The 220,127-nt window shown below is 41.9% G+C and overlaps 1 protein-coding gene across 2 annotated transcripts; it reads right to left on the bottom strand.

Moving 5' to 3' along the window:
- Positions 1-85,060: 85,060 nt before the first annotated feature.
- PTPRB (protein tyrosine phosphatase receptor type B) lies at positions 85,061-219,733 on the bottom strand. 2 transcript variants are annotated; one of them, XM_044280441.1, is made up of 34 exons: positions 219,604-219,733; positions 203,446-203,841; positions 192,296-192,525; positions 158,610-158,880; positions 146,624-146,902; positions 144,750-145,007; positions 144,228-144,491; positions 142,835-143,101; positions 141,868-142,128; positions 136,172-136,438; positions 133,636-133,899; positions 132,851-133,114; positions 132,509-132,772; positions 131,573-131,845; positions 131,216-131,485; positions 130,249-130,512; positions 129,441-129,704; positions 128,815-129,096; positions 128,385-128,663; positions 127,626-127,775; positions 126,560-126,803; positions 118,615-118,721; positions 117,086-117,191; positions 115,926-116,003; positions 115,828-115,845; positions 115,648-115,729; positions 114,894-114,984; positions 111,098-111,174; positions 109,945-110,079; positions 103,059-103,181; positions 102,066-102,229; positions 98,213-98,348; positions 87,061-87,181; positions 85,061-86,979 (listed from the first exon to the last, which is right to left on the bottom strand). In XM_044280441.1, exons 1-34 carry the CDS (start codon positions 219,656-219,658, stop codon positions 86,957-86,959), a joined length of 6,627 nt encoding a protein of 2,208 aa, XP_044136376.1. In that variant the 5' UTR covers positions 219,659-219,733; the 3' UTR covers positions 85,061-86,956. The 2 variants fall into 2 exon arrangements, with proteins under 2 accessions (XP_044136376.1, XP_044136377.1); XM_044280442.1 differs by lacking the exons at positions 192,296-192,525; positions 203,446-203,841; positions 219,604-219,733 and adding an exon at positions 159,309-159,990.
- Positions 219,734-220,127: the final 394 nt, after the last annotated feature.

Below are 220,127 nucleotides of genomic sequence, written 5' to 3'. Positions count from 1 at the left end.
TTATTCTAAATCTAGATGCACCAGATTATGGCGCAAATTGCACTTACAATTGGTTCATTTACACTCATTGACAAAAAAATAAAGCGTCCCAGATTTGTCAGATTGCTGCAAAACTTAATTTGCACTGGTGTCATGAAGGGGAAACGTAGAGTGACTAGAACCACATTGTCTTAAGAGTTGAATCCAGGTTCTGTTTGGGATCAGTCAACGGTCAGGATTAAGTATGTTGGCCTCGTGGTGAGCACTTCAATCCTGACTTTGCTGTGGAGCGACACACTGCCCCAGCTGCTGGTGTAATGATCTGGGGAGCCATTGCATATGACAGTCAGTCACCCCTATTAGTAATAACAGCACCTCTCCACCTGTATTCAAACTTTGTTTCGCCAACTTAACATAAGTATATTCTTTCACACTTTTGAACTGAGGACTCTTATTTGATGATAGCGCGGCCTGCATCCTAGACACAGACCAGGACTGGTTCAAAAGAGGTGTGAAAGAATCTACAGGTCCTTCTCCAAAAATTAGCATATTGTGATAAAGTTCATTATTTTCTGTAATGTACTGATAAACATTAGACTTTCATATATTTTAGATTCATTACACACAACTGAAGTAGTTCAAGCCTTTTATTGTTTTAATATTGATGATTTGGGCATACAGCTCATGAAAACCCCAAATTCCTATCTAAAAAAAATTGCATATCATGAAAAGGTTCTCTAAACGAGCTATTAACCTAATCATCTGAATCAACTAATTAACTCTAAACACCTGCAAAAGATTCCTGAGGCTTTTAAAAACTCCCAGCCTGGTTCATTACTCAAAACCGCAATCATGGGTAAGACTGCCGACCTGACTGCTGTCCAGAAGGCCATCATTGACACCCTCAAGCAAGAGGGTAAGACACAGAAAGAAATTTCTGAACGAATAGGCTGTTCCCAGAGTGCTGTATCAAGGCACCTCAGTGGGAAGTCTGTGGGAAGGAAAAAGTGTGGCAGAAAACGCTGCACAACGAGAAGAGGTGACCGGACCCTGAGGAAGATTGTGGAGAAGGACCGATTCCAGACCTTGGGGGACCTGCGGAAGCAGTGGACTGAGTCTGGAGTAGAAACATCCAGAGCCACCGTGTACAGGCGTGTGCAGGAAATGGGCTACAGGTGCCGCATTCCCCAGAAACAGCGGCAGAAGCGCCTGACCTGGGCTACAGAGAAGCAGCACTGGACTGTTGCTCAGTGGTCCAAAGTACTTTTTTCAGATGAAAGCAAATTTTGCATGTCATTCGGAATTCAAGGTGCCAGAGTCTGGAGGAAGACTGGGGAGAGGGAAATGCCAAAATGCCTGAAGTCCAGTGTCAAGTACCCACAGTCAGTGATGGTCTGGGGTGCCATGTCAGCTGCTGGTGTTGGTCCACTGTGTTTTATCAAGGGCAGGGTCAATGCAGCTAGCTATCAGGAAATTTTGGAGCACTTCATGCTTCCATCTGCTGAAAAGCTTTATGGAGATGATTTCATTTTTCAGCACGACCTGGCACCTGCTCACAGTGCCAAAACCACTGGTAAATGGTTTACTGACCATGGTATTACTGTGCTCAATTGGCCTGCCAACTCTCCTGACCTGAACCCCATAGAGAATCTGTGGGATATTGGGAAGAGAAAGTTGAGAGACGCAAGACCCAACACTCTGGATGAGCTTAAGGCCGCTATCGAAGCATCCTGGGCCTCCATAACACCTCAGCAGTGCCACAGGCTGATTGCCTCCATGCCACGCCGCATTGAAGCAGTCATTTCTGCAAAAGGATTCCCGACCAAGTATTGAGTGCATAACTGAACATAATTATTTGAAGGTTGACTTTTTTTGTATTAAAAATTGGTCGGATGAAATATGCTAATTTTTTTAGATAGGAATTTTGGGTTTTCATGAGCTGTATGCCAAAATCATCAATATTAAAACAATAAAAGGCTTGAACTACTTCAGTTGTGTGTAATGAATATAAAATATATGAAAGTCTAATGTTTATCAGTACATTACAGAAAATAATGAACTTTATCACAATATGCTAATTTTTTTAGAAGGACCTGTACTTACGGATGGAGTAGAGTTAACACCTCTGTCTTCTGAGATTTTCTGAGTTGTGTTATCTAATCTAAGCAAAGACCTTCAATTACTTTTCAATGGCTTTTGTCTGAAGATAACGCAATGAGTTAAGAAATTTGAGTTAAGAGCTGGAGTGCTAACCCTGCTCTATCTGTATGTAAAGTTGGAGAAACCAAGCTGGGACAGAGTTGAGGGGGGTATGATATCTATTATAGTAGATTTGCACACACACACTCACATCTGGAGATCGAATTGTTCTTATAAACAGATATATCAATTTATTAAAATGTTATATAATAAAATATTAATAAAAATTAAAATTTGATGTCACTATTTGATAATATATATATATATATATATATATATATATATATATATATAATAATGTAGTCCAGAAAAATGAACGGCAACGTGCGGTGCAACGTTTCGGCTCAATGCTAGAGCCTTTTTCAAGCAAAGAACATATACATATGGTGGGTATATATAGGTGAAACAGCACACATCATCATTATATGACCCAATCAAAACAGTGGGTGTTAACAAAATTTGCATACATAACAATGAGAAAAAATACATCAAAATATACAATGTACATTGCAAACAAAAAATTGCATAGATGAAGACATGGTCAATAAATCATTGTGATTTAAATTATAATCTGATATCCATATATGATCCATAATATAAACACCACCTCCAGTGTTGACCATGACATTTGTGAAAACCAAAGTAATATGTAAGGGGAGGAGCCAAAAAGACCGAAAATGCTAACATACCCAGGGGATGAGGTACACGATCCACACGCCATCCCGGCGTTGTATGCAATCTACTGCGCCTGCTCCGGGGAGTGCCAATCAGGTAGGTGAGAGCGTCCTGCGTCAGAGACCAATATTTGCACATGCGCATTCCCCTTCTGCCATTCCGCTCATTTGCCCATTCTACAGAATACTGTGCGCATGCCCAGTGCGATCCAAGGACACACGCGCCATTTTGGTTGCTGGTCAACTGCCCTACCTTCGCATATTAATGCAGTTCAAATCGAAATACAGCCTTATAATCGAGCCTAGTGCCGCAAAGCACTAGGGTTACCATGAAAGTAATGCGGGCACCATTCAACTCAAGAGGGATCTCCTCAGGCCGGTGAACCAATGTATATAAAGGGCAAATCAATCAGGACGCCTAAAACAATATAGACTAAACAAATAGGGCTAGTGTGACTTGTACCCTTTGGCACTCCTCACTCAGGGCAGCATGTACTAAATAAAACACTACGGTAAGTGTGCCGGATTCCCAATGGATGTGAAGCAGCGGTTCAACTTTGATCTCCATCCCTGTTTCATTTGTGTTGTGCAAGTGATCTTAAAGAGAAAAAAAGAAAAATATATAAGTATATTAAAAACATTATGAACACTATTGCAGTTCTCCAAGTCTACACACCTGCGAACAAGTCACAGGTCAGAAAAGGATTAGGAAAAAGCGCCTTGACCTGCCGGTATCCAAACATTTTACTGAGGCAGGACATAGGCAGAATGATTTGAAATGTTGAATCTTGGACCACATACCTCTACCTAGATGAGGTGGTAATAGACTTAAAGGGAACCTGTCATGTGGATATTTGATTATAATCTAATTATATACAATCATTAACTACTAAATGTATTCACTTACAGGTGTGACAGATGGTTACCTCATAATATACACACAAAGATGCTAATGAGCTGATTTGAGTCCAGCGTAATGTCATTGAGTCCAGCATTTATTTAATTCAGAGCTATAGCCCCTCCCCTGCCCACCTGATACTGATTCATATGGAATATAACTGTCAATCAGCAGCAGGTGGGCGGGGAGAGTCAGGAGCTCATAAATATTCATGACTCATCATTATCAGCTGGAGCTTTTCAATACAAGATGTTGGCAGATTGACTGGGTCAATTAAAGAAAGTGACCCAGCATTTTGCTAAGAGAATCAGTCACTTATTTATGTTGCCCTTAGTTAGGACACAATAAAACTGGTGACAGGTTCCCTTTAAGTTCTTGAAACACAGGGAGTTACTGTGGATACACAGGTTGGGCTGCCTTAAGCCCAATGGATTGAATGTGGAATACAATTTTGGGGATATCATGTAGAGCAGTGATGGCTAACCTTGGCACTCCAGCTGTGGTGAAACTACGACTCCCAGCATGCTCCATTTATTTCTGCAGAGTTCTGAGAGCAGCCAAGCAAGGGGGGCATCTTGGGAGTTGTAGTTTTACCACAGCTGGAGTGCCAAGGTTAGCCATCACTGATGTAGAGGGTGGTTTGCCTTTTCTGACCTGTGACTTGTGGCATGTTCTCAGGTGTGTAGACTTGGAGAACTGCAATACTATTCATAATGTTTTTAATATACTTATATATTTTTCTTTTTTTCTCTTTAAGATCACTTGCACAACACGAATGAAACAGGGATGGAGATCAAAGTTGAACCGCTGCTTCACATCCATTGGGAATCCGACACACTTTCTGTAGTGTTTTATTTAGTACATGCTGCCCTGAGTGAGGGGTGCCAAAGGGTACAAGTCACACTAGCCCTATTTGTTTAGTCTACAGTCGTGGCCAAAAGTTTTGAGAATTACATAAATATTAGAAATTGGAAAAGTTGCTGCTTAAGTTTTTATAATAGCAATTTGCTTATACTCCAGAATGTTATGAAGAGTGATCAGATGAATTGCCTAGTCCTTCGTTGCCATAAAAAATTAACTTAATCCCAAAAAAAACTTTCCACTGCATTTCATTGCTGTCATTAAAGGACCTGCTGATGCTGAGATCATTTCAGTAATCATCTTGTTAACTCAGGTGAGAATGTTGACAAGCACAAGGCTAGAGATCATTATGTCAGGCTGATTGGGTTAAAATGGCAGACTTGACCTGTTAAAAGGAGGGTGATGCTTGAAATCATTGTTCTTCCATTGTTAACCATGGTGACCTGCAAAGAAATGCGTGCAGCCATCATTGCGTTGCATAAAAATGGCTTCACAGGCAATGATATTGTGGCTACTAAGATTGCACCTCAATCAACAATTTATAGGATCATCAAGAACTTCAAGGAAAGAGGTTCAATTCTTGTTAAGAAGGCTCCAGGGCATCCAAGAAAGTCCAGCAAGCGCCAGGATCGTCTCCTAAATAGGGTTCAGCTGCAGGATCGGAGTGCCACCAGTGCAGAGCTTGCTCAGGAATGGCAGCATGCAGGTGTGAGCGCATCTGCACGCACAGTGAGGCGAAGACTTTTGGAAGATGGCCTGGTGTCATAAAGGGCAGCAAAGAAGCCACTTCTCTGCCCAAAAAAAAATCAGGGACAGATTGATCTTCTGCAGAAAATATGGTGAATGGACTGCTGAGGACTGGGGCAAAGTCATATTCTCCGATGAAGCCTCTTTCCGATTGTTTGGGGCATCAGGAAAAAGGCTTGTCCGGAGAAGAAAAGGTGAGCGCTACCATCAGTCCTGTGTCATGCCAACAGTAAAGCATCCTGAGACCATTCATGTGTGGGGTTGCTTCTCATCCAAGGGAGTGGGCTCACTCACAATTTTGCCCAAAAACACAGCCATGAATAAAGAATGGTACCAAAACACCCTCCAACAGCAACTTCTTCCAATAATCCAACAACAGTTTGGTGAAGAACAATGCATTTTCCAGCACGGTGAGCACCGTGCCATAAGGCAAAAGTGATAACTAAGTGGCTCGGGGACCAAAACATTGACATTTTGGGTCCATGACCTGGAAACTCCCCAGATCTTAATCCCATTGAGAACTTGTGGTCATTCCTCAAGAGGCGGGTGGACAAACAAAAACCCACTAATTCTGACAAACTCCAAGAAGTGATTATAAAGAAATGGGTTGCTATCAGTCAGGAATTGGCCCAGAAGTTTATTGAGAGCATGCCCAGTCGAATTGCAGAGGTCCTGAAAAAGAAGGGCCCACACTGCAAATACTGACTCTTTGCATAAATGTCATGTAATTGTCGATAAAAGCCTTTGAAACGTATGAAGTGCGTGTAATTATATTTCATTACATCACAGAAACAACTGAAACAAAGATCTAAAAGCAGTTTAGCAAACTTTGTGAAAACTAATATTTGTGTCATTCTCAAAACTTTTGGCCACGACTGTATATTGTTTTAGGCGTCCTGATTGATTTGCCCTTTATATACATTGGTTCACCGGCCTAAGGAGATCCCTCTTGAGTTGAATGGTGCCCGCATTACTTTCATGGTAACCCTAGTGCTTTGCGGCACTAGGCTCGATTATAAGGCTGTATTCCGATTTGAACTGCATTAATATGCGAAGGTAGGGCAGTTGACCAGCAACCAAGATGGCGCGTGTGTCCTTTGATCGCACTGGGCATGCGCACAGTATTCTGTAGAATGGGCAAATGAGCGGAATGGCAGAAGGGGAATGCGCATGTGCAAATATTGGTCTCTGACGCAGGACGCTCTCACCTACCTGATTGGCACTCCCCGGAGCAGGCGAAGTAGATTGCATACGCCGGGATGGCGTGTGGATCGTGTGCCTCATTTCCTGGGTATGTTAGCATTTTCAGTCTATTTGGCTCCTCCCCTCACATTTTACTTTGGTTTTCACAACTGTCATGGTCAACACTGGAGGTGGTGTTTATTATTATGGATCATATATGGATATCAGATTATAATTTAAATCACAATGATTTATTGACCATGTCTTCATCCATGTAATTTTTTGTTTGCAATGTACATTGTATATTTTGATGTATTTTTTCTCATTGTTATGTATGCAAATTTTGTTAACACCCACTGTTTTGATTGGGTCATATGATGATGATGTGTGCTGTTTCACCTATATATACCCACTATATGTATATGTTCTTTGCTTGAAAAAGGCTCTAGCATTGAGCCGAAACGTTGCACCGCACGGGTGATTAAAGGAGTTATTTTCATATAACCTATTGGAGTGCCGTTCATTTTTCTTGATTGTAATTGGGGTAAGAAGCCTATTCCCTTAAGGACGTGCACCCAGACTTGCTTATTAGTGCCGCCATTTTTCGTTGATATATAATAATATATATATGAGTCACCAGTATTTAATGTTTGATAATTCTTGTACAAGCTATTCTAGTTAAAGTATTCAAGAAAAAATACAAGTTGCTCTGACTTAATTACTACTGATATGAGAGTTGGCAACCTTAGGGATCGCCCTTGGATTGTACAGTGTTTCAGTCCTAAATCTGTGAAAGCTGTGCTGCAGGATTCTGATCACCTACATCTTGTGGCTGTAGGTCTAGATTTTGACTTTGTGGTATTTTTGGAGGTTTTAAATTGGAGGTAACTGTGCTGCAGAACTCTGGTCACCTACACGCTGTCGGACCAGATACAAATGAAATAACCTGTTGTTTACCCTCAAGTTATGTACACTATTTTTTACAATTAATTTTGTGTTACATGTTTCGGAAATGTAAATTTTTTTCTCCCTCTTTTTTTAATGTACCAGCCTGAGCTTGTTTTTACACCTTCGGAAATAATTTATTACTCTGTGTGAAGTGTTCCCTCATAATTGCAGTGTGCCATTTTAGTTATCAGAAAAGTTTCTCCTTAAAAAGCCTCTATCCCCATGATGCCAGGCATACAACCTGTCAGGGTTGATCATGGTGACTAAAATGACCCCTATTTCCCTGCAATTGGTATGACCAATGCAGAGAAATGCTTACTTTTAGTTATATGTAAATGTGGCGTGAGATTTTAAGGCCAGGTATCTGAACAGTGAGGATGCCTGGCCCTGTCAGTCTCATGGAGAGGGAGAAGTGGCGTTGACGCGGTGCTCTGAGGAGCTAGGCCAGCCTCTCTGTGCTCCAACCTCCTCATTTACATACAATACAGACCAAAAGTTTGGACACACTTTCTCATTCAAAGAGTTTATTTTATTTTCATGACTATGAAAATTGTAGATTCACACTGAAGGCATCAAAACTATGAATTAACACATGTGGAATTATATACATAACAAAAAACTGTGAAACAACTGAAAATATGTCATATTCTAGGTTCTTCAAAGTAGCTACCTTTTGCTTTGATTACTGCTTTGCACACTCTTGGCATTCTCTTGATGAGCTTCAAGAGGGAGTCACCTGAAATGGTTTTCACTTCACAGGTGTGCCCTGTCAGGTTTAATAAGTGGGATTTCTTGCCTTATAAATGGGGTTGGGACCATCAGTTGCATTGTGGAGAAGTCAGGTGAATACACAGCTGATAGTTCTACTGAATAGACTGTTAGAATTTGTATTATGGCAAGAAAAAAGCAGCTAAGTAAAGAAAAACGAGTGGCCATCATTACTTTAAGAAATGAAGGTCAGTCAGTCCGAAAAATTGGGAAAACTTTGAAAGTGTCCCCAAGTGCAGTCACAAAAACCATCAAGCGCTACAAGAAACTGGCTCACATGCGGACCGCCCCAGGAAAGGAAGACCAAGAGTCACCTCTGCTGCGGAGGATAAGTTCATCCGAGTCACCAGCCTCAGAAATCGCAGGTTAACAGCAGCTCAGATTAGAGACAGGTCAATGCCACACAGAGTTCTAGCAGCAGACACATCTCTAGAACAACTGTTAAGAGGAGACTGTGTGAATCAGGGCTTCATGGTAGAATATCTGCTAGGAAACCACTGCTAAGGACAGGCAACAAGCAGAAGAGACTTGTGGCGAAACCAACCTAGCCACTGGCTTTTGGAGGGGCCTGTTTGCCAGCCTCTTGCCTCAGGATTATGGCCCATACTAACTTTGAAGGAGAAGACAAACCGGCCGCACAGCTTAAATCTGTGGAACTGTTTTGGGCAGGAAAGCCATGCTTGCGGTCGGTCAAATGTGACTCCCATAGAATTCGGGAACCCCTGCTCAGATCTGGGTGATTTTTGGATATGTTGTTCACCCAGATCATAGCTATCCATGGATGTATACATTATGGGGATATGTGGGGTTTTGAGGTGTTTTCTGTGTTTTGGGAAAAATGTGTGGTTTCTGTCTGTGAGTGATTAAGTTAGCCCATTATACTTGGTAATTGTATTTTGTTGATTGCGTCTCAGACAATGCCAGTGTGTTAGTTAATTGCGTCTCAGACAATGCCAGTGTGTTAGCTAATTGCGTCAAAGACAATGCTCATTGTATTTTGTTGATTGCGTTACAGACAGAGGGAAGGGGGTTTTGTGTACATTTGCAAGGTGTCAATACTGTAAATGCATGTGATTGGCTGTTTTTACAAAACCCTGTGGGTGGTAACCTTGTTGGAAGATGTGTAAAAATCAATATTGTGTGTTCAAATAAAGGGTTTCTGTTTTACATTCAACATAGAGCCTTGTCTTATGTGTATGGGGAATGCTATACGTGTATACTCCCCTGGCTATTACTCCTAGCTTTTGTAAGAGCTGTTCCTGTTCCTGGTTCGTGTGGTGTTATCGGTGTCAAGCAGAGTGCTTGGAGTCCTCGGGAGGCACTGGGAGCATCCATTGACGGAGGTACCCGGTCGGGGTGCCAGAAGATCCTTTACAAGACTTATTTGGGCTAAAGTCACCGGACCTGAACCCAATCGAGATGGTTTGGGGTGAGCTGGACTGCAGAGTGAAGGCAAAAGGGCCAACAAGTGCTAAGCATCTCTGGGAACTCCTTCAAGACTGTTGGAAGACCATTTCAGGTGACTACCTCTTGAAGCTCATCAAGAGAATGCCAAGAGTGTGCAAAGCAGTAATCAAAGCAAAAGGTGGCTACTTTGAAGAACCTAGAATATGACATATTTTCAGTTGTTTCACACTTTTTTGTTATGTATGTAATGCCACATAAAGTGATCAACAGCAGCACATTTCCATTCACAATACCATATGATACATTGCAATGTAATATGAGCAACTTCCACGTGCTGCCATGAACACACAAACATTAGCATCATCATTTCTGTTCCCAGAAATCACCCTTTACTGACGGTAATCTTCTAGATGGCACGTCAGAGAAGCATTGAGTATCCATTGTATCCACAGCCCATTGCCTCCTCAGATCATTCTGTGTCCTTACATATGTCAATTGACCCTGGAGCAACTGTTACGCGATCACAGCTTCATCTTTCTTGAAGCCAATATTAGGACGCTGCTACATCATAACTGCCTGTATCCTAGCAACTACATGAAAAGAGACACGTTTGGCGTGCTTACACCAGTGCTTAAGAAAATTGCAGGAAACAATGGAAAGATATTAAAGAACATTGTTTATTAATCTGCTTCCTATTGCAGAAACAGCGTATTTTGAATATAAAGTAGTTCAATAAGAACAGAAAAACCTAAAAGGGCTTTTATTGTTATGTAACAAGTAAATGTGAGGGTGGGTGCACAATAGGTCCATTATGCCGAATAATAGCGGAGAGACGAGAGGCTGCGGGCAATATTCTCAACAAATACTTGCATCTGCTGTGGATAAAATGACATACGGCAAGTGGAAAGGGGAGTATTTAGAAAATCACTTTTGTCTATGGCGTAATTACCTTTATAAGTACACTGTTCCGTTTCTATATGGATATTAGTCGATGTTTCTAGGAATAAAGGCCTCATCTTTTTGGAGGATAAAACCAACTTTTTGGAAAAAAACTTAATTCACTCATTAATTTCATACCTTATTTGAGGACATATATGCTACCCTCAGCACCCATAGAATGAATCAGCTTGGTATTTAGCCCATTGATCTATTTAACTGGTTAGGGCCCTTTATTCCCATTAAAGTCATTTTAAAACTTCCTTTGCTTTGCTTGGGATACGAATATACATATTTTCTGTGTTTAAACTCCTTGTTTTTGTTGTTGTTGTTTTTCAGCTCCTTTAGAAATGCCGAAGGAATACGGTAACTGCCAGAAATAAATGGCATACCTAGACCATACTGTGTTTTGTAAAAAATACTAATTCAGAAACTTATAAAATACACCTTTGCAATGCAGGGATGCATCTAGCCTTTCTTTGAAAACTAAAATGACTCCCCGCACCCCCTCCCCCCAATGCCAAATTCTCAACCTTACCCCTTCCCTCCAGACTTACTGTTAAAGGTATGTTTAGGAAACTTTACATGTAGTCCTACAAAACATACTGGTTAATATAGTGATACAGTTGAATATGCAGAGATGAATGCTTACACAAAGAAAGCACTCATTGCCCAAGGCCTTTCCGCTGCCCCCCACTTGTCCCTTACCTGGTGCTGCCTGAGGCAATCACCTCACTTATTGGCAGTGCACCCCTGTTGCAATGCAAAAAACAACAAAAAACACAATGCTAAACTCTTTCTATAGTACACCTTCTTTCAGCTGCGTCTCATCTCCGCACAGTTTTATTAATATTAGTTATTATTATATATAATGGCCCCCTCTGTATAATATATAATGGCCCCTCTGTAATATTAGGATATATAATGGGCCATTATATATCCAAATAATAAGAAGGGGGCCATTATATATTATCGTAATACCGGGGGGGGGGGGGGGGGGGTCATTATATATAATAATTATACATAGGGGCCACTATATATATGTAATAATAATACAGAGGGAGCCATTATATATCCTAATATTACAGATGGGTCATTATATATAATAATTATACAGAGGTGCCATTATATATTATAATAATAATTATACAGGGGTCCATTATATATAATAATTATACAGGGGGCCATTATATATTATACAGAGGGGCCATTATTTATAATAATTATACAGTGGGACCATTATATATTATATAGGAGGACCATTATATATTATACAGGGGGACCATTATATATTATACAGAGGGACCATTATATATTATACAGGGGGGGCATTATATATTATACAGGGGGGTCATTATATATTATACAGAGGGACCATTATATATTATACAGGGGGGGCATTATATATTATACAGGGGGGGCATTATATATTATACAGAGGGACCATTATATATTATACAGGGGGGCATTATATATTATACAGGGGGGCCATAATATATTATACAGAGGGACCATTATATATAATAATTATACAGAGGGGCCATTATATATAATAATTATACAGAGGGGCCATTATATATTATACAGAGGGGCCATTATATATAATATTTATACAGATGGGCCATTATATATAATATTTATACAGAGGGGCCATTATATATTATACAGAGTGGCCATTATATATAATAATCATACAGATGGGCCATTATATATATAATAATTATACAGAGGGGCCATTATATATTATACAGAGGGGCCATTATATATTATACAGAGGAGCCATTATATATAGTAATTATACAGAGGGACCATTATATATAATAATTATACAGAGGGCACATTATATATTATACAGAGGGACCATTATATATAAAAATTATACAGAGGGGCCATCATATATAATGATTATACAGAGGGACCATTATTAATATATAATGGCCCACCTGTATAATTATAATATATAATGGCCCCTCTTTATAATATATATTGGCCCCTCTGTATAATATGTAATGGCCCCCATTCTTCCCCCCACCCCCAGTATGGCCCCTAGTACTTACAGAAAAATAAAATACTCACCTCTCTTCATCGCTCTTGTAGCCTTTGGTCGGGCATCCCGGCGCAGGCCACGGTGATGTAATCACGATCTTCTGTGGTATTCTATTGCTTCATAGGCTACAGGCCTGGCCTGAAGCTTACAAGGCAGAACGGAGGGGATGGGAGCCATAGGCTTCCATCACCCTCATTATACTGCCTGGCGCCCTGGGCAACGGCCCTCCTGGCCCCCCTCCACGCTACACCGCTGCAATATACTGCAGTAAAGGGGTAACGTAGAAAGTGGAGTAACAGCTAAAGACAGAAGTTTTAGGCCCTTTTCACACGAGCGAGTATTCCGCACGGATGCAATGCGTGATGCGAACGCATTGCGCTCGCATGGAATCCGGACCTATTCATTTCAATGGGGCTGTGTACACGTGCATTGGTTTTCATGCATCACTTGTGCGTTGTGTGAAAATCGCAGCATGTTCTATATTCTGTGATTTTCACGCAACGCTGGCCCCATAGAAGTGAATGGAGCTGTGTTTTTCATGGATGGTTGCTAAGAGATGTTGTTTGTATACCTTCAGTTTTTTATCATGCATGTGCAAAACGCATTAAATCACATTGCACCGGCACCTTAGACTTCAAGTGGTAATCCAGTTGTTGTTATTCCCCCATCCACTGCCACTCCAGTTATTTCTGTCTCTGGAACTCCTATAGACATGAATGGAGCAGCAGTGCATATGCTCAACCTGCTGTTCCGTTCATTTTGGGGGACCTTGAGGGGTACAGGGTACCTAGGCTATTTTCGTTGTCTAAGTGGTAGGAATCCCACCAATCTAATAGTTACCTCCTATCCTGTGGTACGTATGAAGCCAGAATTCCCCTCCCTGTAAAAGAAGACTTCTTAGAGAAAAAGAGCACCTTTCTCCATGGCAAATGCTTCTCTATGAGGGAAGACAGTAGTTTTGGATAAAGTACAATACTGGATAAAATCTGGTAAGCAGTTCATAAAAAACTCCCAATCCTACATTACTTTGGGTAATACACTATGAAGCACTTGTATTTGTTCCCATGTTTTTACTATTCTATGAGTGGTCATACAGCAGACCTCCCATGTTTCAGATTTCAATAGAAATGGTCAGATTGCTTCTGCTTGGACAGTGTTGACCTGACCATAGAGTAAGCAAATGCTGTCCACTGGTTGGGCATGATTGGTTTTATGAAATATAGTCTATTTGGCTCTGCACCAGTCGATATAGCATGGATTGGCATTGCTTTAAAGGATCTTCACACTGGCAGATAACTGCCCAAATGAACGGCCATACAGGGAGTGCAGAATTATTAGGCAAGTTGTATTTTTGAGGATTAATTTTATTATTGAACAACAACCATGTTCTCAATGAACCCAAAAAACTCATTAATATCAAAGCTGAATATTTTTGGAAGTAGTTTTTAGTTTGTTTTTAGTTTTAGCTATTTAAGGCTACTTTCACACTAGCGTTCGGGCGGATCCGTTCAGAACGGATCCGCCCATAATAATGCAGACGGAGGCTCCGTTCAGTACGGATCCGTCTGCATTATTTTAGCAAAAAAAAGCTAAGTGTGGAAATAGCCTGGGACGGATCCGTCCAGACTTTCAATGTAAAGTCAATGGGGGACGGATCCGCTTGAAGATTGAGCCACATTGTGGCATCTTCAAACGGATCCGTCCCCATTGACTTACATTGTAAGTCTGGACGGATCCGCACGCCTCCGCACGGCCAGGCGGACACCCGAACGCTGCAAGCAGCGTTCAGCTGTCCGCCTGTCCGTGCGGAGGCGAGCGGAGCGGAGGCTGAACGCCACCAGACTGATGCAGTCTGAGCGGATCCGCCTCCATTCAGACTGCATCAGGGGTGGACGGCTGCGTTCGGGTCCGCTCGTGAGCTCCTTCAAACGGAGCTCACGAACGGAATACCGAACGCTAGTGTGAAAGCAGCCTTAGGGGGATATCTGTGTGTGCATGTGACTATTACTGTGCATAATTATTAGGCAACTTAACAAAAAACAAATATATACCCATTTCAATTATTTATTTTTACCAGTGAAACCAATATAACATCTCAACATTCACAAATATACATTTCTGACATTCAAAAACAAAACAAAAACAAATCAGTGACCAATATAGCCACCTTTCTTTGCAAGGACACTCAAAAGCCTGCCATCCATGGATTCTGTCAGTGTTTTGATCTGTTCACCATCAACATTGCGTGCAGCAGCAACCACAGCCTCCCAGACACTGTTCAGAGAGGTGTACTGTTTTCCCTCCTTGTAAATCTCACATTTGATGATGGACCACAGGTTCTCAATGGGGTTCAGATCAGGTGAACAAGGAGGCCATGTCATTAGATTTTCTTCTTTTATACCCTTTCTTGCCAGCCACGCTGTGGAGTACTTGGACACGTGTGATGGAGCATTGTCCTGCATGAAAATCATGTTTTTCTTGAAGGATGCAGACTTCTTCCTGTACCACTGCTTGAAGAAGGTGTCTTCCAGAAACTGGCAGTAGGACTGGGAGTTGAGCTTGACTCCATCCTCAACCCGAAAAGGCCCCACAAGCTCATCTTTGATGATACCAGCCCAAACCAGTACTCCACCTCCACCTTGCTGGCGTCTGAGTCGGACTGGAGCTCTCTGCCCTTTACCAATCCAGCCACAGGCCCATCCATCTGGCCCATCAAGACTCACTCTCATTTCATCAGTCCATAAAACCTTAGAAAAATCAGTCTTAAGATATTTCTTGGCCCAGTCTTGACGTTTCAGCTTGTGTGTCTTGTTCAGTGGTGGTCGTCTTTCAGCCTTTCTTACCTTGGCCATGTCTCTGAGTATTGCACACCTTGTGCTTTTGGGCACTCCAGTGATGTTGCAGCTCTGAAATATGGCCAAACTGGTGGCAAGTGGCATCTTGGCAGCTGCACGCTTGACTTTTCTCAGTTCATGGGCAGTTATTTTGCGCCTTGGTTTTTCCACACGCTTCTTGCGACCCTGTTGACTATTTTGAATGAAACGCTTGATTGTTCGATGATCACGCTTCAGAAGCTTTGCAATTTTAAGAGTGCTGCATCCCTCTGCAAAGATATCTCACTATTTTTGACTTTTCTGGGCCTGTCAAGTCCTTCTTTTGACCCATTTTGCCAAAGGAAAGGAAGTTGCCTAATAATTATGCACACCTGATATAGGGTGTTGATGTCATTAGACCACACCCCTTCTCATTACAGAGATGCACATCACCTAATATGCTTAATTGGTAGTAGGCTTTCGAGCCTATACAGCTTGGAGTAAGACAACATGCGTAAAGAGGATGATGTGGTCAAAATACTCATTTGCCTAATAATTCTGCACTCCCTGTATGAATGATCATTCTTTATGCAGCCATTCATTTACATTATTATTGTCAGCACATCCCCTGTGTACATAAGGTGATGTGCTGCCAACAAAAGATTCAATCATCAGCCGTCCTTGTACTTGGGCCAAAGATCGGCAATGAGCATTCTTTTTGGCCAATAATCAGCTAGCATGCCTCTTAACACTTCTTCCCACTTGCGTGGATATTTGGAATGAGAAGAACATTTTTCAGGGAAGGGATGCTCAATAATCCAGTTTTGCATTACACTATGTACCAAGCAGTAGTCTAAAAATAATATCTTTAAATTATCATAACTACTGAGTGCCAAAAATGGTGGTTTGAACTTGAGAACAAATTGTATTAATGCCAGTTTTTCACATTTGCATTACAATTATCCCAGCCCTGTCAGTCAGAAATCATGGCCTCAATTAATAAGTTTGCCCGATGTCAGGGGCCTAATTTAAAGACGCATTCCAATTTCTGATCTCTGACTTTGCATGAAAGTTTTGTTCTACGTACAGCCTGGATTTTAAAGTTCATATTCTGTATTAACCTTTCTGAAATCCAAGATTGCTAAATGTGACAGTGTGGCAAAGGCAAATATATTCCTTTATAAAGGTCAGTGTTAATCTAGGTAACATATTCAGTGTTATAGTTTAACACACGGGTTGTCAGATGTTTATGTATTAACATATATAGATAATTTACATTTGAAATGTGTCAAGAAGACGTATCAAAAAGAAATGTACGTTCAAAACCTATAGTTCTGTCACAGTTTTGAGGTGAATATCCCATAAAGTTATAGTAAGAAATAGGAAGCCCCCTATTTTCAAGTGTCATAGCAAAGGGTCTTTTTAAATACATTTGAGAATACTTCTAAAATTATTTTTCCACTTTCTCAGTATGGGGTATTGAGGGAAGATTGATGGGGGAAAACTAGTTTTTATTTTTTAACAAAGTGTGAAAAAAGTGAAAAAGTGCCTGAACTGTGAAGACTTTCCAAATGTATTGTACAGTGGGGCAAATAAGTATTTGATGTACTGACAATTTTGCAAGTTTTCCCACCTACAAAGAATGGAGAGGTCTGTAATGTTTTACGTAGGTACACTTCAACTGTGAGAGACAGAATCTAAAATTTTTTAAAAAAAATCACATTGTATGATTTTTAAATCCTTAATTTGCCTTTTTTTGCATGAAATAAGTATTTGATACAATAGAAAAACAGAACTTAATATTTGGTACAGAAACCTTTGCTTGCAATTACAGAGGTTAGACGTTTCCTGTAGTTCTTGGCCAAGTTTGTACACACTGCTGCAGGGGTTTTGGCCCACTCCTCCATAAGATAATCTCCAGATCTGTCAGGTTTCAGGGCTGTCGCTGGGCTACATTTAATTTCAGCTCTCTCCAAAGATTTTTGATTGGGTTCAGGTTTGGAGACTGGCTAGGCTCCAGGACCTTAAAATGCTTCTTATGGAGCAACTCCTTAGTTGCACTGGCTGTGTGTTTCGGGTCACTGTCATGCTGAAAGACTCGACCCATCTTCAATGCTCTTACTGAGGGAAGGAGGTTGTTGGACAAAATCTCATGATACATGGCCCCATCCATCTTCCCTTCAATATGGTGCAGTCTATCAACTTTGCAGAAAAGCACCCCCAGAGTATGATGTTTCCACTCCCATGCTTCACAGTTGGGAGGGTGTTCCTGGGGTTGTACTCATCCTTCTTCTTCCTCCATACATGACAAGTTGAGTTGATACCAAAAAGTTATATTTTGGTCTCATCTGACCATATGACCTTCTCCCATGCCTTCTCTCGATCATCCATATGGTCATTGGTGAACTTCAAATGGGCCTGGACATGTGCTGGTGTGAGCAGAGGGACCTTGCGTGCCCTGCAGGATTTTAATCCATGATGGCGTAGTGTGTTACTAATGGTAATCTTTGAGACTGTAGTCCCAGTTCTCTTAAGGTCATTGACCAGGTTCTCCCATGTAGTTCTCGGCTGATTTGTGACGTTTATCATAATCATCCTTATCCCACGAGTCGAGATCTTGCATGGGGCCCCAGACCGAGGAAGACTGACAGTCATCTTCTGTTTCTTTCATTTTCTAACAATTGCGCCAACAATTTTTGCCTTCTCATCAAGCTGCTTGCCTATTGTCCTGTAGCCCATCCCAGCCTTGTGCAGGTCTACAATTTTGTCCCTAGTGTCCTCTTTGGCCTTGGCCATTGTGGAGAGGTTGGCGTGTGATTGATTGAGTGTATGGACAGGTGTCTTTTATATAGATAATGAGTTCAAACAGGTGCAATTAATACAGGTAATGAGTGCAGAGTAGCTTCTTAAAGGAAAACTAACATGTCTGTGAGAGCCAAAATTCTTGTTGGTTGGTAGGTGATCTAATACTTCTTTCATGCAAAAAAATTCAAATTATGTAAAAATCATACAATATAATTTTCTGGATTTTTTTTATTTAGATTCTGTCTCTCACAGTTGAAGTGGACCTACGATAAGTTCCAAAAGGATAACCAGAGTTTTTTTTCTGTACTTTATTTGGAATTGTGTAAGAATCCCAATTTTTTTTTCAATTATATGCGCATGATGGTTGAGAGTTATGACCAGCTCCTGCAGCGCATTACATCGACCATTGAAAGGCAGGATACCCGACACAGAAGGGTCATTTCACCTTCAGAGCGGCTAATGGTGACAATAAGGTAAAAGTTTATTTATTTTTAGATAGCGTTTTATATATTGTAGTTCTTTTTATTAACCTATTTTTTTTTTGTTATAAAATATGTATGTTAATCATTAACAAATTAAAAAATAAATAAAAATGATAAAAATAAACTAAAAATAAAATAAAAATAAAAATAAAAAATAAAAAAATAAATAATAATTTTTTTTTATTTTTTTTAAATACATTATTATTACAATCTTCTAATCTAATTATTTCTAATTTTTCGTGGTGGATAAATGAGAAAAATTAGAAATAATTAGAAGATTGTAATAATAATGTATTTAAAAAAAAAATATATATTATTTTTTTATTTTTTTTTATTTTATTTTTATCATTTTTATTTATTTTTTAATTTGTTAATGATTAACATACATATTTTATAACATCTTAACATGTCTCTTGATATCTGGTTATATCACAGACTTTTTAATATGATCCATATTATTATTATATATAACATTTATTGTTTGTCCTTATTAAGTCTTATATTCATATATACACTATTGCAACAAACTTATTACCTTTTGCTGTGAATGCATTCCCATCGGCAACCATATGGAAAACGAATCTATGGGGATAAAACGCTTAATAACCACACCTGATGGTCATGCAGACACAGCTCAAGAAATAAGCCAAGAAAACCTTCATATAGTGACATAACGCTCTGATACGCAGAAGTAATGTATCAATCACTTTGAAAATGCATGCTGCTTTAAATCCTATCACTCACAGAGTTATATCCTATTGATACAGGAATTTAGGATTTAAACAAACAGTTACAATCGTATCCAGCCAATACATATGTGTTCATACTATCAGATTATTATGTATACTGTCGGACTCCACATATATACACATATCGGTATCGTTACGATAAAAAACCAAAGGACCAGGGAATCCATACCCGGGTTTTCTGAACTTCCCGATGACGACTAAACAACGCACAATGAGAGGAGAGACTTAGCCCTATATAAACCTTCATACAACATACGAGACTTGACCACTGAGGAAGGAGTCACTGCCAACTCCGATACGCGTCTGGTATTAAGTCTCAACTAAAGGAAAAAAGCCGCAGCCGATTTACCTGCGCACCATCACAGAACTTCCGGAAGCGCTTATCCACACATCGGACAAAAAGCAACACAAGCGGTGAAGCGGTGAAGTGCCTTGAATTAAAGACACTATACAACGCCGAAATATACATCGGGTCCCGAATACGTTTGACCCCGGCGTCTCAATCACTGCTTATCCTGTCCCAACAATCCACTCGTCAGTTGAAAAGAACGGACCGGAACCCAGACCACCTATGCTGTAACACGTGGGACGCCACGCTAAGCACGGAGGATCGGGGTATTGTACCACATTAGAACAGTGAGTAACGTGGTTATATTAAGTACGGTTTAACAGCAGTTTCAGGGACATGTGCTGTGAAGAAACCATACTATAAAGACTGTTCATGCAAATATATTTACCGGCCACACAGGTGCGGCAATACTAGACCATACACTAGTTACACAGTGCGGTTTAACAGCAAAGCAAGCTATATAAGCTGTGAAGACATTCATGGTCAGGATTGGATATTACCACTGACCATAGCTAGAACTTCGAATAGAGGCAGTGCGCCTCCATCTTTGCGCATTTGAAATACAACAAGTCTGTACCATCTAGTCCATTTTAAATTGTTGCACAGATATTTATAATTTCTATGCATTTTAAACATTTATTTATACATTCATGTGAAAATTGAGGATCCTCATTTTATATTTTTATATATAGTGTGGTGTTAATAAAATAATTGTTACACTTACGTATTGGCTGGCCTTCCATGTGATTTCCAGTTGCAGGTGTGCCCCTCACGCTATTTAATTTTCTCATGAAAACCTCATAAAGCCATACTCCAGCCGTGACTTGAACTCTACAAAATGGATTTATAACTATAGACTCACAAGAGCTGGTGGTGGAGTGCGCCTTTGGGATTCTAGTTGCAAAATGGCTTATTCTCAACAAAACCATTAACCTCAAAATAGAAACCATAGACGGTGTTGTGAAGGCTTGTGTAGTGCTACAGAATTATCTTTTATCGGAGGAACCACTGTGTCTGGACCCGCAAGAGGTTGATTGTACACAGACTAGGATGCAAAATGTGTCATATCGCTCTACCATCGCCGTTGCTAGAATGAGGGACCGTTTTATTACATGACCGCACCAAAATTTCGGAAATAACCACACGCACACAAAACCCCAAGCCCACCATCTGCAACACTGCTCTTGAATATGACCACTGACATCTTTCAGACCCATGCTCAATAAACAAAACCAACCGCTATGCCATTGCACCCACACCACTTCACTGACGTCTGCAAAAACACGCCATTATATGCCCACATGATAGATAGAAAGATTGTATTGAAATGTAAAGAAAGAAAGAAAGAAAGAAAAATAGAGAAAGTGAGAGACAGAAGTTTCATGTCCATACCTGTTGGGGAACTTGGGCTTCCAAGATGGCTGCAGGGTTTGCAGGGGTAGGAGAAATGCAGGGGGAGGTTTAATTAATTCTGAGCATGCTCAAATATTAAAATTAAATGTAAACGGATCCGCTTCAGACGGAGCCATCACAGACGGATCAGTCTCTATTGACTTCAATTGTTAGTTCAGACGGATCCGTTTGGCTGCACTTCGTCATGCGGACACCAGCGTTTTGGTGTCCACCTCAGAGCGGAATGGAGGCGGAACGGAGGCAAACTGATGCATTCTGAACGGATCCTTATCCATTCAGAATGCATTGGGGCTAAACTGATCCATTTTGGGCCGCTTGTGAGAGCCCTGAACGGATCTCACAAGCAGAGCCAGAAACGCCAGTGTGAAAGTTGCCTGGCGAGGCCTGTGCCTTGTCATAAATTTAGGTGCATCCTCTTGCAGTGCAGGGGATATCATAAAATGCTAGTCTATGATAAATCCCCCATGTATGTAAATACAACGTAATTTCTTAAGCCCGATATGATTCTGCTAGAGGAAGCAATGATGTGAACCAAGCCGTGAAACATACACAGCCACAAAGCCTATTAGACCCAAACATAAAATAATATTGGATGTATTTCTAGCCATTCTAAAGGCAGCACCCCATAGAAATACCATCATGTTAAACAACTTTTATTCAAGATTTTTCTGTAGCATACCTTCCTGATTAAATGTGCACGCACAGTAACTAAATCAATTTTCTCATAGAAATTCCATTTCTTTTGCAAGTTGAGCTTTACAATGACAAACCTTTAAATGGTCAGAACAATAGCACTGTAGGTAATGAAAGCATGTGAAGGATAGCAGGACATGGATTTTATAGAGAGAAATTACAAAGCTATAGGCCAGAGCTGAAAAGAACCACTTGGAGTAAAGGAGTGCTCTCCAAAGACTTTCAGGGCTATGAAGCAAATTGTATTTTCTACAATGTCATCTTTTGATTCATAAGAGTGGGCTCAGGTGGCCACATTATTATACTGCTAATAGAATAATATTCTGGTTATGATTCCCCGAACTGCAAATTATATTTATCTAGAAACACATGGTCCTGGGTGATTATTCTTCTCAAACAGACAAAAGATTGAAGAATGTTTACCCTGCATGGAACATGATCTAAAACCCTATAAAAGGTCAAATGTGTGATGCCATTGCATGGAAAGCATGTATCATATATTTGGAGGCTTATGTCTCTTAAAGTGGTTATCCCATGACTAATGTAAAAAATAATACTTAGACATCATATAGGACACGACAGCCTCTTTCTAACAAAGCTAGAAGCAGCCCTGTACCTCACATGGATCCAGAGATCTCCCCATTCATTTATATCAAGGGGGAGTGTCTTTTCTGCTGCAGCTAAGGGGGCGTGTCTCAGCTCTCCCTATTACAGCTCAGGGGGCAGATGAAGGATGAAACTGAGCATGTGCGGCCTTCTCAGTGAGCAGGGCAAAGAAATAAGAAACAAAACAGACAGCAGGGGGCGATATAGCAGCAGCTCCCACCCACCTGGTTCTATACTGTCCCTACGGAAAATAAGGGGTTAATATATAAATGGTGGCAGGGTCAGGGGTTAATGTAGGGGCAGGGATTTGCAGCAGGACAAGTGTTAACTGCAGAGAAGTGGGATAATGTGGGGAATATTGGGTATTCAGGGATAATGCAGGGTATATGAAGGGGTTAATGTGAAAGGGTAAATTGCAGGGGTGAAGGAAAGAGTCGTTGGTGGTATAGGGTTATATTAGTAAAGCAGGAGTTAATGCGTTGGTGGTATAGGGTACTCAGCCATCCAGGGGTTAATGCTCGTTTCCAGGGGTATTGCTTGTTGTAGGGGATGATTCTCGCAATGATGCTTGTATCTCCTGGGGATGATTGTTGCTTCCAGATCGGGCTGCATGGCTCAACTGAAGATCGCAGCGCCGCCAGACTATTTAAATCTGTCGGCGCTCGCTCCCAAGCAGCCCGCGCTGCAGGCGTGCACGCTAGTACACGTGGGCTGGCGTGGCGTTATGACATCACCGCACCAGACCGCGTGCATCTCTGTGACCACACATCTCCAGAGGTACGTGTACATACCTCCAGGGATGTTATCAAAAGGCAGGGGATCATTTTGAAGTAGCCGCACCTGGACATAATTGTCCAGCTATCTAAGCGGCATCACCCTTCTGCAGGCGCACTGGTATGTGCCTGCAGGGGGATTAGGCTGTGAAGGGGGCACCCATGACTGGGGTCATATATTGGACAGCATAATGTAAACCCATATATATATATATATTTACCGATACTTGGGGCACATCTATATATATATATATATATATATATATATTGTGGGGATTTGCTCTTGTAGACAGGACAAGTGGGTGCAGTATAGAGGCAAAGACATGTTTGTAACTCAAAAACTGCAGTGTTTATTCACACTAGTTGCTGGTTCAAAGTATGACAGTCCATTTTCAGGATTAGTGTTAGTACACACCCAAAACAGTTCATGCAGAAAAACATTCACCTTTGATCCTGGGTGTTTAGTCCACACCCGGCTGAATGCTCAGCCTCAGAAAGTCCACCGACAGGCTCTAGGCGGCCTGCTCGCCCGACCCACTGTCTTCAGCTTTCAGCCCACATGCAGGCTTTAGATCTCAGGAGAGTTTCACACAGCTGCAGTGTCAGAGAGGAGTCATCCACCCACCTGACACTGCTGGTTGTTTTTTATAGGCCTGTCAAAACCCAGCCTGGACCGTGGGGAGTAGTCACCCACCCAGCACTTTGACTACTCCCAGTAAGAGCTATTTACAGCCATACTAGATAGCAAGGTGTCACACAGCAACTGCTCCTGACACATGAAAACTGGCTCTTACTCCACCGACGCCAGAAACCTTGGTGACACATACCTATCAACCACGATGATTCCTTGTACCTTCTGACATACCTCCCCCCTTTGTTTAATACTGAGGGGGTGAACACACGCCAGACAGTGCACTCGGGACAGGGCATCCACGTTACCCTACAAGCGACCTGCCCTGTGTTCTACGGAGAACTTAAAGTTCTGTAAGGACAGGAACCACCTGGTGACTCGGGCATTTCTCTCTTTGGCCTGGCTCGTCCACTTGAGAGGGGAGTGGTCAGTCACCAGGCGGAATTTTCTCCCCAACAAATAGTAGCAAAGAGACTCGAGTGGCTACTTGATAGTCAGGCGCTCTCTCTTCACTATACTGTACCTGGTTTCGGCTGGGGTAAGCTTGCGGCTTAGGAAGACAACGGGATGCTCCTCCCCATTAACTTCCTGAGACAGTACAGCACAGAGGCCTACTTCGGAGGCGTCCATCTGTACTATGAATTCCCGCTTGAAGTCAGGCGTCACCAAAACCGGGGACCCACACAGGGCTGACTTCAAAGCGGAGAGCACCTCTTCCGCCCGATCATCCCAGCTAACCATCACCGACCTGCATCCCTTCAAGAGCCCTGTCAATGGCGCGGCCACTGTAGCAAAGTGCGGAAAAAACCTCATATAATAGGCCACCAATCCCAGGTACGACAGGTCGGGGCCAATTCCGAATCGCCTCTATTTTGTTCACTTGAGGTTTGATAACTCAACGCCCAATGACATACCCCAGGTACTTAGTATCCTCTAACCCTATTGCGCATTTTTGGAGGTTAGCGGTTAGTCCAGCCTTCCTAAGGGAGTCCACTACAGCCTGTACTTTGGGTAGGTGACTTTCCCAGTCGGTACTGTGGATGACGATATCGTCCAGGTACGCCGAAGCATACCGACAATGTGGACGAAGTTTAAGTATAGCCCCTTCGGTGTAATAAAGGCAGTTTTCTCTTTAGCAGCCTCTGTTAAGGGCACCTGCCAATACCCTTTCGTGAGGTTCAAAACTGAAAAATATTGTGCTTGTCCTAACCTTTCAATTAGCTCATCGACTTGGGGCATGGGATATGCATCGAACTTAGAAATCTCGTTAAATTTTCTAAATACAAAGAAGACCGGCACTCACTACGATGAATACAATATTATCTTTTTCATTCCCACATAGAGGAATAGATTAAGTGACGCGTTTTGACTCAACAAACAAACGAGTCTTTGTCAAACAGGTAAATACAAGGAAGCAAATACATTTAAATAACCCGCCAGCTCAGTCGTCACAGGATTTGATGTTACGTAGTCATGGTAACATATAAACAAAACAAGAAAACCATGCGGGCAAAACCAATATGCATTGGAATGCACAGAAGGGGGTAAGATACTATAATTCAGACATACATATTTAAAGATGAATCCATGCATGGAATGGCAACCTAGCATATATTAGTATGGTTAAATACTCTAAATTAATGCACACAAAAAGTGAGTTAATGTAATGTTAAATAAATAATAATAATGAAAATCTGAAGAGTAATTTCATTGATCATCATGTTTTCTGAAAAAGAACAAAATTTAATAAATTATAAACCTAATAATAATAACCTATATTCCAAAACAGTGCGGTTTTATAAAAATGAATTGAGTTCATATTCGCGGTTCATGGCTCTTGGTTCCAGGGTTTGTAACCTGTGGATCCAAAAGGCCTCGCCTTTTTTTTTTATTGGATTCGATCACCTCCCCTGCGTGATGGTAGCACTTGCTCTATAATCTGAAATCGTAATTGAGAGACATTGTGGCGGCATCAAAGTGAAAAGGTACAGGCAATAGCAGGTGCACCGCTCACTACACAACAGAGTGCCGGCTGTTCAACCTCTTGTATTGTAAAATTTTCTAAAGTCGTTACAAAACCGTAACGTTCTGTCCAGTTTGGGTATCAATACTATAGGGCTGGCCCATTCACTTTTAGACTCCTCTATGACGTCTAGTTGCAGCATTAGTTGCAGTTCCTCCGAGATGTCTTGTCCCCGAGCCTCGGGTACCCGGTATGGTTTTAACCGGACTTTCGCCTGAGGCTCAGTGACAATTTGCTGTCAGCAATTCTTACTGTGGCAGCCACTTCCCTTGCTTCAGACAGGGGGGCTGAAACCGCTTCCCCCAGAAAACCTGGCCGCGGGCTGTCTTCAGTACAGGTTTCCCTATCTTTCAACAGTTTGATTAAATTCACATGGTATACCTGCTCCGGCTTTCGCCTCCCTGGCTGGTGTACCTTTTAGTTTACCTCTCCAATTTTCTCAAGTACCTCATAAGGCCCCTGCCACCTGGCCAGGAACTTACTGTCCACGGTCGGCACCAGAACCAAAACCCGATCACCCGGGTTAAAGATCCGGACCCGAGCCTGCCGATTATAGATCCGACTCTGTGCTCGCTGAGCGACCTCCATATGCTCCCTGACAAGAGGCAAAACGGTCTCTATCCGCTGTTGCATCCTGGTAATGTACTCAAGGACACTTTTATGTGGAGCGGGTTGCTGTTCCCACACCTCTTTGGCTACGTCCAACAAACTGCGAGGATGTCGGCCATATAGCAATTTGAAGGGCGAGAACCCAGTAGAGGCTTGGGGCACCTCTCGCACAGCGAACATGAGATAGGGCAGAAGAAGGTCCCAGTCCTTCCCATCTTTAGACACCACCCTTTTTAAATAAAGAATGGAAGTGGGGCACTCTCTATAAGTAAAGGGATCTTTTATTGAACATAAATTAAGTAATTTAATACATATAAGAAATCGAAAAAATTTGACAATGATATAAAATTCGACAATGTTCTAAAATTCGACAAAGGGTATAATATTGCACACTGATATGAATTTGGCAGAGAGTGCTGGTGATGAGGTTAGAATAATAAAATCGACATGAATAAAATCAACATGAATAAGATCCCAATATACGAATAGTTAAAACCAAAAATTCGGATATTCGATATTTTCGAATAGTGTACTGTTCACTGATAGTAATATATTTTTCCAATACAAAATTATATATATATATTTTTTTGTCTCTTGGAATAATCGCTTGTTGTCGATTATGCTGGTCGGCTTGTAGTCGATCCTCTGGCGTACAGATGTAATAATTCGGTGCGAAATATTAGTGATACAAATAATCGCTTGCTACCGAAATGTAGCCAGTTTTTTAGTACATATAAATTCTTATGATCGAGAACATAGTCATGTACAGCCTTATACAGTCTATGTTGACTAGATTTCGACTGCTTATGCGCACAGAGGATCTATACGCCAGAGGATCGACTACAAGCCGACCAGCATAATCGACAACAAGCGATTATTCTGAGAGACTAAAAAAAAAATAAAAAAAAAAAAAATAAAAAATATTACTATCAGTGAACAGTACACTATTCGAAAATATCGAATATCCGAATTTTGGGTTTTAACTATTCGTATATTGGGATCTTATTCATGTTGATTTTATTCATGTCGATTTTATTATTCTAACCTCATCACCAGCACTCTCTGCCAAATTCATATCAGTGTGCAATATTATACCCTTTGTCGAATTTTAGAACATTGTCGAATTTTATATCATTGTCAATTTTTTTTAATTTCTTATATGTATTAAATTACTTAATTTATGTTCAATAAAAGATCACTTTACTTATAGAGAGTGCCCCACTTCCATTCTTTATTTATTGACCATTATCAGACTGGGTGTTGTCTGTTAATGGGAGCACCTCTGTTGGATCTCCACCTCACTCTAGTGCGACATTTCCCTTTATTCATCACCACCCTTTTTAACATGGTTTTTATTGTTTTGTTAAACCGCTCAACGAGACCGTCCATTTGCGGATGGTACACGGACGTCCATAACTGTTTGATATGCAGCATCTTACAGAGTTCCCTCATGACATAAAAGAGGTCACCTGGTCAGTCAGAAACTCTTTAGGTAGCCCCACTCGGGAGAACATTTCCATTAGCTCCTTAGCTATAAGTTTATCCGATGCATGTCGCAGTGGCACCGCCTACGGGTACCAAGTGGCGTAGTCTAGGACGACCAAGATGTGTTGGTGTCCTCTAGCGGACTTCGGTACTGGGCCTACGAGGTCCATAGCGATTCGCTCAAGCGGTACCTCGATGATTGGGAGAGGTACCAAGGGTCTGCGGAAAAGGTCCTGGGGGCTAGTTGCTTAGCAGGTCGGGGAAGAATTCGTCCACCTCTCTAAAAACACTGGGCCAGTAAAACCGTTGTACTATCCGGTCCTGTGTTTTCTGCTTTCCCAGATGACCCCCGAGAACATGTTAGTGTGCTAACCCTAACACGAGTTTGCGATAATCCTGGTGCACCACCAACTGTTCAATGGGTTCATCCCACAGCTGGTTTACCCGATACAATATATCCTGATAAACCACAAAATGGGGGAAAACAGACTCTGCCCCCGGTTGTTGTAGTTCACCATCTACTATTAATATATTTTCCCAGGCTTGGGACAAGGTTGAGTCCCGATGTTGTGCTGTACCAAAATTATCCCCGGAGACATTGAGGTCTGCCAGCTCAAGCCCCAGCGGCAAGTTCTCCATGTCTCCCACCATTACACTCGGTGGGGTTGTCTCCCCCTCTTCCACTGAAGTGGCGGTCACCCCTACCGCTGGCCCTTCGGCATCGGGTTCCAAGAGTTCTGGCCTTTCCCCGGAGCAAGGCCACTCTGCTGGGTTAAGCCCTGTCTCACGTGTATCAGTCACTCTCAAAGCAGGCCACAGTGCTGGGAAGGCCAGGAAGTCACTCCCTATTATAAGTTCATAGTGTAAGTTTGAGTCCACCTACCGGCCCCCGTGGTTAGAGACACCAGGGCAATGTGTCTTTTAAGTCCCCATGAATGCACATGACCCCGACTTTCCGGCCAATATACTCAGTGTACCATACCGGCGAAGCCCTTACTAGGGACGCCAGACTCACTGAGTCCAGCAGGGCCTCTGCTGGAGTGTCTCCCACTTCCACCTGGCACAAGTGGTTTAGAGTTTCTGGGGTACCTGCTGCACACAGCTTTGTGGCATATAACGACTTACAGAAGCCATAGTTCGTGTCCATGGGTTCCACCTTATGGGACAGTCAGCTCGTACATGGCCAGGCTCCCGACACCACCAGCTGGGTCCACAGGGGGTACATCCCGGGCGGGTTTGGTTGGCACAAGTCCCTGGGTCTGGGGTGGAGATTTATGTGGTTTGACTTCCCCCCTCCCGAAAGAACCCCCCTTAAGATTCTTAATAGCCTTGTAGCGCTTCACCAGGTCCACCATATCCAGGACATTGCCAGAAGAGACCTGGCCGATCCAGTGCTGGAGAGGGGGTGGCAGAGCCCTCCAGAAGATATCAGCCAATACTCTATCCAGCATAGCCGTGGGACTCAGCATATCAGGCTGTAGCCACTTTTGCAAGAGGTGGAGTAAGTCATAATATTGGGGTCTCGCGGGCCCAGCCGGCTTAAACCCCCACTGATGTACCTGCTGGGCCCGGACCAACACATTCACCCCTAGTCTGGCCAAAATCTCATCCTTTACTATTTGGTAGTCGGCCGCTTGATTGTCCGGCAAGTCGAAAAACACCCATTGGGAATCGGAGGCCAGGAACCGAGCGACGACCTCGGCCCACTGGTCTCGAGGTAGCTTCTCCCGTGTGGCCACGATGATTCCTTACACCTTCTTAATATATATATATATATATATATATATATATATACACATATATACATACACACATACCTAGGGTATAAATAGGCAGATTATTACAGGGGCACATATGCGTATCCATACCTATATACACATATATACCCATCTACTGGGCCCACATACAGGGGACACATACGTATATAATGAGCCCCACTCGCCATACAAGGGCAAATATATATGTATATATTATAAGACATATATACATATATATGCATAATACCCCTTCCCTCTACAGCATTATTCAGATATATTTTATTGAATAACTCAGTGGCTATGCTAAATTTTTTATAACATTTTTAATTAGATGCAATTACAAAAGTATTCAGATCCAGGTGCTGGTTGGAAAACGGTAGAGTATTTTTCATGGAGCTACCCTTTTAAGTGTCTCTCTATCAATATGACACATAAGTCATGAGCAGAGATGGCCTTGTGGTTCGCCCTGCGGTCGTTTCGTGGCGAACTTTGCCCGTTCGCAATTCGCCGAACATGCAAACATATGGCGATATTCATGCCTGCCATATTCTTTTACATTGTGAAGAACTTTGACCCATGACACATCCATCAGGTGGTACAGGACTGCCAATTGACGTTTTAGCACATGGAAACACCCCCACCCACTAAAAACATTTTACATTCTGTGTTTTGCCAGTGTAGGGAGAGGTTGCTTTGTGGAGCAGGGACAGACTGTTAGGAACACCAACCGCTAGCTAATAGGGCTACAAAAGTCCTTTTTTGGACTGGTATAGGTGTGCTATCGATAGGTGTGACATACTGAGGGGTGTAATATACTTATAATATACTTAATAACATAGAAAGTATATTATAGTGCAATTGTATTGTGCAGCAGTTGTGTGCGGTTCTGCTGCGATACCGCAGCTACACAGAGGGACAAACGCTATTGGAACCAATAATTTCTACTGGTGTGATATACCAGTTGCCCCCCCAAAAAACTGATTAAAGCAGGAGTGTGATATACCAAATATATACTTTCTATATAGTGCAGTTGGGTAGTGCAGCATTGTTTGCAGTTTTGCTGCGTTACCTCAGCTACAGATAGTGACAAACGTTATTGGAACAAATAATTTCTACTGGTGTGATTTGCCAGTTGCCCCCCCAAAAAAACTGATTGGGTGTGATTTACCTTTTCCACAAATACTACTCTTCTATAGGGACTTTTGTCACAGGGCCATGTTGAAAATGACAGGCGCCTATTTTGCGCATGCGCGAAAATTACATTGCCGATATTTTGCATTGAAAAAACAAATGAATGGAGATCATAATTCGAATAAAACATCTGGTATGTCACTGTCCATGTTGTGGGACTATTTGTGCACTTCTAGTAATTATTTGGTGGCTGCAAATATAACCTGAAGGTTTTTCAGGTTCGCCTGCCATTTAAGTCTATGGGGCCCGCTGCGAACACATGGTTCGCGAACATTTGATCGCGTTGCGCGATCGCGTCCCGGCCAATGTTTGTCCATCACTAGTCATGAGTAATTACCAATGTGAATGTACATCTTTACTATGAACCTAGAAATATGTGGGATAGATGTGAAATGAACAAACTAGGTTATGGGAAATAAGAAGTTCCTGGCTTCAAGTAGAGATGTGCATGGGATATACGAGTTGCAGTGGTAGCATCTGCATCCAGGCCTAGTGCATGAAGAGGCAAATTCCCCCTTGTCACGAAAGCACTGATATTATAAATGACACATAGGTGTGAGAGACTGATTGCACATTGAGTCCTGAGACGTTAAAAGCTTAGGGCTTATTCGATTGGTCCGTAAAACACAGAACTGAAATGATGCTGCGAGTACTGGACAGTAGCTCTGCGGTCAGGCTAGAACTTACAGCACCATAGATCACTGTGATGCTGAGAAGATCCGCGGTCAGTCCAGGAAATGCAGACGTTGCACTGGCCACACCCAGCTATCTGCACAATCCTTAATGTCCTTTCATGTAATATATAAAATACCTCTAGTTCAGGTCACTGGAGGAATTTAGGAACTCAAAAAGAAAATGCCTATATGTGGGCTTTCAGTCGTCAAATTTTAGCATTGTTTTGGCCAGTGAAGTAAGTGAAGGGGATTTTAGGTGTGATACCATGGTGAGGTTTTAACCTCTTAAGGACATGGCTTATCTTGGACTTCAGGACATGGTCATTTAATTGGTTTTACATCTCCACATTTCAAAAGTCATAACTTTTTTATTTTTTCATTAACAAAGCCATATAAGGGCTCAAATTTTCGGGTACATACTTGTATAAATGTATTGTATATATTGTATAACTGTTATTAATATTTTTTGGGGGGTGGCGTGAAAATACACAATTTTGCTGTCTTTTTTATGTCTATTGTATGGGTCAGTATGATTTCAAATTTCAACTTTTTTATTTAATGATTTGTTTCTGTGTCACTGCATTCAAAGACCCAAAAATGTTTCCCTGTTCCATCCTGGATGCTGTTTTATGGATTAATATGTTGTTTTCAGTGGTATCATTTTGCAGTACATATTACTTTTTGATCATTTTTATTGTGTTTTATGGTATTAATATTTTTTTTTTACCTTGTACTGTATGGGATAATTTATGTGCTAATTTTATTGTATGGGTCCTTGGGAATGAGGCAATACTAATTAAGTTTATTTATTTTTTTCTTACTATATAAAGGCCTTTGTATGCAAAAATACAGTTTCTTACTAAAACACTTTTACTTTTCGAGGACTTGAATGTGTGATCCATATAATGCTCTGGAATACTTCTACATGGCAATTTGGATGCCTATTAAGCCCTTCCTTTGGCATGCCTGGAGGACACTTTTAGGCTCCTGGCTGCTATGGAATCCCCTTAGCACCCTGTATCATGCTCTGGTGGGGGGAAATAGGGCGAGAGAGGGAACCATTATTCTTTTTAACACTTGAACAACTGAGATTGGAATTAGTTCTAATCCCGGCCAACTGTAGGACACAGCTCCATAATAGTATGATGGCTTGCTGGAACTACCTTCTCGCTGCGGTATGCTAGGTTCAGGGCAGGAAGGGGTTAATAGAAGCTGTTGTAGGAATATTTTCCTAGAACTGTTGCTTTAAGAAATCAAAGTTGCTGAATCTTTACAAACCATTTCAGCTTGTACAATATGTGCAAACTGTTTGCAATAAAAGGACAAAAAAGACAAATTATAGCAGTTGTATTGATTCACAGCAACATTGGCTAATTACTTATACAGCGTGTGATGGGTGAGCAATAATGAGATGAAAGAAAATGATTCATCCTATGTTGGCAAGACTCAGGTAGATATTACTGGATGGTAGCCATAAGAGATATGCAGAAGGGCATTGCTATATTTAAAAATGCAGTAGAAATAAATAATTCACTATATTTTAATATAAAGAAAATGCATCATTCGAGCACGTCTAGTGTTAAATCATAATGGGCTAGATTTACTAAGATTTACCCAGTGTGAATCTAAGGTGGTCATACACAGTCAATAGCTGTCGGCCGACAGTCTTCTCTCCTGGCTCCCCCATACACATAAAAGCTGAGCATGTATGTCTTTTCTATGGGGGAGAGGAGAAAGCCGTTGCCAGACACTTATCTCCTGAGAGAACAACAGGATCGGGTGAAAATATTCACCCCAATCCTTATCTCCTCTGACATCATCCATACGATCATGCTTGACTCTATACTGCTCCCAGCTGTCCTAATGGAAGCCCCTGTCTGGCACATGTGCCGATACAGGGGATTATGATGCCATTTCTGCATCCATTAGCCATTCAGCACTTGTGCAGACTGGTACCCAAGAATAGCCAGAGGAAGCAGTCACCGCCATCTTGCAGCCAATGGATGCAGAAGTGAGTATCCTTACTTCACTGCATATAGGCAGCCAATGGTCTCCATTAGGACAGCTAAGGGACAGCATAGAGTCCTGTATGCTTGTATGGAGTGTACATGACTGTATATGACATTTTGACAAATTACATTGGCAAATGGCCAATCCCTTTAAACCATGAACCTTTTAAGTAGGCCATGCCCTTTTCCAGCTAAACAATACACCCTTGTCCAAATAGAGTGCAAACACTTGATAAATGTGGTACACAGCATGTACGCCAGTTTTTGGCACATCTGTTTGGTAAATCTTGCCGACTACAGTTAAACATGTTATCTCAATAAGATATCCTAGTTTCATATGACCTATTATTATTACATTTATATTGGCCATAAAAGCGGACCCACTGTATTGGCATAGAGTATAGAGTCACTAACAGAGAGTGTCTCTTTCTCTGGCAAACCTGCACCAGCCAGATCATCTATTTTGATAGGCGCAATGTCATCCTATGTTGTACAAATAGGCAACACACACTAAACTTACAGCTATGGATTGATTTTAAGAAGCTAGTCAACCATCAATAACTAAATAAGCAAGATAAAGACTGGACATCTAGGTCTCTGTTTTGATTGTCTTGACTCTCCACTTGCACTTTGTGCCATTTATACTGTGATACTGTATAATCTTCCTTTATAAAACAAAACCAATGTTAAAAATGACCATTAACAGTTTATTGGCTGGTGGTAAATGGTAGTTTATTATATATATACAATATATATATATATATATATATATACAGTACAGACCAAAAGTTTGGACACACCTTCTCATTCAAAGAGTTTTCTTTATTTTCATGACTATGAAAATTGTAGATTCACACTGAAGGCATCAAAACTATGAATTAACACATGTGGAATTATATACATAACAAAAAAGTGTGAAACAACTGAAAATATGTCATATTCTAGGTTCTTGAAAGTAGCCACCTTTTGCTCTGATTACTGCTTTGCACACTCTTGGCATTCTCTTGATGAGCTTCAAGAGGTAGTCACCTGAAATGGTCTTCCAACAGTCTTGAAGGAGTTCCCAGAGATGCTTAGCACTTGTTGGCCCTTTAGCCTTCACTGTGCGGTCCAGCTCACCCCAAACCATCTCGATTGGGTTCAGGTCCGGTGACTGTGGAGGCCAGGTCATCTGGCGCAGCACCCCATCACTCTCCTTCATGGTCAAATAGCCCTTACATAGCCTGGAGGTTTGTTTGGGGTCATTGTCCTGTTGAAAAATAAATGATGGTCCAACTAAACGCAAACCGGATGGAATAGCATGCCGCAGCAAGATGCTGTGGTAGCCATGCTGGTTCAGAATGCCTTCAATTTTGAATAAATCCCCAACAGTGTCACTAGCAAAGCACCCCCTCCATGCTTCACGGTGGGAACCAGGCATGTAGAGACCATCCGTTCACCTTTTCTGCGTCGCACAAAGACACGGTGGTTGGAACCAAAGATCTCAAATTTGGACTCATCAGACCAAAGCACAGATTTCCACTGGTCTAATGTCCATTCCTTGTGTTCTTTAGCCCAAACAAGTCTCTTCTGCTTGTTGCCTGTCCTTAGCAGTGATTTCCTAGCAGATATTCTACCATGAAGGCCTGATTCACACAGTCTCCTCTTAACAGTTGTTCTAGAGATGTGTCTGCTGCTAGAACTCTGTGTGGCATTGACCTGGTCTCTAATCTGAGCTGCTGTTAACCTGCGATTTCTGAGGCTGGTGATTCGGATGAACTTATCCTCCGCAGCAGAGGTGACTCTTGGTCTTCCTTTCCTGGGGCGGTCCGCATGTGAGCCAGTTTCTTTGTAGCGCTTGATGGTTTTTGTGACTGCACTTGGGGACACTTTCAAAGTTTTCCCAATTTTTCGGACTGACTGACCTTCATTTCTTAAAGTAATGATGGCCACTCGTTTTTCTTTACTTAGCTGCTTTTTTCTTGCCATAATACAAATTCTAACAGTCTATTCAGTAGGACTATCAGCTGTGTATCCACCTGACTTCTCCACAACGCAACTGATGGTCCCAACCCCATTTATAAGGCAAGAAATCCCACTTATTAAACCTATATATATACTGTATTTAATTTTTTTTTGTCGAGGTGGGAAGTCTCATTAAACAACCTCAATGAACTAACTTAAAGGGGTTATCCCGTGATTAATGTAAAGAAATGAATATCAGACATCATATAGGACACGACAATCTCTAACGCAGCTAGAACCAGACCTGGGCCTCATATGGATCCAGATATCTCCCCATTCATTGCTTCAATTGCCCTGCTAGATTTATTTCAAGCTGCCAGCACAGGAAGGTGTGTCTTTTCTCTGGGACATGACCTTTCTGCTGTAGCTCTCTCCCTATCACAGCTCAGGAGGCGTGTCCATGCTCTCCCTATCACAACAAGCAGGCGTGTCCATGCTCTCCCTATCACAGCTCAGGAGGCAGTTGAAGGATGAAACTGAGCATGTGCGGCCATCTCAGTGAGCAGGGCAAACAAATAAGAAAAAAACAAACAGCAGGTGGCGCTATACCGATACATTTTATTGAATAACTTAGTGGCTGTACAAAATTATTAATTACATGCAATTACAAAAGTAATCAGATGCATGTGCTGGTTTGAAAACTGTCAAGTATTTTCTGAGGGACAACCCCCTTAACTATCACATATTTTGGCAATTACATCATGGATTGGCTGTGGATTTACCGGGTGGAATCCAATTCAAAAATCCCTTTGTCTGTAAACCCGACATATCCTCTGATAAAAAAGACACACATCCAGTGGATTCCTAGATGGATGTCATACCTGCATGTTAAAAATGTATACATTTAACATATAAGTTTTTTTTTTAGGGTGGATGGAATTGGTATCATGACAAATTGCACAACTTAACACAGTTCATAAAGGAAAAGGTAGGCGCATTTGTGCCCAAATAAATGGCCCTCTGTTAATACTTAACAATGTATGATATGTACAGTACTTGTATGATATCTCTTTACCCAAACCAGCAAACTTAAAGTGTCCCCAACGCCTCTATGTTAGAATATACCATTGGATTTGAGTTAGATCGTGAAAACTCAGATCGACAGTATATTCTAACACAGAGGCGTTCCCATAGTGATGGGGATGCTTTAAGTTAGAATATACTAAGAACTGTGTACATGACTGCCCCCTGCTGCCTGGCAGCACCCGATCTCTTACAGGGGGCTGTGATCCGCACAATTAACCCCTCAGGTGCCGCACCTGAGGGGTTAATTGTGCGTATCATAGCCCCCTCTAAGAGATCAGGTGCTGCCAGGCAGGAGGGGGCAGACCCCCCTCCCTCCCCAGTTTTAAATTCATTGGTGGCCAGTGCGGCCTCCCCTCTCACCCCCCTCCTAATTAAAATCCCCCCCCCCATATACTATGGCCCCAGTCGTGCCCCCATATGTATATTATGGCCCCAGTTGTGCCCTCATACATATACTATGACCCCAGATGTGTCCCTATACATATATTATGGCCCCAGTTGTGCCCCCATACATATATTACGGTCCCAGTTGTGCCCCCATACATATATTACGGTCCCAGTTGTGCCCCATACATATACGATGGCCCCAGTTGTGCCCCCATAGATATATTATGGCCCAGTTGGTGGCAGCGGAGAGTTCCGATCGGAGTCCCAGTTTAATCGCTGGGGCTCTGATCGGTAACCATGACAACCACAACGCTTCTGCAGTCTTGGCTGCCATGGTTACTTAACAATTTTAGAAGCATTATACTTACCTGCGCTGTCTGTGACCGGCCGGGCCCTCCTCCTACTGGTAAGTGAAAGGTCTGTGCGGCGCATTGCTTATAGCACAGACCTGTCACTTACCAGTAGGAGGAGCTCCCGGCTGGTCACAGACAGTGCAGGTAAGCATAATGCTTCTAAAATTGCTAAGTAACCATGGCAGCCAGGACTGCAGTAGCGTCATGGTTGCCATGGTTACCGATCGGAGCCCCAGCGATTAAACTGGGACTCCGATCGGAACTCTCCGCTGCCACCAACTGGGGCCATAATATATCTATGGAGGCACAACTGGGGCCATCGTATCTGTATGGGGGCACAACTGGGACCGTAATATACAGGTCCTTCTCAAAAAATTAGCATATTGTGATAAAGTTCATTATTTTCTGTAATGTACTGATAAACATTAGACTTTCATATATTTTAGATTCATTACACACCAACTGAAGTAGTTCAAGCCTTTTATTGTTTTAATATTGATGATTTTGGCATACAGCTCATGAAAACCCAAATTTCCTATCTCTAAAAATTAGCATATTTCATCCGACCAATAAAAGAAAAGTGTTTTTAATACAAAAAAAGTCAACCTTCAAATAATTATGTTCAGTTATGCACTCAATACTTGGTCGGGAATCCTTTTGCAGAAATCACTGCTTCAATGCGGCGTGGCATGGAGGCAATCAGCCTGTGGCACTGCTGAGGTGTTATGGAGGCCCAGGATGCTTCGATAGCGGCCTTAAGCTCATCCAGAGTGTTGGGTCTTGCGCCTCTCAACTTTCTCTTCCCAATATCCCACAGATTCTCTATGGGGTTCAGGTCAGGAGAGTTGGCAGGCCAATTGAGCACAGTAATACCATGGTCAGTAAACCATTTACCAGTGGTTTTGGCACTGTGAGCAGGTGCCAGGTCGTGCTGAAAAATGAAATCTTCATCTCCATAAAGCTTTTCAGCAGATGGAAGCATGAAGTGCTCCAAAATCTCCTGATAGCTAGCTGCATTGACCCTGCCCTTGATAAAACACAGTGGACCAACACCAGCAGCTGACATGGCACCCCAGACCATCACTGACTGTGGGTACTTGACACTGGACTTCAGGCATTTTGGCATTTCCCTCTCCCCAGTCTTCCTCCAGACTCTGGCACCTAGATTTCCGAATGACATGCAACAGTCCAGTGCTGCTTCTCTGTAGCCCAGGTCAGGCGCTTCTGCCGCTGTTTCTGGTTCAAAAGTGGCTTGACCTGGGGAATGCGGCACCTGTAGCCCATTTCCTGCACACGCCTGTACACGGTGGCTCTGGATGTTTCTACTCCAGACTGAGTCCACTGCTTCCGCAGGTCCCCCAAGGTCTGGAATCCGTCCTTCTCCACAATCTTCCTCAGGGTCCGGTCACCTCTTCTCGTTGTGCAGCGTTTTCTGCCACACTTTTTCCTTCCCACAGACTTCCCACTGAGGTGCCTTGATACAGCACTCTGGGAACAGCCTATTCGTTCAGAAATTTCTTTCTGTGTCTTACCCTCTTGCTTGAGGGTGTCAATGATGGCCTTCTGGACAGCAGTCAGGTCGGCAGTCTTACCCATGATTGCGGTTTTGAGTAATGAACCAGGCTGGGAGTTTTTAAAAGCCTCAGGAATCTTTTGCAGGTGTTTAGAGTTAATTAGTTGATTCAGATGATTAGGGTAATAGCTCGTTTAGAGAACCTTTTCATGATATGCTAATTTTTTGAGATAGGAATTTTGGGTTTTCATGAGCTGTATGCCAAAATCATCAATATCAAAACAATAAAAGGCTTGAACTACTTCAGTTGGTGTGTAATGAATCTAAAATATATGAAAGTCTAATGTTTATCAGTACATTACAGAAAATAATAAACTTTATCACAATATGCTAATTTTTTTAGAAGGACCTGTATGTATGGGGGCACAACTGGGACCGTAATATATGTATGGGGGCATAACTGGGACCGTAATATATGTATGGGGGCACAACTGGGGCCATAATATATGTATAGGGACACATCTGGGGTCATAGCATATGTATGAGGGCACAACTGGGGCCATAATATAAAGATGGGGGCACAACTGGGGCCATAATATATGGGGGGATTTTAATTAGGAGGGGGGGAGAGGGGAGGCCGCACTGGCCACCAATGAATGTAATACAGGGGAGGGAGGGGGGTCTGCCCCCTCCTGCCTGGCAGCACCTGATCTCTTACAGGGGGCTATGATACGCAAAATTAATCCCTCAGGTGCGGCACCTGAGGGGTTAATTGTGTGGATCACAGCCACCTGTAGGAGATCGGGTGCTGCCAGGCAGCAGGGGGCAGTCATGTACACAGTTCGTAGTATATTCTAACTTGAAGCGTCCCCATCACTATGGGAACGCCTCTGTGTTAGAATATACTGTCGGATCTGAGTTTTCACAAAGTGAAAACTCAGCTCTGAAAAAGCTTTTATGCAGACGTCTGTGTGAAAGTAGACACGGATCACTGATCCGATGACAATCTTGTGTGCATTCGTGTTTTTTCACGGACCCATTGACTTGAATGGGTCTGCGAACCGTTGTCCGTCCAAAAAATAGGACAGGTCATTTTTTTTGGACGGACAGGAAACACGGATCACGGACACGGATGACAAATGGTGCATTTTCCGAGTTTTCAACGGACCCATTGAAAGTCAATGGGTCCGCAGAAAATCACGGAAAACAGAACAACGGACACGGATGCACACAACGGTCGTGTGCATGAGGCCTAACTTAACTTGACCCAATAGTTTTGTTAAAATCAGTATCAAGTAGCTCTCTGGAGTCTGCTCAGGACAGAGCACAAGCTCTGGATTCCTCATGAGCTCCTGGCAATCGCCACCCCCTACCCTGCCAGTGGATGGGGCTCATGTATATACATGTCAATACTGATTTTAGTAAACCAAATGTAAGCCAATTCAAGTAAGGGCCCATTAACATAGGCCGAAGATCGGGACAATTAAAGGGATGAACGTTCATGCAAATACTTTTTCACAATCACTGGCACATGAATAGGTGCCTCTGATTACCAGATGAAAGGGCAAACACTGGTTATTGCTTCTTTCATGTGGCACCTAAAATTATTTTCCATCGGCACATAGCCCTTGTTAAACAGTAGGGATCATTCATCCCCAAACAGAGGGGATCATTGCTGTTTGTAAATGCAGCTGTACTGCAGCTGAATGATGATCAGGAATGGACTACTACAAAAAAATATATCAGATTTGACTCAAACTGCCTCAGATAAACAGGCATTTACAGGTCTGGAGGGATTGTCCCTGGTCTTTTTTTCTTTACCAGATCTGTTTCTTTTAAGTATTTATTCTTCGTAAAACTTGTCAACTATTTTCCAAAAATATGTTGTACTTTGTACTTGTCTCTTTGGATTCTGTACTTTATCTTGGAGGACAGTGCCAAACTCTAGGAGCCTCCAGTGCTGCCCATATTAATTGTACATGTCTCACCTCATTTATTTTTGTCCTTTCTCAGAAGTTACAGACGTGGACAAAATTGTTGGTACCCTTTGGTCAATGAAAGAAAAAGTCACAATGGTCACAGAAATAACTTTAATCTGACAAAAGTAATAATAAATTAAAATTCTATAAATGTTAACCAATGAAAGTCAGACATTGTTTTTCAACCATGCTTCAACAGAATTATGTAAAAAAATAAACTCATGAAACAGGCATGGACAAAAATGATGGTACCCCTAACTTAATATTTTGTTGCGCAACCTTTTGAGGCAATCACTGCAATCAAACGCTTCCTGTAACTGTCAATGAGACATCTGCACCTCTCAGCAGGTATTTTGGCCCACTCCTCATGAGCAAACTGCTCCAGTTGTGTCCGGTTTGAAGGGTGCCTTTTCCAGACTGCATGTTTCAGCTCCTTCCAAAGATGCTCAATAGGATTGAGGTCAGGGCTCATAGAAGGCCACTTTAGAATAGTCCAATTTTTTCCTCTTAGCCATTCTTGGGTGTTTTTAGCGGTGTGTTTTGGGTCATTGTCCTGTTGCAAGACCCATGACCTGCGACTGAGACCAAGCTTTCTGACACTGGCTAGTACATTTCTCTCTAGAATTCCTTGATAGTCTTGAGATTTCATTGTACCCTGCACAGATTCAAGACACCCTGTGCCAGACGCAGCAAAGCAGCCCCAGAACATAACAGAGCCTCCTCCATGTTTCACAGTAGGGACAGTGTTCTTTTCTTGATATGCTTCATTTTTTCGTCTGTGAACATACAGCTGATGTGCCTTGGCAAAAACTTCGATTTTTGTCTCATCTGTCCACAGGACATTCTCCCAGAAGCTTTGTGGCTTGTCAACATGTAGTTTGGCATATTCCAGTCTTGCTTTTTTATGATTCGTTTTCAACAATGGTGTCCTCCTTGGTCGTCTCCCATGTAGTCCACTTTGGCTCAAACAACGACGGATGGTGCGATCTGACACTGATGTTCCTTGAGCATGAAGTTCACCTTGAATCTCTTTAGAAGTCTTTCTAGGCTCTTTTGTTACCATTCGGATTATCCGTCTCTTAGATTTGTCATCAATTTTCCTCCTGCGGCCACGTCCAGGGAGGTTGGCTACAGTCCCATGGATCTTAAACTTATGAATAATATGTGCAACTGTACTCACAGGAACATCTAGTTGCTTGGAGATGGTCTTATAGCCTTTACCTTTAACATGCTTGTCTATAATTTTCTTTCTGATCTCTTGAGACAGCTCTTTCCTTTGCTTCCTCTGGTCCATGTCGAGTGTGGTACACACCATATCACCAAACAACACAGTGATTACCTGGAGCCATATATATAGGCCCAATGGCTGATTACAAGGTTGTAGACACCTGTGATGCTAATTAGTGGACACACCTTGAATTAACATGTCCCTTTGGTCACATTATGTTCTGTGTTTTCTAGGGGTACCATCATTTTTGTCCATGCCTGTTTCATGAGTTTATTTTTTTACATAATTCTGTTGAAGCATGGTTGAAAAACAATGTCTGACTTTCATTGGTTAACATTTATAGAATTTTAATTTATTATTACTTTTGTCAGATTAAAGTTATTTCTGTGACCATTGTGACTTTTTCTTTCATTGACCAAAGGGTACCAACAATTTTGTCCACGTCTGTATATATTGCTGACATTCCCACTTTGAAGACCATTTCCTCATCTATTTTGGATAGTGATATATAGGTGCACAGGGTTTGTCAGATCTTTGATTTGTAACATATTACTCAATGCATTACATTTTATCGTTTGCAATTATTTTTACTTGCACATATATTAAAACCATATTGCCAAGGTCAGAGCTGGCTTAATTGAGCTTTCTTTGGCAAGCCTTAATCATTTATTCCGATATATATAGATATACAACATACATAATTATATAACTGCAACCATTTCTGACACCAAAGGTTAGCACAGTTATCAAAATGTTTATTCTAAATGTAAATTACTTACAGGCAGACTAATGCCTCCGTTTAATGCTTGTCCTATTCAGCTATATAATGCTTAGCAACAGCAGATAGGCCTCTTGCACACGGCCGTATTACTTTTTTAGTATTTAGCGGTCTGCAAAAATGATAGATGACGTCCGTGTGCATTCCGTTTTTTGCGGAACAGAACAGCTGGCTCTGATAGAACAGTCCTATCCCTGTCCGTTATGTTGACAATAATAAGACATATTCTATCTTTGAACGGAAAGGAAAAACAAAAATGCGGAAACGGAAGGCATATGGAGTACCTTCCGTTCTTTTTGCGGATCTATTGAAATGAATGGTTCCGTATACAGAATGCAAAAGACGAGATGTAAACGGGGAAAAAAATGTTTATGTGCCAGAAGCCTAAAGCTTAATTATAGTTAAACTATTTTTTGCATGAATCAGTAATAAATGTGAACATTGTAACATACAAGACACAGGCGCCAGTTAGATACAACATTTATGGCTGCATCAAAGGGTACTTTCACACTAGCGTTAGAAGAATCTGGCAGGCAGTTCCGTTGCCGGAAGTGCCTGCCAGATCCGGAAATCCGTATGCAAACGGATATCATTTGTTTCTGGATGCGTATTCATCTGACAAATGCATTGCAATACCGGATCTGTCTCTCTGGTGTCATCCGGAAAAACGGATCCAGTATTTATCTTTTTCACAGATTTAAAGGTCTGCGCATGTGCAGAGCAGGAAACCGGATCCGTTTTTCTGGAACTCTAGGTTCCAGATCCGACATTAATACATTTCAATGGAATCCGGCAAGTGTAAATACTGTAAAAGGGACTGAACTGAACTGGAGACATGCTGATGCATACTGAACGGATTGCTTTCCATTCAGAATGCATTGGGATAAAACTGATGCGTTTTTTTAACGCTAGTGTGAAAATAGCCTAATATACATTTATTGGGGTGATATTTTGTAAGCCCGGCCATGCACATTAGATAAAAGTCACCCAAACTTGTTGATTTCAGTAGGATTGGCCAATGAAATAAAGTGTATGGAAACTCCCAACTGTCCACTGCTGGTGGAAATAAGGACTGGCCATATTAAATTTCAAATTGTCAGATCCTATGTTCTGGATGTATGTTTGCTGTGACCCCCGACACCCAAGTGGCAAAAAATCCGACACTGCTGGATTTTGTACGGCTCACATATTGGGGTTGTAGCAAACACGTAAGTTGCAATGAGATCCCATTCATTTCTATGGGATCACTGCTACACGGTGATCCTGTGCGCGACAGCTGACTCGTGACCAGTGTCGCAGTGTAGCCGTAACCCTTAGGCCACTTGCTCATTTCTGCATTGAAATAAAATTGCATGTTCTGCAGAGTTGAATGTGTATATATATACTCAACTGTGAGTAGAAAGAACGTATGCCAAGCTATCTCTGCTATTCTGCGTTACCAAACCAGTATTCCCTGGGTGTGCTTTCTGCTGGTGAACAAAGTCTTGTGGATTTCTGACTACAAACAGCCTTGTTTGTAGTCAGGTGGTAGAAGCTACCCTTATGCACACATATTATACTCTCTGGACATTAAAAGGCAGAGCAAAACAAAATAGCAAATGCATCTTGTAAAGCTCTACATATTTTTTAACCTATCCCAAAAATATTATTTTCAAGGGTAAGGTCTCATGCACACGAACGTATCCATTTTGCGGTCACACGAACCGCAGATCTGCAAAATATGAATACCAGCTACTTGCACGCTACACTTCTCAACTAGAACTGGCTATTCTTGTCCGCAAAATGGACAAGAATAGGACATGTTCTTTCATTTGAAGAATGGAAACTGATGCAGACAGAACATAAATGACATCTGCGTGCATTTCTTACAGACCCAAAGAAAGCAATGGGTCTGGATTCAAATCGCGTGCGGACCAAAATTATGGTGTTGTGTGCATGAGGCCTAAAATCTTCTAAGCTTTTCTGTTCAATGTTTTAAATTGCCTTTTGTTATTAGCTGTTTGCATTGCATTTACTCCGGATGACGGTACAGGGAATAGACTTCTTGGCATTTTTACTATTGCTGCAGTGTCAGATGAGGTGAATTTCAATTCTACTTAAGAACTCCAAACGAAAGCCTTAGAAAAGATGACAGGTGAAGCTCAGTGATATTTAAGCATTGTTATGATTGCAACATGAACTGTAATCCCTTCAGCTAAGTTGTCGCCGGATCTTACTAAAACCAGCGTTGATGATTTACCATTGATTTCTGGAAATATCACTCAACTAGGGATGAGCGAACTCGAACTGTATAGTTCGGGTTCGTACCGAATTTTGGGGTGTCCGTGACACGGACCCGAACCCGGACATTTTCGTAAAAGTCCGGGTTCGGGTTCGGTGTTCGTCGCTTTCTTCGCGCTTTTGTGACGCTTTCTTGGCGCTTTTTGAAAGGCTGCAAAGCAGCCAATCAACAAGCGTCATACTACTTGCCCCAAGAGGCCATCACAGCCATGCCTACTATTGGCATGGCTGTGATTGGCCAGAGCACCATGTGACCCAGCCTCTATTTAAGCTGGAGTCACATAGCGCCGCCCGTCACTCTGCTCTGATTAGCGTAGGGAGAGGTTGCGGCTGCGACAGTAGGGCGAGATTAGGCAGATTAACTCCTCCAAAGGACTTGATTAACTGATCGATCTGCAGCTGTGGATCATTGAGCTGCTGATCCTCAATTGCTCACTGTTTTTAGGCTGCACAGACCGTTTGTCAGTCTCATTTTTCTGGGGTGATCGGCGGCCATTTTGTGTCTTGTGGTGCGCCAGCACAAGCTGCGACCAAGTGCATTTAACCCTCAATGGTGTGGTTGTTTTTTGGCTAAAGCCTACATCAGGGTGAAGCTGTCACACCAAGTGCATTTAACCAGCAATAGTCTGTTCATTTTTTGGCCATATACAAAATCAGGGGCAAGCTGCGCCTGTCACCAAGTGCATTTAACCCTCAATGGTGTGGTTGTTTTTTGGCTAAAGCCTACATCAGGGTGAAGCTGTCACACCAAGTGCATTTAACCAGCAATAGTCTGTTCATTTTTTGGCCATATACAAAATCAGGGGCAAGCTGCGCCTGTCACCAAGTGCATTTAACCCTCAATGGTGTGGTTGTTTTTTGGCTAAAGCCTACATCAGGGTGAAGCTGTCACACCAAGTGCATTTAACCAGCAATAGTCTGTTCATTTTTTGGCCATATACAAAATCAGGGGCAAGCTGCGCCTGTCACCAAGTGCATTTAACCCTCAATGGTGTGGTTGTTTTTTGGCTAAAGCCTACATCAGGGTGAAGCTGTCACACCAAGTGCATTTAACCAGCAATAGTCTGTTCATTTTTTGGCCATATCCCAGTCTAATTCTGTCACTAAATCCATACCGGTCACCCAGCGCCTAAATACTAGGCCTCAAATTTATATCCAGCTAAATCTGTCCCTAGTGCTGTAGCTGGGCGAGTTATTTAGTGTCCGTTCAAGCACATTTCTTGTTCTGGGTTGAAATACAATTCCCAATTTAGCAATTTCATAATTTAGTGGTTCCTGCTATATCAGAGCTCTTTGAAATCTATCCCAAAAAGGGTATATAATATTGAAGGTGCACATAGGGTCATTCAGAGTAACTTCACACACACCCGCTACTGTGTATTTCCAAGTCTAATTCTGTCACTAAATCCATACCGGTGACCCAGCGCCTAAATACTAGGCCTCAAATTTAATTCCCTCTAAATCTCTCGTTACCCACCGCTGTACTGTTGTTGCTGGGCAAGATATTTAGTGTCCGTCAAAGCACATTTTTTGTTCTGGGTTGAAGTACAATTCCCAATTTAGCAATTTCATAATTTAGTGGTTTCTGCTATATCAGAGCTATTTGAAATCTATCCCTAAAAGGGTATATAATATTGAAGGTGCACATAGGGTCATTCAGAATAACTTCACACACACCCGCTACTGTGTATTTCCAAGTCTAATTCTGTCACTAAACCCATACCTGTCACCCAGCGCCTAAATACTAGGCCTCAAATTTAAATCCCTCTAAATCTCTCGTTACCGTTGTCCTGTTGTAGCTGGGAAAGTTATTTAGTGCCCGTCAAAGCACATTTTTTGTTCTGGGTTGAAGTACAATTCCCAATTTAGCAATTTCATAATTTAGTGGTTCCTGCTATATCAGAGCTATTTGAAATCTATCCCAAAAAGGGTATATAATATTGAAGGTGCACATAGGGTCATTCAGAATAACTTCACACACACGCTTCTGTGCATTTCCAAGTCTAATTCTGTCACTAAATCCATACCGGTGACCCAGCGCCTAAATACTAGGCCTCAAATTTAATTCCCTCTAAATCTCTCGTTACCCACCGCTGTACTGTTGTTGCTGGGCAAGATATTTAGTGTCCGTCAAAGCACATTTTTTGTTCTGGGTTGAAGTACAATTCCCAATTTAGCAATTTCATAATTTAGTGGTTTCTGCTATATCAGAGCTATTTGAAATCTATCCCTAAAAGGGTATATAATATTGAAGGTGCACATAGGGTCATTCAGAATAACTTCACACACACCCGCTACTGTGTATTTCCAAGTCTAATTCTGTCACTAAATCCATACCGGTGACCCAGCGCCTAAATACTAGGCCTCAAATTTAATTCCCTCTAAATCTCTCGTTACCCACCGGTGTACTGTTGTTGCTGGGCAAGATATTTAGTGTCCGTCAAAGCACATTTTTTGTTCTGGGTTGAAGTACAATTCCCAATTTAGCAATTTCATAATTTAGTGGTTTCTGCTATATCAGAGCTATTTGAAATCTATCCCTAAAAGGGTATATAATATTGAAGGTGCACATAGGGTCATTCAGAATAACTTCACACACACCCGCTACTGTGTATTTCCAAGTCTAATTCTGTCACTAAACCCATACCTGTCACCCAGCGCCTAAATACTAGGCCTCAAATTTAAATCCCTCTAAATCTCTCGTTACCGTTGTCCTGTTGTAGCTGGGAAAGTTATTTAGTGCCCGTCAAAGCACATTTTTTGTTCTAGGTTGAAGTACAATTCCCAATTTAGCAATTTCATAATTTAGTGGTTCCTGCTATATCAGAGCTATTTGAAATTTATCCCAAAAGGGTATATAATATTGAAGGTGCACATAGGGTCATTCAGAATAACTTCACACACACGCTTCTGTGCATTTCCAAGTCTAATTCTGTCACTAAATCCATACCGGTGACCCAGCGCCTAAATACTAGGCCTCAAATTTAATTCCCTCTAAATCTCTCGTTACCCACCGCTGTACTGTTGTTGCTGGGCAAGATATTTAGTGTCCGTCAAAGCACATTTTTTGTTCTGGGTTGAAGTACAATTCCCAATTTAGCAATTTCATAATTTAGTGGTTTCTGCTATATCAGAGCTATTTGAAATCTATCCCTAAAAGGGTATATAATATTGAAGGTGCACATAGGGTCATTCAGAATAACTTCACACACACCCGCTACTGTGTATTTCCAAGTCTAATTCTGTCACTAAATCCATACCGGTGACCCAGCGCCTAAATACTAGGCCTCAAATTTAATTCCCTCTAAATCTCTCGTTACCCACCGGTGTACTGTTGTTGCTGGGCAAGATATTTAGTGTCCGTCAAAGCACATTTTTTGTTCTGGGTTGAAGTACAATTCCCAATTTAGCAATTTCATAATTTAGTGGTTTCTGCTATATCAGAGCTATTTGAAATCTATCCCTAAAAGGGTATATAATATTGAAGGTGCACATAGGGTCATTCAGAATAACTTCACACACACGCTTCTGTGCATTTCCAAGTCTAATTCTGTCACTAAATCCATACCGGTGACCCAGCGCCTAAATACTAGGCCTCAAATTTAAATCCCTCTAAATCTCTCGTTACCCACCACTGTACTGTTGTTGCTGGGCAAGATATTTAGTGTCCGTCAAAGCACATTTTTTGTTCTGGGTTGAAGTACAATTCCCAATTTAGCAATTTCATAATTTAGTGGTTTCTGCTATATCAGAGCTATTTGAAATCTATCCCTAAAAGGGTATATAATATTGAAGGTGCACATAGGGTCATTCAGAATAACTTCACACACACGCTTCTGTGCATTTCCAAGTCTAATTCTGTCACTAAATCCATACCGGTGACCCAGCGCCTAAATACTAGGCCTCAAATTTAAATCCCTCTAAATCTCTCGTTACCCACCGCTGTACTGTTGTTGCTGGGCAAGATATTTAGTGTCCGTCAAAGCACATTTTTTGTTCTGGGTTGAAGTACAATTCCCAATTTAGCAATTTCATAATTTAGTGGTTTCTGCTATATCAGAGCTATTTGAAATCTATCCCTAAAAGGGTATATAATATTGAAGGTGCACATAGGGTCATTCAGAATAACTTCACACACACGCTTCTGTGCATTTCCAAGTCTAATTCTGTCACTAAATCCATACCGGTGACCCAGCGCCTAAATACTAGGCCTCAAATTTAAATCCCTCTAAATCTCTCGTTACCCACCGCTGTACTGTTGTTGCTGGGCAAGATATTTAGTGTCCGTCAAAGCACATTTTTTGTTCTGGGTTGAAGTACAATTCCCAATTTAGCAATTTCATAATTTAGTGGTTTCTGCTATATCAGAGCTATTTGAAATCTATCCCTAAAAGGGTATATAATATTGAAGGTGCACATAGGGTCATTCAGAATAACTTCACACACACGCTTCTGTGCATTTCCAAGTCTAATTCTGTCACTAAATCCATACCGGTGACCCAGCGCCTAAATACTAGGCCTCAAATTTAAATCCCTCTAAATCTCTCGTTACCCACCGCTGTACTGTTGTTGCTGGGCAAGATATTTAGTGTCCGTCAAAGCACATTTTTTGTTCTGGGTTGAAGTACAATTCCCAATTTAGCAATTTCATAATTTAGTGGTTTCTGCTATATCAGAGCTATTTGAAATCTATCCCTAAAAGGGTATATAATATTGAAGGTGCACATAGGGTCATTCAGAATAACTTCACACACACGCTTCTGTGCATTTCCAAGTCTAATTCTGTCACTAAATCCATACCGGTGACCCAGCGCCTAAATACTAGGCCTCAAATTTAAATCCCTCTAAATCTCTCGTTACCCACCGCTGTACTGTTGTTGCTGGGCAAGATATTTAGTGTCCGTCAAAGCACATTTTTTGTTCTGGGTTGAAGTACAATTCCCAATTTAGCAATTTCATAATTTAGTGGTTCCTGCTATATCAGAGCTATTTGAAATCTATCCCTAAAAGGGTATATAATATTGAAGGTGCACATTGGGTCATTCAGAATAACTTCACACACACCCGCTACTGTGTATTTCCAAGTCTAATTCTGTCACTAAATCCATACCTGTCACCCAGCGCCTAAATACTAGGCCTCAAATTTAAATCCCTCTAAATCTCTCGTTACCCACTGCTGTACTGTTGTTGCTGGGCAAGATATTTAGTGTCCGTCAAAGCACATTTTTTGTTCTGGGTTGAAGTACAATTCCCAATTTAGCAATTTCATAATTTAGTGGTTTCTGCTATATCAGAGCTATTTGAAATCTATCCCTAAAAGGGTATATAATATTGAAGGTGCACATAGGGTCATTCAGAATAACTTCACACACACGCTTCTGTGCATTTCCAAGTCTAATTCTGTCACTAAATCCATACCGGTGACCCAGCGCCTAAATACTAGGCCTCAAATTTAAATCCCTCTAAATCTCTCGTTACCCACCGCTGTACTGTTGTTGCTGGGCAAGATATTTAGTGTCCGTCAAAGCACATTTTTTGTTCTGGGTTGAAGTACAATTCCCAATTTAGCAATTTCATAATTTAGTGGTTTCTGCTATATCAGAGCTATTTGAAATCTATCCCTAAAAGGGTATATAATATTGAAGGTGCACATAGGGTCATTCAGAATAACTTCACACACACGCTTCTGTGCATTTCCAAGTCTAATTCTGTCACTAAATCCATACCGGTGACCCAGCGCCTAAATACTAGGCCTCAAATTTAAATCCCTCTAAATCTCTCGTTACCCACCGCTGTACTGTTGTTGCTGGGCAAGATATTTAGTGTCCGTCAAAGCACATTTTTTGTTCTGGGTTGAAGTACAATTCCCAATTTAGCAATTTCATAATTTAGTGGTTTCTGCTATATCAGAGCTATTTGAAATCTATCCCTAAAAGGGTATATAATATTGAAGGTGCACATAGGGTCATTCAGAATAACTTCACACACACGCTTCTGTGCATTTCCAAGTCTAATTCTGTCACTAAATCCATACCGGTCACCCAGCGCCTAAATACTAGGCCTCAAATTTATATCCCGCTGAATTTGAATACAATACATTGGGCCAAATAATATATTTGTTGTTGTGGTGAACCATAACAATGAGAAAAACATCTAGTAAGGGACGCGGACGTGGACATGGTCGTGGTGGTGTTAGTGGACCCTCTGGTGCTGGGAGAGGACGTGGCCGTTCTGCCACATCCACACGTCCTAGTGTACCAACTACCTCAGGTCCCAGTAGCCGCCAGAATTTACAGCGATATATGGTGGGGCCCAATGCCGTTCTAAGGATGGTAAGGCCTGAGCAGGTACAGGCATTAGTCAATTGGGTGGCCGACAGTGGATCCAGCACGTTCACATTATCTCCCACCCAGTCTTCTGCAGAAAGCGCACAGATGGCGCCTGAAAACCAACCCCATCAGTCTGTCACATCACCCCCATGCATACCAGGGAAACTGTCTCAGCCTCAAGTTATGCAGCAGTCTCTTATGCTGTTTGAAGACTCCGCTGGCAGGGTTTCCCAAGGGCATCCACCTAGCCCTTCCCCAGCGGTGAAAGACATAGAATGCACTGACGCACAACCACTTATGTTTCCTGATGATGAGGACATGGGAATACCACCTCAGCATGTCTCTGATGATGACGAAACACAGGTGCCAACTGCTGCGTCTTTCTGCAGTGTGCAGACTGAACAGGAGGTCAGGGATCAAGACTGGGTGGAAGACGATGCAGGGGACGATGAGGTCCTAGACCCCACATGGAATGAAGGTCGTGCCACTGACTTTCACAGTTCGGAGGAAGAGGCAGTGGTGAGACCGAGCCAACAGCGTAGCAAAAGAGGGAGCAGTGGGCAAAAGCAGAACACCCGCCGCCAAGAGACTCCGCCTGCTACTGACCGCCGCCATCTGGGACCGAGCACCCCAAAGGCAGCTTCAAGGAGTTCCCTGGCATGGCACTTCTTCAAACAATGTGCTGACGACAAGACCCGAGTGGTTTGCACGCTGTGCCATCAGAGCCTGAAGCGAGGCATTAACGTTCTGAACCTGAGCACAACCTGCATGACCAGGCACCTGCATGCAAAGCATGAACTGCAGTGGAGTAAACACCTTAAAACCAAGGAAGTCACTCAGGCTCCCCCTGCTACCTCTTCTGCTGCTGCCGCCTCGGCCTATTCTGCTGCTGCCGCCTCGGCCTCTTCCTCCGCCTCTGGAGGAACGTTGGCACCTGCCGCCCAGCAAACAGGGGATGTACCACCAACACCACCACCACCACCTCCGTCACCAAGCGTCTCAACCATGTCACACGCCAGCGTTCAGCTCTCCATCTCACAAACATTTGATAGAAAGCGTAAATTCCCACCTAGCCACCCTCGATCCCTGGCCCTGAATGCCAGCATTTCTAAACTACTGGCCTATGAAATGCTGTCATTTAGGCTGGTGGACACAGACAGCTTCAAACAGCTCATGTCGCTTGCTGTCCCACAGTATGTTGTTCCCAGCCGGCACTACTTCTCCAAGAGAGCCGTGCCTTCCCTGCACAACCAAGTATCCGATAAAATCAAGTGTGCACTGCGCAACGCCATCTGTAGCAAGGTCCACCTAACCACAGATACGTGGACCAGTAAGCACGGCCAGGGACGCTATATCTCCCTAACTGCACACTGGGTAAATGTAGTGGCAGCTGGGCCCCAGGCGGAGAGCTGTTTGGCGCACGTCCTTCCGCCGCCAAGGATCGCAGGGCAACATTCTTTGCCTCCTGTTGCCACCTCCTCCTTCTCGGCTTCCTCCTCCTCTTCTTCCACCTGCTCATCCAGTCAGCCACACACCTTCACCACCAACTTCAGCACAGCCCGGGGTAAACGTCAGCAGGCCATTCTGAAACTCATATGTTTGGGGGACAGGCCCCACACCGCACAGGAGTTGTGGCGGGGTATAGAACAACAGACCGACGAGTGGTTGCTGCCGGTGAGCCTCAAGCCCGGCCTGGTGGTGTGTGATAATGGGCGAAATCTCGTTGCAGCTCTGGGACTAGCCAATTTGACGCACATCCCTTGCTTGGCGCATGTGCTGAATTTGGTGGTGCAGAAGTTCATTCACAACTACCCCGACATGTCAGAGCTGCTGCATAAAGTGCGGGCCGTCTGTTCGCGCTTCCGGCGTTCACATCCTGCCGCTGCTCGCCTGTCTGCGCTACAGCGTAACTTCGGCCTTCCCGCTCACCGCCTCATATGCGACGTGCCCACCAGGTGGAACTCCACCTTGCACATGCTGGACAGACTGTGCGAGCAGCAGCAGGCCATAGTGGAGTTTCAGCTGCAGCACGCACGGGTCAGTCGCACTACAGAACAGCACCACTTCACCACCAATGACTGGGCCTCCATGCGAGACCTGTGTGCCCTGTTGCGCTGTTTCGAGTACTCCACCAACATGGCCAGTGGCGATGACACCGTTATCAGCGTTACAATACCACTTCTATGTCTCCTTGAGAAAACACTTAGGGCGATGATGGAACAGGAGGTGGCCCAGGAGGAGGAGGAGGAGGATGAGGAAGAGGGGTCATTTTTAGCACTTTCAGGCCAGTCTCTTCGAAGTGACTCAGAGGGAGGTTTTTTGCAACAGCAGAGGCCAGGTACAAATGTGGCCAGCCAGGGCCCACTACTGGAGGACGAGGAGGACGAGGATGAGGAGGAGGTGGAGGAGGATGAGGATGAAGCATGGTCACAGCGGGGTGGCACCCAACGCAGCTCGGGTCCATCACTGGTGCGTGGCTGGGGGGAAAGGCAGGACGATGACGATACGCCTCCCACAGAGGACAGCTTGTCCTTACCCCTGGGCAGCCTGGCACACATGAGCGACTACATGCTGCAGTGCCTGCGCAACGACAGCAGAGTTGCCCACATTTTAACCTGTGCGGACTACTGGGTTGCCACCCTGCTGGATCCACGCTACAAAGACAATGTGCCCACCTTACTTCCTGCACTGGAGCGTGATAGGAAGATGCGCGAGTACAAGCGCACGTTGGTAGACGCGCTACTGAGAGCATTCCCAAATGTCACAGGGGAACAAGTGGAAGCCCAAGGCCAAGGCAGAGGAGGAGCAAGAGGTCGCCAAGGCAGCTGTGTCACGGCCAGCTCCTCTGAGGGCAGGGTTAGCATGGCAGAGATGTGGAAAACTTTTGTCAACACGCCACAGCTAACTGCACCACCACCTGATACGCAACGTGTTAGCAGGAGGCAACATTTCACTAACATGGTGGAACAGTACGTGTGCACACCCCTCCACGTACTGACTGATGGTTCGGCCCCATTCAACTTCTGGGTCTCTAAATTGTCCACGTGGCCAGAGCTAGCCTTTTATGCCTTGGAGGTGCTGGCCTGCCCGGCAGCCAGCGTTTTGTCTGAACGTGTATTCAGCACGGCAGGGGGCGTCATTACAGACAAACGCAGCCGCCTGTCTACAGCCAATGTGGACAAGCTGACGTTCATAAAAATGAACCAGGCATGGATCCCACAGGACCTGTCCGTCCCTTGTCCAGATTAGACATTAACTACCTCCCCATAACCATATATTATTGGACTCCAGGGCACTTCCTCATTCAATCCTATTTTTATTTTCATTTTACCATTATATTGCGATGCTACCCAAAGTTGAATGAACCTCTCCTCTGCCTGTGTGCTAGGCCTAAATATATGCCAATGGACTGTTGCAGTGGTGGCTGACATGAAGCCTGATTCTCTGCTATGACATGCAGACTAATTCTCTGCTGACATGAAGCCAGATTGTCTGTTACGGGACCTCTCTCCTCTGCCTGGGTGCTAGGCCTAAATTTATGACAATGGACTGTTGCAGTGGTGGCTGACGTGAAGCCTGATTCTCTGCTATGACATGCAGACTGATTCTCTGCTGACATGAAGCCAGATCCTCTGTTACGGGACCTCTCTCCTCTGCCTGGGTGCTGGGCCTAAATTTATGACAATGGACTGTTGCAGTGGTGGCTGACGTGAAGCCTGATTCTCTGCTATGACATGCAGACTGATTCTCTGCTGACATGAAGCCAGATCCTCTGTTACGGGACCTCTCTCCTCTGCCTGGGTGCTGGGCCTGAATATATGCCAATGGACTGTTGCAGTGGTGGGTGACGTGAAGCCTCATTCTCTGCTATGACATGCAGACTAATTCTCTGCTGACATGAAGCCAGATTGTCTGTTACGGGACCTTTCTCCTCTGCCTGGGTTCTGGGCCTAAATTTATGAAAATTGACTCTTACAGTGGTGGGTGACGTGAAGCCTGATTCTCTGCTATGATATGAAGACTGATTCTCTGCTGACATGAAGCCAGATTGTCTGTTACGGGACCTTTCTCCTCTGCCTGGGTTCTGGGCCTAAATTTATGAAAATTGACTCTTACAGTGGTGGGTGACGTGAAGCCTGATTCTCTGCTATGATATGAAGACTGATTCTCTGCTGACATGAAGCCAGATTGTCTGTTACGGGACCTTTCTCCTCTGCCTGGGTTCTGGGCCTAAATTTATGAAAATTGACTCTTACAGTGGTGGGTGACGTGAAGCCTGATTCTCTGCTATGATATGAAGACTGATTCTCTGCTGACATGAAGCCAGATTGTCTGTTACGGGACCTTTCTCCTCTGCCTGGGTTCTGGGCCTAAATTTATGAAAATTGACTCTTACAGTGGTGGGTGACGTGAAGCCTGATTCTCTGCTATGATATGAAGACTGATTCTCTGCTGACATGAAGCCAGATTGTCTGTTACGGGACCTTTCTCCTCTGCCTGGGTTCTGGGCCTAAATTTATGAAAATTGACTCTTACAGTGGTGGGTGACGTGAAGCCTGATTCTCTGCTATGATATGAAGACTGATTCTCTGCTGACATGAAGCCAGATTGTCTGTTACGGGACCTTTCTCCTCTGCCTGGGTTCTGGGCCTAAATTTATGAAAATTGACTCTTACAGTGGTGGGTGACGTGAAGCCTGATTCTCTGCTATGATATGAAGACTGATTCTCTGCTGACATGAAGCCAGATTGTCTGTTACGGGACCTTTCTCCTCTGCCTGGGTTCTGGGCCTAAATTTATGAAAATTGACTCTTACAGTGGTGGGTGACGTGAAGCCTGATTCTCTGCTATGATATGAAGACTGATTCTCTGCTGACATGAAGCCAGATTGTCTGTTACGGGACCTTTCTCCTCTGCCTGGGTTCTGGGCCTAAATTTATGAAAATTGACTCTTACAGTGGTGGGTGACGTGAAGCCTGATTCTCTGCTATGATATGAAGACTGATTCTCTGCTGACATGAAGCCAGATTGTCTGTTACGGGACCTTTCTCCTCTGCCTGGGTTCTGGGCCTAAATTTATGAAAATTGACTCTTACAGTGGTGGGTGACGTGAAGCCTGATTCTCTGCTATGATATGAAGACTGATTCTCTGCTGACATGAAGACAGATTCTCTGTTACGGGACCTCTCTCCTCTGCCTGTGTGTGTGCTGGGCCTAAATATATGCCAATGGACTGTTGCAGTGGTGGCTGACGTGAAGCCTCATTCTCTGCTATGACATGCAGACTAATTCTCTGCTGACATGAAGACAGATTCTCTGTTACGGGACCTCTCTCCTCTGCCTGTGTGTGTGCTGGGCCTAAATATATGCCAATGGACTGTTGCAGTGGTGGCTGACGTGAAGCCTCATTCTCTGCTATGACATGCAGACTAATTCTCTGCTGACATGAAGCCAGATTGTCTGTTACGGGACCTCTCTCCTCTGCCTGTGTGTGTGCTGGGCCTAAATATATGCCAATGGACTGTTGCAGTGGTGGCTGACGTGAAGCCTCATTCTCTGCTATGACATGCAGACTAATTCTCTGCTGACATGAAGACAGATTCTCTGTTACGGGACCTCCCTCCTCTGCCTGGGTGCTGGGCCTAAATATATGCCAATGGACTGTTGCAGTGGTGGCTGACGTGAAGCCTCATTCTCTGCTATGACATGCAGACTAATTCTCTGCTGACATGAAGACAGATTCTCTGTTACGGGACCTCTCTCCTCTGCCTGGGTGCCGGGGCCTAAATATCTGAGAATGGACTGTTCCAGTGGTGGGTGACGGGAAGCCAGATTCTCTGCTATGGAACCTCTCTCCAATTGATTTTGGTTAATTTTTATTTATTTAATTTTTATTTTAATTCATTTCCCTATCCACATTTGTTTGCAGGGGATTTACCTACATGTTGCTGCCTTTTGCAGCCCTCTAGCTCTTTCCTGGGCTGTTTTACAGCCTTTTTAGTGCCGAAAAGTTCGGGTCCCCATTGACTTCAATGGGGTTCGGGTTCGGGACGAAGTTCGGATCGGGTTCGGATCCCGAACCCGAACATTTCCGGGATGTTCGGCCGAACTTCTCGAACCCGAACATCCAGGTGTTCGCTCAACTCTACTCATATTACCAAAAAATATATAAATTTTATTATCATATGTTTAAAATAACAAAAAGAGATAAATAAATGCATGGGATGCCGTGAAACAAGGTGATGAGGGCGGAGAAAAAGCAGAGCGCCACCCTGGGAAGAAAGGTACACACGGAATAAACATAAAAAGATCAAAGTACAATCATGTCTAACATGGGAAAGAAGAATCCTGGGTACAGTGCCCAACCCATGGAAAGAATATGTGAATAGTAAAATACAATATTAGGTAGAGCAAGGTCAGCTCCTGCATCCCCACTGGATAAAGTTGCAGAAATAAGTAGCATGAGGGACAAAGTGTGAGTAGACACAAATGACCACAAGACCAGCGGGGGGCAGGGTGAACCAGAGCTCACCTGAGAAGACCGTGTGCAAGAAGACCCAGGGTGGCGCTACCCCAACGCGCGTTTCGGCGTACCTTCGTCAGGGGGTAGCGCCATCACTGTGAACCGGATTTAAATAGGCACTCCTAGCCAATGAAACTGAGTACTTACCCGTCCCCCAGGTGTCCATGTAATAGAGGCGCGCAGTAATCCTGGTGTTCCGCATCCGGCCGCCCCACAGCCGGCGTCCCGCCGGCACGCCCACGCCATGTGACAAAGTCACATGATCGGGCGGCTGTGACGTAAGGACGCACGGGTGAGAGGCGCCGGAGGCAGTACCCAGGATGACGCGCGCACACATAACAGAGGGGGGAGGAGCATGGAAGAACCAGCGAAATAACATAGAAAAAACCCTTTAATTTTTAAGATCCGTAACCAGGCCATAGCGATAGATGCTATTCTAAGTATGCCGCAACAGAGCATCAGTGCGGCATATATACCTCATGACAGTATATATATACATATACAGAAATTGATAATGAAGTACAGACATAAATATGATACAAATATAATGCAATACATGATTGAAATTATATATCTATTGTATACATATAAGTTAAATGGTAGCAAAATTAATAACATCAATACCGAATACATATGGCAACATGATTATGGGTACCAAACATGATTGCAAACAAATGTGAATGAAACGTGTAGCTTATTATCTACATCAAAAGATAATAAATGTATAGATAAATAATTAATTAATTAATTAAATTAATATGTGTGGTGGTGCGAGTAGAGAACTGAGAAAGTTCATATAATTCATGAAAACCATGAAGGAGGTGTATAAGATGTGTGATCAATAGTGATCATGACCTAGAGTGGTAAAAAAGAGAAGAAAAATGTGAAAGAGGAAGAGAGAATGTGATCCTCTTATTAAGTGTTATCATGTCAATACCAATGTAATAAACGACACTGGTGTCCACACAAAACTAGATATCTATGGCTGAGGCCAGAGATTGTGAAGTACAGAAAAATGCTGGGTGTATCAAAGAAGATGAATAGAGAGTGGGAACATGGGTAGGGGAAGGACTAGCCAATACAAATAGTGGCTATGTCACTAGATCAGTCCCACAAACATAACACACAGAAGAAGAAGAGCACTAATAGCATCATGTTGGAAATAGTCCGTTCTTGAGGGAATGAAATGAACATAAAGGCGCTGGGTATCCGTCAATTAAGCGGCTAAAGGGAGAGAAGAGAAAAATAATAATAATGAATAATAAAATATGAGAATATGGAAGACTCATAAAATATGAATCAATCTGATTATATATAGACCACAGTTAAAAGAAACAAAAATCCACAGTGGTGGGCCCAGCGGTTAAAGAAAAGAAGAAAAGCCCAGATTCTCATTAAGGCCCCTAGGGCGCAATGTCCCAAGGGTCCATATCCAGCGGCTCTCTTTTTGAGCAAGCCGCTTGGATGTGTTGCCTGCACGTAGATCTACCTGGATGGAGTCTATGCCTCTGATTCTGAGGCATCTTGGATTACATGAATGGAACTCCTTGAAATGCCTAGGGATAGGTTTTAGGGTCTCAAACTCCTTCACCTCCTGTGCATTAATAATGCCTCTCACGTGCTCCCTCACCCGCATCTGGTGGAACAAGGCGTTCTTGGAGAAGTATCTCCAGAGAGGGCTAATACCCAGGGGTCTCAGAATACAGGTGTTCCCCTCTTTTCCCATAGACGATGATGCTTTTGTATCTAAATGGGAGGAGACCTGCAATCAAAGCTCCTTTACTTTCATGGAGCTGTTGATCGGCCATAATAAAAAAAGCCTGGAACAATTGGATGCAGAGATTGATCTTTTGCAGACACGTTTGTCTAACATTTGTAGTCCGGAACTTTTAAAGACTTTCCAGGAACAACTGGATACGAAATACCCCGTCTGGGAGAAAGATATTCAGGAGGCCAAAATACAAAAATTCTCCAGAGATAACAACGATGCACAACAGAATCGTATATACAAGTGGAAGGGTCGAGACTCCTACAGAACCGGATCCCGAAGCAGATCGTCCTCAGTCTCTTCTATGTCATCTATGGGGGAGCCCCAGTCACAGGGTACTTATCCTGCTCGCCAGACCCGTAACAAAAACAACAAAAGGAAAATGGAGCAGGGCGGTGGACCGGGACGGAAGAAACAACCGGAACCAATCATCACCACAAAACCTCTGGATAGGGAACCTAAGGTAATTAATCTATCTGATTATACCCTCTCTGGCACAGATATTTCTCTGCTGGAGAAGGGACTATCCTATGTACCTAGCTGTAGGTTCGATTGTTTCACTGCCACTAAGGACTTGCACCTTTTTGGTCGCACTCTAATGATGAAGAGATGGCACTGTAGGAGTGATTCCACTGGCTCCCTGAGTTCTGAGGAGGAGCAGCGAGCCCTCCACATCTTGGAGGACCTCCTCCTGGAACAGGAGAGACCCTCTGTCAGCATTGTTAATGAGATACCATCAGCTATTAAAAAGAGATCTAAAAAATTCCCCCCCTTGTCACTATGTCCGGCAATTGACCTCTTTGTCAAGACGGTCAGCAAGGACTTTGAACGGATTTCTACATCAGTTCCACATGATAATTTAAATAGGGACCAACGACAGAGCCTTGACAAACTTAAAAATCTTCCGGACGTTATTTATAAACCAGCTGACAAGGGGGGGAATTTGGTGATGTGGCCCCGTGGTATGTATCTGGCGGAAGCCTACCGACAGCTAAGGGACCCCATCTGCTATCGAAAATTAACCTACAACCCCACTATTTCTTTCAGAGGTGAACTTCTGAAAATTTTGGATGCTGGACTGGAGGAAAATATTATATCGAGACAGATGTATGAATCTCTTATTATCCAGGAACCATCGATCCCTACATTATATTTATTGCCAAAAGTCCACAAGAATTCGTCTGTCCCCCCAGGTAGGCCCATTATATCGGGATGCAACAGCATGGTGGAGAATGTTTGTAAGCTTTTAGATTTTCATCTCAAACCCATCGTGGAGACTCTACCATCACATGTTAGAGATACATCTGATTTCCTGCAAAGGATACAGGGTATTACCCTTGAGGAGGATAATATTCTGGTAACATGTGATGTGGAGTCTCTCTATACGAGCATCCAACATGCAGATGGTCTACGGGCAGTGGAGTTCTTTCTTTCGGTTGGCAATTTACCCAGGGGGTTCTCCCTCTTCCTGCTGCAACTTCTTGAGTTTGTGTTGACGAAGAATTTCTTTTCGTTCAACGGGTCCTTTTTCCTGCAGCTCCAGGGGACAGCTATGGGCGCGGCATGTGCGCCGGCTTACGCCAATCTGTTCCTGGGGCTGTGGGAAAGGGACCTTTTCCTGTCGGACAGACACGTCATCATGGACCGCGCCATTCTTTGGGCGCGGTACATAGATGACGTCTTTCTGATCTGGCAGGGAAATGAGGAAGAACTTCACACTTTCTTTGAATTATTGAATACTAACTCTAGGAACATCAAATTGACTTATACTTGCAGCAGGGAGAGGGTAGACTTCTTGGATGTCTCGGTATTCAGGGATGTTGGTGGCCTTCTCAGGACGGATGTATTCCGTAAAGAGACGGCCGTTAACGCTTATCTACATGCTACATCGTTGCATCCGAGTAGTACTATTTCTGCCATTCCCGTGGGCCAGTTCTTACGCATCCGTCGAATTTGTTCGGATGATGCTACCTTTGAAAGACAAGCCAGTGAACTGAGGGATCGTTTTCTAGCAAGGGGCTACAGCCATCGGGCAATTAAAAAAGCCTATTGGCGAGCTAAAACTCAGGACCAAACTTCTTTGCTGCAAACTAAAGGAGATAGGATACCGGATAATAAAATAAGATTTGTAAGTACATATCACTCCCAGTGGACAAAAATGAGGGAGATCTTGGCCTCACATTGGTCCATTTTATTGACGGATCCTATCCTAGAAAAACTTCTATCTACACGACCTCTGGTTACAGCACGTAGGGCTAACACCCTACGGGATAGTTTGGTTCGAGGCTACCTTCAACCGACACCATCCCAACTTTGTGTTGGTCAAGGTGGCCCCAAGGTTGGCTTTAGACCATGCGGCAGATGTGCCGCATGCCCGAATATGGAGCGTGCCTTTGATTTTGTGGATTCATCTGGAGCGAGATCCTTCAAGATTCGTCAGTCTCTCACGTGCTCCAGCACACGGATCGTCTACTACGCGGTGTGCCCATGTCCCAAGATATACGTTGGTTTGACGACCCGCGAGTTGAGGGTCCGGGTGAGGGAGCACGTGAGAGGCATTATTAATGCACAGGAGGTGAAGGAGTTTGAGACCCTAAAACCTATCCGTAGGCATTTCAAGGAGTTCCATTCATGTAATCCAAGATGCCTCAGAATCAGAGGCATAGACTCCATCCAGGTAGATCTACGTGCAGGCAACACATCCAAGCGGCTTGCTCAAAAAGAGAGCCGCTGGATATGGACCCTTGGGACATTGCGCCCTAGGGGCCTTAATGAGAATCTGGGCTTTTCTTCTTTTCTTTAACCGCTGGGCCCACCACTGTGGATTTTTGTTTCTTTTAACTGTGGTCTATATATAATCAGATTGATTCATATTTTATGAGTCTTCCATATTCTCATATTTTATTATTCATTATTATTATTTTTCTCTTCTCTCCCTTTAGCCGCTTAATTGACGGATACCCAGCGCCTTTATGTTCATTTCATTCCCTCAAGAACGGACTATTTCCAACATGATGCTATTAGTGCTCTTCTTCTTCTGTGTGTTATGTTTGTGGGACTGATCTAGTGACATAGCCACTATTTGTATTGGCTAGTCCTTCCCCTACCCATGTTCCCACTCTCTATTCATCTTCTTTGATACACCCAGCATTTTTCTGTACTTCACAATCTCTGGCCTCAGCCATAGATATCTAGTTTTGTGTGGACACCAGTGTCGTTTATTACATTGGTATTGACATGATAACACTTAATAAGAGGATCACATTCTCTCTTCCTCTTTCACATTTTTCTTCTCTTTTTTACCACTCTAGGTCATGATCACTATTGATCACACATCTTATACACCTCCTTCATGGTTTTCATGAATTATATGAACTTTCTCAGTTCTCTACTCGCACCACCACACATATTAATTTAATTAATTAATTAATTATTTATCTATACATTTATTATCTTTTGATGTAGATAATAAGCTACACGTTTCATTCACATTTGTTTGCAATCATGTTTGGTACCCATAATCATGTTGCCATATGTATTCGGTATTGATGTTATTAATTTTGCTACCATTTAACTTATATGTATACAATAGATATATAATTTCAATCATGTATTGCATTATATTTGTATCATATTTATGTCTGTACTTCATTATCAATTTCTGTATATGTATATATATACTGTCATGAGATATATATGCCGCACTGATGCTCTGTTGCGGCATACTTAGAATAGCATCTATCGCTATGGCCTGGTTACGGATCTTAAAAATTAAAGGGTTTTTTCTATGTTATTTCGCTGGTTCTTCCATGCTCCTCCCCCCTCTGTTATGTGTGCGCGCGTCATCCTGGGTACTGCCTCCGGCGCCTCTCACCCGTGCGTCCTTACGTCACAGCCGCCCGATCATGTGACTTTGTCACATGGCGTGGGCGTGCCGGCGGGACGCCGGCTGTGGGGCGGCCGGATGCGGAACACCAGGATTACTGCGCGCCTCTATTACATGGACACCTGGGGGACGGGTAAGTACTCAGTTTCATTGGCTAGGAGTGCCTATTTAAATCCGGTTCACAGTGATGGCGCTACCCCCTGACGAAGGTACGCCGAAACGCGCGTTGGGGTAGCGCCACCCTGGGTCTTCTTGCACACGGTCTTCTCAGGTGAGCTCTGGTTCACCCTGCCCCCCGCTGGTCTTGTGGTCATTTGTGTCTACTCACACTTTGTCCCTCATGCTACTTATTTCTGCAACTTTATCCAGTGGGGATGCAGGAGCTGACCTTGCTCTACCTAATATTGTATTTTACTATTCACATATTCTTTCCATGGGTTGGGCACTGTACCCAGGATTCTTCTTTCCCATGTTAGACATGATTGTACTTTGATCTTTTTATGTTTATTCCGTGTGTACCTTTCTTCCCAGGGTGGCGCTCTGCTTTTTCTCCGCCCTCATCACCTTGTTTCACGGCATCCCATGCATTTATTTATCTCTTTTTGTTATTTTAAACATATGATAATAAAATTTATATATTTTTTGGTAATATGAGCTCTCTTTTCATTTGTTTCTGCTGTTTCACTCGGGAGCTTTTACCGAGTTACACTTTAGGTATATCCCCTGTGGCTACCAAGGGTGGGCATTGTTCCTTACCTGCCCTGGGGATATCCTGGGTCATTTTTGTTTATCTTATATGGAACTCGGCCACATATCAGTGTATTACCCTATCTCTTCACCATTCTTTATATGACATATATTGATAATCCCCACCTCACCAATCACTGAGAATGTACCAGCGCATACCTAGCTCTGCTACATATCCATTTTATGTCAGTCCTACACCTGTACTATCTCTCCACCATTCTTTATATGACATATATTTATAATCCCCACCTCACCAATCACTGAGAATGTACCAGCGCATACCTAGCTCTGCTACATATGCATTTTATGTCAGTCCTACACCTGTAATATCTCTCCACCATTCTTTATATGCCATATATTGATAATCCCCTCCTCACCAATCACTAAGAATGTACCAGCGCATACCTAGCTCTGCTACATATGCATTTTATGTCAGTCCTACACCTGTAATATCTCTCCACCATTCTTTATATGCCATATATTGATAATCCCCACCTCACCAATCACTGAGAATGTACCAGCGCATACCTAGCTCTGCTACATATGCATTTTATGTCAGTCCTACACCTGTAATATCTCTCCACCATTCTTTATATGCCATATATTGATAATCCCCTCCTCACCAATCACTAAGAATGTACCAGCGCATACCTAGCCCTGCTACATATGCATTTTATGTCAGTCCTACACCTGTAATATCTAAAATACATATAGTTCCCCCCAGTCTCCATAAAATACATATAGTTGCCCCCAGTGTCCGTACATATAATATAGTTGCCCCCAGTCTGCATAAAATTCATATAGTTGCCCCCAGTGTCCATACATATAATATAGTTGCCCCCCAGTGTCCATACATATAATATAGTTGCCCCCCAGTGTCCATACATATAATATAGTTGCCCCCAATGTCCATTCATATAATATAGTTGCCCCCAGTGTGCATACATATAATATAATTGCCCCCAATGTGCATACATATAATATAGTTGCCCCCAATGTCCAAATATATAATATAGTTGCCCCCAGTGTCCATAGATATAATATAGTTGCCCCCAGTCTGCATAAAATTCATATAGTTGCCCCCAGTGTCCATAGATATAATATAGTTGCCCCCAATGTCCATTCATATAATATAGTTGCCCCCAGTGTCCATAGATATAATATAGTTGCCCCCAGTCTGCATAAAATTCATATAGTTGCCCCCAGTGTCCATAGATATAATATAGTTGCCCCCAGTCTGCATAAAATTCATATAGTTGCCCCCAGTGTCCATAGATATAATATAGTTGCCCCCAGTCTGCATAAAATTCATATAGTTGCCCCCAGTGTCCATAGATATAATATAGTTGCCCCCAGTCTGCATAAAATTCATATAGTTGCTCCCAGTGTCCATTCATATAATATAGTTGCCCCCAGTGTCCATAGATATAATATAGTTGCCCCCAGTCTGCATAAAAATCATATAGTTGCCCCCAGTGTCCATAGATATAATATAGTTGCCCCCAGTCTGCATAAAATTCATATAGTTGCCCCCAGTGTCCATAGATATAATATAGTTGCCCCCAGTCTGCATAAAATTCATATAGTTGCCCCCAGTGTCCATTCATATAATATAGTTGCCCCCAGTGTCCATACATATAATATAGTTGCCCCCAGTCTGCATAAAATTCATACAGTTGCCCCCAGTGTCCATAGATATAATATAGTTGCCCCCAGTCTGCATAAAATTCATATAGTTGCCCCCAGTGTCCATACATATAATATAGTTGCCCCCAGTCTGCATAAAATTCATATAGTTGCCCCCAGTGTCCATACATATAATATAGTTGCCCCCAGTCTGCATAAAATTCATATAGTTGCCCCCAGTGTCCATTCATATAATATAGTTGCCCCCAGTGTCCATAGATATAATATAGTTGCCCCCAGTCTGCATAAAATTCATATAGTTGCCCCCAGTGTCCATACATGTAATATAGTTGCCCCCAGTCTGCATAAAATTCATATAGTTGCCCCCAGTGTCCATTCATATAATATAGTTGCCCCCAGTGTCCATAGATATAATATAGTTGCCCCCAGTCTGCATAAAATTCATATAGTTGCCCCCAGTGTCCATACATATAATATAGTTGCCCCCAATGTCCAAATATATAATATAGTTGCCCCCAGTTTGCATAAATATAATATAGTTGCCCCCAGTGTACATAAAAATGCCCCCATGGAATTTCCTATGAAACCCCTTTATTGCAGAATATTCAATTATCGTTGGTCGATTAGTGGGTCAGCAGATATTATACTTACAGTATCCTGTTCCTCCGACGTCCGTCCGCTCACTCCGCTGACTCGCCCGAACTGTTGTGACGCCCGCGCATGCGCAGCTTTATCCAAGACGCGGCGGATATACTGCGCATGCGCGGTCGTGCGCGTTCATGTAGTGGAGAGGCCGGGTGATAAATTTACTCCACTGTAGTGCGCAGGCGCGGCAAAAGGATGCGGCCGGCGAAAAGCGGCCGTATCCAGGGGAGATCATAGTAAACAAAGGATTGTCATATAAGCTGTTTTAGGGTGAAGGAAAGTTTTTTTTTAAACACATATATAGGAAGAAATGTTCACTGGGGGACAATAAATTAGGATAAACCGATTTAATTAAGTGGGACAACCCCTTTAACCCCTTAGTGACCACCCATATGCCTTTTTACAGCGGTCACTAAGGGGCCTTATGCTGGGCCGCCGTGCAGCGAGGAGCGGGGACCCAGCTCTCACATGAGAGCTGCGGCCCTGCTCTAACAGCCCGGACCAGCAGGAGTGCCGATCCTGGCGTTTAACACTTTATATGCCACGGGCAATGGGGCCAGCTGCATGTAAAGTGCTGACAGAGGGAGCGGGGTATTGATGTGTGTGAAAGCTGGCTGGGGTCTGATGTAGTCCCCAGACCAGCCTTAAGTCATTTCCAGCAGGCTGCGCCTCTCTGGCGCAGTCTGCTGGTTAATGTCAGAATAGCATTGCCATTAAAATGCAATACACAATGCATTGCATTTTAAAAGCAATAAAAAAAGCTGTCTGTTATAGTCCCCTTGTGGGACTATTAAGTGGTAAAAAAACCTCATTTATTCAATTTAAAAAATCCCATACAAAAAATTACGCTTTTTTTCAATTGAAAATATGCTTTTCCCCATATGTTTGGTATTGCCGTGTCCGTAACAACCCGGACTACATAAATATCATGTAAATTATCCCCTACGTTGAACATAAAAAAATTAATAAAAAATAAAAATGACAGAATTGCTAATTTAGTCTTAGTTGCCACCAAAAAAACATAATAACAAGCGATCAAAAAGCGCCATTTACTCCAAAATGATACCAACAAAGAATACAAGTTATCCCTCCAAAAATCAGCCCTCACACAACTCCATATAAAGAAAACTAAAAAAGTTATGGGTCTTGGGAAGTGACGATGCAAAAAACATTTTTTCTTTAAAAAAGGGTTTTATTGCAAAAAAGTTGTAAAACGTAAAAAAAACGAAATATATGTATTTGGTATTAATGTAATCGTACTGACCCAGAGAATAAAGATATTATGTTATCTATACCAAAAAATGAACACCGTAAAATTTATAACGTAAAAACGCAGTGGCAGTATTGCTGTTTTTCCCATCTCCAGCCCAGAAACAGTTAATAAAAGTGAATCAGAAAGTTATGTGTACCCCAAAATGGCGCCATTAAAAACTACAACTTGTCCCACAAAAAACAGCCCTCATAAAGCAATATAGACAGAAAAATAAAAAAGTTTTAGCTCGTGGAATGCGACAACGAAAAAAGGAAGAAAAGCGATTGGTCAGCAAAGCCCAAAACAGGCTGTTCAGTAAGGGGTTAAGGAGTTGAAGTTGGATAATGAACTGAAATCTGTCAATGTAATTTGTACTTTAATGAGGCCATTGGTATTTATTATTGTCAGATGGGAGGGGGGGTCATCTGTAAAGATAGAGCTAAGTAGTCATTTAGCAGAATAATCAAGAAAAAGAATTTGCATAGTGTTATAAACGGCAAGGCTAAAACATACTGGATGCTTGAGGGGAGCTGAGACTCTGACCTTGTTTGGTTCGGGGTTATAGCATGCATTACTGAACACAATTTCAGTTGATATTGGAATTAATATTTGAGTCCACATTACTTAAGAGGCTCTGGCTAGTGTGCAATGAGAAAGCCTAGAACTTGCAGATAAATAAATCATATTGCACAGTAGAAATTCATAAAGAATGAAATGAATTCAATGATTGCAAGAATAAATGCTGATGGTACTGTAGCTCTAATGAGAAGTCATCCTTATAAAAAATAAATGGAACTTTTCTGAGCATATTTTGAGTAATATTGCTTGATTTAAGATTTGAATTTAAGCTGTTATCTTCTCTAAGCAGACCTATGACGAGGCAGTTAGTAGCAGGCTCGGACTGGCACACCGGGGAGGAGGGGGATTCCTTGGTTGGTCCCCAGTCTCCTGCGTCTGAGATAAGATGGAGGAGTAGTTATTTCTCTTGTTTCTCAGGAGAGATAATTATTGTAGCCACTAGGTGGCAGGATCGCACAGTGATGCAGCCTCCTACTGGTGTAAATTGTACAGGGGGCCATGCAGTATCTTCTAGACAGCTGCTGGCTGTGAAGGAGGAGAGAAGGTGTCTGACTCCTTCTGCCCTCCCTGCTGTCAGGAAACTGTGGTTGCTGGAGAGAAGGACTCCTCTGCGGTGCTGGGTTGATTTCTCAGGTGTGTGACAGTAGTGAGCTGTAGAGACAGTTTTGGATAAATAGAGGATTTGTTTATAGTAGACTCAGATCTGTGTATGTGTGCTGCTCTCTGCAGAGTTCAGAGTGGCATTGGGGGACTCTGCCCTAGGTCTTCCTAGGTGCACCCCCATTAGTGCCACAGCTCCAGATGCCCCCACTCTAAAAGCACCCCTAATATTGAATTTTGCCCCCTAATTGCCCCCTAATACCCCTGTAGCTGCTCCAGGATCACAACTATTACCCTGCCTCATGTGACCCCAATGCCTCTGCTTTAGTTCCACCCCTATAAGTGCCCCAGCTCCAGATGCCCCCACTCTAAATGCACCACTAATATTGCCTCTTCTCCAGTTACCCCTGCTCCAGGATCCCCATTATAACCCTGCCTCAGGTGACTCTAATGTCTCTGTTTCAGTTATGACCCTCCGTTTGTGCCCTTTGCTCACGTCGCTCCTCTAGCACCTTTGCTTGGGCTTTGTTTGTTTTTTTTGTTTGTTTTTTTTGCAAAATAATCCAGTGTATTTATTTAGCTAAGCAGCATACAATTGTGACGTTTTGACTTATAATCGAGCAGTGCAATAATGGACAATATCGTCCTTATATAACCCTAAGTGCAACGTGATAACCCTAACCGCTTTTTTTTTTTTCTGTCTTATAAACTTTATTTTTCTGGATGCAGCCTGCAGTTTAAAGCATGGAGGTTTTCTTATTATTTTGGTTGTCGTCGTGGTCTAGTGTAATTGTGTTTTTTTTTTTCATTTCTTATTTTTATTTTTTTTCCATAGGGTAAATAGATACAGTCTTACAATTTAACGTCACATAACAATGTACTAATTCACCGTGTCATCTTATACTACTTTTCCCTCTTAATTTTTTTTTTTAACCCTCCCTCCCTTTTGACCCTCCCTCCCATTTTTTCCGCGGAGCCACCGACACTGCACCGAGCATCATTTCCAATTACCCCATATCCGTAACCAGGCTGCCTTTTTCCCGGCTGTTTGGGCAAGGATGTATTCATACTGCTTAACCCTATTCATCTATTCCATCCATTCCTGGATGTTGGGGTATTTCGTGGAACCCCAATATTTAACAATTATTATTTTGGCCAAGGCAATGCCCCGTAACCAAATTAGCTGCTCTGTTTTGTTTTTATCTGTCTCTGGGAGGGTAGCTAGGATCGCATATTCGATACATGCTTCATATTTCATAGGGGAGCAGTCCTGTAGTTTCCGGAATATTTTGATCCAATAATCTTTTATCCCCGGACACTCCCACAGCAGATGTTTATAATCACCTCTGTTTTGGTTACATTTATAACAGTTCTGTGTCCTATCTTTGTAAATAATGTGTAATAGTGCAGGTGTGTAGTAAAGGCGATGTATGATTTTCAGAAGGATCCATGTGTGGGCGGGGGAAACCGTTGATCTTTTAATGTTTCTATAAACAGTGTTCCACAGAATGGGTTCCTCATTTTGTAAATCTTTTTCCCATTTAGGCTCTCCTCTGAATGTGATCGTTTTAGTGTATTCATATTTTAACTTTACATAAATATGCGATATAGAAGTGTTAAAGGTCATATCTTCTTTGGTGTGTTGGACAGATCTAAATTCCTCTCAATAAATGAAGGGAATAGAGAAATAGAAGAGAAAAGGGGCGCACAATAGGGTAGTATGTATATACAGATACAATGATAATATCATAGGAATTGTGAAGGCTCACCTTTTTTGGTTGTGCAAAATTTAGGCACAACTCTATTGAAGGATTTAAAGTGATGAGACTTATCTTACGGAATTTTGAAGTCCCATCTGAAAGACTCCACATCCTTGATCACACTACTAAAAAATATCAAATGGAAAGAGAGTTACCTTCTGCTCACTCTAGATGTGTCAGCACTCTACACCAACATATCCCATGACTTGGGACTGAAGTGTGCATCCACTTTTTTGAACAATGATCAAGATATGCCTATACAACAGAGATCATTTATCATTAAAGGGATAGAATTCATCTTAAAACACAATGTTTTCACATTTCAAGACAAAATCTATAGACAAACAAGGGGGACCGCGATGGGGACGCGTTTCGCGCCGAGTTATGCTAACTTGTTCATGGGAGCTTTTGAAGAGACCCTCATTTACCAAACTAAATTCTGGACAGATAATATCATATTTTTCAAAAGATACATTGATGATCTCATTTTCACAGACAACAATAAAAAATTTCATTTCCCACCTCAATACAAACAACTGGGGCATATCACTCACAGGAACGCATGATCCGGAAAAAATAGATTTTTTGGATCTAGAGATTTTTATACAAAACAAAGAAATCAGGACACGTACATTTTTCAAAAAGGTAGACAGCAACAGCTATCTCGATTTCCGGAGCTCACATTACAGGAAATGGAAAGCCAACGTTCCTTTTAGCCAATAGAAGCGCCTCCGTCGAAACTGTACATTACATACGGACTTTACACTACAATGCGATACCTTAACATCTAGGTTCAAACAAAAAGGATACCCAAGAAACATCATTATGGGTGCAAGACAAAAAGCAACTGATCTTACACAATCAGAATGTCTGGCCCCAGCAATAAAAAAAGAGAAGGGAAATACCGAAATCAGTCCCTATGGGTACAATTTTATAACAACATACAATCAGAACCATAAGGCCATCAAAGCGGCTATGGAGAAACACTGGCACATCCTAAAAAGAGACCCCATTTTGAGCCAAATCATTCAGGTGAATCCCCGCTTCACATGCAGAAGAGCAAAAACCCTAAAAAATATTCTGGCGCCCAGTAAACTAAGATCTATTACTTATCCCACCCATGATCAGGACATCAGGACCCCCCAAGGCAGCTACAAATGTGGTCACCGTAGATGTTTATGCTGCACTAGCATCTACCAGAGGTCATCCTTCCAAAGTCGCTCAACTGGGGAATCCTTTCAGATTTCAGAACACCTAACCTGCAACTCCAACCACATAATATACCTACTTGAATGTCCATGTCATCTACAATATGTAGGCCGCACCATTCAAACCCTACGCAACAGATTTAATAAGCATAGGTCAAATATCAAAAAGAAATTTATGAAACATAGCGTCTCCAGACACGCAACGGAACAGCACGAGGGAAATACAGTCGGATTCTCTGTGACACCTATAGAACAGATCCCAATCCATCTCCAGAAAGACATCCAGTACATCAGACGCCGAGAGATGTACTGGATTTTTAAATTAAACAGCCTCAATCCCTATGGCCTTAACGAGGCATTTGAAATTAATCTATGAAGTCCAGGTATCCAACGTTAGATATATAACAAACAATATGTCCCATACAAATAATAATAAAAATAGAAATAAAAATATAGAATAATAAAAAACAAAAATAAAATAATGTACCAAAATATTATAATATATTATGTGCCCTCTGAGTACCTTTTAATATACAAGAAAATAACTAGCATTAGGGAAACGGCATATCTGAAATCACTCAGATTTTATATCTATATTTATATCCCACTATATTGTGTATATTTTTATTATAAACAATTCTATTTTATATTCTTACTAATTATGAGTAGTCTTTATATTGATTTTTACTTAAACAGTGCTATTGGATTTTATTCATATCACCTATTAATTTTATATACACCCTATTTATCAATTATCTATTGATTATCTGACAGTTATGTGATTACCCTTCATTCATTTTTTTTTTTTTTTTACCCCTCATTCATAATAATTATGATTTTAGTATGCACTCCAAGCATATGTAATATGCAGAGCTATCCTAAATCAATATACAGAGCTGTAACCCGGTCTATTGAATTCCCTGGATACACCAGGGCAGAGCTCTTTCATATCACCTAATTGTGGCCTGAAACCAAAGCATTCCCGTTGTCCTGGCAACGGACCATGTGACCGCAAGGTTGCGATCACATGGTCATGACGTCACAGACTGACACGCCCCCTGGCCGGCGGCCTCCTGCAGACCGCAAAGTATTCACACATACAGAGACAGGAGCCCATGGTGATCGGCCTCTCTCCTTCTCCCCCTGCACTTCCATATGAGAGAGAGAGACGATCACTAGAGGATGCGCATGTCTCCAGTCTGCAGTCCGATCATGTGACCTCCTGCAGTCACATGATGTATATGTGTTAAATACACAGAAATGTCTTTACTTGAAATAAATGTTTATGATACTCGTTTTTTATTGAACTTATACAGAATTACATGGGATTATACCATAGTAAGCTTTGTATAAACAAAACTGAGATTTGATTAGATTGAGTTTACCTGATGTCTGAACTGACACCTGCAGGTAGCTCCGCCCCTGGGGGCGGGCCCAGGTAACCGTTTTGGCGGTAGCTCCGCCCCCAGGGGGCGGGACCCATGTACCCGTTTTTTTTTTTTGTTTGTTTTTTTTTTGTTATTCTGCACCTATAAATATCTGTCTGTTTATTGTAATACTATGAAACCTGATGAAGGGGAAGTTTCACTCCCCGAAACGCGTTGTTTCCATTAAAGAAGAGCTACCATACTTGTGAGACTGTTTCCATTTGTGGACTTGCGCCGAAGCAGAATTTCTCTCTTATTGCCAAAGGTCATATCTTGACAGAGATCTAAAAAAGTGTTCCGTGCAATATTAAAATAATTCTTATTATCCGTGTAGTGTATAGCGTGTCGTAACTGTGCATATCTGAATCTATCGATAAATCCTAATCTGATATCAGGTAAGATTTCATTAAGGGGCTTGATCTGTCCTCCATGAAACACCTGAGCAATTAGATATATCCCATTTTTTTTTCTCCAATATTCAACATCCCCATGCTTGGGCTTTGTTAAAGGTTGTGACCTGCAAAGGGGGTTGGACTTATGCCCAAAAAATTCTGCACAGTGCGTCACATTCTCCAGTATTGACACGTATGGTTTACATGGCGGCAGTGAGGATATTCCGTATTTACAGGCATCACTGTTGCCATGTAAAGAGATACTGGTGGAGGAGTGGTGGATGATTTAAAGGGGTTGTCCAGGTTTTCAAGTTATCCTCTCTACACCATTGGGAATAACTATATGATTTGTGGGGTCCGATTCTGCGGCCCCCACTGATCCCCCCTTTTTGATGGTGTGGCAGGCCACACATATGCACTGCTGCTCCATTCATTCTCTTTCGGACCACTGGAAATAGCCAGCGCTGTACTCTGCCATCTCTGGTGACCCCATAGAGAATGGATGGAGAGGCAGGGCATATGCTAAGAAGGGGGATCAGTGGGGGCTCCAGCGTTCAGACCCCCACGGATCACTTAGTGATCCCCATTCCCGTGGACACATATTTTTAATTTAAATTTTATTTTATATTTTTACACCCAAATAAAACCTTTAAAGGGATTCTGTCACCTCTTTTTACCCTATAGAGATGCGGACATGCACGGCTAGATTGCCGCTAGCATGTCCGCAATATACCTGTCCCATATCTCTGTGTGGTTTTATTGAGTGTAAAAAATGATTCAATATATATGTAAATCAGCCTGGTAAGGAGCCCAAGGGGCTGCACTAACCGTTCTGGAGCCCAGCCACACCCCCTGTGAAGGAGCACAGCACCGCCTGTAACCAGGAATCTCCTCCTTGCTCACAAAGTCGGATCGCCGTAATTTCGCAATGCGCAGTTCCTTCCCTGAGGCTGATGCCAGCACATGGAAGGAACAGTATGCTGGCACTGCACATCGAAAGATTACGGCAATCTGACTTCGTGAGCAAGAAGGAGATTCCTGGTTACAGGCGAGGCTGGGCTCCTTCACAGGGGGCATGGCTGGGCTCCAGAACGGTTAGTGCAGCCCCTTGGGCTCCTTACCAGGCTGATTTACATATATATAAAATAATTTTTTACACTCAATAAAAACCACTCAGAGATATGGGACAGGTATATTGCGGACATGCTAGCGGCGATCTAGCCGTGCATGTCCGCATCTCTATAGGGTAAAAAGAGGTGACAGAATCCCTTTAAAGATAGGTAATGTGAATAGGTGAAACAGCTATGACACGACAGGTGATAAGTGTCTGATTGGTGGGGTCTGACTGCTGGGACCCCCATGATGAATGTAACGTGGTCTTAAAGTTTTTTTTTCCCTTCAGTAAATCGGATTTATCATGTAGAGAAAGCAGATGATATACACAGATGATATACACAGGAGGCTGCTCCAGCTAAGCATGGCTGAAGCAACCCACTGACACATGCCAAACACTGAGGCTTTATAGGCCTAAGAGGCCACACCCACACAGACACACCCAGTGTCTCACACACACAGAAAGGGAGTTAACCCTTCCAAGACCAGGGAAGGGAAAACACCACTTAAAGGGGAAGTGCACACAATAACATAAAACCAAGTGCACACATACACACATACCAAACGCAACCGCATGCACAACATAGCAAGCTGCCACGATACAGCTCAGACTGCTATGCTGCCACATACATACTGTTGCCAGCGGCAACCACAGGTGAGGCAAATACCACAGCCCTCACCTGTGATTGACAACAGACCAGACCGCTGACAACCGCATGCGGTTCAGGAGTCACGACCATGATCATGGCCGTGACAATAGGGATCTAAGTAAGAGGAGACCTGACCACTTGTTCCTTATACTATGTAGAGTATGTTGATGCGGTTTTTACAAAAAAGGCATCAAAAACGCACAGTTAGCGCAGCTGCATTTTTTTTGCATTTTTTATGTTTTTATGTTTGCTATGTGTTTATGATCTATGGGGATATTTTTCCCCATTTATTGGTACAAGTTCATGAAGCACACATCTTTTGAATATGTTTATTTTGGGTGTAATTGAGATGCTTAGTCCCCTATAAATATGGACTTTAGACAACCAGAAATTGGAAGCCAATATTAGAAGTAATGGGGCTTTTATAGTACATCAGCCCCTTTGATGCAATTGTAGTACCAACAACACCTATTGCTATCCTGGAATTCAATTCCAATTAGGATCCAAGGTCCACCTATTGACAATCTCTCACTGTCCCAGCGACCATTGTTCTACAGCCTCTACACTCTATAAGAGGAAGCTGGTCAATACTCACCGTTCAACCACTGAGGAAGGGGAAGTGTTAGCCCCGAAATGCGTCTTGTAATGAACAGTGAGAGATCTTAATAGAGCCAATCGCGGCTCTAATTTATGCATCCACTGCGGACATTTTGATATTCCAGGCTGATACCGGTGGACACAATTGGCGAACCCTAACGTCCGGAGATTAGGACCCAGATCCCTTTCAGCTTCTGAGTGACGTGGGACACCACGGGGAGAACTGTGGGCCACGTGGGATGCCACGCAGGTCCTTGCAAAACAGAGCAACAAGACTTTACAGTCTCTCGGACGGCTCCAGCAAAGAGGATCCTTTGCAGGACGTAATAATTTCCACCAACGGGGATTGGCAAAGTACTGTGTGCTCTAAATTCCCTTCCAGCATATGAGTATATTACACTGGTGATTCAGTCGTATATGGCTAATAGGGACTGGTGCAAACGGTCATTATCCTTCTGGTGGATGAAACTTATATACAGTAGCAAATGATGCTCTAACTACCTACAGTTGGACAGATTTTACTTAGGACTATATTTTTTCTAATACAGGGACATATTCAACTGGACTGTCCTATCTAGGAATTCTGATATATGCCCATCGCGTATTCATATACCCTAATTGATTTTATTTCTACTGTTTATTCTTTGTATTTTGTATAGATAGAGGGTTTTTATCATCCGTTTTATATACCTATTTATTATCATTTTAACTATCATGTGTACACACTGCGAATAAATTGTTATAGTGCTATATTGTGCATTTGGATTAGTCAGTATATTGCCGGATATTGAGTGCCCCCCACTTTTCTAACTTGTTATGAACAAACCTTGAAAAATTATCCCTTATTTTTGGAAGCAGCAGCAGTACAGTATGTATTTGGGATGGATAAAGTAAGGTCTAAGGTGTTTAGGGATATTATTGGCATTTAACATCAACAGTAGGGGTAGCAGTAGCAGTACAGCATGGAACAGACAAGGCAGTAGATGTGTGTGTCGCTGTGTAAGGGTAAAAATAGTAGTAATAGTGGCAGCTGGGTAGGGCTAATTATATTGGTAGTAGGGGAGTAGCAGCTGTGGCGGTGGCAGCAGCAGTAGCAGCCATAGGGTATTAAAAATGATGGTAGGCAGTTAGTGAAAGTGGGATGATGGGGCCTGCAATAAATATCCACCATCAGCAATAGAAGATCTATTTATTGGACTAAGGCTCCTTTCACACCTGCGTTCAGGTGTCCGCTCGTGAGCTCCGTTTGAAGGGGCTCACGAGCGGCCCTGAACGCAGCCGTCTGGCCCTAATGCATTCTCAGTGGAGGCGGATCCACTGAGAATGCATCCGCCTGCCAGCGCTCAGCCTCCGCTCTGCTCAGTGAGCGGACACCTGAACGCTGCAAGCAGCGTTCGGGTGTCCGCCTGGCCGTGCGGAGGCGAGCGGATCTGTTCCGACTTATAATGGAAGTCAATGGGGACGGATCCGCTTGAAGATGACACCATATGGCTCAATCTTCAAGCGGATCCGTCCCCCATTGACTTTCAATGTAAAGTCTGAACGGATCCGCTCAGGCTACTTTCACACTTAGAAAATTTTTCTAAGTTATAATGCAGACGGATCCGTTCTGAACGGAGCCACCGTCTGCATTAATATGAGCGGATCCGTTCAGAACGGATCCGATCGAACGCTAGTGTGAAAGTAGCCTAAAGTCGGAGGTGTGAAAATCCTCATGGATCCATGCCTTTTGATGAAAATGATGTTTTGTACACTGGCAGTGAACAAGTTTGTCTGGTTGGGTGTGACGACACCACCTGCCACCCTGAAAACCCTCTCTGAGATGACACTGGAGGGTGGACAAGACAGTACAGTGAAAGCAAACTGGCCAGTCCCAGCCACAGTTCCAATCTGCCTCCCCAGAAGTCTATAGGGTCAGGGAACATGATATGTGCGGGATATAGGAGAGGTCAACTTGCATACAAGCTAATTGCTAGTCTTAAATGATTTTCTCATGGCCACACATATGTAGGTCTCACAATGGAGCAGAGGACAGGTGTCTGAGCAGGAAAAGAGGCAGCTGATAATTATGAAAAGGACACTGTACTGCTTGGGGATGGGGCCTGGCTGCAACAAAGAAGACCAAGAGAAGGAGGGCATCTTGTTCTCAATCTGGTCTGTTCTATTTCCCTACAGGATCCAGTGATGCCACCCCATGTGCTGCAATAGAGCTCTGTTTCAAGAGTTTGCAAGATTTTTTTTCTGTATTTTAAAGACAGCGGTGCAATTAAATGTCCCTTTCACGTCTTCAAACACACTGCACACTGGTATTGGCAATTTACAATGATAATACAATGCGTTAACTGAAATAGGCATATAAATGCTGTTATTGCAGCACAATGCGTTTACTAATGCTGCATGGTATTTTGATAGAATTCAATGCGTTAACTGAAACTTTTATTTAAATGCTATTATTGTGGCACAACATATTCACTAATAATGCATGGCAGCTTGACGCAATTTGTGTTAACTGAAACAGATATATAAATGCTGTAATTGCTGTATCTGTATCTTGTTGCAATACAAGGCATTTGCAGCAGAAGAAATGCTAGGGTGCTTATAAATTACTTCTGAACTGTAGAAACTTGGGTTTTTACAAAAATAGGCTGGCTGTTCAGTTACATTCATTTTACAATCATTGCAGAATTTGCAGTGCAACATGATCTTCTCAATTACCAGCAGCTGTATCACGAACTCAGAGTGAAGAGTCTGTCCCTCCCTGTGCCTTCCCTGATAAAACCCTGATCTACCTAAGCTAAATATGTCATTATACTGTCCCTATAATCTCCCTACCATACCAAGAGTACTGGCTTGTGTGTGCAATTGCTTTTTGACAGACACAGCCAACACACAAGCTCTCAGTTCACAAGCTAGCCTCAGAATGGCGTCTCACCAGCCCAGACGCTAAAGGACCTTCCAAAATCCTGCCCCTGATTGGCTTACAGGCTGTGAGCCTCTGAGCCAATCAGGGCAAGCTCCCTTCCTCTCAGGGTCATGTGATCCTCCATCTTCTTCCTTCCTGTTGTATTATCTGCCAATTCTCACTGTAAAATGGCATGTGTGCCATTTTGCACAATTTTTCCAAAGCAAATTGCTAAAACTTTGGATTCATTTGACAGCAGAATTTTTGCTAAATTCCTGAGGTACCTACCATCCCTGAAGGAAATAGGCCAGAAAGCAAAGATAGGTCTCTAGCTTAATTTGGGAACCATTATTAAGCAACCAAGATCAAGTGGAAGATGATTGAACCTAAACCATATGCTATTCAGTACACAGATTTCAGATTAAGGGGAAGGGAGTGAACCAACTTGACTCTTATGTTTTGTTTTAAGATTTTATTTCCTGTTTTTGTCCGTTTATTGATCTGTGGTTTATTTTTGTACCACAAATGAGGAAAATTGATGTATAAAACTTGTAATGTCACAATGCATGATATGTGAGGTTTTGTAAACCAGATGGTGTCTTTTGATAGAGGTTATACTTGTGACTTGCAACGTCTTGCTATTTTGGCCAGTTGTACTGGTCATGTCCTTTCCTTATCACTTGAAAAAAGAATATGTAATATGGTACTCTTGTCTACTATTACAATAAAAAGAGAATGTTTAAAAATTTTTTTTTGCTAAATTCCTAACAAATCCTTTTTGTTCAGAATGGGTTCGCTGGTCTCTACTTCATGCACATTAGTGTATTGTAGGACAAACCTACTGAGAATGGAGGATTCTGTCGGCAGTCTAATGTATATGGGCCCACTGAGTCCTGTAAACACTTGGTCCAAAAAGCTGGTTAACAAACTGATGCACATATAATAATATAATCTTAAGAGAACATTTCTGTTTTTTATGGGTCAGCTGTGAAAAGATTATAACTAGGAAAGCTCATAGCAAAAATTTACTATTGATAACCCAGTCTCATTAAGGCAGTCATTTTTCAGAACAGAAATCACTTCCAGCAGGGGTGCACTGTCACAACCAGACAGCTGAGAAGCTCTGACAGAAGCCTTTCAGAACCTCCTCCTTGAGTTTTCTTTGTTTTGAATTTCAGTTCCTCATCTCGTTAGCCTCTCTCAGCTGTCATGTAGTTGGACTGATTGCATCCCTTTAAATTCCTCCCCATAATGCATTAGTGTGCGGCTTATACAACTTCCTGGAGTGTGTGTGCATGCTGATCCTATCTTCCAACCTTCTACAAGATAAGTTCTGTACATTTATTTGTGATTTTCTGTTTGCTGGATCCCAGGTGACTCCCTCCGTGTCTAGTGTAGGGAGCCGGTGGTCGTGTCCCCTCACTATTGTAGGGTGTTCAGGTGATATATAGTCGAGGTACGTGGATATGCGATCATCCACCATTGGGATTTTCGCATAGGCTGAGCAGAGAGGGAGAGAGCCAGGTCTGATGCAGGGGTCCCCCTTTTGTTCCTTAGTTTTGGATCCAGTGAGTCATATATTCATTTTGCATGGTCTTGTTTCCTGTACACCTTCCGTAACATGCACCTAGCCTTTCTGCTGCCTGAGGCGAGAACTGAAACTGCACCCCCCACCCAATGCCAATTTCTTAAAGAGGACCTTTCACTAGAATAAAACATCTAAACTAACTATACAGACATGGAGAGCGGCGCCCAGGGCTTTTTTCTCTCTCAGGCTATGAGCTAAGCGCTGCGATTGGCCAGCGCTACAGCATGGGAGACTGAGACGCCGGCAGGTTCCCCTGGGTGGAGCCTAACTATGAAGATACTGGAGGCTATATCGGGAGAACAGAGCGGCGCCCAGGGCTTTTTTTCTCTCTCAGGCTATGAGCTGAACGCTGCGATTGACCAGCACTACAGCATGGGAGAATGAGACGCCGGCAGGTTCCCCTGGGTAGAGCCTAACTATGAAGATACCGGAGGCTATACCGGGAGAACAGAGCGGCGCCCAGATATAACAGTAAGTGCAGGAAGATCCCTGGGTGCCGCTCTCCATGTCTGTATAGTTAGTTTAGATGTTTTATTCTAGTGAAAGGTCCTCTTTAAATGAATCCCTTTGCCACAATGAAAGCGCTCATTGCCCATGGCCCTTCCGCTGCCCCCATCTTGCCCCTACCTGGTGCTGCCTGAGGCCATCGCCTCACCTAGCCTCATTGGTGGTGCACCCTTGACTTCCAGATGTGGGCAGCTTATTGGGAGTCATTCATATACTATGGGAAGTACTCACTCATGGATGTTATCACAAGAACAGATGGACAGATGAGAAGACTTTTTAGAATTTTAATTGCACTGAATGTGAAATGCTGACAGACATAACAGGCTTTATTACATGGAGTAATACAAAAATATTACATTTCTTATTACATTGTAATTGAAATAGCAAAACGGTCCAATAACACAGTATTGAACCCCCATGTTATATACAAACCAGTAATCCAAGTAAACACATCCACCGAGAAAGCTTACATATGACATGGCATTTTAATGATTTTTCACAGTGTTTCACTGTTCAGGCTATTGCTACATTGAATCTGAGGGAAAAAGGAAATTCTCCATAATCCCAAACAGAAAGGTGCTGACCGACACTGGTGCAAATAGAAATTGACCCATAACAACCATTGACGTTGCTACAATTGGTCACTACAGGCAACTGCAGTAGTTTTCATGTGCACTAGTTTTTATTCATCAGCTCCATTGTGTTTGGCAAATTATTCACAAAAATAAGAGACAATACCCTCTATTTCTGTACATATAGCTTATGTATATTTCTGACCCTCACCTGGAGCTAATCAATGGCACATACAGCTGTAAATGTTTTATGTGGTTACTTTACAGCGGTTTTACCCCTATAATCATGTCTGGCTGGAAACGACTTATTTTGCATATTGATTTTAGGCTCTGTTTACATTCCTATACATTAGGAGTATTCCCTGATATGTACCTCCAATGCATGCCACTGTCAAAGCATGCAAAAGTGGCTTTCCTGGAGAAAACCCCTTTAAGGTTGCATTTGACCATAATGTAGAAACATATATCACATGCTGTATGTTTACTTTGCGGTTCCCTCCTGTAGTCTGAAAAGGTATGCTGGAGCATATCAGCCGGATGCAACATCTGGAGAATTTGAGATGAATGACCATTCGAGGCAAAAAAGGATAACAATTTCCCTTTTAATGTACATAAAAATAGTACATTTAAGGGTTGCCGAAGAATGACAACATATCGCCTAATTGTGTCTGATTGGTGGAGGTGTGACTGCTGGGACCCCCAGTGATTACAAGAACAGGGATTTCATGTTCCACGTTTGAATTGTGTGGCATAAGCACTGTCTTTCCATTTAAAGTCTATGAGGCTGTCAGAGATAGTCAAGTACAGGAACGAGTAGTCTCCGGCAGTCCCATAGAGTTTGAATGGAGCAGTAGTGGTCATGCTTGATGTGGATAAGTGATAAGTTGCCATTCTGGTACAAAACTTTTAAGACCAGTTACCAATAATGATTCCATGCCTTAACTTAACAGATATTATTAAACATTGACACAAATATTGTTTCCACTCAATGGAGAATTTGTCTTTTTATTTTATTACAAAATATAAAACATGCAAAAATACTTTTCCCCCAAGAAAACAAATAATATTTATTAAACCCTTAAAGGAGTTTTCAGTTAATTTCCCGTTATTCCCAATCCACAGGATAGTGCATAACTATTAGATTGATGGAGCTCTACTGCTGGGACCCCCACAAATCACCAGAACAGGGGTCCTATACCCCACAGGGCCCCCAGAAATGGGGAGTGCCAGAGATTGTCGCGTACAGGGCTCTGGTATTTCCAGCAGGTCCTGCAGAGGTGAATTGAGCAATCATGCGGACGCTGCTTTCATTTACGGATGCCCTAACCAGTATGGGGCTCCTGTTCTCGTGATCGATGGGGGTTCCAGCAAAAGGACCCCCACCTATCTAGTAGTTATCTTGTGAATAAGGGATAACTCGAGAATAGCAGAATGCCCCTTTAACATGTTTTGCTGTGGTGCTTGGCAGTGAAAAGGTTGTCTGTCCAGCACTGGCAATAAATGTATGTCTTAATACATAACAACAATACAGGTAACATTTAAATAAATATGATTAAACATAACTTAAAAGCAAATAGTTGCTACAGTAATGTAGTACAAGCCATAAACTCACTGAGTAGAATGAACGTTTTAATAAAGGCAGTTTCATGAAGGCATAATATGGCTGCAGTTTAGTATTCGTAATACAGCCGCAGCACAGGTATGGAAGAAAAGAACAGGGACTTTAAAGTTTGGCGCTACCTCCATGAGAAATTCAGAATACAGTGCTCTTCAGTAGATGCTTTAAGGGTACTTTCACACTTGCGTTGTGAAGATCCGGCAGGCAGTTCCGTCGCCGGAACTGCCTGCCGGAATACGGAAATCCGTGTGCAAATGGATAGCATTTGTAGACGGATTTGTCTCAGAAATGCATTGAAACACCGGATCCGTTTCTCCGGTGTCTTCCGGAAAACCGGATCCGTCCTGCCGGAACACTTGGCATTAATGCATTTCAAAGGAAGATAATGCTGGATCCGTCATTCTGGCAAGCGTTCCCGAATTTTGGACGGAGAAAATACCGGCCAAATACCGTAAGAGTGACTGAACTAATGCATCCTGCTGCATACTGAACGGATTGCTCTCCATTCAGAACGCATTAGGATAAAACTGATCAGTTATTTTCCGGTATAGAGCCCCTGTGACGGAACTTAATACCGGAAAACTTTAACGCTAGTGTAAACATACCCTTATTAGTTAATTTGCAGTGCGTTTCAGGTCCATAGCGGACCCTTCATTAGTTATTAACGTCATTATCGTGCTAATGCCTGACAAAGGGTTCAATCTGGACCCAAAATGCATTGCAAATTAACTAATGAAGTATCCTGAATGGCTCCTGAAGGTAGCGCTGCACTTTGAAGTCCCCATTCTCTTCATCCACACTTTTACATTTATCCAGCATCCAGCCTGGTGGGGATCGCGAGTGGCACCCTCATACAAGCCCTTAGCGCAACACATTCAGGTGAGCGGCATACTAGCCGGCTCTTTCCTCCTACTGTATATCCTTCCCATGTGTGCTCTCCCTCTCTCATCCTGTGGTTCTTTCCAACCAAACTGAGATCACCATAGAAATCTATGTAGAACCATAGGAGTCCTGGATGTTGCGGCCACAATACAAATGATGAAACGTGACCATATTACAGCCATGTGAAACCGGCCTTTGGTATATGAATGCAATTGATCCTAGGATTTTGTAAATGGTCATGCAGACTGGAGCTAAATTGTAGTGGCTCTGAAGTTTCCAATGTATGTGACAGAAAGCACCAAACTTCCTATATGGCCAGAATAATGAACTTCAATGATAGTGATCACAATTGCACCCATAAGTACAGTATTGAAATAAATTAGAGAATCTTAATCGCCAATGGCCCCTGCCTTATTGACCGAACCCGTTTATGTTTGACAGACATGTATGTGAACAAATGCGATTGTGTATGTGCTAATACACACAGGTGAAACTCGAAAAATTTGAATATCGTGCAAAAGTCCATTTATGGCAGTAATGCAATACATCTTTTGCGTCCCCATTGAAGTGAATGGGTGCGCATCTGAGCCGCCAAAATGGCGGCTCGGATGCGGACCAAAACAACGGCCGTGTGCATGAGGCCTATCTCATGTTTGTTTCACCTTTTAAGTTGCATTACTGAAATAAATGAACTTTGCACGATATTCTAATTTTTCGAGTTTCACCTGTATGTATTTCCAAAGAATTTAGTAGTATACAGAGAAACTCTTCCATACAGTAAAACCGTCACTCCATTGTAGAAGTCTGCTTTAAGATGCATTGAGCCAGAATTCTCATGTACTAATGAATAATGTTCTGTTTTGCAATGAACAGTCTAATTACCATGGTAACCTGTATCACCCATAGCAAACCTTTGCAGATAGCGCTTGTAAATGTGACCCAGATGCAGTGTCTGCATGCCATTTATGCTTCAGGATGAGTACTCATGAAGCCTAAAATTACTCAATACTTATCTTGTTTTTTTCAGGCTATTCTTTAGTATCAATTTGTATCGCAAACATAAAACTTTCCATAAAACCAATGAATTCAGCTTCTATACTAATGAGCCAGACTGAAAGGTCCAAGTGCTAACGTTTATACTGTATTTTCCATTCAGTATGTCATCACAGCATGCTTAGAATGTATATTACATCTGTAAATGATATATTAAGAACATGCCATTAATATGTGTTGTCCTATAACATCACAACACTCTTCCATAGCATAGCTTTATACATTCATGCCTAGAATCAAAGTGGCAATGGTTTAACATGTAGCTGGGGTTCAGCTACTGAAGCACCATGGGTTAAGTGCCAGCATCACAATACTAATCTCTCACAGTCCTAAATAGCTTATATTGCAATTATATGACTCACCTAAACGTGCCTATTTTAGGGTTGAATGCACATTTTGGGGTGTCAGATAAGACAAGTTAATGTATTTTTATATATTCGTCACTTTGTATGCTTTATGTATTTTAGTCAGGGGCGTAGCTAAAGGCTCATGGGCCCTGGTGCAAGAGTTAGGCTTGCCCCCCCCCCCCCTTCCCTCAGTGCTTTGTGTGTCTTCTTATGCAGCACAAGGGTCTTTGGGCCCCTCAGGCTCCTGGGCCCGGTAGCGACTGCTACCTCTGCACCCCCTATAGCTACGCCCCTGATTTTAGTTAATTAGTATATCTAGCATAATATTATAGAATATATGGGAACATCAACCTCTGTAACGGACAGGGTAATGTACAATATATTGGTCCTATCTTTTACTGCAATGGAAGCAACCCCAATGAGTTGTGTGAGACATCACTACAAGAAAGTGGAGCTAGAAGGTCTCCAATATCTAATGAACAAGGGTCCTTAATGTCTGTTTAAACCTTGGACCAGGAATCTATTAACTGTCCACTTTACAGACGTAAACCCAAGACATTTAGGCAATTTATAAGTGCATACAATTTTCTTTTGGTAATTACCTAAAAAGAGGGGGTAAACTCTTTGAATAGAAAGTGACAAATGCCAAAATTGGCTTGTGGTGAAGTATACAACACACTTCAATACCAAGCACAGAACACAGGCCCAGTCTCATCAAGATTTATAAGGTAAGCCCCTCATATTTCACTGACAGATTGTCCCTGTCTCTTTATTCTATATGTAAAGTCATCTTCTTGGCCAAATGCAATTTGACAGAAGATAAAGCGATCCCTGGAACGGATGTGATTAGATAATATGTCACTGACATGTCAATGCACTAATGCAAATGTTTTGGATACAGTGGCACAATGCAAATCTCTTGCAGAATTGTCATTGTTCATTCAAGGTCTTCAATGTTATATAAAAAAAGTAAAGAGTCTGTAAACCATTAGTACATGTATGATGAGACATGATGGGATGTATATACATTACAAGAGGCAGATGAAATACACTACGTCCTGTGCTGAACGTAGCTTGTTCTCAATTGAAGCAGATGGAACAAGGGGATTTATTGCCTGGCATACACGTTTTCTGTAAAAGAAAGTGGATTTAGTTGTTAAATTAGATTTTAAAAAATAAAGTTAAAAAGGTGGTTCCCTAGTATGTTCTCACCTCTGTGATATTCTGGATTCACATTCTCATAGATCGGAAATACTGGATTATCTTGTTCATTTCGCAGTTTTCTTGCTCTTAAGACATCTCTAATGCATTGATGCAAGTAAACATACTGACACTGTAAAAAATAAATAAAAGTAAGCGTGAATTCTCTTAAAAAAAGATAAAATTTGCCATTTCTAGGAGAAAGGATGTAAAAAATTTAAAAGTTGAGCTGGATATAAAAAAATGGATTAAAAAAATAGAAAAAAGAAAAACAAATATTAAGTATAATACATCGTTGAAAAATGATCATGTTCTAGTTGTTCATAATGACCTGAAAGCCACATTTGGACCATGGTTGTAGGATCTGGATCAAGTGCTACAATATTAATAGCCATTCATATTGTATTGTAATTCAATCCACACTGTTATACACACACTTGGAATTAATTAAATTTTGTTATACTGCTACATATTAGTGAGATTTTTAATAATCTCAAACTCAAATGTATTCTGTGGCATGTAGACAAGGCAAAGAGTATGATCATGAATTCAAATGAACATGAAAAACTGGTCATTGAACTTGCAATCTATATCTTGAAAGAACATCCATATAATACATGAAATGTATGTGTTTGTGGAAAGGGATGCTTACATTACCTAGAAATCAAAAATGTATTTCAATAAATTTGCAAACACCACTGAAAATGATTACATGATAAGCATTAAATATTTCACAGAGAGAATATTCTGTCAATATGGAGTTTTAGAAGACATCATTGTCAACGTCTTCAACAAGTAGGTATCAGGAAAGGGAAGCTCCTTGAGCACCTTTGTAGCAGTGGGTAGGACAGTAGATACATGTATTCTATGGTAATTAGTATGGTAAGTAGTACAATGTGGGTATTAATTGAAATGACCATGCAGGTAGTGGGGCAAAAATGAGTTTAAAAATAGTTTACATGTACAGAACACTTTTGAGGTTACATGTGAATGTTGCCTATAAAAACAGTGTGAAGTCTGAAGTATATGGCCAGCTGAAAGGGATGAGGCAAATATTTGGAGCGAGCATTCGTACCAACAATCGTTCACGAAAATATGCTGCAGATCACCCAGAGAATGAGCAAAGGCTGGCAAACAACAAACAATGAATCTGTATGGGTACGAACAGTCACAGTAGCGATTGTTCTTCCCCATACAGCAGAGATGATTGCTGCATACAGCTATACCTCGGATGAACAATCAGACAATTATTAGGATTTAGTAGCTTGTTCCTGATACCCATTTTAAAGGGCCCAACGGATCATTCGGTCACATAAAATACCAATCAAACAAGTGCCATTGACTTGCTACATTGTCAATCAGTGATTGCTACTGGCAGAAAATTTGCCATTGTAAATAGAACATTATTATTTCCAGTGGTCTCCATTTCCAAATCAGTACTGTACAGACTTCACAGCTCCCCTGGATTCAAAGGGGTTGTCCGCTTTTTACTATTGATGATCTATCCTCAGGATAGGTCATCATAAATATAAGATTGGTAGGGGTCTAACTTCCAGCATCCCTGTTGATCAGCTTTTTAAAGAGAAGGCAGTACTCGCATGAGCGCTGCCTTCTCTGCTGTTCACCTGCTCGCCGCAGCAATTGCAGTGATGCAGGTGTAATTACAAGTATGGCGTTCTTATTCACTTCTATGGGGCTCCTTCCTATGCACTTGAACAAACAGAGCTGTCCCGTAGAAGTGAATAGGGACATTCTACTTGTAATCACCACTGTAATTGCTGCGGCGAGCAGGTGAACAGAGCAGAGAAGGCAGTGTTCTTGTGAATGCTGAACGGTGGGGATGCTGGGAGTCGAACCCCCATCAATCTGATATTTATAACCTATCCTGAGGATAAGTCATCAGTAATAAAAAGCGGACAACCTCTTTAACTTCAGGGGAGCTGTGAAGTCTGTACAGCTATCTGCATGGTAATTTCAATTAATACCCTTACTTTACTTACAGTATTACCAAACAATGATGGTTTCTTCTAAAATCCCATATTGACAGAATATTATCTCTGCCAAATATTTAATGCTTATTGTGTGATCATTTACTGAAATATATTTTTGATTTCTAGGTAATGTAAGCATCCCTTTCTACAAACACATATATTTCATGTATTATATGGATGTTCTCTGAAGATATAGATTTCAAGTTCAATGACCAAATTTTCATGCGAGTTTATCCATTTGAACTCATGATCAAACTTCTTGCCTTCGCTAATCATGTCGGTCCCCCGCCGATCTAATATGGATGACCTATCCTGAGGATGGGACATCAATAGTAAAAACTGGACAAACCGTTTAAGGCCCATTGCTTATCACTTAAAGAAAGTGATTGAAAGTAAGCTTACTATTAGGATGGGACAGTGGCATCCATCCTGGTAAATAAAACGCTTTCTATCACCTGACACCAAGTATTTATGACTAGAGACAGAGGAATTATGTACATAGGGACAACTGTAGCTGTGGAAAAATGAATCGTACAATTATATAAAAATAAATATACACATGTGGTTTCAGGCGAAACTTTCCAAGAACATATTTTTCAAGATCTTTTCTTGCCTTTGCCAAATATATATGGAAGGAACATTGATCACGGGCATATGGAAAAGCCCAAATACAGGTACATAAACATACACATGGCACAACTTTGGGGGATGCCACAGTGCTCCCAGAATAGCTCTTTGGGTCTTTTTGATTGGGTAGCATGCTAAGCATACAGAAGTGGGGAGGGGAGTAAACAGATCTCATAGTGCCCCAAAACAGAACTTAGTATGGACCCCCCTTTGCCCCATCCAGTTTCCCAGTACATGTGCATGAAACACATCCAAGCAATGCAATACCCAAACTAGGACTCCCCAGATCTTAGACCAATTTAAAAAATTTCATGACCTAGAAGAAACTTTTTAAATAAAAAAATTTAATAAAAAAGTCGACCTCCACCTCACCCACTTTATCCAACTTTTACAAGGACTAAACATGGCACTCATTCTGAGCACAATATTCAGACATCTGGCATAAACACACCAATACATCTCCTGCTTCTCTTCACACAGTATATTATAAAACTGCCTGCAGCCACCTCTAGGAGGAGATCAGTGCATAGGAACTTTTATAATTACCATTGCTTTCAATGGAAGTTTTAAATAATTTCTTTGCACAGATCTCCCCCTAGTGGTGTCTGAAGGAAAATGCAATAAATCTATGTCAAGAACAGGAGAAGCAGTGCAGTGCTGAGCCCCCTCCCCAGTAGCAGTCACATGGTCTGCCGCCATGGAAGGTACACCATTAGGCACGAGACCCACATGTAGCTTGACTGACCTAGTGACAATAAACACGATAGTGATAGATTAAAGGGGCTATAGTTTGCTGTTAAATGGGATAACAGAAAGAAATTATATTGCATATATAATATTATAGAGCAATATAGACATGAAAGCATTCAGATTAAAGAGGTTTTTCAGGAGTAAAATATTGATAGCCTATCTTCAGGATAGGCCATCAATAGCAGATTGATGAAGGTCCAACTGCTGGCACCCCCACTGATCAGCTCTTTGAAGAGGCCACGGCTCACTGTTCTTAGGCCACTAATGTAAAGGTCAGTGGTCACATGGTCTATGTGCAGCTTACTACCATTCAGTGAAGGTACCAGAGCTGCCATACCAAGGACAGTCACTAGACAGTGACAGCGCTGTGCTTGGCATGCCGTGTAGAGTCCCTTTCAACAGCCTTTATGCGGATGTGCAGGTAGTCAGACCTCCACTGGTGAGATATTATCGATCTATTTTGATTATAGGCCAACCATATTGCAATTAAAAAAGCAGCCCAAAACCAAGCTGAATTACCAGCACATAGACTGTAGAGTCTTTGTCCTTTCACAGGCATCTGATACATTCAGGAGCCTCTGAGCACAGTTCAAGCAATGTGATGTTGGCCTAAGATATGAAAACAACCTGAGGGCAGATGTTTCACTGTTGTTCAGCTCCTAAAATATATTGTGACACATGGGACTCGCTCTTACAACATATACTGGTAAACAGATGCAAATGGCTGATCCCTTATGTTCTGTTATTCTAAGTATCATGGGCTATTTCTGCCCAATGCTAATCATTATAATGTAGTTTACATCACAGAAAGTATTTTGTATCTGAAGGAAAAAACTACCGTAATAATTTGTTCTCCACTTGACAGAAGTCGATTCATCCAGAATAAAACCAGCATCAGTTCCAGTGTTTTAACTGAATACGTTTTATTAAAAGGAAATGGAAACCAATATACTTCTAACATGAATTCTACTCCCTGAAAGTGACATTATCATTACTATTAGAGATGAGCGAATTTCAAAAAAATTCGATTTGGTCGGTTCGCCAAATTTTCTGAAAAGATTCGATTCGATCTGAATTTATTTGCGGCGAATCGCGATAAAAAATAGCTATTTCCTGGCTGCAGAGAGCCTTTATAGTGGTGTAGAACACTGTGCCTTGCAGTAACACTCATAGGGAGTCTGCTGTGGTAGTGAAATAATACTGTGAGTCCGTATGACATGCAGATGACAGGTGTCGCTCTTAGAATCACTGCACACTTCACTTATTTGGGCAGTTATGGGGCCAAAACTGACCAAATAACTCAAGTGTGAACTCAGCCTTACAGGTCGATGTTAGCGCAAGGAAAAAGCGCACTTCTTTTACACTGTCGTCAGCTGACTCCACATAGATGTCTACAGAACCTGTTCTATTAAAGCTTATACAAGTAGAGCCCCACGGACAGAGTGGAGAGGGTGTCAGCAGAAAGTTTGTGTTGACGTCTCTGATTATTTTGCCCTTCCTCTGATCCGTCAGAACAATAACCCCCCAAAAACGCTGTAGCACAATGTTATTTCAGCGCTGGATGGCAATTCCGAAATTATTTTTCAGATTAATAAACTCCCCCGCAAAAAATAATAATCACAATTCACCGCAGAAGGTCAATTAAGACATATTCTTTTTCCTTTTTCTATACTCCCCAAAAAAAAATATAACAATCACAATTAACCGCCGAACGGCTAATGGGACGTACGTATATTTTCTTTTTCAACACCACGTAAATGACTGTAGTACAATGTAACTTCACTGCTGAATGCCAATTATGACATATATTTTCTCCTTTTTTTTCTCTATTTCTACACCTCAAAAAAGAAATATAACAATCACAATTCACCGCAGAACGGCTAATTCGTAAAAACGTATATTTCCTTTTTCTACACCATGTAAATGGCCGTAGTACAATGTAACTTCACCACTGAATGTCAATTACCGTATGACATATACTTTCTTCTTTTTTTTCCCTATTTCCACACCCCCCAAAAAAATAACAATCACAATTCACCACAGAACGGGTGTAGTACAACACGTTTATGGCTGTAGTACAACGTAACTTTACCGCTGAACTGCTCTAATGAGATATATATACAGTATATATATATACTGTATTTATATTGTTATTTTTTCTCCTATTAATACACCCCCCAAAAAAAGTAAAACAATGCAAAATCAACACAGAACGGCTAATCGAACGTACGTCTCTATGGCTGTAGTACAATGGAAGTTCACCGCTAAACGGAAATTATATTTAAAAAAATCCCTATTAATACACCCCCCAAAAAAATGTAATAATGTCAAATCAAAGCAGAACAGCTAATGGGACGTATGTATCTTTCCTATTAAATGCCTGTAGTGCAATGTATCTTCACCGCTGAACGGCACTTATGACATATATTTATTTATTTACTTTTCCTATTAATGCACCCCCCAAAAAAAGTAAAACAATGTAAAATCAACGCAGAAAGGCTAATAGGACGTACATATCTATCCTATTAATACACCCCATAAATGGCTGTATCACAGAACTTGCACCCCAATCACAAGCAAGGTTTGCTGGAATTAGTGGTGTATCATATATAGTGCAAACAACCTAAAAGCAATTTGGATCCCCAGTAGGTGCAGCAAGGTGTAATAGAATTGCTCCTATTACCCAAGCTGTATTGCACCCTGTTCTCCCTATAGTGTAGATGATGCCTCCCTATGCTTTCCCTACACCTTGACTAATCTTTCCCTGAACCTGTCTTTTCAGCACAATGAAGTCTTTCCTAACACTTTCCCTAGCGCCTGCTGACGTCTCTCCCTGCACTAAGTTCACTGGTAAATGGCAGAATCCAAGATGGCTGAGGCTATTTATAAGGCTGTGACATCACCGGGCTGGCTGGCTGCTGATTGGCTGCATGCTTGGCATTGTAGGTGATTCCTCGTTCCCAGAGTGGTTTGCTCCATGTCCTAACTTGTGCAGCAGCCATTTTAGGAAAAAATGCGATTCGTTACCACAAAGCGTGAGGAAATTCAGATTCGGTGAGAATCACATTTTTCCTGAAATTCGTATCGAATTCCACTTCATCAACTTCGATTCGCTCATCTCTAAATACTATGATTATATGATAATGCACAAATCAAGCCTGATGGAAATACTTTTAGTATGTATTTCATGTATATGGAGCAATTCCCTGCATGACATTACAAGTGAATGGTTTAGATGAGTAGTTTACAGAAAAACTGTGAGAATATTTTTTGATTAGACCACTTCTATATTAAAAAGAATTTCACCTTAAATGGCTGATCCTATGAAAAGTGATTCCTCTCTTTGAATGTAGTGATATTACTTAGTGTCAGACTGGGGTTTCTTCGGCCCACAAGAAAAAAGTATTCTCAGAGCCCAACCATATTATCTATATAGTTTTATAAGTTTTGATTAAAAAAAAATATAGACCCTAATGGCGTTATTAGCTCCAAAGACAGCTCCAAATGTGCTATTTTCTTCTGGACCTTTTGTCACTGTGGGGAGTGGGGGAAACCCCCCACCATGCGGCGTCAAAGGGTAAAAGGGAATCAGCCTGGCTGAAAGGAGTAATAAGGGAGCAGGTCACCTCCTACAGCGTCCCTAGTCCTCTGCCTGACTCCTCACCGTATGAGCGGACCCCAATGGTAGGACGACTTATACTCAGGATTCCCAGAAACCCAAGGAGCAGGGAAGAGACGACCTGTTCATCCCAGTAATGGAGGAACAGGAGTCTCTATCTGAGGCCAGGGTGCAAGGAGAGGGGAACACATACAGCATAAGGAGATGGCAGGTAAGCAAAACCAATAAAACACTTACCTGCCACAGACACACTGACTGGAACCCGTGCACTAGTGCTGCTGTCCACATCAACATTAAAGGACACAGCACAAACCACAAACCACACATGAACCCAGGACACCCATAGCTGCAATAACATGAGACAGGGGAATATCTAGTAAACATGCTGGACACCAAACACCACCAGACATGTAACACCAAACTAGACATACAAACACCCCGAACATAACCCACTCCATACAAATCAGGACAGGAAGGGAAGGAGACACCGGGATAACATTGATGACCACAAGGGTGGCCCTCACTGGACAGATGGAACACCCTGGACTCGAGCAGAGCTCCAGCACTAACCAGCTGAAGTACAACTGACTCCAGCCAGGAAACACAGAAGAAATAAGCCAAGTGACCACATCCAGTCAGAGAGTTAACCCTTACAGCACCAGATAGAGGGAGGCTACAACTTAAAGGGGAAGTGCACACACAAGCATACCAAACACGTAACAACCGGCAACAGCATGCATGGCAACCATGTCACGGCAATCACTCAGAAGGCCGAGACACTGCCATTGCCGCGGGCAACCGAAAGTGTGGCAACAGTGTCACAGCGTACACGATAGGCCGTGACACCTTTGGAGCCCACTATGGTGTGAGAGCCTGGGCCCAGCAGAGTATCCTCTGGTATTCGGGTGTGCGAGTGGGACACTGGTAGTGTCCATGTTGGTCCACTTCTCCATTCACTTCAGTGGGACAGCATTCTGTCATTCTCATAGAAGTGAATGAAGAGGTGGATCATCATGCACACTTCCGCTCCATTTAGACTCTCTATTCTCTGGACTACTGGGTGGCCCTGGGCAGACCCCCAGTGATGTGACATTTATCACCTATCCTTTTTAATCAATATTTTTCTATATAATGAAAACACATCAGTGGATAACAATGGTCAATGTCTGGGAACTGATACCCAAGGGACACCCTGCACTGTAAAGCATCCAAGCTCCTTTGGTGCAACTTGTAAATTTCTGTTTCTTTAATTGTTGATTTGAAAATTTCAAATGATGGAACGATCCAAGATATGTCATTGTAACTTGAAATTCATCTTTGAAGTATAATTCCATTCAGAATTATCACCAAGGCAGCCCTTTAAAGTGCCACTAAAATGTACTTTGTATCAAAAATGCGTAAAATAAACAATAAACTTGGTTCCGATGGTTAGAGAACAGAAGAGAGTGATCTAGGAGAAAAAAAGATGTATTTACAGCTGGCCATACTCATGTGAGCATTGCCGGCCACACACTCATTCGGTTGATAGCTATCTTTCCCAAGCATTCATATGTACTAAAACTCAGCAGACCTGGTCCTCTCTAAGCCCTGGTCATTTTTTCCTACACATTTTCTCTATGACTCATCAGGGGAAAACAGAAGTGAAGGCATTTAGAGAGTATATTAATGGTTGAAGGGGTTGTCCCAGTGTTTCATACTGAAGACATATCCTCAGTATCTGATTGATCGGGGTTTCACACCCGTGGCCCCTGACGATTAGGTGTTTGAGAAGGCACCAGCACTTGCAGTAGCTGTTTGGAAAGACTGCAATGCTTCATGAATGCTGTGGCCTCCTCCTAGGCCAGTGACATCACATTCATTGGTCACATGGCCTAAGCCCGCTCAGTCCTATTCAAGTGATACCAAGCACAGTTGCCATTGAATGGGCAGCGCTGTGCTTTATAAGCTTTCAGAAGGTCATGGTGCTCACCAGAGCTTCGTAGACTCTTCAGAGAGAGAACTGATCGCTGGGGGTGCCTGGTGTTGTATCCCCACCAATCACATACTGATGACCTAACCTGAGGATTAAACATTCGGACAACTTCTTTAAATATGAAAAGAACATGTCTGGGTGGCCGTCTGGACCAGCAGCATCACATAGCTAAAGGGAACAGGTGAGATTCTTTAGGCTGTCCTTTTGTGAGGTCAGGAAAAAGTGAATTTTACAACAGGCAGTAAGTGCTAAAGGCCCTTTATCCACAGATTGACAGGTTTCTCTCTGGGAATAGAGAGAAGCCTGTCAATTAGAGAGAGCAGTATAAAGAACCAGATTGGTAAATCCAGAGACTAATCACAGATCAGTTCGTTTTTAATGTTTCTTTTATTTGCTAAATCTGTATTATAATCACCTAAGCCACACTATTGTGAATTGGGTGTCTAGACTTGCATACTAAAAGGGAAATAAAACTCTGAAACCTGGACTTTTGCAAGCCTAAATCTCAGTTCAAGCATTAATTATCCTTTAATATCCTCTGCAGAGAACAATTCAGTTTCACATAAAATTCCCTCATTCGGAATGTTTTACCATCTGCAGAAAAAGAACCTTGCGTACCCAGGATTGTGTAACAACAGTAGCAGATCACTCATATGCAGCAGGTTATATAGCAATCCCCTTGTGCTGAGCTAACATTACCTGTTACCTTGGTTTTATTGACAATACAGATTTTATATTAGGAGGAAGCTTTAGGTGTTCAGCCCTTTTGCTTACACAATACTAAGACGAGGAATTATTCTTCATTGCCTGTACAGGTTTGGAAGGGGGGTTAGGAAGGCCCCACTCATCGGCAGACCTGCGGAGAGAAACATACTTGCTTCCCAACACTGGCTTTCGACTACTGCGCTCTCTGGCCTTGGCTGCTCCATTTGGGTCCCTGAATCTAAAGTTCTAATTTGACGTTGCTGCAGCCGGTCACTGGCCGCAGCAGGGACCTGCTCCCCTTGTGTCATGTCAAATTGTCACGTGGGGAAAAGGGAGGTAGTAACCACTGCAGGCATCAATTAACTACAGCGGCATGAAACCAGAAGTTTACATTAAGGGACCCGAGTGGATCAGTGAAGGTCGGAAAGCCAGAGTCGGAAAGCACGAAGGATGCTTCCATTCGCAGGTCTGTCAAGGAGGGACATCTTTAAACCGACTCAAGTAAAACTTTTTGGCTGTGTTGCCTCATGTCACAGCTAAAGAAAATGTTCTTCATATCCTGATTTTAAATCCAATTTAGAAATCACGCCATTTTGAAGTACACTACTAGGAAGTTAGTAGTAATATATATACATATTATGGAGCTTTTATCATCAGGAGTAGTGAGAACATGATATTTTATTCTGCCAGCTCCTCAAATGCCCAGGGCAGGGCTTCAATGTGATGTGCTCTCTGCACTGATCTGCTGCACAGCCCCTCCCCTTTGCTGTGAGTGACAGCTGTAGCATCCAACCAGGATACCAGTACATCTGTCACTCAGAGCAGAGGGGAGAGGATGTGAAACAGCCCATGAAAATAAAAGAGAGTACTTCACAATGAAGTCCTGCCTCCGATGCACTTGAGAGAGCAGAATCTTGCATTCTAAAACTTCATATTTCTACTACTTCTAATGATAAAAGCTCTTTAAAAGGTATATTTGTGCTTCTCTCTTCTGTTCATTCCTAATGATATAAGCAGTTTAGCACGGCCAAAACTGCAAACAGACTCCCTTTAACACTACATTTGCAGTGTCCATTGGAGGTATACATCAAATGGATTTCCATGTTAGCAAAGAATATACATTTTTTCCACTGGTTCAAAAATGAACTCCTTAGGTATCCATTGGATGAATGGGGTCATATGGATATATTTGACATAGGCACTAGGAACATTCCTGGTGCATATGCCAAATGGACACTACAAACGCAGTATGAATTCAGCCTTATATAAAACCATAGCCTTACAATTGTGTATTGTGCATTGCTGGGTGCTAGCAGCTCCCCTGTCTGCAACCTTTTCTCATTTGAGTCACAGAGAGTGGCCGAGTGCCATGTAATGTTCACCAGTATATTTCTAAGAACAGAACACAACCACTTAGGGCCAGTTGCACAGCCTAGCCATCGCAGAAATCAAGAATTAGGATTCAGTCATCAGGTTTAGCTCCATTTTCAGCACTCTCACCTCAGTTTGAACCATGTGTACACGGTGAACCCGTAGATCGTACACAGCTCCGTAAATATCCACAGAGTCTGTTGTGTCCACTTGTTGTAGGATTCTGTCCAAAGCAATGAATGTCCCTGTCCTGCCAACTCCCGCACTGAAAACACACAGAAAAGCAGAGCTCTGTACTTCTGAATTTGGGCCAATAATTACAATAATTGAAGATTCTCTGGAGTCTGTATTATCAAATCACGTCAGCAAGACAAATACCATTTTCTGAGGTTGGATATATTTTTGAGGTTGCATACATTCTTTTCATGATTTCATGCCCGGATCATAAAAAGGAAAAGGCATCTATCAAAGCAATAAGCAAGTCTAACTGGAGGAAAGCCACTGACAACATATGCTATACATTAAGTCAGAGACCTACCTTTTGAGAGAAAGAGAGTGCCATCACCCTCATTTAGCTGGTGAAGGTGGCCTTAAAGGGAACTTGTCATCAGAAAAATGCAGTGCATTCTGTATGCGGCATGTTATCAGGGGGCACCACCAATCAGGCCAAGTGAGGCGATCGCCTCAGGCAGCACCAGGAAGGGGCAAAAAGGGGGCAGCAGAAGGGCCATGGGCCGTTTCAGTTTTCGCCTCAGGCAGCAGAAAAAATACTGTATCTACAGTATATATATATATATATATATATATACATTTTTCTAATTTTTGTTTTGTACATTACCACAATGGATTTTGAACCAAACTATTCAGATGCAGTTGAAGTTCAGACTTTCAGCTTTAATTCAGTGGGTTGAACAAAATGATTGCATAAAAATGTAAGGAACTAAAGCATTTTTAAACTCAATCCCTTCCTTTCAGAGGCTCAAAAGTAATCGGACAAAATAAATACTTGTAAATAAAATGTTAATTTCTAATACTTGGTTGAAAACTCTTTGTTGGCAATGACTGCCTGAAGTCTTGAACTCATGGACATCACCAGACGCTGTGTTTGCTACTTTTTAATGCTCTGCCAGGCCTTTACTGCAGCGGTTTTCAGTTGCTGTTTGTTTATAGGCCTTTCTGTCTGAAGTTTAGTCTTTACCAAGTGAAATGCTCTATTGGGTTCAGATCAGGTGACTGACTTGGCCATTCAAGAATATTCCACTTCTTTGCTTTAATAAACTACTGCGTTGCTTTGGCTTTATGTTTTGGGTAATTGTCCATCTGTATTATGAAACGCTGATGAATCAGTTTGGTTGCATTTGAGCACACAGTATGTCTCTGAAAACCCCAGAATTCATCCGGCTGCTTCTGTCCTGTGTCACATCATCAATAAACACTAGGGACCCAGTGCCACTGGCAGCCATGCATGCCCAAGCCATCACACTGCCTCCGTCCTGTTTTACAGATGATGTGCTATGCTTTGGAGCATGAGCTGTACCATGCCTTCTCCATACTTTTTTCTTTCCATCATTGTGGTAGAGGTTGATCTTGGTTTCATCTGTCCAAAGAATGTTCTTCCATGCAGTCTTCTCTTTATGGTAGATTTGGATATAGATACGCCTATATCCTGAGTGCTGTTCACGTGGTTGGCTGTTGTGAAGGGGTTTCTCTTCACCACGGTAATTATTCTGCGATCATCCACCACTGTTGTCTTCCGTGGGCGTCCAGGACTTTTTGCATTGTTGAGGTCGCCAGTGGTTTCTTTCTCAGAATGTACCAAACTGTAGATTTTTCCACTCCTAATAGTGTAGCAATTTCTCGGATGGGTTTTTTCTGTTTTTGCAGATGAAGGATGGCTTGTTTCACCTGCATGGAGAGCTCCTTTGACCGCATGTTTACTTCTCAGCAAAATCTTCAAAATGCAAGCACCACACCTCAAATCAACTTCAGGCCTTTTATGTGGTTAACGGAGAATGAAATAGTAAAGGAATTGCACACACCTGTGCATGAAACAGCCTTTGAGTCAATTGTCCAATTACTTTTGGTACCTTTAAAAACAGGGTGCCACATGTAAAGGAGCTGAAACTCATAAACCCTTCATCCAATTTTAATGTGGATACCCTCAAATGAAAGCTAAAAGTCTGGACTTTATATCCATGTCCATTATATAACTATATAACTTGAATATGCTTTAGTAAGCAGGTAATAAAAACAAGATTTGTGTCAGTGTCCAAATATATATGGACTTAACTATATATATATATATATATATATATATATATATAGCTATCTTTACAGTATATATATATATATATATATATATGTATATCTACAGTATATATACTGTATAAATATATATACACATATATATAGCTTTGTGGGAAAAGATTTAATATAGCTTGTATTTTATTAGGACTCAGGGCTCATGCTGTAAGTGTTTTACGGTCCGCAAATTACGGATCTGCAAATCACGAATCCTGGCCGAGTGCGTGCCACCATGTTGTGCTGTCTGCATCTTTTGCAGCCCCACTGAGATGATAGAGTCCGTATTAAATGCAGATCGGATGTGGGACAAAAAAACAGTCATGTGCATGAGCCCTCAGTCTGAGCCCTGGAGTCATGTAGGCAGTCCTACTCAGTGACTAATAGCTTTCCTTGTGCGAGTACACACAGATAGTGGTCAGTTCGTGCTGACCATGTGACTCCTTAGCTCAGAATAAGCAGAGATTTAGAATACAAAATCACAGGTTTTACTGAATCGTTTCCCACAAAACTATATACCAATCTGCTCAGCTCATCCTGCTCTATAACAAGCTGCCTGCAGATTACACCACTTTTTCATGGTGACAAGTTCCCCTTAAAGTAATGCAGAAGAAAGAAGCATCTGGCTTTGTGCATGCTTTCTCCATTCTAGTCTATAGGAGGTAGAGAAACAGTGAAGCAATGAATCTGTTTCCGTACCTCCCATAGACTATAACAGAGCGTGCCATTCACAAATCTATTCAGTCATGGTGGCACTCTGTGCCCTCTGCAGCCCCACTATCTGGGGCGGGTATGCGCATTGCATCTCTCACCTACCTTCTGCTTGGCTGCCAGACTCCTGGCTGCAAGACCTTTTTTTTCTGTGTGTATTAGGGAGATTTTTCCATGCAGCACTGCAGGGTTAAATTCCCTTTCTGATCTTGTGCTCAGCTGCTTGACCAATGAGCTAATTGTCTCTCCTATATCCTATATATATTAGCTGTGCTGTTGACCTCACTTCCTTCCATAAGCGATTGGTCCCTACAGATCTTACTTTCTATATAGCTTGCTAGAGCTTGTAGGCGCTATAATCAATTTGTACCTGTTTCCGGGCTCCTGGCCCTGTACTGCCTGATCTGCACTTGTTCACTGTGTTAGTCCTGTGCCACCTGCCGTGACCTTTGGACTGTTTCACAGATTTGCACAAAATCTGGCTCCTCTGACTTCGGCCTGTTATTGACCACAAGTTTGCTTGTTCCCGTGGTGTTTTGCACGAGTGTCTCTGATCCCCGTGGGTTCACATCCAACCACACTGGGAATATTCCAAGAGGTACTCTCCTGGTGATTCCCCTGCAGTGAAGAATAGAGCTGTGTATAGGGGTTAAAGGGTGATTACGAGGGGACTTCCAGTATAATGGCCTCATGACTAGCCCTAAGTCAAAGTGTTTAGTTGGCACAGTGGTTTCACAACCATTGTCTGTAACATATTCCCTACTTCTCTAGCTCCTTGTGGACCTATAGTTGGGTCACAGGAACCTTCTTGTCCTGACAAGTGGGGTTCTTGCCTACCAAACATTATTGCAGTCAGAATTGCTGTACATATATATTTGTAATAGAACAGTACTAATACTGTATATTCCATAAATAATTGTAAATTAAGACTAGATGCAGAATCAATATCTAAAAGGCATTTTGGCAGTACCTGCAATGGACCACTGTTGGACCAGCTCCTGGTGTCCTGTTAATATAATCCCTGACAGTCCGTACAAACTGAATTAAAGATTGAGTGGTCTCTGGGACTCCATGATCAGGCCACACGGTATAATGGAAATGACGGACCAGCCTGGCAGCATCTAGTTGATCTTCCTATAGAAAGAGGTAAGCAATAACGTCAGGTACTTGCATCAATATTATCATTTATATGTAAATTAGGTATTTTACAGAGGTGGAAATATATAATTTATATATAACAGAAGCTGCCTTTTCTAGGGAAAATGAAATCTTTCAATCTTTTCTGATGTAAAATAGATCGCTGTTATAATAATGGCTTTTTGTTTTTTTTTTAGCAAAGTTGCACTCAGTGTACTTGTATCTTATTTATAATTAAATATGTTTTAAACTCATTACCATTTTACAATATGCCAGTAACCCAATATATCATTGAAAGGCGGCTTACATTATAATCTATTCTGATTCACGAATTGTATGGGGCCATAAAAGCAGATTACTAGCACAGTTGCACACTACTGCCTCCTGATATCCATTCATATTTTATGTTGAAAAGAACTGATATAGGATTTCTCTAATACAATCTGGGTGTATTTATGGAGTATTCAGCTGCCTTCATTTTTAGAACGCAGTAATTGGCATGGCAACTATTATTTTCCTGCTAAACCAATTGTGGTGTCAAGGCTTGCCACAACGCCAATCTGACTGCCACATCATCAATCAGTCTATTTCCGGATCTGTGTAAGTTTCACAAAACAAGTAGTTTTGACCTTTACATTAATTTAAGGTTCATCTGAAATGCCGCAAAGGACGCAAACCAGGGTGATGAATGGCCGTAAAAAGTTTTGTAAAGTAAGAATCACATATTTTGCACTCCACCATTGATTTCATGTACTTGATAAATGAGGCAGAACAAAAGTGGAAACTTTCATACTGTTTAATCTCAGAATGAAGGAAAAGATCTTACGCTGCAGATTTTGAACTCTCTTATTGTCCATTCGGGAAGCACAGACTCTGACAGCATCTGAACTATGAGGTCCCCATAATACAATGAGTCTTGATCAAAAGGCCAGTAATGATCACATTTTACCTGTAAGGAGAAAACAGAATTAGGAGTGTGACTGATCATAGCTGAGGCATGGCAGTAAACGTGTTTTATAACTAGAAGCTGGAAGTCCTGCCCTAATGAAATCCACAGTTAACTTGAATTGTAACTCTATAATGATAGTAATTGCAAAGTAATGGATATAACAAGTTAAATGTGAGATAGTTCCTTTAATAGAATATATGGAAGTAGTTCATACCTGGAGGCTATAGCATACTCATCACAATGATATGCCAGGAAGGGAACCAAACAAAATCATATCTCCTGAATATATAGAAGACCATCAAAATGCCGTTTACATTGTTTGCCTTTGTTCCTTTATAGCCATTCATATCTCTAGGCAGAGTAAATAAAAGCAAGCTGCACTCGGATAATATATTTTCCACACAGCTTGTATATCCCTGTTCATCTTTTAAAATACCTTTGGGTCTGATTTATAAATTTGCAAATCATAAAGTGAAGAGAGCTGGTAGTAAAAGAATTCCCTGAAAGGGCCAGCTCATGTAACATAGTCATTCAGAAACTGTGGGACAACCCCTCGACTGTGTAAAAACGAGACATTTTCTTCACCACTCCCCAAAAAGCTCAATGTTCAGCTTGGCTAAGTATGCATGTGAGAAGGTAGTAAGCCAATGCCAGACCAATCTAGTGGCTTATCTCCTTTGAGAACCAAATGACTGGGGTGTTGAAATTCAACATGATATCATTAGTCAGGGGATAGTCATCTCACACTCCCATACACATCAAATAGTCAGCTGGTCCTTCCAAAATCAACGGGTTCAGACAACTTTATTCTTATGCATATGGGCACCTCTACACTACCAAGTAGGTAAATCCCATGAAATTGCCCATGGTATGTGTATATTTAAGAGATAGGGAAAGACTGTGAGCCCGATTAGAGGCAAGGATAGATGTGAGTGACTATGAATGGTGTACCTTTGGTTGACTTTATGAAGAGTATGGTATGACTGATTTGAGGTTAAGCAAAATCTAGGCAACTGCAGTTGACAGTCAACAGGCAAAGAGGATAACTGCATAATTATTTTACATATAAAGAGTTATTTTAACTGTGGTTTACATACAGTATGTAGACTAAGGGGGATTCATTTTGGCTCTGCATAAGTTTTAGGCCTCATGTACACGACCGTATGTATTTAGTGGTCCACAAACGGATCCGCAATAAATACAGATGACGTCCGTGTGCATTACGTATTTTGCGGAACGGAACAGCTGGCCCCTAATAAAACAGTTCTATCCTTGTCCGTAATGCGGACAATAATAGGACATGTTCTATTTTTTTGAGGAACGGACATACGGAAACAGAATGCACATGGAGTAACTTGAGGTTTTTTTTTTGCGGAATCATTGAAATGAATGTATCTGCATACGGTTCGCAAAAAAAACGGAACGGACACGGAAAGAAAATATGTTAGTGTGTATGAGGCCTTATGGTGTAGAAATGTTGTAGATTTTGTCGCAAGTGGCATTTTGTTTCAAAATTTGCTACTTTTTAGCTTTCATTGATACCCTCTGCATTTTTCTAAAAAATGGATAAGGCATGAGGCAAATCTGCTCCAGATATTGACAGGAGTAGAGTTCAGTTCTTGAGCATGGGTGTCATGGCATGCGCCAAAGTTGTTAAGAGGCATGCGCATCTCATGCTAGCGTAGGACAAATGAATCAACACGCGCAACGTCGGTCTTCATAAATCTTCACCTAAATGCTAGGCACAAGATAATAAACTTTGATATTTATCATTCTCTACGTCTTCAGGAGACAGCATACTAAAGTCATTACTTTTAGATTTTATTCGCCCTTTACAGTTGAAAAAGCCATTTTTAAGAAAAAAAAACATTAGCCTCAAAAAGTAAGATGATATGTAAAGTTCACCGTGTTTTCCTGCATATTCTGCCATCAATGATTTTGTAAAGGTTACCTTGACCTTTTACATATTTTTTTTTTATCATTTACTTCCATCCTTCACTTGAAGATACAGCATTCCAGACTGAAGCATGTTTCTACCCATTAAAACAACATGTAACGCCGTGGTTCTATTGCCTAGCAATTTTATATCTCATTAAAATCCAAATGACGAGAAGCTCCGCTTCTCAGAAGTGCTGATATAATGCAGAAATAACAGAGGTATTATAAGCCTCAGAGGGATTTTTTTTTAACTTAATGGCAGCCTCTTGTTTGTCAGTCTTGAATTACTCTTACATCTAGTAAGATGCCGCTAAGCTGCATTTATTTCCCCTCTAATTCTTATTTTTCATTACCGTATTTTTCACCCTATAAATATTTTTTTCTTATTGTCCTCCTCTAAATCCTACATGCGTCTTATGGACCAGTGCGGTCCATAAGACGCATGTAGGATTTAGAGGAGGACAATAAGAAAAAAATATTTTTCATTAGACCTCAGATCAGCAATCAGACCCCCAATGTTAATCAGACAACAGCTCACAGCCCCAATCAGATCCCCAATGTTAATATGATCTCAGATCAGACCCCAATTTGAATGACCCCCAATCAGACCTCAGATCAGAGCCCAATATAAAGAAGATCCCCAATCAGACCTCAGATGAGACCCCCATGCCTCATATCAGCCCCAGCCATATGTGATCAGCCCCCAGCCATATGTAATCAGCCCCCAGTCATATAATCAGCTCCTAGTCATATAATCAGCCCCCAGTATTAATCAGCCCCCAGCCATATGTACTCAGCCACCAGCCATATGTACTCAGCCTCAGCCCCCAGCCATATGTACTCAGCCCCCAGCCATATGTACTTAGCCCCCAGCCATATGTGAGCAGCCCCAACCATAATTCAGCCTCAGCTCACAAAATAAAAAACCCACTTACCTCTCCTGCTCCTGGACGCCACCGCTCCTCACTGCCCACGATTTTCTTCCTCCTGCTGTCAGCTGTGCTGTGAACCAGCGTGCACAGCGTGAGGTCACAGAGCTCCCTCACGCTGTGTGCAGCCTTCACAGCCAACAGCTTCCCGGTCCTCCAGTACTAATGAGCGCTTCCATAATGGAAGCGCACATTAGTATTCGCCCCATGAGACACAGGAGCATTTTTCCCCCACTTTGGAAAGTGCATCTTATGGTCCGAAAAATACGGTATATATATATATTTATGGCCCTAATTACTTTCTTTTACTTTCCTCTCGTGGTTCCCCTCACCAGCAGTGAATGAAAGCTTCTCTAGCCTCTAAACCCCATTGGTGAGTTATCTTTACAAACCACTGTGTTATGAACATGGTAAATCAACCTCCATTTTATGGCCATCAATTTGTTATTCCATTCTTACTACAAGACTATAATGTATAGCACATTCAGAGCTATGGAGGAAACAATTCAGTCAATTCATAGTCAGTGTGAATATTTAAGACCCTTAAGCCAGCCACGCTTGTTCTGCTGTTATATGTCTCTCCTGACTTCCATACTCATGCATGTTTGGATTGGCCAGCACAGTAGCTCAGTAGTTAGTATTGGTTTGCAGCGCTGGGGTCCTGGGTTTGAATCTGACCAAGGACAACATCTGCATGGAGTATGTTCTCCCTGTGTCTGCCTGGGTTTCCTCCGGGTACTCCGGTTTCCTCCAACACTCATAAGACATACTTAGATTGTGAGCCCCATTGGGGGACAGCTTGATGCTAATTTCTGTAAAGCGCTGCGGAATATAGCAGTGCTATTTAAAAGTGCATGAAATAAATAAATTACAAACCGGATTCCAAAAAAGTTGGGACACTAAACAAATTGTGAATAAAAACTGAATGCAATGATGTGGAGATGGCAAATGTCAATATTTTATTAGTAATAGAACGTAGATGACAGATCAAACGTTTAATCCGAGTAAATGTATAATTTTAAAAGAAAGATACGTTGATACAAATTTTCACGGTGTCAACAAATCCCCAAAAAGTTGGGACAAGTAGCAATAAGAGGCTGGAAAAAGTAAATTTGAGCATAACGAAGAGCTGGAAGACCAATTAACACTAATTAGGTCAATTGGCAACATGATTGGGTATAAAAAGAGCTTCTCAGAGTGGCAGTGTCTCTCAGAAGCCAAGATGGGTAGAGGATCACCAATTCCCACAATGTTGCGCAGAAAGATAGTGGAGCAATATCAGAAAGGTGTTACCCAGCGAAAAAATTGCAAAGACTTTGCATCTATCATCATCAACTGTGCATAACATCATCCGAAGATTCAGAGAATCTGGAACAATCTCTGTGCGTAAGGGTCAAGGCTATAAAACCATACTGGATGCCCGTGATCTCCGGGCCCTTAAACGACACTGCACCACAAACAGGAATGCTACTGTAAAGGAAATCACAGAATGGGCTCAGGAATACTTCCAGAAACCATTGTCAGTGAACACAATCCACCGTGCCATCCGCCGTTGCCAGCTGAAACTCTACAGTGCAAAGAAGAAGCCATTTCTAAGCAAGATCCACAAGCTCAGGCGTTTTCACTGGGCCAGGGATCATTTAAAATGGAGTGTGGCAAAATGGAAGACTGTTCTTTGGTCAGACGAGTCACGATTCGAAGTTATTTTTGGAAATCTGGGGCGCCATGTCATCCGGACCAAAGAGGACAAGAACAACCCAAGTTGTTATCAACGCTCAGTTCAGAAGCCTGCATCTCTGATGGTATGGGGTTGCATGAGTGCGTGTGGCATGGGCAGCTTGCATGTCTGGAAAGGCACCATCAGTGCAGAAAAATATATTCAGGTTCTAGAACAACATATGCTCCCATCCAGACGTCATCTCTTTCAGGGAAGACCCTGCATTTTTCAACAAGATAATGCCAGACCACATTCTGCATCAATCACAACATCATGGCTGCGTAAGAGAAGGATCCGGGTACTGAAATGGCCAGTCTGCAGTCCAGATCTTTCACCTATAGAGAACATTTGGCGCATCATAAAGAGGAAGGTGCAACAAAGATGGCCCAAGATGATTGAACAGTTATTCGCCTGTATTAGACAAGACTTGGAGAGCATTCCTATTTCTAAACTTGAGAAACTGGTCTCCTCGGTCCCCAGACGTCTGTTGAGTGTTGTAAGAAGAAGGGGAGATGCCACACAGTGGTGAAAATGGCCTTGTCACAACTTTTGGGGATTTGTTGACACCATGAAATTCAGATTCAACATATTTTTCCCTTAAAATGGTACATTTTCTCAGTTTAAACTTTTGGTCCGTGATTTATGTTCTATTCTGAATAAAATATTAGAAGTTGGCACCTCCACAGCATTGCATTCAGTTTTTATTCACGATTTGTATAGTGTCCCAACTTTTTTGGAATCCGGTTTGTAATTGGCCAAGCACATGTGTTTTGTCAGGGAGAGGGAGTAAGCCACTGTCAGACATGTCTCGTGGTGGTTGGTCTCTCCAAGAACAAAGAAATAAGGCAGATGGGGGAGAAGTTAGGAGGAGTCTATAGATATTAGATGGTTGGCTGGTCACGCCAAAATCAGGGGGTCTAGTCAATATACATGTAATGTGTATGCCCAGCCTTATGCAGATTTACTTCTCAGACTATTATGATTCATCTAAGCCTTTTTGTTACCATCACTAACAGATACTTATTGGGAAGGGGGTGGGGCAAGACTTGCATGCATGATACCTTCTTGCAAGTATCAAAGACAACTTAAAAGGCATCTGTCCGCAGATATGTACCTATGAAACTTTAATTGACAAGGGCCGGTGTGATCACATTATACTGCCTGGCCCTGTTAATCAAAGTCCAGGGAGTGCTGCAGTTGTAGAGAGAGCTGAGCCTCTAGGTGTAATGACAACGCCCCTGTTGCTCCTAGAGCCTCATTTGCATATATTAAAACTCATTTTTATTAGCAATGCAGGCACATATAAACATGGAACCAACACAGCTTCCAAGAGCACATGTAACAGGTCAGCCAGTGTCATGCCCTTTAAAGAGGAATTCTTCTTTAATTGACTGGCTTTTTTATTTTCTTTACTATTTATCTACTCCATTGACTAGATGTATCAGATCATAACCAGTAAATATCTATCTATCTATCTATCTATCTATCTACCTATCCAGGCTCGGACCGGCCCACGAGGGTATAGGTGAATCCCCCGATGGGCCCCTAGTCTCCCACCCCCTGCACAAGTGGCACATAACACATTAGAGTTACTGCACTACATACGTGTATTCAATGTACAGCACCTCAACCAGCCTATGTTCTTATAAAAAACTTGATAGAAATAGAAACTCCCCAGTTTATTATTATAGACACGATCAGAGCTGAGATGACTTCTAGGTATAGATGAAAGCTTCCAGTATGCTCTTTTCCCAGGACCTACCTACTCAAAGCTGCTGCAGGGACCCCCATATTAAATCATCTGGTATCAGGTGCCCCTCCCCCCCCCCAGCTATGTGAGCAGGTAATATTTGTGTGTATCCGTACGGTGGGCCCCCAAAATAAATTTTACTGGTGGGCCCTAGGCACCCCAGTCCGACACTGTATCTATCTATCTATCTATCTATCTTATTTATTCATGTATTAATTATTCCATATCTCATATAAATAATTTCCACATTGGGAGCAGTTGGCCTACGGCTGTTTCATTTTGCAGACGCTTTCTTATAATACCTTATAATAAAAACGACTTTATGGTGATGGTCAAAGTGTGAATAAGCCATTTTGTTATTATCAGCCTTTCACAATTCATGTATTTTCTCAGAATTAAATATCGATAGGTGTGTTCTCTCCCACTTACCCGTCCTTTTTCCACACACTGAGTCACCATCACAATGTTGTGAACATTTTGCTCCCACACCATTTTCCAGAAGTCATCTTTGGTACCCGGAAGAGGTCCTTGTGTTGCTATGTATTCTCTACGGAAGTTGTTGCCCTACAATGTCAAAAAGTTTAGACGTAAGAAGGCTCTAATGCATATTTCATGAATGACAGCCGAAACTGCCGGTAAACTCAGATTAAGCATGTTGGATTTCAACTCGCCTGATCCTTTGTTCTCACAACAAATAAAATACTTATTATTCCCTGCCTCCCATTGATAAAACATGCATGCTCAGCCCAGCGCACACGTGTATAAGGAGGTTGGGAGAAATAGCTGTCGGCTGGATGTGCGTTCAGCTGAGCGCTATCTACTGTAGGGATATGGTCACCCATAACATTATCATATCTTCAGGGTACAGATAACTGTTGAGAAGGAAACATTACATGTATTCAACCCATAATTAGACTCAGCACCCAGATCAACTGTTTCCATGCCATGTCCACCCTTGGTAATGACATATCAGATACAAACGTGCTTCTCCTACACTGTACTAGCATTTTCAGTAGGAATGTTTCATTTTATATGACCATGAATACCACTTTATGCCATTGCCATATCTCAACCTAATATTATACTGTCAGGAATGGGATACTTCAGCGATTGGTGTCTTAGCATTGGGTAATCAAGTATTGCAAACATACTTATATAATCAGTATGTCCATACAGATGGTTAATATGTATGCGTAATGTTTTATCAATGTTCATTAACAGCATATTATGATGTACTTATGAAGTACTCAATTACGTTAATGGATTGTAAAATTGAGTTAATTATACTATATTCACATCACAATGTGCCTTATAGTCTTCTGTCATTAATTGTCTTGTGCTGTGCATGCTGCACTTTAACTGCTGTATTGACCATGGCTGTTCTAGGACTGCATATTACAGAATATTCTCATTATATTCCTATGGCAGCATGCGCTGGAAATACCCCTTATGACCATTTTCGACAGTAAGGAAATGTGTAGATCTGCAATTCTATTAGAAAAGCTAATTCACGTCTTAAGCAACAGTACATACTGCTAGACATTCAACAATATGTAATGCTGAAGTATAAGTTGTTACCTACCGGTGTATAACTGGCATTTATGTAGTCTGAGCATGGATCATCATCCACATTGGAGAGTTTTACCCGTGTGAAATCATCTATAGAAAGGCAGAGAAAACATAACAACTTTAAGGCCATTGCTATAACTTTAAGAGAATGTAATACAGCAGTAATGCATTACTATATCTAGCTAATACTTGGAAAAACAATTGGTAAGGTGCAGGTTTGTATTATTGTCCATAGATTGCACTTTTAAAGTGTTTATATACAAGTTGACTTGTTCTGCCCTATACTTCGTGTATCCTTTGCCCACTAATAAGTCGTCACTTACTCGGTAAAAATGGGACAGATTAACTATAAAAAAAGCACCCGTTTTCAAACTGGCATAAATGCTATGTACTGCATTTATTAACAGTTTAGACGGCCTCAGACACCTTTTGCACCTCATCTGACAAGGCATGGCTTAGCGGTAAGGAGATGCGGCTTTGCAGGAAAAGGGCATGTCTTAAATGCACCACCATACACCACAAAATGCAATTTTTAGACTAAAACTAAGCCAACAAATAGTTGGTATAAACTTCGAATAGACAGTCTAAAGGTGGGACAGATTTGTCATCCAGCATTAGACTGTCTGAGTATTAGACAGTATAAGTAAATCAGCCCCAATGAATTTAGCTTGTCAGGCCAACAGATCCGTGGACTTAAAAAAATTACAACTTTTTCCCATTTACACTTAGAACATCTTAGTAGTCATTTTATTCAGGGTATGTCATATGGCAGATTGGTTTCCAATATTTCTGCACCTGTCTCTTTCATCTCAATGGGACTTGTAGAAATCCATGTATGAGCTGCAGAAACATCCCCATTTAGAGGCCAAAGATGGATTTTTCAGCAAAAACCCCTGTAATGTACTTTGTACAGAGGTACTTGGAACATTTAACCTAAAACTGCATCAGGTTTCCACACAAGACCTAGAAGATAAATATAACCAAATCAAACAAATAAATTAAAAATATTAGACTTTATTGAGGAAAATGATCCAATATCACATATCTGTGACTGGTAAAAGTAAATGTGAACCTTTGCTTTCAGTATCTGGTGTGACCCCCTTGTGCAGCAATTACTGCAACTCAGGGCTGGTACAAGGATTTTTGCCACCCTAGGCAAAAGCTAATTTTGCCGCCCCTTGACTCCACCCATTGACCACACCTCTTTACCCGCCCCTTTTTCAGCCACCTATTGCATGTAACATTTAACTATGGTTGTGTACCCTGTGCCAGTCTGACTATGGTCATGTATATGTAATATCCAGCCATTGTCTGCCACCTAGTACCATCCCAGTGATGCGCTTTTCAGCAGGTTGGCACACCAAACACGAGCAGTGCCACCTATTCACTGCCAGGCGCCATTCAGCCACTGTCTGAAATCCTGTGCCACCAGGGCAACATAAAACAGTATGCTGCCCTGTGCCCTCTGCCAGTCTGGCACTGTCCTGCACCCTGTTCCATTCATAGCCCTTTAGACAGTCTGTGCCACCTATTAGGCTCCATGTGCCACTGCTGGGCACCCTGTGCCAGTCAGAATCTATAGCCCCTAGTCAAGCAGCAGGTGTGCCCTGACCCCTGTACACAAGTGTGTGCCACCCTGCTGCCAGTCACTGTCCTGCAGCCTCTGACACCATGATTCATGTCCATTTCTTGCCACCCCCCAATCATTTCACATTTCTGCCCCTCATGATTCATGTCCATTTCTTGCTCCCTCATGTGCTAATATCATAGTGCCATCCTCTCCCCTGTCCCCTAATGTGCCAGTATCAAGTGCCTCTCTCCTCCCCCCTTCATGTGCCAGTATCATGGCGCCAATAGCTCCCCTCCCCCGTGGCAGTAAAGTAACAGTCCGGTATTTAAAAAAAAAAAAAAAAAACACTTTAAGAAAAGTTTGTCCTGGGATTCGAACTCATGACCTCTACACATCAGAGGCAAGGCATTTACCCTCACAGCAATGAAAGCTGTCTAGCTATTTGCTTAAAAAAAAATATAAGGCTTCTACTGATACCTAGTGTACTGATACCTAGTGTACTGATACCTAGTGTATAACCATACACATGACAGCTGCCCCAACACACCCAGCTCTGCTACATCCATACACAGTGGGCAGCTGTCATGTGTATGGTTGTACACTAGGTATCAGTACACTAGGTATCAGTAGAATTTTTTTATTTTATTTTTGCTCCCTAAAACCATCTAGCTAGACAGCTTTCATGGCTGTGAGGGTAAATGCCTTGCCTCTGATGTGTAGAGGTCATGAGTTCGAATCCCAGGACAAACTTTTCTGAAAGGCATTCTAAATGATCTCATAGCTATGTGTCAGCTGATGCGAACGCTCTGCCCAAAGTGACTGAACATACTCGCAGCGCATCTGGCCGGCAAGAACAGAAAGAAGGAGTGAAGTGAAAGAGATGTCAGTAGGGGCTGGGGCGCAGGCGGCGGCAGGGAGCTACTGCTTGGGATTCGGACTCCTGCTGGCGCCCTCAGGCAGAGTGTCCTCCACGCGGTGGCCTACTCTGCTTATGGGTGGCGCCGGCCCTGCTGCAACTAAACGTTTCTGGCAATTGTGGCTTAGTCCTGCACATCGGCATGGAAGAAATTTAGCCCATTCCTTCATGCTTTAACTCTGTTATGTGGGTTGGTTTCCTCACATGAACTGCTTGCTTCAGATCCTTCCATAACAATTCTATCGGATAAAGGACTTGAACATTCCAAAGCGTTAACTTTATTCTTCTATAACCATTCTTTGGTATAATGACTTGTGTGCTTAGGGTCGTTGTTTTGATGCATGACCAATGTTTTCCTTTCTCCAAACATAACACTTTAATTTAAACAACAAAGTCTATTTGGTCTCAACAGTCCACAGTCCAAGTGATTTTAGCAAACTGAACATGGGCAGCAATGTTCTTTTTGGAGAGCAGCGGCTTTCTACTTGTAATGCTACCATTGTTGTTCAGTGTCCTCCTGATGGTGCTTAGAGGTTACCTTGGGTTCTTTTTTGACTTTGCGGACTATTACACGCCTTGCTCTTGCTGTGATCTTTGTTTGTTGACCATGCTTAAGGAGGTTAATAATGGTCTTTAATTTTCTCAATTTGTACACAAGCTGTTTAACTGTGGATTGGTGGAATCTAAATTCTTTAGAGATGGTTTTGTAAACTTTTCCAGCCTGATCAGCATCAACAACCTTTCTTCCGAGAAATATCCTTTGTTCTTGCCATGTTACACTTCCATGAATGTGTAGTGAAAATTAGATGTTGGTAAATCCCTGTCCTTTAAATAAAACAGGTTACCCATTCACACCTCATTGTCACCACATTGATTGAAAACACCTGACTCTAATTTCACCTTCAAATTATCTGCTAATCCTAAAGGTTCATATACTTTTACCACTCACAGACACATACTATGGGATTATTTTCCTCAATAAATAAATGACCAAGTCTAATATTTTTGACTTACAGGTATTTGTTTGATTTGGTTATCTTTATCTTCTTTTAGGACTGAAAATCTGATGGTGTTTTAGGTCAAATTTATGCAGAAATATAGAAAATTATGAATGGTTCACAAACTTTCAAGTACCACTTTATCAGTCAATTGTGAAAATGCCCTCATATTTCTAACTGCTCTTGGTCTAGCATATACTCAGTGGGTGTAAAAATTAGGCACAAAAAGAAGCACCTCTGCTCCATGAGAGGATGAGAGTGATGATCTAACTATAAATAAAAGTACTTTTTTCCCAGTGTGCTTTAGTGACAAAAAAACACTCACAAGGTAGTATATTATTGTATCGATTTTTCCCTCTGTTTTCTGGTAAAAGTGCTATGTCAAAAGACTGGTTTCTCCCAACATCCTTAAGATCCTGAAAAACAAAAGTAATAAAATGGCTTTAACTTCTCTTGGAGATATTGTTACATTGCATCATGTTGTAGGGTCATCGATTCAACAGGACACATTCTTAAAGAGAAGAATCGTCAATTGATTGTAGTTGGAAGTTCTTGAAACTGCAACCTAACATATTACTCTATAAATACTTCACTGTGAAGAATAGTGTTAGAGAAACTACTCTTTTCTAACCAGTAATAATGGATGATCCAGTCTGTAAGCAGGACTGCACCATGCAGTATATGCAGTAAAATTCCAACAACAGAATCTTATTTTTAGTATTTTATATAGCAACTTTATGGAAAAAAAATAAAATTTTACACTTCACATGCTATAGATTATATTATTTGCAAGATTACTTGAGATTCATGAGTGCCATCTCTCTATCTAATTGCCCTGGTGATCAGCCCACCTGGCAGTTTAGGGGCCAGTTCTCCTGATAGGTGGGAGTCCCAGAGGCGAGACCAACACACATTAGGGCACTTAAATATGACAAGTCAAAAAAGTTTATGAACCTATGAAAATTTTTATCCTTCATCTATATTAAATTCCAAATATCAAGTCTGCAATTATATTACAGTAGTTAGCAACCAATTAATAGTACAAAGTAACAGCAGATGTACATTTTCTGTGTTCTCACCTCATATTCTTGGGATAACAAGTAGTTTGAGTCTGCTTGAAGTTTGCTGAAATGAACCTCAAACTGGTTGGCTTTGATTGGACTAAAAGGTAAGTAAATGAATAAAATAAGATATACTGTACGGTGCCAATAATAAAGTAAAGTATAATGACTAGGAGGTAATTGAGAATGTTTGCTTACCTGGAGGATCGTTTATTCCTATAAAGAAATAAAATCCGAATTAAAATTTGTTACATTGAATATTATGAATAGAGAAGAGTGCATATCATTCTACTTACCCTTTATGAGCGATGTTTACATGTACAGATGAGGTCATTTCTCTGTGTGACTGTGCTCTGATCTGACCCTGATCGTAGCTGGAATATAAAGGTAACATAGTACTTACTGTAGCACCCTCATGACAAAGTATGTGGCTTACTCAGCGAATGGAGAACATCAAGATACAATGTATGTGTTACAGATTAAGCAGGTGTTAAAGGGGACATATCCCCATTTCACCCAGGCAGCCCCCCTGACTTGAGCATCGGAGCAGTTCATGCTAAATCGCGCAGGGCAAAGGCATTTTCTGGAGTTCCTGGAGACATCACCGGCACTGATGGGAGGGATTTAGCACTGTCCTAGCCTGTAAAATGGCTAGGGCAGCCCTAAAGCCAGCCCATCAGAGCCAGTGACGTCACCGGACACACTGCTGAGCGGAAGCCTCTGCCCGGCAGTGGGTTATGGTAAATAAAAGAGCCCTTGTTCTGCGCAATCTGCCCTTGTTCTGCATGAACTGCTCTGATGCTAACATCAGGGGGTTGCCTCGGTGAAATTTTGGGTATGTCAGGGTTCAGCTCTGAACCCGGACAACCCCTTTAAAGTAATTCCTGGTGCATTAACACACATGCTTATTGCGCTGGCTTCATTTAAGAATGTTTGAGGATTCTAGATCTTAAAGTTCGTATCGAGTCACTCTGTCAGGATAACTCTTTGACACACACATGCTTCAGATGTGATCTATGGTTCACTATTCACTATGATTCAGCAGTTAAAGGGGTTCTCCAGGATAATTTAACTGATGGCCTATCCTCGGGGTAGGTCATCAGTATCTGTTTGATGGGGGTCCAACACCTGGGACCCCCCGGTTATCAGCTGTCTGAGAAAGCACTGGTGCTCACAGTAGGACAGCGGCCTACTCCAGCTTTGCCTAGACCATGTGATGTCTCGTTCATCGGTCACATGGCCTAGGCGCATCTCAGCCCCGTTGAAGAGAATGGAGCTGAGCTGCGATACCAAGCACATCTTTTATGTTGAAAATGATTCACATTTCACAATTCACTTAAAATGTAAAGTTTTAAGATTTGCCGTTGTACACATTTCACCATTCTGCACACAATACCTGTATTTCATATAAAAGTTCTAGAAGCAGATTTTGATTAGGTGAAACATTAATACTTACACTCTCCTGCATTTCTGGCGGCAAATCAGTAAAGCTGTGACTCCAATCAGAACGACAATGAGGAATAATCCGGCACTGACACCTTCAATCACTCCTACTAGAGGCTCTGCCAACACATATAAGAGCAGAGCAATGATTATTACACAATCTTACCATATAATAGATATTAAGTACAGAGGTCCTTCAAGTTACAATATTAATTGGTACCAGGATGACCATTGTATGTTGAATAATCGGTTCTAAAGCCCTAAAATGTCATCCAAGATAAGAGAAAATGAAGATCTAAGAAAAATAAGCAGATGACTAAGACAGATAAAACAAGTCCTTACATATTACACCCAGGTATAGCTGATAACTAGCAACTAATACAAGGGATTTACCTGAGAAGTGGCCTGGATTGGTTGGATCAGAGTCTGAGACATTGTATGTTGAGTCTAGTTACGATGGATCAGAAAAGACGATTGTATGTTGAAAACATTGTATCCTGAGGCCATTGTATCTTGGGGGACTACTGTATATTGAGTTATCCCAACTCACAAAACTTTTATAATTTGACTGAAATTAATGCATCTCTCTTATTTGTGTTGTGAGAAGCTAAAAATAAATGTATAATATCAGCTATGCTGGTTACTCCCACTCCATCTCAGTACCCCCGGAAGAAGCCTTTAGGGTGAAACGTGTTAGTGTTGCCTAATACTGGTTTGTAAACTGTACTGTTTGTTGGCACACTTTTTACTGCTTCCTGGAGTTTGAAATTGATGGCTTATGCCCAGGTTAAGTCATTGATATCTGATTAATGGGGGTCCAGTTCCTGGCACCCCTGTAGATCAGCTGTTTGAAGAGACCTTCATGAAGAGACCTCCAGTGACGTCACATTCATTGGTCACATGGCATATACAGCTTAGTCCCATTCAAGTGAAAGGGCCTGGGCTGCAATACCAAGCACAACCGTTATACAATGAAGAGCACTGTGGTTGGTATGCTGTAGTAAAGATGAGGTGCTCAGCTCATTGGTCAGGCTGTCGGGAGTCAGACCCCCACTGAACATATATGGATGACCTATCCTGAGGATAGTTCATTAATATTTTACTCATGGAAAAACCCTTTAAGATTTACCTTAAAGGGGTTGTCTCACAAGTAAATACTAATTTACTCTGTTAGATGAAAGTATACATTCTTTTTAAACTAAATACATTTTTAAAACCGTTTCTCTCTCTAGATATTGCTGTTACCTACTTGTTATGGTTACCCTTAGCGTTCTTTTGATTTCCTCTTAATATGTCCACCTAATGTGTCAAGTGCTGGTGGTCACACGTGCTCAGTGGATTGTTCAGAAATGGATATTTCTGCAACAAATCTGTCACAAACCCTCTTGTGAGCAATGTGTAGATTTATACTGCCAACATTTGCATAATTTCTACATTGCCTGAAATTCCTATATTGCCTGATATGAGCTCCCTCCTTGCCCTCTGTATTCTTAATAATTAACACAATAAACATGCACTGAAAAAACATACACATTTCCTTACCTGCTTCTGTGGTGATTGGCAAGGAGAAAAAAGTGTCAGCGAACAACGGATCTGAGAATTCTTTTAGATCTTCAGAAAACAACTGTGTAAAAGCTCTAATGCTAATCCTACAAAAAAGATAAAAATGACCTGTTATGACACCAAAATTACCATTTTGTTGAAGTATTAAATATTAATGACAATTTAAAGGAATATTCCTATGAAAGGACCAGCTGAAATGTCAGACAAGTCAGATAACGGATGGGGCTCACATTAATGCCCTACACCAGCAGGACATGACAAGAACCTTGCAAGCAGGGCATGATTAGGATGGGTTTCAGCCTCTGTAAACCATTATTGTTTTCATTCTCTGACATGAAGCATGGTTCTTAGCATTGGTTAGGAATTGAAACACATAATAGAAAATGTATTTAACATAAAATAACATTTTACAACAGAATGAATTAGCTTAATTTGCAAAATGTCAGAAAGTCCAGACCATGTAAAATCAGTAATGGAGCACCCACTTATCATGTGCCATTTATAATGTGTCTGTTTATGCTAGAGGGTCCTTTAGACCCACTCAAGCTTCCGGGCTTGGGTGCCATGGGTGATTTTCCTATAGGTACATGAGAAGATGAATGATAAAAGCGTGTTATCGTTTATGCAAGTACTGTAGCCATCTCACAGGTTTTGGTGCAGTTGTTCAAAAGCAAAGTAAAACTGCAGCATTTTCCAGAGGTTTTAGGAGCAAAAAACACAACATAACTGCGACAAGTGAATAAGCCTTTAGGCTAGATTTACTTGTATATAGGAGGCCCCATTAGAGGCCTCTATGGCAGATTCCATTCTGGACACAATAGTGCAGCAGGCTGTACCATTTTGTTCAGCAACACCTTTTCTGTTTCTAGAATAGAAACGAAATATGGAAAAACTGGTGCAGATGTGAAAATAGCCTTGTATGATTAAATTAGTAGGTGGTAATTTTAAGGTATTAGTATATTTCTACTAGCATATAATAATTGAATATACGGCTATCTACTTGCATTATAAAATATACAAAGTTCAATATTTTAAAGGGGTTTTCTGAGATTTTTAAACTAATGACCTCAGTATCTGATTGGTGGGAACCTGCGGATCAGCTGTTTGATAAGATAGCAGCTTTTGCAGTAGCCACCGATGACACGTTCATCGGCCACGTGGCCTAGGTGCAGCTCAGCTCCATTGAAGCGAATGGGGGTGGACTGTGATATTAAGCACTGCCACTATACAATGTACGGCGCTGTGCTTGGTGACATGAGAGAAGATCGCAATGCTACTGCGAGCAACGGTGCCCTCTTAAACAGCTGATTGTAGGAGATGGACCAGAATTATAAACAACAGGGGGCTCTACCAGAGAGAAAAATGTAATGTACATAAAAAAGATTAATTTTATTGAATGTATATTAGTGTTGGGCGAGCATGCTCGGCCGAACACCTTTTTCAGTCGAGCTTGAGTCTCCTCCCCTGCACGTTTGTTGGATGCTACGCAGTCAATAAACGTGCGGTGAAATAGTGCCACTCACTGTAATGCCGTAGCCATGTTGTTTACTGGCATTACAGTGATTGGCTGGCCAAAACGCGCCATTGGGTGCGCTAAATAGCGTGCAATTGTTTAGCTGCTGGTGACAGCAGCGACATTACCTGTGCTACATCTCCTGTATAACATTAACCGCAGGTGACAGCAGCGACATTGCCTGCGCTACATCTCCTGTATAACGTTTTTGCATCCAAAATATCAGTGACATTCAGTAAAAAAAAATTGCCGCTGGTGACAGCGACATTACCTGCGCTACATCTCCTGTATAACGTTTGAGCATCCTAAATATCTGTGACATTCAGTGTAATTTATTTAAGCATACACTTTCAAAACCTGCGCTACTGTACGTGTGACATACTTGCAAGCATATATAACATTTAATATGCTCAAGGCGAGCAGTAAGGGAAGGGGAAGTGGCCGTGCTGCTGATGGTGCACGCAGTGGCCATGGCCCTGGGCCTGCTGCCAGAGCACAAGAAACACACTCATCCACGATACCTAGCTTTATGTCACAGTTTGCAGGGCGGCGCAGGACACCACTCTCGAAGTCACACCAGTGCGACCAGGTGGTCGGTTGGATTGCAGCAGATAATGCTTCCAGTCGATTAAGCACCACCCTGTCTTCCACAAAGTCCAGTCTCAGTAGCCAAGAGTCTGGTCAACACAATCCTCACCCTGATCCTTCTTCCTCCTACCATGGAGAGTCTTGGCAAATAAGTGATCTTAGACATTCCGATGAGCTCTTTTCATCACCATTACTTGATTTGGCCCTCTTGCCAAGCCTGCTTGAAGAGGGACATGAGGAGATCTTGTGCACTGATTCCCAAACTCTTGAGCATCCACAGTTAGAAAAAAATGACGATGAGGAACAGCAATTAGTGTTTCATGAGGTGGATGATGATAATGAGACGCAGTTGCCAATAAGTCAACCGCAATTAGTGTCTCAAGAGGTTCATGATGAGGATGAGATACAGTTGTTCATAAGTGAAGTTCTTATTAGGTCAACAAGTCAGGAGGATGACCAGAGTGAGGAAGTGGAAGAGGAGGTGGTGGACGATGAAATCACTGACCCAACCTGGCAAGGTGGCAAGCCGAGCGAGAACAGCAGTACAGAGGGGGAGGGATCCGCAACACTGCAACAGGCTGGAAGAGGCAGTGGGGTAGCAAAAGGGAGAAGCTGGGCCACACCAATATGGCCCGCAACTTTTCCCCGGAGCACCCCCTTGCTGCAATCTCCCTTGACGGTGTTCCGCAGTCTGGCGCTTTTTTGAGTAAAGTGCGGACGATATAAGAATTGTCATTTGCAACCTGTGCCGTACCAAATTGAGCAGGGGCGTGAACACTAGCAACCTCACCACCACCAGCATGATCCGCCACATGGCCTCAAAGCACCCTAATAGGTCACACCGCTGCCGCTGCCTCCTCTTCCCCTGTGTTACGTGCTGGCCAATCCCCTGTCCAAGACGTAGGCCTGGATACCTCCCACCCTGCACCTGGATCTTTGCAAGCACCAACAGCTAGCACATCCACTTCTGTGTCCCAGCGCAGCATACAGATGTCCATACCCCAGGCCTTAGAAGGCGGTCCCTCGTTACTCAGTCCCCAGCCGCCATTATTTTTCCCAGTGTGCCGTCCCTGCCTTACACCATTATTTTTCCCAGTGTGCCGTCCCTGCCTTACACCAGCATGTGTCCCGTAACATGACTCGTGCCCTGACCAACGCAGTTATTGGGAAGGTCCACTTAACGACTGACACATGGACAAGTGCTTTTGACCAGGGATGCTACATTTCTCCGACCGCACACTGGGTGAACGATGAGGAGGCTGGGAGCGAGTCGTACCCTGGAATGGCACAGGTGCTACCGACGCCAAGAATTGTGAGCCCTACTTCCATCAGGATTTCTGCCACCACCTACATTAGTGGCTGCAACCCCCCTTCTCCTCCTCCACCACCTTCTTCACTTCCACCTCTGAATTCTCATCTTGCAGCACCAGTCAGCCATCAGTCAGTAGCTGGAAGCAGTGTAGCACTGCAGTGGGGAAGCGGCAACAGGCCGTTCTGAAACTAATTTGCTTAGGGGACAAACAGCACACCGCCGCAACTTGGTGGTGGCTTTGGAGCTCGGCAAGTTCACACACATACCATTCCTAGCCCACGTGTTCAACTTAGTGGTTCAGCGGTTTCTCAAAACCTACCCCAATTTGCCTGAGCTACCGGTGAAGGTGCGCTGGGTGTGTGCCCATTTCCGAAAGTCATCTACAGCTGCCGCTGGTCCGGCAACGCTGCAGCAGCGCTTGCAATTGCCAGCTCACCGACTGTTGTGCGATGTGAGCACACACTGGAACTCCACATTCCACATGTTGGCCAGGCTTTGTGAGCAGCAGAGGGCAGTAGTGGAATACTAGCTGCAATATGGTTGCCGCCTTTCCAGTCAGCTTTCGCTCTTCACAAGTGACGAGTGCACATGGATGTCTGACCTTTGTGAGGTTTTACGCAACTTTGAGGAATCAACACAGATGGTGAAGGCGGACGCTTTGCATATGGAAGAGGTGGAAATGGGGGAAGACAGTACACAGGGTGATAGCCAGACCACTCTCAGTTCATCTTCTCTTCTCAATTGGATGATGGTGAGGAGGAGGAGCAGGAGACGGTTGCCTCCGTTACAGAGGGTAGTACCCATAGCAGGTTTATTCCATCTGTTCAGCATGGATGGGCCGAAGAGGAGGAAGAGGATGAGGAGATTGAGAGTCATCCTCCTGATGAGGACAGCAAAGTCTTGTCTGTTGGGACTCTGGCACACATGGCTGACTTTATGTTAGGATGCCTTTACCGTGACCCTCGCGTTATAAGCATTTTGGCCAACACCGATTACTGATTATTCACTCTTCTCAGCCCCCGCTACAAAGAGAACTTCTCATCTCTCATTCCTGTGGTGGAGAGGACTAGCAAAATGGTGCAATACCAGAAGGTCCTTGTGAAAAAATTGCTCCAAAAATTTCTAGCTGACAAGGCTGGGTGCAGAGTACGTAGTTCCTTGGGCAACCGAGGAGGGGAGACGAGACGAGACCAGCGTTTTGTCAGAGTGTGCATTTAGTGCTGCTGGGGGCATAATAACTGATAAGCGCATCTGCCTGTCAACTGAAAATGCTGACAGGTTGACTCTTATCAAAATGAACAAGGCCTGGATTGCCCCTGACTTCTCTACTAAACCAGAGTAAAGCGGCTGAACATAAAGGCACTTTATATATATTATATTGTTCAATCTTCCTTTTCTCATCCTCCTCCTCCTCCATCATATCAACATGCCTATTAGGCTGCCCTCGCTCCTAATGTTTTAGAGGGTCAGCTCAGCAGCAAGCCCTCGCTCCTAATGTTTTAGAGGGTCAGCTCAGCAGCAGACCCTCACCCCTAATGTTTTAGTGGGTCACCAGCAGGCCCTCGCCCATAATGTTTTAGATGGTCAGATCAGCAGCAGGCACTCATCCCAAATGTTTTAGAGGGTCAGCTCAGCAGCAGACCTCACCCCTAATTTTTTAGATGGTCAGATCAGCAGCACGCCCTCACTCCTAATGTTTTAGAGGGTCAGCTCAGCAGCAGATCCTCACCCCTAATTTTTTAGATAGTTAGATCAGAAGCAGGCCCTCACCCGTAATGTTTTAGAGGGTCACCAGCAGGCCCTTGCTCCTAATGTTTTTGAGGGTCACTAGCAAGCCATCATAATTTTTCAAGGGTGTGTATGATGCCCTCCCTTATGTGTAATAAAGGAGGTATTGGAGTGCCGATTCCTTGTAATTTTTGGAAGCCCTTTCACTTAGTGCATAGGCTTTATGAGTGTAGGAGTCCCACTACCAGAATTGTACCACAATGTGAATGAGGTCCTCTAATTTTTGGCAGCCCTTGCACTTTATATACAAGTAAATATACATTTTCCTCTAAAATTGATTTTATCTTCGGTTTGGTGCTTATTATTGTCAGTCTGTAAAAGTGGTGTACTACTCGGACAACATCGTTCCCAGCAGCGACCTGGGAGTCCAAGATGCAGCCAGACATCCTCCCCATGCTGTTCCCATACCATTTCAGTGGTGTTTCCATCAATTTCTGACTTTTTCCTATGAACTAGATACCCTCCCCTCTTCAGAGCAGGGGGTGCCTGGTTTAATGATCGGGTTCTCATATTGACTTCCAATGTGCTTGGGTGCTCTGTAGACCACCCGAGCATCCCAAAGTATTCTACTCAAGCACCCAAGCACTTTGATGCTCGATTAACACTAATGTATATTACTTGATTTAATTTACTTTTTATTTTACCCTGTTCATTACATAGTAACAGTTTTCATGGGATATCTCCTTTAAGATACAGTCTCAAAACTACAGTGTAGAACTGGAAGGACTGAATAATGGCGTATTGTCAGACATTCAGGAAAAACAGGGACATATGCTGGGGAATTGACAGAGGATATCAGAAAGAATGGTATACATCTGAAGTTCCCAAGCACACGCAGAACAGCTTCAGCAACTCCCACTTGTCTGCAAAGTAAAATTAAATCTGTCAACTACCAGCTAATTTGCTAAATTAATTCAATGTTTCCATCTCCCTATGAAAATTGCCAAACTTCTGACAACTTTCACTGCTTCATAATTCTTTATAGAACCTGACAAAATAGTTTCTTACCTGTTTCAGCTAAGGAGGCCATTTTTAAATACTTTATCTCGGGGCCAGAGGCATAATCGGAAGCTCTAGATCCCCAATGTAAAATGTGTAGCAGACCTGCACCAGGCACGTACTGTTTATTCAAGGTCCCTTCAGGTGAATAGGACAGACACAGACATTTCTGAAACAAATCTGCTGCATGTGAATAAAGTCTAAACTAAATTCTGCTGTTTTACTGCCTTTCCTTTACTTTTTAGAGTCTCCTCTGTTCCTGGATGAATATTGACCTTGACAAAGTTTTCTTTGAGCTACTACAATTTATAGCGTCTTACAGTATATGTCAAAGGAAAGCAGGATGGTTCATAACACAAAGAGTGCATAATAAATTCCCAGGTCAAGCGTTTTTATGGCCGTGAGTATTGATGGCATCATAGAACCTTTTTGGTCTAAACTGTTTATCATAAAGAATGGTTGTACTGCCCTTAGCAAAAAAATGTTTAACTGCATTGGTTGCTATGGCAACATGGACAGTTTTAATACATGACGTCAAATGTGTTTTGAAGGAGAGATGACATGTGCAAAATATTCTTAAAGGCAATGGACACCTTTAGTTCAATTTCTAATTAAATGCATGTATTTTTGACTATAAATAATTTTGTACTAGGTTTTCTATAAAAAATGTTGGACATTTGGTTTCTGCAGCTTGCATGTATTCCTAGACATATCAGGCTGCAGAATGCTATTCACCAAAATCAGTGCTCAGTCTCTAGGCTCTCTGTCATTTCCTGAACAATCTTCTAAGTTGAGTTGAACATTAATTCTATAAAAAATCAGCTAAGGCTAGTTTCATATCTGCAGTGTGAATTGCGGAAGGCTGTTCTGGCAGAGGATGCACTGCCAGAAGCCAACAGAATGCCTGCCAGGCCCCATTATGTGTAATGGGGTCAGGCAGAGATCTGGACATGTTCCAGCACACAATGCAGAGGATCGGCCGGACACAAACCAATGCATGCTGTGGTTTGTGTCTGGACAATTCACGGCATTGTCTGCCGGAACAGCCCGACGTAATTCACACCAGAGGTGTGAAACTAGCCTAAGAGGATCATGGTTGCAGATGAAAAATAGGTACAAACCTATTCAAAAGATTTTTAGCCTAAAATGCATGCAATTAAAAACATTATAAAGTTGTTCAGAGCCTTCAAAATAACCCTTTGCTTCGAAAAGAAAAAAAAATTAACTGGGGAATGAACATCGTGTCTAGCTTTTCATCTTTTTGGCTCCAGATCCACCAATTCACGGACTACTGTTCTGTCAACCAAGCTGGCAGCAACTACTTGATATACACTGTGCATCGGTACTCCAAGACACTTCCTGCTTGTCCGGCCCTGCACTTGGATTGGTCAGCACTACTTACATGACCATGCTGGCCAATCCGAGGGATGCAAAAAGTATCTTGAACTACAGTGTGCATCAGGTAGTCTGAAAGGCAGTGCAGCCATCTTACATGGTAGAAGGTAGGAGCCTGGGAATTGGCATATCTGCAACTGAAAAGATAAAAAGGAGGTCACTATGTAAGTTCTCTGTTTATTCAGAAGTTGATGTGAATGTCAATTTAACAGAAATACACTATACATTAATATTAGAAGGAATACACTAATATTTTAGAAGACATGTTGTTCACAAGCTAAAACATCTTTTTTTTTTCCTTTGGCTAAATCAACTTCATTGTGGCTAACCTGTACGACGTCTTTGGTTTCAAGGGTCCATCACAGAATCTTTTTTGATTAAGATCGCATTTTCCTCCCAAGTTTTCAATTTCACCGCCCAGCTTAATTTTAAAACTTTGGACATTGTAGTCTGGAGATTCACTACATCTGCTTGGAAAGTAGTCCGTCTGATAGATTTTGATAGAGCTGTTCTGTTTGTAATCGGTGTATGTTGGCAGTGGATGCATTGGCTCAGGCTTCAGATTGTCATTGCCTAACACAAATGGAACAATAATGAAACAAAACATTGTAGCAATACATTTTTCAGCTATAATATTTTAATTATGATTGCGCAAAGCTTATCAATATACAGGAACACTATGGATTGATCTACTATCTTTGTATCGTGAAAAGATACTTTCCACATGTATACAGGGGTGGACTGGCCATAGACCCTACAGGGAAATTACCAAGTGGGCCGATGCCCAGTGGGCTTCTTGAGCTGCCAGCTAGTTACCTAATGATCTGATGCTCTCAGATGAAATAAATGCTAGGGGCATCAGGTACTTATGTGCCTGCCCGATAGGCCACAGGTGGCCTCTTGAATACCTTAGGACTGTGATACAGTTGAATACTGCAAGCAGGGGTGGCAGTATTTTGTGCTGCACTGTAGTACTTGGTTCTGCTTGGGCGACATTTTGTGCTACCTTACGGTCTTGCTTCTGTTATCCCTGCCTATTTGTGTTGTGCCATCTTTTGTCAATTTGGACCCATCTACAACAAGGGGACTATTTTTTATTTTTTATTTTTTCCAGGGCCACTTTAAGGGTCCACCCTTGCATACATATAAAAGTTTTAAACATGTAACTGTATCTTGTCAATAATGTGAATTATACATTTTTTCAACATTGGGCTAAAAGCAGCAAGTACTTAATACATAACCATAACTGGTATGTCTAGTTGTCCCTGATCAGGGATTTACCAAGATCTGCTGGATTGAAAGTTAAGTCTTGTTTTTTTTAGCAATAAATCTTGGCTTCCCATTAAGTTTTGTAAAAACCACATAGCAGAACCTTTGGATTTAACATGATCTTACCATCTGCTTCTGACACAATCACAGTAAAGTATTTGACAGCTCCATTGGTGTCACTGAACCAGCTGCAATTAAAACTGAAGTGGATTGATGACTTGCTAATGAAAGCATCTCTTCTATTTATTCTGACATGAATAGGTGGTTGAGGGGGCCCTGGAAAAAACACAATGTTTTATTTAACAATTAGATAATGTAATAAAAATGTAAACTTTAAAAATAAAAAAATATAATGCATGTGAACATATTCGTATTACAGGCATGTGGTGTGCAACATTCTACCAGGTGCTGGTCAGATGCTAGCTCCATGAGACCACCAATTATATGGTAACAAGGAAAATTAAGCAAAGTATCAGGAAAAGCCAAGTAATCATGGATGGGATTTGTGCTGATTATCCTATTTTCAGAGAAAACATGGCACTATTCAATTATAAGAATACTATAATAATAACAACTCTAGTCTAATTTTTTGCCACGTGGTATAACAAGCGTCAACATCTATAGCCACAGGAGGTAGTAGGTACGTATAAAACTACAGTTCCTATTTTTTTATTAGTTGTTAAATACATTATATCTATAATTGCCAACTCTCCTCAAACATCCAGAAGGCCCGTTTTAGAGTCCTGAAAGGGGAATGTGACTGCCAGAATAAAAATATTCCAGTGTATTTTGCATGCCACACTTGGTGGCCTCCCAGAGGCCAATATAAAGAAGTTGACAAGTATGCTCATATCAGTTCCTATTTCTTGTGTTGTCAGTACTTACGATCTATCATGGTTATGGTGCTCTCTTCTACCACCTGACTTATCATGTCCGCAGAATGCACTTTGATAGATACAACATATCTCTTATGTGGTTCAAGGTGCATTATTGTAAGGACTGATTTGTGCCTCTCAATTCTTTTGGAATACTCCACAAGATCGGATCCATTCTTTTTATATTCAATGGTATATCCATCAAAGTCAGAATCTGGAGGTGTCCATGAACAGGAGATGGCAGTCGAATTCTGAGGTCGGCAATGAAGATGCTGTATCTTATCAGGTTCTGTAATGAAAGATTAAAGAGTCTTGATTGAGTTCCATTATACATGGTCGATCCAAAATTATCACTCAGAAAAGGAAAAATGCAATAACAAAGGATCTAATTGACAATGGAACAGTTTAATGAAATATCTTAATCCAATGAAATCTCTTACTTGTTCTCACTCTTCCAGTAATAGGCAAGCTCAAAGTCTTCTTTAAATTGCCACTGACACTCCTTACACTGAAGGTATAGAGACGCCCAGGTCGAAGGCCAGTGATAATTCTTCCATTGGACTTGCCAATGCTGTAGGGGTTAAACACCACTAGTGGGTCTGTAGGTATCCACTGCAGCTCAAAGTCATCATAGTCTGTCCAGTCTGGGGGTCCCAGCCAAGTTATGGATAGAGAGGTATTCTTTACATCCGTAAATGACACTGAATTGGGTGGCTGTGGAGCTATAAAAGACAACAGTGTAATATTAGAAGAAAATCCTTCAAAAAGAACTTGCATAGTGCGGAACTATGATCCAAGACTTAAGATCCTGGCCACAGGAGCCTCACGTGGCAAGACCCAAACTGTGTAACACAACTGTTTTCCAATTTGGGCTTTGCAATTTTTACTTATAGGACTCCAATACAAGTGGTACAGATTGTGTGTCATTGCAGTTGCATCAAAGTTGTGCTTGTACTGAGTTGCATCACAGTGTTTTTTTTATGGTTGTGACTAATAGACAAATCATACAAAAGTTATGTGAACCTGAAGTTGTTATCTGGCCCTGGCCAGCAAGAAGGAATAATACCTGTTCTGGCCTCGGCAGTCACTTTATTGACGAGGTCACCACTCTGCGTCACTATCACCAGCTTGTACAGGCGTCCCGGAACCAACTTTTTGAAATGATGTTCACTAAGGACATTGGCTTGTAACCGTTCTTTTTGTGTCCCATTTGGGTTATAAAGTGTCAATTCATATGTATCCACATCTCCCAGTGCTTGGTTCCAGGCAAACCACAAACTGTCTGATGTATTTCTGTTTGATGCTTGCAGATTGGTGACTGGGGCAGGAACTGTTAGAGAAAACACCAACAATAATGAAAATTCATATTCAGTAAAATGGTTCATGTTTTACTCCTATTACTGAAAGTTACAGGCAGGATGATTAGACTTGTATTATTGTCAAAAAGACCTTCACTGTTACATTGTTTATTTTAGCAGCAAATAACATGCTTTTAATAGACTATAATGGAAAGCGGCACAATTTAGAAACCAGCGTGAAACTAAGTGGTTCATAAAGTAGAATGTTTTATGCCAAATAAGTTACAAATTCCCATTGACTTGTTGCTAGAAGACACACAGTTTCCCCATTCTCATTTCATCATCCATTCCATTATAATTTGAATAGATTACTAGGTTTATGCTGCAAGTGCTGAATGTATTTAACCATAAAAAAAGTTTTTAAATCAATTGACACAGCCTTCAATCTACTACACAAGATGTGAAATACTGATGTTAAAGGTGATGTATTTCCTGCAGTAGGTTTCCTATTATTACTATAATACAGGGCAGAATAAAATGGTGTTGTATCAGCAGTATGATATATTTCATTATTACCTGTTCTCCCATGGATTGAGGAATCATTTGTCAGTGATCCACTGTGAGTTACGATAACTATTTTATAAAGGCGCCCTGGTAGCAGCCCCTGAAATGAGCTCTGGGTGAGACTTTGTACACCAGGCTTCCGGTCATGCAGAGTGTTGTCTGGATTGTATAGGAAGATATCATAGGATTCTAACTCTCCCTCTGCACGTGTCCATATGAATGACAAGCTGTCTGTGCTGTTCCCTGTGATCTTTAGGCCTGTCACTGCCGCTGGGACTAAAACATTAAGATAAAAAAATGTTATATAGCAGATACAGGATTTATTTGATCAATTTCATTGCTTTGAGGTTTGTTGGCTCTTATGACTTCACAATTTCGATTTGTTTCCAAAAATGATTCTTTGCTTATGCTGACAAATAATCTGATCCTAAAGGGGGTGCTCCTTCACATACTGTTATGGCAGATCTCCAAGACCCCTGCCCATTCTAAACTGTGCTGTGCTACAGTTCCCACAAACACCGTGTGCCTCATTCAACTAAATAGATGTGGTCCCTTAAATCTGAGCTTAGTTGGGTCAGATCCCTTCCAATCAAGTAACAGCATATCACTTAAAACCGGATCTATTTCTTATACTGCCAAGATAATTCCTTTTTCAGTTTAGTCACAAGACACCCAAATCTTATTCTTTTTTTTTTTTTTTTTGGCTGGACCACCAGAGTGCAAGAGCATCAGACATAGTAATGTGTCCAAAGGTCCAACAGAAGTCAACACCATTGAGGTGGAGCAAATCACTTATTACTAGGGTCTATTTCATATATATTCCCACGATAATCCCTGATTTTTTTTTGCAACCACAGGGCCTCGAGATCTTTCCTTATTCAAATCAAACCATAAGATCCCAACATATTTTTTATTTTATTTTAGCTAGATCTTTTGTTATTCGTATTATTCAGTGCATGGATTTTGCACTTTCTGTTACCTGTTTGTCCTTCTGTTTGTGCGGCTTTACTGAATAGACTGCTGCTGACTGTAAACACTTGGATTTTGTATTTCTTTCCTGGAACAAGGTCTTCAAACTTGTGTGATTTTGTGGTTGCTGGCACAGACTTGTTACTTATTAGAACTCCTTGGTTAGTAAGAAGAAGTAGGTCATATCTATCTGCGATGCCTGGTGCACTTTGCCAGTTGACCACCAGTAGATGACTGTTGTATTCATTATCTGCCCACAACTTTGGAACCATTGAAGGCACTGAAAGACAATCAACCATTAGTTTAAGTATCTTCACACATTATATACAGTTGTAACAATTAAGACTATCTAGAAGCAAAGTCATACTTGTTCGTCCAAAGGATGTCATGTTTTTGCTTAAACTTCCACTGTTTGTCTGTACTACAACCTTGTACAGTTCGCCTGGAATCAGGTTGTTGAAGGTATGTTCATAATGTTCATAGATGTTCTTGGATATGGTCTGAGATTCTATCTGGTTGTTCTGACGGAAGATTGTCACCATGTATGAATCTACATCTCCTCCACCAGATGTCCACTTCACAATGAGACTCTTTGTCATTCCATTCGGTGAAATGTAGATGTTCTTAGCAGCGCTGGGAACTAATGAAGAACATACAGGACACCAGAGTTTAACATTCTATGTCAATATATATGATTGCCAACTTGCATTATCTGTTATCTTTTTAATGATTAATTATTATAAGAGATTATCCATAAATGCTATAGAAACTGTAAAGAATAGGATAAAGGCACTGGTCATACACATTAGATCGGCTGACTATCTAATGTGAAAGAGGCCTTCTAACTCCCAACTGCAAATTCTGGGGGTGAAGGGTTGGTTTGTTAGATTATGATAGAGGTGTCTAGCTTTTTCTTCTCTGCTATGAAAAATACATGCATGTTCAGCTAATGGGGGCTTAACAAGCATTTTGCAGACAGTTATGTTATATATGTAAAGTGGGTATTTGAGGAAGTTTCCTCACTCTGTGCTCCCCTCTATCAGTTAGATGGCTAAAGGAGTGAGTAGCTGCTGCTCTGGAGGGCTCAATGCCACGGTACATTCCATGGTCACCCTTCATTTCAATGGGTGACTGGATTACATGATGACAGCCAACCATTATGTCAATGCGGTGCAGCTCTTTGTTACAAAGTTGACTGATTAGTGGAAAGCTTTCGTATGGGATATCTCCTTCAACTTATGGTCCCATATTTGATTCACTACATATAACTGGCACTATGTCATAAGTCTTACTAGTTTCTTACCTGTTAACCCCTCTACAAAGGTTGCTCTCTGTGCATCACCGCTAAATGTCAGAACAACTATCTTGTATAGGCGACCAGGAGTGAGAGAGGTGAAGTGGTATTCAGAAGCCGTGTTACTCAATGTAATCAGTGGGAGAACACTCATGTCATTGTATAGAAGTTGAATCTCATAGCGATCCACATCTCCATCAGCTCTTGACCATATAACCTGGAGCTCCTCACTGCCTCTTCTTGCAAGTGTTAGCTGCTTTACAGCCTCTGGGACTAATAAAAGATGGACACACATAAGCCATGGAATGTTTATATGGAAGGAGAATATAACAAAATCCTTATGATACTTACAGGTTCTTCCACTGGTCATGGCACTGGTCTCATATTTTCCACTTTCAGTGCTTACAGTTATACTGTACAGTCGTCCTGGCACTAGGTTGGCGAATACACATTCATTCTGAGACTTGTTAACTGCTGTAGTGTTAATGAAGTTATTGTTATTTTTAATGGTCACTTTATATTTGTCAAAGTCTCCAACAGCATGAAGCCAGGACACCTTGAGATAGTCACTTCTTCCAGCATTGCTCACTGTTAGCCCCTGAACGGCAGAGGGAACTGGAAAATAAAAGGCTAATGGTTAACATGTTCACAAAATATCAATAATGCTAAATGAACAGTGATTGATTTCATAGGCCTAACATGTATTTGTAACTTTGGGTTTATCTATAGATAGCTCTAGATTTGTAGGGAGTAGATATATTTCTATAATGAGCACTGTCCTGAAAAAAAGAGAAACGTCTTTGATAGTTGTTTAATATGTTTTATCTATATGAAAGTATTGCAGAAGTCCTGACATTTATATACTGTATTCCAGATAGATCGATAGCTAGGTAGATATTAGATAGATAGATCTATAGATATGAGATCGATAGATAGATAGATAGAAAATATATAATAGATGATAGGCAGTAGATATTAGATAGATAGATAGTAGTTAGATATTATAGATAATATATAATAGAAAGATGATAGAAAAACAATATATAATAGATAGTAGATAGATAGATATTAGACAACTGATAGATGATACATAATACTGTATATAATAGATAGTAGATAGATAGATTGTATTGTACCTGTCCACTCTTGGCTGGAGGAATAGTTCTCGAATTTTCCACTCCGTGTTGTTACGGTTACATTATATAGTCTTCCAGGTGTTAAACCACTGAAGGAACATTCATGGATGGATTTGGAGAGGGTGAGTGGTGGAAGGATATTACTATTATGGGATAAGGTTACTACATATGTATCCACATCTCCAGTGGCCTGTAGCCAAGATATGCGCAGGTAGTCACTCTGACCATTGTTACTGACTGTAATTCCACTTACACTGGCTGGCACTGTAATATAAATTGACAAAACACACATTTATTACTTTGGCTAGCAATAATAAATAACAGTGATGCTAGAAAGTGTAATGTGAGTTTATTGATCATGACGGTACTTCCATAAATCCGTACACAGAATACGCCTATCATTTTTTAAAACAATGACTTAAAGTGTAACTGCCATTCTATTTTTATTTTTGTAATCTATAGGGGCAGTGATACTGACCATTTTTGTAATATACTTTAATTACTGATATTGTACATTTCTATTAGAAAAATAGCTCTAAAGTGTCCCATTTTGAGCCTTAGCAACGCTCCTCTGTCTTCTGTTTACATGACAGTCAGTGTTAGCAAGTCTTCACAGTTATGTAAACAGAAGACAGAGGAGCATTTCTAAGGCTCAAAATGGGACACTTTAGAGCTATTTTTCTAATAGAAATGTACAATATCAGTAATTAAAGTATATTACAAAAATGGTCAGTATCACTGCCCCTACACATTACAAACATAAAAATATAATGGCAGTTACACTTTAATTTGCCACCATATGTAAAAGCTTTATGTTCATTGTTATGTGACCTTGCATAGGGAGCACATTTTGTTTACAGTTTTGCTCCATTGACTGTATTTTCTTATCCTATTTGCTCATCGTGGTAAAGGATGTCTTAGCTTAAATATTTCAAGAGTTTCTTGAGTTGTCAACCATATATATCACTGGGCTGAAGGTAAATATCAGGGATTGCTAAGACTATATTACATATGTTAATGTAGAGACATTTAATAAAGCCCCCTATAGAGTAGTTACAGTTCAAATAATGATGAAAAGCAAAACTTTTGTGCCCTCTGCTGGCAATATGTGGAACATTATATAACAATGCTTATGGGTAGGACTGCCTGTTATCACTTCTCGTCTGCGTATGATGCATTCTGATGTACAGGCCATTGTTCAAAAGTATTTAGCTTATATTCTGTAAGTACAGGACATAATCACTTAAGGAAGGAAGCTGCTTGATTAAGTTCACATGAGTATGAACCTTACAAATTTGCTGATCTTGTGTAATTAAACATTCGTTCTTGTCTTGACTCTAATTTCCTGTACATAGCCTTTTCAGTTAATCTGTATCCTCTCTCCTCCCCAAAGATCTTCAGTACAATTTGTCATTTTTCTTGGGTATGTTTTCTTAATCTATCCGTTCTCCTTAATTGGTATTTGCAGTTTCATGTAATTTCCTTATGATCTAGCATCTTGCCACACTGTAATGTCCTAAACTTGTAGACTGGAGGTATTCGGTATAACTTATTAAAGGATTGCTTACATAGAAATACAATTATTGTATCAACTTCTTAGACATTTATTGACCACAGGTTCTACCTGTAGGATCCTCTCCAATCTGCAGTGTTCTTTGATTCCATCCCATGGGTTAAGCTGATTCCATGAGTCCCATAAAAGCCAATGGAAAGAGCTGTGCACATGCACAGGGCTACCTCCCCTTTATTTTTTCTACCTAAGGCTACATGCACATGACAAAACGTCCATTAAAAACGGACACACTCCGTTTTTCATGGCCATTTTTTAAACATTTGTGCATCCATTTCCTGTCCGCCTGTCTGTTTTGAATGGTTGTTTTGCATCATTTTTTTAAATTAAAACTGATGAATTTCATTGGCTTTTTTTAATAAAGATCCCAACCCCAGCAGTGCCCTCAATACACATAATGTCCCCCATAATGGCCCCCAGCATTATTAATGTTCCTCATAGTGTCCCCCATTTGTAATAATATCCTCCATAGTGGCCCCCGCAGTAATAATGTCTCCCATAGTGGCCCACAGCATTATTAATGTCTCCCATAGTGGCCTACAACAGTTATAATGTCTCCTATAGTGGCCATAAGAATTAGTAATGTCCCTCAAAGTGGCCCAAAGTTGATGTTTTGCTTTAGCAGAAAAAAAAAATCATCCACTTGCACGCGCAGCGGCACTCACTCCTCTCTTGATTAAAAAGGACTTGCCGAAGGACCTGCACTCTAATGCTAGGGTCCACTATGGTAGACATTATTACTGCAGGGGACGCTATGGGGGACATTATTACAAATGGGGACCATGGGCTTCGGCAGGTCCTTTTAAAAGGAGGGAAATTTCCTCCTTTAAAAAGTCAGAAAATATCAAGTTAAAAGGTTCTTTATATAGCAGTCTGTATTCTGCCAAAGGGTCGTGAAAACAGCCAAAAACTGATGAGACAAATATTGTACTGTATATCTAGTATGTACAGGGGGTTTCATCCTACCTGTCCTGCCTTCAGCCAGAGATTGTCTAGATGCAATGCCTCCACTGAGAGTTGTCACCACCACTGAGTAGAGTCCTCCAGGCTTTAAAGAGTGGAACTGATATTTATTGGTGTCACTAGACACACTCTCATTCTTTATGACAATATTTTCATGTATTAGGAGAACTTGGAAGGAGTCCACGTCTCCCCGACCTCTTGTCCACTCTGCATATAGACTGGTTGTTTTTTCTTGATTGGCTAAATTTAAATTAGTGACCTGGAAAGGAACTTTGATGGAGACAAGATAAGATTAATATAAGATCACAATATATAAGATATATAGTAGAAAATGAAAAAAAAGTTGTAATTGTTTTTTGTTGCAGGGAATTCTCCATTTCAGTATAATACATTATTACATACACAAAATACATACTACATTTCCAGTCACTATGCATCTTCAACATTTCTTATACAGTTATATCCTTATACATCGATTAAAATACTGTAATGTGAAATAGTCCATGTCTACTGAAAATGGAGCTTATCTGGCCCCAGTGCATTACACTTTTCTATTAGACTCCCTAGTCCAACACATCAAATCCTGGAACATTTTCCTGCTAGGCTTTAATACATTTTAGCTTTTGATATGCCCTCTATTAGCCTGTGATTTTAACATCTATTAATGGTCTCTTTTTTCCTCTAATCTTACATCCTTATCCTCTTTCTTTGTTCTCTTTGAGTGGTCTGATTCCCGCTCACAAAAAGGGTCACACTATTGATCTCATATTCATCTAAAAGTCCTTTATAGAAAACATCACTGTTTGACCACCATTTCTGATCTTAATATTTCATCTTTTTCTCCTTTCTCTTTCAGGAAAACCACCATTGTTACTAGAGATTTAAAGGGATATTTCGGTTGTTACAAATTATTCCCTATCCACAGAAGCGGCTGGATGCGCAGATAGACAAATAGAACGCTCGGCTATCTCCAGAATTCCCCGTAGAAATTAATGGAGCGGCTGCATGCATGTGTGACTGGCCACTTTGTTCATTTCGGGGGGGCTGCAGGGGGTACGGGGGTCCTTCAGTCTCCCGATCGGTGGGGGTCCCAGCAGTAGGACCCCCACCGATCTAATAGTTATCCCCTATCCTGTGGATAGAGGATAACGTGAAACAACTGGAATACCCTTTTAAGGTCTATAGATCTGATTCAACTCACAAACACCTTACCATCTATGTCAACAAAACACTACAGCATCCACAGAAACTTCCCTCGACCAGGATTTACATACTGTATGTCTGCCATACACCTTTTATAATGCAGAATGCTGTAATCCAACTCATCTGCTAATTTCTCAAACTTCAAAATGAACATTTAACTTTGTAGCACCTTGCGAACATGAATTAATCCCATGGTTTAAGATGGCCACACATTTTCATAGGTTTAATTAAATGTTTCCACCACTTATTCCTTCACAATTCTTAATACATCCCAATTCATTCCTTTCTGTTTTTGACAGAATAACATTTTTTTAATTGCCTTGTCCCTTCCAGTTGACAATGTTCTTGCGTGACAGCTTTCACCCTGTCCCTTGCAACTAATTTCTGCCATTGTCCATTACTTGTCCCACCTAAACTTACCTAACATCTTTACCAAGAATCATTAAACTGGTAACCAAATTTCCAGGCCCTTATTTTCTCTAAGCTACTATGAATGTCAGCCTGTAACCTAGAACCTACTATCTCTGTACTTGAAATCACTCAGCCTTGTATCCGCTCACTGCATTCACTGCTCTCACAAATGACTGCCCACTTCTCACCATCCTTGACCTTTCTGCTGCCCTTGAAACAATAGACCACCAACGACTTTTACAAATGCTGACTTTGTTTAGATTGAGGAGCACTGTTCTGTCTTGGTTCTCCTTAAACCTGTCTTTAGGAGGTCTGTAAAACACAGCTCACTAGTTTGCTCCATTTCTGTGTTTGGAGCAGAGTACATGACTTTACAACCTACTATGCACAGGATTACCCAGCGTCCTATTTGGTCTTACAATAATGAGGGAGTGTAGAAGGACGAATTAATGTTATCAGCCTTTTCCTTCCTGCTACTCTTGAGCCAAGTCCCCAGAGTTTTCCTTCCCACCCTTCCTTTTTTTTCTTTTTTTGATAATTTTACGTAGATGTGTTGAAACTTGCTAGTGGAGATATGTCGAGATGTGGACATAATCCATTCATCACTTGTGTCAGTCATGATTTAAACAGTGTGTCCCACTAGTAGGTTAACCACATTTCTATATGTTATCTTTCTAATAGGATTATTAGGTAGATAACATATTGAAATTAAAGAGGAGCATAGCCCTCTCCATCAAAGTATGCAGGAGTTACAGAAAAGCCAGGTAAACATAGCTCAGCTCTTCCCACACCCGTAATAGACTTAAATGGGAAAATCAGCCACTGTGAGTTTGCAAATGGGTGTCATGGGACCCCTTGTTTTTCCAATCAATGAGGGTCCTGGGGCCGGGATCTGCCATTAACATATTAGATATGTGGATATTCCATAAATATTCCATAAATATTCTGTGGATATTCCATAAATATTTAAGATGGGAGTACCCTACAGATTTGTACCGGTCAGTTTGTATAGTAATGATTAACTTACATTTTTACATCTCACACAGTACCATAAAGCTTTATGTTACCAATCTCTCCTCTCTTGTTATTATTAGTATCTACATATAATATTGAACCTGAGATTGGTTTGTGGAGGGGGTCTGACCACTGGGACCCCCAGAGATCTGTAAAACAAGGGTTCTCTGATTCCCTGGTCTAAATGCAATGGCAGTGAGCTTGAGGGTCCGCTGCTCCATTCACTTATGCAGGATTGTGGACCAACGTGTGCACTACAGCTCCATTCAGAGATGGGACTTAGGGACCCCTTATTCTCAGGATCGTGGATTTCCCAGCATTCAAACTCACAAACTAATATTTATCACCTATCCTGTGGATAGGTGATAAATGCTTTTTTGCGGGATAACGCCTTTAGGGTGCATTTAGTCGGTATCCGTGTTTTGCGGATCCGCAATTTGAGGACCGCAAAACACTTACGGTCATCTGAATGTAACCTAAGGCTGCATTTTGCAGAACACACAGGGCCAGCCCTATATAGAACTGCCTATTCTTGTCCACGATTGCGGATAAAGAATAGGACATGCTCTATATTTTTGCGGGGGCCATGGAACGAAACTACGGATGCGGACAGCACACGGTGTGCTATACGCACTTTTTTCAGCCCCATTGAAACTAATGTGTCCGGGCCCGTTCTGCAAAATTAAAGAACGGATGCCGGACCAAGAACTACGGTTGTCTGAATCCACCCTTAAAGATCAATCAGATATGCAAATATAATTCTCTGTGTAACCCAGAACAAATATTTCCAGTAGAGGTAGCTCAGTATTACTAGGGATATAACAATTGTGGGGTTTCGCTCTGGTAGATAGGGTAAGCGGACGCAGTACAGAGGCAAAAGACAAGTTCTTAACGCAAAACTTCAGTGTTTATTCACACTTGAGGCAAATGCACAAAACAATGCGTTACTTTGCAGTCTTGGTGTTTACTTCACACACAATGGAAATAACATCTTGGTGTTAATTAACACAAATTGAAAAGTTCATATAGGTCAACTTGATGTCAGTTCTGCCTCCAGCACTCCCCGACAGGCTTTAGGGGGCCTGTTTCCTCGGCAAATGGGTCTCAGCCCTCCAACCTGGCACCAAGCCTCAGATCCTAACACAGAGATCCTGCTGCTGAGACCAGCTGCCTATTTAAGGACAGCCAGGTGCTGCCAAAAACCCAGAGCGGCAATTAAAATCCAGTCCGGTATTTGACCCCACCTGGCTGCAAATTAGCCCAGCAGCACATGCTTGGAGGAAAGTACCTGTTTTCCCAGACCATTCCCCTCATTGTGTCACATACCCCACTCCTTTGTTCAACCCTGAGGGGGTGAACACTCGCCAGACAATGTACTTGGGACCGGGCATCAGGCCTGCCCTGTGTTCCACTGCAAATTTAAAGTTCTGTAGGTAAAGGAACCATCTGGTGACCCGGGCATTCCTGTGTTTGGTCTGGCTCATCCACTTGAGAGGGGAGTGGTCGGTTGCCAGGCGGAACTTTCTCCCCAACAAATAATAACGGAGAGACTTGAGTGCCCACTTGATAGCCAGGCACTCTCTCTCCACTATACTGTACCTGGTCTCGGCTAGGGTGAGCTTACGGCTGAGGAAGACAATGGGATGCTTCTCCCTGTTGATTTCCTGAGACAGTACAGCACCGAGGCCTACTTCGGAGGCATCTGTCTGTACTATAAATTCCTTTTTGAAGTCGGGCGTCACCTAAACTGGGGACCCGCACATGGCTGACTTCAAAGTGGAAAAAGCCCCTTCCGCCTTATTATCCCAGCAAACTATCACCGACCTGCGTCCCTTCAAGATCCCTGTCAATGGCGCAGCCACCATAGCAAAGTGGGGGACAAACCTCATATAATAGCCCACCATTCCCAAGAACGACTTTAGTTTCCTAGTAGTGACAGGTCGGGACCAATTCCGTATTGACTCTATTTTGTTCACTTGGGGTTTGATGACTCCGCGCCCAATGACATACCCAAGGTATTTAGTCTTCTCTAACAGCGTTAGCAGTTAGTCCAGCCTTCCGAAGGGAGTCCACTATGGCCTGCACTTTGGGTAGGTGACTTTCCCAGTTGGTACTGTGGATGACAATATCGTCCAGGTAAGCTGAAGCGTACCGACGATGTGGACGAAGTTCAATGCCCATAAGTCGTTGAAAAGTGGCTGGGGCCCCATGCAGACCAAAGGGTGACACTTTGTATTGGTATAGCCCCTCTGATGTGATAAAGGCAGTTTTCTCTTTGGCAGCCTCCATCAAGGGTACCTGCCAGTACCCTTTGGTGAGGTCCAAAACAGAAAAATACCGGGCTTGTCCCATCCTCTCGATAAGCTCATCCACCCGAGGCATGGGATGCGCATCGAATTTGAAAATCTCATTTAGTTTAGTTTACGAAAATCGTTACAGAGCAGTAACGTCCCGTCCGGTTTGGGTATTAAAACTATAGGACTGGCCCACTCACTTTTAGACTCATTAACGTCTAGTTGCAGCATTAGCTGCACTTCCTCCAAGAATGGCTTGTCGACGAGCCTCGGGTACCTCACAACCGGCCATAGGGCCAGGAAGCCTGTGAAGTCTCTCCCTATTAAGAGTTTGTAGTGTAGATTTGTGGCGACTGCCACCTCGTGGGTCCACCTGTCGGCTACCGTGGTTATAGACACCAGCAATTAAAATCCAGTCCGGTATTTGACCACACCTGGCTGCAAATCAGCCCAGCAGCACACGCTGGGAGGAAAGTACATGTTTTCCCAGACCATTCCACTCACTGTGTCGCACAATACTGAAATGTGTTTTTATCACACATGTATGTATTTCCATAAATATATTTTATGAATATAGAGCAAGGAGGAGGACCATGGTTTTTTCATTGACTGCTAAGGCAGTAGTACCAAGAAGTTTTGCATCCCTACAGGAAAACTAGTTGTGGTATGAATCTGTTTGAACAATAGAAATCATTTATCAATTACTAGACATAATCACAAAGTTGAATGCATTTCCGAACAATGACATCCTATGTTTTATAGAGATACTGGTCTTACCTGTTCTTCCTTCTACAGAAGACCAGGTGTTAAGATCGCCACTGATACTTGTAACTTTGGCTGTATATTTTCTTCCAGGTACCAGGTCAGTAAAAGTAAACTCTTTGGCTTCTTTAGCAAGAACTTTGTTTATGAGTATAAGATCCCTGTCTGCAAGTGAAACCACATAACTGTCCCATTCTGCGAAAGGAGTCACCCATGTGATGCTGAATGAAGATTCATTGGTATGTTTAATCCGGAGCTGCTGGACGGCTTGTGGAGCTGCATCACAAGACAAAAGGATTCATTATTAGCAGATACAAACACATGTAAGTCAAACTCATTTTATCTGTTGTTTTTATGTTAAGGTAAGTTAGCGAAATGCTGCGGATTTTACAATTTACAATTGCCCATGATGTGCATTCATATTTCTATTTACGCCATTGACCTCAAACATTTTCAAGCAACCATATTGCTATGGATTGCTTTGGAGTGGATCAAAAAGGAGAGAAAATATTAAGGACAGATACAACATCTCCTCTTTAATTCACTCCTGGTTTTGGCTTCCAAAACTGCATCAGGAAATCTGGTCATGTGTCTGTACCTTAAAAGGGTTGTGCAAGAATGTGGAGGTTGTTCCCCCACTTGGTAGGACCTGTAAAGGGAATTTGAATTACCTGGCTGGCTCCCCATTCCTTCTCCTTCTGCTCTGCTGGACTCCCACAATGTAAACATCCGGTTTGACATCTCCTTACATCATGACAAATGGTCACATTGACGCAAAAGGATCCGGTCACCGCCTCGGCCAGTGATTGACTGCAGACATGTCAAACCGGATGTTTACAGTGAGGGAGCCTGTGGAGCAGAAGGAGCAGGGAGCCAGCCAGGTAAGTAAGATTCTCTTTACTCATCCGGCCAAATGGGGAGATTGCACAACCCCTTTAAGAATAACAGCATCAAGTATTAGTGACAACATGTAAGGGCTGACCTGTTCTGCCTTTGCAGTAAGCAGCATTTCTCAAACCGCCACTCTCCACGACCACGGCAACATCATACTGTCTTCCAGGTATAAGTCCCGTATCTTCAATGATGAACTCTCTGTAGTGCGCCTCCATAGTAGTATTCCGCAAAACAGTTGACTGGTTGTAGAGAACAAGATTATATTTATCCCAGTCACCAGGAGGTGGCAACCAGCTTACTCTGAGAGATTTGACTCCATTGCTAGTGGCTTTCAGGTCTGTAACTCTTTCTGGAACTGGAAATTAAAAATATAACATGTTCTTTAATCTTTCTTCATTCCTGTTGCTTCTAAAGTGGTAACATATTCTGTGGCACTATACACAGGTTGTCATCAGTCTTCATCCAAAATCTAATTACACCACCATACACAATAATATCCCTCAACAAACGCAAAACACATTAGCAAATTTACAATCACTATATAGTTTTTGACCCTGACCATAAAAGGTTACGTAGTTGCAACATCCATAATGGAACAATTCTTTCCTAATTTTCCACTTTTGGGGCATATTCACCATGTACAAAAATCACACTCTTCCCTTAAGCCGAAGCCAAGAGTTGTCGGTCAAGAATAAGTGAAGAATCTATCCATATCATAGTCTACAAGGACTTCACAAGGAGGTTTTTAGGGATTATTTGGTAGAAACTGGTAAGGTCCTGATCTAGTCTGTAAAGTGTAGTCAGGAATATTAACAAACTTTCCTGGTACATTTTCATTTTCTCTTCTTAGCTATTTTATTTCAGTGTATTACATGGTAATGCATTAAAGAGCAGCAGGATCAACCATATTAAACCAGGAACATTGTTCGATACGGTTGATCTGCTGATCAAAATGATACCTGTCTTGGTGAAAAACAGCTGCAGACTTTCATTCTTTATGCAAACAAGGGCCTCAGTGCACCGAGGGCCAAGGCCTAGCCCCAGGGTGCACCTCAGCACCTCAGCTTTCCAGTGCTGGCTCCGCTCCTTTCTGCAGTGAAGCCCTCATATGCATAAATTATTAAAGTATTTTTTTCTTAGAAACCACAAAAACAATTTTTACAAGACAGGTATTTTAATCATTATGGGGTTGATCATGCTGGCAGGTTCTCTTTGAGCAGTTGTACTTCTGAGTCTTCTACATCTGGCCAGTCCCTACTCTCAAATTCAGACGAATGCTTTCAGAATCCTGTTGCAGCAAACAACAAAAGATGAGACGTCACATATTTTAGATAGGGCACTTAATGGTACACCTCCGCTTCTTCTTAATAATCTTCAAATTAAGTGCAACATAATGAGATGTATAAGTCAGTAAAGTTGATAACTTCTGCTATTCTGTCACATATCGCACAAAAATGACAACACAGCTGATAAATACTTACTAGTCCTGCCAGTTGCCATTTTGTCAGCACTTAAGTCCCCGGCAATACAAGTGACATTAATCTGATACAGGCGCCCTGGTGTTAGATCATTAAAGGTGACTTCTGTGGCGGCTGAGTTCACAGTTCTGCTGTATTTGATAGATCCTTTCTCAGATAAGGTAATATTGTAGAAATCCAGCTTGCCTCGAGGCATTTTCCAGCGAACCTTTAATTTTGTAGAACTTCCTTCATTCAGCACAAATAAATCAGACACCTCGGCAGGAGCTAGCAGATGAAGAACAGCGTGGGTTAGACCGAGGACTTGAATGAATGAAGAATATATGGACCCATCAGTCCATGGAAGGATGAGAGATTAGACAAATATAATGACTTCATTGCATTTTTTATCGTTTTTTCTTTGACCGCAGTCTGAAGAGCAGATGATGATACTGAAAATGCCAGGATACACACTTCTCCGGTTACTTAAATACATTAATAAGGTTGTAATAAGGCCATGATAGGTGGCCACTTCTCAGTCCTTACCTGTTCTTGCTAGGTTTGAGTTCCAGTTTTGCAAGCCTGCAGCATTAGTGATCACTGTGATATTATAGATGTAGCCGGGTAGGAGTCCATTGAAAGTGTGTGTAGTTATTTGTTTGTCAATATTAACTTCACTAATTATCTTTTGCTGATGTAATAAGAAAACCTTGTAATATTCTATATTGCCAGAACCAGGCATCCATGATACATGAATACTGTCTGATTTACTATGAACATCAATGCTCTTCACAGACATTGGAACTATAAGTGAAACAGAAAATACATGTTATAAAATACATGCAGTACATATTATAGACTGCGTTACACAGTACTATAGAAATGTTCAGTAACAGAGCATCTTGCTGCAGTCTGACTGTGGCTATAGGGACTGCTGTAGGAGCTTGTAGCTGTTGTATGTAGAGGGCTGCATTTAGCCAACATTACCTTGGTCAACAAGAGTGTATATCCTGCTACTAGGGGTTTACCACTGCTTTATCTTCAGGATAGGCCACCACTAATTCATCACCAGGAGTCCGACACCCCAAACCTGTTTTGCACAGATCTGTTCACTATGTGGTAGATGGAGATAGTTGGAGCAGCACTTCATCCACTGCACAATGGACTGGAGCTGTGTAATTCAAGTCCGTCAATTGTAAGTGGAAAAGGAGTGGTCAACATAGGTTCAAGATCCCCACCATTTTGCTAGACCTTCTGAACAAAGTATACTTACCTGCTCTCCGCCACTGGGTTCCGACTCCTTTGTTCCCCCTGCAGCTGCTGTACTCTGGTCCCTGCTGTTAATATTCACATTTACCATGGGCTACATGGCTTCTGTAGCCAATGGCTGGCCACAGCAGTGATGTGTCCCCCTTGCGTTATGTCACTAGTCACCACAAAACTCCTACTGTATACAGACTATATACAGGACCAAGTGCGTACATAGAAATCACTGGGCCCCATAGCACGAATCTGAATTTGGCCCCTTAACCCTTCCCACTACCCACCCCTGGCCCATCCCACCTCCTGTCCTGGCTCCTCCCTTGCCACACCCCCATTTGCCAATAAAGAAATGTATACATGACCTATTGAAACCGTTAGGGATAAATCTTTTTTATTTATTTTTTTATTAACTCTCATACACCGCTCCCCCTCCCCCCCTGCAAGGTGACTGATGTGCTGGGGAGGGGGGCCCTGTAGGCTCATAGAGGACTCAGGAGGACAGTGTGCTCCCACCGGGGGAAGGGGGAGGATTAGGAGCAAACCACACTGTCCTCCTCAGTCCTCTATGAGCCTACAGTCCCCCCCCACCACAAAAAAAAGCTTGAGCCTGTAGCCAGGTCAGATAGGGAGTGGGCGAGTGAACAAAGGGGGGGGGGGGGGCAGGGAATAACACAAGTGGTCGGGCCACCTGAACGCCTCAATTAACTATGAATAAAAACTGTTGTGCAGAGTAGACATAGGGGGCGGGGCCTTCCATGCGCTCCAAGCCCCCATGTGCTGCGGGCTCCATAGCAATGGCGTGGTCTGCCTATATTGGCAGTACGCCACTGTACAGGACCATATCTGCAGAGAGGGTCCTGATGGCCTGTTCTGTTAACTGCCCACACTTGTTGAGAATTTGATCTCATGATGTGAGAAGTTTAGTAAATGTATAATTCTCAAGAAATGATAGCTGAGCAAAAATAATAATATCAATGAAAATAAATGATGAATAGAGAATTATGTGGAAGTTAGATAGACATTGATATAAACTTCTCCCATAAAGTATGGACACACATTGATATGCTAGATGACTATTGTTTTAGATGAACACATACACGTGAATAGGACCATACGATCACATGGTGTGCTACGCAATGAAATAGAATTTATTTTACCTGTGGAGCCATTGATGGAGATTGTAGAGCTGCTCTTGTTACCAGAAAGAGCTGCTATGGTGATGTCATATTGTGTGCCTGGATTTAGGGCAGTAAACACAGCTTCCATTTTGGGATTATTTCCATGGATGTTAACTTTTTGTATACTTTCCCCTTTCTTATTAAGTAACTGCAGTTTATAATGGTCTACCCATCCAGGAGATGAGGTCCAGGAAGCTTGCAAACTTGTTGATGTCACTGTATTTCTTTTCACTTCAAACTGAGAAGGTGGTAGAGGGTCTGGAAGAAATAACCAAGATGTAGAACATAAGTCTTTAATATGCTCATGTAGTGTTTGCGTGTGGCAGCAGTCCAGATTCTTTCACTTTACTTTTTAGGCACATTGGTGTTTGTTTTTTATTTTTTTATTTCTGTATTGGTTCCATAACAGCATAATTTGTAAATCAATGGGATCTGCAACGATTTGTTGAAAGTGGATTTATCATACTAGTAATGTGCATGCTTAGTGCATGCTACATTAGTGGGGACTTTTTTTGGATTAAAGGGTTATCAGTGGGGCTGAGCTGCAATACCAAGCACTGCCACTATATAATGTACGGTGCTGTCCTTGGAAATGTGCTAATGTGATAATGATCACCTATCCTGAGAATAAGTCATCATTATGTTTTCCAGGATAACCCCTTTACCAACTCCAAATATCTACAGTTCACGATTATAAACAAAGGTACAATGAAAAACCAACCAAAACATGTTCTTTACAGGATCATTGTCTATACCTCCAGTGATTGGCTAGTAAGAACTAATACACAAGTTTTAGAAAGAAAGTAATGGAGATCATTCACAGCAAAGTCATAGAAAATAAAACTTCTTAGATGAAAGTGAACATAGTTTAACATTCCCGGTTATAAAAACACTATTTAACGGCAAGTGATTAAGGACCAGAAACAAGATTTCCTCATTCTTGGTCATATCTATTGACCAGCTTTCTAAAAGCGAATAACCTGGTTGTGTTCTACAAAAAGGTAAGAAGTGCGGCAACCTTTCTGATAAATTCTAGAAGCATTAGTCACTGTCAGGGGTGCACATAGATTTTCTGCTGCCTGAGGCGTAAACTGAAACGGCGCCCCCCCCCCATGCCAATTTCCTAACCTAACCACTTTGCCAAAAGGGAAGTGCTCATTGTCCATGGCCCTTATGATGCCCCCCACTTGTCCCTTCCTGGTGCTGGCTGAGGCGATCGCTTCACCTGGCCTCATTGGTGGTGCACCACTGGTCACTGTACATAGGTAGTACTATACTAATGATGGCCATTAAAAAATATTATTTTACTCAGAAGGTGCATATGCGCCCCTGACATAATCTGTGGAGGGTGAGAATATTTAGCATAATATAAATTATCCTCTCGTTTACAGTTCCACATACGTGTTGCTTGTATTCATGGATTCATGTTCCATATCTGCAGCTTTTTGTGTTATATCAATAGAATGGTTGCCCTCTGTATGCATATCCTTCAATGATTAAACTTTTCTAAAAATGTTACACCATAAGAATGGTAGATACATTTTCCTAATCCCTGTTCAACTCCTTTATTTGTTTAGTTGACATGTGCACCTAAAAAGGAACTGCTGTATTAACTTTTGAAGTCATGACTCCTTCAAGATCCCTTATTTGAACCAATTTCTGAAAAAGTACTCTCTTCTGAACAACATGCAACCAGAGAAATGTTCTGCTTCCAAAAACAGAAATTTCAAGTTCTGATACTTTGAACATTATGTCTCTGGAATTGAACCTCACCATGAGTTGAACATGGTTTGCGTGCCTAGAAGGTGAAGTTTAAAAATTCAGACTTTATCTAATCTATCTAGCCCAGAAAACAAAACACTTAGTCCCTTTAACATCCGTTAGAACAAAGGAACAATGAGGTTGGGAAGTGCCTGGGCTGAGAGAGTCCTGTCTGGAAACAAACACTTAAACCATTTACATTGTTACAAGAATTCTTTGTTGGCAACCCGCCATCAAGGCAATATTATGCAAATCATACATAGAAATCTTATAGAAGCACTATATCTGTTACCAACCTACGTCTACATATAAACCTGCCCTTATATCAGGTGAAATCCTACATCTAATTTTTTTTTAGTTGTATTATGCTTTTACTCCCTACCATCTTTTGTATGATATATTTTATCACATTTATCTCCATATGTATTTACATTACACCTTTTACTACTTATTGTAATCACACATCAGTCCTCAGAAGTGCTCACCCTATCTCACTAGGACCAAGTCTACTGCTCTGAGTTCACTTGTGGGAACACAGAGGTCAAGAGCAAGAGTATCACACAGATAATGGTTTCCTCTCTGCAATGGATGTCCACTTTTCAACACCATTTTGTTTGTTTGAATCTAAAATATGCCCAAAATTCTGTGCTCCCTAATTTATTTATGCTTTTGTAATACTATTATTATTTATAAAGTCATTTTGAGATGTATAACATATTATTAAACCATGTCCTACATACTACACATAGTTAGGCTACTTTCACACTTGCGTTCGTAGCGGATCCGTCTGGTATTTGTACAGACGGATCCGCTCCTATAATGCAAACGATGTTATCCGTTCAGATGGAATCGTCTGCATTATATTTGACTAAAAAAGTCTAAGTACAAATTGTATTCAGACGGATCCGTCCAGACTTTACATTGAAAGTCATAGGGGGACGGATCCTTTTTAAAAATGCACCATATTGTATCACCTTCGAACAGATCCGCCCCCATTGACTTCCATTGTAACTCTGGACGGATCCGTTTGCCTCTGCACGGCCAGGCGGACACCCGAACGCTGCAAGAGCGGAGCGGAGGACAGACGGTGCCAGACTGATGCATTCTGAGCGGATCCGCATCCACTCAGAATGCATTAGGTCTGGACGGATCCGTTCGGGGCCGCTTGTGAGAGCCTTCAAACAGAACTTACAAGCGGACCCCCGAACGCTAATGTGAAAGTAGCCTTATATAGTTACATAGTTAATACGGTTGAAAAATGACCATCAAGACATTCACAACAAATTCATAACACATTCATATCAATAAAATTTATTTTCAACTGAACTTTTTTTCATTTTGTTCCTAGGTCTAATTTTTTCTGCTGGTTTAGTTTTTATATATCATTTTAACCGGGTTTTTCAGTAATAATTTCATACTTACCTGTTCGCCACCTCTCTAGGCCTTCATGTTGTCCATGCTGTGTCCATGTTTTATTTCCCGGAGTATTTACATCCGGCACTGCATGGGCAAGATTACATGCCCCTCTGCAGCTAATAACTGGCTTCAGTGGTAATGTGTCCTCAAACAGCACATTACGCATGAAGCCAATCATTGGGTAAAAAAACATAGTGGTAAAACTTAATAATAAAATACAGATAGAGGTTTGTTATAAGCCACCCAATATTACAGAGTCTACTACTATGGGAAATAGACAAGTTATGTTATAGTTATTATGGGGAACTTTAGGATATAGACTGGAAAACTGAAACCTGTAGATCTCATAAAGGAAACAGGTTCTCATAAATAACTAAACACAATTACCTTTCTGGTACAGGATCCAACTAGAGGGACAGCCAGGACTATTAACCAATAGATCTGACATGACAACATTAGTGGAGGTTGGGGGGCACCTGGGAAATAGTGACCATAGTTTTATAAACTTCCATTTGACATTCAATTGGATATTTTGTCAGGGAGGCACAAAAAAATGCCTTAGGAAAGCATCGTACATTTTAACTGTGAGAGGTACATACTGTACCTAACGGGGAAAAAGGGTCAGGAACATGAAAAAAAAACCCACTGTGGACAAATAGATATGTAAAGGAGCAATAAATAACAAAATATATATATATATATATATATACACTCACCTAAAGAATTATTAGGAACACCAGTTCTATTTCTCATTAATGCGATTATCTAGTCAACCAATCACATGGCAGTTTCTTCAATGCATGTAGGGTTGTGGTCCTGGTCAAGACAATCTCCTGAACTCCAAACTGAATGTCAGAATGGGAAAGAAAGGTGGGCTACAACAGCAGAAGACCCCACCGGGTACCACTCATCTCCACTACAAATAGGAAAAAGAGACTACAATTTGCACAAGCTCACCAAAATTGGACTGTTGAAGACTGGAAAAATGTTGCCTGGTCTGATGAGTCTCGATTTCTGTTGAGACATTCAAATGGTAGAGTCCGAATTTGGCGTAAACAGAATGAGAACATGTATCCATCATGCCTTGTTACCACTGTGCAGGCTGGTGGTGGTGGTGGTGTAATGGTGTGGGGGATGTTTTCTGGGCACACTTTAGGCCCCTTAGTGCCAATTGGCCATCGTTTAAATGCCACGGGCTACCTGAGCATTGATTCTGACCATGTCCATCCCTTCATGACCACCATGTACCCATCCTCTGATGGCTACTTCCAGCAGGATAATGCACCATGTCACAAAGCTCGAATCATTTCAAATTGGTTTCTTGAACATGACAATGAGTTCATTGTACTAAAATGGCCCCCACAGTCACCAGATCTCAACCCAATAGAGCATCTTTGGGATGTGGTGGAACGGGAGCTTGGTGCCCTGGAAGTGCATCCCTCAAATCTCCATCAACTGCAAGATGCTATCCTATCAATATGGGCCAACATTTCTAAAGAATGCTATCAGCACCTTGTTGAATCAATGCCACGTAGAATTAAGGCAGTTCTGAAGGCAAAAGGGGGTCCAACACCGTATTAGTATGGTGTTTCTAATAATTCTTTAGATAAGTGTGTATATATATATATATATATATATACATATATAGTGGGGTTTCGCTCTGGTAGGTAGGGTAAGCGGGCGCAGTACACGTCAGTGTTTATTCACACTTGAGGCAATTGCACAAAACAGCACGTAACTTTGCAGTCTTGGTGTTAATTAACACACAATTGAAAGTTCATATAACACAAGTAATCTTGCTGGCAGTTCTTCCTCCAGTAGTCCACAACAGACTTTGGGGGGCCTGTTTCCCCAGCATGCAGCTCTCAGCCCTCCAGCACGGCACAAAGCCTCAGATCCCAAAAAGAGAGACATATCAGCCTATTTAAGGACAGCCAGGTGCTGCCAAAAACCCGGACTGGCACGTAAACTCCGGTCCGGTATTTGACCTCACCTGGCTAGAAACCAGCCCAGCTGCACATGCTGGGAGGAAAATGCTTTCCTTGCCAACACAACCCCTCACTGTGTCACATATCCCCCCCCCTTTGTTCAACCCTGAGGGGGTGGACACATGCCAGACAATGCACCCGGGACAGGGCATCCGCATTTCCCTGCATCCAGCTTGCTCTGTGTTCTACCGAGAACTTAAAGTTCTGCAGAGACAAAATCCATTTGGTGTCTTTGGCCTGGTTCATCCACTTGAGAGGGGAGAGACTTGAGTGCCCACTTGATAACCAGGCACTATCTCTCCACTATACTGTACCTGGTTTCGGCTGGGGTGAGCGTGCGGCTTAGAAAGACAACGGGATGCTCATCCCCGTTGACTTCCTGAGACAGTACAGCACCGAGACCTACTTCGGAGGCATCCGTTTGAACCACAAACTCCCTCTTGAAGTCGGGCGTCACCAAAACCGGTGACCCACACAGGGCCGACTTTAAAGCGGCAAAAGCCTCTTCTGCCCGATTATCCCAGGTAACCATCATTGGTTTTTGTCCCTTCAAGAGCCCTGTCAGGGGCGCGGCTAGAGTAGCAAAATGGGGAACAAACCTCATGTAATAGCCCACCATTCCCAGGAATGACTTTATTTGCCTAGTGGTGACAGGTCGGGGCCAATTCCGTATCGCCTCTATTTTGTTCACTTGGGGTTTGATGACTCTGCTCCCAATGACATACCCCAGGTACTTAGTCTCTTCTAACCCTATAGCACAATTTTTTGTGGTTAGCAGACAGAGGGGCCGGTATCTCTTCTCCTAGACAACCAGGCCACAGGCTCTCTTCTGTACAGGTTTCCCTATCTTTCCACGGTTTGAGTAAATTCACATGGTAAACCTGCTCCGGCTTTTGTCACCCTGGCTGGTGTACCTTGAAGTTTACATCTCCAATTTTCTCGAGTACCTCGTAGGGCCCCTGCCACCTAGCTAGGAACTTACTGTTCATGGTCGGCACCAGAACCATAACCTGATCGACCCGGGTTAAAGACCTGGACCCGAGCGTGCCGATTTTAGACCCGACTCTGGGCTTGCTGAGCTGCCTCTATATGCTCCCTAACAAGAGGCAACACTGTCTCTATCCGATCTTGCATCTGGGTAACTACTCAATGACACTTTTATGTAGAATGGGTTGTTGTTCCCACACCTCCTTGGCCACGTCCAAGAGACTGAGAGGATGTCTGCCATATAGCAGTTCAAAGAGCAAGAACCCAGTAGAGGCCTGGGGTACCTCTTGCACTGCGAACATGAGATAGGGCAGAAGGAGGTCCCAGTCCTTCCCATTTTTAGACACAACCTTTTTCAACATATTTTTTAATGTTTGGTTAAACCTTTCTACCAGACCGTCTGTTTATGGATGGTAAACGGACATCCGTAGTTGTTTTACAGAGTTCCCTCATCACCTTGGACATAAAAGGCATCCTTTGGTCGGTCAGAACCTCTTTAGGTAGTCCTACTCGGGAAAACATCTCCATTAACTCCCTAGCTATGAGTTTGGCCAAGGTATGTCACAGTGGCGTAGTCTAGAATGACTAAGATGTGTTGATGCCCTCTGGTGGACTTTGGTACTAGGCCTATGAGGTCCATAGCTATTCGGCCAAATGGTACTTCGAAATCCAGGAGAGATACTAGGGGACTACAGAAATGTGGCTGGGGGCTAGTTATCTGGCAGGTCAGGCAAGACTTACAAAACTCTTCCACTTCTTTGAATATGCTGGGCCAGTAAAACTGCTGTAGAATACGATCCTGAGTTTTTTGCAGCCCCAGTTGGTGGGCTAGATCTAACACACGCTTGCGATAAGCCTTGGGGACCAACAACTGTTCAATAGGCTCACCCCGTAGTTGGTTTATCCGATACAACATATCGTGATGAACCACAAAACAGGGAAACACTGACTCTGCCCCAGGTTGTTGTGGTTCATCGTTGTGTTACCATCTACTATTAACACATTTTTCCAGGCACAGGATAGGGGTGGGTCTAGATGTTGGGCGGTACCAAAATTATCCCCGGAGACATTGAGGTCTGCCAATTCAGGACCAGGCGGCAAGTCCTCCATGTCTCTCACCATCACACTTAACGGGGTTGTCTCCCCCTCTTCCACTGAAGTGGCAGTCACCCCTACCGCTGGCCCTTTGGTCTCAGGTTCCTAGGATTCTGGTCTCCCCCCTGAGCCCGCCACTAGGGTTACTGCTGCCTTATGGGTATCAGTCACACTCATAGCAGTCCACAGAACCAGGAAGCCTGGGAAGTCTCTCCCTATTATAAGTTTGTAGTGTAAAGTTCGTAGTGAGTCCATTGCCAGCCCCTGTGGTTAGAGACACCAGGGCGATGGGATAGTCTTTTAAGTCTCCATGGATGCACATCACCCCGACTTTCCGGCTAGTATAATCCGCTGACCGTACCAGGGGAGCCCTTACTAGGGACACCAGCCTCCACTGGAGTGTCTCCTACCTCCACCTGGCACAGGTGGTTTAGAGTTTTTGCGGTACCTTCTGCACACAGCTTCCTGGCATATAGCAACTGACGGTAGCCATAGTTAGTATCCATGGGTTCTACTTGATGGGGACAGTCAGCTCTTACATGGCCAGGCTCCCAACACAGCCAGCAAACTATTGGAGCCAGGTCTGTAGAGGGTACACCCCGGGTGGGTTGGTACAAGTCGCCGGTTCTGAGATGGAGATTTACGGGGATTTGACTGCCCTCCTCCCAAAAGAACCCCCTGTAACAATCTTAGTAGCCTCGGAGCGCTCCACCAGGTCCACCATTTCTAGGGCGTTGCCAGGAGACACCTGGCCGATCCAGTGCTGGAGAGGGGGTGACAGAGCCCTCCAGAACATATCAGCCATTAGTCTATACAGCCTAGCTGTGGGACTCATCAGCCTGTAGCCACATCAGGCTGTAGCTAATGGGTCCTTTTTGGTAGTTGGCCGCTTGATCGTCTGGCAAGTCGAAATACACCCGCTGGGAATCGGATGCCAGGAATGGAGCGACGACCTCAGCCCACTGGTCATGTGGTAGATTTTCCCTGATGGCTACTCCCTCATACATCGCCAGGTAGGTTTCGATGTCGTCTGCGGGGTTCTTCTTAGGAATTGTGGACGCTCAGGGTTGCTCCTGCTGTCTGCAAAGCCATCACGTGTTGTAGCAGCAGCTGGTTAGTCTCCTGCTGCTGCTTATTAGCCTCACGTTGCTGCAGGTTTGTCTCTCGCTGCTGCAGATTAGCCTCCATCAGGGCCTTCACAACAGCCTCCATTTTGTTGTGAGGCACTGGTTGTAATACAGCTGGTTTAATGTATGACATACAACCATGCCTGAAAAATGCAGAAACCAAAAATATCGGCGTTCACGCCAGCCTCACTGCTCTTGACCGCATCCTCCACCAATTGTGGGGTTTTGCTCTGGTTGATAGGGTAAGCGGGCGCAGTACAGAGGCAAAACACAAGTGCTTAAAGGGAACCTGTCACCGGGATTTTGTGTATAGAGCTGAGGACATGGGTTGCTAGATGGCCGCTAGCACATCCGCAATACCCAGTCCCCAGTTTTTTTTACATAATAAAAGCACACAGAGCTATGGGGACTGGGTATTGCGGATGTGCTAGCGGCCATCTAGCAACCCATGTCCTCAGCTCTATGCACAAAATCTTATTTAAGAGTGATAAGGGAGGAGTTGTAGAGGCGACAGAGAAAGCAAATTTATTAAATATTGTTTTTCTCCACTCTATTCACTGAGAAAAATGCAACACAAAAATGAAATGCAGAGTGTCAAAGTAAACTACCCATTAAATGTAGCCTGTCTGACCCACGAAGAAGTGTAGCAGTGTAGATAAATCAACGTATGTATTATTTATGGACTCTATAATGATAGTGAGTTTTCCACAGGATTGGCACTTAGCAAATGTGGTGCCAATATTTAGAAAGGGGTAAGAACCTGAGCCTGGAAATTATAAGCCGTTACGTCTAACATATTTTATTGGTAAACTGAAGGTTTTTCAAGAGAAGCTATACAGAAATATCTCAATGAACATAAGCGTATAACGCCATATCAGCATGGCATCATGAGGGATCGGTTCTGTCAAACCTATCTAATCATTTTCTATGAGGAGGTAAGTTCTAGACTGCAGTCAATGCAGTGATTCAATGGATGTCATATATCTTGACTACTCCAAAGCATTTGATACTGTGCCACATAAAAGGTTAGTATATAAAATGAAAATGCTTGGACTGGAGGAAAATACATGTATGTAGGTGACTAGCTTAGTGACAGTAACTGTATTAACAGTGCATACTCAGATTGGGTCACCGTTACTAGTGGGGTACCACAGGGGTCAGTATTGGGCCCTATATTTATTATTTATCTTGTAGAGGGGGTGCACAGTAAAATATTAACTTTTGTAGATGACACTAACCTGTGTAAAGAGGACAGTATACTGCTACGGAGGGATCTGGATAGACTGGAGGCTTGGGCAGAGAAGTGGCAGATGAGGTTTAACACTGACAAATGTAAGGTTATGCACATTGGAGGGAATAATACAAGTCACCAGTACATGCTAAATGGTAAAACACTGGGTAACACTGACATGGAAAAGGACTAAGGAATTTTAGTGGACAGCAAACTAAGCTGCAGAAACAAGTTTCAGGCAGCTGCTGCCAAGGCCAATAAGATAATGGGTTGCATCAAAAGGGACATAAATGCCCCTGATGAGAACATAGTCCTACCACTTTACATCTGTTAATGGCCTAGGTGCAGCTCAGCCACATAGAAGAGAATAGGGCTTAGTGCAATACCAAGCACAGCCGCCAATGGAGATTGGCATTAAGTTTAGTTTAATATTTTACACTGTAATGGATCCTATCTTATACAAGAGTGGCCATGAAGTTTTAAAGATACCTGGCATTCCCTTCTGGCTTCAAAATGTAATGCTTATTGTTACATCCTGCATTGGTATAGAACACCATTGAAAATCTAAACTAAACTTCCCTGATGTCAAAAACATTCAGCCAATACACATTTGGAAGACTTTTCTAATGGCAAGCATTCCTTATATGCACAAAGGGGCAACTTTCACAAAGAAATACTCTGCAATAGACTCATTCCAAAGGCACTAGAGACTTGTCCCAGACAACTTCTAAACATCTGAGCATAGATGACAGCCTGCAGAGCATCCTGGTCACCACCTCTGGGCAGAAAGAGTGACTCACATCCCCTGATTCATTTACAGTAGCACATCAACCCTGTAAAATCAGACCTAAGTTAAGAATAACTAAAGCAAATTATTAGTCACTTGATGGCAACTTTATAGCCACATTTACTGCTCCAATATATCCAGATATGATTGAGTAGCCTTATAATACATGATGACATCCTTGTAAAGAAAACAACCTGGGCCAATATGGGAGCTTCACAGGTATTTCTTTATCATGGTCCCGATACCAAATAGTCTATGGCTTTCATTGGATCCATGTAGCCATAGGCTGTCTTTATCGTCATGCCATAAAAATGGTGGTATATTTATGTTTTTTCTTTTACATTCAGGCATATATTACGTCTAGCCATGTGTATATCAGACAGATTCAGGGGCAAAGAAAGTGGAATAGTCTGCTTACACGTGTAACAGTACTGTGACTACCTATATTTGATTTATGTGCTAAAATAAATTTCGAACATGTTTAAAAATGCCATCATTTTTAATTATTTGCAGAATATTTATTTCATGCGTAGTGTGATAAATAAACTGCAATACTGCCAAATGAGTCATATCATGCCATTCTACTTTCATAGCTAGTAGGCTTTCTTCCTAAGTTAACCATTAAAGTTGGAATACTGATTAACCCATTGTTTTTTCGATCTGCTGATTTAATTCTAATGGTACATCTACTTTTCTTTACATTGGACAACTAAAATACTTCCTTTTCTTAAAATGGCAAAATTGTCCAATTACTTATTATGAACAACCAAGTTTCTATGAGAAGAACACAACTAAAGAAACTTAATAGCAGCTTTTTGAGTGCCTTTCTATAAGAGCTCTGTTAATATTGGGTACCTAAATAATGATACAGGTTAAACTGTAACCCTATTCATATCATTATCATTCCTTTCAATCTTATTTCTTAAATGTGACCAAATGCATCAATCGCAGGTGGATAGCTTACACAAGCTGGGTTGCATTCATGAGACATGAGATTGTAATGTGTCCACCTTCAAGATTTCTGCATAAAGCTTTTTCTTATTTTCAGTTCATTGAGTTAAACACTGATTTTATGATGTCCTTCCTTAGACAAATATATAATATAGTCATAGTAAATACTGCATAAAACTGTTGGCCTCTTTGTCTATTACTAGAATGTATAACAGATATAGAACAATGTCTCATCTACTGGCAGACACATTCATATCAACTGTGATAGATAATGTAACATATCTGTTGATCCAGGGAGTCATTTGTTGATCCAAGGAGTTTTTCTGATTGCCTGACTGTAGTTGGGCACACATTTCCCCCCTAAAATGAGGAAAATTGGCTTCTACCTGATTTTTTTGCCTTCCTCTCGATCAACTTGCAGGATAACAGGCGGTACTGGATAAACAAATGTCTTGTTTCAGCCCTACAAACTATGTTACTATGATTTTTAGGTATCTGCACCCAACTCCTTTTTAAGTTTTTTTTAAAGGTATTTCTAGATTTAAACATGGCAGCTGAGGTCTACATAAAATTCAATGACATTACACTGATATGTGGTCATATATATATAGATCACTCATACCTGTTTGTAAGGTAAGGTTCTTTGTTTCTCCATCCTGCAAAGCCACAATGCTTATATCGTACAGAGTTCCTGCCTCAAGTCCACTCTGTGTACATTCATAAGAGTCATTTGTCTTTTGGATGGGATTACATGTAGTCTCCCAAAAATTGCTTGAACGGCATATCATGCTAAAGTTACATGGACTGCCTGGACTGCTCCACTTCACGTAGACAGACTGCGAGAAAGCTTTGCTCTCTGTGATGTTGATGGTGCATTTTACTGGCTCCACATCCTAAAAATGGACACAAAATCCATTACGTGACAATAAAAAGCAGCAGTTTAATCACAGGATTACCTCCTGACCAGACCCACAATTTACAGAATAAGCAGTCTGAGTGGTAAAAGCAATTTAAAAATCTACAATCTTTTTTTAAATTTTAACTTGAATAAAATAACACTAGATATATTCTTTAATAACTGCAAAAGGAAGTTATTCTAAACATTTAAATGTATAAGCTATGGTATAAATGCAATCAAAATGGTGAATAGATATGAAAAGACCTATAAGGCACAGAACTAGTCGCAACTTTTCACAATATCTCAGTGTGTTATCTGTGAAATGCCATGGGACCACTCCATGCACTAACACTGCAGATCTAAGATGCTCAATAATAATTCAACTCTGCTATAACTGTACAAGGGAAAATTAAGTGTACTTACCTGAATGAAGCTTAGCACAATCCACAATGACAATCCAAACACATATCTCAGCATTGCGAGAAACCTGATTTATTGTAAACCTTCAGTGGTGATAATTACATTGCCAATCCCCCCAGATATATCCAAATTCAGAAAAAAAGTTGTTTCAAGCAATTCCAGAAAAGAAGGCTCTAGATAGATTTCCAAGTCAATGATGCTAGTATAATTATCTTTTCTAGGAGATCCTCCAGAAGATGGAAAAGTTAACAAGCCAATCCAAGCAATTTTTTTCTGAAGGGTGGTGCAGTAAGACATAGAGGTACCAAGACGATTTGATTTTGGGTAAAATTCAAGAAAAGGGAGTAGAAGGCAACGTCTTGCAATTTCCACATTGCCATTCTGACCCAGTCTAAACTTGTTCAGTCCTTTCCATCCACTTCCTTAATCAAGAGTCAATTTCCTCAGCTAATTCTAAAGCAACAATAATGAGCAGAAACCAGAATCCAACCCAAGCAGAGCACTCAAGAGCGCCTCCCCTCCTTGTGAGTTTGCAGAAGGATCTAGGCTGTCTTCTTGGCAGTACCTCTGAGATACCAGCCCAGGCAATTTCCTCTGACTGCTGACCCTTCATTAACCTTCTCTCCCTGTGCCTGGTTAAATCTGAAGAGAAGCCTGTCCTTTAGACACTGCTATCCCATGCCAGGACTTTCACTTTTCTGTTCTGATCATTTTTTGCCTGAAATCTTGTTTCTTTTCCCTCTAACTTTCCTCTCCCCCACCCCTGCCTTCCTTCCTCCTATCTCCTCGCTCTCTCTCAGGCTGGTTTCCCGAGGCTATTTTTGGACCTTTTTGTTTTCTTTTAATAAAATGTTTGGCCATTATAATTTCACACAACCAGCCTCACCCAAAAGGTCTTGTTACTCTTTCACCAGATCATTTTGATATGTGGATAGTAACAGAGCAGGTTCACAATATTGCTTTTTTCACTCTTTATTATGCTGTGCTCATTCTGTTGTGTTGATTATCAGATCAGCTGTGTGTATGTGTGCAACTGGTTCTCCCTGAAGTACATTCTCTTGTAGATATCCAGTAGTAGAAGTCAGTTTTCAATAACCTTAACATAACATAAGACCAAATATTTTCCCACATAATACTCTACAGGTATGTAACCATGTTATCACCAAGGAAGTTTGGGTGTCATCTTAAGTATCTTTGATACTGCTCACTCTCCTAATCTGATTGTGCTGATGGAATCATCTGGGATAAGACTATTGTAGAGAGGTTCCATATCAAGGACTGCAACACCTGGACCTGTTCTACTGGACGGAACTAACATCACCATGAGCGTCCATATGACGCCCATTTGAAATTGGCTTAATTGGTAACCAAAGTTGGAACAAATATATTTGACCTGTAATATATGTTGACTTTATAATCAGCAAATGTAAAATGTAATATAATTATAACATATATTTATTAGCTTTCTTTCTGCTATTTTTCAGTTTATTCTTGGAAAGTTACCTGCACAGCAGAGCTAGCTGCTTTATTTCACTAACCACATAACCATACCATCCCCAGGAAGCATAAGGGAATGTGAATAACAGCTAAATGATCAGAATCAGTCATTATCATAATATATGGGTAATTTACAGGAGAACAATATTGATGACCTATCCTTAGGTCATCAATATCAGATCAGTGGGGGTCTGACTACTGACAACCCCAACAATATCAGCTGTTTAGAATGGGCCACAGCTAAGGATGAGTGAATCTCTTGCCCTCTCATAGCCATATGAGAGCTAGTGTTTTGGCAGGATAAGTTGTACTTTTTCATGGCACCATTTGCTATTGCATACAATGCAGTGATAAGCTTAAATGCTAAATGTGGTGGAATTGGAAAACAAAATTCCGCCATTGTTTTATGAGTTTTGTTTTTACAGTGTTCCCTATGTGGTAAAAATGATACATACAACTTGATTCTGTGGGTCAGTACAATTTCAACGATACCACATTTACCGTATATCATTTTTCCTGTGTTTTAATACCTAAACAAAAAAAAATCATAGTATGTATGCCTTTTTAATCACTTTTTATTTAATTGTTTTGGGAGGTAAAGCGATGAAAAATTTGTGAATCAACAATTTTGAGCCTTTTATTCTTTTTTTTCCATTTCAGCGTTTACCATATGGGGTAAATATATTTATATTTTAATAGTTTAAGCATGACAATGCAAATGATCTTTATATTTTTATTGTTTATTTTTAGTAAGGGGAAATATTTACACTTATATTAAGTCCTCATAGGGGACTTGAACATGCAATCATCTGATCGCTTCTCTCATAGACTGCAATGATTTAATCTGTTTGTAATAATTAAATTATTAGCTAAACTATCCCCCCCCCCCTTCTTTCTTGCCCTCAATAAATATTTTTACTGAGAATTGTCTAGACTGGATACAATTGTATTCACCTGTCACCTAGGCTGTTTCTATATAATTTTTCAGGCTACAGTGGGCCCCAAAACCCACCATTTTAAGGTGGGTTTTGGGGCCCACTGTAGCCTGAAAAATTATATAGAAACAGCCTAGGTGACAGGTGAATACAATTGTATTCAGTTGGCCCATCTCACTAGGATATGCCACCAATGTCAGATAGGTGCAGGTCCCACCTCTGGGACCTCAAACTAACTCTAGAATGGGCCCCCAAAGTGAAGGAGAGCACAGTGTGCATGTGTGGCATGCTCTCCATTAACTTCTATGGAAGCTCCAAATAGAGCCAAATGAGCGGGCTCAGCAATTTTCGGAACTTACATAAAAGTGAATGGAGAGTGCACCGCTCAAGCGCGCCCACCTCTCCATTCACCTCTATGGGAGTTCTGGAAAAAGCCAATCTGGTGCTAGGCTATTTTCAACACTCAAATAGAAGCGAAAGGAGGGTGCTTGTGCAGTGCTCCCTTGTTCACCTTCGGGGTCCCGTTCTAGAGTTAGGTTTGGCTCTTAATGATATTCCACCAATGTTTTAATTACTCATATCTTGCTTGTGGAAGAAAGATTCTAATAAACATACGTATTGCGTGAATTAGCCATCTGGGAGCTTGGTCCTGAGATGCTCCTCTTTTGAAGATCCTGTTTCTTTCATTGCCACGCTCTTTATCAGTTTTACAGACTGGGCTATGGATAGGACACCACTTCCATTGTGGATGGGGCCAGAACTATTCCTCTCTCTTGCTCCAAGGAGAGCTATAGTTCTGGGCCTGTCTACAGCAAAAGAGACATCTCGTCCATAGACCAGACCGGAAGCCTGGTAAAGGACATGAAATTGGCAGAAACAGAATTTTCAGAAGAGGAGTGCCACTTGACCAGGTTTATGAGCTGCCAATCCATGCAACTTCGAGAAGGTAAATATATTAGAGTTCTCCACAAGCATGATGTAAGTAATTAAGGTGGGTTTGTGGGGTCCACTCGATACTTTTAAACCATTCCTTGAGGAATTAGAAAATGTTTTATTATGCAAAGATCAAACTTTATTACAACTGCAAAAAACTTTATATGTTGACTGCTGGCAGAAGATTACTCGAGAAAAAAGGAAAAATCTAACAAGGAAAAGTTATAGGTGGAAATATACTGGGATGGTGGCAGGATTTCCCAGAATGAGCAAAATCACAGTTTAAACAGCTTGAATACCTTACTAGAACACCATTAGTTTACTGCTGTAGTTTAAGGTGACATTTTACATTTATGTAGGTTTAGAAGGTCCTGAAGAGCTCTACACTTCAACACTGATTCTTTTGCATTTTCTAGCACACCATGCATGACATAGAGTTGTGGTCCTTCACAGGACAGTGAATGGAACAGCCAATGCCTCTCTTCCTTCTTGTTAGAACCATTAGCGGTCAATCATGTGGATCCAAATACCAGCATTGTTCTGCTTTAACGGATACGACCATGTTTGCAACCTTTTTTGTACTGTCTATATTAAAAAATTTGCTAATTTTGTCTCAAGCTCCTGTGCAGATTTATGTGTCTCCATGGTTACAAACAAGCCCATTGCAATCTGATCTTACTGTACAGTCATACTCCTTTCCATCAATCCTCAACATCTTGCTAACATATATTCAGAAGGATAGAAGTAAGGGACAGATAGAAAGGAGTGTAGCTACAGAGTCTGATGATGTACAGTTTGCTTGTGGTCTAACCATGGACATATAAAGTTCTGCATTGGAGCTGTAGAATCAATACTTTTTTTTAAATAAGATGATTTGTAAAATGACCTATATTTTTTTACTTAAATTTGCAGTTGAAAGGTGTTTATACATAAGCCATTACACCTGTTATTCTAGCATTACCAAATAGGAGAGCTTTATTATACACATAAGAGTAAAATGTCTGTGCCTCTTAAAGGGAACCTGTCACATTGAACATAATGTCTGAGCTGCAGGCAGCATGTTATAGAGCAGGAGGAGCAGAGAAGATTGATATATAGATTTGCGGGAAAAGATTCAGTAGAATATGTAATTTATACATTTAAATTCCTTCTCATTCTGGGCTTTGAAGTCAAGGCAGCGGCCCTATCGGCGATTGACAGCTATCTCTGAATATACAGTCATAGAGGGAAGGCTGTCAGTCACTGATAGGGCCGTCTCCTGGACTTCAAAGCCCAGAATGAGCAGGAATTTAAATGAATAAATTACAAGTTTTACTGTATATTTTCCCATAAAACCATATATCAATCTGCTCAGCTCCTCCTGCTTTATAAGTTGCTGCCTGCAGCTTACATTGGATTTTTATGGTGACAGGTTTCCTTTAAAGGATTATTTCCATCATACAGTAAGTACTTATTGCATATCCGTATGCTATAAATGTCTGATATGTGCAGCCTTTAGCAGGATGGGTATCAGGAGACTACCTTTATGGTAATAAGTGTAGGTCTCAAAGGTGGAATCTGCACCTGTCAGACATTCATGACATATTCTGTGGCTATGCGATAATAGGAATAACCCATTAAGGCTGGTTTGCAGAAATTCTGCATAAATTTCGGTGGATTTCTCCTGCAAATCAGCCAAAAACCACTTGTGGTTTTTGGTGCAGCTTTAATGTGGTTTTGCCGTTAATCTTATCCTTGCAAAGAGTAAAATCCCCCCAAAAGAACTGCCCAAAGAATTGACATGCTGCAGATTTCAGAATCCACAGGGCAGGTCAATTTCCTTGCAAAATGAAAAATCAAAGTGTACACAAATTATGCACTTTGCTGGCACGGTATTACGCTGTGGTTGTTCGCCACGTGAATCAGCGCAGAAAAAACACAAGGTGTGCAGGTAGCTTCATGCTAACATTTTTTACGCTGTGGTTTTATTCCGGCCGCCTCTCTGCTTGTTTGCCATGCTGTGGCCGGACCTCTGGCCTGCCCCCATTATAGTGAATGAGGCCAGAGCGGACTTCCACCAGCATGGTAGACTTGCGGTAGCAGGGATCCGGCAGGCTGTTTCCCCGCCGAAACAGCCTGCAGGAAAAGGCTACCGCAAGTGTGAAAGTCTTATTCACACATCAGTGGTCAATGTGATTGTGAGCCAAAAGCAGGTGCGGCTCTAAACACAGAACAGGTCAAGATCTTCCCCTTATACTTTATCTCCGTGGAGGCTCCAATCCTGGTTTTGGCTCACAATTACTAATGGAAATCACTGATCAAATACTGACTGTGTGAATAAGGCTTTACATATTAGATTGCTAGCTTAGCTACTACACGAGCGCCCAGACCATTTCTAAATTGTACCCTTTTAAGTCAATCAATTTTTCTGATGTTTTGCACTAAATTCTTTGAGAATTCAGGAACTCAGAATAATTCAATTCGTTATCGCTGGTAATTAAGATATAAAGTCAAGGATTAAAGGGTTTCTACCACTTGCATATCACATATTTGGTGTTCAGACACTAGCGATCCGCTAGTGTCTGATGTAGCATACAAGCTAATTATTACATTAATCCGTTCGGCCGATACCTCAAAAAAAGCACTTATATCTTTATGCAAATGAGCCTCTAGGTGCTATGCAGGCGTTTTTCCAGCACCTAGAGGCTCCGTCTACCTTGCAGTTTGCCGCCCAGCGCCTCGCTCCAGCACGCCCATCTCTTACTGTATTCGATCCTCCCCCTGCTTCAGCCTTCAGAAATCCCGCGCCTGCGCCGTTCGTCGCGGCATTCGGAGGCATTCGGCGCAGGCGCAGTCAATGTCTGACCGCTCCCCGCTCAGACATTTCCACTGCGCCTGCGCCGATGACGTCATCGGCGCAGGCGCAGTGGAAATGTCTGAGCACGGAGCGGTCAGACATTGACTGCGCCTGCGTCGAATGCCTCCGAATGCCGCGATGAACGGCGCAGGCGCGGGATTTCTGAAGGCTGAAGCAGGGGGAGGATCGAATACAGTAAGAGATGGGCGTGCTGGAGCGAGGCGCTGGGCGGCAAACTGCAAGGTAGACGGAGCCTCTAGGTGCTGGAAAAACGCCTGCATAGCACCTAGAGGCTCATTTGCATAAAGATATAAGTGCTTTTTTTGAGGTATCGGCCGAACGGATTAATGTAATAATTAGCTTGTATGCTACATCAGACACTAGCGGATCGCTAGTGTCTGAACACCAAATATGTGATATGCAAGTGGTAGAAACCCTTTAAGAGCAATCTTATTAGACTGTGCTGATGATTAAAACCTAGGGAGAAATACTGTGGACTGTAGAGGAACCTAAACAACTGTATCTGAAAATGGGTGAATTGAGTTGAATTAGCATTATTATGGCTCATGCACACGACCGTTGGGTGTACGCAAATTGCGGATCCGCAAAGCATGGATAGTGACTATATGTATTCCATATTTTGTGGAACAGAAGGGCCAGCCCCTAATAGAACTGTCCTATCCTTGTCTATAATGACAATGATAGGACAAGTTAAATTTTTTTGTGGAATGGCCATGCGGACATACGGACACGAAATACACATATTATATATATATATATATATATATATATACACCCATTGAAGTGAATGGTTCTACATATGGAACCCAAAAAATGGAACGGACACGGAAAAAAAACGCGTTCATCTGCATGAGCCTTTTAAACTGCCAAATATCAGTTATTTACATTTTTATACAATGTTCTTGCTAAAATGCTTTAGCATTGTAGAGTTTAGGTTTTAGAGCTTTAGTAGCTTTAGAAAAGATTGTCAGAATATTAGGGTCTATTCACATATGGCAAGTTTGTTGCAGAAATTTCTGAGACTAAAAATCTATTTCATACATTTTAATAGTTTTTATTTCTGAATAATGTACATGTGATATTTACATTTAGTATGGGATAGCTACAGGAATTTCTGCTGTATGTGAACCTACCCTTAAAGGGGTTGTCCACTTTGGACAATACCTTTTGTTAGGATTTATTCACAAGTCAGTGAATCACAGACATGTGCTGCCCACGTTCTCCATGTACAGCACATGTATCCATTGATATTAGTGTGTTTATTCCACACATCCTTGCTTACAGTCATTGGGGGGAAAAACAGAAGTATGTCCCACTTTGGTCCATGAGGGGTCTAGCAAACACACCCATTGAAGTCAATGGGCATGTGAAAACCACTTACAGAACATGGATGGCATCTATGCTATGCTGCTCTCCAATCTGATTAATAGGTTATCTCAGAAATCCCTAATTGGATATTTGAGAATTACTTTTGTAAACCAGAGACCCTTTCAGTTTGTATATGCTTCTGTGCAGCCCCACCGCACTGGATCTAATTAACAACAGACCTTCAGTATTGATTGTAGTGAGGGGGCAAGCATAGCCTTTGGTATAGAAACCCAGAAATGTAAGATAAGGAGGAAAAGACATGGGAGACAATAAATACTGAAGATGTCATGGTGAAGAGGGAACCCAATGGCCATTTGTTACCCCCCCCTTCCCCCTCCAATGTGACTGAAAAATAGACAGTAAACCAAATTTGTTCATAGCCTAAATGAACTAATACCCTAATAGAACAGTAACTTGAAGATGTGATCATGCTAAGATTTTCAAGGCAGCCTACTTACAGTAACTTCCAATCATCAATTGTACCACTTTTGTAAAAGAAACAGAGACTGGTGAGATTGGAGGGAATACTGAGCACGTCTATGGTTTTGCATGCTTGGAGCTCCTTATATCCAGATTTATACACTTAGGGGCAGGCTAGGACAGGCCCACTGGGGAGGCTGGGGTTTGCTCGGTGGGCCCCCAGTCTCCTGCGCCCAGAGATAAGATGGAGGAGTAATTATTTCTCTTGTTTCTCAGGAGAGATAATTATCGTAGCCACTAGGTGGCAGTATCGCACAGTGATGCAGCCTCCTACTGGTGTAAATTGTACAGTAGGCCCGCAGTATCTTCTAAACTTCCCGGGCTGCTGGCAGTGAAGGAGGAGAGAACATGTCTGGCCATCCTTCTGCCCTCCCTGCTGTCAGAACACTGTGGCTGCTGGAGAGAAGGACTCCTCTGCGGTGCTGGGCTGATTTCTCAGGTGTGTGACAGTAGTGAGCTGTAGGAGACTATAAGGGGGAAATAGCCGATTTGATTATAGTAGACACAGATCTGTTCAGAGTGGCATTGAGGGACTCTGCCCTAGGACCCCCCAATGCCTCTGCTTTAAGTGTACCCCCATTAGTGCCACAGCTCCAGATGCCCCCTAAAGCCCCCGCTCTAAATGCACCCCTAATATTACCTCTTCTCCAGTTGCCCCCCTAACACCTCTACTCCAGGATCACCACTATTACCCTGCCTTAGGCGACCGTATTGCCTCTGCTTTAGGTACACCCCCATAAATACCCCAGCTCCAGATTCCCCTTCTCTAAATGCACCGCTAATATTGCCTCTTCTCCTCCTCGCTCCACGATCCCCACTATTACCCTGCCTCAGGTGACTCTAATGTCTCTGTTTCAGTTATGACCCTTCGTTTGTGCCCTTTGCTCACGTTGCTCCTCTAGCACCTTTGCTTGGGCTTTGTTAAAGGTTGTGACCTGCAAAGGGGGTTGCACTTATGACTGAAAAATTCTGCACAGTGCGTCACATTCTCCAATATTGACACGTATGGTTTACATGGCGGTAGTGATAATATTCCGTATTTACATGCATAACTGTTGCCATGTAAAGAGATACTGATGGAGGAGTGGTAGAGGATTTAAAGGGGTTGTCCAGGTTTTCATGTTATCCTCTCCACACCATAGGGCATAACTATATGATTAGTGGGGTCCGATTCTGTGACCCCCACCAATTCCAGGAACGGGTTCTGTTCCCCTTTTTTGATGGTGTGGCAGGCCACACATATGCCCTCCTGCTCCATTCATTCTCTTTGGGACCCCTGGAAATAGCCAGCGCTGTACTCTGCCATCTCCAGCAACCCTATAGAGAATGGATGGAGAAGTAGGGCATATGCTCGACCTGCCACTTAATCAAGAAGGGGGATCAGTGGGGGCTCCAGCGTTCAGACCCCCACGGAGCACTTAGTTATCCCCGATCCTGTGGATAGAGGATAACTAGAAAAGCGGACATAGGTCCTTTAACAGGTGAGCATTTCTATTTTAGTTTGACACATATTTTGGGCCAGATTTTTTATTTTTATTTTATAAAAATGTTTACACCCAAAGAAAACCTTTAAAGGGAACCTGTCACCGGGATTTTGTGTAAAGAGTTGAGGACATGGGTTGCTAGATGGCCGCTAGCACATCTGCAATACCCAGTCCCCATAGCCCTGTGTGCTTTTATTGTGTAAAAAAAAGATTTGATACATATGCAAATTAACCTGAGATGAGTCCTGTACCTGAGATGAGTCCAGCTTGAAGGAGCCCAGCACCACCCCACATCCTCAGAATTTCCTTCTTGCACCCTGAAGTCAGAAAGCTAGAGCGTCGTAATCTCGGGACACGCAAGCTAGCGCTTGCGCAGTGTCCTCATAGTGTTCCTTCCCTGTGCTGGCATCAGCTTCAGGGAAGGAACTGCGCATGCGCTAGCTCACACATCGCGAGATTATGGCGCTTTAGCTTTCTGATGTTGGGGAGCTATATATGTATCAGTGGTGTATGTGCAGTATGTGACACATGCATCAGTGGCATGTGAGCCATTTATAAGTTTCTTGTGTGCCACATGTGTCCAATGAGTGATTGGTGTGCGCTGCATGTGTCTTGTTTCTGACTGACTTAAAGGATAACTGTATTTTTATTTTATTTGCTAATTTATTAGAGCTAGGCATGTATACCTGAGTTAGTCTGTCAATGATTGTCAAAAGATCTGTAATTACCTTATAATAACAGCTTTCATTAATGTCTCCTGTCCCTTTCCACTGCTTCCTTAAAAGACAGTTGCTATAGCTTGTCTGTCGCTGGCTAAGAAGACAGGAAGACGGAGGGACAGTCCTTCACTGCATGCCTGCATTAGGCTTTAGAGTGAGGAGGTGTGTCTCTCAGTAATCCAATCTGATTGGCTGGCAGGAAGCTGCTGGCTACAGCAAGTTTGTATGCGACCTGAGGGAATGCAGTTTTGGCCTCAGAGAACTGGCAGAGCCATCTTGAGAAGATTCTCATAATGTAGGATTTAAAACAGCCATAACTAAGGGGAAAACTCAAGGAAAACAGTGGTAAGTGAAGAAACTAAAGATTGCTTTATGTATAATGCTGCTGCAGCAGTAACATATGCTAAAAAAAAAATTGATGAAAATATGACAGTTATTCTTTAAGTGCAGGATATCCATATATGTGTACAGTCTGCCACATGTACAGTACAGACCAAAAGTTTGGACACACCTTCTCATTCAAAGAGTTTTCTTTATTTTCATGACTATGAAAATTGTAGATTCACACTGAAGGCATCAAAACTATGAATTAACACATGTGGATTTATATACATAACAAAAAAGTGTGAAACAACTGAAAATATGTAATATTCTAGGTTCTTCAAAGTAGCCACCTTTTGCTTTGATTACTGCTTTACACACTCTTGGCATTCTCTTGATGAGCTTCAAGAGACAGTCACCTGAAATGGTCTTCCAACAGTCTTGAAGGAGTTCCCAGAGATGCTTAGCACTTGTTGGCTCTTTTGCTTTCACTCTGCGGTCCAGCTCACCCCAAACCATCTCGATTGGGTTCAGGTCCGGTGACTGTGGAGGCCAGGTCACCTGGCGCAGCACCCCATCACTCTCCTTCATGGTCAAATAGCCCTTACACAGTCTGGAGGTGTGTTTGGGGTCATTGTCCTGTTGAAAAATAAATGATGGTCCAACTAAACGCAAACCGGATGGAATAGCATGCCGCTGCAAGATGCTGTGGAAGCCATGCTGGTTCAGTATGCCTTCAATTTTGAATAAATCCCCAACAATGTCACCAGCAAAGCTCCCCCACACCATCACACCTCCTCCTCCATGCTTCACGGTGGGAACCAGGCATGTAGAGTCCATCCGTTCACCTTTTCTGCATCGCACAAAGACACGGTGGTTGGAACCAAACATCTCAAATTTGGACTCATCAGACCAAAGCACAGATTTCCACTGGTCTAATGTCCATTCCTTGTGTTCTTTAGCCCAAACAAGTCTCTTCTGCTTGTTGCCTGTCCTTAGCAGTGGTTTCCTAGCAGATATTCTACCATGAAGGCCTGATTCACACAGTTTCCTCTTAACAGTTGTTCTAGAGATGTGTCTGCTGCTAGAATTCTGTGTGGCATTGACCTGGTCTCTAATCTGAGCTGCTGTTAACCTGCGATTTCTGAGGCTGGTGACTCGGATGAACTTATCCTCCGCAGCAGAGGTGACTCTTGGTCTTCCTTTCCTGGGCGGTCTGCATGTGAGCCAGTTTCTTTGTAGCGCTTGATGGTTTTTGTGACTGCACTTGGGGACACTTTCAAAGTTTTCCCAATTTTTCGGACTGACTGACCTTCATTTCTTAAAGTAATGATGGCCACTCGTTTTCCTTTACTTAGCTGCTTTTTTCTTCCCATAATGCAAATTCTAACAGTCTATTCAGTAGGACTATCAGCTGTGTATCCACCTGACTTCTCTACAACGCAACTGATGGTCCCAACCCCATTTATAAGGCAAGAAATCCCACTTATTAAACCTGACAGGGCACACCTGTGAAGTGAAAACCATTTCAGGTGACTACCTCTTGAAGCTCATCAAGAGAATGCCAAGAGTGTGCAAAGCAGTAATGAAAGTAAAAGGTGGCTACTTTGAAGAACCTAGAATATGACATATTTTCTGTTGTTTCACACTTTTTTGTTATGTATATAATTCCACATGTGTTAATTCATAGTTTTGATGCCTTCAGTGTGAATCTACAATTTTCATAGTCATGAAAATAAAAAAAACTCTTTGAATGAGAAGGTGTGTCCAAACTTTTGGTCTGTACTGTATGTTTGTGCATTTTGCTGTGAATGTCTGCCATCCTACTTCAGCTTTAATATTTCTGTTATCACTGTTTGTGCTCAAGAACACGACCGCTGGATGTTTTGCAGTCTGCAACTTGCGGATCCGGCAAACATCGATACCGGGTGTGTGCATTCCACATTATGCAGCCCCATTGAAGTATAGTGAACAGTACAGACATGAAAAAAGAAATAAGTTAGTGTGCAGGAGCCCTAAGGTGGGCTCCCAGAATCAGTTACACTGATGGGCCCTAAGTACCCCAGTATGACACTGCTTAGGAGGTCATTTATTATGCTGAAATATGGCTATATTAGGCATATTTCAGGCACAGATTGCAGTGCAGCGGTTAGTTACACCACAATCTGCAACTTCTCTCCGCTGACGCTAGGTCTAAAATTGTGGACATGGCGTGGGCAGGGATGGGCTCGTAGGCCTGTCTCATTTACCATTTTCTATGCCTGTTTCAGGTGTAGAAAAGGGTCTAAATGTAAGGCAGCTCAGAAGCTGTCTTACCCTTAGAACTGGCGGAGGATCTGCCGAAGTTATGAAGAGGCCAGTGCCTCTTCATAACTCCGGCTATCCACCACCAGCTATAGCGCTTAAGAAATGTGACTATTGAGATGACCAGGATCTGTACAATACATGCTGTATACATGAGCACTTTCTAATGTTTGCTGCAGGTAGCTGCAATTTTATTTATGTAGGGAATCAGTTCATTTGCAGCTCTGTAACATAAAAAATGAACAGTTATGTTTGGGCTTCACTAATGTTTTTTTCAGGCATATTATTCCCTGTTTCATCTGCACTGCTACATTCATTTCTCTCAGAAGCAGGAAGTGTATCCCTTTTATGCAAGTCTGCCAGCACTGTACTGCTGTGACGTACTTTCCCTTACTTCCCTCTATGTTTGTTTACAGATCCAGAGCTCACAGAAAAGATTAGGAGGGATAAATTACAGTTACAGGAAGGCAGGAGGACAGTTTTAGCAGGCTCAGGATCTCAGCTAGGTCTGACACAAACCTACTTCCTCTCAGCCATCTTCTGAGTTTCTGTTACCAGGGATGGCTCTTGCCTGACAACAGGCAGTGGACTGCAAGTTAGGCAGAAGTGAGACCCCTAGTGGCCATGACTTTACAACTTTTATTTTCAGGTGGATGCAGACATTTTCTTTTTTTAAATGAAGTGATTTAGAAACACCATTCTCTATTGACTGAAATGAACTTGTGCCAGATTTATCACAATGGCTGATAAATCTGTCACATCTTTAAACTTTCTAGTCTATGTTTATGCTACTTATAAATTGGCTTAGTTTTTCTCTCAAAATGCAGTAACGTTTTTTACTTTTTCTGAAACACTTGATAAATGCAGCACAAAGCATTTAAGACAGTATTTTGATGCAAATTGTGCCAAAAAAACTGGTGCATTTTCAATAGTCTATGTGGCCCTCTGTGTTTGTCCCTGCAGGAGGATGAGTGTTTGCTGTATGCCTCATAGGGGCTGTTTAGCTTTCCCCTGGGTCAACGCATAATGATAACAAATTGACCTTGAAGCACATTTATTAAGACCCATGTTTTAGAGGCGCCAGCTTCTCCATAACTTCGGCGCATCCAGCTCCTGTTCTTACAGCTTCCTAGCTGTCTTACATTTAGACCTTTTTATATGCATGAAACAAGCATAGAAAATGTTAAATGAGACGGGTGTGTCGGGCAGTCCCCTTCCCCTCCCACAATTTTAGACGTGGCATGAGTGGGGAAAGGTAGCAAATGGCGGTGATGGAGTCAAATTTTTTACAGTTTGACAGAAACAGATCAGTTAAAGGGCACCTGTCATCAGATCAACACTATAAATACAGGCATACTGCCTGGTAGAGTTGATCCTGGTAATTAAAATGATACCTGTCTTGTTAAAATTGGTAGTGGCATTTCTGAGAAAAAATTAATAAAAATTGTTCTCCACACAAATGAGGGCTTCAGTCAGTACACCGCTGCTTCTCAGCTTTCCAGTGCTGACCATACCCCTCATTTTCATAAATAATAAATTTATTTTTCTTCACTGGTATCATTTTAACCAGCAACATCATTATTAGGATTGATCCTGGTGACAAGTCCTTTTTAAGGACTTACTCAGATGTTTTTTCATATTTTTATAAAAATTACTTAAAAATGTAAGATTGCTCTAGACTGATTGGTATTAATATTTAAATGTAATTAAACATGTACCAATCTTTCCCTTTGACACCAGAATGCAGTGAGGAACAGAAGTATTTGAACACCCTGCAATTTCGCAAGTTCTCCCACTTGGAAATCATGGAGGGGTCTGAAATTCACATTGTAGGTGCATTCCCACTCTGAGAGACAGAATTAAAAAGAAAAATTCAGGAAATCACATTGTATGATTTTTAAAGAATTTATTTGTCTTGCACTGCTGAACATAAGTATTTGAACACCTGAGAAACAGCAAGAATTATGGCTCTCAAAGACCTGTTTCTGTGCCTTTAAAAAGACTCATTAATCTAACTTAGTAGCACCTGTCTGAGCTCTTTAAAGACACCTGTCCACCCCACAGTCAGTCACATGCCAACTACTACCATGGGCAAGACCAAAGAGCTGTCAAAAGACACCAGAGACAAAATTGTGGACCTCCACAAGGCTGGAAAGGACTACGGGGAAATTGCCAAGCAGCTTGGTGACCATAGATCAACTGTTGGAGCAATTGTTAGAAAATGGAAGAGGCTAAAGACAACTGTCAGTCTCCCTCGGACTGGGGCTCCATGCAAGATCTCACCTCGTGAAGTATCACTGATAATAAGAAAGGTGCGGAATCAGCCCAGAACTACAAGGGAGGAGCTGGTCAATGACATAAAGAGAGCTGGGACCAAAGTTTCAAAGGTCACTGTCGGTAGAACACTACGCTGTCATGGTTTCAAATCATGCATTGCATAGAAGGTTCCCTTGCTCAAGTCATCACATGTCCAGGCCCGTCTAAAGTTTGCCAATGACCATCTGGATAATCTAGAGAAGGCATGGGAGAAAGTCATGTGGTCAGATGAGATCAAAGTAGAACTTTTTGGTCTAAACTTCACTCGTGTTTGGAGGAAAAAGAAGGATATCAAGGTTCTGGAGTGGCCTAGCCAGTCTCCAGACCTAAATCCAATATAGCATCTTTGGAGGGAGCTGAAACTCTGTGTTGCTCAGTGACAGCCCCGAAACCTGAAAAATCTAGAGGAGATCTGTGTGGAGGAGTGGGACAAAATCCCTGTTGGAGTGTGTGCAAACCTGGTCAAGAACTACAGGAAACGTTTGACCTCTGTAATTGCAAACAAAGGCTTCTGTACCAAATATTAACACAGATTTTCTCAGGGGTTCAAATACTTATGTTCAGCAGTGCAAGACCAATAAATTCTTTAAAAATCATACAATGTGATTTCCTGAATTTTTCTTTTTTATTCTGTCTCTCACAGTGGGAATGCACCTACAATGTGAATTTCAGAGTGGGAGAACTTGCAAATTTGCAAGGTGTTCAAATACTTCTGTTCCTCACTGTAGGTGCCTGTATCTGAGGCGTTATACGTTGAGCAGGTGGTTTCAGACTGTCATGTACTTAATTCTTTATCTTAAACTGGTGTAACTCGGTGACCTTGGGAAATAATTAAATCTCCAGCTTCCTGTGACACTAAAAATAAGAACATGCAGATGCTTCAGGAAAGGAATCCATTGTTGCCTGCATTGTTCTGAAACGAATAAAGATTCTCACTTTTGTATAAAGGACGTGTTAAATATGGCCCTCAATAAAATCCATAGAGCAGGTAATCCATTAGTTAACATGGCTTCCTGAGCTCAATTATGTTACTGTACAGGCTGCGGAAGTTTAGGGAGTGCCCGGATACGTGGCTAATGGCAGGCTCCAGGGTCTCTTGCTGCAGACACTTTCCCAAGGTTTCCTGACATTTTTTTAAAATACCAGCTTCACTCCCTTTTTATCAGGAGGAAATGGGCTTTGAACAACCTTTGTCTGTGCGGCTTTTAAAGCACAAGCTTTAGGTTCCCTCGCAGCTGAATGTTGCTGGATAAACTAAACATTTGATGTCGGTTGTGAAGATGAAGGACTTTTCTTGTGTCTCAAACCATAACATCAGTCTATGTGCGATGATCACAGGCTGCAAATGGGAGCACATCCCATTTCAGGGGGAATTATGGAATTCTGCCTCTTTATATAGTATGCAACCCATTTCAGATACACCATTGTCCTCTTTGGGCAGTCGCTTTGTATTAGAAGGGTCCTCAATAATCATCTTAAATCAATGGAGTGACTCAGCATCAAGTATTCAATTTCCCTGCAGCATGGTCACAGGGGAAATAAAGCATTACACAGTTTCCATTTCAATCAATGGATTTCAACGTATTGTACAGGCAACCCTGGTTCTCCAGAAGGAAAGATTCTATTTATAGCCACTCTCTGTGCTGTCTAATACAGTGTTCCTCAACTCCGGTCTTCAGGACCCACCTACCGGTCATGATTTGAGAATATCCCACAGAATAAATACCTGTGGCAAGTCCTGATGCACTGATAGTAATTATATCACCTGCTCAATACTAAGGAAATCCTCAAAACATGAACGGCAGGTGGGCCCTGAGGACTGAAGTTGAGGATCCCTGGTCTAAAAGATGATGGTCCCCATAATTGACCTCAGAATTTCTCATATGTTTTTGAAAAAGCAATAAAATCTCTTTAGGCTACTTTCACACTAGCGGCATGGACCTCCGGCAGGCTGTAACGTTGGTTTAACAGCCTGACGGATCCGTCCTGCTGCTAGTGACCGTGTGCCTCGGGAGTGCCGCTCTGTCCCCATTGACTATAATGGGGGCGGCGGCAGAGTTCCGGCGAGGCACGGCAGTGCATGGCAAGAGGACATTTATTCCGGCAGCCTCTCGCCGTGCGCTGCCGTGCCTCGCCAGAACTCCGCCCCGCCCCCATTATAGTCAATGGGGACGGAGCGGCAGTCGGGAGGCACACGGTCACTAGTGGCAGGACGGATCCGGCAGGCTGTTCACCCGACGGTCCGTGCCGCTAGTGTGAAAGTAGCCTTAGGTTGCTGTTCCTGTTATCTCATAGAACAGCTCTGCTGTAGCTCTCACCCTCGGCTTGGGGCTTGTAAAGCACACTGTAAGGGCTCTTTCACACTTGTGTTCTTCTGTTCCGGCATAGAGTTCCGTCGTCGGGGCTCTATGCCGGAAAAATCCTGATCAGGATTATCCACATGCATTCTGAATGGAGAGAAATCCATTTAGGATGCATCAGGATGTATTCAGTTCCGGACCAGAACGTTTTTTGGCTGGAGAAAATACCGCAGCATGCTGCGCTTTTTGCTCCGGCCAAAAATCCTGAACACTTGCCGCAAGGCCGGATCCGGAATTAATGCCCATTGAAAGGCATTAATCCGGATCTGGCCTTAAGTTAAACGTCGTTTCGGCGCATTACCAGATCCGATGTTTAGCTTTTTCTGAATGGTTACCATGGCTGCCAGGACGCTAAAGTCCTGTTTGCCATGGTAAAGTGTAGTGGGGAGCGGGGGAGCAGTATACTTACCGTCCGTGCGGCTCCCGGGGCGCTTCAGAGTGATGTCAGGGAGCCCCACGCGCATGGATGGCGTGATCGCATGGACACGTCATTCATGCGCATGGGGCGCTCTGACGTCATTCTGGAGCGCTCCGGGAGCCGCACTGACGGTAAGTATACTGCTCCCCCGCTCCCCACTACTACTATGGCAACCAGGACTTTAATAGCGTCCTGGCTGCCATAGTAACACTGAACGCATTTTGAAGACTGATCCGTCTTCAAATGCTTTCAGTTCACTTGCGTTTTTCCGGATCCGGCGTGTAATTCCGGTAAATGGAGTACACGACGGATCCGGACAACGCAAGTGTGAAAGAGCCCTAAGTTGTTCTTACACCAAAGCTGGTGATCCACGGGGCATGACGTGATGACGTAGAGGACGTCGCGCTTTCCGCCTCCCCCCCGGCTCAGCTGTTTCCCTGCTTAGAACATGTTGGCGTCTTTTTGCTGAACCCTCCCCGCACCCTCTCCCTGACCGTGGGTTAAGCGCTATCATGCTACAGCGCTACCGCCTTTCATCTACAGCCTACGACGGTATTGCTTCCGATTGCTGAGCTCAGACGTGGGGCCTGCTCTTTGCTTGTTTTCGATCTTGCCGTTCCTGCAGCTTCTGCCGTTTCCTTCTCTCCTACCTTCCGTGCCGTCGTGAAGAGGTCGGTATGTGGAGTTCTTCTGTGGAGTGTGTCTCCGATCCCCGTTGATCCGTTGCTCCCCTCCCGTTGCCAGTGTGACTAATACCTCTGTGTCTCCCTTACCCGATGATTTGTTAGATAAGCTGACAAGTTGAAGAGATATATTTGGGACCGCTGCCGATTCTCCTTGTTTGCTCTCTCCTCACGTTGCTGTACGTGGTCTGGTCTTTCCCTCGTGTTTTCAGCCTTTGCCGATTTGCTTCCCCTCTCTTTGTTGCTGTGATGATTGGCCTCCCTGTGATTGCTGACTCTAACTAGCCCTGAGTGGAGATTGACATCTTGTCGGAGGACTCTTCAGGGGGTCGATGTGAAGTTTATGATACAACTAACTCCGTTTTGGGTCTTCGGATTCTGTTCAGTATTTCATTGATTATTATTTTCCCTTTATTTTTTATTTTTTTCCCTCTCTATACTGCTGGGACTAATTTTACTGATCCCACTCTGATAAGCTGCTGGTGCTAATATCTTTGGGGAAAAAATAGAAAAAAAAATGAGGTGCCTGTGATTATAAAAGAAGTGAACTATAGAGTATAAAGCATAAGGTGGAGAAGAGGGAAAGCAAAAAAAAAATAAAAAATAAAAGGAGGAGAAAGAGTATAAAGAGGAGTGGACAAATAAAAAAAAAAAAAGGGGAAGAAAGGGGAAAAAAAAAAGAAGAAAAGAAAACAAGAACAAACAAGAAGGGAGTGAAGGAAAAAAAAAAAAGGGGGGAAAGAAAAGAAGGAAAAAAAAAAAAAAAAAGAATAAAAAGAAAAAAAAAAGAAAAGGAAAAAAAAAAAAAGAAAAAAAAAAAAAAGAGAAAGAAGGAGAGCAAAGAAGAAAAGAGATATATTTAAAAGGAGAGAAAGAGGCGGAATAAGGGGAAAGAAAGAAAAAAAAAGAGAGGGGAAAAAAAAAAAAAAAGCAGGAATAAGACATGGCCCCAAAAGCTAGTAGGCGCTCGACTGATCTTTCAAGTCAGAAACACGGGTCCAAAACTGTTGAACCAACAAAACTGGACCAGTTTTTGAGGTCTCCTAGGGTTACTACGAGGGGCGGACAAAAGGAATTTTTCACAAAAAAAAATGATGACTCAGAGATAACTGAGTTAGAAACACAAAAAATCACTACATACCCCGAAGAAGAAGATGGTATAATGGGGGAAGTTATCCCTAATGACAATTCTTCTCCGCTAGAAGAAATACTCCTAGCGGTTAAACAGAACGGGGATTTAATACAGGCGGTCACAACCCAACTAGGGTTTATTCAAGTTGATGTGGGACTAATAAAAGATGATTTGTCCAAAATGCGAGACAGAGTCAATACCCTTGAAAGTTCCGTCACCCTTATACAGAATGAATCCAAAAAAATAAATATGGAAGTCTCCACATTTAAATCAGAATATAATCTCTTGAAGAAAAAGCTAGTGGACCTTGAAGATAGGTCACGAAGATATAATGTGAGAATAATTGGGATTCCAGAGGGTGTGGAAGAGAAAAACCCAACCCAATTTGTACAGAAATTAATTCTTGAGAACTTTGGGAAAGAGTCATTTTCTCCTCTTTTTATGATTGAAAGAGCTCATCGGGTCCCAGGGGGAAAACCAATTCCAGGGAGACAACCTCGGACATTCCTTGCTAAGTTATTGACTACAGGGGACAGAGATGTCCTCCTGAGAAGGGCGAGGGAATCCCCACCGGTTGTGTATAACGGGATTAGACTGGCTTTTTTTCCCGATTTTTCGAAAGAAATACAAGAAAAGAGACGCACATTTATGATTGTTAAAAAGAGGCTAAGAGAAAGGGATATCAAATATTCTCTCATATTCCCAGCCAAATTGCGGATTGTTTTTTAACGATAAAACCCTTTTCTTTGACACCTCAGAAGAAGCCGCGGACTGGCTTGACCGAAATAATCGATAATTCAATTGGGTTATGATCTGGCGGGATTAATTAGTATTATAAGGGGCTTATACTCCTAAATGCAGTTCTCTTTGCTTCTTAATGGGGGTGGCTGAGTGGGGGGAGTGTGGGAGGGTTGGTCATAGGAAAGAAATCTACTACAACATGTGGTGGATTGCCTGTGGGAGGGGGGTGAGGGGAGGGGGGGGTGGGGATGGGTTGTGGTGCGTCAAAGTAGGTGTGGTTTCCCTTTTTTTAGTTTACTATTTTATTTTATTTTTTCTTCTTTCTCTCTTCTCCCTCTCTCCTCTTTCTTCATTTAGCCACTGTTGGTGACGATGATTAGAATTTTTGCTTGGAATGTACGTGGTTTGGGGGAAAGAGCTAAGAGACAAGTGGTTTTTGACTTGACCCAGGCCCATTTACCAGCAATAATATGTCTGTTAGAGACCCACCTTACTGAGGAGACCACTAGAATGGTTGACAGGGGATGGGCTGCGCATACGTATCACTCTACCCTCTCTAATTATTCGAGAGGTGTTACGGTGTTGATACATAGACTTATTGACTTCGTGTGTGAGGCATCCTCTGTCGACCAACAGGGGAGATTTATCTTTTTATATTGTAGGTTAGGGGGAAAGTTATGTATTTTGGCCTTTGTCTATATTCCACCGCCATTTTCTTTTTCGGTTCTTAATTCTCTTCTATTATTCATGGATAAATGGCCAGAATGTCCAACATTGATTATTGGCGATTTTAACTGTGTCATCGATCCTCTACGTGACAGGGTTTCTATGAGTGCCGGGAGAGATAGTCCGGTCCAGGGTCTCCCCTCGCACGGTTTTGCCTGGAGGCTGGATTTGAGGACGCTTGGGAACATCTGGGACAGGGGAAAAGGGTTTTTTCATGTTTTAGTAAAGCAGGTAAATCGTTGTCCAGAATAGATCTTGTATTGATAAATAGTAGACATGTGAAACTGATAAAGCGAATGAAATATGAGACAAGGTCAATATCTGATCATTCTCCGCTACTACTTGAATTATGCTTATCTCAGGAAAGATATACATCAAAACCTCCCTTTAGACTAAACCCTTATTGGCTTTCAGTTATAAAGACACATGAAATAATTCGAAATGAAATAGGCCGATTTTGGGATATTAACTATGGTTCAGCAAAAATTCAAGTGGTATGGGATACCTTTAAGGCGTATATGAGGGGACTGATGGTTAGTAATATCACGAACCTTAGAAGGGAATATGGAAAAAAACAGAAAAATCTAGAAAAACAGGTAGTGTTGGCGACAGAATCCTTCCATATAAATAAAACGGAGAAGAATAGGGAAAATATGCAAAAAGCCACACAAATATATGCTAAGTTCTTATTGGATAAGGCCCAACAGAACCTTTTTTTTAAAGGGCAAAAATACTTCACAGAGTCAGGGCGACCTGGTAAACTCCTCTCTAGAGTAATCTCCAATCAACAACCCAAAAAACACATAGATAAGGTTCGAGTGAGTGATGGTAGAATAGTCACTAGACAGGGCCCGGTGGAGAAGGCCTTCTTTGATTATTTTCTTGATCTGTATAAAGCCGATTCTAACATTACAGATGATAAGATAGATTTCTATCTAGATAGGATCAACTTCCCAACTATTACTGAGTCGCAAAAGAAAGCACTAGAATTGGAGGTCTCAATTCAGGAACTTGAGGGAGCGATTAAACTATGTTCAGCTAACTCCACCCCTGGTTCAGACGGGCTTCCATATGAATTTTATAGTAAATACGGGGATTGTATCTTTCCCAGATTGTTGGAGGTCTTTGCTGAATCAATGGAGAATGGGATACTACCAGATTCAATGATGGAGGCTACAATAATACTAATTCCAAAAAAAGGCAAGGACCCTTTAGATCTAGAATCTTATAGACCAATTTCACTGCTCAATGCAGATGTAAAGCTTTTTGCGAGGGTCCTTGCTACAAGGCTTTCTAGGGTCATCTCCTCCATTGTCCATCCGGATCAGACCGGTTTTATTAAAAATAAGGGTACACATCATAATTTACATTGGCTCTTTTCTAATATCCAGGCCCCTGGGGGGACCGCCCGCTCCATCCTGTCATTGGATGCCTCTAAAGCCTTTGACAGGGTGGAGTGGCGCTTCCTCTGGAAGGTTCTTGCTAGGATGGGCTTTGGAGAAAGGTTTATACGTACTCTTAGGTTATTGTATAGATCTCCAAGGGCCAAATTGAGTCTTAATGGAATTCTGAGTAGTAGTATTGATTTAAATAGAGGCACCCGTCAGGGTTGCCCACTATCTCCCTTATTATTCGATATTTATATCGAACCCCTTGCGATAGCTATCAGGCAGGATGATCAGGTTAAAGGATTTGGTATGTTAGGAACACAAGATCGTATCTCATTATATGCAGATGATGTTCTGTTTTTTATAGATCATACGGAAACTACTCTCCCTAGGATTATTCAAATGGTTAAAGTATTTGGTGAGGTGTCTGGTCTTCTTATAAATTGGGCCAAGACCAGTCTGCTCCCAATAGACCCCCTGCCACAGAAAGAGGTTCCTGTTACACAGTTGGATATTGTTGATACTTTTCAATACTTGGGTCTGATTATATCGCCTCGGGTCGAAAATTTTGTAGAACTTAATTTGATCCCCATAATGGTAAAGATTAGAGCTAAAATAGGAATCTGGCTGAAACTTCCCCTATCCAGAGCTGATCGAGTCTCATTAGTTAAAATGGTGATATTACCACAATTTCTTTATGTGCTCAGGAATACACCTATTTGGATACAAGACAAACATTTTAAACTTATGGAAAGAATAATCAATGATTTAATATGGGGAAGAAAGCGAGTTCGAATTAAGCTGGAATATTTGTATAAATCAGTGGAGTGTGGGGGTTTAAATCTCCCCTACTTTAAGGGGTATTTTATTGCAGCCCAGTTATTGATGTGCTATGAATCTGAGAACAGTGCACTGCTGGGGAAGTTGGTAACTAGTCACGCTCATAATAATATTTTTACCTTGTTGGAATCCGGGCTATTGAAGAGCTATGAGCGTGGTTATAGAGAGACTATAAAATTACTCCTTAAAGTGTGGGCTACAACTAGGACATGGTTGAAGGTTAAGGGTTCACTTACATTTACGCCTCTTTGGCATAATTTGCATTTACAAAGGCTAGATGAAATTGCAGCTGACACATTTTGGCAGAAGAATAAAATTTTATATATTTCACAGGTAGTTAAAGATAGAGAAATTAAATCTTTTATAGAAATGACACATAATATAAGAAACCTTTCATGGTTTAGGTATTATCAATTGCGATCTGTATTATCAAGTTTGGATGATAAGCGGTTGTTGGATATAGATAATTTATCTTTTCTGAATGATTGGGTAGGGGGTGCACCTTCTAGAATAAAAATTTCAAATATATATAAGCTATTACTCAAGGTACGGTTACTGTCCGAATTTACAAATAGAAGGGTGGGAGAATATTTTTGGGAATTTATCTTCATTATCCCAGAACTTCAACCATGTTCTAATACAATTCTATATTTGCCACAGATTATATATTACTCCCCTATGGATGAATAAATGTGGTTTAAGAGATACGTCCAATTGTCCCAAATGTGACACTGTAGGAGCGGACTTTCTCCATATGATATGGACCTGTCCAGAACTTATAAATTACTGGAATAGTATCAATAATTGTATTATGTATAAACTAAAGATTCAAATTCCTTTTGAACCACAAGTATTTGTTCTTAATGATCTTTCCAAACTAAAAAATCACAAGTATCAAAAGATTTTCCTGAGCAGAATACTGATGTTGGCTAGAGTTTTGATCAGTCGGACCTGGTTTGCCCGATCCACTCCAGACATAAATACATGGATAAATTTAACTGATAAGGTAAAGAACTATGAGAAAATTATATATAAACGGAGGGAAATTGAGTACCAGTGGAGTAGGATATGGGGTGGTTGGAGGATTGATTAGCTGAGGTCAAGTTGTTTCATATATAAGGGCTCTACTTTGACGCACCACAAAATGGGGGGGAGGGAGGGGAGGGTTTTCTAAATGTTATGAAATGATGAGTTGAATATATTTATATTTATATATAATTAGATGGGTCAATAAGAATTGAGAGATTGTAAAAAAAAATTCTTATTGTAAATGTTTTGTAGTTTACTCAATAAATTTTTTTGAAAGCAAAAAAAAAAAAAAAAAAAGCTGGTGATCCACAGGTTGCAAAAAGCTGCTGCCATAGAATGTGTTTCTCTCTCTCTCTCTATATATATTTTTTTTCTTGGAGGTGTTAGAATACCAACAGCTTAATGCATGAGGAACTATGTAAAGCTGGTCTTAATAAATGTCGGCCTTTATGTTTTATCGGCAAGGAATGGGAAGGGACATACAGAAAGAAGGAGGAGGCAATCACTGGATACAAGAAAGCAGGGGAGGAGATATTATACGTGTAACCTGGGCACATATGGTTGAGAGGCCCAGAAGGTACAAGGGCCAACTGCAAACTTAAAAACAGCTTCCTTCTGTTACGTTTAATTTAGGTAACTGAAATAATTCATTTTATGGATCTCAAATACTGTGGATAGTTAGAGACATAAGGGGATAGTTCTAGCCCTGTGATGGCTAACCTCCGGCACTCCAGCTGTGGTGAAACTAAAACTCCCAAGATGTACACTTGTTTGGCTGTTCTCCGAACTCCATAGAAATGAATGGATCATGCTGGGAGTTGTAGTTTCACCACAGCTGAAGTTAGCCATCACTGTTCTATGATGATCTATTGATAAGCAAAGGGAAAATATACCATTCACTTGCACAGGGGCCCTCTGCTGTCTGTGTCCTCCACTGCAACACAGAGATCTTTTCTGCTGGACAGTAGATATAATCTACGTATAGAACATAGAAGAGCTTATACCAGGAGCATGGATGGACATATAGAATAGCTCAAGAAAGGGAACAAGTATCATAGGGCAGATTTATCATAGTTGGGCTATCGTTGGGCTATCGTCATAAATGAGCATCATCTGTCAGTCCCTTGAAGAAAAGTAGTAGAATTTGATCAATGTGCCAGCGGAGAAATGGCACCATACCATTGGAGAAATCGTAAACATGCAGTTTGCAACTTTTTCAAGCCACAACAGTGGCATACTTTAATGATACATGTGGGCCTATGTGTGTCCTTATTCCAACTATTTAGAAGAAGGGGCTATTTAAAAAAATACATTTTTAAAAGGTGCTTCAAAAGTAGCTTTTTACAGGTATTTTTCTGCAGTTTATGCCTTTTTCAGGTCTTTTTTATTTTTATTTTTTTGCAATAAAACACGAGCTCCAGGTGTTAGCTGAAGGTTTATCTGGAAAATGAAATGCAGAACACACAACCGTATTTGGTCCTCTCATGTTTCTCAATTAGTTGGCTTTTTTGCCTTTCTTGCTTCTTTTCAAAATCTCAGTATGCTGGAGCTGTTGATGTTTTTAGGCATTTTGACAACACCAAAGCCAAATTCATGTGTGTGGAGACCCTAAAGCTATATTTTGATGGGGAAGTAAAATATCTGAAGGGATGTAATTCTAGTCTGCAGACCTGCAGTGAAAACAGAAATTATTACAAAGGATGCACGTTCCTTATGTATTTTGCTTGAAAGCATTGCAATTGTCGCCCCCTGCTGTTACATATTGGTATCAGTCAGTTATTTGGATCTGAATATGATCATACCGCAAAATAAATATTCCTCAGACATTTCTGAGACTAAGATGCCTTACCAAAATGGGGCTTACAAAAAGGGGCACCTGTTTTAAAAATAGCCTAATTCAGATACATGGAACAGGTTTTCAGGGGAAGAAAATTCTGCAATTAAGGATGATTTACATGACCAAGACCATGATTGGTCCGAGAAACACGACCCGTGTGTCAGTTGAATCTCTCAGGCTGCGGCTCTCCTGACCAGAACTGACCGCATTATAGTGTTTTATGATACTGTTCGTTCCTATCTGATCACAGGTCTATCGTACTGTATGAAGAAAGTCCTGTGAGTCTTGTGAATCAGCCCTTAATCAGCTTTGTGAGAACATAATCAAAGACGTAGCATAATGTGTTCTTGGATTCCCTAAGGCTACATGCACACGACCGTTCTGTGTTTTGCGGTCCGCAAATTGCAGATCCGCAAAACACGGATGGCGTCCGTGTGCATTCCGCAATTTGCGGAACGGCACGGACAGCCATTAATATAACTGCCTATTCTTGTCCGCAAAATGGACAAGATTAGGACAGGTTATATTATTTTTTGCGGACCACGGAATGGAGTAACGGATGCGGACAGCACACGGAGTACTGTCCGCATCTTTTGTGGCCACATTGAAGTGAATGGGTCCGCACTCGAGCTGCAAAAACTGCGGCTCAGATACGGACCAAAACAACGGTCGTGTGCATGAGGCCTAAAGAGCAGATCCAGACAGAACTGATGCACACTATTACTTTTATTTTTGCATTCAATGGATTGCATCCCCTACAAATGACATAAACTTTAGACTATATGTGACCTAATACTGGCGGATAAGGGAAATGTACTAATAATATACAGTACACAATTCAGCCAAAATATTAAAACCTAATTTTGTGTAAGTCCCCCTCATGCAGCCAAAACAGCTCTGATCTATCAAGGCCTGGACTCAACAAGACCTCCAAAGGTGTTCTATGATATCTGGCATCAAGGCATTAGTAGCAGATCCTATAGGTTCCCTGCTCTGCTGTTCGGCGCTTTGTTGTGATGCAGACGGCGCAATTACATTATTGTGCCACTTGCAACGTTCAGCAGATGCAGGCCTTACCTGAAGAGGCCTGGACTGCATCACTGGACAGCTTTGTGGGACTGCCAGGGAAAGGTAAGTATTATACAGCACTGTACACTGGAGCGGAGAGCATAGAAGTGGGCCATAGAGCATGGCATCACAGAGCACAGGGGCACAGAGCAAGTAGCACTATATAACGGGCACAAAGCATGGGGTCTCAATGCAGGGGGCGCAGAGCATGTAGCACTAAACAAGGGACATGGGAGTACAAAGTATGGGGGCACAGAACAAGGAGGAGCAGATCAGGGGGGAAAGAGCATGGGGCAAAGAGCATTGGGGCACAGAGCATATAGCACTATATAAGGGGGCACAGAGCATGTATAACTATATAAGGGGGTACAAAGCATGTAGCAAAGTACTGGGGCACAGAGCATGTAGAGCTATATAAGGGGGCAAAGAGCATGTAGAACTATATAAGGGGGCACAGAGCATGTAGAACCATGTAAGGGGGCACAGAGCATGTATAACTATATAAGGGGGCACAGAGCATGTATAACTCAATAAGGGGGCACAGAGCATGTAGAACTATATAAAAGGGCACAGAGCATGTAGAACTATATAAGGGGGCACAGAGCATGTAGAACTATATAAGGGGGCACAGAGCATGTAGCAAAGTTACGGGGCACAGAGCATGTAGAACTATATAAATGGGGTAAAGAAATGAGGACACAGGGCATGTAGCACTATATAAGGAGGCACAGGCCATGTGGCACAGAGCATGTTTGCAGAGTATGGGTGCCCAGAGCATATGGCACTGTCTATGGGAGCACTACCAGCAGGGGCATTGTGTGGTACATTGTTTTTAGGGGTCATATTATGTGACAACAAATCTAACTGTATCATTTGCACATCATTCTGTCTATCCACAGAAAAGCCTGACAAGTGAGGAAGGCAGGTAAGATTGATGACTGACAAAATCATACAAGGATGATGAATAGAAATGATGATATGGCAGACTGAACTTCTCAGGAATGGATTACTGTACTGTAAGGTAGAATATTATCTATCAAAAGCCGTGTGTCACAGTGCAAACTCACTGAAGTATAGACTGTCACAGTAAGAATGATCAAGGGAATAGATGTACTGTTGAAGCCTAAAGATCTATTGCTATTGTGTGCTACCAGTTTGCAGCTGCAAGTCAGAATGTGTCTTTTCTCACCTTCAGGAATTTATTTTTTATAAAGGGGAAATAATAAGTACTCATCAACAAAAATCCTAATAACAATAAAAAAGAATTATAAACACTGTTTAGCATGGGGCAATATATAAAATATTGTTTAACCTGGTGCACCAATCACAAATGAACAGGCATGCCTATATAACCCGACTGTAACCAACATTTCCAGTTATATTAATTCAGTGTTCTAGTGTTCTGTTTTTCACCATAGGTCACTTTTGTGAGCCACGGATCGGTCCAATTATTGGGAATAAACATTTGGACAAACACTTATTACTGATAATTCACCCATGTGAATACACTGCAAATGCTTCTTTGTCGGGTGATCACATCTTTCATGCAGGACCAAAAGTCCTTGTCTGTCAGCAGCACATCACCCTGTGTGAACAGAAATGCTGCTGACAGACAAAACTTTATGGGCAAGAACAATCATAGTAACAACAGCTTATCCCCATACATGATATCCTCATTCCTGATGGCCTGTGTATATGGGTCCTTAGACAATCCCTGTCACTATGCTTTGTTATGGCATATGAATGAGAAAGAGAGCACAGAAGAGAGAGTGACTACAAGGAGTGTCTCTGACTTCCTCTGGAGGACCCATCCTATCTGGCCATTACTCAGTGATCACTTGCTGGTCCCTTCTCCAGCAATGACTGTGTACAGTATCTTGTCAAAAGTAGTGAAAGGCGTATTTTCTTTAAAAAAGTCCAGAAGATCTTTCTTAAGTTTTTATGGGGAGGGAAGAAAGCGAGAATGCCCTCAGCATATGTTATAAGACATCCCACGAGTGGAGGTATGGGAGTACCGGATGTTTATGCTTATTATAAAGCCATTTTATGTACTAGAAGCCTGGATTGGCTGCGGCCTACTCCGGGTAGATTGGACATTAGGGTAGAAGAGGCGATGGCAAACTTACCGCTAAGGTCCTTACTGTTTTTGGATTTTAAGAAGGTCAACAGACTATTGAAAACACATAGCTCAATGACAAAACACACAATAATGAAGTGGTGTAATATGAATATGCTGCAGAAAATGATGCCTAATTATGCTTTATTGATGCAAGTTAGGGATGTTATGTGTCAGTCCAGCTTATGTTTTTGGAATACAGTGACGGAAGAGGAGAAACAGAATGAGACACCGATAGGGTCACTGTGTCCAGATGCTGACTTACCATCAATGTCAGAGTTGAAGTCACACCCTGCCATAAAAAACTGTTCTATATTCCAAGTAGCACATTGCTACCAGGTCTTAAAAAGACTAACTAGAGCTTCTATTTGGGGTACTGAGCACACAAAATTTGAAAAAATGGCTTTGCAAAAGCTGGAGCCTAAAAAGAAGATTTCCCAGTTATACGCGGCAATTAATTCCGTCACCACTTTAAATAGATGTAGCTTCATAGATAAATGGGAGGAGGAATTAGATATAAAGTTTGACAAATGGGAGCTGCCAAAGGTTTTATCAGCCTCAGGAAAGGTTTCAAGATGTGTGAAGCTCCAAGAGAACAGCTACAAGGTTCTCACACATTGGTACTATACTCCAAAGCGTTTACATTCTATGTACTCTGATGTTAGCCCTATTTGTTGGAGATGTGACCTCTCTATAGGCTCACAGAGTCATATCTGGTGGTCTTGCTCTAAAATACAAATTTACTGGCAAGAGATCTGTAAAATTATATCCAAAATAAGCAGGGTAACAGTTAGGGCGTCACCCAAACTATGTCTTTTTAGTTTAATGGGGGAAATTGCGGGTACAAAATCTAAAGTGACTCACAGCTTATGCAAAACATTACTGGCTGCTGCTCGTATTCTTGTGGCGGTGTATTGGAGGAAACCTGAACCCCCACCATTACAACATTGGTACTTGAAATGTGACCAAATTTATAGATTGGAACAATTAGCCCATTGGGAGGCTAGAACACCCCAAAAGTTCTCGGAAATATGGAATCCGTGGGAAAAGTTTAGAGGGTTTAAAGATTAGGATAGATTCCCCCCCTTACCTAAAAGGGAATTTGGCGTGGGTTGCTGGTATTAGTCGGTGAAGATAAAGTGTCTGTGTAGCCTTGATAAACTTTACCTATACCCTTTTTCCCATTGCATAACCTCTCCCTCCTTTACCTTCCCCCCCCCCCCCCCTCCCCTACCCTTGGACGGGGGGTGTTTTTTCCCCTCAGGTTATATTGTGTTTCTACCTGATAAAGCAATTGAACGATATTTTCCAAATAAGTATTCCTATTGTATTGGATGTTTGTTCGCATATGCTGATCTGTACAAGAATTTGTCACTGCCAGTCTCTTACTGACTTTCAGTATATTTTTCATATTGTTCTGAAACAATAAAAATCATTTTGAAGTAAAAAGTAGTGAAAGGCGTATAGGTCCTCACTGCTAATGTGCCATAAAGTGTTCTTGGAAGAGGACCATTAGGAGTTGTAGATGAAATAATTTTGTATACTAAACTTGATAACGCATTTCGAGGCTAAACCAGCCTCTTCATCAGACCAGATGCTGTTCTAAAACAGCAAACGTAAGTGTGACAATACAAAAATGTGTAAAGATAAAATATTTTCATCCGTATGGAAGCAACGACACCCACTAGGTAAAGGTATACACCCAGGGCGGTTTTTAATATTGATTCGACCCTGGGCACAAAATGTACTTGGGCCCCCTGGATCCCGCCTTCCCACACCTTAGCAGGCAATCACGCCCTCCACCACAACACACACAAAAAATCCACACATCTGGTAGAGTCCAGTGAATGACTGTAAATACTTCCAGTTCTGAAGACTCCAGCGGCTCAGGATCAGTGCTCTGGGCAGCTGGGCTCAGGCTGGAAGTGGGCACCGCTCTGCAGGAAGGAGATCAGGGCTCGGCTCACCCTAGCGTTACAGTGCACCCCAGCACCACACAGTATGCAGTATAGCACCCTATAGTATACAGCACCACACAGTATGCAGTATAGCACCCCACACTATACAGTACCCCACAGTATATAGTAGAGCAGTATAGCAGCCCACAGTATACAGCACCTCACGGTATACAACACCTCACTGTATACAGCACCCCAAACTATACACGATACAGCCCCCCACACTATACAGTACAGCAGTATAGCACTCCCCCCACTATACAGGCCCCCCCACAGTATACAGATACAGCCCACCACACAGTATACAGGCCCCCACACAGTATACAGGCCACCACACAATATACAGCCCATTACACAATATATAGCCCACCACACAATATACAGCCCATTACACAATATATAGCCCACCACACAGTATACAGCACACCACACAGTATACAGCCCACCACACAGTATACAGCACCCCACTATACAGTAGTTTACAGTATATTAACATAACAGCCCCTGTCACCTTTTTCTGATGTAATCTTTACACAAAAAAGCTCCACAGTTAACTTCTGTAGGACCTGTGATGACCTCATAGCCATGTGACCAGTAATTGCTAGGTTACTGGTCACATGGTAATGATGTCATTAAGGTCCTAGAGCAAAACTCATTAAGGTCCTAGAATTAAGATCATTAGCACAGTGCGATCATGATGCCTGTGTAGCCGACAGCCTGACACCCAGGGCAGTAGCTAGCAGGGCTCAAGAGGCAGCTGCCTTGGGCCCCCCAGGAGCAACTGGGCCCAGGGCAGCTGCCCCTTTTGCCCCTTGGTAAAGACGGCCCTGTATACACCTCATGGTTTATCAGGAGAAAACTTTAGTTAGAAATTTTAGTATATTATTAAAAAGACACACCAGCAGATTTATCAAAACTGGTGTAAATTGTCTATATTGCCCATAACAACCAAACAGCTTCCACCTTTCATTTTTCAAAGGAGTTCAGGTTTGATAAATCTCCCCTACAGTCTCTAAATCAGGGCCAGATTATAGGGAGGGCACATATTGCAGTCTGCCATATCATCTTCCTTATTTATCATCAATAATCATCGCTAGATGTCTTGGAGACAGCAGTCATCATTCTTACTTCCCTCCATTGCCATGGGAATCAAGGGAGTCTACCACCAACCCTTCCTGATGGGTGATTAGTAATCCTATCCAGCTGAGAAGATGTGAAAGGGTGGTCACACAAACATGCAGCTCTCTCTTTTGATGTTCCAGGAAGTTGCTGACTGATATGTCTCCAAAGACATAGACTTGGGTGGCCTTTCCTATATTTACCTAGGGCCATCCATCTACCTTAACCCAGCCTTGCTCTGAATATATACTGTACATAAATACGCATATAATATTTTTTTCCACAAGAATCATAACATTTTAATCAATTCATTTTTCATGATTTAATAACTCTGTTTACTTCAAAATGTAATCTTTCTTACCTCTTTAGATGAAGTGGTAGAAGCCTGTGTTGTCTCAGTCCAGACTTGTGTGGTAGCAGTAGACAGCAGACTGTCATTATGGGCCTGGCTCACCGTGTCGGCGTCTCTATCTACACGGGTAACGTTCACATGGTATATCTCAGTGGTGTTGGCTGTTATCGCCCGTTGTGTAATGGCAGTGATTGCTGCTGAGCTCTTTGTTGTTGGGCTTGGTGTAGTTTGATCGTAATCTGGGGAACAAATAGTGTATAGTTAGATGTTTTGCTGTCACTGTTCTGTTCAATGACATAAGGTGAGATTTATCTACAAAGGTGTAGGAGACATCAATTTACAACAAATTCATCAAAATGGTGCATCTGACATGATAATTTGGCATAGCTTTCTAGGTTTACGAGACATATTTTCCTTATGCCAACTCATGGTGGGCAAACATGTACACCAATAAATGAGCAAAAAATAGCGTATGTCTTTAATAATAATGCCACATTTTATGTCTCTTCTTGTGGTCCTTTTAGACTGATTTCAGCCTGAGACAAACGACCATCACAATATAATAAGTCAGCGTTTATTTATAGGACCCTTAACTGAAAAGGGTTTGAAAAATTATAATTACGATCATTTATTTTCATCAGAGGCCATAGACCTTACAGGGAAGTGTCCCAGTGGGCCGCCTGAGCCCTCCTCACGACCAGCCAGAGTACGTTTCGGGGGGTGTATTTTTTGCTGCTGGCAGTATTTAGTTATGGACTGTGGGATTTGGCTCTGTTGGGGTGGTATAATGTGCCACAATATGGTATTTCTGGCCCTGCCTTCCTATAATTTGGACCCACCTACAACACAGGGCCACTTTAAGTTCCCAGTCCACCCCTGATCCCTATTCAGGGAAAATATTCTAGAAAGTGAGCATTTTTATGTCTGCATGAAAGACCTGAAAACCCAACAATTGTTTGCTAACCATCAGCCTGCGTAACGGAAACCTTAGACATGCGCCCTTTTAAAGGCACTTTTCAACTGTCAAGGAGCAGAATTATAGCCACTTTTTCTTTGTAAATCTCCCCTAATATTTTTAATCAAGCATCCAACCTGTATTTCAATTGCCTATATATGAAAGCACATTTCTTTGTAATATCTGAGGTACAGACGCCCTTACAATTCTGAGCGCAGCTGTCACCAAGGTTTCCAATGGTCCCGAATAGCAAGTCTCCCACTACAATACTGTTCCATATGTTTTTTTTTTTTATTCTTTTTTTTTTACAAACCATATGCTGAAGAAACATACAAACCAGCTCTAGTTAGGATGCAGACAGATATGAGATTTATCTATATTAGTGCACCATAGTAACTAAGCCGCTCTCCAGTTCAGCGTGCAACACATTCATCAAGGTTGGACCTAGTGTTGTTTGCTAATGGCTTTCTAGTCTTCAGTTTTCATCTTTCATTAATAAGTTGTGCTCGTCCACTCTTCCTGACATATTTATATGTGATATATGTCATACACATGCCATATATTTTGCTGTATGTACTTGGACAACTGTGAGAGGTGGTAAATGTCAAGGACAGGAGAGGAGTCTTTAGTCCTGTCTGATGCAGACAGCAGGGAGTCAGGAGCTGTAACTTGTATGTAAGCAGTTTCAGACAGAGGGTCGTATACATGGAAGTCTTCACCCTGGCTTTGCATTAGAATGGGGCATGGAGAATTCACTCCCTCTCTCATACCTCCCAACTTTTGAAAATCGCAAAGAGGGACAATATGTGCGGCGCGCATCACGGCAGTTTTTTCCATACTAGGCCACACCTCTAACTCCACCCAAAGCATAATTAGTGACTCCGTCACAACTGCAGTAGCTGGGGATCGGTTATTGTGGTGCCCATGGGACAATTTTTTTCTTGCACTTCAACATCCATTTAAATATTAGCACATAAATCATCGGATTATAGATATTTTAAGGTCCAAATTGCGCAAAATAATGAAGTTCTAGTCTAATATACAGGTAGAAACCATACGGATAGTTTAGTCACAAGCAATTTAGTAAATTTATTAAAAAAACATTTAAAGTATTAATTCCCCAGATCAAAAAGAGGGACATTTAAGGATCAAAGAGGGACTTGGGTCAAAAAGAGGGTTTGTCCCTCCAAAAAAAGGAACACTTGGGAGGCATGCTGTCTGATCCTGGCACTTGCAACTCAGAACAGGATTAATAAACTTTATTCACTGTATATAACACTTAAATATTTCACAGAAATTGACAATAGAAACATTTTTAGTAATATTTATTACCAGGTGCGGACTGGAAATTTAAAGTGGCCCTGGAAAAATACTAAAAGTGGCTCTGTTTTGTAGTTGGGTGCAAGTTGATGAAAGGCAGGGCCAGCAATACCATATTGTGGCACATTATACCATCCCAACAGAGCCAAATACAACAGTCCATCATAAAATACTGCCAACAGCACAAAATATATCCCCCAAAACCTCCACTGGCCTGCCATGAAGAGGGCTGAGGTAGCCCCCTGGGCCTTGGCCCACTGGGAAATTTCCCTGTAAGATCTAGGGCCAATCCAGCTCCTCTGTTCAAGGAGCTCTTGAAGAACAGTATTTACACTGATAAAACATATTATAAACTACTTACACAGCTTAAAAGGCATTTTCTGGGAGGTTTATATTGAAGACCTATCCTCAAGATAGATCATCAATTTCTGATCAGAGTCCAAACTCCTGGCAACCCCACCAATCAGCTATTTGAACAGGCCATGGCACTCAAGTGAGCACTACATCATCTTCCTAGACAAGTGATGTGTTCACTGTTCACGTGGCCTATATATAGCTCAGTCCTATTCAAGTGAATGGACCTGGGCTGCAATACCCAGCACAGCCGGTATACAATATACAGTGCTGTGCTTGGTATGCTGTGAGGAGGCGGCAGCACTCACCTGAGCCCAGCGGCATCTTCAAACAGCTGATCAGTGGCAGTGCCAGGTGTTGGACCCCTGCTGATCAAATATTGATAACCTATTCTGAGGATATGTCATTAATAGTATACAGGGGTGGACTGGCAACTTAAAGTGGCCCTGGAAAAAAACAAGTGGCCCATCCAAATTGACAGAAGGTGGGAGCAACACAAGTAGGCGGGCTCGCCCATACCATATGCAATGCAAGCCACAGACGGGACGAACGGTGGAGCAGGAAGCTACGAGGCTTCTGTTTCTGCTGCAGTATTCAACTGTATCACAATCCTGATAATAGTAATTCAGGAGGGCATCTGTGGTACCCAACTGGGTACATAAGTACTTGATGCTTCCATTAACATTGAGAGAGTCAGATTGTACATACCCAGCAGCTTGAAGAGGGCTTGAGTAGCCCCGTTTCCAACAGCCGCTGGGAAATTTCCCTGTAGGGTAGTAAAGTATACTCTTGGAAATTCACTGTAACTATATACTGTATAATTATCATACAAGACTAATGAGATCATATATAAAGGTGAAACTCGAAAAATTAGAATATTGTGCAAAAGTCCATTTATTTCAGTAATACAAATTAAAAGGAATTGCATTAATGCAGCTTAAAATGAGAGTTTTGTGAAAAGGTTCAATATTCTAGGCTCAAAGTGTCGCACTCTAGTCAGCTAATTAATCCATACCCCCTGAGCAAAGGGTACCTCAAAATTGTGACTTTGGGGTTTCATAAGCTGTAAGCCATAATCATCCAAATTATACCAAAAAAAGGCTTGAAATATCTCGCTTTGCATGTAATGAGTCTATCCCATATGTTAGTTTCACCTTTTAAGTTGCATTACTTAAATAAAGGAACTTTGCACGATATTCTAATTTTTCGAGTTTCACCTATACATAATACAGTTTAAATTCTCCTGCAAAAGTATGCTCACAGGTGGCAGATATAATGTGGATTTGCAAAATTGCCAAATCGAATTCATTTTATAATACTGGAAAAATTGATGAAATTTTAAGAAATCTCATCCACATTTTGCAAAAAAAAAATCTATAGCTTGAATTGACCTGCGGTGTTGATTTTCAATCCACACCATGTAACTTTATGCTGCGAACATCCATGAAGGATTTTACCCGTTGCAATGTAAATGGTGAAATCCACAACAATCCTCACAAAAATCTACAACAAATTTTAAAAATCTACAGTGGAATTTCTGCTACATGTGGTCATTCCCTAAAGCTCCCTCTAGTGGTACACCAGACAGCCCTTTGGCTTTTTTTCTATGTCAAATTGTCAATGCTGGTTAAAGGACCAAATAATGAAACAACTTATTTTTGATGATGAGCCGATTTACTGGCATTTCTATGCTCATTGACCATTTATTTCTGCTTCAGATTGAAGACGTTCTTGATATTGTAATGATTAATTTATTTTAGCACTTTCTCAGTGTGAGCAAAGATCTGTCCTTGGCAAATACAAATCCCAGTATAGCTCTGTATCTCTAAGCAAGTGTGCTGAAAAGGACCTGCCTTTCCTTCCATGGGAAATGATACGTGCCAAATGTTGGAAGACCTTTTGGCAAACTTTCAAACTAATCTAGTCTTGTTGAAAGGAAAGGCTTCAATGCCTTTATCATAAAAGAAAATTGTCCTATACAGATATGGATATAAAAAAGAAATGCACAGTAAGTGCATAGTTGTATGGTAAAAAAAAAAAGCTGCTAAAAGAATTTAAAGAAAATTAAGTTTTAAATTATTTTACCCCCCTACCATGTATCAACACGACTCACTAAAGGGGTTGCACAAAATAAAAAAAATACATGGGTGCTTTCTTCTAAAAACCGCTACGCATGTAGTGTGTAGTATTACAGCTCAATGGACCTCAGCTTCAATACTAGACACAATCCATGTAAGCGGGAGTTCACATCACCGTTTAGCTTTCTGATCCATCAGAAGAAGAGAGAGAAAAAAAAACTGGATCCAGTAAAAAAACAAAAAAAAAAAGGATCCTGTTCCATCAGTTGTCATCCGTTTGAGCCATTTCCGTATGAGAGGCGTTTTTTTACACGGAAACAAAAGTCCTGCATGCAGGACTTTTTTTCCCCCTCTAAAAAACATATCTCAAATGAAAATAGCTCAAATGGATGACAATGACAACTGATGCAACAGGACCCGTTTTTCTACAGGATCCTTTTTTTTTTTCCTCTCTATCTTCTTCTGACGGATCAGAAGAACGGAAAGCTAAACGGTGATGTGAACTCAGCCTAAACTGGACAGACACAACCAATGTAACCTGGACAAACAATGGGGTGTTCTGCTTTATTAGGGCACTTGTATGTGGACATAAAGCAGAGGCCTCCAGTTTGGAACTGAGAAGTGTAGTCCCAAAGGACAGCTGGTTGCCCTTGATTGATGCTCATTGGGTAATGAATGTATACTGTGTAAGCGGGGCGGACTGGGAACTAAAAGTAGCCCTGGAAAAAAAAATGTAAAAGTGGTCCCATGTTGCAGGTGGGTCCAAATTGACTGAAGGCAGGGCAAAATAATTAGGCAGGGTGACAATACTGCAGAGCAATATACCATCCCAGCTGAACCAAATACCACAGTGAAGCACAAAATACTGCCATCTGCACCACAGTATTCAACTATATCGCTAGCCTGAGGATTCAAGAGGGCACCTATGGCTGCTGGGCAGGTGCATAAGAGAGAATCAAATCATTATGTACCTGATTGTTGACCGTGAGGAGGGCTTAGGTGGCCATCCTAGGCATCGGCCCGCCGGGAAATTTCTCTGTAGGGTCTACGGCCAATCCGCCCCTGTGTGTAAGGCTGCACTTTCCCTACAGCTGATCACTTGGGAAGCGCAGCAGGGACACATCCATTCAGTTAGTTTTACAGACCATGTTCAGATGTGGAAAATTTTGGGGGGATTTTATTCCACTGTAAAATCTGGATATCAGACATGCAGATTTTAATGTGCATTTTCTGCAGATTTACCCTTTTTGTATGTGGTTTTAATGACACTATGGGGGACAAGTATCAATAATGGCATAGTTTGCACACAAAAAAAATACTAACATTACAAATCAAAAGTGGTGATTTTGTTTCACCTCATATATCAAAGGGCGCACTGCCCATTTAAAATGTGACTTTTTTTAATATAAACTTGATAATCCACCTATTTCTCTTAATTTGCGACATTTTAACGCCAACAGCAGTAAAACGCGACTTTCAACGAACCCCTGCCAGACCGTACTTGCGACTTTTGAAACATATTTGCGAAATTTCCAGTGGTAAATTGTGACTTTTGTCTTAGATTTGGGACGTTTTTGTTACTGTTTTGTTTAATGTCAATTTACTGCTGTTTAGCTGATTTATATTAGATACAAATGAGCGCATCATGTTTTGATACTTACCTATCACTTGGTCCCATAATGAGTTGGTTTTTCTTTTCATAAATGTGACTTTTTGACAAAAAGTCACATCTTTATGCCATAAATGCGACTTTTTACACAAACCACCAGCCACCAGCTTAATTGTCCGCAACAATTTGAGCCATTTCTGCCTATAAGAGGATGATAAATGAGGTGTAATATACGCCAATTTGATAGCCCCGCCCACTTTGACGTTTATAGCTTGTTTCTGGCGTGATGCATTTTTGATGGTGAAAATTCTGGAGAAAACCGTTGATATATTTGCCGCAAATCAAAACGCCATTCTTTTTGGTGCATTTTATGCCATAATTCTTGTGCAACGTGCTTAATAAATGTGCACCTATATATTTATAGCAGTGGTGGGGAGCATAAGGAGCTATGTGTGCGAGGGTTAATAAGGAGCAGTCTATGTCAAAGAGGGGAGAAGGAGGCACTCTCTGTTAGAGGAGAGCATAGTCTCTGTAAAAGTGTGAGGCATGAGAGCAGTCTGTGTGAGAGGGAGGTCTATGGTGAGCACTCTTTGTAAGAAAAGCAGTCTGTGTGGGTGGGGGACCTTGAGGAGCATTCTGTTTCAGAGAGGTGGTCATGGGGTGCAGGGCGCTTGAAAGAGGGGTGCATTCGCAGGAACATAGCTATAGAGGGTGCAGAGGTAGCAGTCACTACCGGGCCCAGGAGCCTGAGGGGCCCAAAAACCCTTGTGCTGCATAAGAAGACACAGGTATTATAGAAAGTGCATGCAGGTCAAGTTACACCTCTTGCTGGAGGGAAGGGGTTAAAGGTGCCGTTTCAATTTTTGCCTCATGTGCTTCCCTGCCCCTGGCTACAAAGTACTGAGAGAAGGGGGCCCCAGCTGAACTCTTGCACCAGGGCCCATGAGCCTTTAGCTACGCCCCTGGTGCATTGTATGAATGAGGGGGCATTGTATCACACATGTACAGTTATATGAAGAAATGGGTCAGCACACTTTCCCTTATAGTATAAAACTTGAGGCTAAAACAAGCCCCTTTCATAGGGTAACACAGTTTTCTGAAAGTAATTAAAACTATATTCAATGGATCAATGGACTTACAAGCATAACATAAAATCAAGAGTATCACGTGATCTGCGATTGACCAATCACTTGCATCCTATCATTACAATTTCATCACCCTGAATGTTGGTATACATGCGTCAAGTCGACGTCCTTGGTATATTATTTTTCTATTTTATATATATATATCATGATAATATACAGTACAGACCAAAAGTTTGGACATACCTTCTCATTCAAAGAGTTTTCTTTATTTTCATGACTATGAAAATTGTAGATTCACACTGAAAGCATCAAAACTATGAATTAACACATGTGGAATTATATACATAACAAAAAAGTGTGAAACAACAGAAAATAAGTCATATTCTAGGTTCTTCAAAGTAGCCACCTTTTGCTTTGATTACTGCTTTGCACACTTTTGGCATTCTCTTGATGAGCTTCAAGAGGTAGTCACCTGAAATGGTTTTCACTTCACAGGTGTGCCCTGTCAGGGTTAATAAGTGGGATTTCTTGCCTTATAAATGGGGTTGGGACCATCAGTTGCCTTGTGGAGAAGTCAGGTGGATACACAGCTGATAGTCCTACTGAATAGACTGTTAGAATTTGTATTATGGCAAGAAAAAGTAGCTAAGGAAAGAAAAACGAGTGGCCATCATTACTTTAAGAAATGAAGGTCAGTCAGTCTGAAAAATTGGGAAAACTTTGAAAGTGTCCCCAAGTGCAGTCACAAAAACCATCAAGCGCTACAAAGAAACTGGCTCACATGCGGACCGCCCCAGGTAAGGAAGACCAAGAGTCACCTCTGCTGCGGAGGATAAGTTCATCCGAGTCACCAGCCTCAGAAATCGCAGGTTAACAGCAGCTCAGATTAGAGACAAGGTCAATGCCACACAGAGTTCTAGCAGCAGACACATCTCTAGAACAACTGTTAAGAGGAGACTGTGTGAATCAGGTCTTCATGGTAGAATATCTGCTAGGAAACCACTGCTAAGGACAGGCAACAAGCAGAAGAGACTTGTTTGAGCTAAAGAACACAAGGAATGGACATTAGACCAGTGGAAATCTGTGCTTTGGTCTGATGAGTCCAAATTTGAGATCTTTGGTTCCAACCACCGTGTCTTTGTGCGATGCAGAAAAGGATGGACTCTACATGCCTGGTTCCCACCGTGAAGCATGGAGGAGGAGGTGTGATGGTGTGGGGGTGCTTTGCTGGTGACACTGTTGGGGATTTATTCAAAATTGAAGGCATACTGAACCAGCATGGCTACCACAGCATCTTGCAGCGGCATGCTATTCCATCCGGTTTGCGTTTAGTTGGACCATCATTTATTTTTCAACAGGACAATGACCCCAAACTCACCTCCAGGCTGTGTAAGGGCTATTTGACCATGAAGGAGAGTGATGGGGTGCTGCGCCAGATGATCTGGCCTCCACAGTCACCGGACCTGAACCCAATCGAGATGGTTTGGGGTGAGCTGGACCGCAGAGTGAAGGCAAAAGGGCCAACAAGTGCTAAGCATCTCTGGTTACTCCTTCAAGACTGTTGGAATACCATTTCAGGTGACTACCTCTTGAAGCTCAACAAGAGAATGCCAAGAGTGTGCAAAGCAGTAATCAAAGCAAAAGGTGGCTACTTTGAAGAACCTAGAATATGACATATTTTCAGTTGTTTCACACTTTTTTGCTATGTATATAATTCCACATGTGTTAATTCATAGTTTTGATGCCTTCAGTGTGAATCTACAATTTTCATAGTCATGAAAATAAAGAAAACTCTTTGAATGAGAAGGTGTGTCCAAACTTTTGGTCTGTACTGTATATCACCTTGGATTGCATAACATTAACATTTTATTGACTCCATGATGTATGAATCTGAATGTGGACTTTGTTAATATCTTTTACATATGATATATTTTAGGCCAGAGGTAGGGATGAGCAAATCGACTTTGGATGAAACATTCGTCAATAATGTACAGTACAGTATTGGAACTAAGTTTTATGCGAATTGACTTCGGATATTCCATCCGAAGTCGATTCGCTCATCCCTAGCCAGGGGCTTAAATAGAAAAGGCTGGGCCCCATAGCAGAGTTTTTTAATTGGCTCTCACCATGTGGCATTCTCTAGGTCAGTATGATTACAGCAGTACCAAGTATGTGTCTTTTTAAAAAATATTTTACTACTTTTGTACAATTATGCCCATATCCATGACCCACTAAAAAACTTTTGGAATCAGAACCTTCATGCAAACCCCACTTTCTCGGATCAATACTAGAGATATCATCATATCATCATTGAACTCTTTTAAAACAAAATGCACCTCTTCAGTTTGGCATTTGTGGGCAAATAACTAATTTGCTTTCCTCCTGTGACAGTATAACGTGCCGATTGCTTGCATCTGGACTGTGCTTTGCAGCCCTTGTGAGAAAAGCACATTATAGGTGCTCAGAGGCAGACTGGAAACCTAAAGTGGCCCTGGAAGAAAAAACCTAAGAGTCATCCCATGTTGTAGGAGGGTCCACATTGACAGAAGACGAAGGCAAAACAAGTAGATGGGGTCAGCAATACCATAGCATAAAATACCATCCCAGCAGAACCATATACCACAGAGCAGCACCATATATTGAACCAAGAGCTGTCCCCTGTTGTGGCATCAATAGATGTGATTATCTGTCCTCCTCTTCCAGTTGTGTCTGATTAAGATATGGAGCAGGGGGCTTAGGAGGTGAGATGGGGGCCGCAGCTGTGGAATTTAGGAGAGCATGTGCGGTTGCACGCCGAGTAAATGAGTACCTGGTTATCACAGCATAAATAACCGCTGAGAGCTCATTATGTACCCCAACAGCAGCAGAGAGGAAGGCTTCAGCAGCCCCTCAGGCATCGGCTCACCGGGAAATTTTCCTGCAAGATCTATGGCCAATCCACTCCTGGAAATACTTATTGTTGCTGTTGCGAAAAAATAATCGGATAGGGACAGTGTGAAATGTGAACTTTGTGGTGCAAGTGTATGGTGTGACTTTTTATGATATAATCTCAACACTGGTAAATGTCTGAGTTGTGGCTTCAATAAATGGCTTAATTAGGCACAGAAGGTGTAATTAAATAGGTGCTCATTTTTTCAGACCCCCCAGATGTGACAAGAGAAAAAGTATGACAATCTAAGCTTTAGAACAAGGGATTGCAGTGCTAGCCAGAACACAACCAGAAAGAGAACCTTAAGAAACCAGGTCAGAAATTAGAATTGCAGGTATTACTTGCAGATCTCACTCCCGACCCGGTTTCTAAAGACACTCTTCTTAGATTTAAAACAATACCTGGCTCATATCTCTATCTGTTATACAGCCTGAGAGAGGGCAGGTTAAATCCACCTCCCCCTTCAGCCAGCTACGGTCCCAGCTACTGAAGGGAAACTGTCTGCCTGTCCGGGGCGCTATGGCTGCTACAGCAGTAGCTCCATCCCTGTTGAATGCTATCTACTAATCTGTTTTTGTATATGATTATTAATTATTCCTTTTTACTAATTTTTGTGGTTCAGAGTGTTAACTGTTATGACAGGTTCTACTGTATTATTACGGGACAGATAGAGGATAGGTAGAAGATAGATAAATTAGACAGATGGATAGATAGATAAAGGTTACATGGTATTCGGCTTATCTGGTGAAATAATTTTTAAAGCCTATTTTGGGGCTAAATCATCTTAATATTTTACACTGTATACAGTATGTGTATTAACATTACTTACCTTCATCTAGACATATGTTTTCAAATGCAATTTTTCCTACTTCATCCACCTCCATTCTTTTCCAGGTATTGGGGTATTTTGTTCCCTTTTTAACAACAACCCTAATTCCTTGTTTTCGTAAGAACAGAGAAGTATTTCCAACTTCAAGAAGTCGTTCACTTTTATGGCATGTCCATGTGGGGGCATTAGCACAATCAACAAGCATGGCGGGGCGAAAGTGAGAAGCAGAAGCGAGAGACATGCCCAGACACATGGAGGATTTGACGTTATGTAGCTTCCCATCTTCTGTCCATTTCCAATGCTGGCTGCGATATGTCACATTACATTTTGTAACACTCACATACTTGCCGATGCTAATACAAACATTCTTCTGGTCATGGTATATTAAGAAGCTCTCTGTAAAAGCAAGAGAGAAAACACATTATAATCTATCATGTATAACAACAAAAAATGCATGACGATTCCAGCATTGATGGTAATATCCATGTAGTCTTTTCTCTTCCCAATGTTAAAGGACTTTCTAGGCTTGGAGCTGACAACCCCCGGGTTCCTAACCTGTGGCCCAGATCATAAAACCAACCAGTACATTCCTGTCTGCTTCCGGGCCCTGCAGCAGCAGGAAGCAGCTTGAACCCTCAGTGGTCACAGCAGCTTGAATAGTACATCACTGCTGTGATGTAGCTTTCAAGTCAATGATCTATTTCAAAGGAGAAATCCACGGCACGCCAATTTTATATTTTTTTTTACAAAAGATGCTTTTAATGCATAACGTTTTATTTTATTTTGTTCCATCCAGCGAAAGTGTCAATGTGACCGCTGAGGCCTGTGATTGGCCACAGTGATAATGGGTTCAAGCCGTTTCCTGGTCCTGCAGATGGGAATAGAGTGGGGGTTTTATGTTCAGGACCACAGGTTAGGACCCAAGGGGTTGTCGGCTCCAAAGCCAGTCAACCCCTTTAATTTAAAGAGTATTTCTGTATAAACTCAAAAATACCCACACTGTATACAGTATGTGCATAAGTTGCCTACTTTAGTCAAGCTGCTCAAATATTTATACAAATGTTTTTTTTTTTTTTTTGAGAAAGCAGGGTGATGTCCCAAATGACCGTTGTTTTCCTAAAAGAGCAGGAGAAGATGAGCAGATTGATATATATTTTAGTTGGAAAAGATTCAGTAAAGCCTGTAACTTATATATTTATATCTGCAGCCCTGTGAAGATCCGTCATTACAGGAGGTAGGTGCTATCAATGACTGACAGCCAGGGGCGGACTGGGAACTCAAAACGGGTCTGGAAAAGAACCTAAAAGTGGCCCCATGTTGTAGGTGGGTCAAAATTATCTGAAGGTGGGACAAAAGAAGAAAGCAGTGCTAGCAATACCGTAGTACAGAACAAAATACCTCCCGAGCAGAACCAAATACAACAGTTCAGTACAAAATTGTCACTACCAGCGCCAGCAGACACGATTATCCGTGTACCTATTGGCATCTGTTTGCCAGGGAGACAGTCTCATCTCACGTCAACATGGGAGTGCATCACGTCACTAGGAACTGCGGGGTATTTAAACAGGCAATCTGTTCTGACTTTGACTACTCCTTTTGACCCTGATTCTTGGATTGTGATTTGGCTTTTCTGCATGTCCTGGTTTGACCCTGGCTTGGTTCATGGACTCGCTTCTGTCTGAGGTATTTGGACCTGGTCTTGACTGCTGATGTATGACATTGGCTTCATTGTTCTCTTTTGGTTTTGATCTAGTATGTTCGACTCAGTAATTATGTGCCTGCCTGTCATTTTGTATTTTTTTTTCCTCTGCTTTTCTCTGGTAATCTTCAGTACATATATAAGCAGTGAACGTCGTCCTGTTGTGGTCCGCCACTTCAGTTGGTCGTGCAAGTAGGCAGGGACAGAGGTTCAGGTGGAATTTAGGGTTAACTTGTTCACACTGTGCAGCACAAAACACTACCTCTGCAAAACCAAATGCCACTGTAATAAACTTACCTGTCCAGGCTCCAGTGGTGCAATACTCAGCCTTGGTACGGCCACGCTGGGAGAGATGTGCTGCATAGCCACTCCCCCTGGTGACGCAACCGTATCCATAGCAACAATTCAGTGCTTTGTTTCACCCCGCAGCGGGCATGTGCTAGGAGAGATTAGCAGTGCACTGATTGCTCAGCTGCTATACTCCTATGTGCTAGTGTTGCTGACTAATGGAGCGCTGAGTCATGGACCTATTAGGTTCTGATCCAGGGACAAGACGCTCTAGTTAAATCCCTTCCTGGTCATACACCAGTGCCTGTGATAGTCTTTGACTCACTAGCTGTGTTCCTGGTTCTTGCTCCTGTGCTTATTTGGATTGCTTGTGTTTCTATCCCCGACTTGTATTCTGACCAGTCTCTGTCTATATTTTGGTACTGCGTAGCCTATCTGTTTCTGATCTCAGCTTGTCTTCTAACCACTCTTACTCTCTTGCTTGGTACTGTGTAGCCTGACTCATTTTGACCCGTTTACATACTACTCTGTATTGTGTTTGTCTGTCTTTGTTTGTTAGTTGTCTCTGCACTTATATAGCGTAGGGATCATCAACCAGCTGCGGTCTTGCTATCTAGGGCTTGTACTGCAAGTAGGAAGTGAAAGCGGGCTGGGTACGAGCCTTAAGACTGTCTTTGTCTGTCCCTACCTACAGTCATTACAGCCCCAGTGCAGTACAAAACAATGCCTCTGCAAAACCAAATACCACAGTGCAGCACAAAATACTGCTGCCTGCGCTTCTCTTGCTCTATAACAGGGATGCCCAACCAGTGGCCCTCCAGCTGTTGCAAAACTACAACTCCCAGCATGCCCGGACAGCCTACAGCTATTAGCCAACAGGAGGGCATGATTGGAGTTGTAGTTTTACAACAGCTGGAGGGCCGCAGGTTGAGCATCCCTGATCTATAACATGATGCTGTCAGATTGCACTGCATTTTTGTGTGACAGAACCTCTTTAAAGGATTATTAACTCCTGTTTCCTACATGGCTGTGAAGTTGGAGGTTGTCTGAAATTTTAAGAAAAGAGCTGGCAATAGTACAAAAAAACATTAATTCCCCAATAAATTCCCCTTTACTATTCACTCAGTTGTTTACAGGGCCTGGAACTGGGACATAAGGGCAATATTCAGAATGGAATTATATTAGTAATATCATTTTCATTTGAGTACATGTACATATATTACTTTATGGATGTGGCTACAAGGCAATGTGTCACAGGACATGATGTTTGAGTTGTCATATTGTGACATTGCATCTAATGATTGTCACTGGGGTCGTGACACAACATGCAAAAGGTCACATTTGAAAAAGGCTCCAATAGGAGCCAGTACATGTCACATGTATCTATATAACTAATTAAATAAACTTTAGCAAAAATGAGTGTGTGACAGTCGGTCTGTTCTTACACACTGACTACAGGATGCCATCCCTAGATGGGAGTATCACGGCCGAAAAGGAGTATAGACAGGTTTCTTTCCCCTTTAATATGATCACATTGCAATAAAGAGAGATAATGAAATCTATTCAAGAATACGTATAATATCTGATCTGCAGTTGATCGACTGAATTGGCCTGTGATGCTGCTTCACCGAGAGGACAAAGGATTTCACAAATACAGAGCTAAGCCATGCGGAATTGGCTTTTATGTCTTTCAGGTACAAGAAAAACTCTTTTAGCTCAAAAACATGGTCTATATATGAGGGGGAATATCTTTCTATATCACTCCTGATTGGATTAAAAAATATGCTGTAAAAAGCATGCTGGGATGCCATAACCCCCAACTTCCAAGTGTATTTTGTTCTACTTAAAATTGGTTGTAAAATTGAATCTGCTGTACTGCGTGAATCGTAGAAATTCTTTACAAATTCGATGTACATACATTTTAAAAGCTTCAACAACCCTCTAAACCTATAGCACATGCTTAGTTTTAGAAAAAGTTCACTAAGAACACAGATTTTTTTACATGGTAGGTAGCCTATGGGTGGCTACCTACCATGTTTTCATGATGCATCATTATACAGATGCCATCAATAAATGAATAACCTATGGGTTATGGATTCCAAATGGTATGGCCACAAGGGTACAATAGTTGTGGATTTGCTGTGATTTTGCCATGTATTTTACCTTTGCATTGCAATGGGGTGAAATCCACAGCGGCAGTCTGTACCTCAAGCTGACATAATGTGGATTTAAAGGAAAATTTATGCTGCAAATTCTTGTCCACGGTGTACCATTGTGGATCTAAATATACATTTGAACATTTTTTTTAAACCAGGAAGGCCACCAATTTTACTGCCCTTGTATATAACTGAGCAACAGCAGTGAGGTAACCAGACACACTATATGGACAACAGTATTATGACACGAGCACCTACAGGGGCCTTTATGACATCCCATTCTCCATCCATAGACAATAATATCGAGTTGTTGTTCCCACTTGCAGCTAAAAGCGTCCACTCTTCTGGAAAGGCTTTTTACAAGATTTTATAGTTTGTCTCAATTTTTGCCTATTCATCCTGAGGAGCATTTGTGAGGTCAGACACTGATGTTGGATGAGAGGGCCTGGTTCGCAATCTCCATTCTAGTTCATCCCAACTGAGTTCCCTGAGGTTGAGGTCAGTACTTTGTGCAGGCCAGTCAAGTTCTTCCACACCAAACTCACCCAACCATGCCTTTATGGACCTTGCTGTGTGAACAGGGGTACAGTCAAGCTGGAAAAGAAAGTTCGAGGTCGGACCTGAGGCCGAATTTTTTCTCTGACAATGAGGAATTTTGCAAGAAATTTGAGTTGGTGAATGATAAATATGCTTTTGAAGTAATTATTTTAAATGTGGAATTTCTCCAAAAGGAATTGGTGGCGACACAGGCTACTGTACAAACGTTGGAGGAGGAAATCAAGAGTCTGATGACTGCAACAGACTTTACAGCCTATAAAGAAAAAATGTCCCAGCGAGTACAAAGACATCGGATGGAAACAGAAAAGGTGAAAAGGCATCGTGACTTGGAGGACTATAAGACTAGTGAGGTTTATGATGGGCAAAGATTACAAGGGAGTGGTCCTCAAGTTAGGAGAAGAGGAAAGGGATTTGGACATACACAATTTGGCTTTACTACATGTGATTCAGACTCTACAGATGAGTAAACCCGATCAGATTTTTTAGGAGGTTGGGAGCCAGCCCAAGGAGGAAGAACAGAAGGGGCGGAAGGAAACATCGGCACTCCGAGAAGAAGAGGCAGATATTTTCCAAAACATCAAATAGAGAGGCCGCAACCAACAACCAGAAAGAACCCTCAAATTGAGTTTGGTATCAAATATATCTTTAGTTGAGCTAACCGAAATGGAAATTAAAGTGTTGAACAAGGGACTTTGATTCTGTCAAGTAGAGAAGGTTGACTGGTTCCAGTTGGAGATAGATTTACAATTTTTTTTTAGGAATTTGAGATTATGTGCTTTCTTTTCAGACAAACCTGGAGATACTGTGAAATGTCAACATTATATGAGTATGATGTGTTTGAGGGATTATGGTCTGAGACTGAAGAGCATATTTTCTCCCCCTCGGGACCATCAGTTTGTGGAATCATATGTTGAGTTGGTGACCAGCAGGGTGGCTGAACTGAGGGCAGATTATACATCTAAGCAGATAAGGGGGGTGCAGTTGTGGTAATGGACACATCGAAGTAAAAATTGGAAGTTTGGAGACAACTGAAAGATGAGGAGGTATATACAAAATTAGTGAAGGAACCAAAGTTTGAGATTCAAAAGATGATAGAGAAAAAGGTTAATGATGCCTATTAGAGGGGGATTATTGATGAAGATTTGAACTAATTTCTCATTGTGGAGAAACCAATTACACCTGTACTATATATACTCCCTAAAAGACTTGAAGGATCCTCCTGGCAGACCAATTGTGTCTGGGAAGGGATCTATATTTAGTCCAGTAGCTGTTTTTTTCCTGGATAAAGTGCTTCGATGTTTTGCCACAGCTGCACCCTCCTATATCAGGGATACCTCAGATTTTCTGTTGAAATAGTGGTTACTATTTGGTGACATTTGATGTAGCATCATTATATACATCTATAAGACACAGTGAAGGTCTGGATGCTGTTGATGTGGCTTGGCCGACTCGGGATGTGCTCCACCCTGTGCACGGCTGATCCTCGGACTGCTTGAGGTTGTCCTCCAGAGGAATTATTTTCTCTTTGGGGACGACCTCTATTGGCAGAGGAGGGGCATGGCGATGTGGTCGAGCGTGGCCCCAACTTATGCCAATATCTTTATGGGGCGGTTCGAGGATCGGTATGTGTATGGGTCCAACTTCAATTAGCACATCCTGAGTTAGTGGTGCTACATAGACGATATCTTTATGATATGGAAAGGGGATGAGCATACTCTGAATGAGTTCTATGACTATTTAAATCATTGTGTGGATGGTCTGTCCTTGACTATGACTAAGTCACAAGAGTCAATCCAATTTCTGGATGTACTAGTATATGTGGGTGGAGATGTGATTAAGACATTATAGATAAGATATTTTTATAAAGCCAACTAATAGAAATAATATGTTATATTATTGGAGCAACCACCCAAAACATATGATAGACTCTTTGCCTTGGAGTCTACTTTTGAGGGTTAGATGGATTGTGGCAGATGAAGAGAAATTACAAATTAGGGTTGAAGAGATGTGTGCCAGGTTTCTGCAGCGAGGATATCAGGATGGCCTCCTGCGTAGACTTGGCACACAAGTAATGTTGAGTGAGAAGAAAGGTAGAGTTAAGGAAAAGAAAAAGAAAGATAAAGGAATGTGCATACCTTTTGTTTCCACATTAGGTGGATTGAGCCCCAAGTTAGCAAACATTTTGTCTTATAGACATAATAAAAATTTGAAAGATAGACTGATAAAATCAGATATTGGGCCTCTGAGGAAGGAAGGTCAAACATTCATTATGACGCCTAAAAAAGGAAACTTTTCATGTTTGGGATGCTGTAATTGCGGGAACATGTTGAAGGGAGATACATTTACCCATCCATATAATGGAGACATTGATAAGATTAAAGAAAGATGTAGATCAGACCATGTGGTGTATATGATACAATGCCCTTGTAGCTTGGTCTATATAGGAGAAACAACTACTGTATGGAGGCTAGAGAGAGAATCAACAAACACAAAAGTACGATTAGAAAGGAGATGATGGAGCTACCAATTCCGAAACATTTTAAAGAGGACCTTTCACCAGGATACATGCATTGAAATAGTTATATTACCTTTCAATGCGGCCCCCAGTGATGTTTTTCCACTTTTTATTTTTCTTCAAAGGACCCCCCCTTTCGTCCTCTGTGGTCCCTGTTTGTTTTGGCACCTCATATGCTAATGAGGCGATTCGGTTCAACTAGGCGGGGACTTGAATTTGTCCTGGGAACGGTTATCTTCTCCCTGGCTGCGAGCGCATCCAATCAGAGCACCGATCTTAGCCAGAGAGAAGGAGCTCAAGTTCTCGCGGGAGAAGGAGATGCGATTTTCATGAGAACTTGAGCTCCTTCTCCCTGGCTAAGAGCGGGGCGCTCTGATAACCGCTCCCAGGACAAATTCAAGTCCCCACCTAGTTGAACCGAATATAACTATTTCAATACATGTATCCTGGTGAAAGGTCCTCTTTAAAGAGAAGGGACATTCCATTAACCAGTTGAGGTTCATGATTATTGACTCTGTGCCTCCACTTCGAAGATTACAACTGAAGGGGTTGAATATAGAGTTTAATATAAGTCGCCTTTAGGGCCCTATGGGTTCCTCTCCTTGGTATATGTACAAACCGGATTCCCAAAAAGTTGGGACACTATACAAATCATGAATAAAAACTGAATGCAATGATGTGGAGGTGACAACTTCTAATATTTTATTCAGAATAGAACATAAATCACGGAACAAAAGTTTAAACTGAGAAAATGTACCATTTTAAGGGAAAAATATGTTGAATCAGAATTTCATGGTGTCAACAAATCCCAAAAAAGTTGGGACAAGGCCATTTTCACCACTGTGTGGCATCTCCCCTTCTTCTTACAACACTCAACAGACGTCTGGGGACCGAGGAGACCAGTTTCTCAAGTTTAGAAATAGGAATGCTCTCCCCTTCTTTGTTGCACCTTCCTCTTTATGATGCGCCAAATGTTCTCTATAGGTGAAAGATCTGGACTGCAGACTGGCCATTTCAGTACCCGGATCCTTCTCCTACGCAGCCATGTTGTGATTGATGCAGAATGTGGTCTGGCACTATCTTGTACAGGGTCTTCCCTGAAAGAAATGACGTCTGGATGGGAGCATATGTTGTTCTAGAACCTGAATATATTTTTCTGCATTGATGGTGCCTTTCCAGACATGCAAGCTGCCCATGCCACACGCACTTATGCAACCCCATACCATCAGAGATGCAGGCTTCTGAACTGAGCGTTGATAACAACTTGGGTTGTCCTTGTCCTCTTTGGTCCGGATGGCATGGCGTCCCAGATTTCCAAAAAGAACTTCGAATCGTGACTCGTCTGACCAAAGAACAGTCTCCCATTTTGCCACACTCCATTTTAAATGATCCCTGGCCCAGTGAAAATGCCTGAGCTTGTGGATCTTGCTTAGAAATGGCTTCTTCTTTGCACTGTAGAGTTTCAGCTGGCAACGACGGATGGCACGGTGGATTGTGTTCACTGACAATGGTTTCTGGAAGTATTCCTGAGCCCATTCTGTGATTTCCTTTACAGTAGCATTCCTGTTTGTGGTGCAGTGTCGTTTAAGGGCCCGGAGATCACGGGCATCCAGTATAGTTTTACGGCCTTGACCCTTACGCACAGAGATTGTTCCAGATTCTCTGAATCTTCGAATGATGTTATGCACAGTTGATGATGATAGATGCAAAGTCTTTGCAATTTTTTGCTGGGTAACACCTTTCTGATATTGCTCCACTATCTTTCTGCGCAACATTGTGGGAATTGGTGATCCTCTACCCATCTTGGCTTCTGAGAGACACTGCCACTCTGAGAAGCTCTTTTTATACCCAATCATGTTGCCAATTGACCTAATTAGTGTTAATTGGTCTTCCAGCTCTTTGTTATGCTCAAATTTACTTTTTCCAGCCTCTTATTGCTACTTGTCCCAACTTTTTGGGGATTTGTTGACACCGTGAAAATTAACGTATTTTTCCTTTAAAATTATACATTTACTCGGATTAAACGTTTGATCTGTAATCTACGTTCTATTACGAATAAAATATTGACATTTGCCATCTCCACATCATTGCATTCAGTTTTTATTCACAATTTGTTTAGTGTCCCAACTTTTTGGGAATCCGGTTTGTAGTTTTATAGGGGGTTTGTTGATATTTAGCAATAAAAGGATTGTTCTACATTGAGCAGTTGAAAGTTTTTAACCACTATAGGTGATATAATGGGATATGCACTAATTGTTTTATCTTCTCTCTTTTTTTACAGTAAGTTGGGGACTGGTGATGCTGGGCGCATGTCTCTACAGCAAAGAATAGTGAGATGGAGATATGAGGCAATGGAAACAATTGGTATTATCTACTATATGTTTCCCCCGTTTTATTAAAAAAGCACACAAATTGGGAGCCATGTTATGGACAGGATTTAATAGTGCTGTGATAATTATAAGGTGTCGGTATTCGACACCTATGAAGAGAAGGATGTATATGGCGGTGGGGAAGAACAGAGGTTAATATATCCCGTTGTCTTTGTCAATAATATTGCGTGAGGGAAGACGCAACACGACATGCGCAGTGAACGTAGGAGGATACGTAGAATAAGGACATGTGCAGATTATCGATCAATCTGAGGAGACATGTGGCGGCGGCCATGCTTCAACTCACATGCACATGGATGACGTAAGAAGGGGCTCCATGTATGGGGAGGATAAATGCTTATCTGTATAGACCCAGATGACTGGTTTTAGTATATTTTAACCTGTATACAAGTATTCTATTGGTGATAATAGGCACAACCCCTTGTGGAGGAGGTATATAAGTTCACACTGTGTGATGCTTATTATGGCTTGAGAAAGGCTTGTGTTAAGCCGAAACATTGCCTGTTTGGTGTGTTGATCGGGAATAAAAAATCTTGCACAAGGAAGACGCTGGTCATGATCTTATTTTATTCCTATTCAAAGGACAGGTCATCAGTTAGAAAATCCTGGAAAACCCTTTTAATGCTAGGAGCATCAGGTACTTATGCACCTGTCCAGCAGCCAGGTGGCCTCCTGAATTTAACTGTATCACATTCCTCAGTATTGTGATAGGGTCGTATTCTATGCTGCACAGTGTTATTTGGTTTTGCTGGGGTGGCATTTTGTGCTGCACTATGGTATTGTTGGCCCTGCCAATGTCTGTTGTTGTCACGACCATGGTCATGGTCGTGACTCCTGTAACCGCATGCAGTTGCCTGCGGTCTAGGTCTGGTTGTCAATCACAGGTGAGGGCTGTAGTATGTTGCCTCACCTGTGGTTGCCGCTGGCAATATTGTTTATGTGGCAGCATAGCAGCCTGAGCTGTTGCGAGGCAGCTTGCTATGTTGTGCATGCGGTTGCACCTGGCAACCTGTCTATTTTGGGGTGCCTTGTTTCTGTGCACAAGGTTTATTTATGGGTGCACGTCCCCTTTAAGTGGCTTTCTTTCCTTCCCTGGTGTTGGAAGGGTTAACTTCCTTCCTAGTGTGTCTGAACACTGGGTGTGTCTGTGTGTGTATTTAACCTCAGTTGAGACCTGATGTCTGAGGGGTACTCCAGCCTTGAAGTAAGCTGGAGGCACCCTCCTGGTCTCTAATACCATCTGCCAGTGAGGGCCACCCTTGTGGTCATAAAATGTTATATGTGATGTTTAGTTGATGTTGTTTTCCTTTTCATATTTTATGCACCTATGGTCCTGGGTTCCTGTGTGTTTGTGTGTGTGCTGTGTTCATCTATGTTTGGGTGTGGACACTAGTTTGTATTGCACTGGATCCAGTCAGTGTGTCTGTGGCAGGTAGGTGTGGAAGTTCTTTTCATCCTCCTGCTATATCCATAGGCTGTTCATGTTCCTATCCCCTTGCAGCTTGGCCACTTTAGACTCCTGTTTCTCCGCGTCCAGGAGGAACGGGCTGTCTACCCAGCTCCTAGCTCAGGGATCTGCGGAGGGTGAGTAGGGATCCGAGGTTCCTGAGCATGAGCCCTCCTACCTTCAAGGTCGGCTCATGTAGCTAGGAGTCAGGGTCAGATTAGGGAAGCTCTAGGAGGTGACTAGCTCCCTAATTCTGTGGTCCTGGCCAAGTAGCGACCTACCATCTTCTGGCATCGCACGGCTGAGGGTTTTCCCCATCCTCAGCCGTGACAGTTGTCCCGCCAACTTGAGGATTGTTTTGTCCCTGCCTACTTGTGTTGCCCTGCCTTCTGTCAATTTGGACTCACCTACAACATGGGGCCACTTTTAGGTTGCAAAGTATTTGTTTGACATTGGTGATAGGGAAGGGTAAGTGTAGGAGTCATACTGTTGATATCCCTATGCTGGTGATGATGCTACTCAGAGTCCATAAATAGGAGTGCCTATACAATCTCATGGTCAGTGTCAGAGCTAGAGAGCTGGGAGATGCTGTAGCTGGGGATAGTTAGCCAGCACAACTCCTGCAAATTAGAGAGCTAGGAAGTGGAAGTGAGTTGCACTAGCCAATTGGTGCACCAAATCAGGGCCTAGATGGGGCTACAGAAGCAGCAAGTAATGCAGTGCCCCAGTGATAGATGTGGGAGCTTAAAGAGATTGTTTCATCTCATTGTTAATAAGGCTAGATGCGACTAAACCCCAACCACCAGGCGGCCGGGAAACGGGGGAGAGGGCATTGCAGTGCATGGGAGCTACAGAATCAGATTAGAAAACCACCAAAAGAGAGAAAATAGGGCTCGCACTCAATAATATTATGAATATATAAATTTTATTAGTGTCTCCATACGAGACAAATCACAATTAAAACACATAGAAAACAATGGATGATGGAAAATGAGCACACAGAATGACATGGAGCACGACCAAATATCTAAGATGGCAAATAAATACAAACAATGAGTATATAAATATAGCACTAAGTGTGCATGTAAACCAAATAGAATATCAGTAATACATGTAATCAGGCAGAGCTTTACAGGCTAGGTAAAGATATCATATATAGTATAACCAAAGTCTACATATAAAGTGACAAGTGCAGATATGTCAGAATAAATATATAACCAAAGCTGAATAATTCATTATGACGCCATAGACCAACTACCTGTATAGTGCTCCAGCAACCCCGACGCACGTTTCACGCAAGGCTTCTTCAGGGGGAAGAAGCCTTGCGTGAAACGTGCGTCGGGGTTGCTGGAGCACTATACAGGTAGTTGGTCTATGGCGTCATAATGAATTATTCAGCTTTGGTTATATATTTATTCTGACATATCTGCACTTGTCACTTTATATGTAGACTTTGGTTATACTATATATGATATCTTTACCTAGCCTGTAAAGCTCTGCCTGATTACATGTATTACTGATATTCTATTTGGTTTACATGCACACTTAGTGCTATATTTATATACTCATTGTTTGTATTTATTTGCCATCTTAGATATTTGGTCGTGCTCCATGTCATTATGTGTGCTCATTTTCCATCATCCATTGTTTTCTATGTGTTTTAATTGTGATTTGTCTCGTATGGAGACACTAATAAAATTTATATATTCATAATATTATTGAGTGCGAGCCCTATTTTCTCTCTTTTGGTGGTTTACCATACGTGCTGGCTCTGCACGGGTACTCACTTCTGTGAGTCATTTTGGTCCTTATTAGAATCAGATTAGCACAGCAAGCTATGCTGTTTCAGAGTTGCTGTTGCACTGCAGAGTGCCGGCCCGCTCCCGTTTCCCAGCCACCTAGTGGTCGGGGCTTAGTAGCAATCTCGCCTCAGTAATGGCATGATGTGACAACCCTTTTAATAATTTATTAGTTTATATGTCAATCCTTCTGCAAAGTCTCAAAATCAAATGATAATCCCCTTGCTTACGGATCTATCACCCCATAAAATATATACTTTGTTAATGCAAAAAAATTAAATAAACCCAATATAACAAACTTAAAATGTTGAAGTTTCTGTCTAGTAAATATCCGTTATTCAATATACACAGTGTAAACTTCTGGTAGCTGTATTTGACAGTCATAGTGTTCATGTACCGCAGTGTATTTACAATGAACACTGACAAGCAGTGGTAATATAGAGGCAGTAAGCCTCATATGCTCTACTAAGATAGGTTTGTTTTGTGCCAGAATATTTTTCCAGCACCTTTTACAGTTTGCGGCAGATTTATGATTTGTATTGCAAAATGTGTCTAAATCTATGATATTATTTTAGAAAGTGCTGAAGGGAAGGTGTGACACAATGCGCCATAGGGTTTTATACTATCAGAATGTTAAGGTGCATTTAGACGCACCAATTATCGGGCAGATTATCGGGAACGACCATTCCTGCAAACGGTTGTTGCCAACAATCTTCACATTTGAATGTGCCGCCGATCACTCTATGAACGAGCCAAACGCTCGTTCATCAGGTGATCCTGTTGCTTGTGCAGGCACCACCCATCATGGCTTTTGGGCAGCAGATCTGGTGGTCTAAACAGCGATCTGCTGCTCAGAAGCCATGATTCTGTATGAGGATGTGGGATTTCAATAGCGACCCCCCATCCTCATACAGTGAAGGAGATCGCTGCATGCAAATGCGCGGGTTTTCAATAGCGACCCCCCATCCTCATACAGTGAAGGAGATCGCTGCATGCAAATGCGCGGCCTTCTTCACTAAATGAGCAGCTGACTGTTGGGAAGGAACGCTTCCTTCCCGACAATTGGCCGCTGCATCGCCCCATGTAAACCCAGCTTTATATTTTATACCACCTTGGAGCTGGTGTAGTTTTTGTCCAGAACTAGCGAGAAGAACGTTCTGACACTGGCCAAAACAAGGCACAAATGTCTAGACAAAAATTTGGTGTAAAATTTGGTGTAAAAAAAAAAATCTTGGGGGGCATTTAGCAAATTGGTGTAAGGTAGAACTGGCTTAGTTGCCGATCGCAACCAATCAGATTCCACCTTTCATTTTTGACAGCTCCTTTAAAAAATGAAAAGAAGGATCTGATTGGTTGCTAGGGGCAACTAAGCCAGTTCTACTTTACACCAGTTTGATAAATGATCCCCCTTTGTGGGGTAGCGTGTTGTAAATTAAACAAAAATGTGGTGCATGCACTTCAGATATTTGGCACAGCATGCATGCACTGCAAATTCTGATGCAAATCTAGAGACTTTCTAGAGGTACTGACTGATATATTTGCCCCAATGTCTGTATCTAGTCAGTATTTCACTGTCGGTGTACATGTGCAGCTGGATACTGATTGTGACTATCTATTTACTGCCGAGTGGGTTGCAGTCTTCCCTCAACTTCAAACTTCCTGACAAAGTTGAGAATATATATTTCGCCATACTGGGTGTCACCAGGGGTAGGAGGCAAAAAAATTACTCATTTTGCCTTTCACCCCTGAGGACATCCGGTATTTGGCTTTTATTTTAGCTGCATTTACCTGCATGAAGTCAAAATCAGTTTTTTAACTAAACATATAATTGACTCAAAAAATGTACAATAAAGGTATAACAACCTGCTTGTGAAATAGCTGAAAGTCATAATGCAAAATATTGCTTAATAAACATAACCTACTTACATAAACATATGCTATATATGCGGGTGGATTTCTGCCTACTGTAGCTACATCATGTGAAATATACTAGTTGCATCTAGAAGTTACTGTACTAGTACTACTACTAATAATAATGTGAGCTATGACAATATCTGTACAGCACCACAGAATATGTTGGCACTATGATATACAGTATAAGTTAGAAACCACACACATTTCTTAGAAACCTATTGTTTGCATCATTACCATAAAGAAGTAGGCCATAGGGTATACCTATGGTGAATGTCACCTTACCCATCTGACATTTGAAGAGCCTATATTAAATACTGCGTGAACATTTTAAAATCATCCATCAGGTCACACCTTCTGTTTAATTTTACATTATAGACTTTTTATTATTTATACATTTTAATAAATATGCTTTATGGCTCAATATAAAATGAATTATAAACATTCTGAAGAAGCAGTGCCATCTAGAGGTGAGAATAGCACCAAAAACTGCACCATATATATACCCTTCAATCCTTCATATCAAGATGTAAATATTTTTGACGTAGAGGCAACACAATTCCTAAGGCTACTATTGATGTATGTTGGACACTCTCCAATGAGGAAACTGATACTGATGAGCAGACAGTGTTTGCTAATTGGGAGGCCGGGATTTCAATCAGGTTCACCACATTTCATCCAAAGGCCAGGCTTGGGACACATGAATCTGAAATACATTATTTCAAAGCATTGGATGCATTTTAAATGCATCCTTAAGGCCTCATGCACACAACCGTATCTTTGGTCTGTGTCCGATCCGCATTTTGTTTTTTGCGGATTGCACACGGTCCCATTAATTTCTTTGGAGCCATAAAAATGCGGCCAACATACAAATGTCATCCACGTGCTGTCCGCATCGGTGCAGCCAATCTGCAAATTATAGAACATGCCATATTCTTGTCCATTTTTCGGATACAAATAGGCATTTCTACAAAGAAGTTGCGGCATGCACACGGCCGATATCCATATTTCACGGATCCTCCGTTTGCAGACTCCAAAATACATACAGTCCTGTGCATGCAGCCTAAATCATATTATTTGTAAAATAGTACAATAATAGGTCAAAAACATGAAGAACACTCTTTATAGGCTCTGGCATTGAATGCCCGTACTACCTTTCTGCTGGAGACCAGTGACTGCCTGAATGAAGCTAGCTGTACGATTCTATGAAGCGAAGGATTTTACCACTATGGATTATTATGTCTGCTGGGGTTCCTGTTTTCACACATGTACAGTGTACGGTGCTGGCTTATGAGACTCATCTGATTTGATATGGATGAATTATTTATATCCACATGTTCTCTGGTATAGCCTACACTTCTATATCAGTGCTTCCCACCTGGATTTCTCACTTACCTGTTATCCTGTAGAACAAGCAGATCGCCAGCAGAACACGTACAAATGCATCCATTTTCCACCTAGCAGTCACTCCATACTTCTGTCCAACAACTTAGATAAGTGAAGCTAACTTTAGGAAGGAAATGAGCCTTCACAGAGGGAAAAAGTCAGTGACGAGAACTTCCTTCTATTCAATTGTTTTGGGGACGCTACACCAGCGTGCATAAGTCCTCAGCATTGATTTAATATCTATATATATGTTTATGTCTGGACCTTGGACAGAGATCTCAGGGAAGAGCAACTAAGACTGCAAAATAAGCACATTAGGATGACCCAGCAACCTGCACCAGAGGGGGTGCAATGTGTCCGCCTATAACGGCATACCTCCAACAGATCTGGCGCTTTGCTGGGAAAAGGAAATTGTTAATTGCCTTGGATTTCTGCTGAGTGCTGTGGTGTCCATCTGTGTTAGATCCATTGCTGTGAATGGTATAGCTATAGTATATAGAGAACTGGACTGTAAAAATAGTAAAGGTGGACGC

The sequence above is a fragment of the Bufo gargarizans genome, chromosome 2 (assembly GCF_014858855.1).
Source record: "Bufo gargarizans isolate SCDJY-AF-19 chromosome 2, ASM1485885v1, whole genome shotgun sequence".
NCBI lineage: Eukaryota > Metazoa > Chordata > Amphibia > Anura > Bufonidae > Bufo > Bufo gargarizans.
This window is presented reverse-complemented; position numbering and strand designations above follow the sequence as displayed.

Excerpts from the sequence above, each read along its gene's own strand:
- PTPRB (XM_044280441.1), bottom strand. The coding sequence starts at position 219,658 with ATGGATGCATTTGTACGTGTTCTGCTGGCGATCTGCTTGTTCTACAGG. Across the intron at positions 143,102-144,227 it reads AATGGCAACTGGCAGGACTA|TTCCAGAAAGAGTTACAGAC; the intron begins GTAAGTATTTAT and ends TTTAATTTCCAG. Across the intron at positions 116,004-117,085 it reads CGCCAGAAATGCAGGAGAGT|CTACGATCAGGGTCAGATCA; the intron begins GTAAGTATTAAT and ends TTTATATTCCAG.